Source organism: Culex quinquefasciatus, chromosome 3 (assembly GCF_015732765.1).
Source record: "Culex quinquefasciatus strain JHB chromosome 3, VPISU_Cqui_1.0_pri_paternal, whole genome shotgun sequence".
NCBI lineage: Eukaryota > Metazoa > Arthropoda > Insecta > Diptera > Culicidae > Culex > Culex quinquefasciatus.
Window position 1 is genome coordinate 105,052,576 of NC_051863.1, and position 256,089 is coordinate 105,308,664.

Below are 256,089 nucleotides of genomic sequence, written 5' to 3' on the forward strand. Positions count from 1 at the left end.
GGAATAAAGACAATTGAAGTATGCAGTTTGAAGGGACTGAAGAATTCATCGGTACATGGAGCAATATTGATATCGAGAAGATCGACAGCCAGAGAGTCGACTGTAGTTCATTTTGAAGTTTTTTCTGACCTTAAACAAAATTACCTTTGCAGACATGATGTTTAATTTCAGTTTACTAAACATGATAGCATAGTAGATTTAACCTTTCGTTTTAGCTGGGATTTCTCGTAAACAAGTTGTTTATGTGTAGTTCGCGGTCGTGTTTTAAAAACCGAACAAGAACATGATTGAGTTTTGACATAATTGAACAAAAAAATGATCTTCAAAAGCATAATAATGAAATTGCTAGTATTCAGGTAGTATTCAAAGTATCGTAAAGTGACATTTTATTCACAAATAAAAAATAGAAAAAGAAAAAAAAATAAGCGAACACCTGGGACGTATTTTATGAAAAACCTCTTTCACCTAATTGTCTACCACGATGTGTTCTTGAATGGTTCTCAAAACGTTTGCCTAACGCACTTCTTGATCTTAAGGGCAGGATGTTGTTAAACGGTTTTAACATCGTTTACCTAACTCAGTTCGGAATAGGAGGTCATGAATTATTACGACATGTTCAACAAACGTTCTCTATGCAAGTATGACTTGCACTTGAAAAACTAACTCAAAACACGCACTTTTCTAACGGATGAAGATCAACAACAGAAAAATGTGCGCTATTTCCAGCGTTCAAGAGTTCTCGGGGACGTTCGGAACACATAGTAAATGAGTTCAACAACCAGTTTGGAAATCTCTTGGCGAACAATTGTGCTACTTGGGAAACTCTCCGCTTATCCTATCTTACACCTTTAGCATGAAAAAGTTGCTTGTATTGTTTTTCTCTGACATAGTTGCTTGGATTGCTTAAAAAGTGAAAAAATATCCCAAAAATATTCATTGTCTGACACACTCTAATCGAGATCCACTCCTATTTTCAACCAAGTAAAAGATGCCCCTTTCCATTTGCAATAACTTTCTTTTGAAAAATCAGCTGATTTATAACAGGTGAATTTCTTTCAAAATAAAACAACAACCTCACACTTTTTATTATATAGAGTAAATTTTCTTTTCTTTTTTTTTGTTCTGGATTTTGTTGTGACAATTCATTATGTTTACAGTAAAATTCCTTAATACCAAAATGGATTTTGACGCCCAGCAGCAGCTGCTGTGCTCAAGTGCTTGTGCAGATTGTGTAATTTTGTTTGTCAGAATTGTGAGTTTTTTTCTGGTTTTGCGTTCTATTTCCTATCGGTTCGCAATGCAATTTTCTTCTATTTCATGTAAGCATCTATGTTCGAGGTATATTCCTGCTATTGTTTGTTTTGTATTTTTTTTTTCATTTGCGTATGTCTGTATCGTTATGCTGTGTGCTGAGGATTTTTCTTCTTTTCTGTTTGTTTGGATGATGATACATTAATTGTTTATTTTGCAGACACTGTATTTATATGATGCCGTGGTTTTTGTAGTCTATTGCAAATTCACAAATATAATCTTTTGTTTGTGCTCCAGCATGGTTTGGCTGTCTGTCAATTAAAAACTATAATACGCTAAACACTCCTGGAATGGGTTCTTTCAATATTGTCATAACAGTGTTTGGCCTTTTTGTTTTTTTTTGTGCTAAACTCCTAGCAGTTCCTGCGCTCATTGGCGCTTCCGATCGCATTTTTTTGTTGCTTGCGTCGATCCAGTCTCTCGTTAGGCTCAAGTTTATTTGTGTGAGTGTGCTTTATTGGCTAATCTCTATCAGTCGGATACACGTTTTGGCAACATTGGCGTGCTAGCCGTGCCAGCATGGTTTGATCGCAAATTAAATGTGTTGGGTGAAAGCAGGTAAGGGTCATGTTTTCTTTTCTTTTGCTTCCTTTTTTAGTAACTAAGCGTGGACACGGTTGAGCGTGATGAACATATTTGCTGTGCTTTTATGAGTTTTTCTTTTGGTTATATTTACAGCGAAGAAGGCGTTGAAGCTATCGTTCTTACAAAATTATTTTGGTATTCCGAAACTTTGCCTACTGTGATGTATTTGGATCTGTACAGTATCTTGCAGGTAAGAGAGATATGTTGTGGAAAAAGTGTACTAAAAGTGGCAACAGTGATTTAAAAATATCGCATACCAAAATAAAATTTATAGTTAGAAATCTTAAAATCAATTTCGTGTGAAGTTAGGTCCAAAGAGTTGCGAAGAAATGATTTTGTAGTTTTGAAATTCTTTTTTGTTATAATGAGCGAGATTTTAATTAGCTTATTTTCTCTATATTTCAAAATAATTGTTATGATTTCTTCGTTCAACCTTTAAAAGAGAAAAAAGGAATTTTTATATCTTTATAAATTTATAATAGTTTAATAATCACATATTGATCACTATTAGTACATTTTTTGATTTTTTTTAATCGTGATTTCGCTTCTTATGGATTTGTATGTACACTTTCAATTTATAATCGATTTTTGGCTTTGTCTTTGTTTCTAATTTTTGTTTTTCAGATTTCCCTAGGGTTTTTTTTTACACAACTATAAAACAAAATTTCCTCCTTGTTACGATGTCACTAAACAGGTGTAACTGAACGTTCCGATCTGAACTAGTGTTAAATGCATTTTCTGCTCAACATGGCGACAATTGCGCGTGAAACACCCAATCAGTCGTGGTTGTGTTTAATTGTGTGAGTGTGCGTGTGTGCAGTAGTTGTTCAACCTAATAAAATTTCCTATAAAAAATCAAATCGTTATCAACATGAATGGCGCGCGCCCTTCGTTCGCTAGGCTTATTGTACTCGTCACTCGACACTGGGTGAAAATTGTTGTTTTCTTTTTTCGATTTCCTCGCCTCTATAACTAAAGCTCGATAACGAGTGTGGCGACTCAGGAAGGAACGAACTTGGAATTGTGTGTGTGTATTGTGTATATGTAGAGGGTCAATTGCTAAATTTTAATCCTATTTGCGCCATCAAGGGTTTCCAATCATTTTCTTAACAAAAAACAACTAGCTACTGGTTTTGCGTTGGCTTTGTGGGTGATTTGTGTGTTGCTCACCTCAATTTGTTAACCTAACATGTTCAAGTTCTCACTTTGAGTGGGGAATAACTACCGATTCGTTTTTAAAATACACAACTTCAATATAAAATAGTTTCGAGTAATGTACACTCCGGGTTCATTTGTGAGCAGCTCTTTGGATTTTACTCTCGAGATTTTTCTTTGTATGTTTGGTTTTGGATGCAACTTGATGTGCTCATTCTCTTTGACCGAAGAAACCATGTTGTGAACATACGTTTTCATACGTTTCTGTAAACGATTCATCAAAAAAGTACCAATAAACTCTTTCCTTCACTTAGGCTTTAAGAGTTTTTGCGATTTCAATTGATTTAAGGAGACCTTCTAGTATAAAGTTTTCTAGTTTCAGTGCAAAAAAATTAAATAACTTGAAAGTGAGAAACTCCTCGTCAGAGTATCGGGCGAAATCGGACCCAAAATCGTACTTAATTAAACGCAACAGGTTCTCGTATATGAAAAGTAGTATCTCTTACGTAAAAAAATCCGGGGAATCGAGTGGTGATGCTTTTATCCACCATTTGGCCCCTATTCCCTGTTTTTAAACATTTTTACTCCATTGTATATTTAGAATGGAGGCGTTATGCGGCCATGCCAAATTCACATAACTTATGTGAAATTCAAAACTCACTTAATTTATGTGAAAATGTCTTAGGAATCCAGTAAAAATAACCAATTGCATCGCAAAAATCATCTAGGTTCCATTTACCCCAATACCGTTATGAAAGCATTTTTGGACGTTTTCAAATGTTCGGTCAGATTAAAAAAAAAATCTGATAATATTTTTATCGGAAAGATCAGACAATTTTACATAAGAATGACTATTTGCATTTGATAGTTTGAGGTCTTTTGTGGTCTCTGTTGCAAGTTTGTGCTTATTTCTATAGGCGTCCGAAGGTTATGTGTGGTGAGTCACCCAAAACCTGTTTTACGCAAATGGACCGGAAAGAGGGGGAAAGGGCCCTTCTTCCACGGTGCCAAATATCAGACATACCGATTTTTTATCATTTGTTTGTTCTAAAAAACACACCGTGGTGAAGAATACATGCAAACTCCTTATTTTATACAACAATTTTTTTGGTTTAGTCTGTTCTAAAACGTTGTATAACCCTATTCGGGTTATTGCAGACTCGAAAAGAACATCAAATTTATCATAAAATGACATGTAACAAGAAAAAGCTGAGATTTTAGAATCATTTTTTAACCTTTTTATGAAACATACGCTTTTTAGGAGTTTTGTGTACGCCATTATACACAAAGGTCCCGTTGAAACCAAATTTCTATCTCCTCAAGGTTTCGAGCTACAAGTCATTGGGTCCGTGTAGCATTTGTGTTTGGTCCGCTTAAAATTACGTCATTTGACTTTCCGTGCCCTTAATCTTGCGCACAAGAAAACCCCCCGTTCGGCGGAAAATACTATAAGCGTCAAAACTGTCAAGTTGACGCAGCTGTCGCGAGCCGCGTGAGCACGTCGTCCACGCGACGCAGCAAAATTTTACTCCTTCTTTTCGAATCGACGGTCGGACCGACCGCACGTTCCACCGTTCCGGCCTGCATCGCGAGCAACCCGGCCGACTGGACGCCCTGGCCCCGAAAGGGTGAGTTGCCGTTGGAGAAAAGGTGGAAACCGTTGGGCTGACTGTGGCCGATTCTGCAGGGCCTTTTCGTTCTAGTTGGAACTCTTGCTGGCGAAACCCGGGCACCTGCAACCGCCGAAACTGTCGGCGTGTTTTCCACGGCCGAAAAGAAATGTGGCGAGGAGGAGGACCTGTAGGCCGGAGTGGTTACGATCGGGACCGTGCGCAATTGTCGGTGAGTGCACAATTCCTCCGAAACTAGGAGGCAGCGGTGGAGACAAACAAAGCGAGCGAAATGCCCCGCGAGAGGGTATGGTTTGTGCCTGTCGCCGTTGGAGCTTGTCGGAAGCGGCGTCATGTCTGAAGACCGGAAGCGACGCTTGGCGATGTCGTTGAAGAAAGGGGAAGTGTGAGGCAAGAAGGCGAGTGCGAAGAGCGGGGGAAATAAAAGAAGGGAAGAGGAAGCAAAAGCGCGAGAAGGAGAACAAGCGCGAGGCGCGCGAGAATAAAGAAGAGCGTTGAAGAAGAAGAAGATGCAGGGGAAAAGGAAGATTTGTGCGCACACACACTGATGAGGGTTCAATACACGTGTTAAAACATACATTTCGTGCTTGTGTTTTTCTTCTTTTGAGCTCAAAGAGCAGCCGGGAAATCTCTAATTGTAACATCCGTCACGTCACGAGATATCGAAAAATGGATCTCGCAATGTGCCTGCAATGTAAGTAAAAAGTAAATCTTTCCTAGCTCCTTGGAGAGGAACACCTTTGAAGAGTATCGGGGCCGGCATTTACAAATCGGATTCAGTGGCAGTTTCTAATCAACTAATTTTAACATGTTAATTGTTCGTGTTAACATTCCATAGTTCGCCTTCCCTAAGTTTTGTGATAAGTTCTAGCTTGTGATGATACAATACCTTCGAATCCAGAAACGATCACCAGTTGTGTTGGTCCGAGCCGGGATTTGGACCCCGATCTTCCGCTTACAATGCGAATGCTTTACCACAAGGCAACGTGGCTCTTCCTAGTGCCAATTTCACGGAAGTCGAAGGGGTTCGAGGCAACTGCTGTGTGAGTTGGCCCATCAACTTCAAAAGCAAACTTGATCGCAAGCTGTTGACCTACACGCCTATGATGATGGAATACATTCAAAATGGCATATTTCGAACCGCCGAAACTGCCGAAACTAAGAGGACCGCAAACGGTTACCACTTCTTACTTCTCAAGTTAAAAAGTTCGTAGTGCATCTGATAAATTTCACAGATGTCGATATGCCCAATTCACATCAATACACCACACCACAACTGGTTCGGAGCGTCTGGTACGGTACGTCTACCGCATGCTTCCTCCCCAGTTGATTCGGTGAAATTTGTTCCGTTAACAGAATCTGTCTCTGCGGTTAATGCAATGCTGTATAGGCAGAGAGAAGGTTTTCGGGATTACTTGGATGAACTGCAACCACTAGTGTTGACAAGAAAGGCATCAGTCTAACTCCACTCTAGTATCCAATCATCATTTTCCTCCTCCTTTGATTGTGATTGGCACGATCGGCACCAACCTACGTTCAGGGAGTTTAATGCCTAGCACAACATTCAGCCAACTGAGCTTATCAAAGCTTGTTTTGTAAGGGTGCATCTGAAATTGCACTAACACGTAATACAAGATGGCTTCTTTGACCACAAGGAACGCACGGGAAATGTTTCATCCAGCCAACAAAAAAATCCGTATTCATTCTCAAATACTGCTCTGGTCAAGTTTCGCACATTTCCACTCTATTTTCCTGTTGTTGCAATAAATTTTCATATCAAATAACTATCTAATATTCTGCATTGGTTTGCCCTAAATTATTCAACAACAATCTTTGTCTTCATAATAGTTTCACTATTTTCATTCGTTAGTTCTGTCTTCTCTACTGCACAAACGATGGATTGCTTGAGAGTATTTGGGAGTGTTGTTTTTTTGTAACGGAAAGTCTTAAAAAGTGGGACCAAAACAGCCGCGGTTCAAGTCGTTGTCGTCGCGTGTTAAATTTCCAGCTTCAATTTCTTCTCCTCATCGTCTACGTAGTTCAAATTGTAAAGAGATGCGTTGTATTTGTTGAGTCTTTCTTGTCGATCGATTGATTTTGTTTTTGGTATATTAGTGAGCGGGTCAGCATTTTCAAAAATCCTGAAAATCGCTGTAACAATCCCATCACACATTGATTTGGAACGCTTCGCGCTGAAGCTTCTGATTGGCACGTGGTCGCGGCGAGTGATTGCTGCTTGTGCTCGCGCTTGATTTTTTCGTGCTCACCGTAAGCTGCTCGCTGGCAGCACTGCCGCCCAGCTGCTGAATCAGCCCGGTGGCCGAGGAGGGATTCACGGACGAGACGGCCAACGTGGCGTCCCGCCCGGCGAGCAGATCGGAGAATCTGGCCGGCGGCGTTATGTGATGTTCGGAGTAATTGGGATAGTTAGATATACTGGAACGAGGAAGAAGAGAAGCGAAGTGTCGCATTGGTATTTGGTTGGCTATTTGGGTCCGTCGGAGCCGGCGACAACGGCGGAAGTTGAAGGTTGTGGTGCGGGTGGTGGGACGGTAGAAGGTGGTTGAAGTGGTGGTGGTGGTTGGGGGCGGTTATTGGGAGGCGGTTGTGATTTTGTTGTAGTAGTTGTTGTTGTTGAAGAACAAGTTGTTGTTGTTGTTGGAGTTGAAGTAGTTGTTGTTGGTGGTGGCGCGCGTACCTAAACGTTGTCTCCTCGTTGTGGCTCGAGTAGCCGCTCGAACTCCGCACGTGACGCTTCTGCGAGGTCAGGTTCTGGGCCGACTTGGCTGACTTTCGCGGCGGGTAGGGTGGCTTTGCCTTGCGAGACACGCTCGAAGGCGAGTTCTCAGAGGACGAAGATGTTTCGTCTTGAGTATCTGGAAGAGAATGAAGTGTGGCGCGGTGGAGAAAGGTAAATTTAGAATACGTATTTATCTATTTACTAAACTATTAAAAAACTGTTGACAATTATATCAGAGTAAAATCACTCAAAACAATATATAACAAAATGGTACTGCCCATAATTGAAAATTCGGCTATTATGCCAAATCAAGTATTCCGAGAAAAACGCGTTTTAGTGTTTGACACAAAATCTCCGTCAAGGTAATTTCCCATAAGTGTGGCATATTAGCCGTTTGGTTTTTCGCATCGGCAGCCAAGTCTAGACACTATTTCAGTAAAATTCAAGTTCCAGAAGATGCGTTGGAACGTCCTCTACCACCTGGTGCTAATATCTCGTTTTTGCCAAAAGTGGATATTAGCCGTTTTTTCAATGGTGGGCAGGGTACGACTTTGTATTCAAAACACCGACCAATAACTTTGTTTTTAATTCTTCAATCTTTCAATCTTTTTTTTCAGTACATATTCCTATTTCCGTCCTAAAGATATTTAGCAGCCATTTGCTTTCCTCACAGAGGAATGGCTATTAAAGCACTCGAAAAAATGAACTATTTAAACTCTCCTCCTAGACCCATGTATACTAGGGTGGTCCAAATCCGAGCTTACTCGGGGCTACCCCCTGAAATCAAAGATTGACCCATCACTAGGCTAAAATTCAAATTTGAGCTCATTCTGACCACGGGAACCCCTCCTCTAATTGCTTGAAGTTTGTATGGGAAAAATTGTTAAAATATATGGAGAAAACTGTTTCACTTTTTTACCTGTAGAGGGTGCAATAGTCGTCCAATCTTTATCAATTCTCAGATGAGGAACATTCATTAAATTTGAAACAACTTTCTTGAAGACACCATATTTCTAGGATTTTTTTCAAATTCCTTTGTGGATCACCAATCAGTGAGGTACTCCTCGATATTAGCTCCTGAAAAGTGCTGAAAAGTGCAAAAATGCCTCACGGCAAGAAAAAGAGGCGGTCCTCACCAGCAGGATCGCGCAGATTTGAAGAAGCTAAAGAATGCCGAAGCGCTACCTGCAAAGTCAGGCAGTTTGAGCAAGAACGCTCAAAATTCGTCTGGAAACCAGTTCGCTATCCTTCCTGTGGACGTGAGCGAGAAGGAAGAATTTGAACGATGGGAAAAGGTGCCACCCATTTTGTGAAAACATCGTCATCAGACTCGGTGCGAATGTGGCTGACCGGATTTATCAAAGCTGGTGCTTTACGAGCTTCCATTCGCTTGTGTTCTGATGGACTCAAAATTCTGCTACCTGGTAGAAAGGATTACAACTACGTTCGGAATTTCCTGAATAACACAAAGATTGAATTCTACAGCCATGACGATCCAGGTAAACACCCCATGAAACAGGTCCTCCGAGGCCTGTACGACATGGATGTGAGTGTTTTGAAAGAAGAGCTCAAAACTCTTAAGTTGAACGTGATCGTCTTCAAGATGACGAGACACAACAAGGACATCAAATATCGTGATCAACTGTACCTGGTTCATCTCGAGAAAGGATCGACAACGCCGTCTGAGCTGAAAGCAGTTCGGGCAATTTTCAACATCATCGTGACTTGGGAACGTTATCGTCCTGTGCACCGTGACGTGACACAATGTTCGAACTGCTTGCAGTTTGGACATGGTGGAAGGTACTGTTTCATCAAGAGTCGTTGTGCATCCTGTGGAGGTGAGCACAAAACTCAAGCTTGCAACACAATCAACGAGGACATCGAAGCCAAATGCTTCAATTGCGGTGGCGACCATTCGACCAAGAATCGAAGCTGCCCAAAATGAGCTGAGTTTGTGAAAATTCGGCAGCAAGCGACGACGAGGCACCAACCAAATCGCCGCAAAACACCACCAGCATTCACGGACGTGGATTTTCCTGCTTTGGCGTCACCAGGAGCGGGATCTGTTCGAGTGGTTCCAAATATGCAGCCATTGCCGGCGAATCAGCGGCAAAAAATTGAAGAGAATACAACACTTCCAGGCTTCAGCAAACGAGGGAAAACCAGCCAGCTTCAACGGATTAAGGCAGCAGTGACCTGTTTTCACCACAAGAACTTCTGAACATTTTCGTCGTGATGACAACAACTCTGCGTGGGTGCAAAATTCGCCAGGAACAAGTAAGAACCCTTGGAGTATTCATCTTGAAATACAGTTCGTAGTTTACTCGTTCTAATGATTTTGAATATTTCAATGCTTTTAGTTTTTAAGTTTTAAATTAGGATTAGTTGTTGAAGAATGTATTCGATTCAGTGCAATAATGCAAAACAATTTGAAGTAAATAAAATAAATTTAATCAGTTAATAATAAAACGAAAAATACAACAAAGATGACGAGCATTAAGCCATTCCACTTAGCATGAACAAGAAATGTAATTATTATAGGAAAGTTTTATAAAGACATATTTAATAAAAAAAAGGATTTTTTTTTCAGGTTAGTTATTAGCTTCTGAAATTGACAACTATTGCGCGGCTGGCTCAACATGACACTAACAGGCGCACTGCCAGGCAGGCATGCAGGTAAGCAAGCACGCAGTTGCATTTAAAAAAGTAGTTTCTAGAGCCGTCTGCGCAAAAATGGTAATTTTCAGAAACTAATAACTTTTCAACAAAACATCCTTAAAAATATGGTGTCATCGGGAATGTTGTTCTAAATTTAATGATTTTTTTACATCTGAGAATTGATAACAGTTAGTGATGGGTCAATCTTTGATTTCAGGGGGTAGCCCCGAGAAAGCCCGGAATTGGACCACACTTTTATACGATATGTATGACTAAGGTTACCAACTCTTGCTGAGTGAAAATCCGTACACATTGCCGATGTGATATATGTATAAAAAACTGTTATGGAATTATTTGGATTAATTTCGAGAAAACATATAAAAATTTAAAAAATATATAAAAAACTGAAATTTAAAACTTTGTCATTTTTGCAGCTAGCTAGTTTGCTATCAGACTTGAACGTTTGAAAATATCTAAAAATAAACCGTGATTTGCTGAATCAAATCATGTTCTTCCATTTTTTTTGTTAAACGTGCAAACTTGACATTTCGTAAAAATTTAAACGTAAACATGTGAAACAAAGCTTTTAGGACCTTTTCAAAAATTACTCTAGATTTGTTAATTCAAATTATCATAGGTTTTAAATAGCTTTAGAAAGCCTTCGGATCATTTGTTAGATAAATATGTTTTGTAAGGAATATGAAAAGAACAATAATTAATAATCAACTTTGAACTGAAGGAAACCCGGAAAACTTAGAGACCCTAAATATGGAGACTGGCAGACTTTGCTGAATCGATCTGGCAACGTATGTTTTGTGCTTGCCAACACTGCCAAGTTTTGCTGGGCGTAAAGTCAAAGCTTTAGCCGAATCTTAAAAATCAGTTCAATTTTAAACTAAGTTTTAAAAATTCCGTACAAATCCTTATTAGGCAAAAAAATCCGTACAAAAATTCCGGCCTGTTAAAAATCCGCGAAGATGGTCGAAAATCCGTACGGTAAGGAAAAAATCCGTACAGTTGGTAGCCTTATGTATGACTAAGAATCAGGTTCTGAGAAAAATGTCTGGGCGTGGAGATGTTGATCGAAAATATGCACAGGATTTTCTCAGCTTACTGAATGAATTTTGTCTGGTGTCCCATACACAGTAAAAAATGTGTAAATTTGGAAGTATACCATTAAAAATTTTGGAAGGTTGAATATTACCTTTTTATGATGAAAAAAAAATTAAATTTGTGCAATAGTTATTGGAACAAACAATTATGATAGATGTTAAAAGGGTTGATTTTTTGATAACATCTACAACTACGGGTTGGAAGTCGTAAATCAACTTTGACTTTCGACCTTTTTAGCAAGCAATGAGGCGTAATTTAATACTAACAGAAAGCCTCTGCAATATGACAATATGAGCGTTTTAAAGTGAAACAACTTTTAGTTTTATGCCACAATGTACCAAAAAATCAAAAATTTCAATTATTTGTTATGTTTGTATAGATTAGGATGTAACAAAACCACACTTTTTTGCGGGCATTTCAGGGGATGATCCCCTAGGTGTACTGAGTCAGAATCCCAAATATGAGCCCGATTGGTTGCGACAGGACCTGGCGCTCCGGCTTTAAAGTTTAAATGGGATTTAACCCGTAAAATCGGTGCGTTTTGGTTATTGCCATTTTTGAGTCCTTCAACGATTTTTGGATTTTTAAAAAACCTCATGAGCTTATAGTTTGAGTTTCAGAGCACAACTTTGCCGAAGACTGTGAAAAGATTTGATAATTAGTACTGCTTGTACAATGATTTGAAAATAAAAAAACTTTTTGCCATTAATTTGTTTGATTAGTATTGGCAACACTTTCTTTGAACGCGCGCATCCAGAGCCAGGCGTCGTAACTATAGCAACGAGAAAACATCCAGCGTACAACGGTCAAAGTTTGACATATGGAAAGAAAATTTGGATGTTGTGCTTATGTTTTCGATGGTGCCGGAGGATTCGATCACCGGTGCTGCTCTTTTAATCTGTCGTAGATTCCTGTATTCTATTTGGCAGTGACTCGCAGGATTTAGTTCTAAACCCACCTGGTCCTGTCATTAACCCGTGTGGATCTTTTTCTTCTCGACCAGTTGTGGTGCTGGGGGACATGTTAGCGAACCTATGCTCGAACAAAGTGCAATTGGTATATAATGAATTAGCAAAATATCTAGCCAGAGAACTCTGCTGTATGAAAATACTATTTACTTATGTTGTCAATACAATACATTAATTTGTTTATGACCGATTTTATTGCCAAATTGCCATAATTCTTTGATTGATTACAAAGCGAGTGGAAACTCTCACTAAAATGCGTGTCTCTCGAAATATCTTCCGGAATACGGAATATTCAAAATGCATACAACATCCGTGCGTAATAAAGCGCTTTCAAGACAGCCGCGTTAGTTGACACTCGAGCAAGGTTTAGAATCGGTTCTGCCTGGGCATCCAACAGAACCCTGAGAGTCACCGGAGAGCTTCTTGCAGTTCCATAAGAACTTTAGTTCTCAACAATCACAACAACAACAACAACAACACGACGCTTGGACAAATACATGCCGACGCGTCGCGACCTGTCGCGACGCCCCGTAGCATGCGTTGCATAGTTTGCGAAAGCGCGCCTCAAAAGCGAGTGTTGCCAGAACATGATTTACGTTATCAGAAAAACAAGAGAAAAGATTTTGTAAATTCTGTACAATTTTTCAGAGCGGTCAAATCTCTTCGCAGTCTTCGGCAAAGTTGTACCCTGGAACACAAACTATAAGCTCATGAGGTTTTTGTAAAATCCAAAAATCGTTGAAGGACTTAAAAATGGCAAAAATCAAAACGCACCGATTTTACGGGTTAAATCCCATTAAAACTTTAAAGCCGAAGCGCCAGGTCCTGTCGCAACCAATCGGGCTCATATTTGGGATTCTGACTCAGTACACCTAGGGGATCATCCCCTGAAATGCCCGCAAAAAAGTGTCATTTTGTTACATCCTAGTAAACTATATAGTTCCTCTAAATTATGAGGATACTTAATTTAACGAATGAGTAACGAATTTTATACTTTTCTTTCAAAAATAAGGCCACTATTGGCATAGTAAAAAAAACTCCCGGGTCCCGGGAATTCTCGGGAAATGGCCAAATTCAACTCTCGATTCCCGGGAAATTGAAAATCTCGAGAATCGTCACCCTCTAATTGATTACAAAGCGAGTGGAAACTCTCACTAAAATGCGTGTCTCTCGAAATATCTTCCGGAATACGGAATATTCAAAATGCATACAACATCCGTGCGTAATAAAGCGCTTTCAAGACAGCCGCGTTAGTTGACACTCGAGCAAGGTTTAGAATCGGTTCTGCCTGGGCATCCAACAGAACCCTGAGAGTCACCGGAGAGCTTCTTGCAGTTCCATAAGAACTTTAGTTCTCAACAATCACAACAACAACAACAACAACACGACGCTTGGACAAATACATGCCGACGCGTCGCGACCTGTCGCGACGCCCCGTAGCATGCGTTGCATAGTTTGCGAAAGCGCGCCTCAAAAGCGAGTGTTGCCAGAACATGATTTACGTTATCAGAAAAACAAGAGAAAAGATTTTGTAAATTCTGTACAATTTTTCAGAGCGGTCAAATCTCTTCGCAGTCTTCGGCAAAGTTGTACCCTGGAACACAAACTATAAGCTCATGAGGTTTTTGTAAAATCCAAAAATCGTTGAAGGACTTAAAAATGGCAAAAATCAAAACGCACCGATTTTACGGGTTAAATCCCATTAAAACTTTAAAGCCGGAGCGCCAGGTCCTGTCGCAACCAATCGGGCTCATATTTGGGATTCTGACTCAGTACACCTAGGGGATCATCCCCTGAAATGCCCGCAAAAAAGTGTCATTTTGTTACATCCTAGTATAGATACAGCCTAGAAAGCTGTTTATTTACCTTCAACCCCCGGTGGTTGGTCACTTTTTTAGTTTGTATCCCGTTGGATTGACAAAGCCAAACTAAAAAGTGACGAACTGTCACTTTTACACGGATCTCACACAGACTATTTAAGTCAAAACGTTTGGTAGTAAGTGTAAGCTCTGTGTAAAGAGTGTGTCAAACTAAAAAGTTACCCCGTTCGTTTGACAACAGTTGGTGTCAAACCATCGGGATATCAGTGTATAGTCCTTGTGGATAAACCTATGGTTTGATATAAGAAGGTCATAGAAAAGTGCCCATATGAATCTTAATAATATAACAAATAAAAAAAAACTGATTTAGTGAGTAGATAGGCAGTGTTATTTTATTACGTTATTACGGCGCCATTCTCAAAAAAATTAGCCTTTTATCATCGATATTTTTCTTTGAAGTATTTTTTTTTATTTGACTGCTAGTCTTCGACCTAAAACTTTGTCCTTAGACCCCTTAACCCCAGTGCCTCCTTCATTATTAAATTATTTAAAAGCTACGTCTTCTGTGAGTGTGTCTACAATCTGCACTTTTTTTTTGGGACCATCCATCAAACACGTGGCACTTTTTTGGAAATCTCTACCACCCACCCCCCTACGTGGGCAATTATCCATACTAAAGTGTCCACGTAGTTTATGGACACAAGCTTACACAGGGTAGGGCAACATACGGGTCAATTTGAACTAATTTTTCAATGTTTTGGAACAAAATAGGGGTTTTGTTTTGAGGAAAACAGGCAATTTTCCAGTTAATCGAAAATAGCCAGGTCAAATTGATTTTAAGGAATTTTTCGCTGTATCAAAAATTTGTTCCTGAGGCAAAAATCTATCAAAATATGGGTGAGCCCGGAGGTTTCCAAAACATCGCCTTTTTTGGGACACGCTAATGACCTCTTTTCAATGAAGATTAAAGGTCTGATCTGTATCATAAGATTTTTTTCTTAAATGTTTGTTGTCTTATAACTTTATGTTAATAATAATTTTATTTTGTAAAACATAATAAATGCACATAATTTAAACCCCTTCCTTCCCCGGACTTACCTCTATGGTGACGGTAGTTGGACTGGTTTGAACGCGAGGCCATGTCGTTGTCGGACTCGGAACCAAGCGTATCATATTCTGTAATCGGTATATGAAGTGTTAGTATCTTCCTAACTTCGGAATCTGTGGATCCGGGATTGTCAGATTCTATAAATTGATTTATATCTAAAAATGGTTTGTTTTGCGGGAAACAGCGAGAAAACACCAACGTTATTCGAACTAGCGTACTCACCTATCGGCTCCGAGGTGGTCGGATCCCGCAGACGAGATCCGCCCTTTCTGCGTACTTTTGTGTACTCGGGTTCTTTGTTCTGAGTTTTGTTTCGTTCATAATTGCAAAAGTTTGGTTCATTCGAGATATAGATTTTGTTGGGGCAGATTATTGTTTGCGGGGCGAGCGAGTTGGGTTTGATTTCAAACGGTTTCGTTTTTTCAGGATGTCGAGGAGAGAATCGGTTTTGGCCCGGTTGATATTATTTTGTGATTTTGGTCGTCGAAGATCGGGAAAATCACATGGTTTTTGATTTATTGCAACACACGGAAGTACATTGAATTGTATGTTTGTTGAAGAGAAAAGAAGAAAGAAAAAGAAAAAGGGGGCTTCTGGTAGTTTATTCAAAACGTTTGATTTCTTTTGATTAGACGAAATTTCGCTTCTCTGCACTAATTTGATGGATGATAATGATGACTAAACTATATTTGCCAATTGTTTTTCCTTTGGTTTTTGTTTGAATGTGATCTTTTTTTATGTTTTTCGCTTGGGACATGAAACAGAGATAGAGAGAAGCTCGTGAGACAGAGAAAGTGAAAAAAGAAAGGTTCGGGCCTGGAATTCTCAATGATGAAGCGAATTCACGAATAACAGAGTGAAAGGTTTTTTTTTGGTCGGTGATGGTGGACGGGTGAATGAGATGAATATGCATAACATTCTTTTCATTATGGTGTTTTTTTTAAGCTGAAGATACTCGCACTAAAAGAAGAAATGAATGGTGATTAACGTGAATCTTTGATGAGGGTCAATGCTTCTACCATGTTTGCGTTCTGTTTTTTGGGAGTGAGAAGGAAGTAACAAGGACAGGGTTGGTGGAGGTAGTTTGGAGGTGAGAATTTATTTTCCTTGATGTGAAGAGAGAAAACAAATGCTGGTGCGTTTGAACTCACGGATTTGTGCTTCTCAGGATCGGTTCTTGGTTTTTCGCACTGGCTGTTCGACTATACCGGGAATTGTACCAAATGGGAAAGAAGATATAAGAACTTGTACAATATGATTCCACAGGTAATGACACATAAAACTGGGAATTTTGCATTGAATTTGGTTGGCCAGATTGTAATGTAATATATGTCATTGTAAATATACAAATGATCATAGTGTGTGCTCGTAGAACACTTTGTGATACCTTCATCTGATATCACTGTCAGGGTATGAACATAACAAAACCAACTCCACAATAAATTACTAAACGCAGGGATTTCAATCATGATGTTGAATTAGATGGTGTTATGAACGACAAACAATAGATAACTGAATACCGTCCGGTTACATTTTGAGCAATGCAACAACGTGACGGTATGATGGGGTGAACTTTCGTGAACAATACAATGATTTTCAAAACGTCTCAATGTGGGCAACAACAACAACAACAAAGGCACACCAATTGGCTTTTATTTTTTGCTACAACTGTTCATCTTGTTCTCCTCGTTTTAAACTAATGCGATAAAAATGAGTGCAAGAGATGGCTAAAATATAGAGAAGTATAAGAAAGATTGATGGTATAAAAATAAACTTACATGATAGTTTTCGGTTTTTACATCATGATACACAAATGATCCTCTTACCGAATGATATGGTCCACTGTAAACATTTCCACTGTATGAACTTTCACTGTACGTTTGTTTGTTCAGCTGAAATGTTGCATACGGGCAAATGTCTTCAACGTATTCTGTAAATGAAAAAAAGGAAAATTCATGTAAGATGCTTGAGGCATGATTACAGTTGTATTACCCTGAATAATGAGCAAATTACGTAAGAATTTCTCTTGTTTTACGTCTTTCCCGAATATTGGTCCCTTATTGAAATACTAAAAGCTTTGAAGTTTCTCATTTCATAAAAAAAATGAAAAATGAACTTTTGTGAAATTTTCTGAAGCTTTCGATAAAAAAAATCTTATTTAAACCTTTTCAAAAGTAAAGTTTGATTTAAATATTTTGAAATTATTTTTACTGAAAATATCACAAAATTTCCCAAAAGTTTTGATTTTTAACATTGAAAATCGGGCCAAGTTTCCGAGATGTTATCAATTGAAAATTACAGCCAAATTAGGTGACACTTAGAGAAATTCAATTTCTTCGATTCGAATTCTTTGAGAGGCTGTATCACGGAAACTAATTGTCCTATTTTCAAAGTTACAGAAAGAAAATTACAGAAAATTCTCAGCTATTGCAAAACATTTTTTTTGGGAGTTGGCTTTTCTCAAAAATTGTTGTTCAAATGCAATAAAAACGAAAATAAATCAAACATAACTAGCCCGGAAGCCACCCCAGGCAACGGCACTGGTCTGAGGTTATCAAACATGTGGGAAGCTTATTTTGGAAATGTGATCGCGTGGTTACAGGCCTCTTATATTGTTTTCTAGAATATTGGTTTGTTCACACACGTTTATTACATTATTAAACTGCAATATTTCCTAATCAAATAGTTTGACCGGCAATCGTCCCAAGGAAACTCTATTCGACCCACTGGGAAAACCCTCGCACAAAATAAACCACTCTATCTATCATGGAGACGCGCGGTTGCGCCATGATCCCAACCCGGCATCGAAAAACTACCGCGCGTCCCCACGGATTATCTCAAGGCCTGCTTCGACGCTCCGACAACACTTACCATTTCCCTCGGCTTTGAAGCTGCCGGAATCGACCGAATTGCTGTTGCGACTGTTTTGCTGGGCCCGCACCGCCAGATACTGCTGGTCGCGGTTGTGCTTGTTCTGGATGTTGGCAATCGACGGCGACTCCGACATCGACGTTGACGGGATCCGGTTCTGGTTATTTAGCTCTGGGGACAAATTAATGCCAGAGCCGAAATGCAAAAATGGGAAAGAGAGGGAAGGCATGTTTTATTCAGCAAACGAGAGAGGGTAGGCAAAATTTGACGAAGCGAATGAAAAGGGCGAATTACTTCTTTTCCGGATGAGAAGCGCCGCTGCGATCAGTGCAAATAGGATTAGAATCGAGAGAAAAAGCGGCAGCAGGACCTTAAAGTTGGCGTAAAATGGATTGTCCCCGAGGTGCGGCGAAACGGGATTCGTCAGGTCCGGGTGAACCATCACTGAAATGGGATGGGAGAAAGAGAAAGAGAAAGAGGGAGAGTTGGGGAAATGGTCGATTAACTATTGATAAACTTCTTCACAGGGATGATTTTCATTGGAAGTGAGATTGGCATGCGTTTGATGGACGGATTAGGTCAAATTTCTATGCTTTATTTGAATTTGCATGCTTTCACTTTGTTGACAAGAGAGGAAAGGAGTCATCCATAAATTACGTCACGCTCTAGAGGAGGGGGCGGGGGGGACTGTGACGTCAACTAGACTATTTTTTTAATAATAAAAATTCATTTTTAAAATATGGTTCAAAAGTTTAATGTTTGATAAACTTTACTCATAAATCAAACACGATTCAAGGCTTTAAGGAACAGAGTTTTTGATGGTAGATTTAAAATGCATAAAAAAATGTAATGACTGATTCTTCGGCTCTTTTTTTTATTAAAAATTCCCAAGTTTTTTTCAGCGTTTTGGCTGTAGTGGCAAAGATAATCAATTTTCCTACAAAGAAATGTCATGTAGAATGAACCATACAGTACCTGTGCTTCCCCTGAAATTAATGAAAATGTAGCGTGACGGGGCACCATCGTAAAACTGGACTTTTAAAAGGCACACTATAACAATCGTTGCAGTTTTGCCAGTTTGATTGTTTTAGACTTTTGCTCTTCTACACATTATCACGAGATGAAAAACAAATCATTTGCTCCTTGAACATTTGAGATTTTGTCAGCGATTTCTTTCCGTGACGGGACAACGAAAGAATTTTGGCCGATTTTAGCGTGACATAGGGTAGAGGACCCAGTTTTCGCCCTGCTCCAGTTTTCGCCCACCTACTGGATTTAATCTGTATTTAGCAAACTCATACCGTTTTTTGGTTGAATTTATTATGCAGGTATACATATTCATTCATTTCTAGTACCAATTGAAACTTTCCTAATGAATTTCTATTGTTTATTAAGTTTTTAAAAGTTTTTCAAAAAAAGCCTTACTGCAGCCGCCATATTTTTGTCAATTTAGACTACAGCGGGTAATAATGTTAATGAGGGAAAACAACTCATTTTGTCCGAAAATAATGTAAATGAATAATTCATTAGTTCACTGTATGTCTGGATTTCATGAAAATCTAGTGATTTACCTGTTTTAAACGTTTACCAAAGGTTATTTCAATAAAATAAAGTGGGCGATTTCTGGGGTCATGAAAAACATGAGATCAATTTTCGCCCAGGGCGAAATCTAGTATTATGTTTTCAGATTTTATCTAGAACCAGTTTTCGTTTACCATAAAAACGAATCTAATCGCAGCGAAATGTGCTTGAAAATATATTTGGAACATTCTAGATTATTTTTAAAGGTTAAATAATCATTTTAATTACTTTCATTCATAAGGGGTTTTGGTTCAAATGTTGTAAAAGTTTACTGGTACATAGGAGAACAAATTAAGTAGAGCATGGAGAAGTAGTTACACATGTGCTTTAATATTTTTATCAAGAGGTACTCGATGTTTTATATTGAGTCAATTCGGGAGCAAATGACCCATAGGGTTAAAGCTCCCGTAACAAAATCAATAACAACATGGGAGCAACTCTCTACGAAATCGGCCGATTTCGACCATTTTTATTTTTTGTATTTTTTTATTTGACTCAAACTTTGTGGGGGCCTTCCCTATGACCAAATAAGCTATTTTGCGTCATTGGTTCACCCATACAAGTCTCCATACAATTTTGGTAGCTGTCCATACAAAAATGGTATGTAAATATTCAAACAGCTGTAACTTTTGAGTGAATTTTCTGATCAATTTGGTGTCTTCGGCAAAGTTGTAGGTATTCTTGAGGACTTTTGAGAAAAAAATACGTACACGGAAAAAAATTTGCAGATTTTTTTATCAACTTTTTTCACTAAAACTCAATTTCCCAAAATACGTATTTTTTGATTTTCGAGATTTTTTGATATGTTTTAGGGGACAAAAATCCGCAACTTTTGAGCCATAGAGAAACATGGTCAAAAAATCTGCCGCCGAGTTATGAATTTTTGAAAAAATAGTGATTTTTGGAAAAAATCGAAGTTTCATGCAAAAACAAATTTGACATTATTTTTTAATGCAAAATTGAATTTGCAATCGAAAAGTACTTTACAGATTTTTTGATTAAGGGCTCCGTTTTCAAGATATAGCCACCGAAAGTTTGATTTTAGCGAAATATTTGCAGTTTTTCAATTTTTAAAAATAGTGACCATGAGTGACCATTTCTAAAAATATTTTTTTTGAAAAGTTCAGAAAATTCGCTATAAAATTGTCTAAGAGACATTGAAGATTGGACCTCTGGTTGCTGAGATACAGCGGCTTAAAGAAAAAAAAAACACGAAAATTGAAGTTTTCTAAGTATCACCCAAACAGCCCACCATTTTCTAATGACGATATCTCAGCAATTAATGGTCCGATTTTCAATGTTAATACATGAAACATTCGTGAAATTTTCCGATCTTTTCGAAAAAAATATTTTGATTAATTTTTAAATCTGAACTAGCATTTTAAATGGGCGTAATATTCAATATTAGGCCCTTTTCAAATGTTAGTCTTGATTTAAAAAATTTCAAAATATTTTTTTCGAAGAGATCGGAAAATTTCACGAATGTTTCATGTATTTTTTTTTTTGAAAAGTTCAGAAAATTCGCTATAAAATTGTCTAAGAGACATTGAAGATTGGACCTCTGGTTGCTGAGATACAGCGGCTTAAAGAAAAAAAAAACACGAAAATTGAAGTTTTCTAAGTATCACCCAAACAGCCCACCATTTTCTAATGACGATATCTCAGCAATTAATGGTCCGATTTTCAATGTTAATACATGAAACATTCGTGAAATTTTCCGATCTTTTCGAAAAAAATATTTTGATTAATTTTTAAATCTGAACTAGCATTTTAAATGGGCGTAATATTCAATATTAGGCCCTTTTCAAATGTTAGTCTTGATTTAAAAAATTTCAAAATATTTTTTTCGAAGAGATCGGAAAATTTCACGAATGTTTCATGTATTACATTGAAAATCGGACCATTAGTTGCTGAGATATCGTCATTAGAAAATGGTGGGCTGTTTGGGTGATACTTAGAAAACTTCAATTTTCGTGTTTTTTTTTTCTTTAAGCCGCTGTATCTCAGCAACCAGAGGTCCAATCTTCAATGTCTCTTAGACAATTTTATAGCAAATTTTCTGAACTTTCCAAAAAAAATATTTTTAGAAATTTTCACTCATGGTCACTATTTTTAAAAATTGAAAAACTGCAAATATTTCGCTAAAATCAAACTTTCGGTGGCTATATCTTGTAAACGGAGCCCTTAATCAAAAAATCTGTAAAGTACTTTTCGATTGCAAATTCAATTTTGCATTAAAAAATAATGTCAAACTTGTTTTTGCATGAAACTTCGATTTTTTCCAAAAATCACTATTTTTTCAAAAATTCATAACTCGGCGGCAGATTTTTTGACCATGTTTCTCTATGGCTCAAAAGTTGCGGATTTTTGTCCCCTAAAACATATCAAAAAATCTCGAAAATCAAAAAATACGTATTTTGGGAAATTGAGTTTTAGTGAAAAAAAAGTTGATAAAAAAATCTGCAAACTTTTTTTTCCGTGTACGTATTTTTTTCTCAAAAGTCCTCAACAATACCTACAACTTTGCCGAAGACACCAAATTGATCAGAAAATTCACTCAAAAGTTACAGCTGTTTGAATATTTACATACCATTTTTGTATGGACAGCTGCCAAAATTGTATGGAGACTTGTATGGGTGAACCAATGACACAAAATAGCATATTTGGTCATAGGGAAGGCCCCCACAAAGTTTGAGCCAAATCAAAAAATACAAATAAAATCCATTTCCGGTTTTGGTAGAGAATTGCTCATGGAGCTAATTGTATTTATGTGCCCATATCTTGGGTCACTTGGGTGAACAGGGACACATGAGTTCTATAACAAATTTTGATTCAGTCATATTTTTAAGAAAGAGTGAGAACATGTTTTGGTTTTAGTTATAATAGACAGAGAATCTCAAAATAAGCAGGATATCTGAAAAAAAAACTCCTAGGATTTTTTGAACCTCAATTTATAATATGTACGACAAAATATGTGCACATCAATAATATTTAGCTTCGGGAACATGTTGTGTATCAATAGGAGACCACATTTGCTTAGCTTTGAGTCATAATTTCATTTTATTTCTTGATTTTTGTCGTGGGCGAAAACTGGTTCTAAGGGTGGGCGAAAATTGGATCTAGGGGGGCGAAAATAGGCTCTTCAGAGCACTTTATTAAAACGCAAAGTTTTATAAAAAATGAACACGTAAATGATAAAAGCCTTGCGGAAACTTAAAATCAAATAGTTTATCAACGTTCTACAACAAATAGAACCAAAAACCATAAATTGTCATCAAATTCTCATCAAATTTCCTAGATTGCCACTATAAAGTGGGCGATTTCTGGGTCCTCTACCCTACTATATGGATGACGCCAGAGCTAAAATAATATGATCTTACCTCCAGCCACGGTCAACGTGGTGTAGTTGTAGATGGCCATCGTCGATCCGGCGTTGTTGTGTGCCGTGACGCGCAGCTGATACTTGGTTGCGGGCTGCAGTTCGGCCACCGTATAGACCCGTTCCGTCGCATCCACGTGTTTTGAAATCATGAGCCACTGCGAGCGGCCGTAGATTCGATTCTCGACGGAAAAGTGCAGAATCCCACAACCGCCGTCGCCCCACGAGTCCAGCCAGCAGGTAACGCTCGTTGAGTTGTGTGTGATCATTTGCGAGTGCTTCGGTTGCACCGGAGGAAGTCCCTTGGTTTGCGAGTGGACAATGTCACACGGAAGACCAGTTCCGATTTTGTTGTTTGCTGTTATGTACAGTTGGTACTTGGTACCGCACCAGAGATTCACCAAAAGGTGGGTGTTGGTTTTAGAGTCAATTTGAATTTCTTCCCAGTCCCCGTTCTCACGCTTGTAGTTGATTACGTAGCTGAGGATTGGAGAACCACCGTTTCTGTTGTCCAACCACTCCAGTAAAAGGCTGTCCGTGTAGGTGTTGATGACTGAAAGACTCGGTGGATCTGGAGGTACTTTAATTTTAATGTGATAGACAATTTCATCCCTTCCCCAGTTGTTCTCGACGCTACACGTGTAGTTGCCCGCGTCGGAAGCCTGACAGTCCTTGATGTACAAGGTTCCATTCTTGGCAATCAACTTCCGCGTGCCCGTTTCCATGGGTTGGTCATCCTGACGCCAGATGGTGACCGGTGCCGGAACACCAACTTTCCGGCAAGGCAGCACGAGTGTTTCCTTCCACGGTGTTACAATTTCCTGACTGAAGGATACAATTCTTGCGGGAACCTTATTGTTGGGTGGAACCGTGACAATCTCGGATTTCTCGCCCTCTCCGATTTTGGTCGATGCGGTCAACCAAAACTGGTACGTCCCGTGCTCTTGGAGACGTACCGTTTCGTGAATTTCCGCATAGGGCACCAGCGTACGCTTGTGAGATCCCTCCTCACGACCTCCATCTACCAGGCTCATGTAGAACGTATACCCGGTGATGATGCCGTTCCGGTTTGCGGGTGGCAACCACGATATGATAATCTTGTTACTGGATGCCGGAACGGCTTTGATGGCACGTGGTGCAGAAGGAACTACAAGGGAAAAATATTATTAGATTGTTAAACTCCGGACAGCAAAACGATCTAACCATCTTCGTGTGTCGTGCAGAAGAACGACGTCGTTCGTACGCCGTCACCAACCTTCGTGAAGGCAAGCACCCAAAATGTGTAGTTGGTGAATTTCTTCAAATTTTCCAACGTCATGTACTGGTTGTTGGTTTTGGCAGTGTGTGGTTCACGTTCTGGAAAGGTGGAGAAAGCAAGGATTACTTTAAAGAACATCAAAGAATCGTTCCCAACACTTACCGAAAAGATCGTCAATTTCGATGTACGACACTTTGTAGCCCTTGATTTTACCGTTTTGGCCCTCGGCTGCCGGCGGCGACCACGTGATGTAGATCGACGTCGAGCTCAGGACGTCACACTTGGGGCTGTCCGGCGGGGTGGAAGGCACATCCTCGAGGGTGCTCAATGAAATCTCCTTGCTCGGTGGGCCACTGCCCTGGCTGGTGTACGCTTGCACCACAATGTTGTACTGAGTGCACTTGTTGAGATTGGTAAGCGTCGTTTCGCCGCCAAAATGCGTCCGAACTTCGACGGTTTTAAAATTAAAGCCTTGGGTAGGATTGATGTCCTTGTCGTTGGGACCGGATGCTTCCTGGTAGCCTACGTAGTAGCCCAGCAGGTTGCCGTTCCACTGTTCCCGGTCGGGTGCTTCCCACGAGAGGAAGATTTCGGTGGAACTCTTTGGTTCACCTTTGATGTTCAACGGTGGACCGGAAGGCACTTCTTCCAGGGTTGTCACCTGGATTACTTCTGAGTACTCGGACGCACCCAGCTTATTTTCGGCCGATATTCGAATGTGATATGCTTTCGCTGGTTTTAGATTCTGCAGGGTGATGACGGTTTGCGTACCGGCTACGGTAATGTGTTCGGCCGATTGCCACGAATCCGTGACCAGCTTGTACTCGACGTTGTACTTTTCAATGGGACTATTGCCAGCAAACGGTTGACTCCACGACAGCTGAAGAGTTCTCGACTGTTGGGAATTTATGCGAAGGTTCTTGGGCGCTTCGGGCACCTCCTGAATAACCAACTGAATGGACATTTCATCATGCCCGAATGCATTCGTTGCGTGGCACACGTAAATGCCGGTGTCTTGTCGGTAAGTGTGAGATATTCCCAACTCTGAAACCATTCCATCGTCCAACACCTGCTCCCGGATGTTGTATCGGTTGTCTAACGATTCGTCGATGTGCTGCTGGGAATTTTGCATCTTCCATTTAATGTCGATCGGATTGTCGCCCTGGACGTTACACTGAATGTGAATTTGTTTATTGCGAGGTGAAGTAATTTGCTTGCTTTTCGTGTTGAAATGAGCAGGAACTGTAATTTAGAGAAAATATTTTTTAGAATTAAACTAATATAGCTTGCTATCGAGAGAAAACTTAACTCAATAAATTAAAAACACAACATTTAACTAATCAAAAGGATTGACAAAAAATATTGTGGCTTGATAAGAAGATTATGGTCATAACATGAAAAATATGGCTCAGAATATATCAATCAATTTATCGCTGGATCACATCATAACGCTCTTGATGCACTTGATGCATTGATGCAACTCGAAGCATACCGTGGAGAATTTCTCTTATCCCCTTAAAAAAGTGGAGCATCAACACTTTCCATCTTCCAAATCACTTTCTTTATACCACACAGCAAAAAATCCGATGGTAAAATCGCATGCAAAAGCATGCACATCACCTACGTTAAAAAAGACACTTTATGATTATGTAACATGTAAAATTTTTATAAATACAAAAAAAGTAGCAACCGACGGGAATCAAACCCAGCACCAACAGTAAGAAATGGCGCCTTAGGCTGCTCGGCCATCAGAACGATGAAGATTGTACAGGCTAAACGCATATATGAGCTTGACATTTCGGTCAAGTAGGTTTCCCACATTGATGGGCTACTCATTTCAGGGTGTAATATTACATAGAATTGCATCAGATAATGCAAAATTTATTTTACACCCAGGGCTTTTACGCAGCTGGATTAGGTACTACTTTTTTTTTTGCTGTGCAGGTGCGCGATGAAGATGGGAGCAGCCGGGAAAGGATAGCTGTGATGGTGTTGTCTGTCCAGTCCTGGTAGGGTTAGTTCTCTTAACTTCCATCGGGATTGCCTCAAAAGGCAGAACCTCGGAAGGCCGAAATTCAAAATGCCGAATTTTGTCTTTCGCTCAAGCAGAATGACTATGGAATTCAGAATTTTGTTGATATTTTCACGATTTTCACTGATTATGATGTTCAAAGATACAGTAAACAAACGAACTGTGTTTTTTTTTGTAATTTTAAGCGTTATTTCGCTTATAATAAGTACATTCTGTTTATCTTTACCGACCATATTGTTACCATGCATACAAATGTGAAGAGTAGAATGAATTACAGCATTTCAAAAGTGTATCAATCTTGTTGTTTATTGAATTATGGTGACGATAATCGAAATTTGATCATTCGTCACCAAGTACTTAAATGAATTCAAATAATTAAAATAATTTTTGCGGCAAATAACTAAAAACACAAAAAATGTAGTTAGCAATGCTATAAAGTTACACCATCTTTATTTCGAAACCAATTTTTGTTACATAACTATGGTTTATAAAAATAATAATAGCGAAACGCGCCCTGAAAGGCGGAAACGCATTCCAAACGAAGACGATAGAAAAAATACAAGTTGGTAAGAAGAGTACCCTACCCGAGTTGATACTTTTTTTTAAATAACGGTGGTTTTTGGAGTTATGATAAAATGTCCTTTAAAAAAATCCACATTTATAATTAAAGGTTTTCATAAAACTACTTACCATTAACTTTGAGGAAGATGACCTTGCTGACTCCGGAACCGATGGAGTTTTTCGCTTCGCATAAAAAATGGCCCTGTGATTCTTTGGTGATTTTCCGAAACTCCAGCGTACCGTTAGCGTGCAACGATACGTTCGGTTCATACAGGAAGTCTTTGTACTCTCCGGGTGTGTTGCCGATGGCCTTCTTCCACGTGATTGTGGGCTTTGGATGGCCACCGGCTTGGCAGTGCAGCGCAACATCCTGACCGGCCTGGGCGCTCGAGTCTTTCGGTTCGAGGATCCACTTCGGCGGAACGTTCACGGTAAGGGCACCGTGAAGGTCTCACTGCCGGCGACGTTGCTGGCAATGCAAGTGTAGTTTCCCGAATACTCGGAGGTGATATGTTCGATGACGAGACTGGCCGAGTATTCGTCCAAACGGCGAATCACCTCGTTACCGGTGCCGAGGATGGACTTGCCGTTGCGCTCCCACCGGAAGTTGACCGGAAGGTCACCCTCGAGGATTTGGCACGAGATGGCCGCCCGCATGCCCTCGCGCAACATGTTGGTCATCGCTTGGATGGGCATAATCTTGGGAGGCACTATGACTTGAATTTCGACGTTCCGCCTGGAGGTCTGCTTCTGTTTGTTCTGCGCCATGCACGTGTACGTTCCGGCATCCTCCGTCCGCTGGAGCTGTTCGATGATGAGTGTCCCATTGTTGTAGGCTCGCTGGCGGCGATTAATGGGCAACGTTTGACCGTCCCGCTCCCAGTGGATTTTATCGATCGGATAACCGGCCACCGGACACTTAATCACCAGGTCACTGCCGGACACACCGGTGATTTTGGGCATTTCTCGAATGTAGGGAGCTCCGTAAACATTCACCCGGGCGCTGTGTGACACCTAAATGAGCCAGAAAGCAAAGAAAGTAAGAAAAAATGAATCAAATAGGAAACGATGGCGCAAAGTCAATATTCATTCCGTGTTTGTGTGGGAGTTTGTTGGATCCGAAAGCAATCTAATGGGGTCCGAGTGCCGGATGGTGCGTGTTTGTTAAACGGAGCACAACGAGGAGTAAGCGAAAGATTGATGAGTGAATATTTTATCAGCATGGATCAAATCTGCCACTGGCAAGCTGCCGCTGTTGATCGAATTCAAATAATAAACTTTTGTTGATTGTTTTCAAAATGTTCGAGTTCACGTGCTCTCCGTTGGACGGTAAAACTGTTATTTGCTCTTGCATAGATTATTTTCTTTTTTGCCCTGCACACCACACATTATTTGCGATAACGAATGGAACGCCATTCGGTATTTGTAAGGCAAATGACGACTGCTTTCAGATCCTAGGAATAGTTGGAAATCATACGGTAGGCCACCTCCTCTCAAGGGATCACCACATATGTCTACTTACTTGCCGATGCTGTTCTGGGCCACACAGGTGTACTCGCCACCGTCCTCCTCCTTAACGTTGGAGATATTTACATGGCTGATTACATCGTCGTGTATCGTTACGTACTGACCGACGACGAACCGAGAGTTATCTGGAATCTGGGTCGACGAGAAGAGAAAAAGGAAAGTCGGAAAAAGGACAGCGAAAAATATTTGAGATGAAATAGAGACTGCTTATCGTTGGCCATGTTGTCCTGGGTGGTCTTTTACAGAGGATCTATATAATACACAGATTTGTTGTGAGCGCACTGCCTCTCGAGATATTGGGCAGTGGGAATAATTTACTTCTCGAGAAAATATGCTCCACGACGACGATGATGGTGGAAAGAGAGACGAAAAATTATCTTACCGGAAAACCATCCAACTTCCAGGTAAATTGCGGTGGTGGATTACCGGTCCCCACGCACTTGAGCGATACGGTCGGGTCTGGCTGGAGTGTCTGTTCGGAGAACCAATAGATCAGCTCCGGAGTGGCGTCTGTGGGTTGGCAAAAAGTGTACTTCCATTAGCATACCGTTGGGGGCTAAATTTAAATTAATTATTTTTATAACAAACCTCCAAGTTGGAGCTCGGCCGTGGACTGGATCTGCTCCCACTCGTTCGACACGAAGCACTGGTACATGCCCTGGTCCTCCTTCTGGACATTCTTGATCACGATCCGGGGCGTGTCGGTGTAGATCTCTATCCGGCTATCCCGGACGATGGGTTTCGCGTTGTGCATCCACAGAACCTCGTGGGCGGGAAAACCCGAGATGATGCACTGGAACTGGGCGTCCTTACTAACATCTACAGTTTGTACTGGGGGCTGCAGGTGAGCTGAAAGAGGTGCCGTCACCGTCAACGTCACCTGGATTGTCTCCTCGCCAGCGGTATTGTTCACCCAGCAGAGGTACTTCCCGCTGTCCTCGAGTCGGGCTTTGGCGATCTTGAGCAAACCGGCCGAAATTATGCTGATGCGTTCGTTCAGCTGCAGTGGGATGATCTGATCCTTGACCTCCTTGAACCACCGGTACGTCGGCACCGGGTGCCCCTGGGCTACACAAGGCAACGTCACTTGTGCGTTCACAACTATGTGTTTCAACGAGTGCTTCTCTACATTAATTCTAGGTTGTACTAGTCCTTTCGGCTCAGTCACTATCACTCTACCTGGATATGTTGAAATTTGTATCTCTCCTGTGAAATGAGAAAGAAAGTAAAAAACAAATGTTTAAAACATTTTAAAAGGGTATTATTTAGTATTTTTCACCTTTCCTTTTTTAGGGGTTGATTTTAATAACATTTTAACACATTGGAAATCGATACATGAGTCCCTGAGATATCGTCATAATAAAAAAAAAACGCTCTCTTACCGAGATAATTCAGTTGCAGGTTTAATTTTAAAATGATGTTCTCAGTTTGTCTCTTTTTTAAGTTGATGTTAAACATTTGTTTTGAAATTCATTAAAATCAAATTACAAATTTACCCAATACATATTTTTTATGTTAAGTGAGTAGCGGTGATTTTCTGGCTGATCAATGGATTTTTTTAATGAAAATCTAATCGGTTAAAACTGGCAATCCATCACTGTGTATTACTGTTGTAATACTCCAAACAATTTATTAGCAAGTTTATTGTTCTTAATTTATTTTTTTCATTTATATATAATTTAATGAAACATGGGTTGAAATGGGAAAGCAATCATTGTATATTATGGTCCGTACTTCCTCGGGGCTACCCCCTGAAATCAACGATTGAGCCATCTCAACTTTTCAGCAAAAAATCTTTTAAATATGGTGTCTTCGGAAAAGTTTTTTCAAATTTTATGAAGGTTCAACATTTGAGAAATGGTAAGAATCGAATAACTATGGCGCCCTCCACAAGGTAAAAAACTGAAACAGTTTTTCCATACAAGCTTCAAGCGATTAGAGGGAGGGGTTCCCGTGGTCAGCATGAGCTCAAATTTATAATCGAGCCTAGTAATGGGCCATTCTTTGATTTCTCTCCCCGAGAAAACCCGGATGTGGACCACTCTATTGTACATAACACATTTTCTTATCAGGTAATCATCGGTTGCGCAATGCGCATATGCATAAAAAAGTGAAAAATAACAAAATTTTCTCTAATTGACCAAAAACCCACCTGTTAGCCTATTTACAGTTCTGCACGAGTACGTTTTGTACGCGTCACTGGGGCCGGCGTTGTTGATGTACAGGTCGCCGTTCGAAAGCACGATGTACTTGCCCCCGATGTCGGTGTTCGGGTACAGGTGCACACCGGAGTCCTGCACCCAGGCCGTGACCTGCACGTAGTCTAGGATGTAGCTGGGCACCTGATGGAAAAGAAAGAACCTAAATAAACTTGGTTGTTGCAAAAATGTTAGCTGCTGATAGTTTCCCAAATTTGTGGTTAGTGAATCAAAAAATCCCCTGACCATCGATTACAGTTCAAGTTGATGGCACGTCGAATCGGAAATGAAACTCTAGAAAGGACGCATTTTGCAACGTAAAAGGACCATGCGAATCACCCTTCTAAATGATTGATGGGAAGTAATTTCATTAGAGGGAAATTGCATTCTGTGATTGAAATTCAACATTTCGATGAATTTGCGGTTACGCTGGACGCTGCTGAGGAATTGATTTTTAATTAAAATCAATGTGGTTTTCACATTCGCTGTACTTCTTTCCCTGTTGGTTACAGCGCAGCATCGGGAAGTGATTTGTGGTCGTTGGGTTAAAGTTCATCGTGTGGCCTGTTAGGTAATATGATTGATTTAGAACCATGGGTTTCACTGTTTTTGATAATGAAACTGAATGAAAACTCTGGTGAAACGCTGTTATTTTAACGTTACCATATCTGTGACTGAAAAAAAGTATATTTCAAACATTTTTTTACCCATCCAACCTCTAATCAAAGATCAAAACATACAGCAAACCTCCTTCTCTTATTGTCGTTTTTTTCTGAACAAAGAACTATTGCTTAAACATACGAAATTTCAAGAAATCGACCCACGATTTGAACGATTCGAATTGAAGAGAATAACTTGGAATGCAATCTTTTTAAACCGCTAGTCCTGATGATGGTTTCAATTTTCGAAACCAGCTAAGACGATTCTCAAATTGCAATTTTCGGTTAACCGCATTTCTGCATCCACCCATCGGTTAAAAGTTGAGGCTTTCAGTGATCAATAAATGGTTAACCGCGTACTAATCGAATTTGATAATCCTAGATTGAATATTGCATTGAGTCCTAAGTTTATGCTATTGGAAGGTATTTATGTAAAAGAACTTATGTTACATTCACATAGTTGAACTCACCATGAATATATGGAATTAACTTTTACTATTTTTTATGAAACCGTACCTATGAATAAATTAAAAGTATAATTTATTGCATCTCACTTCAAGTGAATAACAAAGTGCCATACATATTCCAAAGAAGCAACTAAATATGCAGCTCTTTGTGAAAACACATGTCGCATTATTCAAATGAAGAGTTCTATTTTATTGCTCGCATGTCTCGAGTGTGAGATCAAAGAAATCAGCACGCTATTTAAATCGAGTCTAGGAACAGCGGCAATCCGCCCAGAAGCAACAGGCGAAAGTTAGTCCTCCGGACCAGGGAAAGGAGCTGACAACTGAGTTTCTTACTTTTGTGAGGAAATTTTCTTCGATCAGTCAGTTAGCAAGCATGTGTGGGAAGGTGTGATGTTTTCCATTCCTCCGGTGAAAAGGTAACGACGCCGCCTTTCTTGTACGCGTCGGTGTCAGCACGTACGGAAAAGTTATAATTTACATAATGCCATCACGTTCCGTGACGGTACACGCCCTCCCCAGAGGTACCACACACGATAGCAGCAATCCACTCTTACGCCCACACTTCTTCCGTTGATCGAGGTGGCAATTTGTAGAAGATAGGGCAACAATTTATCACACAATTGCAACAATTGTGAAGGAGTTTCGTTGAACTGACAAATTAATTCATTTGTATGAAATCGTTAATTTCGTAAATTTCTACCTAACGATCGATATCAATAAAATAGTCCGATATCTGAGGTTGCAGTGAGAGCACATTTTATAATCTGTGTATTTATCTGATTGTTGAGTTTTCCTGCAACGCTTAGATTTTGAAATTTTACGGGTTTGTTTTAAAATTATGAAAATAATAAATCCCGCTTACTTTTTCAAAAGGTCCCATGTACATAGGAAACCCATGGCGCATTGGTTGTTTTGAAAACGTAATCTAGAAAAACTCTTGTTCGGTACATTAAAATAGTTAGCTGATTTCCCGTTCCGAGCTAAATTGCAGAAGGTTTAACCAACGGAAGGCGTGTGAAATGTCAATGTATGTGGTTTACTGGTTTGCTGTTAAGCTTCCCGAGAACAACCAGATTCGCAACCCAAAGACATCTATCTGGAAAGGGTTCCAAATGAGCACACCACGTGGCATGTGGCTTGTGGTTGACACACTTACCTGGCATTTCAGAACCGCGGTGTTGCCCGACATGACGTATTCGTCGTGTACTTGTACATTATACTTCTGATTAACGACTGAAATGAGGGAAGAAGAAGAAGAAGAAAAAAACAAGGTTGAGCGTTTTCAGAAAAAGTGTTAGGCTGAAAAAGACGATGGATTTTTTTCTATTCTCACTCGCAAACGTGGTGTCTTATACGTGGATAATGGATCGCCGTTTAAATATGCTCGGAAATGTGCGTCGTCGATGTTGGTGAAATGAGGCCGGAAAGCCATCTGGAGGCGGAGGGAGATATATGAGACAAGCTTTCGCAGGATGATCGTGATGATGACATATATTCATCATATGTGGGAAACGTGACAGAATTAGAGTGACGACCGCAGCTCATAAATTTGCCGTATCGGGATTGCTTGCCTAGCGTGGGTGGGTGTGTTTTGTTGGTGGTGATGATGGGAAGAACACAACACAAGTGCGAGGAGAAGATAATGATTCTGAAATGTTGCCACAGGTGAATGTAATGGTTGTTTGGAGCGAATTTGTTCCTCGAGTTTGTCGTTTGATTGGGGATGTTTTCTTGGGAATATTACATGCTTAAACAAATGTACGTCAAACTTGTTTCTTGTTTAATTTTTACCTCGAATTGAACACTTTTAAAAGGTTAATCCAGAAAAGTTCGTAAAATTCTTGCAATTTATGCAACAAGTTGCAAAAAAGAAAAATGTTCTGCACGAGTCATAATTTGGTCCAATGAGGTTTACGGATTTAGATAAGTGGCAAACATTTTTTTCAAGTCAAGTCAAACGATCATGTGCTTAGTCAATCCATCGTTCAAATCATAATATCAGTAATTAGGCCGTTTGGAAAAGTAAGTATTATCATAAAAAAAAAAAAACAAAACAATCCACTTTAACGACCCCCAGATCTTTTGTGGGCTCTGTTGCAAGTTTCTGCTCATTTCTAGGCGTCCGAAGGTTATGTGTGGTGAGTCACCCAAAACCTCTTTTACGCAAATGGACCGACGTTTTACTTCCCAATCCGATAGAAGGCCAGGAAGATAAGGCGGGAATCGAACCCGCGCCCATAGCAACTTAGGGATCGGCAGCCGAAGCCGCTAACCACTGCGCCACGAGGCCGTCACATCATATTCATAATAGAGTTGAAACAAAATATTTTGAATATAAGTGAAATTTAAATGTACAGTAACGTAAAAAGTTGTTTTTTGCAAAAAATAATTTCGCCTCTACATTTAATTCTTTTTCCAACGAAGATGTTTCTGAAATAAGGGGTACTCAATATAGACAAGTAGGGCAAATGTCCCTATATTGGACACAAGCGGCGAATTCATTCATTATTTCTTGTTCACATAAAAAACATTCTTAGATTCACTATCAAGATTTTAGCACTTCAGTTCAATAGAATAATGACATTTGATTAGTTTTCTGCGCAAAACTCAAAACGCGTTTTCATTTTTCGTTTCACATTCACATTTCTGAATTGGCCTCAAATTAGGGACATAAGTAACTGTGCAGTATTGGTCTTGCCATCTTGAGTGCCGCCTTTTGTTTCACTCGCACGACAGCTTAGAACGTTTTCCAACTTATCTCCAGTGTGTAGTACACCTTACCAAAATCATGATTTTTTGAGTTCTAAATCCCACTTTTCATACGATTTTTTGAGTTCAGGTACTACAACCATAAAAATGGTTATATGGGTTGAACTGAAAAATTCGTATGAAAAGTGGGATTTGGAACTCAAAAAATCATGATTTTTGGTAAGGGTGTAGTACTGTAGTACGTAGAGCACTCTTAAAGAGAAGCGCCAAAGCGCTCAAATCACTCAGAGGATCTCAAGGACTCGGGAGCATAGTATATTTTCTCTTCTTAACGAGCAACAAGTATTGAAATCGTAGGATTAAAATAAGCACACATTTAAACAGTTAATTTTCAATTATTCAGCAAATTGGGCATCTGCATAGATCAAGAAGCATTGTAGGTCATAGTGGTGTGTTTGGCGTAAAAGGAAAGCAAATTAATAGGCCTACGTAGCATTTCTCGGGTTAGATTGCAATTGATCCTAAGCGGCTTTTGCAAAAAAAAAAAACATTATCACAAATTATTTTGATTGTTCATAAAGTGTTCACTTAAAGCTCTCAACTAAAAAAACAATGAAAATTCGATATGCTATAAAGCAAAAGGTAAATTAGTGCTGGATGATGCTGTTAGGACCTTTTGTTAATTAGGTAATTCGAATTTTTTTCCAAACAACAGCTTCGATCTTGGGCCTAACGCGATGCCCAGATTTTACCCAGGATTTGGAAGTTTTCCCTGGCTGATGGGAACGAAAGGACGGTAATCGTACCGGTTGTTATTTTGCTTCTCAATTACTAGTGGCCACTAGTTTTACAAGCATTGACTGTATGCCAGCTCCCCGTGCAAAACCTTCATACTTAGGAAACTCGTGAGGTGGAGTCTTGTCGCAAAATGAACGATACACGCTTGTGGAATCGTTGACGGAACATCAAGGTTTAATAGGGTGTCATTAGAAATCGATTCCGTCACTAGTTTTGCACAAGAAAAATTCCCATTTTTTTTGCAAAAAAAAGTAAAACCCTAGCCAATTTATTGAACTTGGTATGTTTGTTTGGTTTGAAGTGTAAATCGTCTCATACGGTGAAAAATAATTCTGGAGTTTTTTTTTGGAAAGGTTCAATAAACCAAATTTCCAGTTTTTGCTTTTTGGGTGTTTTTAAAACCGCCTTGAGTCAGGGGTATTAAAAAACACCCAAAAAGCAAAAACTGAAAATTTGGTTTATTGGACCTTTAAAAAAAACTCCAGAATTGGAAAAAACGGTGCCGTGCAATTGGCATTTTACGATTTTGTTAAACAAAGTCATGCACTTGCCTGAGCCTGCGTGAGCGGATTGTTCGGGAACTCAAAATTTGACAAGTAATGGAAGCCTCTCAGTGAGCTACGGCACTTCTCTTTAAGAGTTCTCTAAAGCTCAGTATGATTCCAAGCCAGTCCGTTCGTATTAGATCTCATATTAATGAAAATTGTGAATTATTTTTTTTGATGAATGCAAGGCAGAATGTCACACAAGTTAATTCCAATGGAGCATTTTCATTCGAGCAGTTTTTGGTTTTTTTCTACAATGTATTCCTTATGGGAGAACTGTCATTTATACCACTCGAATCGGGTGCTCCATTGGTAATGTTTTCCATGCCGAAGTAGTTTGATGACGGTAAAAATGTACGAAGCACAGTATTTAATATCTTCACCCTAAAATTTTCAAAGGATCACCCTATGTGACATTCTTCAGCAGATAGAAAGGCCACAATCTTTGATATCTTCTTGTCTCCTGCATTGTTAAAGGCTGTTTTTTCGCCAATCACCTTCGTAACACCGAACAACTCTCCGTTGCCAAAAGATATCCGTTCCTCCCGGCGGTCGGTGACGGTGGCGGAGCGGGAACAAGGATGTTTATTTTTATTGCTCACCGGTTACATTCACGTCGACGTGAGCATATACCATCATTTGAGCAAGCTCGATTGAGCATAACCCCCTCCCCCACTTTCCTATTCAGGCAAGCTTTTGTGGGGAAAAGTAGCGACGCAACAAGAGACAGATGAGAGAGAGAAAGAGGAAAAAAAGCCGGGAAAATCAATTTCACAGACTGTTTGCGAAAGCTCAAGTGTCGTGATTTGTATATTGGCCAATAAAACATGAGACATGGACCATTTGGAAAAAGCGCGCGCGCACACAATATTGGCGCGCACGGAGGCGATGCTCTGGGGACGCCACGCACGACGGTGGTGCACACGTGAGCAGCTTTTGTTTGTCCACCTGGTCGTTCTGGAGAAAGGAAAATTTCATCGCCCCCATTGAGAAGAGGCTCGTAGGCTGTCGTCTCGAAATCATCGACCGTGAATGACAAAAATGGACCACACGAAAAGGTCGAAGAAATGTGTTCAGAAGCTGTTTAAGGAGTTAGTTCTATCATGAGGGTTTTAGAAACTATAGTTTGGCAATCGATATTATTTATGATTATAATTTTATATATTGACCGATTGCAAAGCTACACCAAATTTTCATCTTCTATCATGTATTGCAAAATTTAATGGAGTTAAAATAGTGTATTGCTGATTCGCCTTTAGACGTGGCAAGTTCCGTCCACTGTTGCATAAGAAACAGGATTATTGACAGAAAAAAACCCGCCAGTTGTTGGTCCAAGCCTAGCAAACTATTCCAGTACTTTGCTCGAAGCGCTGCGACAAGAACGTCGTTTCAAGACAATGGCCTCGTCCTAATGAATTAAAAAAAAGTCACACAGCGGCCACAGTTGGAAAGTAGAGAAGCAAACTGAATGAAGAAAAAAAACGCCTCCCAATGCCCTGGAGCCCTTGAATGTCAATGAAGAACGAGCTCTGATGTAGCCATAGGGAGAGTTGGAAAAAGTAAGAAAAATAACTAAACAGAAGCCAACAATTGACGAGAAGAGCCGGGGCAATGTCACGGTGGCAGAAGTGACTCGAAACCTGGAGCCATCCGTGAGCTCCTCCCACACCAAGTTGCAACTCGTTCGCGATTCTATTCCAATTGCATCTGGTTGTGTGGGTCGAAATAAAAAGAAAATATATAAATAAATTGAAAAATTTCTTCATTTCACTGTGTTCTTGCTCGCTGGTTGTTTTTTTTCTCCAGTATGGAATTGTGTCTGGAACTTTATTGTCCCATGACAATGAGTCTTTGCTCAAACCATTAGAAAGGGGCTTTAAAATACGAAAGGAAGCTACGTCTAGCCATACCGAGAGTTGGTCAAATAATAGGCAGAAAAGTAATGGCTTGGATTTGCGTACGTATCATTCGACATGGTCGTACTTTGTCCTAGGGAATTAACCTAATTAATGTTGTTTCAAGATGTTTTAGAACAATACAAGAACAATATAAAAAAGTAACGTTATTTTTTTACCTCATCTTTCATTACTGCCGCACATTCATCCGGCTTTCAATGTAAATTTAATTTGAATACTTTATCATTAAACAGTAGGGTGCCCAGAAAAAAAATGACCTCCTGCTCCACAAGCGGAAAACGGTTTATTGGGTTATTTTAAGCCTCTGTGTAAATTTTTAGTGAAATTGGATGAGATTAACCCATTGATACCCGAGCCTAAAGTTGGCGAAAACAATGTTTTTCATACAAAAATGACTTTTTTAAATCGCTAATAACTTTTCAGAATCGAGTTTCACAGCTTTGGTATGTTCTACAAAGTTGTAGAGCATTTAATTTTCAAAAAGAATCTCACTTTTGGGAATATTTGGATGGTAATAGCGCACCGTCCAGACCAAACCGTAAGAAACTTGGGTTTTCCATACATTTTTTCGATTTTTCCCATATAAACTTCACCTTCGAGTATCAATGGGTAAATGATTACCTATTTTGCTCATATTTGGCCCAGAGTCCTAAAATAGGTCAAGGAACAATATTCAGCTTGTGGAGCGAGATTTTGAAAAAAGTGCCATATTCTGGGCACCCTATTAAACAGGGTTGTAGAATTTTCTTGATCTTTGAATTATTGGAAAGGTTTTGGAAACCAAACCAAACCATGATAAGGTTCCTTCTTTTTTTAAATACGATTTAAATTTTTTATAGCAAGTACACACATACATTTTCTTAGAATGTGATTCTAAGCAGGGTTGTTAAAATATCAAAATATCAGCTCTCAGCAACTACAATTATCCCGCCTGAATATTCATGCCTCAAATATAACTGCTCTTCTCTCTAGATTGAAACTCTCAGCGCCGAACATAGCCGAACACGTTTTCGTGTTTACACACTCGTGATTGACATTTTCCTTTTCTCTCTCATTCCCGCTTCCACGATCATCCTACCGCAACAGCGTTTAACCACAAAAGCCGCCACAAAACCAATTTCGCAAACGCAGTTTAACGGGACGTCATGCGTGGTCGGCTTCTAATCGCCATCTCGCGTTCTCTCATTGCAGTTTTCGGAGAGATTGAGAGACTCAGCGGTGAGAGCGCATAGTCGAAGAAAAGGGGAAGAGTGATAGAGAGAGAATGACATCGCTGGGAATCATGAGACACAAGAAGAGATCTCACAAGCTATCGTGACGGCCGCTATACTCTCGGATATTTTTGGTGCAGAGATAATCTATTGATAGCTTTTTTATCACTCATTTGCAACACTGATTCTAAGTAAATATGTATTTTTAAAACTTCATCATCCCGGTACGAGGATTAAACTCACGACCTCTGGATTGGAAATCCAGCACGCCGTTAGTCGAGACCAATCCCCTACCGGTCAGTATTCCCAGTGAGCAGATTTACTCTTTGAAGGGATCTGAACAGGGCCGAGCCAGACAGGAATCGAAACCATCACCTTCCGCTTGCAAGGCGAAACCCGTAACCCCACGGCCTCGGAAGCTCGGCAATATTGTATACGTGAATGTGAGCCTAGGTGGTCTAAATAAGACATTAATTTTTAAAGTGATGTTATAGCCTTTTATTTGTTAGAAAGCCAAAAAGATGCAGATGTTGTGCTACAGACAAAACCAAATTGAAAAGAACTCTTTTTCTTTAATTCAAGCCATCTGAATTTAAAAAAGAGTTTCAAACATTTAACATACATTTGTTATCACGAAGAAGGGGAACAGCAGATAATTGCATTGAGCACCTAATGTTATCATATCAGTTTTTTAACGTTAAATACAGATTTAAAAAGGAAAGTATAACAAAAATTGAGTAATACATAGCTTAGTAAGAAGCGAATAAGCAATTTTTGATCAAAAGTCAAAGTCACTGTTCTTTTATAACAAACATGACCTACTGGAAAATGATAAATTCAATTACTTTAAACTTATTCCGAAATTTCGATATTTTGATATTGAAACGGACGAATTTACAAAATTCTAATCTAAACTAAAAACTAGAGGTGGGAAAAAAAGAGCGAGCGAACGAATAAAAGTATTACGCGAAAAAACCATAAAAATAATCCACTTCTTAAAAATAGCCATTTTATGAAAAAAAAAAAAATGCAAATAAGCAAAAGACCCGATCAAAAATATATGTAATGCAATATAATCCCATTTTGTATCTTTTTATGTCTGATTTAGAATGTGATAATGTGTTACTTTTTCCATTCTTAATCATAGATAGGAACAACGTTTTGTGGAAACATTGGTTCTTGAAGTTCAATTTATGCACTTCAACAAAATATTATAAATACATTATTTTTCTACCATTTTTCGATAACCATATAGTTTGAATATATCTGGGTGGCTGCAAACTACAACGCTAGTTTTTATATGGTCCAATGAACAAAAAAATATTTTGCTTTTTGGGTGTTTTTGAATACCCCTGACACAAGGCAGTTTCAAAAACTCCCAGGAAGTAAAATAACAAATTTTGTTTATTGGGCATTATTTATGACAAAAATAAACAAAAATCTCAAGATGTTTTCTTTTGCTTGGTGGTAATTCAAAAAGGAGATTTTAAACCCAATTAATTTAATTGCGTGTGCAAATTAGGATGTCTACAAGATTACACCTAAACGGCGTCGCATGATTATGATGCATGGCTGTATGAAAGTATATCAGATTCTGCATGAAATCTGTCCTCATGCATTTTTTTGCGATCCCTATGATAAGGCATTTTTGCCCGTTACCGACAATTATCGACATTACCGACTGCTGTTACCTGGTATTGCAAAAAATAAATATATTAACAGAACGTGGGTTGAACCCCATTTTCTTGATTGTTGATCCGACACACTACCACCGCCATGGATGATTGATGAATGAATATTTTTCCTTTGGGAGTACATATGGTATTGATTTTGGTCTTATGACAAATTGTTGAGTTGTTAAACATTAAGTGTAGTATCCCAAAGAATAATACCGTGAGGTGATTTGTACATTAAAGAGTAACAAACATGAGTATTTTACGGGCATTCCGGTCGGTGAATCGAGACCAAATCCCAAATATGAGCTTGAGTGGTCGTAACAGAAGCTCAACAGAATTTCAACGTCAGTGGCAAGTAAACCAGATCCTTGCGGGGAATTTTGATAAATATAACATTGAAGTTGGGCATTCTTGAGCTCTTCACAGACCTACTCAAATAAGAAATGTAATTTTAATAAAACGCTTTTCATTGAAACATACTGCAACTCGGTAATTTTTCATGCAACACATGATGTGTCTTCAAAATGGACACAAAAGTACTGCGGATTCATTCCTTGAAAAAGACAAAAAAAAACATAAAATTCCATCTGCACTATGTCTCTGACAGGGTTTTCGGAGGCCGTCCCGAAAGAAGTGCTAGGCCCAACCATTTTTTTTGTCTTTAATTTGATCGTTTTTCAGGCTGGCTGTCCTCTGCCCGGGGACCGAACCGGACTCGTCCTCGTAACGTAACTACATCTAGTCACTGGCTGCACTTTGCATGGCCACCATATTGTATCCTGCAGTATGCTAATGGCCTCTTTCACTTCACAGTTAGTGACGGTCGTTTGCCGCTTGTATCGTCGTCGTTGATGTTGGTACCGTCGTTTTGGCGCTGAGAAAAAATGTTTAAAAAAACTGACAGTTTTGTAACTCACTAATGTGCTCTGCACACAAGTAAGAGCTTTTAACTTTCCTGCACTAAACAATACATGTTTGTAAATTGTTTTATTTTAACATTGTGGGCGCAGATAAAGATGCCTAACGTGTTTGAAGGATGGAGCATCACAGTTGGGAAAGTTTGTGATTCGTAGCATGAACATTTAATTAATTTACAGTTTCTGAGTATATACTTTCATTGTCGTTGTGCTAGATTTTGTTTAGATTAGCATTAAAAAATAACTTACGTTGACAATAAACATTCTTAGCGTTCTTTAGAAGACGAGCTGAACTTAAAACAATTGTGTAAGGTTACATTACCAATTATTTATCTTTTGCCTTCCTCACTGAGGTAAGGCTATAATCCCGCTCGAAAAATGAACTTTTGAAAAACAGCTCGTAGACCTATATTCATGTATACCTATCGACTCAGAATCGAAAACTGAACAAATGTCTGTGTGTGTGTGTGTATGTGTGTGCGTATTCCCCTTCCTGCTCAAAATTCTTGCCAAGTTTTCTCGGCACTGGCTGATCCGATTTGAGTCAAATAAGTTGCATTCGATCCGGTTTGGTGCCCCATACTGCACTATTGAATTGTTTGAAAATCCGATAAGTAGTTCAAAAGTTACGTATAAAAAGTGACAGAGTTGCGAATCGGATCACACATAAATGCATGTAAACTATGTCCAGACCCATCACCCGACCCATCGTTGGATAGGTTATCAAAATACCTTTCCAATGAGTCCAAAATATTGAAGATCTGGCAACCCTGTCTCAAGTTATGGCCACTTAAGTGATATTTATGTACTTTTTTGAAGCCGGATCTCACTTAAATATATGTAAACTATGTCCGGATCCATCATTCAACCCATTGTTAGATAGGTCATCAAAAGATCTTTCCAATGAGTCCAAAACATTGAAGATCTGGCAACCCTGTCTCGAGTTATGACCACTTAAGTGATATTTATGTACTTTTTTGATGCCGGATCTCACTTAAATGTATGTAAACTATGTCCGGATCCATCATTCAACCCATTGTTAGATAGGTAATCAAAAGATCTTTCCAATGAGTCCAAAACATTGAAGATCTGGCAACCCTGTCTCGAGTTATGACCACTTAAGTGATATTTATGTACTTTTTTGATGCCGGATCTCACTTAAATGTATGTAAACTATGTCCGGATCCATTATTCAACCCATCGTTAGATAGGTCATCAAAAGACCTTTCTAATGAGTCTAATACATTGAAGATCTGGCAACCCTGTCTCAAGTTATGACCACTTAAGTGATATTTATGTACTTTTTTTATGCCGGATCTCACTTAAATGTATGTAAACTATGTCCGGATCCATCATCCAACCCATCGTTGGATAGGTCATCAAAAGACTTTTCCAATGAGTCCAAAACATTGAAGATCTGGCAACCCTGTCTCGAGTTATGACCACTTAAATGATATTTATGTACTTTTTTGATGCCGGATCTCACTTAATTGTGTGTAAACTATGTCCGGATCCATTATTCAACCCATAGTTGGTTAGGTAATCGAAAGACCTTTCCAATGAGTCCAAAACATTGAAGATCTGACAACGCTCAGTCTCAAGTTATGACCGCTTAAGTGACATTTGTGCATTTCTTTATTGAGATACAAGCCTTACCTGACAAACTTCTTTCTGCCTTTTTTCGTGTGTTGACGTTTTTTACTTTTTTGCTTATTCAGCCTCCTGTGATCAAAACTTGATTTTAACCTTTCCCATACAATCTGCAAATTTTCCGGAATTGGTTCCAGAGTGGCAAATTTGTAACATTTTGGCGTAAGAACCTTCCTTGGACTCACGAACTTACCATACGAACCCAACCCAACTCGATCGGACGTTCCGTGTTGAATTGATTCGCGTTCGAACAAAACCGTCGAAATTTTGTATATATAATATGTATAGAAGATAGATAGAATTTTTATCCAAACCCATCATATCACTCTTTGATATCACCAAATGTTGGTAAAAAGTGAGGAAGGCAACAACCACATAGGTGGATTAAGTTAGTTTTTTGATTGTAAATACATTTTTAAAAGCTTCCCTTTGGTTGATTTTATGTTTCGCCCTTTAAAGTGGTATAAATATGACTTTTCTCGAACATCTTAACATATGAAAAAATAATGGGAGACTGTGTCGAATTATTGAGTAATGATGTAATCCTTTACTCATTTCCTATCGATGTCTGCTGTATGATTTTGATGGCTCAACTTATTAACATAGAAGTGAGGTAAAGTTTAGATTTTACCCACATGACCAAACATATAAAAAACTAAGTTTTCACTTTGCAATGGGATGATAGCTCAAAAAGGGTTCAACATTCTTACGAGCTTCATCGCCACGAACAGCGGAAAATTCTCCCCAAGCCGATGGCAAGTTGGCGGCAAATTTATGACCTCTGCGCGTTCATAAATTCACCCTCAACATTTTGCCACGAGAGGACGACCCTAGTGTTCTACCAGTCCTCTGATGCCTCACCATCCATGGTTTATATTACTGCCAGAAAAAGGACACGAAAGCCATTTCGAAGCCATGACCTTCGGTGCTGCTTCCTAAATTGATAATAGATCAAGTGGTGAGGTAATACGTTGGACTTAAGGGAAAAATTACATTACATTTTAAAAACTCCAACCATTATTGAAAGGATCCTATGAGATATGAAAATCAAACTAAATCATAAAAGAAATTTAACGCCAATTACTGGTAACATAATATTTGAGTGCGCAATTATGCCAGATAGTATGGTTTTATTCAAACTTTGCATCCGTACTCTTTTGACGTTCGGCAATCTCTGGAAGGAATAATTAATTTAAAAATATTTCAAATTAATTACTTGACACTGAAGATTTATAGCTGAACACGGACGTTTTAATTGCCCTAATTCAATATTCCTGGAAATGAATGCCGTGCAGTAGAACACGGTTGATTGAACCGTGGCGGTATCTAATTAGAATAAAGAGTCTTTTTAGGGGATGGGTAGGTTTTCTCAAAAGTGGTACTAGCATACCTTTTGCTAATGAGGTGAATCAACTTGATTTCATTTCATATTTAAAAAAGTTGTTCATGTCAAACTTATTGAAAAGGTAATTACAATAATGACCAATCATTAAACACTTTAGAGCGATTTAAATTTTATCATCCATCATTGAGTATTTAATTTGATCTAATTGATTCAAATTATCATACATTTTTTTTAATGATTCCGTGGGTTTCGTGTACTGTTTTGTTTTTTAAGTCACGAGTTTTTTTTACAAACATAAAGACAAGCATGCGTATAATTGCCTCAAAACGCATGTGCGCCAAGATAGCACGACAACGACGAATTAAAACTTCTTCCATTATGGCGAATCAAGTAAGCTAAGAGCAAGATTGTCCGTCAGACGCTAACGCAGCCGCAGAACTTTGCGCCAGTTCGATTTTCCATGATCTGTCAGTGGATCAATCTACAGGGGTTGCTTTGTTCAATGGTCAATGTCAGGCAGGCTTGTTCTCAATTTAGTCTGAGTTTGTCATAACAATTTCCCTTTAGGATGGGATAATGGGATATTTTCTCATACTCAACTTCTACATATTCAATAAATAGTTAAATCTACGAGAAACCCCCTGTTGGTCGTCTTGCAGGGTTACCAAAACCGTCTGTTTTCCGACCTGAAGAAAATTCTTTCGGACGCCGGAATAAAGCCGCGGGAGATAAAAGTGCTCTCGCGCAAGTCAACAGTGACAGGTATGCACACCCTGGTACCTGTTGTACTTCGACCGCGGCAGCCAGAAATTTGGCCACGGGTTGCGTAGCTGCAACCTTAAGCCCCGCTGCGTGAAGTGCGGTGGACCACACCTCTCTGAGGCGCGGCAAGGTGGACTTGGGGGACAAGGCAAAGCAAACCAAAGCGCGCATCAAGTGCGCCAACTGTGGAGGTAACCATACCAGCAACTACCGTGGATGCAGCGCACGGAAAACCTACCTCGAGGAGCAGGAAAAAAGGAAGAAGAATGCAGCAGCGTCCCACCCTCCTTAGCGAAGTACGAGCGCAGCCGTTCCTGCAGCTGGGCAGTGTACTCAGCGTTTCTCCCTGGCCGAGGGAGATTGTTCGCCAGTGTGGTCGCTGCCGGTAGCGACAATGTGGCCTAGCAAGAAGTCACCGGGGAAGATTTCTCTACCCTGCTCTCGCGGACCTGCGTAACAAGGCGGAGCAATTCTTGGCCCATGGGGAGCTGATGATCAAGCACATCTATAATTGATTTAAATTTTTCTGTGATCTAGTTGTAAGCTGTCTCTAGTCCTATCATTAGCAATTGTATTAGTTTTTTGGAAACTTTTTCTTACTCTTGTTTTTGCATTTATTAACAGTAACAATTGCTCTGAACCGAATGATGACGTAACACACAGCTGAAATGAACACAAAAACTCTGTTAGGTTCATAATATTTACAAAGGAGAATGGGCGAACTTGGTCCAAGGATGTACACGAACGGGACCAACTTTTTTCGAAAGATCTCGCCGAGACATGAAAAAAATTCTTCTGGACCAACTCTCTAAACCCCGGGGTTCATAAGTTACATGTTGTTGAAGTTTGAGCATTTTGGGTAAAATGTACAAAAATCATATTTTTGCTAATTCTAAAATCATTTATAAAATCTCCATTTTATTATGGAATTTGCTCATCTTGACTTCATTCGATGCGTATCAGCAAAAACTATGAATTCTGATATATCTTAGCATGATTGAAACATGATTTCTCTTGTTTTTATACGTTTGAACCGTTTGTACAAAAGGCATCCCATAGAAAAAAGTCGAAACTTCAAGGTATTGAAACCGGATCCAACCCAGACTGCTTCAGTGAGTATGGAAGGCTTCAGTGCAATGTTGTAACAACTTATTGGGATGGTCTGAGTCATCCAAGAACTCCTTAGAGTTAAGACCGGCGAGTCTACCGCCTTAACAAGCAAGATGTCGGCGGTTTTTGACCACTGATCATACCGGCATGGCTTCAGTGAGTAGGGTAGGGTAGTCATCAATGAGACACTTTTGGTTTTTAACTTTCAACGATTTTTGTATTTTTTTCATCAGCATGTTTTAATGAGCTTTTTATTGCATTTTCTTTCTTTTAATATGTTCTTACATTGACCAAAATATGAGATCGATCCGACCTCTACAGCCAGAGCAATCCAACTGTCTCATTGTAGACGCACTTGGCAGGAACAATGAGACAGCTGGGGAACAATGAGACACTCTACGAAAATCAATACTTTTCTAGTAAAACATCATGTTTTTGTACTGTTTTAAAAAAAAAAGTTTAATGAAGAAAAATCAAAGTGTCTCATTGTTACCCATAGGCTGAAAAGAGTGGGGAACAATGAGACAGCCCTGGATTCTGGGTATATTCTTAATTTTGGTCAATTCGAATGAAAGGCCATTGTAGCCCAACTCATGCCCTATGAAATGACGAAAGAAGTTTGGAGAAATTTTAGTTTTTGTATTATTGGCAGCCTATAAGCGAAAATGTAATTTTCAGTCATAATTTACTTTGACACCCCAAAATCAAACATTTATGAATAACTTTGCACGAGAGCGTCCATAACCAAAGCCACTATTATGGCAGACGTGTATCCAGTAGATACACCTTTCCCCCAAATATGAGCCTGATTGGTTGAAACTACGACTTGTGAGAGCCATTTTATCATTGTTCCCCGTGTCTCATTGATGACTACTCTACCCTATGGTAGACTACTATGCTGATGTGTTGGAGTGTCCTGGGTCATCCAAGGACTCCCTGGAGTTATGCCATGCCGGTATGATCAGTGGTCAAAAACCGCCGACATCTTGCTTGTTAAGGCGGTAGACTCGCCGGTCTTAACTCTAAGGAGTTCTCGGATGACTCAGACCATCCCAATAAGTTGTTACAACATTGCACTGAAGCCTTCCATAAACACTGAAGCAGTCTGGGTCGGATCCGGTTTCAATACCTTGAAGTTTCGACTTTTTTCTATGGGATGCCTTTTGTACAAACGGTTCAAACGTATAAAAACAAGAGAAATCATGTTTCAATCATGCTAAGATATATCAGAATTCATAGTTTTTGCTGATACGCATCGAATGAAGTCAAGATGAGCAAATTCCATAATAAAATGGAGATTTTATAAATGATTTTAGAATTAGCAAAAATATGATTTTTTGTACATTTTTACCCAAAATGCTCAAACTTCAACAACATGTAACTTATGAACCCCGGGGTTTAGAGAGTTGGTCCAGAAGAATTTTTTTCATGTCTCGGCGAGATCTTTCGAAAAAAGTTGGTCCCGTTCGTGTACATCCTTGGACCAGCTCCCATACAAATTTGCCCATTCTCCTTTAATTTGATTATTCACAAATAAAACCGAATTGAAATTGAAAAAAAAATATTTGTAAGAATGGGAAGTAGTTCTAAATGCTTCTTATTCAACGCATTATTTACATTTGTTTCAATTTAGTTTTTAAAAATTGATTATTTTGATTAGGTAGTTTGGCTTGTTTCATTTAGTTTTGTCAATGTTTGAAAAATATCAGTTTTTTATGCGTAAACAAACATCAGCATTAATTGAAGTCAAATTACTTTTGTAGTATTTTAGGCTTAGGCTCAACCACAGCCTGGTGCACCGAAATTTTCGTTCTAAAATTTTCGTATCTCTTAAATTACGAGTTGCCCAAAATAATTTTGCTGAACACAGGATGAAAAAACAAAAATTGGGTGACTTAGTCAAATTCTTGTCCATATGAATAAAGTTCTATTGTTACCACCACTACACTGCCTAATGCGAAAAATTTTAGCCCACATAATTTAGTATACCATGTATCCTTTCGTTCAGGGCGAGCTTCTTCTCGAAGAATGATGAAAAAGTTTTTAACTCAAAAAAGTGTGAAATATAAGAAAACCCACTTTGGTAAATTTATCACTCAACTTTCCTTTCGTAAAATGTGTGCCTCGCATGACTTTGATACATGAATAACCCTTTTAAGGGCAAACTTTATCTCACTCAGCTTAGTTTTATGTTTTAACTTTTTGAGACTATGCTTAAGCACGGCGTTGCGTGTTTCATCTTTTAGCCTGATAGGTAAATTGCGTAACTTTGCTGTTAGCGCTACACGTGGCTCTACTTGAAAAATGGTGTTTTTCACAAAATGTGTTTTATTCAGCGTCTATTTCACGCAAATTGAAACAAAAAACACATTTTTGCAATTCCGTCGTGAAACTATTTACTTTTCCTGTCATTCTTGAACGACGAAATAGCCTACTTTTCTGTACCAAAAATAACAGAATCGAATAGCAACACTTTTCAAAATAAATGCTGAAAAGTTCTACTTTTCAGCACTCAAATGGGTGCTGAAAAGTTGAACTTTTCAGCACTTTTTCGAAAAGTAACACTTTTCAACATTTTTTTTGATTTAAACGATTTATTGACAAAATACATGAAAATTTGACATAAAATTTCACTCAGTGTGTGTTTTTTGGAATTGCAAAAAATGTTGTATGGAACTCGTTGCAAAACTTGATTTATTCAGCACTCTTCGTATTTATCCAACTCGGTGAACCTCGTTGGATAAATGTACGACTCGTGCTGAAAAAATCCTCTTTTTGCAACTTGTTGCATAAACTACTATTTCGTTACACAAGTAATGCAACCTTATGAAATATGAATTTCACCGCGGTAAAGAGAAGCATCCCATTAACATCAAGATACGATTGAAGTGTTAAAATGAACTCTTTTTGTGCAGGTCCTTTACCCTCGGCTTTTGCCCCTCTCGAGCGCGCCAAGGTTGTGCACCAACTTCCCACAGAACGGAACCGGGAGCTTTTTTTTTATCAATGCCGGAAATCAGTAAACGCCGGGATGGAAATGAGTTTTCTTTGTTTTCTTCCGTCTCCTCGTGGCTGAAAAGGATGCCACCGGGTAGAGTAAGGTTTGAACTTTGCGTGGGAAAGGAAGGGGGGGGGGATTGTCCTTAGCAGAAATGTGGTGAATAATACACACAATAAAAACTAATTTTATTCAGCGTTGAGATCACGGAGCAAGTTGGATTGATTAATTTTTAACGAAGAGATGTTTTTCTTTCAATTTATAAAAAAATGAACTATGTTCAATTTGTTTTCGTAAAGCATGATTTTTCTTGCAGGAAACGTAGAAAATAACAATTATTTCGCAAATTTGTTGAAAAAAATTAAAGTTGGTTAAACCATTTTCATCCAATTTGACTCATGATTGGAAAAAAATCAATTTTCCTCCATTATGAATATTACACGTATGCCCTCAGATAATGCTGATCCCACGTACGGCAAAACTCGTTTTCCCCATTTGTAACCGGAAATATGAACAAATAGATCGTACGACGCCAATACACGTTAGTAAGAACCCCCATCAACTACGACGACGACGACGACGATGAATCTCCCTGAAGATATCAACCGGAATGACCGGAGCAATTCTTTTCCGAAAGAATTTAGACTATCTCGAGCTGGCGCCGAACGAAGGGAGAAGAAAAACCTCGTCGGCATCCTTCTTTCCGGTTTCTCATCTTGCGCCCGATAATGGAGAAAATCATCCATCTCGACTCGATGTTTTCTATTAATCTTCGGGAAAATTGGAATGACGATGATGAAGGAATTTATTCATTCTCCAACCCCGTTCCTCAACCCACCGGGAGCAACAAGAAAATAAGCAATAGACAAAATGGGCTGGGGCGAAAAAGGTCATGTCGCGACATTTTTGTTCACGCTCGGGCGATCCTTTTCATTTCGTGGAACTCGATAGCGCCACTATGCAAGTTAGGAAGCATTGTGTGCTTGAAGAATAGCACTACTAACTACTTTGGGTTAAGTTTTGGTTTGGGAATCAAGGCGAATCAAACACAAGGTCAGTCAAGCATTCGTCTGTCAATGGTAAGCCAACGGAGAGGGTCCTCCTTAGACAAGGCAAAGTGGATTGTCAGGCCGTCGCTGTCGTGCTAACTTGTCATACGTGCATTTTGAGCCAAATAGAGTTGAGACCGCCATTTTGTGCAGCTCACAATGACTCATCTTTTGACCTCAAAGATTCCAAAAAATCAATTTCAATAGAGGAGAAAAACAACTCGCGACAAAATTTTGAGGCTAGCAATTTTGACAGGTACGATTTTCATAAAGTATTCGCCTCCCTTTCTCTCCCACAGAAAACTGGGGACAATGCAGCTGTCAAACTAGGCCAAAATGTTAAAGTCACTCACAAAATTCCTAGCCTCAAAATTTATTTTGTCGCGATTTGCTTTCCTCCTCTATCCTGAGATATTACAAAAAAACCGAAAAACTCCGTGCTTTTTTGTCACCTTTCATATGAAAAAGTTTTCAGCTTATCGTGCTATCTTGACACAGCCTGAAAATTGACGAAAGTGCGACAATTGGTCATAGGGATTTCAGGTCAGAACGCGTTTGACACAGGAACGAGCTCGTCTACCGTAAACATGTTCAGTTATAACTCGGGACTCTAGCAATCAAAATTAACCAAACTTCAGGACAATGCACAGAATGGTTAACCAAACAAAACGTGTTTGTTATTGTTTACAATCGGTGCTCTAGTTCTTGTTTATTCAAGGTCAAACATTAAAACGCGTTTCTCTCGGAACATCAAAAACAACATACGACAAGTTAGCACGACGGCGTCGATACAATGATGAATACACAAAAAATAAAGGCTGTAGGGAAAATCTCGTTTAAGTTGTCTACTGTTTGGCAGGAATTTTGGCTGAATAATGATGACAACAAATTTGCGTTTTGCTTGCATGACGGAGTAATCTCATGCATTATTTTTTACAATTTTCCACGTATTCTAAAAAAAAAAGAAACTCTGAAATAGATCTATGATTAACAAAAATATGTATTTTTCTACATAAGGTTGTTTCAAATATTTTTGGCATCCTCACCTTTCAGGCCATAAATCACTTGAAAAATAAACATCTGAATAAGATCGACTATACCCACTTTCACGTATACATATCTGCTTAGGACCAAAATCTGTGCATTGATACGTGTTTGGTGTAGAGAGCCTGGATCTTATTAGAGAACGGACATCTCAAACCAAAAGTACCAATCGAAGCACGAGAACTGTCAAACGGAGGTACCAAACGAGCATAAGACAAAGGATTTTGCTCGATTGGTACCTCCGTTTGACAGTTCTCGTGCTTCGATTGGTACTTTTGGTTTGAGATGTCCGTTCTCTAATAAGATCCAGGCTCTCTAGTTTGGTGGGATGTTTATCAAAATGATCGACTAAAGTCCGATAGATTGTAAAAAGCAGGGCTGCGGAGTCGGGCCATATTTCAAACGACTCCGACTCCGACTCCGACTCCGACTCCGGCTTTCTCAGATTAGCTGACTCCGACTCCGACTCCGGCTCCGGCTTGGAACAAATGGTTGGCTCAGACTCCGACTCCGACTCCGGCCTACCAACTCTAGCCGACTCCAACTCCGACTCCGAATCCAGCTTTCAACAAATGGTTGGCTCCGACTCCGACTCCACATGTTTTTAAATGATTCAAAAGTTAGTTATCTATTATTAGTTAATTATTTTTAAAACATTGATAAATAGGATTATTTAAATACTCTAAGCGTCATGTTTTTCTCAAGAAAAATAAGTTAAGTAAAAGTAAAGTAAAGTAAATAAACGGAAAAAGTTTCTAGATAACATGTTTTATACGTTATGGAAACAGAAATCAAAAAATATCTTCGGTTTTAGAGGCATTTTGAGAAGAACAGTTTTTTAAGTAAATTTGGATTTACTTGCTTAACCTCAAATTTGAAAATATTTTTTTCAAAGCTAATAAATTTAAATATTAAATTGTTATTTTTGAATGAATAACTAAAAGAAACCTGGCCTTAATGATCTATTGAACATTAAAATTCAATTTGCTAACTTTAAGGCTGACATTTGTAAAAAGCACAGTGACATGCACCTTGTTTTTTAAATGACAATTTTAAACGAAACTTTTTTTATGTTTTTTTTTTTGAGACGTACTTGGACATCACGCCATGGCTGAAGGAGATTATTATTGCAAATCAATAAAAAGTAAATCTTTCCCAGTTCCTGAGGGGAACACCCTTGAAGAGTATTGGAGCCGGCATTTACAAAGCGGATTCAGTGGCAGTTTCATTCTCAACTTAATGTTAACATGTTAGGGTTAATGATAACATTCCATAGGTCGCCTCCCTGAGGTGTCGTGATAAGGTCCAGTTTGTGACGATACACTACCTTCCCTTTACTAAGCAATCGATTCCAGAAGGGAAAAGATCACCAGTTGTGTTGGTCCGAGCCGGGATTTGAACCCCGATTTACCGCTTACGAGGCGGAAGCGTTACCACTGGGCTACGTGGCTCGGTCATTGCAAATCAATGTATCTAAACAATTTCTTCGTGGAAAGGATGCTTAAGATGTCCTTTTCAAATATCTGTGGCATGGAAAATATTTTAACCTGGAAATTTTTAATTGATTTTGATTTTAAAATTTTATATACTTTAAAAAGGAGGTGCACGATACTTCGTGAATCTTCACCTAAAACGAAGCTTTTTGGATGATCTTGCGCCTCCATCAAAATATATGAAAAAACTTAAAATATAATAAAACAAATATCCACAAGTAAAATATTTTCTAGGTCACAAATATTTCATTTTTATAAGGTTCATTGATTTACAATAATTATCACCTTCCGTCATATTGGCGTAAGACATACAGTATGAGAAAATTCGTACCAGTTGATAATATTTTGATTCTGGGTTTTTTACTTATAATATTTGAAAAATAAATTAAAATCCTATATTTTGTTCTATAATTTTTATTATTAGTTCATTTTTGTACTGAATTCTTGAGATTTGTTCAACGATAATTTGCAACGCTATCAAAATAGTTTACCTAAAATCAACATCAACATCAACAATCAATGATTATTTCAAATTTGTTGCAACTTCTTTTAACATTTTTGTTAGTTTAAATTATTTTAAATGCAACACTTTGATTTTCTTGTACACAGTTAGAAACAAAATGCGCATGTTGAGTTCCAAGTAAGAGATTGTTATTATCCTTGATTATTTGTTACAAAAGTTAAACTGTCAGTGACTCTTTTTCGATCTGCAAAAACAGTGATTACTATTTATAATCTTTTTATGTACCTCGTAATTTTTTCCTAAAAAATGATATAACTTAAAACCTCTAAGACATTCGCTATTGGGGTAAAAGATGACTTTGTGTGTACTTTTTTCAGAAAAAAACTGAATGAAATTTGGTCAATTTTGAATTGAAAGGGAACATAAATATAGTCTGACTACAAAACCAATATTTTTTTTATTATTTTTTGAATGATGATACTACATACTTGGGTAAGAGGTTATCATTTAGTGATTATAGTGTAATAACACAATTAGAGCTTTTCAATCACAATAAAAAGCTTCAAATACATAATGGCATCTGATAAATCAATTAAAAATATAAGTTGTTTTGTAAATTAAGCTGTTACATAGGAAATACTGAACAATAAAAAACATATTTTTTGTTGAATTTAAGATAACTCCGGCTCCGACTCCGACTCCGGGTTATCAGAAATCTTCGGCTCCGACTCCGACTCCGACTCCAGCTCATCAAATTTAGCCGACTCCGGCTCCGACTCCAGCTGTTCGAGTTTTGACGACTCCGACTCCGACTCCGACTCCAGGTCCCCAAAAAGACCCGACTCCACCGACCCCGGCTCCGACTCCGACTCCGACTCCAACTCCACAGCCCTGGTAAAAAGGGTGGTTTTGGTATGAAAACCGTAATGTTATATATTTTTATCGTAGAAGGGTATTTGAAATATCTTTTAAATGAATCCATAAGAAGAAGCATACACAATCTGGGATAAATATTGATCAAATTTAAAACTTATCTACTCATCATACATTTTAACACTCAAACGCTCGGGTAGACATTTAACCCATATTTTTTGCTTACGTGTACTTTGTACACACTTAGTAAGGGCACTTGTAAGAAAGGCCAAAGCACGCGACTTCCCGAAGGTTAAAATCTTTTAACTTTTGATAGAATTAATCAACTTGAATGCTTTAGATTGCTGAAGATCCAGATTTGTCGATATGTTAAATTGCCACAAGGGGAAAAATATGGTCATATTTTATCGGAGATATTTCGGATTCCTTCAGGGTACCTCGGGTTTTTGGTCAATAAAACAAAAAAAAAATCCACAGACCAATGCCGGAAATGATACAACACTTGAAAACATCATCCTGCTGAAATAATTGACATGGTAAAATCCTACGAGGCACCGGAGCCGGTTCCGATTTGTCACCGTTCGACATCTGATCTTTCCGTTTCTGTTTCCGGTTGAATTACTTGTTTTGACCCTGTCTTTGTATTTGAGCATCAGCATAAGGGGTGAGATATGGGCAATTTTCAAACAATTGTTAATAAAGGTAGAGTACATCAAATTCTAACAAATTTTGGGAACCTTTTGGTAAACTAGATGAGAGAAATCCTATGTGAAAAGTTTTTCGATATCATTAAAGTTGTTTTGTTATTGAGAAATTACGAGAGGTTTTATCGTTTGTTGTCCCATAGACCCCCTCCCCTACAACAGAGGACTCTCTCTGTATCGAATCGTTTTTAAGGGACCGTCGAAAGCGGGAGGAAACCAATTATAGAAGAAAAATCCATCGCTACATGAGAGTTTATTGAGAAATCGACGATCGACAAATTTTGTTTTTTTTTGTTTTACGCTGTTTTCATGCAAGTTCAAACAATTGAATAGCGAGGAAAAATTTAAAATCTTGAGAATCTTCATCCTTTAGGTTATTTTTTATCGTTATGCAACATACTAAAACGTTCTAGAGCATTGCATTTCCTACATATTTTAGCTACCCCATTATATTTTTGGGCGTGTTAGGTGTTGATGGAGACGCATGGCTGATTTAAATTAACACTGGAACGCCCAACGCATGTCCAACTTACACGGACGCCCAAGCCTCCCAAAAAAATTGGAACGGTAACTTCAACACGCCCGTTCTCGGGCATAACTCAACCAATCGGGACGATTCTTGTTCCCAGTGATTTGTAAGAATGTCCAGATGATCCTAAAATTTTGCAGAACTTGATTTGAACAAATCTGTAATTTCTGCGACCGAAAACATCGTTCCACCTTTTTTAAAATGACTGCCTCCGCGGAATTTTCGGCGAATTTTTTTTTTACACGCGAAAAAAAAGTTGGAACGATGTTTTTGATCGCAAAAATTAGAGATTTGATCAAATTAAGTTCTGCAAAGTTCTAGAATCATCTAGACATCCTAACAAATCACTGGAAAAAAGAATCATCTTGATTGGTTGAGTTATGCCCAGCGAGTTGAAGTTACCGTTCCAACTTTTTTGGAGCCTTGGGCGTTGGAATGTTAATCGAAGGTTGATGTTATTGATTTTGATACTCATACAATTTTCAACTCAATTTGATAGCAAAAAATGATCTAAAACTGTATCTTTTAGATTTTTTTTTGCCGAGCCACGTAGCCCAGTGGTAACAATTCCGCCTCATAATTGCTAGATCGGGGTTCAAATCTCGGCTCGGACCAACACAACTAGTGATCTTTTCCTTCTGGAATCGATTGCTTAGTAAAGGGGAGGGAGTGTATCGTCACAAACTGGACCTTATGACGACACCTTAGGGCGGTGACCTATGGAGTGTTAATATTACCCGAACATGTTAGGGTAATGTTGAGAATGAAATTGCCACTGAATCCGCTTTGTAAGTGCCGGCCCCGATACTTTTCAAGGGTTTTCCCCCACTTGGCTCCGACAGCTCCGAGAGAGTAGACGTGTGTGACGTGCGCGCTAAAGGCATCGTGCCTCGAGTTGTTTGACGGATGGAGGTGGAAGAGACCTCCGAGACGAATGATTTCCAACTCATCCCCGGAAATCGGAAGCGGAAGAAGACCCCTGAGATCACCGGAGCTGTCGTCGGAAAAGGAAAAGTGGAGCAGAATGTGCTCGATAACAACAAGTTCAGCTCGCTAGCGGAAAACGAAAACAACAACAATGCCAGCCCAGCAGGAGGAGGAGACGCCACGGCGGTTTCACCACCCGGCCTGTCGGCAGGTAAACAAAAGCAACCACCTTTGGTGGTGAAGAGCACCACGGATTTTTACAAGCTCGTGGCAATAGTGGAAAGTTGTAAATTTGGTTTCAACCCGATTTACAAACTAACCCGATTTGGAACCAAGGTGACCTGCTTCTCTGTCAAAGATTTTGACAAGTTGCAGGAGCTTCTCCAGAGGAAGAAAGTGGAATTTTACACCACGGCCGAAGAAGCGAACGAGTTCACCGGGTCGTTGTTCGTGGTTTACCTGATCAACTGAAACCGGATGAGGTCAAGTACCTGCTGAAGAGGGATCTCAAGCTGGACGCGCTGGAGGTGCATGTCATCATGTGGAAGGAAAAGTCCACCGTGGACGAAACTCCGTACATTGTGGTCTTCCCCAAGGGATACACAAATCTGAAGAAGCTCTCTGCAATGAAAGTTGTGGCAAGCACTATCATCCGGTGGGAGGCCAACCGGAACAAGCGGCCGAACATGACCCAGTGCAGGAACTACTTGCAGCTGGGTCATGGAACCAGGAACTATCACCTCAAGGGGAGGTGCAACAACTGTGGGGCTCCCCACAAGACGGATGAGTGCAAAGTCATAGAAGCCGAGCCGAAGCGGTGTGTCAACTGCTCTGGAGCCCACGAAGCCACGGACCGCAGCTGCCCTAAGCGTGCGGACTTTATCCAGAGGCACCAGCAGGCGTTGAAACCGAAACCGCCAGCAAGAAAGGCGGAGAAGCAGAGTCCAGCAGTTCCGGCGTTCACGCCGGCGGAGTTCCCTCCGCTGCCGGGCGCAGTTCCGGACGGAAAATCGAAGGATCGCCCTCGCCCCGCAGGAAGCAGCCAAGGAAGCAGTCGCTCCCGAGACGGTGGAGCCACGAAGGAGGAAGCCGGGGAGGTGCTCTACAGTTCGGCTGAGCTGTGGGGCATTTTCTCCGAGTACATCGCCAGGTTCAAGACCTGCAAGACCCGCTTGGACCAAGTAACCCTCACTTGTTACATGATCTCGAAGTACGGAGTATAAGAAGTTGTTTTTGTTATATATTTATTATTTAACGATCCTCGGTCCCAACCTGGTCACAGCACCTAAAAGGACCTAATAAAAATAAGTTATGAAAAAGGGTTTTCCTCCAGAACTGGGAAAAATTACTTTTTTAATTGTATATGACTGTATAATGACAGCTTCGAAAAACCAGTGAAGTTCATTTTCATGTTTCTTTTTTTAATCCGTATTTCAATACATGTGTTCTATCTTGTGGCAAGCCTGCTTTAAGAAGAAACGTTGAAACTTTTCTCAAAATCACTGCGCAAAGTGTCATCAGCAGTAAGTGCACAACTTTGTATCGAGCCAATTTCATCGACCTCCGAAATTGCCTTCTACTAACACCCCAACGTATCGTGATGCAACAAAATGTGATGGCACACAGAAGCACTGAATAAATAACAACCATAATTTCATACTTGAGCAAACTTCCTATAGAAGGGGCATGTACGAGGGACTTTTTATTTTTTTGGAAGATTGTCATAAATAGCCCGTGCTGAAATCGTCTCCTACATGCGGCGGATGCTGCTGCCGTCAACGGTTTTGCTTCTCTTTTTTCCCGACTATCGTTAGTTTTGCGTCCCCAAAAGCTATAAATTCAATAAAAGTTTCTTTTTGTTCATTGCCCTTCTCCCCTCAAGTTTGGGGCCTCCGGCGAGAGGAAGTTTTCACGTTTTTCCGACCTCACTCCACGCCCATCCTATAATACACTATTGCCTGGCTATGACTGTCAGTTTATTGTGCATGCAACAAATACACGTGATGTTCAAAACTTTGCTGTTTTCCCCAGATTTACTGTGCTGAGTTGGTGGTCGAGAGTGTTGTTGTCGTGTTTGTTCGTGGGGAGCCTTGCTGCAGCCAGGGGGAGGGGTTAGTCGGCACTACCGCCTCGCAGGATAGACAACGACGGAGATCGTGCTTTCTTGTGAATAAGCCGGAGCCAAAGCTTGTGGCATGCGTCGAAGTCTGAAGAGAGGGTGCACAATACGGGAGAAGGCTTATACAAGTTGGGCGTAAAACATGACGACACACACACACACATAGTTTATACAAAAGCGACTTTGCCAGAGGATAGATGGTCCTTTGAAAAGACACGTGGCAAAAACGATGAACTCAATAGGGTTGAAGATTTACACGGCAGGGAACGAGAACACCAGATTTAACAGCCAAACCAGAATCACGGCGTGATGTTGTGATTTTGTAGGTCGTAATCAAAATAAAGTTTTTCTCTTTTATGATGAGTTAGATTGAAAATGGAGTAATCGGATCCTCTAGTTGTTAACTTTTTTTCAAAATAATAAATAGTTTAACCATTACAAATATATTCTAAACTTGTTCAAAGTCAGAGTGGAAATAAACTTGATTGTTCAAATTCTTTTCAAGAAATACCAATTTGTTCTTCTAAAATGTTTGCCATCAGATATCCTTTGATATGGCATGAGGTTGCCGCAGAATAATGATATTGAGATCATTGTAATTATAATTTTTTTTTTCAAAAGCTCGAATTAATTTCGAAAAGTCCTATAAAGCTGCATCATAAAGGATTATAACATATATTTTGCAACCACCTTGACACCGTCGACGTGTTTTGCGTTGGCTTATGCAACCTCGCTGAAAGTGGAGAACTTTTTAGCCTAATTAGCAGAATTATTGAGGCAAACCTTAATTTCCTTATTTCGTTTCGTACCCCTCTCTCCAGCAGAAATGTATGGGTCCTAGTTACTCTATTTGCCGAGAGTGTAGCGCGGCGTTGGTTTGTACCCTGTTTAAACCACGAGAAGGAGGTCGTTTTGTGAAAAAGTAACCGAGGTGCGTTGCGGTTTAGCTGGGAAGCATAATGAAACAGAGGAATAAATATCACATTAAAATGAGAAAAATACAACGAAAAGTCAAGCTCTTTGAAAGAGCTCAACAAGACGAAACGCAACAAACTACGAGAGTGACTCTTGAAAGGACGAGTCGAAAATACCAGCACGGTACGGAAGACGACCCCCGAAAATAATAAAAAGAGAGAAACATTCCACGTCGTCGCATTCGTCGGTCCCATCCCTAATGAGGATGAACCCGATTCTAATTGGGGCGACTTTCGGTTTTGGTTCTCCGCAGTGCTGGCCATCGCAAATAATTAACGTAAGATTTTACATTAAGTCAGATTCTGGGTATTCTTGAAATTTGGACCGGAAACGGTTCATTACGGTGCGATTCGGTGGAAATTTTTCGTGGCAGGGAAAGCCACAATCCGATTATGGTTGGTGGTATTCCTAAAATTAGTTTGATCTTGATGAAATTGGGTGTAAATTAATTTCCTAATGTGGTAATAATAAAAGAAATAAAATGTAGAATTTTTAAAAGCTTGGTAATATTCCAATCGATCCCCAACATTTTCAGTGAATCAGGAAGTAATTTTGGGCAACTTTTGTGTTGAGAAATCTTGACTTTTTGCTAAAATATTTTCACGGGGTCTTTTTTGGGGGGATATTATTTTTTGAAAAATAGCAAGAAAACTATCATATACATATGCAAGTGTCAAACATCCCCGTTCTTTTGCGGGGTGAACGAAAATCTTTTGTAGGAAAAAATTAAAGTTATCTTCGTTTGATGTTTTTGAACTTTTTTCCTATGGGACGAAATTTCGCCTATTTCAATTAAGTATTGTTATAAGTTTACATGGACATGACTTATGGTTCAGATCATATAATTTCTCATGGGAAATTATGCAGGGAACATTTTACCTGAAGCTCGCAAATTGATTGGAAATAATGGGGAAAACTTATTAAGGTTCTATTCGAAATTTGGGAGATTTTCAGATAAAATTGCACACCCTCTTTCCCAAAAACTGCAATGTTTTTGATATTGAAATCATTATTTGGATAGATTCTCTTTGAGAAATGGTTCTGGACCCATTAAGTACACAAATCACTACAGAAAAATATAATTGGTTGGGTTTATGCTTAACTGTAAAAGTGAATAATTTTTAGTTTTAATCAAATCAACATATTTTTGTGTGTACCGTTTTCATTATATTTTCACGTTTGTATTAGTCTTATCAAAACTTACTGGAGATCTCGTACTTATTTTGAGGTCAGATGATAATAAAAGATCAAGTATTTTTGGTTTTGTTGAGCAAAACAATTCATTTATTTTATTTTTCATTATTTAAAATTTAGATGACAGACATTTTTACACATTTTTACTTAATTATTTGAGAATAAAATAAAAATTTCACACGCATTCACACTTTTTACTGATTTTTTACACAAAATTTATGTTATCACTTATAATTACACTCCAACTTTGAAGTTTCAATACAAAAAATATAGCCCAAATGGATGTACAAATTAACAAAAGGCAAAGAAATAGAAACCCTATGATTGTATATAAACTGCAGATCTCAATTAGATAAAAAAAATATCATGTGGACTATGTACTCACAAAAAAAGTGAAAATATAATGAAAACGGTACATCTTATAACCAAAACACACAAAAATATGTTGATATGATAAAAATCTATTTTTTTAAAAATTGACTTACAGTTGAGCATAAACCCAACCAATTATATTTTTCTGTAGTGATTTGTGTACTTAATGATATTGATATTTGATATTGAAATCAAAAACATTGCAGTTTTTGGGAAAGATGGCGTGCAATTTTATCTGACTTATATGATCTGAATCGTAAATCATATCCATGTGGACTTATAACAATACTAAATTGAAATAGGCGAAATTTCGTCCCATAGGAAAAAAAGTTCAAACCTTTCAAACGAGGATAACTTTAATTTTCCCGACCAAAGAGACCCCGTGTTTTAGTTTTCTTTTGACAATTAAACTTGATTTTAAACATTGAAAGGGATTTTAAAGGTATTTATTTCCCTTCTTATCTGCTATATCAAATGATTTTAAGATCTATCCATCAGGCCATGTGAATTAAAAAATCCCGTGGGATATCTCGATTTATAATATTTTGCCTTGTATTATTCCAAATGCAGGAAATTATATTGTCCAGGCATGAGCATGAGCATGGTTGACTGCCAATGAGCTGCTACTCCGTTATTGACAGATCAGCTGAAGTTAAACAATGAATCAAAAATGATCAGTGGGAGCCAACCATCCGTTCACTGTTTAACCTCTGAAGATCTCTACTTCATTAGTCAATACCGGTGCCCTCCCAAAAAGCCTGCAGTTCAACGAAAGGGAGGAATGTTAGTCCGATAGTTGAAGTTGCAGACTCATCAAGCACATATTTTTTCGTTATATACTTGTTGATACCGCTTGAGACCGTTGAATCCACAGCATCTCCATCAAGCATCACGTGATTATTATTTTTTGGGTTAGTAGGATAAGGTATTGGCTTTTCGATGCCTCCCGAGCTACGATGCTATGGGGAAGACTTTCATAAAAGACCCGTCGGCGAGCCTTCCGAGCAACGGTGCTATGGGAAGGTCTTTCTGGTTAGCACACACAATCACTCACACACAGTTATTTTGCTCCACTATTAACTCGACGATCCAAATTGTCAGTGCGTCTTTCGATCATTATATAGGGGTAATTCTCCGCCAACTCACACAGCAGTTGCCCCGACCCCTCTTCGATTTGCGTGAAACTTTGTCCTAAGGGGTAACTTTTGTCTCTGATCACGAATCCGAGGTCCGTTTATTGATATCTCGTGACGGAGGGGCGGTACGACCCCTTCCATTTTTGAACATGCGAAAAAAGAGGTGTTTTCAATAATTTGCAGCCTGAAACGGTGATGAGATAGAAATTTGGTGTCAAAGGGACATTTATGTAAAATTAGACGCCCGATTTGATGGCGTACTCAGAATTCCGAAAAAACGTATTTTTCATCGAAAAAAACACTAAAAAAGTTTTAAAAATTCTCCCATTTTCCGTTACTCGACTGTAAAAACTTTTGAAACATGTCATTTTATGGGAAATTTAATGTACTTTTCGTCATTTTTTCATTTAGAACAAAATTTTTCATTTTAAAATTTCGTGTTTTTTCTGACTTTGCAGGGTTATTTTTTAGAGTGTAACAATGTTCTACAAAGATGTAGAGCAGACAATTACAAAAATTTTGATATATAGACATAAGGGGTTTGCTTATAAACATCACGAGTTATCGCGATTTTACGAAAAAAAGTTTTGAAAAAGTTGGTCGTCATCGATCATGGCCGTTCATGGTCACCCGCGACAGACATGGTCGACGAAACTAAGAGAAACGCAAAAAGTAACATTTTCAAAACTTTTTTTTCGTAAAACCGCGATAACTCGTGATGTTTATAAGCAAACCCCTTATGTCTATATATCAAAATTTTTGTAATTGTCTGCCCTTTATGTCTGTATATCAAAATTTTTGTAATTGTCTGCTCTACAACTTTGTAGAACATTATTGTTACATTCTAAAAATTAACCCTGCAAAGTTAGAAAAAACACGAAATTTTAAAATGAAAAATTTTGTTCTAAAGGAAAAAATGACCCTTCTGGGACAATGTAGATTCGAAAAGTACATTAAATTTCCCATAAAATGACGTGTTCCAATTTTTTTACAGTCGAGTAACGGAAAATGGTAGAATTTTTAAAACTTTTTTTGTATTTTTTTCGATGAAAAATACGTTTTTTCGGAATTCTGAGTACGCTATTAAAACGGGCGTCTAATTTTACATAAAAGTCCCTTTGACATCAAATTTCTATCTCATCACCGTTTCAGGCTGCAAATTGTTGAAAAACACCTCTTTTTTCGCATGTTCAAAAATGGAAGGGGTCGTACCGCCCCTCCGTCACAAGATATCAAAAAACGGACCTCGGATTCGTGATCAGGGACAAAAGTTACCCCTTAGGACAAAGTTTCACGCAAATCGAAGAGGGGTTGGGGCAACTTTTCCCGATTTCGTGTGAGTTGGTAGAGAATTACCCATAGAAATGGCTTTTTCACCGCAAATAAATAAAACCTCGAAAAATTAAACACAATCCACCCGACGCCGTGCCTTCCGATCAACGATGATATAGGAAGGGCTTTGAAAATCACAAAACAATAAATTAAGACACACACAATTTATGACCAAAAACAAACAAAAAAAAAAAACACTTTTCACTCCGAATATTTTTTACACCACCTTTACAAATTACGCACTTACCCCATACAAATAGCGATACAAAAGCACACACAAAAAATTAACCTGAATAATCACGACTTCGCGTCCCCACTTCCAGCGCACCAATCCAGGAAATTATATTGTCCAGATTCATTAGAAATAGTCGAAAACAAACGAAGTTTTGATTGCATGAGTTTGGAAATTGAATCTTGATTTACAGTTTAATTTTCAAATATTTTGTTTTGCAATATTTGAAACTAAAAAAAAATTATTTGATATGAAAATTGATGAAAATGCTGATGAATATATTTACTTTCAGAGACTACGAAATTTAACGAAATTGAAAACTTCAAAAATAAGTTGGCATAATGGCGGGAAAGAGCCCTTCTTTCATGGTTCCAAATATCAGACTTGCCTAATGCGTTATCTTAAGTTTGTTCTATGAAACATAATGTGAATTGATACGAAATATCGGTCGCTGTCTGTAGAGGATCGCAACCACTCTAATTGTCCATACAAACTTTTGTACAATGCATGGTGATATTAGTTCCACATAGAGATATTTTAGACAAACTTCTGCTAATACAAAACAAAACTCAAATAAACAAGAGTTGCAAGTTTGTCGAAGATAAGCTTCAAACAGCCACTTAGTTCCTCATCAGCATTTGTAATCAACTTTGGTAGTTTGCTGAAAGCACGCAAACAAGTTTATTTTCGAAGGATTAGCGTGTCATGTGGGAACATAGCCCAGCATGGAAGGTGGTTCTCCCAACAAGATTTTACAACATCCCTATAAAACACCCTCAACCCGAACATTGACAACCTTATTTTGCCTAGCTTTGCCAAAATGTTGTCGAGATTGTGTGTGAACAGATTTAAAAGGGAAAAATATGCGAGGCAAAAAAAAATCAAATTTTAAGTGATTTCCAGCCAGAGTGGATTCTAAACGGAAACCCCCAAAAACAAGGAGTGGAAAAAAAAGAGTTGAAGCGAATAAACAAGCATTTACATAAATTCCCAGCATCTCGGCAAGGGCGTTCGACCGCCAACAGACTGGTAATGGTGCTCTGGCCGGTGACCTGAAGGAGGATTTTTTTTTGTATTTCCGGAGCGTTTGGCGCTTTGTCATGGCGGGCGCTTGTTTGCGCAGGGAAAAAAGGGACTTTGCTCAAAATACTCCAATGATCCTTTTTGTTTCTTCACGTAAATCTTCTCGGAATGAAGATTATCAAAGGCCGAGATAAATTGAAAGTTAAAGATGAGTCGACTTTCCTGTTTCTCCGGTGCGGTCACCGACGACACATTCAATCCGGGAAGCCGAAAAAGTCCAAAGGGGGTTTCCAATTTTCATATTTGGCCTAAATAGAGTGAGCTGTAAATCTGATGGTATGTGAAATTGTTGTTTATTTTGTGATACATCTTTAATTTATTTTTCTTGTTTATTATGTACTAAATCATGACAGAATTTTCATATTTACACGGATAGAAATCCTGTCCGGGAAATCGACAACATTGTTCTCGATTCGTTCTGAAATTCGTTTCGGAATGTTGTCGACCAGTCGTCCGGTAACATTTGCATCAAAATCGAGAACAATGTTGTTGATTTTGAGTCCTCACGGTTGGTGACGCCTGGTAAAACAGAAAGCACGCAGCCATCCCGAACGATTTATTCGGTTTTTGAATTGACCGTTGGATTTGGTTTTTGAATTGACCGTTGGATATTTCTTTTGGTTCAGTAAAACAGTTGATTCGTTTTTTTTTATTTATTGAGGCAAAAAATACATCATTAATTAAAAAACTACTATTTGTGTGTGTGTGTGTGTGTGTGTGTGTGTGTGTGTGTGTGTTTGGAATATGGGAATACAAGAAATTTAGGAATTTGGGAATATGGGAATTTGGGGATTTGGGAATTTAGGAATTTGGGAATATGGGAATATGGGAATTTGGGATTTTGGGAATTTGAGAATTTGGGAATATGGAAATTTGGGAATTTGGGAATTTAGGAATTTGGGAATTTTGGAATATGGGAATTTGGGATTTTGGGAATTTGGGATTTTGGGAATTCGGAAATTTGGGAATTTAGGAATTTGAGAATTCAGGAATTTGGGAATTTAGGAATTAAGGAATTTGAGGATTTGAGAATTTAAGAATTTAGGAATTTCGAATTGAAGAATTATGGGATTTGGAAATTTGGGAATTTAAGAATTTGTGAATTTGGGGATTTGGGAATTAAGGAATTTGAGAATTTAGGAATTTAGGAATTTAGGGAATTGAAAATTTAAGGATTTAGGAATTTGGGAATTGAAGAATGAGGGGATTTGGGAATTTGGGAATTGAAGAATTAGGGAATTGAAGAATTAGGGAATTTGGGAATTTGGGAATTTAGGAATTTGGGAATTTGGGAATCCGGGAATTTGGGAATTTAGGAATTTGGGAATTTAAGAATTTGGGAATTTGGGAATTTGTGACTTTTGGAAATTGGGAATTTGAGAATTTGGGAATTTAGGAACTTGGGAATTTAGGAATTTAGGAATTTTGGAATTGAGGAATTTAGGAATTCAAGAATTTAGGAATTTAGGAATTTAGGAATTTCGGAATTTAAGAATTTAGGAATTTAGGAATTCAGGAATTTAGGAATTTAGGAATTTAGGAATTTAGGAATTTAGGAATTTAGGAATTTAGGAATTTAGGAATTTAGGAATTTAGGAATTTAGGAATATATGAATTTAGGAATTTAAAATTGTAGGAATTTTAGAATTTTAGAATTCTTGAAGTTTTGAATTTTAAAGTATTAGAATTTTGGAATTTTGAAATTTTGGAATTTTGGAATTTTGGAATTTTAGAATTTTAGAATTTTAGAATTTTAGAATTTTAGAATTTTAGAATTTTAGAATTTTAGAATTTTAGAATTTTAGAATTTTAGAATTTTAGAATTTTAGAATTTTAGAATTTTAGAATTTTAGAATTTTAGAATTTTAGAATTTTAGAATTTTAGAATTTTAGAATTTTAGAATTTTAGAATTTTAGAATTTTAGAATTTTAGAATTTTAGAATTTTAGAATTTTAGAATTTTAGAATTTTAGAATTTTAGAATTTTAGGAGGATGAGGAGGGCAAAAGCGTCAGTTTCGTCCCCGTCGCTAGTTTCGTAACTCTCGATGTTGCTTTTTGGTTCCGGCGATGCAATTATTCCGCAGTCCGCCTTCTCGGGCTTGTCCGTGGGCAATGGTCCCTATTCCCACTCCGGAACTGACACTCTGCTCGTCCTTTCCTTCACTCTTGCACGTCAGGATCGATGCTGGCGGTGCGGTTTGACCTCGCTCACTTCTCTCGGCCATGTGATTTCGGCACTTCCGAAACCTGCAGCTACAGCTGGACAGCACAGACGACCTACACGTCTTCCACTTGGCCACCATCCTCGGAACGGAACCTGCTACTTTCGGGCCACCAGTCACGATTTTTTTCTCGCAAACATTAAAAAAAACTTTGAACAAACAAACTGTCATCAACCTCGGGTTGACGTTTTGATTTAGGCTGCGTTTTGACAGATGTTACGCTCCCCAAAAAGGGTGACGGAAAAAGTTTCGCTTTCGAAAACAAAAGTTCCGCTTTCGAAAACAAAAGTTTTCGAAATCGAAGAAAATGTTTTCATATTTGAAAACATTGTAAACGAAATCGAAAACAATCGATGTTGTCGATTTTAAAACAATTAGTTTTCGGTTTTTCGGACAGGATTTCTATCCGTGTACTATCAACCAAAACTTAAATTATTATTAATTCACTGAAATTTTCTGGAATTTCACGAGAAACATAATCTTTGGCCTCTTTATTATTTCATTTAGCAGCTTGAAACTATCCCGAGCTAGGTAGAATTAATATAAAAATCTTCATATCTCGGATTAGTTTTCAAAAAGACGTAAGAGCCAATGGTAAACAAAGCCTTTTTTGCATCGGTATTCGACCTACTTGCGAAAAACCAATTTCAAAAATGCTTAAGATTGTTCATCTACACGTCTTTTAAGTGCCCCAAACTAAAAATAAATGAAATTTTGTTACAATTTGCAGAAAAACGAATATTAGTGTCGGAGGTCACGGTGGCTCTTTCGGCTTTTTGAAAACTCGCCCGAGATATGTTTTGTCCCGCCCGTGTGGATCAATCGGACCGCGCACGGGACTCACAATCCAGAGGTCGCCGGTTTCATACACTTAGGAGACCAGGGCGGCGAAGTCCTTATAGATAAAAAGGAAGACACTAGTGGTTGATACTAGTCAACTTCGTTTTTTCATATGTTTTAGGAACTTTCTGTAGAATTTATTTCACAGGTAAAGTTCATTTATACTGCAAATTCGGTCGATTTAAATCGATATTTGATGAAGTTTTTTTTTCAAGTCTTTTGTTTATCAATCAAATCTCAATTGATTTGTATTTTATAACATGTTTGTACATTATGCTAAAGAACATACAGTATGTAAAAAAAAGTATTTACACCCCTTGGGCACAATGCACATTTTGTGATGAAACATGTAAACAATTTAAAGTTTGACAAAAACCTAGTACTACGTTTTGTTCAGAAACTCATGCCGAACATTTTGCTACAAAAAGCTCATGAAAAGATGATTTCTATAAAAAGTTATATAACAAATATTATCACAAAAATCAAAAAAAGGTTCAAAAAAAGTTTGTACACCTTTCGAAAAATCAACATAAATAAAGTTATTTGTTGACAAATCACCATAAATCCAGTCTCCCAACTCCAAATAGGCATCCTTGACTGATTAAAAAAATAATTTGGATTGAATATAAAGTTTACTAACTACTTAGTATAAAAGTTTATAAAACTCTGGAAATTCTATATAAAACTTATTTAAACTCAATTTTGCAAACTTTTAATTAAACTAAATGAAATATATTACCATAGAATTGCTAAATAAACATTTTGAAGTGGGAATGACACCGTTTTGGGGTTCTTTGTATAGATAGAATAAATGTATCGTTGGAATTTCGTACAAACCCGGAATTACGTCGTCGGGAAATCCGCCGGCATCCATACCGGTCCACGATTCACAAGTCAACTTATGTGGCATCGGAATGGGCATTAAAAATTTCCGATCTTTTGATACCCAAACATCTAGGTATTCTTTAAAAACCACGTTTTTAAATACCTAAGCAAAAAGTAAGTTTGATCCACGAGAACAAAAATTACGAAATTACATACATTTTTTAAGGTTGCTCAAACCATAACCATAACAACGTTTTTACCTAGGTATTTAAAAACGTGGGTTTTATAGAAACTCTAGATGTTTGGGTATCAAAAGATCGGAAATTTTTTGCCCTTTCCGATGGCATAGATTGTGGACCGGTTCGGATGCCGGCGGATTTTCTGACGACGTAATTCCGGGTTGGTACGAAATTCCAACGAAAAATCCCCCCAAACCATTTTTTTCAAGGAAACTGCTTTGAAATCTACGTTAATAATCAAAATTCCTCTCTTTTGATCAGAAATTTATAAAGAAACTAACTTAATCCACGTATGTGGTTGGTGCCTTTTTCACTCTTTATCAAAAATTAGTAACTCGATGGGATTGGACACAAGTTTCATATATTTTTTTTAAGATACGCAATAAAAAGGTAGACAAATATCACTTAAGAGGTCAAAACTCGAGACAGGGTTGCCAGATCTTCAATGTTTTGGACTCGTTGGAAAGGTGTTTCGATTACCTAACCAACGATCGTCGGATGATTGATCCAGCCATAGTTTAAATACATTTAAGTGAGATCCAGCTTCAAGAAAGTACAAAAATATCACTTAAGTGGCCATAATTTAAGACTGGGATGCCAAATTCTCAATTTTTTGGACTCGTTGGAAAAGTCTTTTGATTACCTAACCAACGATGAATTTTAGGCGATTTTCGATCACTTATCAAACATCCGTATAAATACAAAAATGCATTGTCAAAACATTATAACAAAAATGAATAGGTACATCTACGAGCTTTCTGAGAAAAGTTCGTTTTTAGAGCAGGATTATAGTCTTACCTCAGTGAGGAAGACAAAAACCCTCGATATCAAAATCAAGAATTCCAATTCTAATTTTGTTTTACGTATATTTGAGAAAACATATTTTCCCACAAAAAGGGAATTGAAATTGTCTGTCCTACCCAGGTACATGACAAAGAATATAATTTTTGAGTTGTAGTGGTTTCGTACATTGGATCACCCTAAAGCCACTTAAAGAAGAAGTTTCCGCCGCTCTGGTTCGATAGTGAGCTTGAGTAAATCTATCTGTGTTAGCATACACACTTTGACTATGATAATCACATAATCAAGAAGCAAAAACATGTGTCACGATGTGGGTGCTTAGAAATTTCGTACAGTTCTGTTGTGGTTGACAGGCGACGACGAGCAACGAGACGAAACAGATGAGACGAAATGGATAAAGTTTATCGTACATATTTGCACTCTTGTCACCACACCACACCACCACCGCCGTTGTATTTCTATATCACCACTCATCTTTGAGTTAAAGCTTCCCAATATGCTGGTTGAAGACCTGGAGGAGGACATAAGGAGCAAAGTTTGAGCTCTCGAAAGTTCGCTCCAAACGGAAATCCTCCAAGGAAACACGGAGATCAAATATTTACCGAAATTTAAACGAACGAACACAGAACCTCTTCAGTGTTGAATCCAGGTCCCCAACCTGATAGATGAAACTAGACTAGAACCGGTAAGTACCAAACAAAGTACGACCTACAGCTGGACTATGGCTACCGGCGTCGCAATCGTCAAGGACATTCTCCGGGTGTTTTTGGTAGTGCTGAACATAAATTTATTTTACGGACAAATAAACAAACTAGTGTTGATTCTGCTCGCCCGGTGGAAAACGGACCCGGTTGGAATATGATCCGTCTTCATTGAATTGAGAGCGCTCTTTTCGACACTTTTCGAAAGTATCGTGACATCGGTAGCAGCGGGAAGCTTTACGTCTTGCTCTACGCGAAGTGAATAATTAATTTTTAATCCAAAAGTTTATCTCAGTTGTCCTTCAAAGACTAGAAATACCAATGTTTGGAGCGCTTGAAATTACCGGTGGGAGTATTGAACAACTTTAGTGCATTGGCGAAGGAAATGTAAAGCAAGATAAGTTTCTACGTGCATTACTGTTGAGGACATATGATGTAAGATCGACATACTTTCATCCTAAATATCGTTGGGCTATATTGGCAAATCAATAAAGGTTCCTTGCAAAACGTTGATTATACTGAAAAGTATTCCATAAAATCACGATCAAAAAACGATTTGTCTTAAATTTTCCACTTACTCAAATGGTAAATTTCATTTGCATACATAAAACCACTTCCTAGCTGGAGATTTCTCCTCCAAAAAGCCAAGCACCGCAACAATCGTTATTTGCCCCAAAGCTATGTTATTGTGAAGAGACTTCAACGTTCAACTGAATCGTGGAAAACGGAAATGAATAAGGAAAACCGTGAAACACCCAAAACCCGCCCACCGACTCCACAGATTCCACGACAAGTCTTGTCTTGTATGGTCGTGAACGGCTGCTGCTGGGTTCCCATTGATTGTGTTAGTTTGTAAATTTCTTCGTCTCTATCACTTGTGTGTCGACGGTATGAATGAAATTGGGGGTTGTCGATAAAAGAGAAAAATAAGCTCGATGAAAGATAACAACCGTAGCACAATTCGTTCTCGGGCCAATAAACGAAACCGAAATCTGGGATAAAGTTATCAAACAATAAAACAAATTTGCGGTTTGGAAGTTTCCCGAGGAGTGATGTTTGCTTTCGATGTATGGGGAAAACTTTTCATCCTTTGTCTTGTCAGTGGATGTAGGACACGTTATTTGTTGATAATATTGGAAAACGAGTGGCTGCCAATAATAAGAGTTCTCATATGTTCAGTCAAATTTGGAAGAGAAAAGAAATATTCTAAAATAAATGTTTAAACGCAACAATTTGCTGAGTACAAGTCCGCTGTAGTTTTTTTTAACATTTTTTTGAGTATTAGTTGGTTTGTGACCTCTGTTCTTACCATGAAGCTGATTCATTCTAGCGACGCTGAAATTTCTAAGGTCCAAGGAAAATGTATTATAAAAAATAAATGCACACAAAATTGGTAGCTAAGCGGTCCCATACTTTTCTGTAAAAAACAAAACTTCTCTTTCAGACAGAACTTCTGCAAAGAGAGAGGCACAAGGTTTGAGAGGGCACCGAATACCTATGTTTACACTTAGATTATTTCGATTGACCCACACAGGCAGACAAAAAAGTCTGAAAGTGATGATAAAAATCATGGTTTTCAAACGATTGAACTGGTTTTTCCAACAGCAGTCTCCATTTTTAGACATAAATATTTTTTTGCAATTCCGTCGTGAAACTACTTACTTTACCTGTCATTCTTGAACGACGTAATAGCCTACTTTTCTGTACCAAAAATAACAGAATTGAATAGCAACACTTTTCAAAATAAATGCTGAAAAGTTCTACTTTTCGGTACTCAAATGGGTGCTGAAAAGTTGAACTTTTCAGCACTTGGTTCGAAAAGTAACACTTTTCAATTTTTTTTTGATTCAAACGATTTATTGACAAAATACATAAAAATTTGATATAAAATTTCACTAAGTGTGTGTTTTTTGGAATTGCAAAAAATGTTGTATGGAACTCGTTGCAAAACTTGATTTTTTCAGCACTCTTCGTATTTATCCAACTCGGTGAACCTCGTTGGATAAATGTACGACTCGTGCTGAAAAAATCATCTTTTTGCAACTTGTTGCATAAACTACTATTTTGCGATTATTCCATCCTTGTTGCCAACACTTGGTAAAATTTTCAAGATAAAAATGCAACTGTTTTTTTTGTTCTCATGTGAATATATTTCTAGCTCACAATTGGAACCGGAGCATTTATTTCTGAGCATCCAATTTGCCGTCCAGGGAAAAAAATCCCAGGATTTCCCATAAAAACATATTTCCCGTTTCTCATTTTTATATCGAATAATCAGATCGTTAGAAAATTACATGTAATGTTTTTTTGCTTACAATATTAATTTCTTTCAAAATTAAGAATAGATAATGCTAATAAAAATAAACTATTACATTTTAGGTTAACTTTTAAAAGTTTAATAAGTGCCAAAGCATATTTGTTATTTTTAACTTTTGTTTCCATGATCAAATGGATGAAAATCAAATTGTAATCATTAAATATTTCAAATAGGATCATGTAAGAAGAATTAGTTAAATTCGCTTCATAGTATTTATAAAATTTCAGTTTGAAATAAAAATTTTATGATGCACTGGTTTTTTTGAACTATGAAAACACTTTCAACCGAAGTTATTTATTAAGCTGAAAATGATGTGTCAAAATAAAACCATCAAAATCATAAAAAACTGCTTCGTATTGTTTGAAAGATACTCAAAGAATGCAAACATCAATATGTATCGTTCCAAATATTTGAAAGCATTGAGTTTTTTAAAGTAAAACAAACAAGAGAAATTAGATTTTCGAGGAAAACTGAAAAGCTTTAAATTTTGTCTAAGAGCTGAAACCTTTGTCATATCGTCGCCGTAGTGCTAACTTGTCGTACGTGCATTTTGGTTAAAATTGAGTTAAGAACGCCATTTTGTGCAGCTCACATTACCTCGCCTTTTGAGATCGACTGCCGTAAACATTTTTAATTATATTTTCGGGAATCCGGCAACCAAATTCAACCAAACTTCGGGGCCATGTACAGAATGGTCAACCAAAAAAAAACGAGTTTGTTGTTGTTTACATTGCGTGCTCTCGTTTTTTTATTCAAGGCCAAAAAGTAAAACGCGTTTATCTCGAAACGTCAAAAAGCAACATATTACAAGATAGCACGACAGCGTCGATATACAACATTGTAGCAACATATTTATCAAAACCAAGAACCAAGAAAAGTTTTCAATTTATTTAAAATTTCCCGGAAATTCCTGGCATTTCCCGGGAAATTTGGTGAAAATTTCCCGTTTCCCGGGATTTTTTGTAACACTGGGAAATTGGACGCTCTAATTTATTTACCTCGTAAACCCAAAAGGTTTATTTTTAATTTGAATAATTAACACATTAACCAACTTCTCAGGAAGAATGATTATTATCATTGTTTCATTTACCCGATAGAATCGTACAACAACCATACTAACGAATTATTATGAATGCATTTGAATTGATATGAGCAGGCAAGTCATTAGTGAGGATCACATCAGAATACAATTCTTTTAAAATCATTTCATTTCAAAGTAATACGAATTGCAATTACAATCGCTGACTGAACTGAAAACGTTTCAGAATGTTACAAAAGGGCAGATGAATGGCACAGAACAGGAAAACGTGCAATGCACCTCGCTATTAACGTCCCCATTCACACGGCGCCGGTATACCTTTTAAACCATCTGGAACTGATTGAAAGAGCAATTTCTCACACCTGAAAAGTGCCATTGCTGCTGGATGACATTTTCCCAGCACACGATGACACGTCGATACATTCCGGCTCAGAGGACCATCCGGAGCAAAGCAAAGTCGAACTGTACATGACATCGGAAGATGCTACGGTTCTGTTCACCTGTATGACAGTTGAAAACGAGGAGGAAATAATTTATGTAAAATGGTATTTTAATTTCACCTTGCTTTGTTCTGTGTGTGATACGCTCCTCGAAGAGTGATTATCATAATTGCACCTCATTAGCGAGTGTTGCGTCACCAATGATAGCTCACGGCGTAGCACGTTTTGCAGCTATGATATTGGATATGTATCGTGAATACTGTTTTATTTAGTTATGAGAAGAGCAGGAACAATACTGCCCACCATTGAAAAAACGGCTAATATCCACTTTTGACAAAAACGAGATATTAGCACCAGGTGATAGAGGATGTTCCAACGCATCTTCTGGAACTTGAATTTTGCTGAAATAGTGTTTGGACTTGACTGCCGATGCGAAAAACCAAACGGCTAATATGCCACTCTTATGGGAAATTGCCTTGACGCAGATTTTGTGACAAACACTAAAACGCGTTTTTCTCGGAATACTTGATTTGGCATAATAGCCGAATTTTCAATTATGGGCAGAATATTTGAATAGACTTTAGGATTCACTTTTTTAAATCACGTAAATCATTAAAACATGTAAGTTTATGAGATTTGATTGGTGAAGGGTTTCTTATTGAAAACGAGGTCGAAATGCTTCGTTATTCTAAAGTAAAAAGATAAGTGATTTTATCTTGAAATTACCAATAATTACGTCATCTGCGGATGACACGTTATAAAATCTCTTAAATGTTGATTTTTGATGAGTATTATGATGATGAGTATTATCGATACCCCCTGGATGATTCTTTAGGCAATAATAAGTAACTGTGTTAATTTGGAGCCAAATCGGTTAAGGTGGCGCAGGTCTTGCCCAAAGTTGTCCAAGTGTGAGAAGGTGCAAAAAGATCCGAATTGATCCTGGTGAGTTGTAAGCAATGCGATGAAAAGAAATCGGCATGATTCGAATTCCCGGACGCTTCGAAACCCGGACACTTCGACTTGTTTTATCAATTGTTTGGATATAAGTTCGCATTATGAATGTGAAAACTGTGATATTTGATGAATTCCAACATCAACTTTCATTTCAAGTTTGTTTGAACGCTGCAGTTAATGCCAAAACAATAAAATAAAATTATAAGTTTACCAAAAATGCTAACATTTCAACGGAATTATTTCGTAGGCGTCCGAAGCACCGGGAAGGCAATGCAGAAATTTATGTTTTTGATTTTCTTAAATTCTAGCCATTTTCTTAAAACTGACTGTCTACTAAATCCTGATGATATTTCTAAATTTCCAACTTATTACATGATTTTTTGCCAGCTATAAAAAAAATAATATGGTGTCCGGATTTCGAATCATAACGTTACTTAAAAGAATATAAGGTTATATACACAGAAAAAAAAAGTTGAATTTTGGAATGTTGAAAATTTGGTAGGTTGAATATTACCTCTTTTTTTGAAAAAATAAAAAAAAAATAAAAAATGTGTAAAAATGTGAACCTGATGAATATTCATCAAAAACTGTTGAAAATTCATCATTTTCTGGGGTAAAATTTATCATTTATTTTGCCACAAAATCTGTCACCATTTCCTGATGAATATTACTATCATTTTTTTTGTGTGTAGGAAGTACATAAGAAAATACTTTTTACTACAAAAATCACCAAAAACTAGGATCAACTCGGATCGTTTTGTACCCTTCGAAAAAGCTATAGAAAATTTAATTTATTTCAAGAGTCTTAACTTGGACAATTTTGGGCGAAACCCGCGCACCTGGCAGAAAAATACTGAAACGATGTTTTTCTGCATACATTTTTGCGATTTTTCTCCGCCAACTCAGACAGATCCTCTTCGAATTACGTGAAACTTTGTTCTAAAGGGTAACTTTTGCCCCTGATCACGAATCCGAGGTCCGTTTTTTGATATCCCGTGACGGAGGGGCGGTATGACCCCTTTAATTTTTGAACATGCGAAAAAAGAGGTGTTTTCAATAATTTGCAGCCTGAAACGGCGATGAGATAGAAATTTGGTGTTAAAGGGACTTTTATATAAAATTAGACGGCCGATTTGATGGCCTACTCAGAATTCCGAAAAAAAACGTATTTTTCATCGAAAAAACACTAAAAAAGTTTTAAAAATTTTCCCATTTTCCGTTGCTTTACTGCAAAAATTTTTGGAACATGCCATTTTAAAGGAAATTTAATGTTCTTTTCGAATCTTCATTGACCCAGAAGGGTCATTTTTTCATTTAGAACAAAATTTTTCATTTTGAAATTTCGTGTTTTTTATAACTTTGCAGGGTTATTTTTTAGAGTGTAATAATGTTCTACAAGTTGTAGAGTAGACAATTATAAAAAAAATGATATACAAACATATGCTTTTAAATATCACGAGTTATTGCGATTTTACAAAAAGTGATTTCGTGTGAGTTGATAGAGAATTACCTCCATATAAACTTAAACATATAAACATGTAAACGATAAAAAGCGACTCCTTAACCATAACCGATTTGGCTCAAAATTTTCAAAGATACTTATTTTTGCCTAAGGAATCGGATCAGAGAGTTTCCCTGATTATATAGATTATTTTTATTGTCACCCTAGTGTAACCTCGATGAAAATTCTCAGTTTTAAACTGTTTCTCAAATCATATTTTCTCCCTAGAGTTCGCTATCATTTGCGCGGTTCAAGATTCCATGAAGCCTGAAAGTTTCTTGTTTCAAGTTAGAAATTGAAACTCCCCTTACCCCTCGGGCAAATGCCACCGTTTGCGCTGTTCGCACGTGTCACGCGATTTTTGTGCTCGCAGCTTCTTTCGACACCGACTGGTGGTGGTCCTATCTTGGCTCGCTTTGCTGACTATTCGCGCACTAAAATGGCTCCACTGGTGGAAGTATATTTGCGTTGCTTTTACGTAATCGTGTCCCTTAATGTCACCAAGTGGCTTTTTCCTGGCACTGTCAGTAGCTCTCCGCCCCAAGATACCTCGGTGAGGACAAAAAAGTTTGTTTGTTGTTTCTATTTTTTCGAGTATGTAGTGTAACGAATGTTCAGAAATTTCCGCACTCACGTTAAGGAAATCAAAGACATTGTTAGTGATTTCAGGGAGACTCCACATTGTGTGTACTAATATATTTTTTAAAATTTAAAGTTAACATATTTTCTATCAAAAGAAAACAAGAGTTCTACAGTCATAACTTTAATCGTAAGATTTTTACTTTTATGAACTTGCTTGTCGTTTTTCCATGGTGGTTTGAGCCGGCTTTACCGTCGTATGCATTATGATATTTTACGATTATATTTTGTCATAAATTGTGCTTCTTATGTATCTATTACGGCTTACATACATTTTAAAGAACGGTGTTACTTTGTAGAGTGCTGTCTGTTTGATCGCGGGGGTGACAATATACTTTGCTGCGCGGTCTAAGGATATAGCAATGACTGAAAGTGGTGCTAAAGTTCTCAAAATATGGATAAGACAAAACCTAATCGGAGTGCAAATTGGGAGGTTTTTCTTTTGTGATCGTCATGGAAAATAAGAGGAATTCATTTAAGTTCGTTGATTTGTTGTTTTGCATAACTATCTATTCTGCATTTTTAATATTGGTTAAATGTGTGTGCATGACGAAGCCCGATTTTAAAATTTTGCATAAAAAAAATAAAAAAAATCAAAAACTGGTGATTTTTATATAAAAAAAAACATAAAAATATTGAAAATCGGCCATCCAAACTGAATAAACGAGTGATTTTTAAACAACACAGGCTTAAAAAAGCTCAACACAGGCTTAAAAAAGCTCAGGAAAAAATATGTTGCTTATTGAGCGTGGTTTTGAACAAAAGTCCTATATTCTGGGCACCCTAGTGTGTAAATGACTTGTATGGATCGTTATCATTTTTCAATATTGTGGGCCAAGGCTTGCACTTTCCGAAACTGAAATAACCCAGAAGAAGGTCATCATCTAGGACAAAAAAAAAAACAATAAAAAATTTCGTGTTTAAAGTGCATCAATGTTTTACAAAATTGTAGAGATGACAATTAAAAAAAAAAAAAATATTTAAAAATAAAGCGATTGCCTGTAACCATCATGAATTTTCTGGATTAAAAATAAAATTCACTTTTATTTGTGTTTTGTTATTCGTACTGGTTTCCATGACTTTGTGAGCGTTTTCCTCTGAACGCCGAGTTGATTTACGGGTGCCACGATATCTCAAGATGGTTATGACCAATTTGGAGTAAGGACTCGCAAGACACAAGCAAGACATTTGGGTGTGCATGACAAAGCTCGATTTAAAAAAAAATGCATTTGAAAAAATACAAAAATCAAAAACTGGTGATTTTCATATAAAAAAAAACACATAAAAATATTGAAAATCGGCCTTTGTCATGCACACGAAACCGGTTTAACGAGGCTTCACCAACATTTTTAGCCGATTTGGTCGAAGCAGTGCCAGTGTGGAGATATCTTGGCACTGGTTTTTTGAAAAATCTATATCTCGGCAGTGGTTCAACCAAATGCCTTCAACATTATTTTGTTGAGACAAGTACACAGCTTCTGGACTACCATTTCTCCTAAATTTCCTAACATAAGAACAGTTGGAGGACAAATCAAACTTAAAACGTCATTGTATGCTCGCGCATAGATACTTTCACTCCTAATTGAAAGCACATTCAACTGTGGCACTTATCATGGTCGTGGTTTCGTGAGATATTTTCCCAAAGTGGCATGCCATTGTACTCTTTCGTTCTGCTCTCAAATGGACCCTCTAATTAAAATGGAAACTGTGCTTCGCTGCACATAAGATGGTTTGTGTGTTTGGAAGGTATGTGTGTGTGGTTGTTTTCACCCCCCTCAGGGTTGGTGGTGTAAATTAATCATAATTACAAAGTGGAAACTTTCGCCCACGAACCGCTGAGCTCCTCGTTACCGCCAGAGCAACTCGCCTCTATAATTATTTTAAACGACAACTTTTGCAACTTTAGGGGCCCCAAAGGCTCCTCCTCGCACCCCCTCCCCTCCGGTAGGACCACGCGATGCAACAATGGCGTCGACATCGAACGAAAAAAAGGAGATGGAGGGGGGCGTAAGAAGCAACTTTCCACGAGGAGGTTCACCGAGTGAGAAGAAAATTGGAATCCCGTCGTCCTTTCCGCGCGAACTCAACACCGCGGAGTTGAAGTTGATTGTGTGGCATGGTTATGTGGTTGGTACAGGAAAAGAAAAACTTACCTCCTTTCACGTGCACCTCGCGACTCAAAATAGTACCGACTAAGTTTTTTAATTTACATCTGAAAAAGAGAAATGGGAAACAAGCAGAAGGAAAGGGGTAAAGTTTAAGCAACGCGTAAGATAATTGTGGTTGAGTGAAATATTTTATTATTCCAGTACACAAGAAGAACAGCAAAAGTTTGATGATGAAGTTTTCTAATTAAAAATAAATGAATTAACTCCTACCGGCTGGTCAGGGAATGACAGCATGCTTGTTAATTTGTTTTATGATCAGATGTTGTACAGTCCAGACTCGATTATCCAAAAGCCTTTGGATAATCGAATCACGAAAAAATATACTTTTTCTGATATTTTTGATTGTTGAGCTTAGGTATGACCCAAAAGCAACTCTGAAGTGATTAACAATTTTTAAATCCAAGATGGCGGCCAAAATTACGGTGATGAATATTGAAAAGGTGCATTTTTTAATTTAATTGAAAATCAAAATAAAAATCACTTAAAATGGATCGTAGAACTCGAATTTGATGTTAAAAATATTAAAAGAAAAAAATACGAAAACATTGTTCGTCATTCGATAAAATTGATATTGGCAGGAAAAATAGCATCTAAGCAATGAATTTCAGAATAATATTTCATTTTTCCAGCATTAGTTGTATAGTCAGTGGGGAGACATTGGGACTGGGTGATATGATTGGGTAAATGTATTTATTACGGATTTTGCACCAAAAGAAAAACTCAGAAGGGAACATGGCTCTCGTCTCTCGCGCACAAAAGATCGGTAAACACAAACCCAAAAAAAAGAAAATCTAAATCAAACCATCCACTTTAACGGTCCAAAGGTCTTTTGTAGTTTCTATTGCAAGTTTCTGCCAATTCAAAAAATTATCATCTTGATCACGGAACACCGATTTCACTTCTACATTTTTCGTAGATGAAGGATATTTGTAAACAAAATGAAATAAACGAATTTCAGTGGTATTTACTAACACAGAGATGTTTGTTTCGGGAGTGATTTTCTCTTGCGTGTTTCGCTTCCTCTCTCTTTCGTGGGTGAAGAATGAAATAAGTTTATTTTATAACTTAAATTGGGACAGAGCATTTATTTGTTCAAACTGTTCTACTGTAATTTTCAAAAAGAATCTTCAGTCATCCCTCATATTTGTAACAGTATACATATTGGCCAATGTTCAAAAAAGCATAGCAAATCGATAATTAAACATAATTATTTGGTTTTACCTTATTTTTTTACGTTTTATATCATGTTTTCAAAGAAAAACATTAACCCTTGAAATCCAGAAATTCAGAACTCATTTTTCTTACGGATGCACTATGGGCCATCTCCATACAAACAGGCGGCCAAATTATTTTTTTGCTTTTTAAATGTTTTTTTGATACAAATTTAGGTAATTGTATGGTATTGAAATGATATACGTCGATTTTTATGATTTTTCATGTTTTTCAATAGTTGATTGTTTATAATAAATAGTCTTTTCATACATTTGCAAGTGAAACAGAATTGCATATATATTATATTGCAAGTTTATATTATTAAATTATGGATAAGCTCCCACCCCACTTTAAGGACACAACCCCTCCCTCCTCTTTCTTTCCCCCTCCCTCCTCCCCACCAACAAATTTTTGTTAAGCGTAATAAATTCATTTTAAGTCAAATATTTATTATTTCCTGTTGTGTGTTTCTTTTTGTGAGTCCATGCCGTATAACTTGAGACCACCCCCTCCCACCCTTATGGGCATAAATTGCGAATATTTTAATTATTAAATCAAATAACAGAAAAATTAATTTTATCCACAATATTAATTATGAAGTAAAACGATAAAATACAAACCATATTCTTAAAATTCATTTGATTATAGAGTTTGTGACAGCTTCAGGATATGTTAAAGGTACTTTTATGATGTTTTGTACTAACCAACATAGAACTTAAATGTGGATCAGTTTCATGGATTGATCGCAGAAATTCATCATGCTAAGTCAACATTTTGCTGAATACTTTTTCGGTATCAAACTGAGATTCTCCAGTTTCGCTTGAGAAACTTCGGTACGAATACCTTATTTTGACTAAGGTACTCAATTTTAAATGTAGGCAACAGAAAATTCCAATAAAGTCATTTCGAACTTCTTGAAACCAGGTATTGATTTTGAAGCGACGATGCCCACGAAGTAGGTAGCAAAGCAAGTGAAAGAAACGGGCGCATATGTAGATTGCAGCAAATTTTGATAAAACGTAAATGTTCAAAATGGCATATCTGCGAAAACGCAAAAAATCGCAGGCTGGAAATTTCAGCAATGCTAGATTATAATCCAATCTTTCAAGTGATCTTAGTTTCATGTTTAGCATCGGTTAGCAAAAAAAGTACTCGATTAACAAACACAAAAAAATATGATTTGTCAAAAAAATGCTCCAATTATTCGATGAAAACTTCAGTTTTTGGTTTGGAAACAACATTTTATCTATTAATAGTTTCAAAGCTTATCTCATTACCTTTCCAACGATGTATATTTGTCCTAATAAAACATTTAAAATGGCTGAGCTATGTTAAAATTAAACAATCAGCCTTTTTACGAAAAACGCTTGTTTTTACTCCATTTTTGACTTTCAGCTTGCGTATCTCCGTAATGAACAAACTTAGAGCTTTGAAAATTTGGATTTTTCTTAGTTAGAATGTTTACTTTCGAGAAAAAAATACCAAAAAATATTTGGAGAAGGTCACTTTTTTGAAACTTGGCCACCCAATGTACCATAGTGGGATGTAAACAAACATTGGTTCTCTCCAGGAGTACTTATTTTTACAAAATGATGAATACACCTACTGAAACCAATGAATCTCAGTCTTAGTTATGTTTTATGAATGGTCGGATAACTTTTTTGAGAAAATATTAGTTAAATTCAGGTGTTCCACAATTGTGGAAGGCACAATACCATCACACAATTATGGAACAGGGAATTTGGAGACAGTGTTTTGCTGCTCAGGATAAAATGGTCTTGAAATGTAGTTTTTTGTTTTAAAAGTACTACTTTTACTAGTGGAATAGCAAGAGAATGTCCAAATAAAGGTCCAAAAAAGAGTAGGGTCGACAAATTATCACAAGTGTTCCGAATATGTGGGATGCCTGTATCTGAACAGGAAACCAAATATATTTTCAGAACTTTTATGAGCATTGCCGGTAAGAAAAGTCCTTTCTTTTTTTCATTCTTATTGTGCATCCTTTCAGACACATGATGGAATAATTTAGCATCCAGTAAAATTTTAATTAAAATCTTTGAATGATGAAAAGTGAACCATTCCGGGCGGAGAAAAAGTAAATAGAAAATAAAGATAATGAAACTATGACCGTTTGAGCATTCATTCTTTTTTTTCTCTCAGGTCCTGGCCCTCTGGCAAGAAGCAAAAGTGCGTGGAACACTGCCGGAATACTTTGGATCGGTGTCCCCCGGGGGGGGTCGTCGCATTCACACAGCGCGGAGAGGTTTTGTTTGAAGAGAGATATTACACTGACATGAAAAGGCGGATGCTTGGCTAATGATGGCTGGCTGGCTGGTTGGTTAGGCACCCGGCAAAGAACCTGGAATCCGGTTTCCCGACTAAGATTAGAGGGTGGAAATGAGTGCCTATCGCGGTATGCCCTTGCTTTATTATCGTTCGAAAGCCTTTGTAAATCTCTACAAAACGTGCTCATTGTTTGTTCCGGGGTTTAGAGGATGGAGAAAAAATAAAGGGTTGGCTGAAAATGTGACTTCGTTTTAAATGAAAAAATAAAGTCGCACATGCACAAACACACATAACACATACTCACCTATAAACTGTGGAGTGAATTTCGTGGCGGAACTTATCCGCCGTGAAGGGATAAAAAATCAGACTTCCGTTTGGCGATGCGTACACCAGCTCGTGATTAGTTGTCGCTACCGACCACTCCATCTGGAATTGTAAGAGAAAATAGGATAGTAGAGTTATTTTTACAAACCGGCTTTGCGTTATTGGATTTTTGTCCTCAAATAATCACAATTGTCTTAAGGGCAAGGAATATGAAGAATAGCTTTAAACATTGTTTGTTTATTCGAGCTTAGGGCAAAACATTGAACCAAAAGTCGATTTGCAAAATCTTGCTCAGCTTTAATTTATGGCCTACGGCACGCGGTTACACCCAACGCAGACTAGCTCACTCAAAAAACCCTCGTTTCATATTTACTGACAGCTCCCGGACAGCGACGAGTGAAAATTAACACCGCCAATATTAAGCTAAGGGTTAGTGCTTAGAATCTAAGAAGATTTTCAAGTGCCAGCGGGGTGGTGGTTTTCCACACAAAAAAGGAGAGGGCAGCATCCAGATTTTCCGGCACAATTTCATTACGGCGTTCATCGTGGGCTTGGGGCTGGTAATTGAGTGCTGAACTTATTATCGGAGGCCCCACCGTCCGTGGATAGAACATGAACTTGAGTTGAAAAGCATTGGAAGAAGCAGCAGGAAGTGTCAGGAAATCGAAAATGGAACCAACTTTCTTGTTCGATTCAGTGTGACGGCAGATGGCGCTGAAGGTTAAGATAAAAGTTTAAAGAATATTGGAGTCATTTTGAAGGTGTAGAAGTTTTCATTGCCAAGCTGTTGTAAACGGATTTATCAACTTCTGTACTTAACTTAACATAATTTAAAATTCATATTATTATATTGTTTGATTAACTTATCAACTACAAAACCCCGTACAAACTTGATTTTTATTTATTGTTCTACGATTGTTACAATCAATCATTTTAAAAAGTGCCTTTAGGGAGACTTGATCCATACCAACAATCACTGAGATCTGCGATAAGTTTAATTGGTCGGTTTAGTTGCTTTTTTTTCATGTTGCTTTAAATATTTGAAAATGCTGGTTTGAAATTGTTTTGAACGCTCAGCATGATTCAAAGAACTTATTTGATCAAATACCCTTCTTTGCCATAGTTGAATATTTAAGCATTCGACTCATGAAAAATGTTCATAGTTTTGTATACAAAAAAAGGGATCAAGTCTCGCCATTCTTCCTTACTGGCAGGAGTGTAGCCAGAATTTTGGTTTGGGAGGGGGCTGGAAGAAGAAATTTTCTTCTTCTTTTCTTCTTCTTCCCTCTCTCTTATATGTCTTCCAAAAATTTCGGGAGGAAGGGGGGGGGGGGGTGCTTCAGCCCGAAGCCCACCCTCTGGAGTACAAAATGATTCTTAGCAAAGATTCACAAAATTTTCATTTTTTTTCAATTTCAAACATGATTTCTAAATAAAAGATTTCATGTTTGTTCAGATTCAATAATTCAAAATGCGTATTGTTGTTTCAATCCCCAAAATTATTGACCAAACCATTAAATGGGAAAGCGAAATTGGCGTGTTTCGTTTTCTATCACACAAAAACTCAAATTTCAGCCATTTTTTTGCATCAAGCTTCACAAGATTCGTTTTCATATTGTGTGGGTTGAAGAGAATAAGTGTGAACAAATCAAACAGGCTAAACTGTAGCAATTATTGTGATGTGCTTTTCAAAAGTCCAGTTTTACGATGTTGTCTTGTAACGCTAAATTTTTATTTAAAAAACGTTTTTTTAATAGCAGTAAAGTTATTTTGCAAATCTTCGTATTCAAAAAATCTAAGGTATGTACTTTAAAGTTTACAGTGTAAACCGAAATTTCACGCAATGTTAAAATATATATCTTTAAACTTATTTAACCAGGCTAAAAATGATTATCTGACTGACTGGTTACGGTGTTCGCTTTGTAAGCGAATGGTCCTGGGTTCGATTCCCATCTGCTCTAAACGAGAAAGTATAGGATATTTTAATTTTGAAACTCTGAACATGAAGGAAAAATCAAAGTCACTCGAGTCGGGGTTCGATCCCTAGTCCTTTGGATTGGTAAGCAAAAATGCTAACCCATCACGGCTAAATCGGTTCTAAATAAAGTTTGAATCCGATTGATGCAAACGTTCTTCAGGGTCAGGGGTTGTCGATGGTCAGGGTTGTCGACAGTGATGTCAACCATCGCGACGCTCATTTTTGGTTCGCGGCACATTTTTTGTTTGTAGTGCTTTTCAGTTACGGAATTCGACAAAATGGTGTTTGAAGCACTTGTAGAACTCACTAACAGCAACATTTCTTCAGAACATTGTATAGCTGTAAAATTCATACGCAAAAAGTTACAAGAAGATTCCAGACCTCAGGACCAATGGTTCGCGATGCTTTCGTTTGCCAAACGCATTTTTGGTTGTAACTTTTTTTGTATTCATCAAAAATCAATACTATGTTCAGTAAAGTTGTACGATTTGGTGTGTTCTGCAAGTCCTTCATACACAACTTTGTCAAATTCCGTTTTTGAAAAGCACTACAAACAAAAAATGTGCCGCGAACCAAAAATGAGCGTCGCGATGGTTGACATCACTGGTTGTCGATAAAAAGCTGAGGTACCTCGCGCTCGGTTAGCTAGCGTAGTAATGGGTCACCGAAGCTCGGTAGAGCTAACCTTCCAAATGCCTATGCGAGTTATTTGCATGTACAGAATGTAGATCTAAAAATTCATGGAAACATCTCAATTTGTAAAAAGTGGCTGCAAGGTCCCGTTTGGTTGGTTGCACACACACACACACACACTTCCCCCCGAAGTTATACCGAAAAGTGGTCCCGGGAAAAAAGGACACGGCGTTCAAGGGCTGGGAATTTTTTTTTCCCAACCCCACACCACCTGAGAAATGAATTCTCAAGTGTCTGGTAGCAGATTCCGACCTTGTAAAAAAACACACACACAAACTGCATTAAAACTAACCATAACCAACCAAAATGTATGATGGAAAGGTGAGAAAAAATATTACAAAAAATGATATTTTTGAACTGTGAAACAAGCAAAGCAGGCTTCAGAATAATTCAATAAATCAGCATTTCAAAAGGAGACATAGCAATATTGTATCTATTAGAAAAGAGATTCAAGTTATTCAATTTTTCACAGAACTTTCTTGCATCAATTTCATTAAAGAGCACTCTTATCACAAATCGTGTCAGAGACTGCCAGGGGCCACAAGTGCTCGCTCATCAAAAGCCACCTCAGTTTTTCCATCCATTGCATCGACGTCCGACCACAGTCATCATCACCACGCCACCACCGCCGCTGGGTTGCCAAACTTTTTATAGCTTCAGCAACATCCGCCGACGACACCGACGACCGGGGGTCGCCGAAAGAGCACAAAATTAATAGGAAATTATTGTCGTCAATCAAACGATCGCAAGTGAGAAGTCAAAGAAGACGAAGGAGTGCGGCAATAAATGGCTTCGAACGATGCTAGATGGGTCGGTGGGTGGTGAACTTCGCCACATTGGCAACAACACGTGGAGGTGGTCCGGGAGGTAAAGCTCTCATCATACCGAACCCACCCGGCAATCAATGGCATTACCGATAATGGGAACGGAAAATGTTGATTTATTTCGCTTTATGGCAGTGATGCATGTTCGAATTGTGGTTATGTTGGAAATAGTTGAAGAGTTGATGCTATATCTGATCACGTGTTCAAACTCATGATTGAGAAGCTACGAATATGAGTGATACTTACATCGGGCGGTGGACTTCCATGACCTGTACACTCGATGTGAGTTCCAGAATTGTTGGAAAATTCGATGCGATGCAGCGGTTCGCTGAGAAATAACGGTCCCTGAAGATCCAGCAGGATGACACCTGAAAGAAAGTAGCAAAATGTGCAAATGAGATTAATGATGCCTTATGTATGTTTGAAAATGAGGAAAATGTTACTAATAAGTTGAAACATTGCCACTTAATCTCCCCAACATCATTCATTGGAGGAAAACCGACACTCATCGCTGATTGTTGAAATATAGTACAAAGAAAACGAAAAAAAAAACAAATTATCACCAATTTTTCATCTCCTCTCGAGTACACATTTATATTCAGAATTTGCCAAAGAACAGCCACAATAAGAAACCTCCATATATTTCAGTTTTCAGCGAGCGTAGCGTATTATTTTCCTATCCGTAGCCCATCTAAAACAATAGAATCATTAATTATTTATATCGGAGAAGATATTTTACTCCCATTTTTGCCACTCTCGCCTGGCTGTCCGAATGCCGGGAGATTTCCACCTGAGGAGGATGCTTCAGCCGGTGCCTTCTCTTCTTTCTTGTAAGATACTGGAGCGGCGAAGAGCATCCCGCCGAGTGCTGCAGGTATTTTATTTTATGAAATATTCCGCTATAAATCAGACGGTTCCGTCCATACCGCCGGCACAGCAACGTACACCAGAGCCGGAGGAACGGGTTCTTGTCTGAGCCTCAAGTCAACCCGGAGCCCGGAACACGTGAAGGAATGTGCGATATTTTATTTACATTCCCCTACGAGCGGTGGTAGCTGGTGAAGGAAGCTTCTTGGGCCACAAATTCACATCAAGCAGGGCGTGAAGCAGCCACAAGAATTGAACATATCGAGACCTAGAAACTTCTCGAGTGTTTGACAGAAATGGGGTTCGATACCATAAAGAGGAAAATGGATGTGCCCTGTAGTGTAGCTTCCGCAATTTCATAAAAACAAAAATCAAATTATTCGCTCTACAGCATTGCCTTGGCGTTCTCGATTGAGAAAATCCTACTCGAAACTAGGTGTCCGTAGCCTTGATTGTTGAGGCGTGTAAACCTCTTTTTACACCTCAGCTTCCATCCATCCCGGGATTCGAAGTGACGACCTTTGGATTGTTTACCAACTGCCTACCAGCGACTCCACCGAGGCAGGACCCAGGGAGACGTCTTCTACACCTGGATTGAGCTAACGACCTAACCCTCTAGGTAAGACCGGGCCAGCATTTACTACCCCGTCCGACGGAAGGCGTGGTCAGACAAATCCCAAGCCGACTGGGTTAGAGGCAACCACGCTTACCCCTACACCACGTACAGAAAGTCTTCTGTGTTCTCAGCGAATCTTATAACTGATTAATGTATTTTCCACTCACAAACATACTTTTATTTGGTTGTTTTCTAAGGTACAACCGAAAAAACACTCAACACTAAAGCGGCAAAAACACATTCTGATCAACAAAACATGGGAAATATTGATCGAACGGGATCACTTTTTAGTCTGACACCCATTTACACGGAGATCGAGCACACTACCAAATGATTGGTTTGATAGTAAGCGTGTGTCCCGTGTAAAAAGTGACAGTTCGACAGGGTAACAGGGTAAACTAAAAAGTGACCAACCACCGGGGGTTGAGTGTATTTCAACTCTAATGTTGATTTATCTGAGAATGTTGTTTGAATAGCGGCAAAGTGCAAGTGACGAGAATAGGTCGAAAAAAATGTTAGGTTTGCACATTTTTAAAATAAATACCATTAGACAAGATGGTCAAACTTATTTGGAAACAGGAAAAATCAAGTGTTTTCTTTTTCAATGAAGGTGAAATATTCAAATACCAATGTATCAGCAGAATTGGGAGATCGTTTTTAATGTTAATATTTAGAAAAGTCCTGAATTAGTATTGTTTTTGGATTTTCTTAATTGCTAATGCCATCCTTTTTTGCCTTCCTCACTGAGGTAAGGCTATAATCCTGCTCTAAAAATGAACTTTTTATTAAAAGCTCGAAGACCCACCTTCATGTATACATATCGACTCAGAATCGAAAACTGAACAAATGTCTGTGTGTGTGTATGTGTGTGTGTATGTGTGTGTGTATGTATGTATGTGACCAAAATTCTCACTGAGTTTTCTCAAAACTGGCTGAACCGATTTTGACCAAACCAGTTGCATTCGACTTGGTTTGGGGTCCCATACATCGCTATTGAATTGTTTGAAGTTTCGATAACTAGTTCAAAAGTTATGTATAAAAATGTGTTTTCACATATATCCGGATCTCGCTTAAATGTATGCAAACGATGTCCGGATCCATCATCCGACCTATCGTTGGTTAGGTAATTGAAAGACCTTTCCAACGAGTCCACAACATTGAAGATCTGGCAACCCTGTCTCGAGTTATGACCACTTAAGTGATATATTTGTACTTTTTTGATGCCGGATCTCACTTAAATGTATGTAAACGATGTCCGGATCCATCATCCAACATATCGTTGATTAGGTAATTGAAAGACCTTTCCAATGAGTCCACAACATTCAAGATCTGGCAACCCTGTCTCGAGTTATGACCTCTTAAGTGATATATTTGTACTTTTTCGATGCCGGATCTCACTTAAATGTATGTAAACGATGTCCGGATCCATCATCTGACATATCGTTGGTTAGGTAATTGAAAGACCTTTCCAATGAGTCCACAACATTGAAGATCTGGCAACCCTGTCTCGAGTTATGACCTCTTAAGTGATATATTTGTACTTTTTTGATGCCGGATCTCACTTAAATGTATGTAAACGATATCCGGATCCATCATCCGACATATCGTTGGTTAGGTAAATGAAAGGCCTTTCCAATGAGTCCACAACATTGAAGATCTGGCAACCCTGTCTCGAGTTATGACCTCTTAAGTGATATATTTGTACTTTTTTGATGCCGGATCTCACTTAAATGTATGTAAACGATATCCGGATCCATCATCCGACATATCGTTGGTTAGGCAAATGAAAGGCCTTTCCAATGAGTCCACAACATTGAAGATCTGGCAACCCTGTCTCGAGTTATGACCTCTTAAGTGATATATTTGTACTTTTTTGATGCCGGATCTCACTTAAATGTATGTAAACGATGTCCGGATCCATCATCCAACATATCGTTGATTAGGTAATTGAAAGACCTTTCCAATGAGTCCACAACATTCAAGATCTGGCAACCCTGTCTCGAGTTATGACCTCTTAAGTGATATATTTGTACTTTTTCGATGCCGGATCTCACTTAAATGTATGTAAACGATGTTCGGATCCATCATCTGACATATCGTTGGTTAGGTAATTGAAAGACCTTTCCAATGAGTCCACAACATTGAAGATCTGGCAACCCTGTCTCGAGTTATGACCACTTAAGTGATATATTTGTACTTTTTTGATGCCGGATCTCACTTAAATGTATGTAAACGATGTCCGGATCCATCATCCGACATATCGTTGGTTAGGCAAATGAAAGGCCTTTCCAATGAGTCCATAACATTGAAGATCTGGCAACCCTGTCTCGAGTTATGACCTCTTAAGTGATATATTTGTACTTTTTCGATGCCGGATCTCACTTAAATGTATGTAAACGATGTCCGGATCCATCATCTGACATATCGTTGGTTAGGTAATTGAAAGACCTTTCCAATGAGTCCACAACATTGAAGATCTGGCAACCCTGTCTCGAGTTATGACCTCTTAAGTGATATATTTGTACTTTTTTGATGCCGGATCTCACTTAAATGTATGTAAACGATATCCGGATCCATCATCCGACATATCGTTGGTTAGGTAAATGAAAGGCCTTTCCAATGAGTCCACAACATTGAAGATCTGGCAACCCTGTCTCGAGTTATGACCTCTTAAGTGATATATTTGTACTTTTTTGATGCCGGATCTCACTTAAATGTATGTAAACGATATCCGGATCCATCATCCGACATATCGTTGGTTAGGCAAATGAAAGGCCTTTCCAATGAGTCCACAACATTGAAGATCTGGCAACCCTGTCTCGAGTTATGACCTCTTAAGTGATATATTTGTACTTTTTTGATGCCGGATCTCACTTAAATGTATGTAAACGATGTCCGGATCCATCATCCAACATATCGTTGATTAGGTAATTGAAAGACCTTTCCAATGAGTCCACAACATTCAAGATCTGGCAACCCTGTCTCGAGTTATGACCTCTTAAGTGATATATTTGTACTTTTTCGATGCCGGATCTCACTTAAATGTATGTAAACGATGTTCGGATCCATCATCTGACATATCGTTGGTTAGGTAATTGAAAGACCTTTCCAATGAGTCCACAACATTGAAGATCTGGCAACCCTGTCTCGAGTTATGACCACTTAAGTGATATATTTGTACTTTTTTGATGCCGGATCTCACTTAAATGTATGTAAACGATGTCCGGATCCATCATCCGACATATCGTTGGTTAGGCAAATGAAAGGCCTTTCCAATGAGTCCATAACATTGAAGATCTGGCAACCCTGTCTCGAGTTATGACCTCTTAAGTGATATATTTGTACTTTTTCGATGCCGGATCTCACTTAAATGTATGTAAACGATGTCCGGATCCATCATCTGACCAATCGTTGGTTAGGTAATTGAAAGACCTTTCTAACGAGTCCATAACATTGAAGATCTGGCAACCCTGTATCGAGTTATTACCACTTAAGTTATATCTGTGTACTTATTTTTCTGGATCTAAAAAAAATAGCTGAAGTATGTGTCCAAACCACTCATATTACCCATTGTTGGTAAAAAGTGAGGAAGGCTCCAACCACATAGGTGGATTAAGTTAGTTTTACATTTAAACTTGAAAACGCTTCACGTTATCAAAAATATAACTTACAAAAGAGACTGTCCATTTTTTTTGTCCATTTGACCATTAGCTGGTCAAACTAAGGCGTAATTGTTGACCCTCAACATATTCTAGAATATTTTTTTCAAAAAAAGAACTGCTAAGGACTCTTAAATGAGCATAAACCATTACTACTCGAAACTAGATGTCCGAAGGCTTGATTGATGAGGCAATTGCAAACCTCTTTTTACACCTTAGCTTCATTCCACCCCGGGATTCGAACTGTCGACCTTTGGATTGTGAATCCAACAGCCTACCAGCGACTCCACCGAGGCAGGACCCAGGGAGACGACTCCTACACCTGGACTGAGCTATCGACCTAACCTCTAGGTTAGACCGGGGCCAACATTTACTTCCCTGTTCGGCGAAAGGCGTGATCAGGCAAATCTCGTCTCAAAATTTGCTACCGGGACCTTCTGGGATCAAACCCAGGCCGACTGGATGAGAGGCAACCACGCTTACTCCTAAACCACGGTCCCCGTGTTGCTTGCATAAAACGTAAATAGAGTTTTTATTTAAAAATTATATGAATATAAACAAAAACAACACGCATTATTAAATGGGTCTGTAAGATTAATTAGATAGGTGAATTAATAAAAATAAAATGATGATCTCGCACATTTATATTCCAAATTACACAAAGTCAAGAACTTCTCAATGAAATGAAACTCGTTCACATTTCCGTAATGGAAATTAAAATCAAATTTCACAGTTGCCTCTTCCTCCAACTTGCAGAAAATTCACTCAAAAGCTTGCGCTCAGCAAAGAGCACCATGATGAAATGTTTACGAAAGCCATCTAAATATGAAGGTTAATGAATTTGTCAATAACAACGGTATCGTTGGAATGTGAACAAATGAATATCTTTGAATAAGTGTTTCATGCTGGTTTAAATAGCAATTGATATCGCTTTCAATTTGAGGCGATGAGAGCATAACATTGAATGTTGCATCTTCGTATTTTGCGCCTCACCTTCAACATTATACTCGATATCAATATTATTGATATCGTTAACTGAGTTGAGTCGGGACTACAGTCTTAGTAGGGAAAGCGGTATTCAAGATTTTATTAATCAAGTCTCAAACAACTACTCGTATTCCCCTCATGTGTCCCAATTTGCCCCAGATTTGAATCCTTTGTTTTGGTAACGTTTTATATTATAATTTCTGTCAAAGAAAAAGTGTAAAAACTTTCTGTTTCTAGGCAAAAATGTAATAGCTATTCTCGGAAAGACATCGCATTAAACTTTTCAGTTTGCATTATCAGCATCTTTGGCATGTCTCGAAGATAATGAAGGAAGAAAACCCACCAAGAATTTGCGAAAAATACATTTGGTTGGCAAACATGATGCAAAACCATTATATCTATGTTTTTTCAACTTTCTGTGGCAAACAATCGTAACTATCCGAACTACCACCTTTCGTTCGTCATGCGAAAACTCCGGAAGGATGCTGGCTATAGTTGAAGGAAAACCTTGGCAAACCGGAGAGCACAATCTGGGCGCCATTGCTAAGTTTATAACAAAAACATGTCAAGAAACTGCATCTACCTACGTTGTACAAGGTAAGTATTTGCTGCAGAATTTCGTTTGGCACGTTTCGAGTAGTATTCTCACAATCGTGAACGCCAAGGTAATGCTGAAAAGCGAAGGATTTGTTTTGATTTTTGATTTTTGCAAGTTTCAAAAAGCTTTTTGGAGATTTGAAAAAAAGCTACAATTAGCTTTAAAAAAATGCAAAAATGTTTCGTCGCTCCCGAGAAATCAACAAATTAGTAAAACGTAACGCACCGCGTTAAAAAAGGGTTCTCTGTATAAATGTAGCCAACCTTAACTTTGAAACAGGGCTCTGAAGTGATCTGACACTTGCCAGATGAAAATAACAGCTTAGATTCCATGAAAATGTTATTGCTTGGCCCTAATTATTCCCAACCTTATTCAACGAGGGTTGTCATTTATAAATTATTCAGAACGCCTAATTTAAGCTCATTAGCCCTCGTTGCCAACTATTTCTGTCAAGTTAATAGTTGTTATCTGTCAATAAGCTTTATGTGATATATTAAATTTGGCATACTTTTACCGACGATAATTGAAATGTAAAAGTACTCAATTTCAATTAGCCATTCTTGATCTCATTATAATTTCAATATTCTAACTCCTCAGTCAAATCCTTTCTAACCCAACCTTGGCACACTCAAAAAGCCAGGCGGACTTTTTCTCTATAAAGTAATGAATTATGTTCCTCGAACGCAAAACCATCTGAACAGCACGAACCAACGCCTACTTCACACCTCGAGTATTTTCAACTGATGGATAGCGCCACTTCGGGTCCTGTCAACCGTCATCCCACCGGATCTTGGGCTACCGGCGGCAGAAGTGACGGCAGCGAGATGGTTTTTCAAACAGTACACGTACATGCTGAGGAGAGCGGATACCGACTCAACTCATTTACCCAAAAGTACATCAACTTTGGGGTTCGGGGTGGGTTAGTGCTGTCAAGAGAAACGTGACTCGTAAATTTTCAGCGTAATTTATTGCAAAAATAAATACGAATTATGACAATATCAAGCAAGAGGACGACTTCATTTCAGACAGTTTAGGGAAACATGGGTAAAATCTACTAGCAAACAAGACCAAAAGGTAAAATTTTCTAATAACCAAGCGTCTCCTTTCCAACGCCTTTTTCGTTTCGATTGATATGTATCACATTATTGTCACCAACGAAACGTGCGTACCTGTGCGATGAGTTTTCCCGCATCCATGACAACAGATGACGGAAACATGACAACTAGATGAATATTGCTTTCCACCTTGTGGCATCTGGTGCTCTCGCAACAACTCACCAGAGAATTCAAATTCCGTTTTTCCTTCGAGGGCGTGCTGATGAATTTATTAGCATTCCGAAGGGCATTTGCTTTCAGATTAATGACCATCTTTCGCCTTTGGAGGATTCCGGCAGGCAAGAAGAAAAACAGTCTGCAGAAAGTTACAGTTTTTTTTCTTTCTCTATCGCACACTAAAGGGCTGCTGTTGCTTTTTGGTGCAGACAGTTTGAAATGCTTGGCGTGTTCTCAACCTGACGCTTAATTAAGGCGACATGTCAAGACCTGGAGTAGTCTTGATGTTTTGTTTTTGCCCTGCACGTGCGGGGTGCTCTTAAAATAATGATCGCACTGTTGCTGATGGTCTGTAGGGATGCTGTCAGATACAGTCATGGCTACGTGACTGCATTCGTTGATGATTGATCATTTTTTTTGAATAAGTTTTCATTGGAAATTAATACTTATGTTGACCGCAAGAAAAACATCTAAAAATTCACTAATACTTGATTACTTAGGATTTTTTGTTTTGTTTGAATTGGTTAATTATTTACACCAATTCCGAATAAATAATTTACTTCTTACGTTTGTTGTTCGCCCTTTATCCACAAGTGTGGTTGGTGCCTTCTTCACTACTTAGCTGGTCATAACATGAGACAGGGTTGCCAGATCTTTAATGTTTTAGACTCATTGGAATGGTTTTTTGATTACCTAACTAACGATGGGTCGAATGGTGGATTCAGACATACTGTACACACAAGGTGAGATTCGCCTTCAAAAAAGTACATAAATATCACTTAACTGGTCATAACACGAGGCAGGGTTCCAGATCTTCAACGTTTTGAACTCATTGGAAAAGCCGTTCGATTACCTATCCAACGATATAAAACATGATCCGGATAAACACATTTTTCAACATAACTTTTGAACTACTCATCGAAACTTAAATTTTATTGAAACTCGAACTATTGGACCCTAAACCAAGCCGAATGGAACTGGTTTGACCAAAATTGGTTCAGCCAGTGTTGAGAAAACTGAGTGACATAATTGGTAACACACATACACACATACACACATACGGACAGACATGTATTTAGTTTTCGATTCTGAGTCGATAGGTTTATATGAAGGTGGGTCTGCGATTTTTTTTTAAAAAGTTCATTTTTACGAGCAGGGTTATAGCCTTACCTTAGTAAGGAAGGCAAAAGCCTTTAATTGAAATAGAGACAAAAATACTGGAAAATGAGACCAAATACATAAATTGCCAAAAAAACAAACTGTCTATGAACAAAATCGTTTATTAAACGAAATACCAAAGGCTGTAATAACTAATTGGGATACAGTTGAATGTTTCATAATGTTCTGTTGAATTCAATGTACCTAGTATTCGTCTTAAATATGGAAATGCAGACACTATTTTACCTTTTTTACCATTTCCGTCTACTGAAGAAAAAGAGATCGTGAGGATGAAAGGAACATTTTTAAACCTCTACAAATTTTGAATTTGATGAACCATCATACAGAAAATCATAGATAAATTTTTATAGTTTTTTGTTGGCCAATGCCGAATGATTTTATTATGAAATTAGTTCTGTGTTCACAATTCATTTGTTTCGTTTTTGTTTTTGTTTATCTTAGAAATGGTTCTCCAGACCATTTGCAGTCGTTTTTAGCACCAAACATCAAATTAAAGTTATTGACCGAATTGGACATATTGTAGAGCACGTGACTACAGTGCCGCTAAAATCTCGGTCCCTTTGCTTCGCATCTCTCCTGTTGAAAAGAATGGCCCAACATCATCCCCTTTTCTTTTATTTCAGTTTTTTTGTACACTCCTCCAAACGAGCCAGATTTTTCCCATTCACTCTCAACGGAGTTGGGCCTCTCGACATAACGAGAACGGTGTGTTTGTGTCAGTGTTTTGTGTGCGGATCGAAAGGCCAAGGAAAACGGAACGAGCGAAAATCCACAAAATTGCATGTTCGTGCTCGTGCATGAGCGGGAAAGCGGGTGGGAAAAGCCCGGGCACTTTGTTGAAGCTAGGACAAATTTCGGGTCGGAAATGCACCTCACGGAGAATTACTATTTATAAACAACTCCGAAGGGGGTTTATTTGAGCACACAAACACTCACCAAACTTGTACTGTTTGGTATTATTTGCTCGAGTGCTTTTCGTGATTCTGACAGTATGCTTTTCCCCGGCAAGGAGAGCTGTTTTTGTGTTTGATTTTTGCTGTTGTGTTCTGCCCAGAATAATTCTATTAATTTATATCAAACACTACCGAACAAATACGCACTATATGTTGCTGTTTTTTGACAAGAACAATTCAATGCGAACAGCTTTGACAAGACAAGAAGATTTCATTTATCAAGAGAAAGGTTAGGAGACTGACACACATTGAAAATATTTTTTCATCATTTAAAAAATAATAAAGAGTTTTTATAATGGTCAATTCCAGAAAAGTGGTTGTCTTCTTATTACAAAATTGCCAAATTTCCAGACTCAATTCTGCAACAATCTGATTGTAAAAAATAACAAACAGTGTTGTAAATAGTTTTGTAGACAGTACTTTAGAGGATGAATAAAACATTACATCGAAAGTTCCCGTAGTTTTGAAGATACTAAAATGTCTGTAACAAAAATCATGGTGCAAAAGTTCTGCTTGATGTGTACCGTAAATTCAATATCTTCTTTGAATTACCTTCAATTCAAATTCAAGGGTAACAAATCGTAAACAAGTCAAGCCAAGCCAAATATCGAATCTATGAAAAAATGTTTGGAAGTTAATCCTCGACTGCACAATTTGACAAAGAACTTTGTCCTAAGGGCTCTATTCTGGTGAGGTGTCAATCCAGAAAAACGAAAAATGTCGCGCGTTACGAAAATGTTGCATGCTTGGTACTGCGGAAGGGGTCTGCAACGAATGAAATGTGGCAACAATGATGCAACATTCTCGCGTGACAGTTCCAAGAAAGCAGGAGACGAGGCAAAATTTGCACCATGTTGCCACATTTCATGCTAACTATATAAGCTAACAGATAGCCTCTGAACAATTTTAGTTTTATTCGAAAATCCGTCAGAGACGGATCGACGGTGGTAATTTTATTGCTCACACACACATGCACACAAAAGTTTATTGTTTATTCGTCAAGCTTATGTAGACTACTTACAATTTTCTTACATACTAGATATTATTTCTATTGTATAGATTTTTTCGTAGTTCCGGTTTAGACATGTCGAAATGTATGTACTGTGAATTTTCATTATAAAAGCGCATCATTTGATTTAATGGCGAATTTTTAAATAATTTGTCGTGTATGCAGTTATTCTAAAAGTGATGAATGTCTAAGAGTACGGCTTGGTTCATGAATACTATTGCGTATTTCTGACAATAATGCTGCTGACTGTATGCGTTGAGAAATAATGTCGTTGATGAAAGAGAGCATGGCAAATTTACGACGTTCTTGTAATGATTGTATGTTTATGAGCATGCAGCGTGCTTCATACGATGGGAGAGGAAATGCAGTCCAGTTAAGTTTACGTAGTGCGTACAGTAAGAATTGTTTTTGGACAGATTCACATTGAAAGACAGAGGTTGTGCACTAACTTGGGAGGAATTCTGTTCTAACGAAGATTGTTAGATCGGTCACTCGAAAACCAGAATGATTTAAGGCAATGGGGTTGGGACCAAACTGGTAGGATATTGGCCACACCCGGAGTGGCCATGGCCCTGCGGGAAGGTTCTACCGGGGGGACATTTATCGAACCATTCGACTTGGAGCAATATGAGTATCAAAATTCATGGTTTTTGATACTGAAAGAGAAAATGGCCATTTTGACAGGATTGGCCACACCCGGGGTGGCCAGTGCCTTGGAGATGGTTCTACCGGGGGGACATTTATCGAACCATACGACTTGGGGCAATATGGGTAACAAAATGCATGGTTTTTGATACTGAAAGAGAAAATGGCCATTTTGACAGGATTGGCCACACCCGGAGTGGCCAGTGTCCTGAAGAAGGTTCTACCGGGGGTACACCCAAAACTGGCAGCGCTAGTCCGAGAGAATGATGGTCTCGAGTCGAGAGAATAGTGGTACCATTCACGGACGCAGAGAACACAGCTCGAGATGGGCGATAGAACTATTCTCTCGAGGTTCATTTGCAAAAAAAAGTTCATCCGTCAAACAAAAAACCAAAAGTGTCGACAACGGGAATCGAACCAGAGACCTTTGACAAACCAATCCTATGACTTAGCTGCCTCGGCCACCACAGCTTGGTGACCAAGGAGAAGTCAGAAGTCGATGTTTGACACTTGTTGGAGATTTATTGATTTAACTAACGAATGAACTCATTTGTTATGATAGTGTGAGTTGGTACCATTATTCTATCGATTTTGGCACTGAGCCCTCAATAAATTTTGAGAGAACGATTATCTCGACTCTGAATTTTGGGTGTACATTTATCGAACCATACGACTTGGGGCAATATGGATATCAAAATTCATGGTTTTTGATACTGCACCCAGAACTGGACATCGGCATTCGAGAGTATAAAGAGCACGATTCGGTAGTAAAATGTTACTGTGTGCGGACTGAGAGGATAAATCCCGAAATTACCGAGAGTACTTTACTCATGGGTTCATCTTCAAAAAAAGTTCATCCATAAAAAAACGAACCGGTACCGAGACTCGAACCCAAGACCTTCGGCATATTGATCCGTGCCTTTGCCGTATAGGCCACCATGGTTCGGTGACTGAATGGTGATCATTTGTCCATATAAGCCATTCAGTAGGATGAACTATTCCAATGAGCGAATGAACACGCGAGAGGACTATTCTCTCGCAAAATAGCACTTTCCTTACGCTTCTTTTCGTGAGGACTATCCCCTCAATCTTTAACTTTGGGTGCGGTAGTGAAAATTGCCATTTTGACAGGATTGGCCACACCCGGAGTGGCCAGTGCCTTGGAGAAGGTTCTACCGGGGGTACATTTATCGAACCATACGTCTTGGGGCAATATGGGTATCAAAATTCATGGTTTTTGATACTGGTAATGAAAATGGCCATTTTGACAGGATTGGCCACACCCGGAGTAGCCATGGCCCTGAGGAAGGTTCTACCGGGGGACATTTATCGAGCCTTTCGACTTGGGGCAATATGGGCAATTTATATCCACAGAGGTGCCATTGAATGCAAATATTTAATTAGAATTAATTATTCAGGATTAAATCAATTGGCAAAGAATTAAAAAAATATAAATAAAAATAGCATGATTTTTTGAGTTCAGTCAATCCCCTTCTGCAGCGGTTGTCCCCTTGAGCTGTGATATTAGATTAAGTAATGCCTCCTTTCCTCTAACTATCCCACATCTATTAGCTATTTCGAAGGTTATTTTTGCAATTTTTTTCCTTCTCTGTCTAATTCGTTCTCCTTAGTACCAGTAAACTCTCTCCCCATTTTGAACAAATCAGCTGTTGAAAGGTAGTCCATATCTCAGCTTAGGATAACAACTGCACCAATGTAATTGTTAAAGCAACCTAATAAAATGAAATGAAATGAAATGATTTTTTGAGTTTTGTACAAAGTTCTTTGTCATATTGGTCATGTAGAACATAACCACCTGCACCTTTTTTTCTAAAGTTTTTATTTTTCCCGTGTTCAGGAAGTCATTTTGAGCAACTTTTGTTTTACGAAAAACTTCTCTTGTTTAATGTTTTTCTTGTTTAATTTTAAGTTTTTTAATTTGCATTTATCTTCTTTAGTTTATCTTTATTTTTGGTAAACTAAACAAGATGGGCTCCTATCATTACATTTTTCCTTTCCAATTTTTCATGTTTTTAATGCCACTTTTTCAATTTTTTGCATGTTTTTCACATTTTTTACTCTAGAATGAAACCTTTTTCATTTAAATTGTAAAAAAAGCGTAGAGGCATAGTCTGTGACACTGCAAAAATTACTGCATACTTCTTTTTACTTAAAATATAGGAAATATTTGTTAAAAAACACAGTCAAAGTTGACCCCTTAAACAACTCCTCAAACATCCAACCTCAAAATTTTATAAAATTTTAAGAGTTCTTATATCCAATGCTTTTTAAACATCAAAAATCGGTTGAAAAATAGATTCTTGGCAATTTTTTAGATCGAAGCCCGTCTAAAGGTAGGGTTGGGTTGTAGAGGGTTAAGTTGAAGAACTCTTGTTTAGTCAATTTAATATCTTGACAGTCTCAGAAGTCAAAATGCTATCTGATTTAACAGATTCAATAAAACCGGAAACAGTTTTGTTTCGTTATACTTGAGCAAAACTTTCTCCAGTATAACTTCCCTCCTCGGCTCTCGCTTGCTCGCAAATCTTTGCACGAAAGTTACTGCTCGCAAATTTGTCGTTATCGTTGAATCTGCCCCCCAACCACCAAGCCGCATCATTTTGCCGTTGTCCGCAATAGTTAGTTGCGTTACGGCGTTCCGTCCACTGCAGATGTGGCCATAAAAGCAAATTGTGTTATTTACATAAGATACTTTGTGTCGCGACATAAATATTCCCAGCTCGTTCATCACACAGCGGGCTGAGTTTTTGCATTCCAATTATAAAGGCACTTTCTCGTGCTTGCTAGTACGAAGAAAAAAAAAACACTCTGAAATAGCGTAACACTGTTGCCTTTGCCATATATTTTTATCATCTGCCATCTACAACCGCAAGATTACGAGGCTCAATTCGGTTCTTTGGGGTTCTGAAGCTGAAGGCTTCTTTTTCTGCCCTTTCACAGTTTATTGTTGTTTCATCTTGGGAAAACTACCCCAGCCAGTTCAGTCCAGTCGGCCACCAAGCTCGTGAAACCGTACACTTTCTTAAAATGTATATAAACTGTTCATGTTTACGGTTCCAGTTTCAGTTTTTCGTTTTTACCTCCTCCTGGGCAGCTGTTCCACCCTCATAGAGCTCGTGACCAATAGGGTGACCCCTGCGCTCATCAAGTCACGACACCTCAAGAAAATACTTAACGTTTTTGAACTGAAAATGAGCTTAATTTGATGTTTAGTTTAAAAGAAAAAACATTTTGCAAAAGATTCACGTCATATGATGAGTGTCACCCTACTGACCAGCCAAAGGGGGAGGGTGGTCACTCAAACCACTGCTGCTGCTGAGGCTGTTGGTCATGGATGCTGCACAGGGGTTGTTGTTCCTGTCCCCCTAATACTCTCCTTCACCCAGGTTGGTCGTGCCCCTCTGCTATGGTAAGCGGAGAGTGTTTCTCCTTATAATATAATAAGAAGAAAACATGCTTCTGATGTTTGCTTCCCCTTTTTCCGGTTTTTACTCGCCGGCTAATACAACAAACACGGGGGTTCGCTCGGTATGTTTTTCCCTCTTGGGGACCGTCCAAAAACTATAACAGCGCTGTTTTTGAGTTTTAAAAGGATTTTTGGAAGAGTTTCAGATTGGTACAAAAGAGGTTTGAAAACAAGTGTCAATCACAAAATTGCTGAAAGAAATTTTGGACTGTTTAAAAAAACCTTGGCAAATATTCATTGCATCTTGCTCACACTTTATTTCTTCAAAATACTTTGGAGTGAGCGAGATACACTAAACTATTACAATTGTTTCTTTGGTACTTTGAAAAAGTCTAGATTTGATATAATGTAGAACAAATTCTTCGAAACATTAATTTTAAATTAAAATATAGTAAAAAGAGGTTATGTGTGTTACTTTGTTTCTGAATGGCCTCTCTAGCAAGGCTAGACGTCTCACCCCACCAAATTCTGCCTAGAAAAAAGCAAAATTCTCTCCACTAGAGGCACAGCACAGTTTGCTTTTAAATTTATGTTAATGTTTGGATTTTTCTTCGCGGACTGAGGACTGCGTATAGTTCCAGCAGTCGCAGTGGAAGAAGGTGTATTAGAACTGAATTGCTAGCTCAAACACTTTTGGTGTTGTTTTAGGGTGGCGAACCTTATACTCTACTCCTGCCGTTGCTGCTGCAAAGAATGTCGCTTTTCCAGCAGCGCTCTCACTCAAGTATATTTGCCGTCGACTTAGTCGCTCATCATCATCCTTCTTGCTCCTTACTACCAGCAGCACAGTTCATTATGATCGCTGTGAGAGACAACGACGACTGACAGAGCGCGGCCCCAGAGCATCTTCTCCACTTTGCGAATGTTTAATCATCTACTTTGTTGATTAAAGCTGAAAACGCCGGAAGTTGTTTGGATTCGCTCACGAGACGCTGTTCAAATTTGCGGAGCACTGAAGGAGTCTGTTTGGAGATCTCAGTTTTTTTATGATTGGGGAGGATAATTGTATTAAATATGAATTAAAAGAGAAAGGGCATGGTTTCCCGCAATTAAAGTTTTAAAAATTGCAACCCAGAAGATTGAACTCATGACATTCTAGTTGGAAGGTAAACCTTGCAACCATAAACCCTTCCTAACTTGGCATCAAACGTCGAGAAGTAATCCCTTTTGCCATTACGCGCGTTACGTAAATCAGTGCTCGACGTGAAGTGACTCTCGTTGAGCCACACAATGAAACAGAAGGCAGAGTCTTGCAAACACGTGATTCGACAGCAAAAAGGACACAGCAGAGAAGGAAAAAAGAAAACGCTGGACCAATTTGTCATCATGGCAGCTCAAGATGCGAAATCCTATCAGCCATCATCATCATCATCAAACCGAACAACCGCACCCGTGTTCGACAGGTAGAATGTCGAACGCTGGCAGCAGCAGCGTGGGTAGTTCAATGTTGATGAAGTTGCTATTGTTTCTTGCCGCTTTGTCTTTCTGCTGAGCACTGCTCAATGTACTGCTTCAGTGTAACGGCAGATTGCGTAAACATACTTTTTGTTGTTGTGAAAAGTGTAGCTTCAAGGACTAAAAACTTGTTTAGATTTTGTTGTGCTGTTGATAGTCGTTTAACATGCAAATATGTTGGGGTGAAACTGAAATCAATACTGACTTTTATGTGGTATGTTTTGTTCGTTTTTAGTTTTTTTTCTGTCTGTGTTTTCTTTTTATTTCTTTCGTCTTACTTGTTACTTTTTACTTCTTACTTCTTACTTCTTACTTCTTACTTCTTACTTCTTACTTCTTACTTCTTACTTCTTACTTCTTACTTCTTACTTCTTACTTCTTACTTCTTACTTCTTACTTCTTACTTCTTACTTCTTACTTCTTACTTCTTACTTCTTACTTCTTACTTCTTACGCACTTCTTACTTCTTACTTCTTACTTCTTACTTCTTACTTCTTACTTCTTACTTCTTACTTCTTACTTCTTACTTCTTACTTCTTACTTCTTACTTCTTACTTCTTACTTCTTACTTCTTACTTCTTACTTCTTACTTCTTACTTCTTACTTCTTACTTCTTACTTCTTACTTCTTACTTCTTACTTCTTACTTCTTACTTCTTACTTCTTACTTCTTACTTCTTACTTCTTACTTCTTACTTCTTACTTCTTACTTCTTACTTCTTACTTCTTACTTCTTACTTCTTACTTCTTACTTCTTACTTCTTACTTCTTACTTCTTACTTCTTACTTCTTACTTCTTACTTCTTACTTCTTACTTCTTATTTCTTACTTCTTGCTTCTTACTTCTTACTTCTATTCTACAAATTTTTGTGAATTGGCGGAGAATGTTCCTTTTCTTATGTTTTAATAATTAAAATTAAATTTTTACTTCCCACTTCAGTTTTCACATCTTTCCATAATATTTGATCGTTTCAAAGTGGTCTTTATATCCAAACATTGCTGACATTGTTTCATTTACATGTCACCAAGTAATCGCAACACAAATTTCAACTTAATTCGTCACCCGTGTCACCACCAAGTTTGAGCTGCTTCCAAATTCTCTGCCTCTAATTTAGTTCGCACATGAACATTTCTGCTTCACGCCATTCAACAGGATGTACACAGGAAGGATTAGTCCGGAATCGATGTGGCTCATGCGGAAAGTTGTGCCTCATTGCCAGACCGTTCGACCGACCTTGTCGCTTGTCAAATTAGGAAGTTTGGTTCATTTTTAATGCGGCTTTGACCGGAAACGCAACCCGCGTCAGTCGAAACGCTAAATCGCAAAGAGCTGAGAAATCAATCACCGAAATGAGAAAAGTTTTTTCCTACCTGTTTCAACCGATCCGTTTGACGATATCCATTGTCGGAATGATGCAAGACTCGAGGCAGAGGAAAAAATGTGAAAGTGCGAGTAGAGCTTGCTCACATCACGGGGCAGGTGAAATGCTGGTGTTTCAACAATACCGGAGCAGTTCGAGGAAGATGGAACCAATTTGCGCGGTTCGCATGATATAGAGTGAATAGATAATACTGTTCCATCGTGGTTGCATCCCACGCACCGAGATTCATCTGTGCACCCGGTAGGTAGTAATCATCCAACTCTCCCCGAATTGAATTATTCATTTTAGCAGGCAGATTTACAGCACACTTTTCCTACCTTCCGATTTATAAGGATGATCCCGCGATGCCATAAAGTTACTGTCCGGCAAACGTTTGATTTACTCTCTGCTGCTCCTCAGGAAGAAGCAAAGATGAACCGGGCGACAGGGTGGAACCCTCATCACTTTCGGATGAGTCTATAAATCTGTCGATATTGAAACAAATGGAAGCAATTTGGATGATATTTTTATAAGGATTTAATGGATTTCAACCATTCCCGCGACAGCTCCTCCCAAAAAAAAGATTCGAACGGTATTGATTGTTCTTCGAACTGCAATTCACAGCAGCGCCGAGCCAAAATGAGATCAGCACTGTGAGAGCTCTGGCATCAAACTAAGTAATTTATTCAATTTTGATCCCTTTTTCCCACATCCCGCGGGACTTTTCGCTTTGTTGCCACAGTTTTGTTTGCCCACCACAGAGCAGCCAGAGCGGATTGGGATGGAAGTTTAGTTGGATTATCATTTATTGTGGCAATTTATTTTTGCCACCAGTCGGAGGGTTTATGCATTTTTGTTTTGAAAGCTTCCAGGATTCATTGAAAACGCTGTCAGAAAAATCGACTGCAAAAACATTGTTGCTCAATGGACAGTATAATTTGATAATCAAGTTTGATTTGGATACCGTCATCAGGGGTGACATTCGGTTGGATGGTGAGATTGGGTCATATAGGAATTCACAAATTTGTATGACCCAATATCACCTCCCAGACCCAATGTCGATGATGAAGGTACAGCAGTAAAATGAAGTCAATTTAAATGATTTATTATGTTCAACTGGAGAACTTTTGGGGGCAAAACAAAAGAAATGAACAAGTTTTTAAAATGCACGAAATGCGCTTTTGATGTACATTACAACAATGGAGGAAAGAAACTAAATCAACGTGGAACTGTTGTTTTCCTTAAGAAACCCGGATCTGCATATCTGGTAAGCAAACTAAATTACTTTTATCCCGTTGTTGGTGGAAGGAGTATGCAGTTTGCATACGTATGGGATCTATTGTTCGGTGAAAAAAAAGTCAGCTTGATCTAACTATGTTTCCATTGTAGTACAAAAGTACTTAAAGTTCTGGCAGATTTACATAAATACCTGTCAGTATGCTGAACTTCCAATGTTTAGGGAATATTTAAAGGCCTTATTTTGAAACTGCGTGCCTCATTTTAACTCTACAATAACTTAGTGTTCTTATGGTACCTTTAAGTGTTTAGTGTCGAATGTTTTGTTAAACTTTTTTATTACTATCTTTTTTATATGTCATTGCAAAAATTTAAAAGTTATCGCAGTTTTAGTGAAAAAACCCGATTTAATCCCACCTGGGGTGAGAAAGAGCCTTTCTTACTAAAGAATATAACAATGGTAGAACTTCTTTCAATTAATAACATCGACTTTGATTATTTATAACGTCAGCACAAAAGAAAGTCTTATGATGAAAGCAAAGTATTATGATGATATTATGGAAAAAACGGAATCGACGTAACACCTTATAATGTGGCCCTCTTAAACCTTGCGGTTTCGTCAACGGATCCACAGGTGTGTATCGTTCTTTTTGCGACAAGACTCCGCCTCCCGGGTCTCCTAAGTGTGAAGGAATGGCACGGGGAGAGGGCACCGAATACCTATATTTACACTTAGAATTTTTTGCGTCCGCCTCGGGATTCGAACCAGCGACCTCTGGATTGTGAGACCAGCGCGCGGTCCGATTGATCCACACAGGCAGACAATGATATTATGAGTATTATGAATGATATGATTTCCAAAAAAAAAAAACGCAATTTTCACCAAAAGAATATTTTTAATCGTACAATATGTTTGTACGTTTCTAATCAAACAAGCGTTTATGACAAACGCGATCATAGCAAGCTTCCTAACAACGCACACCGCGGTTTTGGTTTTCTAGTTTCGGTACGAGCCCTTTTGTGTGACTGTGTTGGTGTTTTGGTTCATCGTACCAGCGCACCAAGACAAGCAAGACCGAGATACAAGTGAACCGCGTGTGCCGCACGGTGCAGGGAAGCTAGCCATTCAGCTTCTACGAAAGTGACAGAATCAGAGATAGCTATTTTTAACAACCAGGTCAATCAAACGACTCTAATTCCAGAACCATATTATGAATCTGGATGAAAATTTGGGAGAATGTAGAGCTCGAACAATTCAATTTTTGAGATAAATAAAAGATATGAAAATGAAAAAAATGACCATATTTTCATTTGAAAACTGTGTATTTTGTTGAAAAGTCTGGCCGCATCCGAAAACAGATGGATATTTCGAAATTTGCGCGGCAACTCGCCCAGGTTCAGCACACTAGCTTTCATCTGCATTTAGAAGAATCTAAATCGGATATATGGGAGCTGAGAACGGCGCGACACAAAATTTTGCAAAATTTTACCACATACGAACATCACTCGACCTCCACGGAATTTATTTTCTCAAAATTCGAGGGTTGGAGATAGACTAGTTCTGTCAATGTGAGCGTCGAAAATCGATGCAGTGTGATTTTTTGGCGATTTTTCCGCTAAAAATTCATGCTGAATCGACATATTTACGAAGATGGAAATGACGTCCTGCCTTAAAGTAAAACCTATACCTTTCTTTAGTAAGAAAGGCAAAAAGTAAACTTTTCCCGTTTTCGTTATTTTTTCGATTTTGCACGCGGCGTGCCGAAAATCCCAGTATTTATTTTCAAAAAATCATATCAAGGCATCCTGTTCATGGACACTTCTCATTTTTGAGTATGTTGAGTAAAATTGCCCAAGGAATCCGATAAAATATTTTCATAAAAACGGCCTTTTTCAAGATTGATATGATCTATTCAAATGTTAGGCTAGATTTTTCAGTCTTCAAACTATTTTTTCTTTTTTTTTTTGATACAGTCAAGTAAAATTACGTCATTCGAATTCACAATAACCTTCATTTCCAGTATGACACACGTCAAGTAACGGGGAAATGTGCTCACTTTCCAGCAGCAACTTCATCCCATCTCATATCGTCTGTTGTGTGCTATCTTGTGACAACGACCATTTTGGTCGAAAATGAGTTGATGATGACGTTTTACTGTACTTGACAAACACTACAAGGTGCTTTAATCCTATTTTGGAAATTCGCTTTCGTTTCCCGGATATCGCAAAATACACTTGTGACTTAGCCCATTTTATCATCAAAATCATCGTGCACACTTGTGACATGTCATGTCCTCAGCTGTGTGCTATCTGTGTACTTTTCAAGAAAATCGATTTTTAAAGTTTGATGATAAATGTTTTCAAAACTATGAATGGTAGAGCCAAACTTTTTGAAGCAATCGGTTCGTATACTATCGCTTAACAAACGCTCCAAGTTTCAACTAATTACACCAGTTAAACGATACAGTAAATTATGTTTAAAAAAACCTGAAAAGCACGTATCGCAAGTGTGTTCCGAAAGTAAAATTGTACTACGTGTCACAAGTGTGCACAGAATTCCCATACAAACTAAAATAGACTTAAATCAATAGTTTAACCGATTTAATCAGTATAATTTCAAAAACAAAAGATTGCATTGCCTTCAGAAAATGTGTATCAACATAAATTTGTGAAAAACAAGACAAATTTTCCATATTTTCCAACACCATGTATAACGTGTCACAAGTGTGCACGATCATTTTGATGATAAATTGGTCTATGTCACAAGTGTGTATTGCGATATCCGGGAAACGGAAGCGAGTTTCCAAAATCGGGTGAAAGCATCTTGTAGTGTTTGTTAAGTATAGTAAAACGTCATCATTAACTCATTTTCGACCAAAATGGTCTATGTCACAAGATAGCACACAGCTGACGATATGTTGTTGGAAAATGTGGTAAATTTTTCAAATTTTTCTCAAAATTGTGTTGATACTTATTTTAAAAAGCAATTCAATTTTTTTGTTTTTGAAAATACACTGATTAAGTCAATTGAACCATTGATTTGAGCTTATTTTAGTATGTATGGGAATTCTGTGCACACTTGTGACACGTAGTACAATTTTACTTCACGCCATGGCGGAAGGCAATTATTATTGAAATTGAATGTACCTAAAATGTTTTTTTCGTGGAAAGGTAGCTAAGGGGGTCTCTTTTCGATATTTGTGACCTAGAAAATATCTACCTAGGGATTTTCGATTTTTTGTGATTTTCATTTTTTTAACTGTGTAAATGGAGGCGCACGGTACTTTTGGTTACTTTGTGGTTGCACAGCACCTCCCAAATGCTTTTAATTTCAATGGATACTGATCAAAGGGGTCATCCATAAAATATTTCACAATATTTAAGGCCAAATTTACTGTATCTTTTAACTGGTGTAACTAAATCAGTTGAAACTTGGGGAGTTTGTTTAGCTATAGTTTACACACCGATCGCTTGAAAAAGTTTGACTCCATCATTTTTAGTTTTGAAATTATTTACCATCAAACTTTAAAAATAGATTTTCTCGAAAAGCACTTAATGGTCGTTGTCACAAGATAGCACACAACAGACGATATGTAAAGCGCGGAAAACGGAATAAAACTTGATACGTTCGAAAATTTGTCTGTGTGTATGTGTGACAAATACCCGTCAGCGTGTCGTTTCGACAAGTTTCTGCCACCCGCTCGCCGCACCGGATGTCTTCCGGCGGCAGAAAAGTGACTCTTTTTGTACGCGTGGATGATGAGGGTGATGCGGCACGCGGCCTCGTGGGAGTTTCGCCAAAGTGTTGGCCTCACGGATTCTGTGCGACCCTTTCACTTGTCAAGTTGAAGCGTTTTAAGGACGTAAGACGAAGTAAAGTCAAGAATGATGAAACTAGTGGCTTGGCCAGCGTAAGCACGAGACTCGACTTGGGTAATCCCAGGGTCGGCAAACTACTAGGTGATTCAAGGGAGATGGGGATCGAACAGAAAAACACGACGGATTCAATTTTCACTTGCAGCACTTTATTATTGTTTCTGTAAGTGTGGGTGTGGGTGTGTTTAGTGTGGGTTGTTGGGGGCTAACGTACCGTTACAAGCTCAGTCGATGATCGCGCTCCGGCGATGTTACGGGCCGGCAGAGGAGCTCCAGCTCCACTCTGCGGCGTCGGTCCCACTGGGGGCTGGCTGACGGGCTGCTTGATCCGGTCTTCGTCGCCGGTGCAGCGGTTCTTCTCCGGACTCCTTCGCCGGATGTTGTTCTGGACGACCAGCGGGCGTTGCTGGCTTCGTTCGGGCAGGCGTCTTCCTCCTTGACGAATCGGCACGCTCCGGAGTCCACCGATTCGAGCGTGCTGAGAGGGGTCCCTCCTTGACGATGAAGGCCAGCGGCCTGAGGGTTGTCGTCCTTTACGGTTATGGCGCGGGAGGCGCCAGACGACGGGGTGGTCCTACGACGATTAGACGTAGGCAGAGCGCGACGCGACTTATACTGCCTAGGCCGACCAATCCGGGTGAACGCGCGCTCACGGAACCTCCTGGTCCCGCACTTCCGCGTGAAGGCGATTGGCTACCTTCACTCCAACGAGCGCGAACTGTCCACTCGGACGCCTGTAGATTAAAAGAGGCCGATCCTCCCCAGATCGGCGCTTTTATTGTTGATCCCAAGTCCAGGATTTCCCCATCCATTTTCCCGCTCTGTCGCATGGGCGCTGCCATGCTGCCCCATCGGGAAATAGATGGACATCGGCTTCACTTACAGCGGCACGCTTCACCCCCTTTCCAACTGTCAAGTGTGGTGAATGTGTAATAAAAATACTGAAGCGAAGCATGAATTCGTTAAGGATTGTGACCAACGGTTACACTATCCACTACCCCGGCGAAAAAATGTGAAGGCACGAAGTGAATGAACATTTTTTTAAGCGAAATGCATTTCCAAAATCGTCTTCAGCACTCCTCGGGTTCGCAGACTTGTGTAAGTGGTCACTTGTTTATGTACTAGCCTCATTGTAGGCACATTTCTGCGTGTCCTGGTGACAATCAATCTCAAAGTTTATTGAAATTATTCAAAATATTGAAAAAGTTGGCATAGCAAACAAATACAAATAAATAAATTAAAATTTAGACATGCACTACAATTTAAAATAAATTATTTAAAAGAATCCCAAAATATTAGTAGACAACTCTATTTACAATTTTACATAAGCGTTCTTCAATGACTTCAACTTCCATGGACTATGCGCATTTAATCCAATTTTAGATCACATTCGATCATATTCGGAAGTTCACCACAAGGGTTCATTCCTGACGGGTCAACTGTCTGACAGTTCCCGAAACGTCTCTAATCTGTCAAAGGTCAGCATATCGCATTGTTTACATTGCGTATATGTGAAAGTGTATTCAGGTGAAAATTTACTCACAAGTTCGGTATAAATGTGTTGAAAATTGGCCGAAAATTCAACGAAAGGACAAGGTAAGTGTAATGCATTACAAACATAACGAAAATCTTCTATTTCAGGGTAATTTTGACTAGTATTGGTGGGCCACAGAGGGCAAAATAGTGCGTGGAAGATCGCTGCCAGGAACGCAGTCTTTTTTCAAAGACTGGCCTGCAGGAGTCCACTGAAAATCCCGGATTCACCATGATAGCCATCTTGACGCGCAAGATCAGCTACAGGTAAGAAATTTTTGTGTACACATTAAAATTTTTGATCGATAATTAAGATCAATAAAATTTTGTTAGGTCGACTGATCCCCTCACCACAACACCACCAGCCGCGCTCAGACCGAGGGTTATTAATTTTCGCCCCTTGGTCATCCACGAACTGGCCCGTTGGGCTATGGATCATCGATAACAATGGTGAGTAGTTTAGGTTCATTACAACACCAAAAACATATGCCATCTTGCCGCTCCCTCCTGTTCACGAAGGTGGGGTTCTCCACCCACACATTCTTTAGGGGAGAGTGGCTAAGACTAACACACACTAATCCCTCTTGCATATAGTTCAACTCTTGAAAAATATTACAGGATTATGTTTTTGTACTTTATTATTCATAACTAATTCATTATTTTCTCGTTTCTTTCCAGATATCGTCCACCTTTCGGTTATGCGTTCGGTGAGGCCGGGTAATCCAGATCAGCTGACTTGGTCCAGGGTAGTGGGACATCGCCCGAAGAATCCCTAGCACCCAAGTCGGTGCCGATCGTGGCCACAACTTCACCAACGGAACCATACTAAGTGTCGACGGATATTAGGATTAAGAAACTAGAAAAGAAAAAGTTTAAATAAAGATTTTATGTGGGGCTTTCCCCTATTCTTGCTTGTTATTACTCCATGAAGGAAACAAGACTTCTTTTGATCACCTGCCAGGTATGACATCGTCACAGAGCTGGGTCCACGGCAATTCTGGTTCAACTGTTCCGCTTTTGGCCACCTTCCGGGCAAGACTCCGCCTGCTATCCGGTTCTTCGGTGCCTAGGATTAAGATTTGGATGGCCTCACAGGACTTACTCATCGCCTAATTTGTCGGCTCAATCCAGAAGGTAATTATTTAGTATTTTCAGGAGCGATTACCTTTCCAGGGATGACATCACTTGTCAAACGCCTGGGTCTACAGTAACTAGTGGGTTCACATTCGGTTTACATTCCTCTATTAATCTCCTAATCTGCCGCCGGTTTGTATTCGCCGGTGCGGTACAGACTCTTGACCTGCTTATGGTCGTAAATTAAGATTTTCCTCTCAACATTACTGCTGGAGAGGACTCGACTGACGATCGCTATGATCGGGTACCAATCAGTCGCACTTTCTTCCCTACTGTTCTTGTATTGTATTGTTGTGTGTGTTGGAGGAATAGTGTGGTAGTCAAAATATAATTTAATTGCTCGTCAAGTCCAAACAATGAACACGAAAGAGACGAGACAAAATAAATAACACTGAATGCTGCTGCATGATTGTCGTGTATTAGACACATAAGGACGTTATTCACAGTATGTACAAGCAGCATAAAGTTCTAAAAAACTCGCTGCTGACCAAAATCAACGAACTAAGTCGTGCCAAAAACGATTTTGGAAAGCGCGCAAGATCCTCTTTTGAACAGGATCGTGAAGGACCGCGGCTTAAGTGCAATCTTCACAAATTTTTCGCTAGGGTAAGTGGACAGTGACCAACCGAGTTTACTCGGATTCCTGCCACCTCCCGTTGGAAAAATCCTTAGATTTTCTGCTCGATTACACCCACCCTGATCACCTTTCGCGGATTTGAGCTGGGAGCCAATTGAAACTAATGGCTTGGCCAGCGTAGCACGAGACTCGACTTGGGTAATCCCAGGGTCGGCAAACTACTAGGTGATTCAAGGGAGATGGGGATCGAACAGAAAAACACGACGGATTCAATTTTCACTTGCAGCACTTTATTATTGTTTCTGTAAGTGTGGGTGTGGGTGTGTTTAGTGTGGGTTGTTGGGGGCTAACGTACCGTTACAAGCTCAGTCGATGATCGCGCTCCGGCGATGTTACGGGCCGGCAGAGGAGCTCCAGCTCCACTCTGCGGCGTCGGTCCCACTGGGGGGCTGGCTGACGGGCTGCTTGATCCGGTCTTCGTCGCCGGTGCAGCGGTTCTTCTCCGGACTCCTTCGCCTGATGTTGTTCTGGACGACCAGCGGGCGTTGCTGGCTTCGTTCGGGCAGGCGTCTTCCCTCCTTGACGAATCGGCACGCTCCGGAGTCCACCGATTCGAGCGTGCTGAGAGGGGTCCCTCCTTGACGATGAAGGCCAGCGGCCTGAGGGTTGTCGTCCTTTACGGTTATGGCGCGGGAGGCGCCAGACGACGGGGTGGTCCTACGACGATTAGACGTAGGCAGAGCGCGACGCGACTTATACTGCCTAGGCCGACCAATCCGGGTGAACGCGCGCTCACGGAACCTCCTGGTCCCGCACTTCCGCGTGAAGGCGATTGGCTACCTTCACTCCAACGAGCGCGAACTGTCCACTCGGACGCCTGTAGATTAAAAGAGGCCGATCCTCCCCAGATCGGCGCTTTTATTGTTGATCCCAAGTCCAGGATTTCCCATCCATTTTCCCGCTCTGTCGCATGGGCGCTGCCATGCTGCCCCATCGGGAAATAGATGGACATCGGCTTCACTTACAGCGGCACGCTTCACCCCTTTCCAACTGTCAAGTGTGGTGAATGTGTAATAAAAATACTGAAGCGAAGCATGAATTCGTTAAGGATTGTGACCAACGGTTACAATGACGTCCTAGTGTATGCTGTTCTAGAATCTGATAGTGACATTTTTATTGAATAGTTGTAGAAAAATGTTTACTCTAAAAAATATTGAGCGTGCAAACTGCTTGTCTGAGGTTTTAAATTAAAATTCTAATCTAATCTAATCTAATCTAAGCAGAACCTAGCGCAGCCAATCTTTCGAAGGGATCCTGGAAAGTGCCTTAGGTTAGATTACGCCTAGCACTCTTATTGTCATTTATTAACATTCGTAGTGCGCCATTGCATCGGAATGCATTGAAACATCACAAGCGTTAAAGCGACCAGGCCTACTGCGTAAAGCGGTATCGCAGAGATGATTTGTAAATGGGTTGAGTTTGAGCACTGAGTGTTCGAACAACAACACAATTCTGAATCGACAGGGGAAGAAGAAGCGTGGGGACACCACTATACGCTCCGAGATTTGGTTGTATTCGTTGGGAGCACCATGCTAATAAGGTTTGGTACTCCAAAACCCTCTGGGATGGGGCATTGTATTTCCACGAATTTATCTGAGGTTTCAAATTCAAATTGCAGTTAAAAACTAACTAAATCCACCTATGTGGTTGGAGCCTTCCTCACTCATTACCAACAATGGCTGATTTGATGGGGTTGTACACAAATTTCATCTATTTTTTAGATTCGGATTAAGAAAGTACATAAATATCACTTAAATGGCCATATCTCGAGACAGGGTTGCCAGATCTTCAATGTTTTGGACTTGTTGGAAAGGTCTCTTGATAACCTATCCAAAGATGGGTCGGATGGTGGATCCGGACATAGTTAACATACATTTAAGTGAGATCCGGCTTCCAAAAAGTACATAAATATCACTTAAATGGCCATATCTCGAGACAGGGTTGCCAGATCTTCAATGTTTTGGACTCGTTGGAAAGGTCTTTTGATAACCTATCCAACGATGGGTCGGATGGTGGATCCGGACATAGTTTACATACATTTAAGTGAGATCCGGCTTCCAAAAAGTGCATAAATATCACTTAAGTGGACATATCTCGAGACAGGGTTGCCAGATCTTCAATGTTTTGGACTCGTTGGAAAGGTCTTTTGATAACCTATCCAACGATGGGTCGGATGGTGGATCCGTACATAGGTTACATACATTTAAGTGAGATCCGGCTTCCAAAAAGTGCATAAATATCTCATAAATGGCCATATCTCGAGACAGGGTTGCCAGATCTTCAATGTTTTGGACTCGTTGGAAAGGTCTTTTGATAACCTAACCAACGATGGGTCGGACGGTGGATCCGTACATAGTTTACATACATTTAAGTGAGATCCGGCTTCCAAAAAGTGCATAAATATCACTTAAGTGGACATATCTCGAGACAGGGTTGCCAGATCTTCAATGTTTTGGACTCGTTAGAAAGGTCTTTTGATAACCTATCCAACGATGGGTCGGATGGTGGATCCGGACATAGTTTACATACATTTAAGTGAGATCCGGCTTCAAAAAAGTACATAAATATCACTTAAATGGCCATATCTCGAGACAGGGTTGCCAGATCTTCAATGTTTTGGACTCGTTGAAAAGGTCTTTTGATAACCTAACCAACGATGGGTCGGATGGTGGATCCGGACATAGTTTACATACATTTAAGTGAGATCCGGCTTCCAAAAAGTGCATAAATATCACTTAAGTGGACATATCTCGAAACAGAGTTGCCAGATCTTCAATGTTTAAGACTCGTTGGAAAGGTCTTTTGATAACCTAATCAACGATGGGTCGGATGGTGGATCCGAACATAGTTTACATACATTTAAATGAGACCCGACTACAAAAAGTACATAAATATCACTTAAGTGGACATATCTCGAGACAGGGTTGCCAGATCTTCAATGTTTTGGACTCGTTGGAAAGGTCTTTTGATAACCTATCCAACGATGGGTCGGATGGTGGATCCGGACATAGTTTACATACATTTAAGTGAGATCCAGATATATGTGAAAACACATTTTTATACATAACTTTTGAACTACTTATCGAAACTTCAATCTGTATAAAACTCGATCTATGGGACCCTTAACCAAGTCGAATGCAACAGGTTCGGGTCAAATCGGTTCAGCCAGTGCCGAGAAACATGAGCTAGTTTGTTGGTCACATACATACATACACACACACATACACACACACATACACACACACATACACACAGACATTTGTTCAGATTTCGATTCTGAGTCGATATGTATACATGAAGGTGGGTCTACGACGTTTTTATACAAAGTTCATTTTTAGAGCAGGATTATAGCCTTACCTCAGTGAGGAAGGCAAAAGACATATTCACGTCATGGACAAATGTTAAACGATAAGTTCAAGAAGGTATTAGAGTGTGAATAACATGCGCCAGGTAGCCGGCGAAGGTCACACGGTGGGTAAGAAGGGGATTATTATGCAACTTGCATGCACCTCGGAAATTCCTTCTGGAGGTTGTTGGAGGGACTATTCTAAGTCAGAAAAATCGATTCCGAAAATATTCTGTCGGTGAAAACTGATTTTATCTCGATTTGAAGATAAAAAACCTAATATATAGCCTAAAACCTTGAAAATACGTCTAAAATCTTAGTCTAACTCTGGACAAAGAAGTTAATTTTCATCAAGATATCAATTCTTAGTTCCCAAAATATAATCCTGACATAGTACACTTTAAATCGGTCCATTACATGAGTCCCAGCGTCATCAGGAGGTGTAAAATAGTGTTATTTGAAAAAAAAATATTTTCAATTTGCTCCGGTAAATCAACTGTCATGTCTGAATTCAAAAACTAATGTTGTAGCATTGTTGCAAACAAAATGAAGAACAATTTTGCAGAATAAAGTATGACATTTTATCCATTTTCAGTAAAGTTATGTCTATTTTAGTGGGGAAATTGTTCCCAATTTTCAAAATTCTTCGATATTTAACTCATTCCTGTTATAAACAGCTACTACGATCATACTCAGTAAGATGTAACAAAAACTACTTTTTGGCGTGCATTCAGGGGCTGGTTAAGGTGGGCGTACTGCGCTCAAATCCCAAATATGAGCTTGATTGAACTTAATAAGAGCTATGCATTTGAATTTTACATAGGATTCAACTCGTAAAAAACATGTTTTTCAAAAATGTAGATCATTGGCGTGTAGGCCAGATCCTTGCGCATGTTTTGGTATATATAAAATTGAAGTTTTGAACAAAATGGAATGGCGCGTCGCATATCTTTTCTGCTGATCCGTTTTTTCGAAAAATTTCAAAACTTTGAAGGCCTGAGCTCCAGAGTGCGTCAATTCAATGTTATATATACCAAAACATGCGCAAGGATCTGGCCTACACGCCAATGATGTTGACAATAAACGCTTCAGTGGCCAAAGTGCCTAAAAAATCTACATTTTTGAAAAACATTTTTTTTACGAGTTCAATCCTATGAAAAATTCAAATGCATAGCGACAGCTCCTATTAAGTTCAATCAAGCTCATATTTGGGATTTGGACTCCCATGCCCACCGTAACCAGCCCCTGAATGCCCGCCAAAATGTAATTTTTGTTACATCCTACTGAGTATGATCATAGTAGCTGTTTATAACAGGAATTGATTAAATATCGAAGAATTTTGAAAATTGGTAGCAACTTTCCCACTAAAATAGACATAACATTACCGAAAATGGATAAAATGTCTTACTTTTTTCTGCAAAATTGTTCTTCATTTTGTTTGCAACAATGATACAACATTAGTTTTCGAATTCAGACATGACAGTTGATTTACCAGAGCAAATTGAAAATATATTTTTTTAAATAACACTATTTTACACCTCCTGATGACGTTGGGACTCAAGTAATGGACCGATTTAAGGTGTACTATGTCAGGATTATATTTTGGGAACTAAGAATTGATATCTTGATAAAACTGAACTTCTTTGTCCAGAGTTAGACCGAGATTTTAGACATATTTTTGAGGTTTTAGGTAATATATTAGGGTAATTCTCCGCCAACTCACACAGCAGTTGCCCCGACCCCTCTTTGATTTGCGTGAAACTTTGTCCTAAGGGGTAACTTTTGTCCCTGATCACGAATCCGAGGTCCGTTTTTTGATATCTCGTGACGGAGGGGCGGTACGACCCCTTCCATTTTTGAACACGCGAAAAAAGAGGTGTTTTTCAATAATTTGCAGCCTGAAACGGTGATGAGATAGAAATTTGGTGTCAAAGGGACTTTTATGTAAAATTAGACGCCCGATTTGATGGCGTACTCAGAATTCCGAAAAAACGTATTGTTCATTGAAAAAAACACTAAAAAAGTTTTAAAAATTCTCCCATTTTTCGTTACTCGACTGTAAAATGTTTTGGAACATGTCATTTTATGGGAAATTTAATGTACTTTTCGAATCTACATTGACCCAGAAGGGTCATTTTTTCATTTAGAACAAAATTTTTCATTTTAAAATTTCGTGTTTTTTCTAACTTTGCAGTGTTATTTTTTAGAGTGTAACAATGTTTTACAAAGTTGTAGAGCAGACAATTACAAAAATTTTGATATGTATACATAAGGGGTTTGCTTATAAACATCACGAGTTATCGCAATTTTACGAAAAAAAGTTTTGAAAAAGTTGGTCGTCATCGATCATGGCCGTTCATGGTCACCCGCGAGTCCAGGCTTCACTGAACACCAAGATCGGGTGCGCCGTGGTGCGGTTTTCGTGTCACTCTAGAACCCAAACCGAACTGTTTATTGTCACACCATAGGGACGTGGCGTTACATCGTGCTGCCACCTGGTTTTTTTAAGCGCAAGAGTGTAAAAGTGCTGAGTCATCGTCTAAAAATAGACGGCGTCCTATCTCGCCCAGCAAAATGAAGTCGATAAAGTAGTCGGTTTCGATGAGAAAAAGTGGAAAATGTGGTCTAAAAATAGCGACGCCATCCCCCTATAGCAACTGTACCGAAAGCACCTTGGTACACCACCGGTGCACCCAACTGTATACCAAGATGCAACTCAACAGAATGGTTGATCCAAGTAAACCGGAGGCGACATTGTTTTGATTGAGGTTTGTTAGCCATCATTCACATCTTCGGGGTGGCCTGGCGGTTGTGATCTCCGTCTTTTAATCACGAGGTTCCTGGTTCAATCCTGACATAAATATTTTTGAGGTTTTTTTTCTTCAATTTTTATTATCAAAATTAGTGATTACATACATTAAACAAAACTTCTTCGAACCTGCGACGCTCTAGTCAAAGGGTTAAAAAATTGAATGGATTTTTGTAGTGGAATAGAGAAAACGTTCTGTATTATGCAGGCAGAAAATGCCTATTTCAGGATTATATGCACTAGAAGTTAGAGTTTATATTTCATGACACTACGAATTTCTATTCCTAAAGAATTATTCTGAATAAATAAATACATTCAAAAAAATAAAATAATAACTGTCGAGATTCGAACCAAGAACCTTTAACATAGTAAAGCAGTGCCTTTGACAACCACACCATTAAGAAGTGTTGATTTCAACTGGCTTGCTAGGCATCAAGAGTTCTAAACTTCTCCCGTGTGGTAGGCGCAGAAACCAAGTCAGTTTTGTGTACCCGATCCACACCGCCGTCACACCAAACTTTGGTTTCGGTGCACCGATCAAGCTACCGAGCTGTGTCGGGTTTTTTTCGTGACGAGAAATGGTGCGCATAGAAAAACCGGTATCATAGCAAACCGTTGTCGCACCCGTCAAAAGGAAAGTCTGCCCGCGACAGACACGGACGACGAAACAAAGAGAAACGCAAAAAGTAACTTTTTCAAAACTTTTTTTCGTAAAATCGCGATAACTCGTGATGTTTATAAGCAAACCCCTTATGTATACATATCAAAATTTTTGTAATTGTCTGCTCTACAACTTTGTAGAACATTGTTACACTCTAAAAAATAACCCTGCAAAGTTAGAAAAAACACGAAATTTTAAAATGAAAAATTTTGTTCTAAATGAAAAAATGACCCTTCTGGGTCAATGTAGATTCGAAAAGTACATTAAATTTCCCATAAAATGACATGTTCCAAAATTTTTTACAGTCGAGTAACGGAAAATGGGACAATTTGTAAAACTTTTTTAGTGTTTTTTTCGATGAAAAATACGTTTTTTCGGAATTCTGAGTACGCCATCAAATCGGGCGTCTAATTTTACATAAAAGTCCCTTTGACACCAAATTTCTATCTCATCACCGTTTCAGGCTGCAAATTATTGAAAAATACCTCTTTTTTCGCATGTTCAAAAATGGAAGGGGTCGTACCGCCCCTCCGTCACGAGATATAAAAAAACAGACCTCGGATTTGTGATCAGGGACAAAAGTTACCCCTTAGGACAAAGTTTCACGCAAATCGAAGAGGGTTCGGGGCAACTTTTCCCGATTTCGTGTGAGTTGGTAGAGAATTACCCATTAGGTTTTTTATCTTCAAATCGAGATAAAATCAGTTTTCACCGACAGAATATTTTGGGAATCGGTTTTTCTGACTCAGAATAGTCCCCCAACAAACCCCAGAAGGAATTTCCGAGGTGCATGCAAGTTGCATAATAATCCCCTTCTTACCCACCGTGGGTCGTATTTTTTCACTCTCAGTAAAACAGCGATAATACGAACAACATTTGCTATGTATGTGCAATAAATATTCAGCGTACCTATCGACATACGATAAAGAACGAACGACTGCCGGGTTGCACACATAAAATGTGCGCGCAGGACAAGTGATGTGGTTTGGTGGCGAGAAACTCAATCAGAGTGAGATCCAGCAGCCCACTCGGGGGTGGCATTCGTCGTAATGATGCGAAGGCGAGTATGGCTGCGTGGAACATGCCAGTATAAAAAAGGAAGGCTAAGTGATTATTTGCCAACGGATTTTTTCTTCATTCCTCGCTGCTGCTTTTCAAACCTCAAGAGGTGCGAGGGTGGATTTTACGACGGTAGTTTGCACAGCCGCCTGAGTGATATGGTCCTCACCTATAAACCATCCAGCTGTGTGGAAAATTAGATCACGTGTGGTAGATGCTACGGCCTATACCGAAAAGGAAAGTACTTCACAGCAAAATCACGGAAGACTACACATAAAACAGGTAAATCCATGCATTTAAATTACATGGAAATGTGTAGCTCTTGTTTGTCTAAGATGAAAAAAAAAAATACAGAAATTGATTTCAGCCCACCCTATAACTGTGCTTTAACACGTGAATCTGCGGAATCTGTAAGTTTGTGACCAAAAGTGACTCGTTTTGTGGACTGTTGGAGAATTAGCTCACCAAATCTTTTAGTAATTTTAAATGTAATTTCATACTAAAAAAAAACGAAAATACTGCTGGCAAATATTTTGAAAATCGACTTCAGAAGCTATTATACTATGGCAAACAAACAAACAAACTTGCACATTTTGACAATTTGTCTGCTTTATTTGTTTGCCTGGATTTGTTTGTACAAACGTCTGCCTGCATACATTTTGCCTTGTTTGCGAGTTTGGCAAACTGTCAAACACGAAAAAGTGCTAATTTTTTTGTTTGTTTGCGGTAGTGTAATGACTCCTTCAGAGGTGCAGAATGTTTCCAGACCCCAATTATTGGTTTAGCACGATTTTTTTTTTCATAATAATGGTCTGTTGGGGATCGCCTTTCTTCAGTGAGGAAGCGAAATGGTCTGACTTTGTTATAAGCCCTTTAGTAGACAATTCTTAGTAAGATAGTGCATGCTCAACATATTCAGGTAATTTTTCAAAGGGTGAAAAATAAACAGGCAAACGAGCAACGGGGTTCAGTATCTATGCATTTCAATTGTTTGAATCGATGATTCTTTTGCACGCCATAAAAACAAACAATAATATAACATCATACAAAAACACGAACATTATATTGTGAACCACCAGACAGTGCTCTTAGAATTCATTTCCAAATGCATCCATACAGGAATGCTTAATAAATACCCCACCTTGATGTTTTTGTACGACGTTATAGCACAGTAAAAAAACATTTAAATTTATCTGCAAATTCTCACGAAAATTAAGAAAGAGATATTTGCACAGTGTTCATTTGATGCCAAACGTAAGCAAACTCAACCCCACCATATTGCACAACAATCCTATGCAAAACTTGCAAACGGGCTGCTGCTGCTGGCAGCTTCGAATATTACACGAGGCAGCGAGAACTTTGCCATCTGGCCCCAAACCCAACCTCGTCGCGAACTTCGACCTGCATTGTAATGGCAGCTTTCTTTCAACCTTCTGGATCCTACGTGGTGGTTCCAAGGCGGCAAAGGATCTCCCGAACGGTAAAGTATTCCAGCTGCTGGAGGAGAAAAACGAGATGCATTCCGCACGAGTTTGTACTTTTTTGAATGTTTTGCTGCTGCTGCTGCACTCTCTTTTCAACGGGTTCTCACGAGCATAGCACGTCGTAGGACCAAAGATATTGAGCAGAAGCTGGCGAATGGAACGAAAGGTGTGTGTGTGTGTGTGTTCTTCCGCAGCATCCCGAACTACTAATGAAAACTGCACGGAAAGCGCTGGAATTTATCTTCTATAGCATTCCTGGTGGTGTACGGTATTTGCAAACTAATAAAATGGTTGAATGATTATCGCTGCAGCTGCGGTGGTCTGTGCAATAATTGAAGCTACTTGGTTCTCAGGTCAGGATTGTTTGAAAGTAAATTGCTTGGTTGAAGGGAAAAGTACAACCAAATTTCTCTTTTGACCTTTAGCAATTATGTTCTGCACAAAAAAGAGGGTCTTGCATTTAACAGAACAATTGAATCGCTCTATGTAAAATGACAACTATTCGTCAATAACTGAAACTTCTTTAAAATGTCTATTTTCAGTATAATTAGATTTTTATGTAAGCTTATTAGCTAACACAGCAAAAAAAAATCGATGGTAAAATCGCATGCAAATGCATGCACATCACCTTTGTGAAAAAAAGACACTTAATATTACACTCTGGATGTGCAATTTTTGTAAACACAAATAAAAATTGCAACCGACAGGATTGCACCTAGCACACTTCTAATTAAACTATTTTTTTAGGCTGAAAATAATTTAACATAAACCTTCCATTAATGAAGTCATAAAAAAACAATACAAATTTCTACACAATGTATTAAAGAATGAAATATACTCATATTTAAATGCAAACATAAATATCGTCTATGTCATTTCGATTGTAAAATCTGTAGATAATAAAAAAGTAAGCGTTTTTTAAGAATGATCCACGGTAGGCGTTCAACTTAAATGGACTTTTCCCTAATTAAAAATCAAAATCCAAAACTCGTTCAAAATATTTAAAACTTGTGAGTTGTGATTTCATTTAAAAAATGTATAGAAAAACAAACACGACCAGTTAGATTTTAAGTTAATCAATAAAGTGTTAGAAGCACTTAGAATTATTTATGGAAGTTAGGCCATTGCAAATATTTTTTGAAGTTTATGTCCCTCGTTCTGATCGAAGTAAAAAAAGTAAAAAAAAATAATAATTACAAGCCATGGTGTGCACATTTGAATGAAAAAAGTGTTTTAAAATGCATTATACACCTGTCCAGTTGTTGCAAACATTAATTTCCAAAATTTCTAAGTGCTGACGAAAATTTTATTTTTGCGGGAAAAAAAGTTTTTGCGGTGCTGTACAATGTAATACCACACAAGTTCAAATTATTTTTAAACGAGCACAAACATGGGATTTTTCATTATTCTCAGTTGATTAGACTACTATTTCCATTGAAATTGTGATGTTTGTTGAAAAAAATATTTTTTTTTACTCCCGGATTTTTCTAACCAATTTTGAAGCATAAATTTTGGGACATAAATTTTGAAATATATTTGCAACTGTCTTATTTGGCATAAAAAACATATTTTAAAAGCAAAAACGATGCGCACCATCTTAGGGAGCGGCCGTGTCTGACCGGTTACGGTGTTCGCTTTGTAGGCGAATGGTTCTGGGTTCGATTCCCATCTGCTCTCAACGAGAAAGTGAAGAACACAGAAATTTGAAATTATGAATATGAACGAAAAATTCAATCTTGCTCGAGACGGGGTACGATTCCCCGTCCTTTGGATTAGTAAGCAAAATGTTAACCACTGGGCCATGGCGACTTTGTTGGGCTTGGACTGGAATTAGGAAGAGAACACGTTGTGGCGCTATAACCACGGCAAATAGTGTCCTGGCATTTGTGGAAATAACGTCATGATTCGAAATCCGGACACTTAGTAGCATATCATTTTTGTTATAGCTGGCAAACAATCATGTAATAAGTTGGAAATGTAGAAACATCATCAGGATGTAGTATTAACAGTCAGTTTCAAGAAAATGCATGCAAAATATGTATTTTCTAAAAAAATTTCATTAGAATTTTTTTTCTAAAAAAATTTCATTAGAATTTTTTCTCGTGGCGCAGGGGTAGCGGCTTCGGCTGCCGATCCCGATGATGCTATGAGACGCGGGTTCGATTCCCGCCTTATCCACTGAGCTTCTATCGGATGGTGAAGTAAAACGTCGGTCCCGGTTTCTCCTGTCTCGTCAGAGGCGCTGGAGCAGAAATCCCACGTTAGAGGAAGGCCATGCCCCGGGGGGCGTAGTGCCAATAGTTTCGTTCGTTTTTCGTTTTAAAATTAAAATGACTTGTTGTGCTTCGAATCCCGGACACTGATAAAAGATGATTCGAAATCCGGACACTTTTGCTTCGAATTCCGGACACTCGATTTTACTTATGAATCGCACAAATTTGGACTGAAATGTTAGTGAATTGCATTCTTTTGAGACCTGAAGCTGTTTACATCAAAACAATCGATAGTTTATATAAAAATTTGCTAGAATTTAAGGAAATCAAAAACATAAATTTCTGCTTTGCTTTCCCGGTTCTTCGGACGCCTATGAAATATTTCCTTTGAAATGTTTCGCATTTTTGGTAAACTTATGATTTTGTTTTATTTTATTGTTTTGGCATTAACTACAGCGTTCAAACAAACTTTTAATGAAAGTTGATGTTGGAATTCATCAAATAACACAGTTTTGACATTCATAATGCGAACTTATATCCAAATAATTGATAAAACAAGTTGAAGTGTCCGGGTTTCGAAGCGTCCGGGAATTCGAATCATGACGGTCTCGGAGTAACAAACCTTCTTAGCATGGTGCTCCCAACGAATACAACCAAATCTCGGAGCGTGTATGGTGATGTGTCCCCACGCTTCTTCCTCCCCTGTCGATTCAAAATTGTGTTGTTGTTCGAACACTCAGTGCTCAAACTCAAACCACTTCAAACGAATCATTTCTCTGCGATACGATTTTACGCAGTAGGCCTGGCCGCTTTAACGCTTGTTATGTTTCAATGCATTCTAATGCAACAGATGCTAATAAATGACAAGAAGAGTGTTAGGCGTAATCTAACCTAAGGAACTTTCCAGGATCCCTTCGAAAGATTGGCTGTGCTGCTCTAGGGTTTGGTTAGACTATCCATTTTGATACTGCATTTTTACCTTAAAATCTCATGTTTGGAATTTCCACTAGTTTTAGGGTCAATTTTAAGAAATTCCAAAATAAAGTAAACAAATTGAAACTTGTGAAAGTTACGGACAAATGTCACTTTTGGGTCATTTTGGCCAAAATTTACAAAACTTCAGTTCTACGAAATCTTTGCATCCTTTTATCTAAGGTTTAGCCTAGCCTTTCGATCCATTTAAAGAATTTTTGGATTTCCTATCACTTTTCCCAAAAAAATACTATAAGATAACTTTTATTTCGTATAGTAATTATAGGTAATTCTCTACCAACTCACAGGATATCGGGAAAAGTTGCCCCGACCCCTCTTCGATTAGCGTGAAACTTTGTCCTAAGGGGTAGTCAGAATCAGGAATCCGAGGTCCGTTTTATGATATCTCGTGATGGAGGGGTGATACTACCCCTTCCATTTTTGAACATGCGAAAAAAGAGCAGTCTCGAAAATATTTTTACCGAAAAGCTCGTTCAATTCCACAAAAGTTTGTCTCTGACCACATTTCAATTGGATGTATGGGCTTACAGATATAGGCTAATTACATTGCTCATAACTGAAGACATAATATTTTTTCAATGTTGTATAGTAACCTGGATAGTAAATTAGCTTAAGAAATGTGGTCAAAGACAAATTTATGGGAGATTGAACGAGCTTTCCGGTAAAAATATTTTCGAGACTGAAAAATCAAGTCTGTCTTATAGAAATTTCCAAAAACCATCAAAAACCCAATTTTTTCAACATTTTTATTTTTATAACCGCTGTAACTTCACAAGGATTGAACTTAGGACAATGGTCAATATGGAGACTTTTATGTAAAATTGTCTGGAGAATCGATTCTAGTATTCGGTTTTTGAGAATTTTGACGTTTAGAGCACTTTTCAGAAAAACAGTTTCAGTAAATGATTTTTGTATTTTTTCAGGTGAGTTGCTCCATCCTACATTTTTCATGAGTCTTTTTGTAACATCGAAGGCTATTTTCACAAAAATTTTGAACGAAAAAGAATCGTGGGCTCACCTTTAAATTTGACTTTTGAACTTAAAAATAAAAAAATCTCATTAATGTGGAGTGTTTTTTCTTTCAGTATATTTTTTTTTCGAAAAGCCCGTCAAATTTGCTACAAGTTTGTCTTTGACCACTTTTTGATATGATGCAACGGCTTCGAGATACAGCGATATTTAAATTACGAAATACAAAAATATTTAAAACCCTTACGTCCTTCTCAAATGTCATTATCGAGTGTAACTGGCTCCATATACACAAAAATGGCTTATATATGCCTAGGATAACATGTCTACAAAGTTTCATTGAAATCGGAGAGGGTCGGGTACAACCGATTCCCTATTTGACATGGAAATAAACAATCACATTGCGCACTTTTTGAGCGAGTTGTGGCGCTATAACCACGGCAAATAGTGTCCAGGGCATTCGTGGAAATACAATGTCCCATCCCAGAGGGTCCCGGAGTACCAAACCTTCTTAGCATGGTGCTCCCAACGAATACAACCAAATCTCGGAGCGTATGGTGGTGTGTCCCCACGCTTCTTCCTCCCCTGTCGATTCAGAATGATGTTGTTGTTCGAACACTCAGTGCTTAAACTCAACCCAATTACGAGTCATCTCTGCGATACGGCTTTACGCAGTAGGCCTGGCCGCTTTAACGCTTGTGATGTTTAAATGCATTCCGATGCAATGGCGCACTACAAATGTTAATAAATGACAAGAAGAGTGCTAGGCGTCATCTAACCTAAGGCACTTTCCAGGATCCCTTCGAAAGATTGGCTGCGCTAGGGTCGGATTAGATTAGATTAGATTGGATTAGATTAGATAAACAATCACATTGCGCACTTCGTTTTTTATAGCAATTTCCTGGTTCTCGAGATACAAGCGATTTGAGGTAAATCTTTTAACTACGTTTTGAAGACCAAGGACAAGTTAAAATTTGGAATAAAATTTATTGCTCATAACACTACTCGACAAAACAAAACTTGTGTCAAGGGATTGACGATATCTCATCGGTTCCTCAGAGAAAAGGCATCCCCGAATCCGATGCAATCGACAGAATTTGATTTTATGTCCACGCGGACTGACGAGAAGCTGGTAAATTTTTAACATAAAAAATCGAACAATTTAAAAAAACTTGCGTCTCCTCCCAACTATATGAGCCATCTACAAAAATATGGAGGCGCCTGGTGCATAGCCATTTCCTTTAAGCACAACGGAAACAACCAATACAAATGTATAAAAAGTTGTCAAGTTCGGGGTCCACAGCTAGCATTTTTGTACGATTATAAAAATAAATATTAAAAGTTTAAAATTAAAATATTTGAAAAACATTTTTTTAAATATATTTGTTTACTAAAATTTTATGTTTCTCAAAGGTCTATGGGTACTTCGGGATGTCCATGGTAATCCAAGGACTCCTAGAGTTAAGATCTATGAGTCTACCGCCGTAACAAGCAAGAGGTCGTCGGATTTTGACCCCGGATTATGTGCGTATAGCATCAGTGGATATGGTAGACTACTATATGAATGTAATGGGATGTACATGGTCATCCAAGGACTCCCTGGAGTTAAGATCTACGAGTCTACCGCCGTAACAAGCAAGAGGTCGTCGGATTTTGACCCCGGATTATGTGCGTATAGCATCAGTGGATATGGTAGACTACTATATGAATGTAATGGGATGTACATGGTCATCCAAGGACTCCCTGGAGTTAAGATCTACGAGTCTACCGCCGTAACAAGCAAGAGGTCGTCGGATTTTGACCCCGGATTATGTGCGTATAGCATCAGTGGATATGGTAGACTACTATATGAATGTAATGGGATGTACATGGTCATCCAAGGACTCCCTGGAGTTAAGATCTACGAGTCTACCGCCGTAACAAGCAAGAGGTCGTCGGATTTTGACCACGGATTATGTGCGTATAGCATTAGTGGATATGGTAGACTATTATATGAATGTAATGGGATGTACATGGTCTTCTAAGGACTCCCTGGAGTTAAGATCTACGAGTCTACCGCCGTAACAAGCAAGAGGTCGTCGGATTTTGACCCCGGATTATGTGCGTATAGCATCAGTGGATATGGTAGACTACTATATGAATGTAATGGGATGTACATGGTCATCCAAGGACTCCCTGGAGTTAAGATCTACGAGTCTACCGCCGTAACAAGCAAGAGGTCGTCGGATTTTGACCCCGGATTATGTGCGTATAGCATCAGTGGATATGGTAGACTACTATATGAATGTAATGGGATGTACATGGTCATCCAAGGACTCCCTGGAGTTAAGATCTACGAGTCTACCGCCGTAACAAAAAAGAGGTCGCCGTTTGGCTAAAGTGGTAAGCAAGGACTTTTGTTCATCGTTCAAACTTAAATATTTCGATAACTTTACATCGATTGTAGATCTTAACTCCAGGGAGTCCTTGGATGACCATGTACATCCCATTACATTCATATAGTAGTCTACCATATCCACTGATGCTATACTCACATGATCCGGGGTCAAAATCCGACGACCTCTTGCTTGTTACGGCAGTAGACTCGTAGATCTTAACTCCAGGGAGTCCTTGGATGACCATGTACATCCCATTACATTCATATAGTAGTCTACCACATCCACTGATGCTATACTCACATGATCCGGGGTCAAAATCCGACGACCTCTTGCTTGTTACGGCGGTAGACTCGTAGATCTTAACTCCAGGGAGTCCTTGGATGACCATGTACATCCCATTACATTCATATAGTAGTCTACCATATCCACCGATGCTATACGCACATGATCCGAGGTCAAAATCCGACGACCTCTTGCTTGTTACGGCGGTAGACTCATAGATCTTAACTCCAGGGAGTCCTTGGATGACCATGGACATCCCATTACATTCATATAGTAGTCTACCATATCCACTGGTGCTATACGCACATGATCCGGGGTCAAAATCCGACGACCTCTTGCTTGTTACGGCGGTAGACTCAAATATCTTAACTCCAGGGAGTCCTTGGATGACCATGGACATCCCATTACATTCATATAGTAGTCTACGATATCCACTGGTGCTATACGCACATGATCCGGGGTCAAAATCTGACGACCTCTTGCTTGTTACGGCGGTAGACTCATAGATCTTAACTTCAGGGAGTCCTTGGATGACCATGGACATCCCATTACATTCATATAGTAGTCTACCATATCCACTGGTGCTATACGCACATGATCCGGGGTAATAATCCGACGACCTCTTGCTTGTTACGGCGGTAGACTCGTAGATCTTAACTCCAGGGAGTCCTTGGATGACCATGTACATCCCATTACATTCATATAGTAGTCTACCATATCCACTGATGCTATACGCACATAATCCGGGCTCAAAATCCGACGACCTCTTGCTTGTTACGGCGGTAGACTCATAGATCTTAACTCCAGGGAGTCCTTGGATGACCATGGACATCCCATTACATTCATATAGTAGTCTACCATATCCACTGGTGCTATACGCACATGAACTCTAGGGAGTCCTTGGATTACCATGGACATCCCGAAGTACCCATAGACCTTTGAGAAACATAAAATTTTAGTAAACAAATATATTTAAAAAAAATGTTTTTCAAATATTTTAATTTTAAACTTTTAATATTTATTTTTATAATCGTACAAAAAATGCTAGCTGTGGACCCCCCGAACTTGACAACTTTTTTATACATTTGTATTGGTTGTTTCCGTTGTGCTTAAAGGCAGGGGTGTGTTTGATGGGCTTGAGCTAGGTAGATGCGCATTTGGCTGAGGGCGCCTACAGTGCATATATGATTTTTAGGGCGCTGACAGTCACTAACTGATATGTGAGGCGCTTATAATGGAAACGTATTTTTAAACTTAAAAATAAAACAAAATCCTAAAGTACCTAAACATACACATGGTTCTTGATGGTTAATAAACAAAGCGTAGATTAAATTAAAAATTAAAAAAAAATTATGGTAAATTTACCTATTTTAACAAAGTAGTACATATATAACTTAAGTTTAATTTTTGGGATTAAAGATTACTATTTTTGCATAAATTTTATTTTTGGTACGATTTCTGCTGATATTTTTTTTCTGTGATTTTGAATCAATATTATTAGAAATTAAAAAAGTCTTGTCGCAAAAGAACGATACACGCCTGTGAATCCGTTGCCGAAACCGCAAGGTTTAAGAGGGCTAGATTATAAGGTGTTACGTCGATTCAACATTATCAGAAATAAAAGTTATTTTATGTTTTTGATTTTTTTCATTCAAAAATGTAAGCACCTTCCCGCAAATTTATTTTAGGAAAACATAATAAAAGAATTTCAAAAATTCTTTAACGGTTAGTAAGGTAATTCGCTTGGCTAAACACTTGCTTGAAAGTGTCAAAGATTTCAAGAACCTATAGGTTTGAAAACATTATTTAGTAAACTTCAAATATAAGATCAAAACAGACAAACAGTGACTTTTGCCCTTAACATACACAAACTTCACATTATTTTTGAAAATTCATAAAATTGACTCTAAACCTAGTCGTAAACCCTTTCTTTGTCCCGTCCTACTCGATAATGAAAATGCCCATCCCCCAACAAATAAAAATGTTTTGTCTGCAGCGTGGAAAAACGCAACCCATTGCAATGAAACAATAGAATCTTTTAGTTATTTAAAATTTTTAAGGTCGCACCTATCATAAAAGATAACTCTATCTACACATAATTAAATTTGATCCATTTTGGAATTGATAATAAAAACTGACTCTCACGTATTCAATCCAGAAGTCAGAATTATATATTAACAGGGTATCCAGATCCACGGTAAGTTTCGGAGAACAAATCTAAGATAAAAGTGAATATTTTTATCGATTTTAATGTATATTTCTATGGAAAAATCACATGAAATTGATAGAAACACGTACATTCATATTTATCAAATTTGTCATGAACATGCCTGGAATGACTTGAACAGGACCATCCATAAACCACGTGGTCACTTTAGGAGGGTATGGTGATTGTCCACGATCCATACAAAAAGTTTTTGTATGGACAATTGTCCACAAGGGGAGGAGGGTGGTGGAGGTAACAGATTCCCAAAAAAGTGTCCACGTGGTTTATGGATGGTCCCAACTTGAAAATAACATATAAAAAATCCTTATTCAGCTATCCGAAAAACACAATTACTTAATAAGGAAAGGAGGCAGAATTCTTAAAATAAAGGAATTTCGTACTTTTTTTATTTCAGTGTATGGCTTTTGAACTTTAACTTTGCAATCAAATCGGAGAAAAAGATTGACTAGCTCTCAATAGAATAATCTGATGCGATTTAGTATTACATAAAGCGTCAATTTCCCAGGGTTACAAAATTCCCGGGAAACGGTAAATTTTAAATTTATCCAAAATTGTTCTTATATTGGTTCTGGTTAATATTCTTTAACAAAATTGTATAAAATAGCAACATAAATGATCAAATTAAGTGCGAGGGTCAATTAATGTCTTAACTTCTTGCAAAAACATTTTCAAGAAAATATATTGATATTCTAAATCTAAAGACTATTTCTAAATTTACTAGTATTTTTTTTTGCAGTGATATTTTTCCAATCACAGTCTTTTGACGGCGAGTAAAATGAATCCATGCTTCAAAACCATAACATTGCTATACATTATGGTTCTGTGAACAGTTTGAGAGAATATGATAAAGAATAATATTGAGCCGACGTTGAAATGAAAATAAAAAATAATGAAGAAAATATGGATTTGTTGGCAAATCTTTTTTCTTGAACAAATCTTACTTCTTTGAGCTCATAAATAAATAGATAAGCATTGGATTCACCTTAAATATCAGCTTTTTCACTTGAAATATCATTTTCATAAAATCACCTTCTACATAATACGGAGTAGTTTTTTTTAATGATTCAGCTTAATAAATGATTTCGTCTAAAAGAATTTTCATAGCAATAAAAGAAGTTCAGTTCATATTAAATCTCTTACGCCCTTGTTAGCTCAAGTTTTTTCTTGATATTAAACTGTTAACACTTTTTAACAAATTTGCCAATTTTTTTATTTGGAATGACCCTCTCTGAGACATCAATTGATATTTTTTCAATTTTCATCCAATTTGGCCATGGTAAACAAAACCGTAAAAAAAACATAATTTGATCTTGGCAGAACAGGATACCTAAGTTTCAAAGGATATAACAACAATTTTTGTTTAAAAAGCTAACCAGAATTATAATAGTTAATTTTCATTTCATAATATCGTAATTTTTGTTGCTCAACGAATAAACAAGATCCCAGTTGTGAAAGCTTCAGAAACTAATATTTTTGAAATATTTATACTTTGATATGAAATTTTCAGGCGAACTGAATGGTTATAAGAACAATAAATCGAAATGAATAAAATAAAATTAAGTTTTTCATTACTATTTTTTGAAAATTTAAAAAATGTGCCAAAAAGTTAAGAAAATTATGAAACTATATTATGTGCAATTATCGTTACTATTAACGGCATTGCTTTATTGAGACAAAAATTGATATCAAAATTTTATTTAATTTCTTTAAAAAATAAATATGAGCATTCAAAATGTCTCAGTTAACGCTTCCTATTGTGTAACTAAGCGAAATTCGCATATCTCAGCTAGTAACGAACAAATACTGATATTTTATTATGAGAACTTGTTCCGAAAATTGTTCTTAGAGATCTAATTGATAAAGTCTAGATTATACAAAGTGGAATCAAATTAGATAATTTAGAAGAATATGTGCAATTTGCATAGATTATGTATATGTATTAGGATGTAACAAAAATTACATTTTGGCGGACATTCAGAGGTTTGTTCCGGTGGTCATACTGAGCTCAAATTCCAAATATGAGCTTGATTGGATGTAACAGGAGCTGGTGCTTTGCATTTGAATTTTAAATGGGATTTAACCCGTAAAAAGATTTTTTTTTTCAAAAATGTAATTTTTTAAGGCACTTGGCCACTGAAGCGCTTATTTTCAACATCACTGGCGTGTAGGCCCGATTCTTGCACATCTTTTGGTATATATAACATTGATTTTGGGGCACCCCGGAGCTCAGTACAGACCTTAAAAGTTTGGCATTTTTTCGAAAAATCGATCCCAGTATAATCAAATAGTATCTCGGACGCCGCGAGATGCGACGTATATCTTTTTTACGATTCAGTAGCCAAAGTGCTTAACAAATATAATAAGTATATTGTTTCAATCAATTTTCAGTGACTTTCCAAAGAAAAATCTTATAAGATCGTTATAAAATTCTGAGATTCTTAGAAGAAGTTGCACTTGGCGCTAAATATTATATTTCAATTTAACCCTCAAAATTTCGGGAAATAGACTTTCTTACAAGGTGCAAAATATCAGACCTACCTTATTTATCTAGGAGAACTCTAAATAATCACACCGTGTACATTGTACACTGTATGACTTAATAAAATCAAACTATGTTTCATTTCCCATATCAGTTCTCGATCTATAAAGTAAACGAAATCATTTAGTAAAGTCCTCTACTAGAATAAAGTTGCCACATAGAGCGATTTATTTTGAGTCCCTATCACTTCAAAAACTTTAACCAGAAGCGAAGATCTCTTTCATCAAAAAATAAAACAGCAATAAAAAAATTAATATTAATGGTACTGATTTCAAAAGTATTCTTTTTTTCAAAGCTTAGGGGTAAATGTTCCGAAAAACTCTACCCGTCAAAAATCATCCTCTGTTAGAGGATTCAAAGTAAGTCAGCCTACACAAGTCATCTGTTGGAAACATGTTGACAAAGCGATGCATAAAGTTTGCATGCCCTGTGAGGCTGTTGCTGCGAAGTGGTTGTTCAAGAATGCTACACCGTTAAATACTGTAAGCACAGAATTAAAGGATGAATAGCACGTATTTACAATATGAAAGATGATAATGTTCTCATAAACATTGATGATCGTGCCAAAAAATAAAACGCATTACGCAAATGAATGACGAATTAGATTTTGCGCACTTCCAAACAAATAAAAAATAAATCAATGCGATTGTGCTTTTAAAACGAGCTCCAACATTTTTACCAATTCGGAGTATCGAATCACCTGAAGGGTAGGCTTACTCCTTCAATCTGAGAAAGTCATTTGAAATCATTGGTCTAAATTTGATACATTTTGGTGAGCGAGTCGGCTTCTCTCGCTCTTGGGGAAACATATAGTTGCGTGCGCACAACAACCAAAAATCATTTAGTCAAATAAAAAAAAAACAACCAAACCACAAAAAGAAACTTATGCATCGCAAGAGTGACAAAGCTAAATTTAAATAAAACAAACAACAAACCATCGCGCATCGACTTAGCGACTTTGCGACTGACTGCGACAGCACTACCTTGGAACATTGAAATGTTTGGTTGACTTTCCAGAAAGAGTGCATATGACTTGAAAAAAAGAAAAGGGCGCTTCAAAATTGAGCCAAGAAATTGGTGAAACTTGGTGCAAGCCCTTTTATGGTCAAAAATATCGTTTAACTTGAATATTTTTCCTTAAAAAATAATTAAATTTAAGCAAACAGCTAAGTAGATGTCATCTACTCAAATCTACCCATAAGCACACCCCTGCTTAAAGGAAATGGCTATGCACCAGGCGCCTCCATATTTTTGTAGATGGCTCATATAGTTGGGAGGAGACGCAAGTTTTTTTTAAATTGTTCGATTTTTTTATGTTAAAAAATTTACCAGCTTCTCGTCAGTCCGCGTGGACATAAAATCAAATTCTGTCGATTGCATCGGATTCGGGGATGCCTTTTCTCTGAGGAACCGATGAGATATCGTCAATCCCTTGACACAAGTTTTGTTTTGTCGAGTAGTGTAATTGAAGATTCGGCTATTATGTCAAAGCAAGTATTCCGAGAAAAACGTGGTTTGGTTTTTGCATCGGCCTCGTGGCGCGGTGGTTAGCGGCTTCGGCTGCCGATCCCTAAGATGCTATGGGGCGCAGGTTCGATTCCCGCCTTATCTTCCTGGCCTTCTATCGGATGGGGAAGTAAAACGTCGATCCATTTGCGTAAAAAAGGTTTTGGGTGACTCACCACACATAACCTTCGGATGCCTAGCAATGAGCAGAAACTTGCAAACGAGCCCACAAAAGACCCGGGGGTCGTTAAAGTGGATTGCTTTGCTTTTTTTTGCATCGGCACCCGAAACCAAATAATAATAATTGAAATTCGAGTTTCAGAAGATGCGTTGCAATGTCCCCTATCCGTTTTTTCAATGATTTATGGATTATATTTTTGGGATTCAAAGCAACCCACATACCTGTTTGATGATAAGTACCTTCAAAAATTTAAATAAAACGAATAATAAGCATAACTTACCTCTAAGTATGTACAACAAGCAGGAAGCCTTCAAAAGACCACGCACATCCATCATGATGGTGGCGGAGCTTTGGCAAAACCATAGACCGGTAAAACCAACAGCCGATGTGGTATGTTGCAAGCAACCCTTGTTCTCTGACTAGTGCTGCCACCTAAGACAGCAACTCCTCCGGTTGGTCATCTCGTTGGGCATCTTCCTCCTTGGGTGCTATTTCAGACCACTAATTGCAGCACTTTACTTCACTCTGCACATCTAAAGTGTACCTCAAGTCAGTAAATTTTCTCTTCCAAAACAAACCAGTTCAACCGAGACGGGTAACGAGTGAGAGTTGCAAAATTGTAAAACTTTACCGTTGTTACCTTTTCAATTACCAACTGTCGCACTTTGTTGTAACTTTAACTTTTTTTTTGTCCTGCTATTTGAAACTGGGGATTACGGATAACTACTCGCTCTATATACTTATGTACAATTAATGATTTCACACTTTTGGCAGTTTTGCCTGCAGCGGCAAAGCGACAGAACAACTTTTCAGCTCAGCGGATCAAGTGTGGTGACGAGGGTTGGGCTCCTGACTAAACTTTAACGATTCTTCTGCTGCTGCTGTTGGAATCAAAGTTCGGCGATCTCCCGCGTGGGGGTATGGTGGTGATGCTGCAAGAGAGGGATAGAGAAGAACAAGAAAATGAAGATGTTGAAAAAACTTTTGCATTACAAGCATCCACGACGACGTGGAAGGGGCGAACCCAGAAGTGAGTTTTCCGAAGAAGTGCTTTCGCTTCGAGCACTTCTGGAATCCCTTGGAACACCGCCGGTGTATGCCATCTCGCTCTTACTCCCGCACCCGCCCAACGACGACCAATTTTGCATATTAATAATTAATCAGATAAGCGGTGCGATGTTTTATGCACGCAGATGTTGTTGCGCGGGGTTTATTACGCAAAGCGAATGTCTAAGTGAAACAAGAGTGCTGTTTCGTCAAATTTATGCTCAATTGAGTTGAGCTGAGTTGTCGTTGTTGTTTTTTTCTTTCCTAATTTTTCGCGGCGTAAACAAGCGTTAAATGGAGTTTACCGTGCTCCTCCTGTAAAAAGACATCTAGAAGTAGCAACGGTACAGTGTCAACACAATGAAGCGACACGTGATGTTGAGTGACAGGGACGTCCGCCACCGTATGGAATGTGGCAGCGTGAACAAGACTGATGATGTTTGGCCGCTAATATGGGACGGTGCTTTTGATGTAGGATCTGAAATTTTGCCTGTAGTGGATAATGGATTGATGATAAAGTTAGGAGAAGCACTCGAGTCCTAATTGATCTGTACACATAAATTGAAATGCTTACAAACGCATGTTAAAGTATTTAATCATGTAAAATATCATCGCAGCGCATCGGTGCATTTCGCGCCACCGATCGCAGTGGGCTTACACAGAAAAAAATCAATTCCCGTAATCGTGAATTAAGTTCACGAATGTGGGATCCACGAAGGAATTTATTCATGAGTATGGTGCATTTGCACCATAAACGTGAATATATTCCTTCGTGGTTCTCATAATCGTGAACTGACTTCACGGTTTCGAGAATTGATTTTTTTTCTGTGTAGAAGATTATTTATGATTATTTCAGAACTGCCACCTAAGTAGGCGAAAATTAGTACTGTGCGTGGTAGCACAAGCCGCGCGTTTCACAGTACATCATTAGTCTACTTATCTGCTTATCCTTACCAACTTTTAACAGAGAGTAAAAAGCTAAATTTAAATATTTGAATCATTTTAAATAAGCACGACAGTCTTCGATCAGCACAGAAGCGAGTCAGACGTGCGTCCCTCACACACCAAAAAAAGTGCTTTAAAAGTGCAAAAAATGCCTCACGGCAAGAAAAAGAGGCTGTCCTCACCAGCAGGATCGGCAGATTTGAAGAAGCTAAAGAATGCCGAAGCGCTACCTGAAAAGCCAGGCAGTTTGGGCAAGGACGCTCAAAATTCGTCTGGAAACCAGTTTGCTACCCTACCTTTGATTTTGAATATTTCAATGAATTTACTTTTTTAGTTTTAAGTCAGGAAGGTTTTCTTTTTACCCAAATGCAATGTAAAAATGTAAAACAATTTCAAGTAAATAAATGAACGTGAACAGCTAATAATAAAACAAAAAACATAACAAAGATGAAGAGAATTTAGCCATACCACTTAGAATGTAAATGAAATGTAATTATTATAAGAAAGTTCAATAAAGACATATTTAATTTAAAAAAATAATAATAAGCACGACTATTTCGACGTCGTTGTGCTATCTTGTCGCACCCGCCATTTCGACGTTCCGAGAAAAACGCGTTTTAAAGTTTGACCTTGAATAAACAATAACGAAAGCACGCACGTTTTGTTTGGCTGTTGATACCTGGAGTCCCGAGCTATAATTACAAATGTTAAGGGTAGTCTTATTTGTACGTGCGTCAAACGCGTTCTGACCTGAAATCCCTTTGGCCAGTTATCGCAAAAAAAGCAAAGCAAATAAAGTTGAACTTCCGAACTCACGGTCAATTCCAAACGGTGAGTGATTGAGTCACCGAAGGTTGTTCAAATTTATTTTGCTCTAACTTGTCATAATTTAGAAGAAAATCGTCACACGAAAAACATTCCTATGATTAGGTACGAATATTCAAACATTGGGATGCATAAATTCAAAACGTTATAAATTTTTGAGCCACCCACGTCAATATCGACAGCTACTGTTCTGAGGGGGTAATAGATAAATATATTCACAGTCGTGTTATAAATTCATGCACCCCATTTTGCTAGTGTTTCCACGTCAGAGACCGAAACCCAAAGACTGAACGAACGTTTCTCACAAATCCTCCCAACCAGGAGAAACGAAAAAGAGAGATATCTATGTGGAGTATATTTTATGAAAACTGTGTGGCGCTCGCTGTCGACCACTCTTCGCCGTAATTTATGCAATCCAAATGTGACCCCAGATCGGCCAACCGACTCCAACCGGTCCACAGATCTCCGATGGTTCCAGCCATTTGTAGAAGCACTGGTGTGGCAAGCGGCAGCGGCCTCAAAGTTTGTTCGACATTCGGCAAACACAGTTCCATGATTTATGGGAAATTTATATTCTAACTTTCCGGGGAGTGCATCAACACTTCGGGGGCAAGAGCAGTCAACGTCGCAGAATAATAGAAAATTTTCACTTTGCCTAGCACGAGGAGTAGAGGGAAGCTGGAGTATGGGGGAGAGGAGTCGTTTTGAAAAATTGATTTTGTACGCGATATCTAGTCGAAACATTCAACACCAGGGGAAATTGAATTTCATGCCATCGATGCACTTTACGGGGAAAAGTTTGATAGAATTGAACTACCAGCGGGAACCTATCCGGGTTAGTAAGACAATATCCGAACGATGAATCATAGTTCTTGAAGCTTTTCGGTTCATAAGACATAAAGTTTGATTGGATTTGAAAATATCTCCTTAGACATCATGTTTGAAAAATTACTTTTTTGCAATTTCGTCGTAAAACTATTTACTTTTCCTGTCATTCTTGAACGACGAAGTAGCCTACTTTTCTGTACCAAAAATAACAGAATCGAATAGCAACACTTTTCAAAATAAATGCTGAAAAGTTCTACTTTTCAGCACTCACATGGGTGCTGAAAAGTTGAACTTTTCAGCACTTGTTTCGAAAAGTAACACTTTTCAACATTTTTTTGATTTAAACGATTTATTGACAAAATACATGAAAATTTGACATAAAATTTCACTCAGTGTGTGTTTTTTGGAATTGCAAAAAATTGTGTATGGAACTCGTTGCAAAACTTGATTTTTTCAGCACTCTTCGTATTTATCCAACTCGGTGAACCTCGTTGGATAAAAGTACGACTCGTGCTGAAAAAATCCTCTTTTTGCAACTTGTTGCATAAACTACTATTTTGCAATTCCGTCGTGAAACTACTTACTTTTCCTGTCATTCTTGAACGACGAAGTAGCCTACTTTTCTGTACCAAAAATAACAGAATCGAATAGCAACTCTTTTAAAAATAAATGCTGAAAATTTCTACTTTTCAACACGAAATGAGTGCTGAAAAGTTGAACTTTTCAGCACTTGTTTCGAAAAGTAACAATCTTCATTTTTTTTTGATTAAAACGATTTAAGGTGTATTCACATTATAACGCATCCGCAGCCGCAGCCGCATCCGCACAAAATTTGACAGTACGGACGCGATTTCTCCAATGCATTTCAAATGTTCCCATTCACACTGTTCCGCATCCGTATACGGATCCGTACTGCGGATACGGATGCGGAACAGTGTGAATGGCTGCATATGAAATGTATTGGAGAAATCGCGTCCGCACTGTGCGTCCGTACTGTCAAATTTTGTGCGGATGCGGCTGCGGCTGCGTTATAATGTGAATACACCTTTATTGACAAAATACATGAAAATTTGACATAAAATTTCACTCAGTGTGTGTTTTTTGGAATTGCAAAAAATGTTGTATGGAACTAGATGCAAAACTTGATTTTTTCAGCACTCTTCGTATTTATCCAACTCGGTGAACCTCGTTGGATAAATGTACAACTCGTGCTGAAAAAATCTTCTTTTTGCAACTTGTTACATAAACTACTATTTTGCATACCGTCGTGAAACTACTTACTTTTCCTGTCATTCTTGAACGACGAAGTAGCCTACTTTTCTGTACCAAAAATAACAGAATCGAATAGCAACACTTTTCAAAATAAATGCTGAAAAGTTCTACTTTTCAGCACTCAAATGGGTGCAGAAAAGTTGAACTTTTCAGCACTTGTTTTGAAAAGTAACACTTTTCAACATTTTTTTGATTTAAACGATTTATTGACAAAATACATGAAAATTTGACATAAAATTTCACTCAGTGTGTGTTTTTTGGAATTGCAAAAAATGTTGTCTCGTTGCAAAACTTGATTTTTTCAGCACTCTTCGTATTTATCCAACTCGGTGAACCTCGTTGGATAAATATACGACTCGTGCTGAAAAATCCTCTTTTTGCAACTTGTTTCATAAACTACTATTTTGCAATTCCGTCTAGAAACTTCCTACTTTTCCTGTCATTCTCGCGTGACGAAACAGCCTACTTTTATCTACTAAAAATAACAGAATCGAATAGAAACACATTCCAAACAAATGCTGAAAAGTTTTACTTTTCGGCACTGAAATGGATGCTGAAAAGTTGAACTTTTCAGCACTAGTTTTGAAAAGTAATATTTTTCAACATTTTTTTGATTTAAACGATTTATTGACAAAATACATGAAAATTCGACTTATAATTTCACTCAATGGGTGTTTTTCAGAAATGCAAAAAATGATGTATGGAACTCGTTGCAAACCTTGATTTTTTCAGCACTCTTCGTATTTATCCAACTCGGTGAACCTCGTTGGATAAATGTACGACACTTGCTGAAAAAATCTTCTTTTTGCAACTTGTTGCATAAACTACTTTTACTAACATCTGGAGCTTACTGAAAAAAGTTATTCTGAAAATGTTTTCATTGGGGTATCCATTTTATGACACTTTAAAACATTTTCGGATCATTCACATTGTAGAATTGTAGAGAACAGCTGAACAAGTTTCCTAAAAAAGTATCAGATTTGGTTCAATATAAGCAGAGATATAATCGATTTCGTAAAATTATGAGTGACTTTTCCAAATTTCTTGATTTAATTTCCTTACACATGATGAACAATGCTTCCTGTTTTTTTAAATGATTGTTATAAAATAGCTCTCAAGAATTTTGTCAAAGTGTAATGTTGAGCATATCTCTGCCTATATTGAACCAAAACTGACAAAACTGGTAGCCCAAGGAATATTTAAAAGAATTTTTTGAATATGTACATAAAACCATCGATTTTTAGTGACTTTTCCGAAGGAAATATTTCGATGGACTCCGTTAAATGCCGGGAAAGAGCCTTTTTTTCATGGTGCCAAATAGTGCGCCCATCCCGGGATTTCCCGCGACAAAAATCCCGGAATTTTTCCAAAACCGGGAATTCCCGAATCCCAGAATTTTCTCATGATTTGTCCTGAGAATTCCCGAAATCTAATTTTATTTTGGAAATTCAGATTTGGTTGTGGAAACAGATAACAAGTTGAAACTTAGTTATCGATAATAATTTTATAGCATTAAAGTTATTATACTGCATATATCAGCTTTCATTTGAGTTATTGGGAAAATTTGTTAAATTTTTAGTATACGTAATGCCTAGCCCTTTGAATATTTTCTATTTATTTTATATATTTCTTGAAGACTGGGAATTATGATTTTGAATTTGAAAAAAATATATCATATAAAATTTTTTCATTGAATTAGGAAAGCTGTTGATGCCAATTTTTTGCATAATGTTTTGATTGACATCATTAAAACTGGAACAGAACAAAATAATCAGTGCAGCGATATACAAATTTATTGCTCTGAAATCTCCTGTAACTATTCGACTGTATTGTTGATTTTCCACAACTGGCAGTAGTTACACAAAGAAAATTTCTAAAATATTATTTATGTAAAACATGAAATTCAAAACCTATCTTAAATTTTTAATTAACCGGTTTAATTTAATTTGTTTTCGCTTTTTTTATTACATTTTTAAATAATTTTTTCTGGTATTTCTAGTCACGTCATATACAAAAATAACTAAGAGAAATATTCAATTCTTTAAGCACAATGTATATTTAAAATTGTGGTTAATTTAAAATCAAAAGCACCACAAAAAACATTTTTTATGTCTTTTAAACTATATAAAAACTGCTGTCCTTGTTTGGATTGAAGTGTAGATTATCACCAACTAATTTTAATCTTGAAAACATAACCAATATAATGAAAACATAGATTGTAGGACTGTTTCAAAAATTTCTCGGGATCCCGGGAATTCCCGGGATTTCAAAAATATTTTTCCCGGTTCCTGGTAAATTCAAAACCCAGGAAAATTGGACGCCCTATGCCAAAGATCAGACTTTCCGATTTTTTTTATTTCAATGTTCTCGAAAAAGTATACCGTGAAGAATTTGCTTTTCGCTTGCAAACTTGATTCTACATTAGGAGGGTTCCTAGAAAAAGGACCTTTTGCTCCACAAGCGTAAAATGGTTTTGGGTTATTTTAAGCATCTGTGCCAATTTTGAGCGATATTGGTTGAAATTAAATCTATATTGATATCTGATCCTGAAATTGATGAAACAAATGTTTATCATATAAAAATGAAATTTTTGAACCGCTAAAACTTTTCAGGATCGACTTTCACAGCTTTGGTATGTTCTACAAAGTTGTAGAGCATTAATTTAGAATATGTATTACTTTTTAAATTTAGATTTTTTGGGAATATTTGGATGGAAGCACTGTGCAGACCAAACCGTAAAAAATTGGGTTTTTCAAAACTTTTTTTTTTCGATTTTTCCCATTTAAACTTCCCTCCTAATTATGAATGGGTAAATGTTAACATATTTGGCTAATATTTGACCCAGAGTCCTAAAACAGCTCAAGGAGCATTAAGCAGCTTGTGGATTGAGGTTTGAAAAAAAGTTCCAATTTTACATAAAAGTCCCTTAGACACTAACTTTCCAAAACATCACCTTTTCAGGCTGCAACTTGTTGAAAAACACTTCATTTTTCGAATGTCAGATTTGTGTTCAGGGCCAAAAGTTACCCCTTAGGACAAAGTTTCACGCAAATCGGGGTCTGAGCCACTGCTGTGTGAGTTGGCGGAGAATGACCCATATGAATTTTGACCATCTTCCCACTGGGAAATGGAACGCCTTGATTGGCCTTACATCAGTCCTATTTTATCAAAATCAAGTTTTGTGTGAGGCATACAACTATCAAGTCTCAATGGACCAATTAAAATTTATAAATTTTTACCATACCGATCGATATGACTTGACTCTAAACACCTAGATAGACTTGAAACTAGAGGGTGACGATTCTCGAGATTTTCAATTTCCCGGGAATCGAGAGCTGTATTATACTATTTCCCGGGAATTCCCGGGACCCGGGAGCTTTTTTTTTTAAACTATGCAATAGTGCCAATAATTTAACAGAATTTCTTGGGCCAACTGTAAATATTATATGAAGAAATATTAACAGTTATCCGAAAAACCAGAATTTTAACAATTGGCGGACCTAAACATTGCAAAGAGTTGCAGAGTTATTTTTCCAAAATGTTATTTAATATTGAGGTTGATGCTAAACCCAATACTACTATTGACATAAAAAAGGAAATTACCTTGATACAGCGAAATTAACTTACTAAGAATAAAAAAAACTAAATTATAAGGTTTGCTATGCTCGAGAGATGATATAGAAAATGAACTTATTTTTAAAATGCTTTTCCTTCTTAGAAAAAATAAATTGAAATAAAAATAAAAAAAATATTGAGTTTTTCATTTCTGGGGTGTACCTGCAAAGTATGCTTCAATGTAACTTTTGTTTACACTCAATTATAGTTATTGGAATTTTTGACAAGTTAAAATTTATACTTCCTAAATAAGAATATTATAAAAGCATTGGTTTATTCGAACTTAAATATCGATCATTGAACACTCAATGTTCTGGACAATTTCGATTTTTTCAAATGGTTTTCTGATAAGTTTATATAATTTGGCTTTCATATTTATAAGAATAAAAATTCCCGGGAGTCTCGACCAAATTTCCCGGGAATCGAGAGGTCCAAAAATGATCGATTTCCCGGGAATTTTTTCCCGGGAATTCCCGCTCGTCACCCTCTACTTGAAACCTTATTTGAAAAAAGAGGGTTATGGATTTCAAACACCTTCAACTAATTCTAACTGAATTAAACAACTTTCAACACTGCTTGCAGTGATAGCCGCATTCGCTGAGAAAAAAAATCAAGAATTTCTTAAGGACTGGTCCAGCATACCACTCAACCCCTTCACATCGAGAGCATTCCTTGCTGTTTCTGCAATTTTCTCCCGTTAACTTCACACTAGAATTTTGCACTGAGCTGAACGCTACTGCAGAGCAAACATTAGCCCCATACTTTTCAATCCAACTTTGATCAAATTTACACAACTGCACAAAATCTTACTTCTTTCTTGCCACTCCAACGCGCTCCTCTCGACTTCTCTCGTAGGCAGCATCCTCATCACGGTGATGAAACTCACTGACTTGGATGGAATTTCGGTGCATCGGACCGATTGCGGCAAAAAGTTTGAGCAAAAATGTTTAACTAAGACGGAAAAGCAAGACAAAGTTCCGGGGAAATTGAGTTTGGCAACAAAACTTTGGGCCGGGAAGGACAGGAATGCTGCTTTTAGTCGCTTTCATCTGGAGTTTCGCATTCATTTTCGAGTGCCACTGCTGAATTTGGTCAGGTTTTGATAGCAAAACACGTCTAGGAAATATTTTGCACTGCAAAGAATGTCGCTTTTAGTTCCAGTGAAAGTGGAATGCACCAGGGCGTCGATTGGGTGTATTTACTGAATGAAAATTTGATTAGTTCTGGATTTACGAGAAGTTTTCAAATATTTAAAATTCATGACTGTCGAAAATATGCTAACAATGAGATTTCAGTAAGAATTAATAAAAAAAATACATTATTCCAGCACATAGAATCACTGCTTCGTGTCACTAAATCACGTTCAGCAAACATTTCCCTGGTGTACCGGTAGAAAATTGCTTTTCAGTGTAAACGATATCGGCACCACAATCGGAACCCGGTTCGGTTCTATTCCATCCCCACCGGGGTTGAGCAGAAACAAGTGCGGCATCTAGTTACAATCGTTCCGGGAATAAACCCTGACATCGGCAGATCAGGAAAAAACAAAATCGATTGAAAAATATTGAAAAATGAAACTTGATTTAACGATGAGATTGGAAAACGAATCTATTTACATCGATTTTCCAGATAACAATCACTGTTGGGTGAGTAGTCTTTTTATTTACACGTTGACAATAAATCCGCAAGAACAAAAGCATGAAATATATGCTCACAAATCAGCCACAGCTTTCTCACCAAAAATAAGCACCAACATAACACATGCTAAAGCCCACTCGAAGGTGGAACATAATGCCGCGGCAGCATCCCCTACACGCAAATACCATTAATTCATTCACCGCAGACTTACAGGAAAAGACAAGAAAATATCCTGTTCGCTCCATTGCTACTCCAAGCAAGCAAGCCTGACTTGCTTGCGCTGTGAAACCACCCACGAACAAATACGGGAAAATATTAAATATAAGCCAACAAATAGCGATTTGCAGGTTTTACGTTCCTGGAGCAAAGTAACACAGGGTTGAATTTGGTGGATACTTTGGAGTTAAATTCATTCTTATAAGAGATTTAAAATAGTTTAGAGAAAATTGCATACGATTCAAAAACAATTGAGAATCTAAGGGGGAGAGGGAATGATAGATTTATCCGAGTTCATTCTGTTTATTGGCGAATTTTCAGATTTTTTTTCTTTTAGTAATTCCATTTGAAAAGAGCCTAAACCAAAAAAAAAAAGTTCTCCGATCGGGCTCGAAATTTTTCCGGGGTTCCTTAGCCGAAATAAATAGACCCGTATTTTTGCCGTTAGGGTGAACTACACCGTCCTTAAAACGGTAATTTTCGTCAATTTTCGTAAAACCCTCATTTTTTCAAAAAAAAAAAACAACCGATTAAAGCTGTCTTGGGCGCAAATGAAAGTATGCCTTTCAAGGAAAAATAATTTTACGAACGAAAATTACAAAATTCAACCCTGAGAAAGAAACCGGAACCGGAGTGTTTCGGAGCTGAGCGTCTTTCGCGGCGCTGAAAAATGTACACACACACACACACACATCCCAACCCCTCATTCAAATCATCTTCCACGTGGTTCTAACCAGAGACGACTGCTACAACGATGGGGTTGTGGAACATCTGCGGCAGCAGTGCAGGTGAAAAGCTTCTCGACGCGCGCTCGACGCCCGAAACAAGATAAGAAAAATTAAAATTATAATCGTTTATCACACCGCCAACCGGCTGACTGAAACCGAAATATGGAAGCGGAATGAGATGGTGAAGCTTTTCTGCAGAACAACCGCGCCTCTACTCCACACTTTTAGGGTCTAACGGGGCAGGCCACACGCCGCACACTCCACCGAAATGGGAATCATATTCCACCCACTTTCCATTTTCGAGGGGCCAATAAGACCGACAATAGCACACACAGCACCATGTCTTACTCGTGGGTGACTGTATGTGTGCTGTAGGTGGTCGTGAAATTTTAATTTCGCTTTTAAAGGATTTCAAAATAAGCCCACAAAAGTTAGAACGGGGCTTACACGGCAAAAGCACTCAGCTGGTTCTGCTGTTGTGTTTGGATGACATTCTCCACTTTTTTTGCACCCAATTTTGTGTACTCAGCTCATCATCGTTCTAGCTCGCCGTGTTTTGTTTCGAATGATGTCACTAATGGCTACGGAAAATTAAAATGACAATGAGATTACTCATCCGTAAGCAAAGTGTCTGTTCATACACACACATACCTCATTCCGCTGTGATCGCTATTCCATCCATTTGAGTTAAGAGGATTTGTTGTCTACGCAACGTGCCGTAACGAAATTGAATTTTGGATTACATCTAAGGATCGCGTTAAGTTTTTTTGCCTGCCATATTCATAAGAACTTTGTGAATGCTTATGCATGGTACAACAGATTTCTACTGTGATTTATTTTTGGTGAACTTTTGTGTATACAATTATGTTTTAGAAATGCGATCAAATTGAATTTCGCAAATCTATTTTAAGTCCGTATTTATATTTAGATAGAATATTGTACATTATTTTGTAGAATACTAAAAATGTACGGGCATAATAAGTTTTGTTGTTAGAATGGACTGGGACTTGGAATTTAATATTTAGAAAGAAATAACAAATTTAATGAAAAATGAAAATAAGACGTAACACACTTCTTCGCATAAGCTTTCGAGTTACCTTATTTGGAAATTGAGTTCTTTGAATGTGAATGAGTTTTCTGTAAAATAATTTAAAAAATGCCATTGAAAAATGGTTTTGGCCACCTACAGCGTCCAGCCCAAAAAAGGAAATTTTTAGGTACTTTTTTCTCGACCCCTTTCCGATTTCATTGAAACTTTGCAGACATGTTATCCTACGCTTATATAAGCTATTTTTGTGTATATGGAGCCAGTTACACTCGATAATGACATTTGAGAAGGGCGTAAGTGTTTCAAATATTTTTGTATTTCGTAATTTAAATATCGCTGTATCTCGAAGCCGTTGCATCATATCAAAAAGTGGTCAAAGACAAACTTGTAGCAAATTTGACGGGCTTTCCGAAAAAAAATACACCGAAAGAAAAAAACACGCCACTTTCAAGAGATTTTTTGATTTTCAAGTTTAAAAGTCTAATTTGAAGGTGAGCCCACGATTTTTTTTCGTTCAAAATTTTTGTGAAAATAGCCTAAGATGTTACAAAAAGACTCACGAAAAATGTAGGATGGAGCAACTCGCCTAAAAAAATACAAAAATCATATACTGACACTGTTTTTTTTTTTCAAAAGTGCTCTAAACATCAAAATTTTCAAAAACCGAGCACAAGAGTCGTTTTTTTTTTCAGCTCCCTCCGTGTACACACGAGAGCATGCAGCTAGTGCTCAGTGCTCCATCGTTTTTTCGAGTTTTTTCGCCGTAATTGATTGTGGTTACCCGCGAGTTTGCTTCTCCAGCATGCCAAAGGCCGGCCATGGCCGTGGCAGTTCGAGTGCGGCCTCGAAAAACCCGCGAAGTTCGTCTACCGGCCGTGTGCAAAAAGGTAAACCAACCAACGCCGTGTCGGCCGCCATCGCGCAGGGGAGCGTCAGCGCTGAAGGCATCGACAAAAAGTTACTACATCCCGGATACGTTCCGAGATCACCAGTGCGAACCCGTTCCGGTACTTCCGGTGCCACGACCAGTGGCACATCAACATCCGCCAACATCCCCATCAGGAACGAGTTCCTGATGCTGAGCGACGACGAAGAAAATAACAACTCTGACGGTAGCAGCACTACCGACGACGACGATGATGGTCGTGCACGGAAAAAAGTGCCGACGTCAAAAAAGAACAATTCTCCAACGGAACGTAGACCACCTCCAATTTTTGTTTTGGACACGTTAGCGGACGATGTTGACGAGTTGCTGGAAGGCCTCGGATATTGTCTGAAAATCGGTAAGTCGGCAGTGCAAGTGATCACACTGACCAAAAAGAATTTCGACCTGGTGTTTGAAGAATTGAAACGTAGCAACTTCAACTTCTACACATTCAACCCCGAGAAGCCCCCTGTTAAGGTCGTCTTGCAGGGTTATCAAGACCGTCCGATCTCCGACCTGAAGGGTCACCTTTCGGACGCCGGAATAAAACCGCGGGAGATTAAAGTGCTCTCGCGCAAGACAACGGTGACAGGTACACACTGTACCTGTTGTACTTCGACCGCGGCACCGTCAAGATCCAAGACCTGCGGCGGACTAAGACGTTGGACGGTTTTTGGGTAAACTGGCGGTTTTACACCAAGAACCCGACGGACGTAGCGCAATGCCACCGTTGCCAGAAATTCGGCCACGGCTCGCGGAACTGCAACCTCCGGCCCCGCTGCGTGAAGTGCGGTGAGTCACACCTCTCGGAGGCGTGCGCACTGCCACGAAAGGCGGACTTGGGGGACAAGGCAGAACAAACCAAGCCGCGCGTAAAGTGCGCGAACTGTGACGGCAACCATACCGGCAATTACCGTGGATGCGTCGCGCGCAAGGCCTACCTCGAGGAGCAGGAAAAGAGGAAGAAGAAAGCGTCCCACCCTCCTCAGCGAAGTACGAACGCAGCCGTTCCTGCAGCTGGACAGCGTACGGTTCCTGCGGAAAACTCAGCGTTCCCTCCTGGTTGGGGGCGTTCGTTCGCCAGCGTGGTCGCTGCCGGTTTCGGCAGTACGGCCCAGCAAGAAGTCACCGGGGAAGATCTCTTCACCCTGCCGGAGTTCTTTGCTCTCGCGGGGGAGATGATGACGCGGTTTCGGAGCTGCCGCAACAAGGCAGAACAATTCCTGGCCCTTGGGGAACTGATGATCAAACATATCTACAAAGGATAAATGACCTGTGATATAGATATAAGCTTTCTCTTCCTCTATCCCCTTTCCTTTGCAATTTCTGTAAGTTTTTTTTTTATAGTTTTTTCTTACTCTTGCTAGTGCCTAAGTTAAAGAAATAATTGTTCCTAAATGGATTATGATGCAACACACAGCTGTAAGGAACTCCAAAACTCTGTTATGCACTTCAAAATAACTCATTGTATCTTGATTATTCACCAATAAAACCGAATTGAATTGAATTGAATTGAGTCGATTTTTCAGACAATTTTACATACATGTCTCCATATTGACCATCGTCCTAAGTCCAATCCTTGTGAAGTTACAACGGTTATAAAAACAAAAATGTTGAAATAATAGGTTTTTTGATGGTTTTTGGCAATTTCTATATGACAGACTTGATTTTTCAGTCTCGAAAAAACCATCAAAAACCCAATTTTTTCAACATTTTTATTTTTAAACCCGCTGTAACTTCACAAGGATATAAGCTAATTTACTATCCAGGTTACTATACTACACTGAAAAAATATTATGTTTTCAGTTATGAGAAATGTAATTAGCCTATGACCTGAGCCAGATTCTCACCACCATAGAAGCCGTCCATTACTGGCCGCTCCCGTCTCCATCGCGCACCAGGGACAAGGAAAGGGATTTAGAATCGATTACAAAGCAAAACTAAATATTTGTATTATTCCATTATAACAAAGGACAACCCTCCCCCTCTATACATGTAATGGTGCGTTCATTTATTACGTAACTGTGTAATATCAAGGGGGTGAGGGAGTAACGACCGTTTGAGGCACTATACAAAAAACTAACTTTATCCATCTATGTGGTTGATGCCTTCCTCACTTTTTACCAACAATGGGTAATATGAGTGGTTTAGACACATATTTCAGCTATTTTTTTTAGGTCCAGAAAAATAAGTACACAGATATAACTTAAGTGGTCAAAACACGAGACAGAGTTGCCAGATCTTCAATTTTGTGGGCTCGTTGGAAAGGTCTCTCGATTACCTAACCAACGATGGGTCGGATGATGGATCCGGACATCGTTTACATGCATTTAAGTGAGATCCGGCTTCAAAAAAGTACATAAATATCACTTAAGTGGGCATAACTCGAGACAGGGTTGCCAGATCTTCAATGATGTGGACTCGTTAGAAAAGTCTCTCGATTACCTAACCAACGATGGGTTGGATGATGGTTCCGGACATCGTTTACATGCATTTAGGTGAGATCCGTCTTCAAAAAGTACATAAATATAACTTAAGTGGTCATAACTCGAGATAGGGTTGCCAGAACTTCAATGTTGTGGACTCGTTGGAAAGGTTTTTCGATTACCTAACCAACAATGGGTCGGATGATGGATCCGGATATAGTTGGGTAATTCTCTACTAACTCACACAGCAGTTGCCCCGACCCCTCTTCGATTTGCGTGAAACTTTGTCCTAAGGGGTAACTTTTGTCCCTGATCACGAATCCGAGGTCCGTTTTTTGATATCTCGTGACGGAGGGGCGGTACGACCCCTTCCATTTTTGAACATGCGAAAAAAGAGGTGTTTTTCAACAATTTGCAGCCTGAAACGGTGATGAGATAGAAATTTGGTGTCAAAGGGACTTTTATGTAAAATTAGACGCCCGATTTGATGGCGTACTCAGAATTCCGAATAAACGTATTTTCATCGAAAAAACACTAAAAGTTTTAAAAATTCTCCCATTTTCCGTTACTCGACTGTAAAATTTTTGGAACATGTCATTTTATGGGAAATTTAATGTACTTTTCGAATCTACATTGTCCCAGAAGGGTCATTTTTTCATTTAGAACAAAATTTTTCATTTTAAAATTTCGTGTTTTTCTAACTTTGCAGGGTTATTTTTAGAGTGTAACAATGTTCTACAAAGTTGTAGAGCAGACAATTACAAAAATTTTGATATATAGACATAAGGGGTTTGCTTATAAACATCACGAGTTATCGCGATTTTACGAAAAAAAGTTTTGAAAAAGTTGGTCGTCATCGATCATGGCCATTCATGGTCACCCGCGACAGACACGGACGACGAAACAAAGAGAAACGCAAAAAGTAACTTTTTCAAAACTTTTTTTCGTAAAATCGCGATAACTCGTGATGTTTATGAGCAAACCCCTTATGTCTATATATCAAAATTTTTGTAATTGTCTGCTCTACAACTTTGTAGAACATTGTTACACTCTAAAAAATAACCCTGCAAAGTTAGAAAAAACACGAAATTTTAAAATGAAAAATTTTGTTCTAAATGAAAAAATGACCCTTCTGGGACAATGTAGATTCGAAAAGTACATTAAATTTCCCATAAAATGACATGTTCCAAAAATTTTACAGTCGAGTAACGGAAAATGGGAGAATTTTAAAACTTTTAGTGTTTTTTCGATGAAAATACGTTTATTCGGAATTCTGAGTACGCCATCAAATCGGGCGTCTAATTTTACACAAAAGTCCCTTTGACACCAAATTTCTATCTCATCACCGTTTCAGGCTGCAAATTGTTGAAAAACACCTCTTTTTCGCATGTTCAAAATGGAAGGGTCGTACCGCCCCTCCGTCACGAGATATCAAAAAACGGACCTCGGATTCGTGATCAGGGACAAAAGTTACCCCTTAAGACAAAGTTTCACGCAAATCGAAGAGGGGTCGGGGCAACTTTTCCCGATTTCGTGTGAGTTGGTAGAGAATTACCCAGTTTACATGCATTTAAGTGAGATCCGGCTTCAAAAAAGTACATAAATATCACTTAAGTGATCATAACTCGAGACAGGGTTGCCAGATCTTCAATGATGTGGACTCATTAGAAAGGTCTCTCGATTACCTAACCAATGATTGGTCGGATGATGGATCCGGACATCGTTTACATGCATTTAGGTGAGATCCGGCTTCAAAAAAGTACATAAATATCACTTAAGTGGTCATAACTCGAGACAGGGTTGCCAGATCTTCAATGATAAGGACTCGTTAGAAAGGTCTCTAGATTACCTAACCAACGATGGGTCGGATGATGGATTCGGACATCGTTTACATGCATTTAAGTGAGATCCGGCTTCAAAAAAGTACATAAATATCACTTAAGTGGTCATAACTCGAGACAGGGTTGCCAGATCTTCAATGATAAGGACTCGTTAGAAAGGTCTCTAGATTACCTAACCAACGATGGGTCGGATGATGGATCCGGACATCGTTTACATGCATTTAAGTGAGATCCGGCTTCAAAAAAGTACATAAATATCACTTAAGTGGTCATAACTCGAGACAGGGTTGCCAGATCTTCAATGATAAGGACTCGTTAGAAAGGTCTCTAGATTACCTAACCAACGATGGGTCGGATGATGGATTCGGACATCGTTTACATGCATTTAGGTGAGATCCGGCTTCAAAAAAGTACATAAATATCACTTAAGTGGTCATAACTCGAGACAGGGTTGCCAGATCTTCAATGATAAGGACTCGTTAGAAAGGTCTCTAGATTACCTAACCAACGATGGGTCGGATGATGGATTCGGACATCGTTTACATGCATTTAAGTGAGATCCGGCTTCAAAAAAGTACATAAATATCACTTAAGTGGTCATAACTCGAGACAGGGTTGCCAGATCTTCAATGATAAGGACTCGTTAGAAAGGTCTCTCGATTACCTAACCAACGATGGGTCGGATGATGGATCCGGACATCGTTTACATGCATTTAAGTGAGATCCGGCTTCAAAAAAGTACATAAATATCACTTAAGTGGTCATAACTCGAGACAGGGTTGCCAGATCTTGAATGATAAGGACTCGTTAGAAAGGTCTCTAGATTACCTAACCAACGATGGGTCGGATGATGGATCCGGACATCGTTTACATGCATTTAAGTGAGATCCGGCTTCAAAAAAGTACATAAATATCACTTAAATGGTCATAACTCGAGACAGGGTTGCCAGATCTTCAATGCTGCGGACTCGTTAGAAAGGTCTCTCGATTACCTAACCAACGATGGGTTGGATGATGGTTCCGGACATCGTTTACATATATTTAGGTGAGATCCGTCTTCAAAAAGTACATAAATATCACTTAAGTGGTCATAACTCGAGATAGGGTTGCCAGATCTTCAATGTTGTGGACTCGTTGGAAAGGTTTTTCGATTACCTAACAAACAATGGGTCGGATGATGGATCCGGATATAGCTTACATGCATTTAAGTGAGATCCGGCTTCAAAAAAGTACATAAATATCACTTAAGTGGTCATAACTCGAGACAAGGTTGCCAGATCTTCAATGTTTTAGAATCATTGGAAAAGTCTTTCGATTACCTAACCAACGATGGGTTGGATGATGGATCTGGACATAGTTTAAATGCATTTAAGTGAGATCCGGCATCAAAATTCCAGCACCCGATTCGCAACTTTGACACTTTTTTATACGTAACTTTTGAACTACTTATCGGATCTTCAAACAATTCAATAGTGCAGTATGGGGCACCAAACCGGACCGAATGCAACTTGTTTGACTCAAATCGGATCAGCCAGTGCCGAGAAAACTTGGCAAGAATTTTGAGCACCAAGGGGAATACGCACACACATACACACACACACACACACAGACATTTGTTCAGTTTTCGATTCTGAGTCGATAGGTATACATGAATATAGGTCTACGAGCTGTTTTTCAAAAGTTACTTTTTCGAGCAGGATTATAGCCTTACCTCAGTGAGGAAGGCAAAAATATGGAAAGTGTATTAAAAGGGGGTGGAGGGGCTCGTTAATGGTTTTAGCGGCAAATTACAAAACACGTGGACGTTGAAGAAAGGAGGTGTTTCATGTTCATATTTTCTGGAGAGGGAGGGGAGGGCTGAAATTTATAAATAAAGTGCCCATATCGTTTGTAGATGGACCCTTAGGGGTGATCTGCAAACAACGTAACTAATTATGCTGAGTTTTGTGCTGTTTAAATTTAATTTGAGGAAATAATAAAACTGTTTACCTGCGTAACATAACATTTTTAATAACAAACAACTAAACGTTGCGTTTGTAAAAAAATCAAATTGCGTGATTTTTATTGTTTACTGAATTTCACTGCAATTTGGCCTGCATAAAGGTGTGGGATAGCAAAAGTTCGTTGCATTGTATTAGAATGGACCCTTATGTGAATCATTTTATTATAAAGGGGCCATCTAGTAACCACGTGATAACTTTTTTGATAGTTTTAGAATGTTATGCCCTCTTGTGAAAATCGGTTTATACAAAAAACTTTTTTTTTTCGATCGGAGACTACCGTCATCCTTTGAATGTGTAGTTTTCTGTTGGCATAAATAACAGTCCTTTTTTCGTGACGTTGCAATGCAATGAAATGTTAAACTTACACTAGCTCAAAAAATACTTAACATAAGATAAACTGCAAATCCTTGATATTTCCGTTTAGTGCATCTAAAAACCTACAAAATGCAATTATAATAATAATTTTTGGATTATTTTTCTCGGAAAACCCAGAGTTTTGAGAAAAAAGTTTTAAAACACTGATTTTATAACGAATTGATACATAACTTAACCAACTTGTACATAATGATATTCAAATGATCAATTAACGAAAACCATGATTTATTAAGCTTCAAGTAGTCTAGAATCGAGGAAAAATATCCAAATAGTTTCGTCCTATGGTGTACAATGCCGGTGAATGTGTCATTTATAAGTCTAGAATCGAGGAAAAATATCTGTTTGAATTCGACCCTATGCCCCACACAAAAAAATACAACAAAATGTCTTCAAGTTTATTTCGACAACCGTGGAAATTTTAATGCTCTGAAACAAATTGTATAAAAGTTCAAGTGTACCCCCTTAAGTAAACATATCATATAATCTTCAATTTTTTACAAGATCTCATCTCTTTACAACTTTTTGGACTTACGAAAAAAAATGTAATAATATTTTTTGAATTTCTCTAGAACTATAGGAAACTATTGACCATTTGCCATAACCCAATGTGTTATTATTTTCATTTCGATAAACATAGCTAAACTATGGGAAAATCAATGGGTCACACCACAATATTCCTATAATTGGTCGCAGTGGTATTAAGGCCCCACACAAAAAAAATGACCAATTTTGTCAATGACATTATTATGACATTATTTATTAATCTGAAACTTTTATAAAAAAATTGAAAATTTAAAAGTATTTTTTTATAACTAGTGATGTAACCCCAAGAAAATTTAATATTTCCTACACGCAGAAAAATAAGGCATATTTGAATCAACAAAACATTTTGTTGATTTGAAAATCAATATTTCTGTTGAATCAACGCTAAACGTCAAAGGGACCATCCATAAACCACGTGGACACTTTTTTGGGAATCTGATACCCCCCCCCCTTCGTGGACAATTGTCCATACAAAAAAAATTTTTTCATACGGATCGTGGGCAATCGCCATACTCCCCCTAAAGTATCCACGTGGTTTATGGATGGTCCCAAAGCAACTTTTTAAAAACAACAAAAGATTTTTGTGGAATTAAGAAAATCATGGTTTGTTTCAACGCAAAATTGGCGTTGATTATATTCAACAAAAATTTTGTTGAATCAAACCTCGTACAGGCTGATTCTACTAAATATTTTTCTGCGTGTAAGTGTCGATGACGAAATTAATAATTACCGTAATTAATATTTTTATTTTTAACAAGCTTCGTTCTGTCTTTTTTTGTTTGTTGACGTTTTTAGCTTTTTTGCTTATTCTATTTAGCCTCTTGTGATCAAAATTATATTTTAAGTAACTTTTCCCATACAATCTGCAGATTTTCCAAAATTGGTTCCAGAGTGGCCAAAGTTGCCACTTTTTGGCGTAAGAACCTTTCTTGGACTTATACGACCCAACGCAATAAAGAGCACCTCGATTCGACGCTCCGTATTGAACTGGTTCGCGTTCGAACAAAACCGTCGAAATTTTTCATATATATAGATTCTCTATTTTGTATTTTGTGGCTCACTTGGATAGTTTGCCTGGTTTCTGTTAAATTTTCAGTTATTCAAATGTTGAACCAGATTTGTAAGCCATCTGCCAATATTTACTGATTTTATTCAGCATTCAAAAATATGTAATATGCAATTGGAACCGCTCAAATATTCAAATTTGATAAGAACAATATGTTCCTCTGTTATTAAATTTTCTAGTAGGGTAATTCTCCGCCAACTCATACAGCAGTTGCCCCGGACCCCGCTTCGATTTGCGTGAAACTTTGTCCTAAAGGGTAACTTTTGTCCCTGATCACGAATCCGAGGTCCGTTTTTTGATATCTCGTGACGGAGGGGCGGTACGACCCCTTCCATTTTTGAACATGTGAAAAAAGAGGTGTTTTTCAATAATTTGCAGCCTGAAACGGTGATGAGATAGAAATTTGGTGTCAAAGGGACTTTTGTGTAAAATTTGACGCCCGATTTGATGGCGTACTCAGAATTCCGAATAAACGTATTTTTCATCGAAAAAAACATTAAAAAAGTTTTAAAAATTCTCCCATTTTCCGTTTCTCGACTGTAAAAATTTTTGGAACATGTCATTTTATGGGAAATTTAATGCACTTTTTGAATCTACATTGTCCCAGGAGGGTCATTTTTTCATTTAGAACAAAATTTTTCATTTTAAAATTTCGTGTTTTTTCTAACTTTGCAGGGTTATTTTTTAGAGTGTAACAATGTTCTACAAAGTTGTAGAGCAGACAATTACAACAATTTTGATATGTAGACATAAGGGGTTTGCTTATAAACATCACGAGTTATCGTGATTTTAAGAAAAAAAGTTTTGAAAAAGTTACTTTTTGCGTTTTTAGTTTGTGTAAGTATAGCAGCTAATCTGGGCAAAAAGAACGTCACGCTTAAATCGGCCAAAATTTACCCCCCCTCCCTCCCTGTCACGCTTTTCCTATACTTTATGGATGACGCCTTATTTGGATTAAATTTATCTGAACTGCATTCTACTGCAAGATCTATGAGGGGAAATCGTAAATGTTAAAAACTAGACTGACGGTATGTAAAACTTTTATTGGAAGAACACCTTTTCATTGATTTATATGCTGTTTTAGAAAATATAAAAAATGACGTGAACCGTCTCTTTAAGAAATAAGTTTTAAAGCACATTAGAACAAGGAAACGATTCGGCAGATGTAGTTGTCAGCGCTGGCTCTGGCTGAAACAAGGAAATCTCAAAAAAAAGGTTCTCAACTGGTCACTGCCGAACATAATACACTCAGTCCTGTGTGTTCAGCGAAACGAATTTGGGTTTTCCTTTGATTTATGGCAGACGACAGTAGAAAGGGGCAAAAAAAGAACCCTTTCGATGTGCAGCACTTTGCATGCAAAAGCTCTCGAATATGGCGGCTGTCAGCGTGTCACAAGTGGGTGAAAGCTTTCACATTCTGTTTTATGTTCTGCTGGTGCTGCTCGGCTCGACACATTTTAAGTGCTTGAGTAGAGCTAGCGCCCAATACGGGAAGGTAGGTACCGATCGGTTCATAACTCACCCCACGACGGGATTCGAAATGGAGCATTTCTGACGGTATTTTGAAGTGTTCATCAACGCTAACTAGGGAGCTTTCAACGCTGGAGTTGAGTGCAACATTGTTCTACTTTCGCAAGTGCAGGTCTTAGTTTGTTCTTCTTACTTGTTTTAAACGATCGATTTCAATGGCATGTAGTGGAATGAGGTACATAGAACTTAAGCTATCCCAAGCTATTCCCAAGATTGTTTCATCAGTTTATCAGTGAGGGTGACCTTGACCCTTAGGGTTACTATGGACTAAAGATGACTTATTTCTCAGATTTCTTAGTAAACTTTGAAGAAAAAGTATGTTCCATGGACTCAATCAAGAATGTGTCACCTGTTCAAATTTGAGGCACGTTTTTAACCAAATTAATTTTCTAGTTAAACAACATTTTGAATGTATTTTTGGGAACTGAATGTAACATTCATTACTAGAATGTTGTTCAAATATTACGTCCAGATTTTCCGGATTTCAAAACAGCCCCTCCTCTCTGTTATGCCCTTTTCCTATACCTTTAACATGTGCTGTCACAAGCAACAGAGCTCCCTCCCCCCTCCCTTTACCCCTATTCTCGGACGTAATTTTTGAACGAACCCAAATATTAAAAATGGTAGAGATATATCGTTTTCTGATCCATAGTCACTCTAACTTAAAGTTTTTGAACACATTAGATTGTTAAGTAAAATTTAGAAACTTATGGCTATTATATAATTTTAGGGGAAAACGCTTTTTAATTGAATTTGCTGATGGCACTAGAAAGACATTAAGTCGAACATTTTCTAAAAAAAAATGTTGATACACTTAAAAAGTGAACTTTTTAATTTTTTTGAGACACTTAAAAAGTGAACTTTTTAATATTTAGCCTATAGGCAAAAGCAAACCATTCTATTATTTTATCTTTAAAAACGTTACTAAATCTACCTTTAGGTGGTTGGTACCTTCCTCGCATGCATAAAGTGAATACACTACACAGCCTCAAAAAAGTGTATAAATAACACTTATTTTTATCAAAATATCTGTGATCCGGTCTCAAAAAAGTGTATTAAAAACACTAAAGTACTTATAACTTATGATAGGATTGTCAGATCTTCAATCTTTTAGGCTCGTTGGAAAGGTCTTTTGATTACCTATCCAACGATGTGTCGCATGATAGATCCGGACAATGTTTTCATCAAAATATTTGAGATCCGGCATCAAAAATTTGAATGAATAACACTAAAGTGTTCATAACTTTTGATAGGGTTGTCAGATCTTTAATGTCTTTCTAAAAATGTATAGCATGACGGGTATTCTTACAAAAACCACCCTTTCGTTTCGTTTTTTAGCATAACTTTTGAAATACTTTTCTAAACTTCATAATATTAACTAGGATCTTATGGGACCCCAAAACGAATCGAATGAGACCGATAAGGTCGATAAAGAAGTTAATTTTTCGAGTGATTTTATAGCCTTTCTTCATTGAGGCGAGGAAGGCAAAAACATTAATGTATGAATCCAAACCAATGGAGTCATAACTTTTCTTCAATATTCCTAATTTTTATTTCGACAACTTTTCTCATACTGTTTTTGATTACCTGTGAATAAAATCCGAACGATGGCCTTCAGTTTACTTTTTCGGTATTTCTCTTAATCAAAACACATTCAATTTCCGCTTCACAATCCTGATTAATATTTTTTTCGCTCCACACTTGACCTACAGAGTACCCAAATCTACCATCATTACATTCACTACACAAATTAAATCAATTCTATCAGCATCCATCAAACGCCACTTACTGTTTTCCCCCTAGGCTACTTCCGAACCAATTATCGCTTCCGTTGCTTCGAAAAATATACACCCGCACGTTTTTTGATGCACTCTATCCACTCCCAACAACGATCATTTCTCGGTACATCGAGTACATCACTCTTTCCTTTATTCACCGTTCCATTCACTCTGTTTGGGCAAGATTCAATTTGAGCACTTGTCAGTTATATTCACTATGAATTAGTTCATCTCTCAATCCACTCACTTTGCTTCAAAATTTCACGTGCCCAAAGACCAAGAAACCTGCCAGCAAGCAGCCACTTCGAAACCCATCACAATCATTCTCAAACTCTTGAGCGATTCCTTCCGATTGGGAGGTTGTTGTCGTCAGACAATCGTCATAACCGTAAAAAGATGGGAAATCTTCGTCTTCATCCTGCCCGGATTACGATTACGAAAGTCCACCACCGCGTCACCAAAATCCACTCCAAGCACCAGCGGGGGAAATAAGTTTTCCACCAGCTAACCACTTGAGCAAATTACATGCTGGAAGAGACAGCCGCCTCAGCACAGACAAAACACACTCACACCGTTGATGGCAACGAGCGAAGACGGCTAACCGATTGGCACTTATCCGCCCCGAAGCCCGGAAATCCGTTTTTCCTTGGGAAAGAACATCCGTCACAGCGAACCTCAGAAATCAGACTGAAGAAGCACCGAACAGCACACCAGGACCAAACCGAACCGACTAAGGATGCTGAGCTGCCTCCGACGATGCTGTGGATGGTTGGGTGAATTCTGTGGTGTGGATACCCATTTGTCGGTTCCACTCGAGAAAGGTCGGTCTCTTCGGTTGATGCTGCTGATGCTGAGGCTGCTGGTATCAACAGAGGAGGAAAGGAAGAAAAAAACTCGCCGAGAGCGAAATGAGGGAAAAACTCCCTCGAATCTCATATCGTCTCACCATCTGCAGACACTCGTCGTCCTCGTGCTCTATACCACATGATGGCTAGAAATTATGTTGTTCTGTGGAGGTATGGGGCTGATGAGTAAAGAGAAAATACCTGCCCTGTTAAGTGAGTGAGGCAGTGGGCTGAGCAGGCTTGTTGGTGTAAAAGTGATTTGCAACTCTGCTAAAACTTTCAATAATTATATTTGCCTAGTATTTTTTCAAAGATCAAAATTTGCTGAAAATGACCTCCTAAACACGGAAAAATTAATATAAATCAAAACTTTTTAGCAGCGAAGGGTAAACGAGAAGGTTCTGTTTAATCGGCATGAATCAGAATCTAAATTTTGCAAATATTTTAGGTATAAACAGATTTTTTTTTAAATACTTGTTTTCACGTCCATATGGAAGCGCGTTGTAAATGGCCATTCATGTTTTTTTTAAGTTAAGGTCTGCTAAAAACGAAACTTCGTAATTTACATAAAGGTTTTTGTGATGACAGTTGAACACGACAGACAGCAATCTATTTATTTTTCGTCTGCAACAGACAGAACTTGTTTAAGTCGTGACGTATGGCGCAAGCAATCTCAAAGGATTTTTTTGACGACATTTTTTTATAAAACTCCTGTTAAACTGAAATCAGGCGATTGTCCACGCTCCTTTAAAAAAAGTTTTTTTGGACAATTGATCTTTTTGCATGAATTGAAAGCTTAAACATTCAACTATGTTTGGCTGATAAGGGTATTTCATCAGATAAACTCTTAGAATAATGCCAAGCGTTTTAAAAAAATATTTTAAACCGGCATTTTCAAAATGTTGGGGGTAATTTGATCCCCCTTTAAACATTTTGAAGAAATCTTAAGCAAAATGTTTCTATTCATCCAAACTTTGAATTTTCTATAAGATACAGCAATTCACATTCACTCTGTACGTTTGTGTTCAAAATATAACAAGTTTAGGATGTAAAATATTTAAAAACATAAAATTTTTTTTTAGACCAAAATTGAGCATGTTTACAAAAGCTGGTAATTTTTGTTTACAAAACTTTTGAAAAATGGTTCAAACTGCAGTTAGTTATGTACAACTATACTAAAGGAAACTATGTACGAAAACCCAGCCAAATTATTTAATCTTGAGGCTGATTCCAGTGACTGTAAAAATACAGGGATCAAGTCTCCCTAAACGCACTTTTTTAAACAATTGATTATAAAAATAGTATGACGATAAATTTAACGTCAAATGCGTAAGGGTTTTGGAGTTGATATGTTTATCAAACAATTCATGTATAAAAAATATTTTTTTGAATAATTTTTGAGTGTTTTCTATACTTATTAAAACAAAGAAAAAAGATCTCTTGGAAGTTTTTTGCAGCACTTCTTAGAAAAATGTGTGTAACTAAATCTAAACATTTTTTAGTTTTTTTGTTTGTTTTCTACAATGAGATTTAGTCAATTTCGCACAACTTTCTAGAACAAAACTAATTGTTTTACCCATATGCTGACGAGATACAGGCTTGGGATCAAGTCTCCCCGGGGATCAAGTCTCCCCACTCTCCCCTACACAGTAACAAATAATGTAAATTTGGAAGCTGTAATTTTGGAAGATTGAATATTTCCTCTTTTATGATGTAATTTTACCTCAATTTAGACTGGAAAAGTGACATTACACCAGAAAAGTGGTAAAATTACACATTTCCAGAGGTAAACATACACCTTTTTTTCTGACATAAAAGATATACCCCTTTCCAGATGTAATATTATCATGATTTTTTTCTGTGTACATGCCCGAAAACATTTTTATTATACTCGGAACTCCGGCAACCATATTCAACCAAACTTCGGAACAAATCACAGAATGGTCAGCCAAGGGTTGTTTTTAGTTTACATTGCGTGCTCTAGTTGTTGTTTATTCAAGGTCGAACATTAAAACTTGTCAACTTGACTGAAACGCGTTTTCTCGGAACGTCATAAAGCGACGAGCGTCAAGATAGACAAGCACGATCATGTCGATTTATTAGCTTTGGATATGATCCTAATTGTCAGCAAATGTAATATAGATTGGAGAATTGAAAAATTAATAAAGAGGTACACAGAAAAAAATAATGTATATCTGGAAACTTTAATTTTGGAAGGTTGAATATTACCTCTTTTATTATGTAATTTTACCTCAATTTAGACTGAAAAAGTGACATTACAACAGAAAAGTGGTAAAATTACACATTTCCAGAGGTAAAATTACACCTTTTTTTCTGACATAAAAGATGTACCCCTTCCCAGATGAAATATTACCATGATTTTTTTTCTGTGTAGTCACATCTCGCAAACGACATCTGCAATTACTTCAACTGATTATTTATAAACTATGATTTCGGATTGTATTTTTTTCATAATAATAGTATTTGAAGTATCGTCTTTTGTTTGAGTTTAAAAAAATAGTTTCCACCATGATCTAGGCAACAGCTAAATAAGATAATTTTAAGAGCCGAGATTTTCCTTAAAATTCATTTAACTTTTCAACTTCCAACCCCTCTAAAATGTTGGAACGGTGTTTTCAACTCGCTGGTTTTCGAGCATAACTCAAACAATCGGAATAATTCGTTTTTCCAGTGATTTGTAAGGATGCCTAGACTATCCTAGAACTTTGCAAAACACGATTTGATCAAAATCGTAATTTTTGCAATCAAAAACATCGCCCGAGATTTCGCGGAGGCAATCGTTGCAAAAAATACAGATTTGATCCAATCGAGTTCTGCCAAGTTCTAGGATTATCTAGACATCCTTACTATACACTGGAAAAAAGAATCGTCCAGATTGGTTAAGTTATGCTCGAGAACCAGCCAGTTGAAGTTACCGTTCCAACTTTTTTGGAGGCTCGGGCGTCCGTGTAAGTTTGACATGCGTTGGGCGTTCCAGGTGTAATCCATATGATAAAGCAATTTATTCATTTATAATGTTGTAGTGTAACAGTGAAACGATGTTAATCCGCTGTTTCACTATTCCATCCCACAGTTCAACCAAAAAGGAACATTCCTTCACTTTTCCCAACAATCCTTTTTTCCTCGATCCACAAATGATTTTCTCTCTCGATTTGCATTCATTAACACTCTAATGTTTCCGCCAGTCAGTCAGTATCAGCAAGTGCATTCGCTCTCTCACATTTTCTCTCCCTGAGACTGCTTTTTCTCTCTGACCTTTCTTCGCTGAACGAATGGATCGGGAAAGTGGAGAAGGAGGAGGAACAAGGTGGGGTAGAGTGTGGATGCTACCAGAGGACGGTCGACCAAAAGGATGGAAAATGCCCATCACCATCGTCGTCTTCTTCTTCAGTGGCAAAGTAAACATCAGCAACAGAAGTAAGAAGGAGGGAGCTTTTCCTCGATTCCAACTTTTTCTTCCATCATACGGCTCATAACACCTGTGTTGGAAGGGGGATTTCATTTTACTAGAGCGGTGCAAGATTCTCGAAGATAATATTATGGTTGAAATAAATCAGTCCAATTAAATTTAAAGAAAGTGCTTTACATTATTACAATTTTTTAAAAGTTTATGCTTTTTAGGTTGTTAAAATTGCTGTTAAATTTGTTAAAACCACCCTATTATTAAGTTCTATTCATTGAAGGGTTAGAGTCATTTGCGAAGCATGTCGGGGGTGAAAACAGGCCCGCTCAGTTCCATTATCGTGTCCGTTCGCCTTCTTGCAATAGAAGTATAAGCTGGTGTCGACAATACACGTCGCTGTATAATAGGACCGACCACCATCACCACCACCACCCTAGTGGAAAAATATGTATTGTGAGAGGGTAAAAGTAAGAAAATACCACAACAAAAAAAAGGAAAATTCCTGCATTCTCTTGACAACGATCGGTACGCTCTAATACCACTCCATTAGCATAAAAGGATGCTGCGTGTGAGCAAATGAGTCCCGTCTGCTAAATACACTTTTGTTTATAGATTGGTCAATTACCAGCGGATTTTGACCCAAAATTACGGGACGCGAGATTTTTTCAAATCTAAATAAAGTTGTTTATGGACACCCTAGGGTTAATTTTTGAAGTAAAACGGAATCGGAAGAACGTGTCCTATCGTCGTTCTTCACTTAAGGACATGCCATAAATGAAGTCGATACACTTTTGTCAGCTTTTTTAAGTTTAATAACCCAAAAAATCCGCAAACTTAACGTATCCTCACAAATATTTTCCAGTCTGTAAACACAAGCAGCAACTGAAGAGTAGCTTCACCTTCTGTTTGTTACAGCTTATGCATAAGCATGGAGTCTTTTCTTCCTGTTTCGCCTTGCTAGTGCTGGTTGACTATCCTTTTTTGTAGAAAAGGTCCCAACATTATAGCAGCCTCAACAATGGGCAAAAAAGAATAAGATAGAGACTGCCTAGGACTCTTAGTACTCAAGCTATATCGATACATAACGATTGGTTGGTTTTACTTGCTTCGCAAATTTAGCTGAAGTCGTTGAAGTTTGTTATCGTCACTGTCAATGTTAACGAATTAAGTTGAAGGCATGGGAAAACATAGTGAAAATAATTTATTAGTTGTGGTTTGGTTAGTGGACCATCCAAAAACCACGAGGACACTTAAAGTTCCAAAAGTTGTCCACGCTCCACTGCCGTTCTACGCATAATCGCCCCATGTCAGTTTTGGACGATTTTGACTTTATGACATTTTTAAGTTTAGTCTGATATGTACTTTAAGAAAAATACATAAAATCTTGGTACTTTGTTCGGAAACTTATTAAAAACAACACCAAATCTGTTTGTCCCATCGTTAAACTTCTACGCATAATTGTCCCACCAAGTATTTTCTTACACGTAATCATTAGTTTTACGAAACATTATGTCTTGTTTACCTGTAGTATACCAGGAGAATCACAAATAAGGGTGATAACCTGCTAACTGGGGCGATTAGTGACACATAGGGCAAATAGGAACTTACAGGACAATTATGCGTAGAACGGCAGTCCATACAATAAAAGTTTTTTTTGTGGACAATTACAGAATACAGTCTAGACTTATCCGAAGGTTTGTATGACTTGACTTCAGATAATCGAATCGCGAAAAAAAACGTTTTTTCTTTTAAACATCAAATTCATGTTATGCGACCCCATTTTAGTCAAAATTGGGTAGTTGACTGCCTATTAAATAATAAAATGCATTTTTTTTCAATTTTTCGTTACTGCCATATTGGGCGCCATTTTGGATTTTAAAATTTTTAATCACTTTAGCGTAGTTTAAGGGTCATATTTAAGCTTGACAATCAAAAATTAGACCTTCAGATAATCGAGTCTGGGCTGCATGTAAAAACATTGAAGTGTTTTCTATAAAAAGAAGTCTGAGAAACAGAAAAAAACTAAAAAAAAGTATTGTTAAACCGTTGAAACGTCACTGGAGAATGTGTCAATGTATTTTTAACTGCCCATCTTCGCACAAATGTCCCATGTGTTAAAACAGTAAGCTGAGCAAAACGCAAGGTAAATTTGTATCTCACGTAAGGCTGGATTTCCTCCAGGCTTCTAGAACAAAGTATGTACTGCATATTTTTATGTTTTATGAAATAACACACAGTTTTAAACCAAATTGCATCAATAATTCAAAAGGGATCAAAAAATGGATTGTGACTATTATGCGAAAAGGGGCAGTAAAAGCTCTCCCATTTTTCCGCATCAAACTGAACAAAATCGAGCGATAAGTCATTTCAAGGAAGATTTAATGTACTTTTCAAATCTTTGATAACCTACGTAAAAAAGCAAAGCAAAGAAATCCGCCTACACGGTATTTTGTGGTCACTGTTGCAAGTGGTAAGACACCCAAAACCTCTTCACCACGGGACCTGGCTGTAATAACCTACGTATTTCTTTTAAATTTAGATCAACATTTTCATTAAACAATTACCATAACAAAATTTTGAAATTTCAATTAGATGGGGTTTGTTTGCATGATTAAGCGATTTCGAACCGATTCTAACCCCTTTTAAAAGTTTTGTCTTAGCCGGGTCTACAAACAATTTTGGAAGCTCCAAAAAAACTCAAAAGTCTTCGTCGATGGAATATTAAGTGATGCTGCCTAACCGTGTCACCTGATAGGTGCGATCATCTATCAAACTTTCCACCAGCAATTATCATTCTGGCAGCACTCAAGTTAGTCGCAAACCTCCGTGACGATGAAGAGCAAACCGGTGGTGTACCCGTCCATGGCGCCGTAGCAAAACTTTAAAGCATCTTTCAACATCAATTAACTTCCAGCGAATTAAGCCGTAGCGGAGAACAAGCCCGCCAAACTAGCGCACATCGCTGGAGCACGTTTTTCGTCCGCAAAACCCTTCACTTCTTGTCGGATTGGAGGAGAGAGAGCTTCCGTTTCCGCTTCTGCTCCTCCCTTCTCTCTTTCCTCTGAACCAATTGTGCGGAGCCGGAAAGTAAGCGCGCCAATGTCGGAAATAGATTTAAAATTTACATATTAATTAAAAAGCATTTTCCGCCGTCATCTTTGCTCTGCTTTACCGTAGACATCGTTGTCCCGACAGGCTTCACTGCTTTTCGTTTTTACCCTCAACTAACCCTCTTGGCAGCAGGGGCGATGCTTGATGGCACGGAAATTTTCGAACCACTGCGCCACTTATTCCACTCCAAGAGCCCGGCATAGTTCTACAACACTGCGCGGTGGCGGGCTTCATCATAACCGGATACTCCTGCAAGGTCCTGCGGCGGATCAACAACGGAGGATCTAGGTCGCCACCAAGAGCGGTACAGAGAGGGAGAAAGTTTTTCGAGTAGGTGCGGGTTATGTCCGCGGACCTTCTAAATCCCACGCAGTGACTGCTGCTGGCCGAGACTAGAATAAATACCGCAGTTTAAATGAACCGAAATTTAAATCTTTAATTTAATGCGCTCCATTCAGCTAGCTTGTGCAAACTGTTCTGCATGGAATGAATTTTATTCAGAAGCAGTTAGTTTTGAAGTTTTGTGATTATTCAGAATGAATAGTCCAGTGTTAAAAAAAACTTATTGATAAAGTTTTAAATGTTTTTGAATATGGTTATATTTAATTCATTTGAGACAAATCGAGATTTCTTACGTTTATCCATACTTCTAATCAACTAATTGATCAAAATTTATGCAATTTTAATGTCCTACAGATAACATTGTCAGTGTCGCAGAAAAATATGTTTTGGAGCTCAAATCTAAATGGAGTATTGGAACAACCATGGGTGTAAGACATTTTATAAATTATTTTTCAATTTTGTTGAGTAGCAATTTGACCTTATTTCTAACAAGAGATCAATTATTTAAACTTACAAAATTTGCTTTTGTGCAAACATTTTTGAGGGGGTAAAATTAGTTAAATTTTTAATTATATAATGTTATCATCAAAAGCCCAAAAAATCAAAAATGTTTTAATGTGGTTTAAGTTGAAGTATAATTTTAATGTAACAATGCAGCAATTCCCCACGAAAACAGCCGCACGCAAAAAAGGAAAAATGACGAATTCGGCAAAAAGTCGACTTTTTCGCTAAAACAGCGATTACTTTGAAATTTAAGCAATGACCTATAGTATAGATACATGTTTGGGTACCAAAAGTTGCGTATTTCAATTTAAAAAAAAAAATGATGCCCAAACATGTATAGGTCATCGCTGAAATTTTAAAGTTATCGCAGTTTTAGTGAAAAAAGTCGATTGTTTGCCGATTTCGTCATTCTTCCTTTTTATCGCGCTTCGCGTCTAAAAACCACGGTTTTATTTTGAAAAAATCGTATCTCGGAATATTGAAAACATAATGTCACCATTTTTTGATATGTAATGTGAAATTATCCGAAGAATCCGATAAACAAATTTTCAGACTTGAGCTTTTTGGTCACGAGACCCTAAGCATTTTAAGTTTTTCTTTGACCTTTTCAAAAGCTAGACTAGATATTTGAAATTTTGAACTATTTTTCCTAAAAAGCCTATCTAATACCCTTTTGTTTGCACCCAAGAAAGCAAAATTCGGTTAAAATGGTGCAAAGTAATGATTTTTTTGAAAAAATGTGGTTTTTGCGAAAATCGGAGAAAATTGCCATTTTTCAGACCAACCTAACACGGCGTAGGGCACCTTAATGTCCAAACAAAAAAAAATACGGGTCCAATTATTTGTACTTTTTTTCGAATCATGCTGTTTTCGTGGGGAATTGCTTAATGCTGGTTTTGACCTTGTGGTGAAAAATGGGATCGAAAAGCGGCTCTGTTTATAAATGCCAAAGCGGAACATTTTTTTCTATTCGCCAGAAGATGCAAATATTGTAATCGATCATTCCAAAACTGGTCATAAAAAGATTCATTTTTTAACAATTTATAAAAGGATGCAAAAATCGGAGTTGTAAGAACACACGTTACGCATTCTCTCTTTTGATCACCCAGGCTTTGATATTTTTTTTATCAAATTCTGATTTTTGTTCAAAAATATTGCTTTTCGACATAAAAACAAACAGAATATCATTAAGGAAACCGTGCATATTTATTTTAAGAATACTGTTTTGTTTTTTACTTTTCCTCAGTGAAATCTCTAGAATTTTATTACCTATAAATTCGAAATTTTTCAGCTGTTTTGGTTCATTTCATAGCTATTTCGGTCAATAGTGGACCGTTGACCCTCTCATTTAGCTCGAACGTCGGTTGTTCCTATTTAGTTTCGAGTCAAGTTGCTTAATTTATCAATATTTCGATTTTCTTGAGTGGAATATTCAGTCAAACCAAGGTCGAATAATTAAGAAAATATAAACATGTCAGCAAACATTGTTCTGGATGATGGCATTGTGATTGCATTCATTTTTTGCTCATTGGCAAGGTCTTTTGACAACGTTTTCATCAAAATATCTAAAAAGTGTACAAATAACCCTTAAGTACTTATTACTTTTGCTATGATGGGCCACATGACAGATCTGACAACGTTTTCATCAAATGATCTGAGATTCGGCATCAAAAAAGTATGTAAATAATTTTCAACTTTTGATAAGTATATCAGGTCTTCAATCTTTTAAACTCATTGGAATGGTATTTTATATCTTTTTAAAAAAGGTTCTTACAAAAGCCACACTTTTTGCAATCTTTCTACATCTTTCGACTTTAGTCAAAATCGTTTTTGCCTTCCTCACCTTTCTATGGAAAGGCTAAAAAAATCACTAGAAAAATGAACTTCTTAATTTGACCACCTAGACCCACCTACACGTATGTACTATATATATCGACTCAGAATCACGTTCTGAGATATTTGCGGATGTGGTGGGTGGACACAAAATTGTCACTCGATTATCTCCGGATTGATTTTACGAATTTTTACCGTTTTGGTCTCATTCGATCTCCCTTGGGGTCTCATGAGTCTCTTTTTAAAATCAGCAAGTTTAGTCAAGTGCTTCAAAAGTTATGCTACCACACACATAGACACTTCTCGATGTGTATCCTAGGGTTTGCCGTTTCCTTCCAACAGGAATCCTTGCGCACTTTAGATAGGTGTTTACTAACATTCCTTCCGTTCCCCAAAGGATAGCTTAGACCCGGCAAGGATCCCCTTATGCCCTGGTTAGTATTACACGCTCATCAAAAGATGAAGGCATAGTATCTCCCGTGATGGAATATTTTAACGCGGTTTAGGGCCTTATACAAGCAAACAGTGGGATAAGCGTTGTGGAGCGTCCTAAAATGCTAATACCAATGTTAACATCCCACCACACACATAGACATTTGCTTAGATATTTATCGTGAGTAGATAAGTATACGTGAAGGTGGATCTAGGAGGTCTAATTGAAAAGTTCAATTTCAAGTGATTTTATAGCCTTTCCTCATTGAGATGACAAAGGAAAAAATATACCTTATTCAAATTGATGGAAGAAATTTATAAAATTCTGTTAATTGAATCAATTGACAAAATCAGAAAAAATCGTTCATTTTAGACGAAATCCTTCATTGAACTGTTCCAATTCCATTAGTGTTATGTTCACTCGATCGATTGGTAATAATTTCAGACAGCAAAGCTCCTGCTCTAGTACTGTGACAGTTTACAATAAATAATGAAGCACTACAAATAAATTGAGCGTGTATTTTCATTTCCCATAACGTAGAAATCGCCAGTGCCATTGCAATTAGGTTTCCCTCACACTCTCCCGGTGAAATGGAATCGATGTCGATACCAGAGAGAGTATTTGAAACAATTGTGCAAAACGCACATGGCGGTCATGAACATCAAACATAGGTGTGTATTGTATATAAAATGCACATGTTCTGTGAAAATTACTCTCTTTCTGTCTCTCCTGAACGCATCTCATCGTACACCGTATCCGTATACTACATCTGTTCGATGTGTACAACTCTTTTCAACGAAACATGCGCCAACAAAACGGCTGCACTTCCCTCAGCCTCAAGTCCCGGACGACGTGGTCCACCACTCCCGATGACCATTAATCGATGCCCCTACGGAACGGCATTATTCAAAACGGTAGCTTCCGGTGCTGAGAACAAAGGTTTCCGTTTCGAGCTGAGACTCGTATGTTTTTGTGATACACGACCTACCATCGACATCGTGACTAGAACAATTAATCCTTACGGCACATACGTTTGTGACACTACAACTCATGTATGAATGTGTACTCTCGAACCCTGCCATTTTGCAGACATTTAACGGACACATCATCCTACTGGTGCGGAAAATACTATTCCATCGAGTTTCATCGCGTGGAAATGAATTTGCAATTTGATCAATCATTTTGCCATCGGCGACGGCGAGCGTGCGTAAACGTGCGTCGTGAGATGCACCTGGTGTAAAAACACGTGTGCGTATGCGTGAATGCTTGATGCAACTTCTGTGTGCGTGTTAATCGTAGACGGCCATGCGTGACACTGCTGCCGGTTTAGATCCGGTTTATTGCTCATGCTGATGCTGCTGTTGTAGTGTTGGTGAATTTTCCCACGCATCCGTTTGCGTACGCAGGCGGCAGACAGTGTGCCATGACCTCCTGCAACGTTCAAGCGATAGGGCAAAGTGACCCTGCACGTTTAATTTAAACCTTGAATAGTCGACTTTGACATGTTGAATGTTTATCGAGCCGGTAAACATTTATCGAGCCGGTACAACCCACCTGTGCTAACTAACATTCCCGTCCCAATCCCCCGAGATCTACAAGCTGACATGGCGGGCGCCGTTGGTGGCCAACGACTGTTACCTATTTGCTCCAGATCTAGTTTTGATGATCTTGATGTTTTATCTTTTCAGCGCATTCATACATGCTGTTGATAAGGGAAACACCATTAGATCGTTGAAGCGTATGATCGGTTGTATTGATAGGATATTACGGTCCAGTTCAGCAACGGAGAAGGACAACCATGGGTGGTTTCTCATGCTCATGCTCATGCTCATGCTCATGCTCATGCTCATGCTCATGCTCATGCTTGAATGTTTATCGAGCCGGTACAAAATGAAATTTTTTGCGAACAATTCTTGGTAAGACCTTCCAGGTTTGTTGAGTTTCAAAGGGGGCACATGTCCCCCTCATAACCTTCCTGTATGCACGGCAATGCGCTGAGAGTTATTTTCCAATATAATGTGAGAAAAAGGTCGAGGATGCAGTCTAGGCTCGGCTATCCAAGTCTCGCTCTATGAAGCTTCAATAATAATTATCGGAGGTTTCGGTCATGCGAAGTTCGATTATCCAAATTGTTAAGTTTTTTTCTATGCACAAAAATGTTTTATTGTGTTTTAACGTTTATATAGGAATGTTTCAAGCATTTTATCCTAGTTCTATCCACTATCAAAAAAGGGAAAACAAACGTGCATCAAACTTCAACCAACAAAGGTAGTTCGGTGCAAAACTTTGAACCTGTACCCCAACATTTTCCCCAGTACTGATGCAGCATCCAGGCGTAGATAACACCAACAACGTCCCACACCATGCACTCACTTTTCGGACATGATTCCGGCACCTTGGCGGGCATGTGTCAGTATGTTCGGACAGAACCGGATGCGCACCAACACTAATGACAACGGGACTCCAGTGAAATTGCACATGACCACTGAGTACTGACCGCTCCGCTCCAATACATGCACATGGCGTAGTTTCACCATTTCGGGTGAAGGAAAATTTATTCAATGCTTCAGGATAATGTGCAACCATGCGCTATTATTACCTTTCTCTGTATACACTCTTGCACAAAGCTCCTACCACACTTGGTTCTCGAATGGCACTCTTCTGGTCGGTGGGGTCATACCATACCATGATGAGAAAAAGGTTTAACAGTAGAATTATCGCGAATCTGCGATTGTAAAATGTTCATGATTTTTTCACTGTTAAGTTCAAGGGAAACTTCTATCGGGATTTTTTTTAATTATTTTGTTTAATCCCGTCCAACCCAAACTTCCCCGGCCGCTTCACGTTCAGTCCAGGTTATTCAACTTTAGCCACACTTTCAGGCTGTCGTAATTATTTCTCAAATGATTCAAAAGTTTTAATATTTAAAATGTCATCAATTTGGTGGTTAAAGGTCGTAAAAGTTGGAATTCCACACACGTGTTGCATACCTCAGAGAGTTTGAATGGATTCTCATATTTAGTTCTCAGATGTTTGAGCAAAAGGTCAGGTAAAATCCAATGTTCGGTGCAACGATCAATATAGGCCACGGTGTGCTTCGTAGAACAAACTTAAGCCAGAAAATTTGGCAAGGCTGATGAAAGAAGGGCTCTTTCCCGACATTTTGTCTAGAGCAACTTTTTTTTGAAGATTTTTTTCGATTTTATAGGAATTTTCTTGAGAAAAGTCGCTGAAAATCGATGGGTTCATGTGCATATCCATCAAATTTCTGAAGATTATGCCTTAAGAGACTCCTATGAACATCGTTTGAATGGGAGATAAATTCAGAAATTTTGGAGAAAATCACTATTTATTTTACGAAATCGGGTATGTATATCTCTGCTTTTATTGGAACAAAATTGATATTATTTTATGGAACTTGTTCAGAAAACTAACCTCTACAATGTGATTGATAAGAAAATGTTTTAAAATGTCATAGTGGTATATGCCAGAGGATTAAAAAAACAATGTTGGTAACCTTTTGGATAATAAATAGCTTTTAATTGAAATACTCTTAATTTAGCACTGTTTTATGCTCAAATTTGTATCCGAGCAATCAATTGCAGTAATTTCATGACAAATTGTACAAAGAAAAGATTGTAATTCGGTCGTTTTGACGTTTCCAGCTTGGATTTTTGGGTTATTTAAAAGAATACCGTCAGTGGGGGTGCCTATGGGTCAAAGAACGATACACCTCTCGTAATTAATAACAAAAACAATTTAAATAACATCAAAACGTAAATTTGTTCTTAGATAGTTTACTAACATTTACTAAATGCCAATAGTTTGAAAATTGACTTAATCCATAAATGGGTCAAATGAAACTAAAATGGCGCTCAAATGCAACGATATGGTAAAAACAAGTCATTCAACAGTGTTTCTTGTTCGAGGGAATCGTATTGACATGCTACAATGTTTGAAGTAGTATTTACAAACATTTGGGTAGTTCTCGAGCAATTCCAACAAAAATATTGGAAAAATGATTTTTCGAGTGGTCTTTTTTGGCCAAAAACGTACCTCAACTTTAGGCAGCTGCCAAAATAACAGGATTTGTGTTAGGAACGAGATTTTTTCAAAGAAGTCATCTTAAGATGTTCCCTACACAACCCTTTTAACAGAATTTAGTTTCATTGAGAAGAACCTTAGAAATGGTAAAATCCGTAAAAAATTACCCCCAGATCCAATGTCACCCCCACTGACAGTAATAGAAATGTATAAAATTTGGCGTCGCATACATTTTTTGGGGGTCGAATATTGGTAAATTATGTAAAAAGGAGTCTTTTAAGGCATATTCTTCAGAAATTTGATGGATGCATATGAACCCATCGTTTTTCAGCGACTTTTATGAATAAAATAGACCCCTCGACGAAATATTTCGGTATACCCCACAAAATGTCGGGAAAGAGCCCTTCTTTCATGATGCCAAATATCAGACATGCCGATTTTTATCTTGATGTTCTCAGAAAAATTCACCGTGTAGGGAATGATTTTTCCATCTGCAAACCATATTTTTTTAGATATTAGGTCTCTTCATCGTCAAGAAAGCATGAAACCCAGGTTGTACGTTTTGCTCATTTCACTAAATAAATTCAAAAAAGTTCACTAAAATTCAATTCTGTTGATTGAAGCGTGTTAATGCGAGTCCAAATCTGAAGGGTTTATTGACTGCGATTAGTTGAAATAGAGATTTTTTCAGCACGATAATACGACGCATGATAATTACGACGAGGGCTGAAAAAAAGACAATTTTTGCCTCGAGTCCTATACAACATTTTTCACAATTCCAAAAAGCACCCTTTGAAGGGAATTTTATTTCAATTGCGTTTAGTCAATTCACCGATAAAATCAAAACAATATTAAAAATTATTACTTTTCAATACACGTTTAGTAGTTGAATTTTGATAAATGTGAGTTTTGTTTCATTTGAATGACATGTCGAGCGCCCAAAGCATGACATACAGAAATATCTTCCAGTATAAAATATTTTAAAAGATTATTCGATTTTAGGTAAAACTACAAATTATCACCACGTAAACTTTCACTACAATTGCACATTACTAATTGAAAGCTCAAACATTCACTTATTACCAATGCAATTGAAATGAAGTCAACTTATCCTACAAGCCTGCAACAATGGCCCGGCTCAACTGACCAGGAAAAAATCAATTTTTCTTCGGTGCAGTCCATCTACTACTTTGCAATTACGCATCCAGCAATTAACGACAACTTCTCAATCGTTACGGCCAACGAGCTTCCCACAGCGAGAGGGAGAGAGCACGGAGAGCACGTTTTGCATAAAGACAAAAATCTCCGAAACTATCGATTTCTTGCATTCCGACATCCCCCTCACATCCCGACTCACCTCGTCACGGAAGCTGCAGCTGCTGCACTCACTGCACCAACACATTTGCATGCATCATCACAATCTCACCACCATCATCGTCGTCGGCCATTCCGTGACACACGTACACACGCGCACTGCCAAAGATCCTCAAAATGTTAGTCAATTAAAAATGCATTTCCTGTCTGCTGCCGCAATCATTGAAAAGTTTTCACTTTGATTTTTCATACTTTGTTTAAAAAGGATTTCCATTCCCCATTTGGATCCTGCGGTTTTCCTGGAACAAAAAAACTTTTCACTTTTCCTCTCCCTTGTTGCGGTTTCCAATTAAGAAGTACGGAGTAATTATACATTCAGTACACATCGTCCCTTTTTGGCTTTCCGAGACATTGGCCACAAAACTTTGCGTTTTCCACGATTTGTGCTGCTGCTCAAATCCTATCAAATTGTAATTTTCTTCGCCGCACACCGGCTCGTAAAAAAAGAATGAACGGGAAAGGTTTCTTTTTCACCGCAGCACATAAAATTCTTCACCGAGGGAAAAAGAAAGCATATATCTTCAATTTAGTGTTTTTACATTCAACAATCTTTCCCGGCATCTCGTACGTTTACTGTTTGCTTGTTGCCCTCTTCCCCTTAAGACACACTTATTCGGCGGGTCACGTCGCCTATTTGATGCCAACAACCCACTTGGCTAGGGATGTCCCACTCCCCCATGGCAAGGGGGGCTCCTTTCCCGAAACGCTTCTATTTTGGTTCGATTCCGACTTTTCCTTGCGGCGCTTTCACACTCGATTGCCTCCGTAATCAAACAAATCCTCGAATTTCTTGTGCTTTTTTCGCACCACCACCTTGCGTCTTTTTCTTGTGCAACCCCACTTAAGAGGAAACACCGTCGCAGCAGGAGGGGGAGGCGGTCCGGATTCAAGAAAAGGGTTGCAATTTGTCCGCTCGGAGGTAAAACTTTGACAATAGTCTTGAATTATGAGATTTTAATCCTTTTCTTCCATGCCAGACACATTCGGCCAGACACAAAAGTAGTAAGCAGTACTTGTAGAGAGATTTTCTTCGCCCCAACCTTTTGCAGACACACACACACTGCACTTACGGGGTGTCTAAAGCCAGAGTCTAAGGGACCGACCGACTCGCCACTGGCAACACTTGATCAAGGAATGAGGCCTCGTCGGTTTTTCAATCGACGGACCGCGCTCGGCGGATACCTTGGGCCACGCTCGATGTGAACTACCTACAATATCATACTATACAACACACTACGACGACGACGACCGCACACAGCATCATCATCATCCATCCAGTCTCTCTCACGCCGTAATGCAAGCAACTCTAGGATTGATGAGGAGAATGAGGAAAGGGTAGTACCCATTCAGGACATGCCGTTGCATAGTACTAATACGACACCATCTCTCACAGCATCCTTGCTCACCGGGGTGCAGTCAGGGTTGCAGTTGTGATGCAGCTGTGGTGTTGCCAATTTTCGTTACTCAACTGTAAACAAAATTGGGACATGTCATTTTATGGGATATTTTATTTATTTCTCAAATCTACTAAGCTAAGCTTGTTAGCATATGAGAGCACAGAGGCATCTTAGTATGTGCTCGGTAGTTGCACAAAATTTTAAACAGGCATTTACGTGACAAATATAGAACTCATTTATGCAGATAATTAGTTGTAATTTCCAGTTAACACCGCTTTTTATACCATGGATTACACCGACTAACGAAATTTCCACGGTTCTGGGTTCGTGCTTTCCCTCAAGTTGAGCCTGCGCAATTATTTTTGTCAACTTCAGTTTCAGTGTTATACAATGCAATAGCTAAAAAAATATGCTAAAGAGTTATATACATGCACGAAATCACAAAATTTCATGTTTCAGAAAATTTATTGACTCGACTAAAAAGATGATTTCCAATCACTCTTGACAGTTTCATGAAGATTGTTCACTATTAAACTGAGTAAGAGATGATTTGAGCCCAAAATTTTGCCATGCACAAAGCGAACTGTCAAACTTTCTGAAAAATCGTGCATAACGATTTTTTTTTTTTGAAAATCGGCCTTCGTCATGCTCACGGGAACCGTTTAACGAGGCTTCACCAGCATTTAAAGCCAATTTGGTCAAAGCAGTGTTGAGATATCGTGGCACTCATTTTTTAAACTGTTAACTTCAAATAGCTATATCGCGGCAATGATTCAAACAAATGTCTTCAAACAAATTTTGTCAATAGACGAAAAGATATATTTGAATGTCTTGCAAACATATTTCAAAAAAGTTTTAATGTGTGCTTATACCAACCTCTGACATTTTTGATGATTTACATATATGTAACCCCTTAAACATTTTGCAAAGTTTTTTTTTAATGAAGCACTTCCATTCGAGCAGTTTTTGCTTTTTTCTACAATGTATTTCTTATGGAGTGAACTGTCAGAAACTGCTCGACTGCGGGTGCTCCATTCAGTGGAATTATCATTATCAAATTGAAATTTTGCTTTTTTAGACCATGACAACATGCACGATTTTTATTTCACTAGTTACTTTTGTAAATATTAATTTGGCAAATCAGCTGATAGGAAGTTTAGAAAATTTCTCAAAATAGAACCCGTATTTTTCAGCAATGAGTATTTTGTGCCACGGGCCTCTACTCTGTGTCTCTTTTCTTTTTTTTGTTTTTGCCGTGAAAAATCACTAGCCCTAGTCAAATCGTTTTGGCTTGATTCGCAATGTTGGCACTATTGTAATTAAATTTAAAAATTAAATTTGTCTTTATTGGACATTTTTATAATAATTACATTTTAAGTGGTATGGCTAAATGCTCTTCATCTTTGTTGTATTGTTCGTTTTATTATTATTGTTCACTTTCATCCATTTACTTCAAATTGTTTTACATTTTTGCATTGAATCGAATACATTTGGGTAAAAAAGAAAAAATCACTTCAACTACCAATCCCAACTTAAAACTAAAATAAAAATTCTTTTAATTATTCCAAATCAATAGAACGAGTAAACTACAAACTGTATTTCAAGATAAATCCTCCAAGCGTTCTTACTTGTTCCTGGCGAGTTTTGCAACCACGCAGTGTTGTTGTCATCTCGATGAAAATGTTCAAAAGTTCTTGTGGTGAAAACAAGTCACTGCTGCCTTCATCCGTTGATGCTGGTTGGTTTTCCCTCGGTTGCTGACTGAAGCCAGGAGTCGTTGTATTCACTGCAACTTTTTGCCGCTGATTCGCCGGCAATGGCTGCATATTTGGAACCACTCGAGCAGATCCAGCTCCTGGTGACGCCAAAGCAGGAAAATCCACGTCAGTGAATGCTGGTGGTGTTTTGCGACGATTTGGTTGGTGCCTCGTCGCCGCTTGCTGCCGAATTTTCCCAATTCAGCTCGTTTTGGGCAGCATCGATTTTTGGTCGAATGGTCGCCACCGCAATTGAAGCATTTGACTTCGATGTTCTCGTTGATTGTTTTGCTAGCTTGAGTTTTGTGCTCACCTCCGCAGGTTGCACAACGTCTCTTGATGAAACAGTTCCTTCCACTGCAAGCAGTTTGAACATTGCGTCACGTCACGGTGCACTGGACGATAACGTTCTCAAGTCACGATGATGTTGAAAATTGCCCGAACTGCTTTCAGCTCAGACGGCGTTGTCGATCCTCTCTCGAGATGAACCAGGTACAGCTGATCACGATACTTGATGTCCTTGTTGTGTCTCGTCATCTTGAAGACTTCGATCACGTTCAACTTAAATTTTTGAGCTCTTCTTTCAGCACACTCACATCCATGTCACGACAAGTTTAACGACTGTAGATACTGGTTCTGCTTTTTGTTGGCTGTGACAGTCGGGGCAAATGAAACACCGTTTTTTCAAAATTACTCGACGTTTCGACTCTCTGGTTTGAGTCTTCTTCAGAAGGATCTAGGGTTTATTGAAGACATAACTTAGTTTAATCCCTCCCAAATGTGTCCAGCCACTTACTTCGTGTCAGACAGTGTCCCAAGTCCGAAATGCTTACACAAAGCTTGGTCGGGGTGGGGTTTTGGAGATCCTTTCGTCCAGACCGGCTAGCAAAATCGAGTAGGAAAATCAACACATCGCACAAGAAGTTGTTTTGTTCCAGACTCACCCCAAAATAGTAGTGAGGCCACCGTGAAATCTGGAGTTCGCTCGATTTTGCCAGGGGGAATTGCGCCATCAACACTTCACTACACAACGGGTTTTGAACAGTGAAGGCTGGTGACGTAACTCGGGAGAAAGTTTGTAGTGTTGTGCGTACATAGCTTATTGTGTGTGTGTGTGTGTGTGTGTGTTCCCGAAAAAAAAGGGGGGGGGGTGTTTTGAAAAAACGGTGTTTCATTTGCCCCGACTGTCACAGCCAACAAAAAGCAGAAACACATCCATGTCATACAGGCCTCGGAGGACCTGTTTCATGGGGCGTTTACCTGGATCGTCATGGCTGTAGTATTCAATCTTTGTGTTGTTCAGGAAATCCCGAACGTAGTTGTAATCCTTTCTGGTAGGTAGCAGAATTTTGAGTCCATCAGCACACAAGCGAATGGAAGCTCGTAAAGCACCAGATTTGGTAAACCCGGTCAGCCACTTTCGCACTGAATCCGATGACGATGTTTTCACAAAAATGGGTGGCAACTTTTCCCGTCGTTCAACTTCTTCTTTCTCGCTCACGTCCACAGGGAGGGTAGCGAACTGGTTCCCAGACGAATTTTGAGCGTCTTTGCTCAAACTGCCTGGCTTTGCAGGTAGCGCTTCGGCGTTCTTTAGCTTCTTCAAATCTGCGCGATCCTGCTGGTGAGGACCGCCTCTTTTTCTTGCCGTGAGGCATTTTTGCACTTTTAGCACTTTCAGGAGCTAATATCGAGAAGTACCTCACTGATTGGTGGTCCACAAAGGAATGGCACTTTTGTATAAAAAAAAAACTTTTTTTAAATTACTCTTGTCAAAAACGCTGCCCTATTGTATGAGTAATTATGAGCGACTTCAGCGATAAGCCAGAAGCCGCAATAGGAAATCGACGCTGTTTTACCATCTTGTCTAGACGATTCTCGAGATTTTAAATTTCCCGAGAATCGAGAGTTGAATTTGGCCATTTCCCGGGAATTCTTGGGACCCGCAAGTTATTTTTTACCATGCTAATAGTGGCAATAATTTAAAAGAAAAGTAAAAATAAATTTTTTATGCATTTACTTACAATTGATTCTTACCAATTCTATGAAACGTTAAATAAAGTATCCTCATTACTTAGAGGAACTATATCTACCTTGTAATTTTTTTTCTAAATCGGCAGACACAAGATTGTTTCTTGAGCTTTTTGGGACTCTGGGACTGACTGGGAATTTTAGTTTAAAATGTTTACGAATATTATATAATATCTCAGTATCGGGATTTTTGCAATATGATAAAAAGCGACTCAAACAACAATTTAAACTTGTTTTGTAAATATTCATTGAAAAACTATTTACAGTTATTGGGAAAACCCGAATGTTTACAATTGGCGGACAATTGCTTTACATAGTTTGCCAGAATCTTTTCCCCAAATACAATTGAATATTGAGGTTGATGTGAAACACAACATGACTTATTGACAATTAAAAAAATATCTTGATACAGCGAAATTTACTTAGAGACTTATGAGGATTATGAGGATTGCTACATTCGAGAGAGGATATGGAAATTGAACTTATTTTGAAAAAGCTTTACCCGCTTAGAAATAATAAATAAAAATCAAATTTAAAAAAAAAACTTCAAATTTCATTTCAGAGGTGTTACTGCTTTTTATACTTTAAGGTTTATTTTGGATTCCACATTTTTTTGGCTTCTCTCAACTATAATTATTGGAATTAAAAATTTACACTTTCTGATTAAGAAGATTGGAAGCATTGGTTTATTTGAACTTAAACATCCAATGTTCAAAACAAATTAGAATTTTCCAAATAATTTTCTGATTAGTTTATATAATTTTGCTTCGATATTTATAAGTTTGAAATTTCCCGGTAGTTTCGAGCAAATTTCCCGGGAATCGAGAGGTCCAAAAATGGTCGATTTCCCGGGAATTTTCCCTCTAATCTTGGATCGGGGTTCAAACCCCGGCTCGGACCAACACAACTGGTGATCTTTTCCAATGTATCGTCACAATCTGGACCTTATCAAGACAACCTATGAAATGTTAACATTAACCTTAACATGTTAACATTAAGTTGATTAAAAAAATGTTACTGAATACACTTTGCAAATGCCGGCCCCGATACTCTTCATGGGTACAGGGAAAGATTCACTTACAAGGTAAGACAGCACGACAAAATTGAAACTTCATTCATATGAGAAGAGTGAAAACAAAGCACGCAGTTTTTCGATTTTTGTTGAATAACTCCGGATGGCAATCGAATTTTGGGGATCTGTGAAGGTGAGGCATTGAAAGATGCACAAATTGGCGTTATTAACTCAATATGGCCCAAAATCCACGTGTGACAAGATAGCACGACAGTGACTTAGTAAAATCGTAAGTTTGTGCTAATATTGTCGATTTCCTAGAAACCTTCTTTGTATTTCATATAGTTTTGTTCACAGGAATTTATTAATCCTTAAAAATCTGCCTTAGTTACAAATAAAACCTTTTTTGTTGCGGTCTGTGATAAATGACTCAGACAAATCTTCCCGTTGAACTCCGTCAACATTTATGGTTGAAACGAATTAATGTGTTTCACGAAGATTTCTTCTAACAATTAAAGACGTGTGTGATTCAACATTTTAAATGTTTCAACCCTTTTGCAGTATCCCACGCCGTTACATAAAACATAGCACGTTTGCTTGTCGTAGTGCCACATTCCGGGTACTCTGCCGCCGGTAGTACGATACCAATCTCTTCGACGATGGATACAAATTTTGTCGAAATTGCACACTTGCATCCTCTCTCTCTCTCTCTCTCTCTCTCTCTCTCTCTCTCTCTCTCTCTCTCTCTCTTCGTTTGTGAATCTCGGTGAAAATTCTTCATCCATTGCATTGCATTGCATCGTACCAACACAATGAGAGACAGCCGCGTGCACCGATTCCACGTGCTCCTTGGAGAGAGGACCTACTCTTCTCGCTCTTCCTGGAGAGGAGTGTTTGAAGAGAGCACGAGAGCTCTAATGATAAGGATGCTGGCCACGGGTGATGGCGAGAAGGTGGACGAAATCACTACAGATCGATTGCAGCGTCAGAAGGTGAATCTTTGTGAGCGCATGTGGTCAGTGCGCATGTCCACTCATCGGACCCCGTCCCCCGTGGTCTCCTCTCCGAGTCTGTGGGGATCAACATGGTGCCGAGGACAATCATCATCACGTCGTCATCGTCATCATCGACTAGTACTATATACACACACACACACGGCGCTATCAATGACCCGCAGCATCCATGAATGTAACCGAAAACGGCGGCCAGCGTAGACAAGCAGCAGCACCTTCTCCCCCTCCGGATTTTGGGAAGGATCAGTAGGGCATGTCGGAGAGGAGCCAGGAAGGGATGACAGAGAGACTTCATAAATAAACTTCCCATTCGGTCACCCACCCACCCAAAACTCACACACGCACACTGGTGTCGACAGCAGTTACCGTACGAAATCTGATAAACATCGTTTGTCGAAACGTGCCACAACGCTCTATACAGATTAGAATGTCGATTGGCGAAATTCTCGATAATATCTGGGTCTCCCTGACGACTCTGTCCTACTCTAAAGAAGCTTGAATTTATAACCCTGACTTACAAAATTTAAACCCCAGAAAACCCAAATTTGCTGCAAGAGTGGGTTGGGGCTAATGGTTCCGGCTTTGACGGGGTTGCTGTAAGCTGTAATCTTCTGGGAACAACCAGAACACTAACTAATCTGCTTAATTTGATCGAAAACTATTTCCAGCACCACAGACCGGTACCGGATGGATGTGCTCCGACCACGCACACCACCACATCAATCTGAAGAGGCGCCCGTGGTCTGACACATAGCACGCGTTCTTGAGTTGGTGATTTAAAGATTTTTGGAAAAATGAAATTTGTTGTAGGGGAACAGCATCTAATTACAGCGTGCCTCTAATGTTGGCAGGTCAGAACTTTGACATTGAAACGAAACTATTGGCACTACGCCCCCCGGGGCATGGCCTTCCTCTAACGTGGGATTTCTGCTCCAGCGCCTCTGACGAGACAGGAGAAACCGGGACCGACGTTTTACTTCACCATCCGATAGAAGCTCAGTGGATAAGGCGGGAATCGAACCCGCGTCTCATAGCATCATCGGGATCGGCAGCCGAAGCCGCTACCCCTGCGCCACGAGACCCACACCATTGACATTGAATTAAAGCTAATTAAAAGAGCAATTCCAGCCCAAAACAGGAATTTTTTAGGTACTTTTTTCTCGACCCTCTCCGATTTCAATGAAACTTTGTAGACATGTTATCCTAGGAATATATAAGCCATTTTTGTGTATATGGCTAGTAACACTCGATAATGACATTTGAGAAGGGCGTACGTGTTTTCAATATTTTTGTATTTCGTAATTTAAATATTGCTGTATCTCGAAGCCGTTGCATCGTATCAAAAAGTGGCCAAAGACAAACTTGTAGGAAATTTGACGGGCTTTCCGAAAAAAATACACTGAAAGAAAAAAACACTCCACTTTTAAGAGATTTTTTGATTTTTAAGTTTAAAAGTTAAATTTAAAGGTGAGCCCACGATTTTTCTCGCTCAAATTTTTTTTTGTGAAAATAGCCTAAGATGTTACAAAAAGACTCACAAAAAATGCAGGATGGAGCAGCTCACCTAAAAAAATACAAAAATCATTTATTGAAACTGTTTTTTTGAAAAGAGCTCTAAACGTCAAAATTTTCAAAAGCCGAATACAGGAATCGATTCTCCAGACAATTTTACATAAAAGTCTCCATATTGACCTTTGTCCTAAGTCCAATCCTTGTGAAGTTACAGCGGTTTTAAAAATAAAAATGTTGAAAAAATAGGTTTTTTGATGGTTTTTGGCAATTTCTATATGACGGACTTGATTTTCCAGTTTCGAAAATATTTTTACCGAAAAGCTCGTCCAATTTCCCATAAGTTTGTCTTTGACCACATTTCAATTGGATGTATGGGCTTACAGATATAAGCTAATTACATTGCTCATAATTCAAACATAACATTTTTTCAGTGTAGTAAAGTAAATTTACCATAGTTAATGATAATAAGGAGTGGAGGCGAATGGTTGTAAATGAATTGTTTGGAGTGATGAGTAATTTTTATTGTTTGCGTGCCTTATGTATTGTTTTTTTATTCTTGCTTAACAGTTTGCTGAAATCATTCTTATTTAGTTATCCAACAAATGATTTATTTAAACATTCATATAATTCCAAGATATTTAAGTTTCGATGCAAACTTTTTACCTTAAAATGGCTGTAACTCTTGACCCTTAGGTAAATAAATAGTAGTTTTTGCAATTCCGCTATGAAACTGTCAACTTTTTCTGTCCTTCTGGAAAAACGAAACGGCCTACTTTTCCCTACCCAAAATAACTGAATGGAAAATTAATACCTTTCAATAACAGTGCTGAAAAGTTCTACTTTTCAGCACTGAAATGGGTGCTGAAAAGTTGAACTTTTCGACACTAGTATCAAAAAGTGACATTTTTCAATATTTTTTTGTTTTGAACGGTGAATTTACTAAACACATGAATGTTTGACATAAAATTCCATTCAAAAAGGGTAAGCAACTCGTTGCAAAACTTGATTTTTTCAGCACTCGTCGTATTTATCCAACTCGGTAAACCTCGTTGGATAAATGTACGACTAAACTACTATTATGCAACAAATTGCAAAGAAGATTTTTCAGCACGAGTTGTACATTTATCCAACGAGGTTTACCGAGTTGGATAAATATGACGAGTGCTGAAAAAAATCAAGTTTTGCAACGAGTTAATTACAACATTTCTTGCAATTTTGAAAACGCTTCTTAAATGGAATTTTTTGTCAAACATTCATGTGTTTAGTAAATTCGTCGTTCAAAACAAAAAAATATTGAAAAATGTTACTTTTCGAAACAAGTGTTGAAAAGTTCAACTTTTCAGCACCCATTTTAGTGCAGAAAAGTAGAACTTTTCAGCACTATTATTGAATGGTATTAACCCAAGCAACACACTTTGTCAGATAAACGTATTTCCTAGCTGTTTGTATAACCAATTCGCCTCGTTATCACAACTTGTTCTACAACTCCTGTGAACTGGAAAAAGCGCACTTTTTTTGTTGTATAACTTGCCAGAAAAAGATGCAGGTTATCAGAGTAAGTTATACAAATGTATTTGACAACACTTTGCTATCTAACAAGAGATTCAACGAAAAAAGAGGGCGTGGTTTACGGTTGTGCTGTCAAATCAAAGCGCACACTGGAAAGGAAAGTTAGATAGAAAACAGCTATCTAACCGTCGACTAACTTACATGTAAACAAACGTTTCCTATTAGAATTTCAATCAACGACGAAGCTAATAAAAAAATTGAATAAAAAAAAGAAAAACAATCATGGCGCGCATGTGATTAGTGTGAAATTCCCTGCATGGCGAACTTTTAGATTTTCCTTTTTTTGATGAACTTCCTCTTTCCCAAGATTCGATCCGACGACTTCGACGACTTGTTGTTATCTCCACGGCAGGTCCAGGCGCTCTTCCGCATTGCTCCACGGGGCTTCATAGTGAATAAGCTGACCTAATCGTCAATAAGAAGGTTGCTGTCTGTTTTGTTAGCTAAAGAACGAAGGCTGTCATTGAAATTTAAGTTATATAAGTTTGTTTCAAGTCAGTTTTTATAATTCCATTATATAAATTTGTTATAACAAACCGTTTCAACTGTCATTTCGATTACCGTACCACGGAGTAATATTGAAAATCGGTTTGATTTTGATTTGTTGTTTTCTCTATCATAAACTCTATAAGCTGATAATTTTTGTAGCTTTTACAAGCGACATGTTTACAAATTAATCGGTCAACAATCGAAACTATTGTAATCTTCAATGAATACACATTGACAACAAATTCCTCATGTACAAATTTACACCACCTAACAACACGCAATGTCAAGTTGAATATGTATGTTGCGCATCAGTTATATTATCTATTCTCCGATAACATTTGTGTAACAAAGCGAGAAAACCTAAGGTTATTTGTAGAATGGTTGGCCACGCCCATTTTTCAGAAGATGCCGTCACATGACAATGTTGGATAAGCAGTGAAACAAACAGTGCAATATTGTTTTTATTCAACAAACTGTTTTCGTGTCAAACATTGCAGATGAGGGAACAGCATCTTGGCATATCAGCACTTTGACATTCAATTACAGCTCATAAAAAGTGTTTTCAAGTGAAATAAAGTGATAAATAGCTCAATAGGAAGTGAGCAAGTAAGTTTCTATCAAAATTGTTCCAAAATAAATTGTTTTAATAGTGAAAATAAGCAAATTGGATGAAGTTAGGAGCGATTGCATATTCCCTATGTTGTGTATAAAAGTTGGACAAGAGTGAAGTTGACTTTGTTTTAACACTTGTATGGCACACATCTCATGAGTTGCATTCGTCAGTTATACAAGTAGTGAAACAAACTGATATTTAACTAACGTTAACATTTTTCTCATATGTTGATCCAAAACAGCTGTCTAACTATTATTCAACAGTCGACAAGTTATGAGTGCTACTTGGGAATTTTCCATTCTGTTATTTTTGATAGGGAAAAGTAGGCCGTTTCGTTTCTCCAGAAGGACAGGAAAAGTTGACGGTTTCACAGTGGAATTGCAAAAATACTTTTTTGCAATTCCGTCGTGAAACTAAATACTTTTCCTGTCATTTTTGAACGACGAAACAACCTACTTTTCTGTATCAAAAATAACAGAATCGAATAGTAACCCTTTTCAAAACAAATGCTGAAAAGTTCTACTTTTCAGCACTGAAATGGATGCTGAAAAGTTGAACTTTTCAGCACTTGTTTCGAAAAGTTATACTTTTCAACATTTTTTGAATTAAACGATTCATTGACTCAATGCATGGACATTTATCCTATAATTCTGTTCAAAGGGTGTTTTCGAAATTGCAAAAAAAACGTTGTATGGAACTTGTTGCAAAACTTGATTTTTTCATCACTCGTCGTATTTATCCAACTCGGTGAACCTCGTTGGATAAATGTACGACTCGTGCTGATAAAATCCTCTTTTCGCAACTTGTTGCATAAACTACTATTTTATAGCTCTAAAAGTGTCCCAAATATTTCTCTGTTATCTTTGAAACTTAACCCTGAATTGCTACGTTAAATAAAATGGTTTTTACAAGTTTGCATAGATGTTTTTTTCTAAATTTGGTCGTAGAAGAATGCGAGATAATAGTGGTTTATGCAACAAGTTGCATTTGCATGAAATTTTTTTCAGCACGAGTCGTACATTTATCCAACGAGGTTCACCGAGTTGGATAAATACGACAGGTGATGAAAAAATCAAGTTTTGCAACGAGTTCCATACAACGTTTTTTGCAATTCCGAGAAACACCCTTTTGAACAGAATTGAGTCAATGAATCGTTTGAATCAAAAAAATTTTGAAAAGTATAACTTTTCAGCATTAGTTTTCAAAAGGGCTTTTATTCAATTCTGTATAACTTTGTAGAAGACAAAAATAAAAATATTACTGAAAAGTTAGATTTTCAAAATCATCCTAATAGGGAACCCCCCTAATTTTTAACCAAACCAAATTTTGCCCCTTTCCATTTGCAACAACTCTTCTCAAGGCACCTAAGTCCCAAAACTTCACCATTTTTCGGAAAATCAATGTTTCACTTGATTTTGCAATCTGGACCACTGTGCATTGGTTTTAGCGATTTCTAAAAAAAAACTATCGAAAAAAACTTTTCTAGATTAATCCACCTGGTATAAGTCACCAATTTCAATGTTGTTCTAATATTGAAAGTGCATCTTGATCCTTAATTTGCGATAAAATAAGCATTAATAAATAATTTTGCAATTGATTGCAATAAAATTTCGATAATTTGTTTAACAAATGTCTTTATCAGTAAGTAAGAGGGGGTTCAAGAAAGTATTGTATGATTTTCTATTGTCTAAGAAACGTTTCTATGAACAGTTGTCCACAAAGGGAGATGGGGAAATGTTACAAAGGAAGAGTAGGGTGTTTAAAATAAATTTGTTCACGTGTTAAATACAATGTTAAATAGAAAAAGTTTCTTTATATAAATAAATATAACATTTGTTTAAGAATGACATTACATTTATTGTATTTATTAATACGTACAGGGAAAAAGTTAGATACCAACTACAACATGAATTTATTACATTCATCCAATGATTATTAGGAAAGCCTCTCAATTATTAACAACATAATAAGGTCCTATGCTGCCAATGGGCACATTGTACGACGAGAATCTGTCACTATATCCTCGGAAAACTTTTGGTGTCGCCAAAGCCCGTTGGTGACCCCGACGGTAGCTGTTTTGCCTCTGTTGATTATTCGTCAGATAGTAACTGACCGCTGGAACAACCTCAATTTCGTAGCCGATCCCTCTACTCCCGGTAGAATAGGAAGCGGCAGGTTGAACGAAAATATCACTTCTGCGGGAAACCAACTGTGGCTTCGAATATCTCGTTGAACCAACTCTCGACACTGTACTGGTCGTGGTCGGAACAAAATAGCTCGGATTTGGGTAGTACACTTCCGGCGTAACAAAAGCCTTATTTACGCGGTACACATTCTGTACCGTCACCGGGTTTGGATTTGGATTGTGCTGCACTTGGTTGGTTTGAATGATTTGTGAGTTGGGAACGGCATTCGAAAGAATTCTCCTTGAGTTGATCGATGCCGTAGAGGACGGTGGAAGCACTCCCGACGGTGGCAGGATCGGCGCAATCGGTTGATAGCTGGGTGTTGGCATTTTCGCATAACCTGCCGCGGTCCACATTTTGAGCAATTTGGCCATGATGAGCTTCACTTCGACGTCCGGAATTGGCAGGGAATGGATCTGGGGGGAAAAGACAAACGTGACTCTGTTAAATATTTTGAAACAAACATCTTTCCATGAATACGACTTGATGAAGCTGCAAATTTAGCAGTTTTTGCACTTCCACCACCACTATTTAAATGAAGACAAAAAGCACCAGTTGATTGAATTGAATACATTAGCGTTCCACATTAAACTCTTTTTCGTTCTAAAGCAAAAGCACAAACTCTGTCATGCTGGAACCGTTTTTCTTGGAGTTTAAAATTTGCTCGAAAACTTTTCGACGACACGCTCACTAGGGAAAATTGTCATCGACAAAAAAAACACTTTTCGTGAAAATTCGCTTAATTGAAGTTATGGGTATAGTTTTTCGCTATTAGTGCAAGTGGTCGGAGCTCAATTTCTAGTTCGTTCTTCTCAAAACCTCAACATCATCGAAGTGAAGGAGAGTACGACACAGCTATTCGATATTGTCAGGACCTCGTTCATTAGACAGTTGGTTCGGAATGTAAAAATTTGGCTCAGTTGCTCCGGTGCCGGTGTCATCAATCATTGATAAACACTTCCGCTGAAAGAATGCACGCTCTATCGGCTATGCTAATGAGCTACTTCGTTATTCGAAAGGAACAGCAGGAGGTAGATTAAAACATAGGAGAATCATTTTTTTGATATAAATTCATGCCTTTAAGAATGCAAACTCAGAACCGAGAGAGGCAATACAGACAAATAGGAATTGTTTAACAGTACCTTAAGTTGAAAATGTAAGCATGAAACATTAACCAAATTTATATTTTTTTATCGTTAAACAAATTGATCAAATTTGTAAGTGATCATAAACTCTAATATTTTTTCAATGAAGTCATCTTAAGCAACCATGCGCACCCATTTCCAACTCCTTATTTTTACTACCCCCTCAGATACACGTCAATTTCAGTATAAACGAGCACCACTCTCTCCCCACGTTGCTGACAGAATGGATTATCTGTATTTTTGCTAACATAAGGAGGTAGAAATGGGCACGCATGGTTGCTCAACATGATTCCATAGTATTTAAACCCGAAATATAAACGTTTATTTATTGTCACTTAAATATAATTCTGTCGTATGGAGCGTGTTCAGGGAGTTCAATACAAAAACTACACTGAAGCTTATATTGACATCAACTTCAAAAATGTCGAGTTGTCCATCCCTATTTTAAGTGCCTTTACAAAACAATGAATTTATATGAAAACTTTGCAACATAATGCTTTGAGTCCAGCTTAAACATCTCCTCAAATCGTTATTCACATAAACTTGTCAGCAATAGTCAGCGAAGACATCCGACAATTGCCCTATCACGTCAAGCACAGCACAACTTCAGGTAGGTACAACATGCAACTTCAAAAACCGCAAGATCACATCATTCCCACGTGGCAGTGCAACGAAAGCATCTCGTCCTTTCACAACACTTTTATACAGCTGAAAATGCAACCATCAGGCAGCGCCGGAAAAAGCAAGCTCGGGTGGGTAAACTTTCGCGTGTCGTCGCAACTTGCAGCGCTTTCTGGTTGGGATGGCTCAGCTGCAAAGTCTACGCGACTCGTCCTTAAGGAACAGAATAAGAAGAAGAAAAGTACGAGCCAAGAGACACATGTTGAAAGGAAGCAATCCAGTGCCATGACAAACAAGCTTCGTAGTTGGAGCACTTTGCTTTCCCTTTTCCACGACCACCCACCCAGCATGTCACTCCGAATCAACCCGGGATGGAACCGACCACCCACCGCAAAAAAAGGACGGATGGTACCGGGTGGAAGTAAATTAGTCGGTAGAATGAACCTACTTCGTCTTCGTACCTTTTCTGCCGTCTTCTTCGTCTGCATCTCTGGCTGGCAAAGTCTCCCGGCTCATAACCTTGTTGCGGGAGCAAACTTTTTGAGCAAGTGTCTTCGTCAGCTTCTTGCTTCTTCAATGAGGAACTGAGGGTATGATGTCCCAGTTTAAGTCAAAAATTAAATGATTGAATTTCCTTTTTATAATAATTCAAGAAAAGCTTAACTTTAAACTTTGAAATCCAACAAATAATACAATTTTAAGATTTCAAGTAAATTTGAAGCGAAGGCTCATTTTTAAAAAGTCTGAAAATACCGTCACCAGGGATGACATTGGGTCATAAAAATTACTGAAATTTGTATAACCCAATATCACCCCCCAGACTCGATGTCACTTCTGATGATGGTAATTAAGACCATGAATATGCAGTAGGGTGACAATAAAAAAATCGACATCAGGGATACCCCTAGATTCGATTTCTTAGCCAAAAAATAAGTTACTGTGAAAATTTTGAGCGAAATCGTTAAGGGTAAAGATCGCTTTTTATCGTTGAAGCTGGTAAAAAAATCTTTTCATACAAAAACGTCTTCTTTAAATCGTTAAGAACTCGTCAGGGTTCACTCGGATCGATTTGGGGTCTTCGACAAAGTTGTTTGTCATAAAACTTTGAATAAGAATCTCAAACTTGACAATAATCAGACACATTTTCGTTATCTTTTGGCGAAAGTGTGATTTTTTTCGCTTTTCCCCATACATTTTTTCGAATTTTCCCATACAAACTTCAACGATAAAATAAGCACAGTTACTTATTTTTACCAAAAAAAACTAACTTAATCCACCTATGTGGTTGATGCCTTCCTCTCTTTTACCAACAATGGGTAATACAGGGTTGCCAGATCTTCAATGTTGTGGACTCGTTAGAAGATTCAATTACCTAACCAACGATGTGTCGGATGATGGATCCGGACATGGTTTACATACATTTAAGTGAGATCCGGCATCAAAAAAGTACATAAATATCACTTAAGTGGTCATAACTCGAGACACGGTTGCCAGTTCTTCAATGTTTTGGACTCGTTGGAAAGGTCTATCGATTACCGGACATCGTTTACATGCATATAAATGAGATCCGGATATATGTGAAAACACATTTTTATACTTAACTTTTGAACAAGTTATCGAAACTTCAAACAATTCAATATCGATGTATGGGACCCTAAACCAAGTCGAATGCAACTGGTTTGGTCAAAATCGGTTAGGCCAGTGCTGAGAAAACCCAGTGAGAATTTTGGTCACATACATACATACACACACACATACACACACAGACATTTGTTCAGTTTTCGATTCTGAGTCGATATGTATACATGAAGGTGGGTCTTTGAGCTTTAAATAAAAAGTTCATTTTTAGAGCAGGATTATAGCCTTACCTCAGTGAGGAAGGCAAAACTCGAGCCATGGGGTATCTCTTACGATTTTACAAAATTTTCAATTTTTTTTTTGTTACTCTTACGATTTTACAAAAATTTTTAAGCATATTTTTATTTGTGTCCCAGACTGTGCGTCTACGCATATTTTTTACATTTTAAATGATGATGTTGCCATTTTATTGCAGAAAATGTGAAATACAAACAAAAAGTTGAAAAAGTGACTTAAAACATGAAAAATTAGAAAGGCAAAATGTTATGATAGAAGGTGGTAAAAAATGCCAAACACTACCAAAAACAAGTATAAACTGAACAAGATAAATGCAAATTAAAATACTAAAAATAAAACAAGAAAAACATGAAACAAGAGAAATAAAGTGTCGAAAAATATAATAAATAATAAATCTGAGCAGTATAGGATTAACCGTATGCTGTTGATAACGATGAAGTTTTCTCAAAATCTATTTTTTGTCAACTTGTCACAATTTCAGAATATATCATGATTGCATGGTCTGATCGGTACTACATTTCAAATTAACAGTATCAACATTTAACGAAGTCTGTTTTTTGGTAGAAAAGTTATAATTGTGAACGAGTTTTAGGAGGTGTGAAGTTTTAAAGGTAAGGTTTTGAAAGCTACATAAAATAGCGTTCTTATTCAAGTCAAATAAAAATTGACATGTGTCTAAATAGCACGATTATAATAAATTTCTTCTAAACTCAAAAGAAAATCAATGCGTCAAAGTTATTTCCTTACACTTAATATGTTTATTTAATATTCTTAACATAAATAGAGTATCGGCGGAAAGTGACAGCTCGTTTAGTGGCGTCGGAAATTTTAACTCAAACTATGTTCGTGAACCATAAATGATACATTCATGATAAATGCAAATTTATATGTTTGAGGTTTGAATATAGTTGTACAACAATCAAATTGGTTTCATTTCAAAATCGCTTATCGCTTATGTCCAAATTGTCATTTTTATAAAAAAAGATTTCTTTGTGATTTAGTTATCGAGCTGTTTTGCATATATTTTTTTTAAAACCAATACATTTTTTACAGATTCCCCTTTCGTTTTTTCGTGGATTTTTAACATTTTTATTTTATGTCGGTGCAAGTATTGTCCAATGTTAACAGTCCTAAAAAGGTTGACCAAAAAACGAATTTTCTTATCAAACTTCCAAAAAATATAAAATAAAAATCAAAATTTACATGTATTTTAAATTATTAAAATTGATATTGTGACCAATCACTCCATACTGCCCCACTTCCAGTGTGCACGTGTGTGTGCAGTGCGCGCTTCTATCAGAATCACGAAGAACTGTTTCAAGTCGAAGTTTATCGTCGGTTTCTTACAAGACGGATCAGAAACGCAAATATTTGTGCAGATGACAATGAACACTTAACTATTTCGGTTGGTTAGCAGACGACGATGATGTCGTACATGGAGAAAATTGAGTGACTTACCTCTTCGTCAAGACGCTGTCGATGTACTACACCAGGAGGCTGGGCTGGGAGGGCTAAGGAGGGTTTGCCAATTTCCAACTTGGGTGGTAACAGATCACGGCCAATCGGCGAACCAAGGAAGGCTGACTTGGTCGGGTCGAACCCGGACTGGGGGTCGGTGGAAAGTGTCCCCAAACTAGACACGTACACTTGCCCCGACACCCGAGAAGGAGGAGATACCAAGCGTGACTGTTCCTGCCCTCCATCGCCTCCGCGAACCCCGTAAGTGGTGGTTCCCTTATTGAATTTTGATTGAAAAACATCTCCCCTTCCAATCTCCGCCAAAGGTTGAACTCCTTGCCCTACGAATCCTCCATTAAAGCCAGAACCGAACACGTTCGCTCGGTTTGCCTGCTGCTGCACGTTGGGAGGAAAATCTAACTTTCCACCCCCCTGGCCACCACCGTCATCTGCTGCCAGTAACGAGGTCATCATCGGGAAGCTCACCATCGACATTACCGAGGCCATCATTTTGCCGAAGTCGGCAGTATTTTTGCTGAGTTGCTCATTCTTTGCATAATATCGCTCACTTTCACCGCACTGGACGTTCATGTACCAATCACAGACAAAGTACCGCTGGTTGAAAAGTGTCCCATTTGGGCACAGAAAGGCAAACCCGTTGCCCGATTCGTCCGTGTTGGCGCACACCTAAACACCTGGCAGCGGGCCTCGACGTCGGCGTAATAACCTGGAAAAGAAAGTGCGAGAAGGCAAATATTAGAGATTGTGTGCAACGTCAGCACTAACGAAGAGATATCTTCACTTTACTTCATTGGGTTTCTCTTTATTATGCTAAAAACTTTACCCATAATATACTGAGAAAAAGACTATGACCATACACGGTGTGGGAGGAAGCAAAATGTTTTAAATCGAGAACACTCATGGGAGATTTTTACGTAGAAAATTTTGTTTCACCTTGCCGAATAAAAATATGTTCGATTCAAAATATTCTATCGGTTACAATTGCGTTTTTCAACAAAAAAAAGTGTTTTTTTTTATATTGAGTGAGATGCCCGGTACAAAAACAAATACAAATTGATCAAAAAATACTATTTTCGAAAATTTATGCTAAGCAAAGGTAAAATAAATGTAGAACATTTTGAAACACGACATATAAAAAGGCGAATCTATGACATTTCCCCGAAACCCATATTACCGAAGGGACATTTCCCCGAATGCCACTTCCCCGAAAAGACACTTCCCTTAATATTCATTTCCCCGAATTCCATTTACCCGAATTTCCCATTTCTCCTAATCGTCCACATCCCCGAATGCCATTTTCCCGAATGGGCCACAATCCCGAATGCCACTTACCCGATTAGTCATATCCCTGAATAGTCATTTCCCTGAATGCCATTTCCCCGAACGAGGTCAAGCGGAAATGCCCGGTGCCCCGGAGCGCGCACGCTCCTGGGCACCGGGCATTTCCGCTTGACCGCGTTCGGGGGAATGGCATTTTATAAGAAAAAAAATGATGACAATTTTTATCACATCAAACAACATATTTAAAGGTTCGTATTGGCCTTGAATGATCAGCTTTCTTTTTGGCTTCATTCAGAACAGACGTAGCATTTTAGGGGGGATTCAATACAATGAATATTGGTACAGATCTTTTTTATACATATATTCTCGAAACAAATACTGTTTTCTTATAGACATGATAATAATAATGCAATAGAAGTTTTGTTATTTTTTATGATTCAAAAAACATACCCTGCGATTTTCGTAGTACAGAACCCCGTACACACTGATCATTTTATTCGCATTGCTGGTTTGGGATTTGGCGAAAGACACAATCAACGAAAACTTTTAAAAAAAATTGAACCAGCCTTATGTACCTATTTGTGCGATTTTTGGGTTCTTTGACAAAAATCGAAAAAAGACAAATTTCCTTGCAAATTTGTCAAAAACAACATCTAATTATATACGGTTGAATACAAATGTTAATTGAACAAAAAAAATCTAGCACAGTCCAGACTTGATTATCCGAAGGCTTCGGAAAAATTTCACTTCGGATAATCAAAACTTCGGATAATCGAATCACGAAAAAAAAATTGTTATGCCTATTTTTTATTGTCGAGCGTATGTCCCCTAAACTACGTTAAAGTGATTTAAAACTTTTAAATCCAAGGCCAATATGGCGGTGTTGAAATTTTGAAAAAAAAAGCATTTTATTATTTAATAGGAAATCAACTATTCAAATTTGACTAAAATGGGGTTGCAGAACTCAAATTTGATGTTTAAAACAAGAAAAAGAAGAAAAAAAAAATTGTTTTTGATTCGATTATTCGAAGTCCCATACAAACCTTCGGATAATCGAAACATCGGATAATCGAGTCTGGACTGTAATTGGGGCCTAAAATTAAGCTTAAATTTGTTGTGGTTTGGTTGAGCGTTTTAGCAGAATGCATTACTATGAATACAAAGAGACGAGTTGTTCCTTTTAATTCCGCTATAATTTGTGATATTATTGTTCACAACGATAAGGCTTATATTTCTAAGTACAATGATCCTTTGAACGACCGCAAAGGATTTAAAATGGATTTTTAATTCAATTTTTAAAAAATCACTTCACGGCCCTTCTTGGCATAAAAGCTTCTACTTGACAACTCGTTCCAAGGGGACCATAGTTGATCCATCGAAAAAAAATTGTCTTGTCAATAACTTTTTATTTGCATAAAAATGAAAAAAAAAGTTATCAGAAATGGTTTTTAATTTTGTTTTTTACCGTTGTTCATAAAAATTGACAAAGAGCTTTACTACCCAATTTACAACATTTAATCAACAGCATACCCAAAAAGCTGTTTGTTCGGTAAAATTGAGAAAGAAAATAACTGTTAGTCATGGAAAAGGCTTTAGCGAAAATGATGATTAGGGGATATGAAAATTTAAATTAAAATAAACGGCAATTGGCGTAAGTGTCACTTCGGGGAAATGGCATTCGGGAAAATGGCCGATTAGGGGAAATGATATTCGGGGATATAGCCGATTAGGGGAAATAATATTCGGGGAAATGGCATTCGGGGATGTAGCTGATTAGGGGAAGTGGTATTCGGGGATGTGGCCATTTAGGGGAAATGATTTTCGGGGAAATGGCATTCGGGGAAATGTCATTCGGGGAAATGAGCTAGACCCAAAAAGGCTTATTAACAAAATATTTGATTTACTTGAGCCACCTTGCGCCTCCTCTCATGGTACTCTCATGGGAAACACATTTTTTCTGAAAAACGCGATTTTCACCGATAGATAATTTTGAATCGAACATGTGATCTCGATTTATAATATTTTGCTTTCTCCATAATGTGCATAGTTTTATTTTTAATCCGTTTTATACTGATCAAAAGACAATCTATTTTGTATGTTATCGAATAAAAAATAATTTTTTTGTTCTTCAGCATTGCCTTGGCGTTTTCGATTGCGAGATTCCTACTCAAAACGAGTAGGACCTTAGCTTCCATCCACCCCGGGATTCGAACTGACGACCTTTGGGTTGTGAGTCCAACTGCCTACCAGCGGACTCCACCAAGACAGGGCCCAGGAGACGACTCCTACGCCTGCACTGAGCTAACGACCTCAGCTCTAGGTTAGACCGGGACCAACATTTACTGCCCCCTCCCACGGAAGGCGTGGTCAGACAAATCTAGTCTTAAAAAATGCTACCAGAACCTTCTGGGATCGAACCCAGGCCGACTGGGTGAGAGGCAACCACGCTTACCCCTACACCACGGGTGTTATCAAGTAAAAGTTAAAAAATAGTAAACGTAACAAAATTCAAACAAAACAGAAAATTAAACTTCATATATTGAAACAATTTACCAAGCGTGTTATGCGAAATCTGCATAATTAAAAATTTGAGGGATGCACATTTGAAAAATTCAAAATGATTTAATCAAATTAAATATGTGTAAATGGAATGGTATGAATTGGTAGTTGTATAAATACTGATAGAGAAGTCTTCAAAGTATCTCGAGAAGAAGTCTTCATTAAAGTTGGAAAAGTTTTAATGGTTAGTTAAGAGAACTATGACAACATGATTAAATAAAGAAACTTATATACTCTCATGGTATGTCATGGTTATTTCAATAAAAACGAGTTCGAACCGGAAAAAGGAATGCTCTGTCGGATTCTTTTAACATAATAGTTCAAATTTATTTCTAAGTTATAATTATTGATACGGAATTCAAAAAAATCTTCAAATTCATAGCCGAGTTTTTTTTTTTCTACAAAATTGTTTTTGGTGATGATTTTGATATCTTAAAAAATCGGTTTCCAATTAATTTGGAGTGGTTTTGTAACTTTTTAAGTACTTAACCTCAACTTTAAAAACATTTCATTAAAAGATAACGTACTCTGTTAAACAATCATTGAATTGTGGATTTTCAAATGAAACATAAAAAGTAGCCTATCAATTAACTTTTCACACTTTCAATCTGAAATTTGTAAGGATTTATCAAAGTCTTCAATTTTAAAAATAACAATTTCTAACGCAACTTTTATAAAAGCACTATTAAAAATTTGTTTGAAAGATACTTGCATGGAAAATGTGTGGCCTTCTCAGTACATGTTTTAAAAATATAAATCTTGAGACAAGTCTTACCGCTTCAATAATATTATTTAAATCATCCAATCGCGTTTTATTTTGGGATTTAAGCTAAGTACACTTCAAGAAACAATCCTTGAAATTTTAACATAAAGTCAACTTATGTCGAACTAATATTTACATTTAGGAATACTACCCTGTAAAAATAATAAAATTATTAGTTTAAAAAAATAACTTCTCAAATTTCCATTGATTATATAAAGTCATAAAATATGATCGATATGAAACTAACAAAAAGATGTTTAAAACGAGCCAAAATTGGGCTATTGAGATCATTCAACTGTGATTCTTTCCCGGAACTAAAATACTAAAAATAACTTAATATTTCTTCAGGAATCTCCCATTAGGTAGCAAATAAGATCTCATCAACAGAACACGTGAGACCAAAACTGAAATCTCAACAAAAGATCGTAACTCATATAAAAGAAATAAAATTCATCCACTGTATGGCCAAAGATAATCTTTTTAATTGATATCCCAGAGCGCCGACAACTCCATTCCTAGCTTTAGTATCCGAGGAATTTTCCCATCATCCCATGCATCGCAGAAATGACCAAACCTCCAAAGTTTTAGATCGCCAAAGATACGCCTCATAAAAACAAATTAAAACCCGCTGAGATCCTGCTGCCGCTGCTACTTTGCTGGCTGTGATTCCATCAAATCTAGCTCATGCCAGTATACTCTTGGAGCGCGAAATTTATGCGCGTCTATAAACGCTTTAACTTATTTTAGTGTCTAGTTCTTGGCTAAAAAATTACCGTAAAATTAAACGTTTGTTTTGTTTGAATTATTTTGCCACTCTCAAGCTCGCTGAGCAGTTCTTTCGAAAATCAGAATTTTTATCAATTTTTATTTTTTTCGTTTACTACGCCAATTGAGTAAAACTTGAAAGTCTGGAACAACATTTGAAATGGTCGTACACGCATTTTGACAGCTGTAACTATTTTGCAAGTTCCGAAATAACAAATAATTATTTAACAAATCCAGAAGTGTTGAGGAGTAGCTGGGGAAGCCACCTATTGTTTAACACCTCGAATTTTGTGAAAAAGTTTCCTAAAGCTTAAGAATTAGCAAACTAGTTCAAATTGTCAAAATGTTTATCCGCCCTTTTCAGATGTTGCTCCAGACTTTCAAGTTTTACTCATTTGGCATAGCAAATAAAAAGAAATAAAATTGATAAAAATTATGATTTTAGAAAAAAACTGCTCAGCGAGCTTGAGAGTGGCTAAATGTTTCAAACAAAACAAACCCGAGCATCCCAAGCCAATGACTTTTTCCATACAGATTTGTAAGGAGAAAGTCACATTTTTAGTTATTTGAATTTAAACGCATCAGACAGTTTTGCAATTAATGCCAACGTTTTGTCGGTTTGTAGGACATTTCTTGCTAAAAATTGGATTAATATAACATTGATGCAAGGAAAACAAAAAAATACAATAAACAAATCCGTTTTGCAAGAGAAATACTCTCACAACTCCTACTCACCATCGTGCCTTCCTTGGCACTTGAAGCTCGTCTCGGGAATCCGTCCCAGAATGGGATAATCGACATCTGGCTCCCCGGGAAGCGTCGAGCGTAGATTGTAACCGTTCTGACCTCCACCACCATCATCACTGCCTCCCCAGCTACACGTCCCCATAGAGAAGAGAAGAAAAACGATTTGAATAGTAACATAACATATTCATCTGACTGCGCTGCATCTCCCGCATAAAGATGAACGAACGTGTGTCACAAAGATGACAAAAAAAACACGCGGCAGGAGGATGTAATTAAATTTCCGGCCATCAACGGCCATGCACACGTACCTTGTGCCGGGACTTGCCCGGTTCCGATCCCCCGGAACGATTGACGATGTCAAAGAAGAAGTTGAAGGTGCTAACGACGCCGCTGGCAAGGACGTCGATTTGAAATTTGTTACAGCATTTTTCTCTAATGCTCCGCTTCCTTTATTGCGATTTCCGGCGCCTCCGTTAGAATACGAAATCGAGTTGGGTCGGTGCTGCTGGAGCCGGGTTGCGGTTGCTGTCGATAATGGGGTTCGACTGGCGTCGTCGTAGGCGGCTTCCATCATAAGTTCCAGATTGGTGCGGAAAACCTCCTCGGGGTTGCGGTGGCCGCTGTCGAACACGATCGACGAGTAAAACTTTGGCGGCAGGAAGATACGGGCCGGTTGTCGCGTGTCGAAGCCACCGTTCCGCAGCATCTCGAGCAGGTCTGGGTTCAGCATCACGGTACTCATCAACCCAAACGGTGACGAAGATGCTCCGGCGCCGGCTGTAAGAATTGCGCCCAGGAGACAATCTGTGGAGGTAACGGAAAAAGGCAACGTTATTCTCGGGATGATTTAAATTTACATGAGTGCTGTTCAATCAACACCGTCGTAAAGATGTAGAATAGCAACGTGTACGTGCTAATGTACCGTTTGAGAAATTGATTTGATTATACACGCGTTGGTGGAGGCGGGTACACGTGTAACATGAAAGACGATGGTTAAGAAACCTGCCAATTCGGTAACGTTTGGTTGGAAGGGTAAACGAGCTGTTGAAATGTTTGAAGAGTTTAACATGACTTGGGTTCCATTTTCGGGGGTTTTCATCGACTCATGTTTCATTTGTTTGGCGATATTTAATGGACTAAGGAGCAAAATTAGGCGAAAGCTCGTTTTCCTAATATAAATATTGTTTTGTGTTACTACCCTTAAAAAAAGAATATTTAAAGAATATAACAGTGACAATGACAAATTATACAAACATAATAAAAAATATAGAATTCCTTTATTCTGGGAATTTTGCAACCTTTCTTTATTTAGTAATTCGAAAAGCCCAATTACTAATTAAGGAAAGGAGGAAAAATTGCAAGAATGAAGTAATTTAATACTTTTTATACTTCACACGTCGTCTCACATTCTGCTACGAGCATACTTTGTTAAAATTAGTTTCTGTTTGATTTTATTTGGCACAAATTTCTTGAAATCGTTTAATCTTCTCGATACTTTTTCCTCATTGAGGTAAGGCTATAATCCAGCTCGGATAGTGAACATTTTATAAAAACGTCCCAGACCTACCATGATGTATAGGGGGAAATATACCCTTTCTAATCAAACACCTATCTTCGTCATATGGAGAGTTTGATGCTCGATTAAAGCTCCAAAAATACTATTTAGGCTGTAAACTTACCACTAACAGCACCGCCTCGAGTAAGCACGCAAATGTATGCCACTTACTGGCCAAAAAGATCAAATTTAATGCACTTTTGATCATAATTTCTTTTTTTTGCGAGACCATAGGGCTTGAAATAATTCGAACTGTCAAAAATCCACCTTAGCATCTACCGGTGGATACTTTTCTACCACAGAATTTTTTGCGATCAATGTGGTAGATGCTTTGGTGGATTTTTGACAGTTCGAATTATTTCAAGAAAATCCACCGCGGTTAACCAAATCAAATTAACAAAAGCCCTCATTTCTCATCATTTTGGTGGCACACACATCCACACGCAAGATCAGAGGTTAACTGCTTAACGAAATGCGCCATCAATATCTTTTCACTTGCGCTAACGATTTCAAAGCGCTTAAGATATAAAATCGCTTCCAACTACCGGCTACATGTTCTTTTGACCGTTACTTAGTCACTCACTTGAAAAATAAATAATCCCGAAACATGTAAATAATTAGCAAGCACCATCAAAAAAACAAACGCGCTAAGTCTTTTGACGTTTCAATTTTGACTATCCATTCTAATCGAAGGCTGAAGAAAACCGAGCGAGAAGCGAAGGCAAATAAAGAACAAGGGGTGGCAACCAACACCACCAGCAGCGCTTGTGGTGTTGCCAGGAAACTTTCTCGTGATTGTTCGTTCAAAATTTCATCAATTTTGGCAGCACGAAGTAGACCCAAACGAGCGTTGGAAGAAAAAAAGAACTAAGCTGGAAATACAAAAAGGGGTGTGGCCCAATCCACACGACTGATTAGAATGCGCTTTTGAAATATTTTTTTTAAATGCTTGTAAAAGGAATAGCATAACTTCTAATAAAAGTGAAAATAAACAGAAATGTTCACAAAAAGTTGCTCTACTCGTTGGTGTACTTGGTTTTATTGAATTTCAAGGAACACTCCAGATTATCCAGCATCATTCAAACAAGACCGCTTATTAGGCTTAAAATGGGTTTATCTCCCTACATATCGACTCAGAATCGAAATCTGAACAAATGTCTATGTGTGTTTATGTATGGATGTGACCAATAAACTCACTCTCAGCAAATCTCAACACTGGATGAATCGATTTAAGCTAGATTGGTCGCATTCGATTCGGTTTAGAGTCCCGTAGATAAAGTTTAATTATTTTATGAAATTTTTGAAAACCCTATTTAACGTCAAACCATATCATATTACATATCATTAGAAAGATAAGACCTTTCATATGACTCATAAACTTTTAGGATTCGGCGAGCTTATCTAAAGTTATGGCTCTTAAGAGATATTGATATTTTATTGCGAAAGGGTAGTTGATTCCATCACTCGAATCAAGGAAATTGAAAAAATTTTCAAGTGAACTGTAAAGAACCCTTTAGTTTTGAAGTCCAAATTCATTTCACGACACATCTTTGGAAAGATTCCAGGTCAATCGACTGTCAAATTATTGTTTAAAATTAATCTCAACTTACTCTCTTACAAAGATAGCAATTTGAAAAATGTGAGGAAGGCATTTACCACGTAGGTTAGTTTTTGTTTGAAATTTTATTCATGCTACACGTTTCCGGAGGTCCAAATTAAGGGGTTGGCTCATTTCAGCTTTCAGCTCTTTCTACCACAATTCTTCTAGAAAAGACTAAGCTTTGATTAGAAAATAGCTTTAAAAAAAAATTAGGTTAAAATTTGTTCTAAATATGAAAGTTAAGCAACAAGTTTACATTTCCGCAACACACACTGGAAACAATTTATAACACTGACCTACAAAAATGCCAAAAATAACTGAGCAGGCCCAACTCGAGGGGAAGCATAAAGTTTGGGGTCCTCAGAATCAAAATGCACGTGATTCTGGGGACCCCAAAGTTCATGCTTCCCCTCGAGTTGAGTCTGTGCAGAAATTTTGTTGGTCGGTGTAACTTGAGAATGGACTTCGTCAATCGTGATTCGATTCCTTAGTAAAAGGAAGTTAGAGTATCATGTGGTATCATCACATGATGGACCTTATGACCACACCTTAGTAATGGTGACCTATGTAATGTTAACATTCACCCTTAGCAATGGTAACATTAGTTGAATAAAAATTGCTACTGAATCCGCCTTGTTAATGCCGTCCCCTGTACTCTTCAAGGGCGTTCCCGTCTACGTCAAATTTTTCTTCAAAATTAATACTGGATAAACGTTCTACGATTTGTGGTTCCAGAGATTTGAAAATTTGAAAATGGATGCTTTCACAGTTTTTGCGATTAAGGTTAAAATGGAAGGGGCGGTCCGATTTGGATCCTATTCTTGCTTGTGTTGATGGTATCAACAGTAACTTCTAATTTGAGCTTGTTCGGAAAAAGAGTGCTGATACGTTTGAGGTTGAATGACCCGTATATGTTGCACTACTTTAATGATACTAAAAATGTAATACAATAAAGACATTGTCCAAAGAATTCTGTTCACATTTGAGAATCAAATGGTATGTTTCACCCTCACGAAGTATAACGTTGGACTAGCTGTTTTCCATGAACCACATATCTAAGCACATCAAAGAAAAAATTTCAAACCTATCCCAACAGTTATCTCGTTCACCCCGGTTTGGATGTCTTCATCGAACAACGACTTGGTCTGTCGATGTGGTGGAATATGGTGTACGGAACGTGTCTGTTAATCTTTAGTGCTGGCAGTAAAACTTTATAATCTGCATATGGTTAAATATCTCCCTCTTTCTCCTCCTCTAGCTCCCCCAAAATCTACAGCCGACACAATAAAGGCTTTAATTTTCCAGCTTTAGCCTTATAGAACACAAGCTCGTATTAGTTAAACGTCCCGGATCTAATCCTCACAAAGTTCTCCATCTACTTTGCTGTTAACAAGATAATCGGGGACTCTTGTTTCAGTCCATGTATTTTCCAAACCTAAATTATATTTCTTTTTTATAAGATCCCATTTGGAAACCTTCTCACAAGTAAGTACAACTTTAGACAATTCATTTGCGTTCCGGTGTGTTTCAGTTAAAACTGAAAACACATTTTGTAAAAAGTTACTTTAATGTAAAGTAATATGCTGATTCATAACCTGACTCAGGTTCAGCATCAGCAACCGTTCGTATATCACGTTACTAACAACCCAAATTTGTAAACTAATCGTTTTTATCGCTCTACCAAACAAAAACGTTAAGCTGACCCTGAGCGGAGCTTTGCTCATATCGTAAATAAGGGGCATTAAAGATCAGAGTGCTCACATCGGCGATGCCCTAAACTGGGTGGATGACCGCTTGTTTGGCGTTTGGCGCCAGTTGAAGAAGCTTTTCGTCATAATATGCATACAGTGACAAGGTAAACAATAGCAATTATAGATAAAGGCTCCACAGTAATTATGGAGTTTGGAAGAATATTGTGATCTGTTGCATTCTGTTCCGATTTTTTGCGTGTTCGTCATCAGCTGTGTCGTTGGGGGGTGTTGGATTTGGTCATACAAAAATTATGAAAATTGAATGACCCAAACGCCCACCCACCCCCACCCACCCAATGTCACCCCTGATGACGGTGCATGCTTTTCTTGTCATTCTCGAATGCCAAAATAGCATACTTTTCATTGCCAAAATACAAGTATGAACAGTGCATTTCAGTGAAGAAAAGTTCAACTTCTCAACACTTGTAACCAGACATGCATTGGCTCTAACTCCTCGTTTAGCAGAAACTTGTTTGGCATTTCGCGTAGTTGATACCCAGCATGTTGTGCCAGCGTAATCAGTCCATGAACCAATGTTTTCTACACAGAAAAAAAATCATGGTAATATTACATCTGGGAAGGGGTACATCTTTTATGTCAGAAAAAAAGGTTTAATTTTACCTCTGGAAATGTGTAATTTTAGCACTTTTCTGATTTAATGTCACTTTTTCAGTCTAAATTGAGGTAAAATTACATCATAAAAGAGGTAATATTCAACCTTCCAAAATTACAGCTTCCAAATTTACATTATTTTGTCTGTTATGTATTATGCCAAAAACAAGAGGTTGTGAGGTACATTATTTTAAACGAAAATGTTATCTAGAACAAGCTGAGTGCCGTAAATAACAGCTCTTAGTCCCGATGCATGCCTGCTTGTAACGAAAATTAATTCTTTTCGATAAAGTTTTTGAGTTTGACACGTTTCTTGACGGCAAATAACATTCAGGTAAGAAATAAACGTTTCAATGGAAATAAAACAACTCAACGAGTGTTTTCCGCAATTCGTCGCCATCGTGCTAACTTGTCGTACGTGCATTTTGGGCCAAATTGAGTTAAGAACGCCACTTTGTGCAGCTCACAAAGCCTCACCTTTTGACCTTCACAGATCCCCAAATTTCGATTTCAATCCTGAGATATTCAACAAAAACCGAAAAAACTCCGTGCATTTTTGTCACTTTACATATGAAAGTAGTTTCAATCTTGTCGTGCTATCTTGTCACTCCATGAAAATTGATGTAAGTGCGACAAAAGGCCAAAGGGATTTCAGGTCAGGATGCGTTTGTCGCACGTACAAGCTCGACAACCGTAAACATTTGTACCCAAGTAACCACAAGCACTAGATCAAAACTCTACATTCACTCTAAATAAACATGTTCGAAGCTATGTCACTTTAAAGAGACTTTGAAAATGCTTCGAAACATTTATAGCATGAAGCATTATTGCTAACTGTATAATTACATTTAGATCATCCTATTAGAGCTTCGAAACATTTAGCACAATAATGCTTCAAAGCATTAATGGTATGATTTAATATCTCTATAGAGTAAGCCTTTAATGTACCATAACACTAAATCAACTTCTAAAAATGCTTTGAAACTTTGACATTTCTTTTAATGTTTCAAACCACCAAATCAACTTTAGTAGCAGCAATAAATGTCGTAAAGAACTCGATCATAAAATGTAAACATTTCGGAAAATTGTTCCGTGCGGCTTTTTGGTATAGGTAAATTTGGATTATTTGGGACTATTTCGAAAGTGATCAGTTATGTTTATCATTCTGCAGGATCTGGGTGTTCATTTGAAGAAATTTAAATTGTTCGCGAGCACCATCCGTACAGGAAGAATCGGTTCAAACTGTGGCGGCTGTGCCGGAACCACCATCGTTGCCGACCAGTGCCGCAAGTGAACACGAAACTCACCCGTCGTAAGCCGGAGCAAGAGTTTGTTTTCCTCCGGGACGGGTAATGTGCTTGCGAGGTAGCTCAGTTAGCGGAGGAACCTCGCCGGCAGCGGAGGACACTTTAAAGACTTGAAGGAAAAGTTAGTGGCCAGCAAAAAGGGCATCTTAATTTTGCAGTTTATATAATCGTGAGTGAGGAAAAATAAACGAAGATTTTTTTGTTAACTATTTAGTGTTTTATATACCCCGAAAAAGATAAAGAAAGCCACACATTGTGCATGATGGTATCAGAAGATCTGATAAACAAGACTACGCAATAACTCCAAATTGAACAAGTTTTGTTGTACGTGAGAAACATATCGATTAAAATCTTTTCCTAAAGCATACTCCTAGACAGGAGAGATGATCGGCGCGTGAAAACATCAGGGAACATTTAACATCAACATCTAGGTTCGATTCTTTAAAGTGAGGCATTGCATCAAAAAATTGTCCAAACAAGCTGAGAAAGCTCCTTCAAGTAAAAGAGAAAGAGAATAAAAAAACAAAGAGAGCGACGTTGAAAAGCTTTTTGGATTCCACGGCCAAAGTGTCGGTAAAGTAGTATTTGTTGTTTTTCTTTAGTGTAGTGTTACTCTATATCAACATTTTCCAGGGTTACTGTATATCACATCTGAACGTCGCCACTTTTAGCTTTTATCCCACTTTAAAAGGGAATATAGAGTTATGTTACCGTAAATGGCTTATTTTATATACCGATATAGAGTTGATGTAATGTTACTTTTTAGTGTCCCGTGGTTACTTGGGTAATTATAACTCGGGACTCCAGCAACCAACTTCAACCAAACTTTGGGACAATGCACAAAATGGTCAGCCAAACAAAACGTGTTTGTTATTGTTTACATTGCGTGCTCTCGTTTTTGTATATTCAAGGTCAAACATTATAACGCGTTTTTCTCGGAACGTCAAAATGGCGGGTGCGACAAGATAGCATGACGACGTCGAATTGCAAAACATGTGGTCAACTCGATTCAAAACATGATGTTTACAGCACTCGCCTTATTTATTCGACTCGATGAATCTCGTTGGATAAATGTATCATGAAAAAATCTTCTTTTTACAACCGCAAAACTAAAAATTTACAAAAAAAAATCAATTAATACTAAAAAAGCGCCGGGTGTAGCAAAACATGCTAACTTTAATTTTATTATCATATTCTATGATACCTTACGGGAGACTCCGTTATGAAACGGATCAATCCCATTCCACATAGTATTTACTTTTCCGTGTGTCCCATACTTACAATCCCAAAATCTGCATGTTCCAAAAAATGTCTACGATATCTTCCATGATGTCCCGCTAAACACACAATCAATGTTTAATGCTGCTAACGAAAGCGTTGGCCATTTTTGGACACTTTTTTTTCCATGCTCCGAGTGTCCCCCGATTTGCACTCGTGAATCTATGTTTATGTTTATTCGTTTTTCATGTACAAAAGGCAAGCCATAAAAACCATTTCGGATGTTGATGCCGGCTCGTAAAACGAAAGAAGGCAACAATTTTTACATTCATCCCTCCAGAGCGGAGCCCCTTTCCACCGAATGTGTGCTGCTAGCCAGGCGCAGTTTTCCGACCTTTAATGGTGGAGCGCCTTTTTTCCCAGGAAGAAATTGAGACAACTCGTTTTCGGTTTAATCAATCTGCTGCGCGTATTGTTTTACGAAGTGATCGTAAATTTGTTTTATAACCGTTTTTTGATACAACACAGATTATCGATTATCACCGGGCGGGCCGGGATGCCGGAGCTGAGTTGTCACCATTTTTGCTCCCTGTCGAGGCACACACTATCGGGTAACAGGTGAACGATGGAAGGTTCCAGCAACTGGACAGGATATCGCACGAGAGTCTAAAACGCCACCTGTCAGTATAGACGAGACGGACGAGACTCACAGCTCGGCACTGTCTATTTCTGGAAGATCGTTGACCTTGTGTAATAAAATGGGTAGAATCATATATGCAAATTTGCACGCGCGTTTGTGAACAACTCAACAGAGATAACTCAACATTGTTTAGGAAATGTTCACACATTCACAACATTCCGAACAATATGATCACGAGTAATTTTTCAAAATGGAAATGTGAGCTCGCATCTAACAATGAGCTGCTGAAAATCTGTTGGCGTAACATATGGACACTATTAAAATTAAAATGTAAATTCATCGTTCGATTTGGATGTCGTAAAACTTGCGTAAAACGCTCGATGGGAGGGTCACCAATCCACGGCAGGAGGCGTCCACTGTTATCGTTTCTAATTTATCAATTTTGGCTGAAATCCACAGGCAGTTTAATCACCATTCGGAGAACTGCTGCCGAAGTGTATCGATTTTGATTTGAAAGATTGTGCCAACACCCATTAAAGACACTCCGTTTCGCAAAAATGTCCCAAAACAGCCCATTCCAGCTTGCGATCGAGCTTCGTTTTCCCTCAACCCAAGATGAAGATAAAGTAAATCTTTCCCAGTTCCTGAGGGGAACACCCTTGAAGAGTATCGGGGCCGGCATTTACAAAGCAGATTCAGTGCCAGTTTCATTCTCAACTTAATGTTAACATGTTAAGGTTAATGTTAACATTCCATAGGTCGCCTCCCTAAGGTGTCGTGATAAGGTCCAGTTTGTGACGATACACTACCTTCCCTTTACTAAGCAATCGATTCCAGAAGGGAAAAGATCACCAGTTGTGTTGGTCCGAGCCGGGATTTGAACTCCGATCTACCGCTTACGAGGCGGAAGCGTTACCACTGGGCTACGTGGCTCGGTTAGATGAAGATGTTCCACCAAATTCCTGATGAGTTTACAACTTCAAAAAGAATCTGCTTAAGCTGCGGCTCTGTCGGTCGAAATGACCCATTACCAGTCATGGATGATTTAGAAAAATAAAAAATCTCAATTTATCCCGCGCCAACTCCGGTGACACTTATGCTCCATAAAAATACCTCGAAATGATTTTCTTCAAAGCTTTTCACGCCGACCGTTTTGGGGGCCGCTCGCGGCAGGACGAGATGGCCAATGACTGACCATATGAGTAGAATCCCGCCAAAAATCTAAAAAGTAAAAAAACGCCGCCGCCGTCCCGTCAGTCGAGTGTCTGTGCCGCGAGGGGTGCGATGTATATTCAATTATCATTTAGATAAGCTCAGCACGGCAGCTTGTGGCGAGCGCTGTAAAATAAGGCTTTGCATAAATTAGCAAACGGCGGGCGCGACCAGACCAGAGAGGAACTCCGGCGCGGCCACACACTGATGGCCAGATATGGCGCTGAGGCGGATCTGTCGCTTGCTCGCTCGAAACGATGTAACGACGACAAGTTCCGCGTATCGGGCTGCAGTAGCACGAGAATTGTTGGGGGAATTTATTTTTGGCGAAACTCTTCGGTCAACCCGTGACGGATTTGGAAAGAAAAAAAACCCAATCATTGAAGATTGAAGACCAATCCTTAAAAAAATTTGAATAATCGAACAAAAATGGGTAAATAAATTACAGAAATCCACAAAAACACATCCACACAAAAACACAAAAACACATAGGGGTTCGTTTAAATGCCAAGTAACAAAAAAAACTCGAAGTTCTCAATTTCTTTCACGCCTGTTTATCATTATCAAACCAAAAAATGTATAGTAGGGCAATTGTGACCCTGGTTCTTCATAAAAATTTCAATCCCATTTTTAAGTAAGCTTCTTTGGACGTAAAACTATGATTTTCAATACTAAGACTCTATCCAGCACAAATGTCAGCTTTTCCATTATAAACAGATCAACACTGCTCCTTGAAGTGAAAAATAGTGTCGCACGGTGTTATCAAACGAGATAAGCTCAACGAAACACAAAAAACAACATTAATGGCACAATAACTGTGAACTTTTAACAACATATTTAATTTGTTTTTGTCAGTAGCCAGTGATTTGCAAAATTTAAGTTTTTTTTTGCGTGACAAAAGCAAAATGTTATAAACAGAGGACACCCATCGAAGATATTCACGTAGAAACTTATGTTTCGTCTTCCTGATTGGGAATATGTTTGACTCAAAATACACTATCAATGAAAATTGATACTTTTCACAATGCAAATGAGTAATACTTGGAACCACTTTAATTAGAACTTTGAAAAGTAAGGCTTGAATTCCGAAAATTGTAAATACTTTCATTGCAGGGATAAACAGTTGGTGTCAATCTAACGGGGTTCAGTTTTTTTATGCCTACTGATATTTTGATAGTCTTTGAAGGGAGGGGTGCTAAAATTTCAAATATAATTAGCAATGCATTAGGCCGATGCAATGTTTTGTCCCTCGGATCCACTATGGGCCATCCCCATACAAACAGGCGGCCAAATTATGTTTTTGCTTTTTAAATGTTTTTTTTCATACAAATTTGGGTAATTGTATGGTATTGAAATGGTATACGTCGATTTTTATGACTTTTCATGTTTTTCAATAGTTGATTGTTTATAATAAATAGTCTTTTCTCGTAAATTTGCAAGTACAACAGAATTGCGTATACAGTATGTAAAAAAAGTATTTACACCCCTTGAGCACTATGCACATTTTGTGATGAAACATGTAAAGAATTTAAAGTTTGACAGGAACCTAGTACTACGTTTTGTTCAGAAACTCATGCCAAACATTTTGCTACAAACAGCTCATGAAAAGATGATTTCTATAAAAGTTATATAACAAATACTATTACGAAAATAAAAGGTGCAAAAAAGTTTGTACACCTTTCGAAAAATTAACATAAATAATGTTATTTGTTGACAAATCACCATAAATCCAGTCTCCCAACTCCAAATAGGCATCCTTGACTGATTAAAAATGATTTGGATTGAATATAAAGTTTACTAACTACTTAGTATAAAAGTTTATATAACTCTGAAACTCTATATAAAACTTATCTAAACTTAATTTTGCAAACTTTTAATTCAACTAAATGTCAATATATTACCATAGAATTGCTAAATAAACATTTTGGAGTGGGTATAACACCGTTTTGGGGTATTTGTATCGATAAAATAGATTTTCGTTGGAATTTCGTACCAACCCGGAATTACGTCGTCGGAAAATCCGCCGGCATTCGAACCGGTCCATAATTCTTAAGTCAACCTATGAGGCATCGAAAGGGCATAAAATTTCCGATCTTTGATACCCATACATCTAGGTTTTCTATAAAACTCACGTTTTTAAATACCTGGGCAAAAAGTAAGTTTGATCCACGAGAACAAAAATTACGAAATTCCATACATTTTTGGCAGATTGCTCAAACAAAACCATAACAACGTTTTTACCTAGATATTTAAAATCGTGGGTTTTATAGAAAACCTAGATGTATGGGTATCAAAAGATCGGAAATTTTATGCCCTTTCCGATGCCACATAGGTTGACTTAAGAATTGTGGACCGGTTCGGATGCCGGCGGATTTTCCGACGACGTAATTCCGGGTTGGTACGAAATTCCAACGAAAAATCTATTCTATCGATACAAATACCCCAAAACGGTGTTATACCCACTCCAAAATGTTTATTAAGCAATTATATGGTAATATATTGACATTTAGTTGAATTAAAAGTTTGCAAAATTAAGTTTAGATAAGTTTTATATAGAATTTCAGAGTTATATAAACTTTTATACTAAGTTGTTAGTAAACTTTATATTCAATCCAAATTATTTTATAAATCAGTCAAGGATGCCTATTTGAAGTTGGGAGACTGGATTTATGGTGATTTGTCAACAAATAACATTATTTATGTTAATTTTTCGAAAGGTGTACAAACTTTTTTGCACCTTTTAGTTTCGTAATAGTATTTGTTATATAACTTTTATAGAAATCATCTTTTCATGAGCTTTTGTAGCAAAATGTCTGGCATGAGTTTCTGAACAAAACGTAGTACTAGGTTTCTGTCAACATTAAATTGTTTAGATGTTTCATCACAATATGTGCATAGTGCCCAAGGGGTGTAAATACTTTTTTTACATACTGTATATTGTGGGTCTCGTGGCGCATGGGTAGCGGCTTCGGCTGCCGATCCCGATGATGCTATGAGACGCGGGTTCGATTCCCGCCTTATCCACTGAGCTTCTATCGGATGGTGAAGTAAAACGTCGGTCCCGTTTTCTCCTGTCTCGTCAGAGGCGCTGGAGCAGAAATCCCACGTTAGAGGAAGGCCATGCCCCGGGGGGCGTAGTGCCAATAGTTTCGTTTTATATTGTATTGCAAGTTTATATTATTAAATTATGGATAAGCTAATACATCCCCACATTAAGGACATAACCCCTCCCCTCTCTTTCTTTCACCCCCCCCCCCCCCTCCAACAAAATTTTGTTAAGCGTAATAAATACATTTTAAGTCAAATATGTATTATTTACTGCTGTGTGTTTCTGTTTGTGAGTCCATGCCATATAACTTGAGAGCCCCGCCCCCCCCCTCCCCCACCCTTACGGGCATAAATTGCGAAAATTTTATTTGTTAAATCAAATAACAGAAAAATTATTTATTTATTTTTCAAAATATTAATTATGAAGTAAAACTATAAAATACAAAACTAACCCTACCGTTCTTGTTCATGAAAATTCATTTGATTATAGAGTTTCTGACGGCTTCAGGATTTGTTAAAGGTACTTTTTATGACGTTTTGTACTTACCAACATAGAACTTCAATGTTGATCAGTTTCATGGATTGATCGCAGAAATTCATCATGTTAAGTCAATATTTTGCTGAATACTTTTTTCGGTGTCAAACTGAGATTCTCCATTCTCCAGTTTCGCTTGAGAAACTTTGGTACGAATACCTTATTTTGACTAAGGTACTCAATTTCAAATGTAGGCAACAGAAAATTCCAATAAAGTCATTTCGAACTTCTTGAAACCCGGTATTGATTTTTGAAGCGACGATGAACACGAAGTAGGTAGCAAAGCAAGTGAAATAAACGGGCACATATGTAGATTGTAGCAAATTTTGATAAAACGTAAATGTTAAAAATGGCATATCTCCAAAAACGCAAAAAATCGCAGGCTGGAAATTTCAGCAATGTTAGATTATGATCCAATCTTTCAAGAGATCTTAGTTTCATGTTTAGCATCGGTTAGCAAAAAAAGTACTCGATTAAAAAACACAAAAAATAAGTTTTGTCAAAAAAATGCTCCAGTTATTCGATGAAAACTTTAGTTTATGGTTTGGAAACAACATGTTATCTATTAATAGTTTCAAAGCTTATCTCATTACCTTTCCAACGATGCATAATTGTCCTAATAAAATATTTAAAATGGCTAAGCTATGTTAAAATTAAACAATCAGCCTTTTTTACGAAAAACGCTAGTTTTTTTACTCCATTTTTTGACTTTCAGCTTGCGTATCTCCGTAATGAACAAACTTAGAGCTTTGAAAATTTGGATTTTTCTTAGTTAGAATGTTTACTTTCGAGAAAAAATACCAAAATATATTTGGAGAAGGTCACTTTTTTGAAGCTTGGCCACCTAATGTACCATAGTGGGATCTAGCCGAAGTCGAGGACCAAAATTTTAGCAAAAAAATAATTGCAATTCTATTTTTACAATGCATTTTTTACCAGTTTTTCGAATGTTAACCCCTTGTGCTTTTAAAGTATTTTGAATATAGACAATGTTTTTTGAAGTTTATGTCCCTCGACTCTAACCAAAGTCAAGGGGAGGGGGGAGCAAACAAAATAAATGTATAAAATTAAAATACAGGCCAGGGTTCCACTTTTTGAACGAAAGAAGGTTTTTTAAAATGCACTTTACACCTGTCCAGTTGATTTGCAATCATTAGTTAGAGTAGGAATCTCGCAATCGAGAACGCCAAGGCAATGCTGTAGAGCGAAGTATTGACGAAATTATCGAATTTTCTGAAAAATTCAAATATTTTTAAACAATCTCTAACATTATAAAAAACGCGGGCAAATGCACTTTGAAATGTTTTCAGCTGTTTGCGCGTCCATTTTCATTGAAATTAAGTTCTTTAAAAAAATTGCCTCCTGATTTTCCGGCCCGATTTTGAACCAACTTTAAAAAATATTTACAACGGCCTAACTCGTAACGAATGCATGCAAACCACTTATGTTCATACACCATTTTTTATTTGTTGAACTTTGTTACACTCTAAAAACTCTGCAAAGTTACAAAATACCATTTTTGACAGTCGATTTTAATACTTTAATAAATACGTGTTTTCGGAATTTCGAGTACGTCATCTAGTTCAATTTTACACAAAAATACCTTTGACATCAAATGTCGATCTTGTCACGGTTTCAAGCTACAAATCACTGAAAAACGTGTCTAAAATGAAAGGGGTCGTACCGCCCCACCGTCACGAGATATCGAAAAATGGACCTCAGATTTGTGATCAGGGACAAAAGTTAAACCTCAAAACAAAGTTTCACGAAAATAGTAGAGGGGTCGAGACAACTTCTGTGGAATTGGCGGAGAATGACCCAAATATGTGTTAAAATAAAAAACTGAGGAAATTTTAATAATATTCATTTTAACATTTTCAAAACATTTAGAGTTTTTTTTTTTCGAAAACACAAACAAATTTATGTGAGGATGTACTAGACTTTACAAACACCAAAATTCAATTTAAAATGTCCCATATACTTCGAAAAAAGTATGCATGTCTCTTAAATGCAACTCATAATCCATAACATAAACAGTTATATTAATCCGTATCACATGTTAGTAACACTTGAAACGACAACTTACATCTGGCTAAGCTTATATATCCTCGTGGCATTGTTCGTTTCCTGGCAGTTACTTCCATGGCTTCAACACTTGTAAGATAGCGCGGATTTTCCTTTTTCCCGGCAAATATGCACCGTGTTCACACTTCTTCACCGTTTCTTTGCGTTTCCTTTGCAAAAACAACTCGACAAAGAATGGAGTTGGGGAATACTGCAGCTGCAGGAAAAGCTCGAGGGAGCCCACGCAAGCCGAAATCGCGTACCCGCAAATCTTTATACAATAAAGCACTTAAAAATCCATAAATCTAATTTTGGTATCTCCTCTGCGCTATCTTCCGCTTTAGTTCAGCTTTCGGCACGAACAATCTTTTTCGTGTAAAATGTGCTTTCCTTCCTCTGTTGCCATGAAAAGGGGTGAAAATGGCACATTTTATTTTATTCTGCACAGCTTTTCCGACCGGGGCTTGATTTCACTATTCAAACAAATTGACTCTTCGTTCTACACAAGATTTTAAAAGCCTTTTCAAGCACACGCCTAGATCCGCGTTCCTAAAATGGTCAAATCCGTTCCGGGCGGCCGATTTTTATTCTCGAACTGATCGTTTCAATTGATGCTGACCGGTCGAAAGGCAGACTCCGACTGGGTGATGTATCGATCAAACGATTTGGTTTTGATTTTTTTCTTCTCTAACTTCTCGATCTTGTCCACGAGTGTCGTGTCACCAAGCTATCGAGAACCACCAGAATTTGATGACACCGCATGTCAAACAAGCTTTTTTCTTGTTTCTTCTCCTCCGCCGACCGACCAACTTTTTTACCATCTCGAGTTTCACCCGTCTGATGATCCACGCGAGACAAATTCATAGACCACAAATTTATCACTATATATATCGAGCTGGATGGCGACACGGAACTGTGCCACATGCTTATTTGAATTTAGCAACGATTTTTTTACGTCTAGAATTTATTCGCACTAACAAATTTCAGTTACATTATGTATTAATATAAAGAAGTTTCAAACTTCTTCTAAAAATATTACCGCTGAAAATACCCAAAACGATATGACAAATGTCCCCAAAGCATGTTTCCTGGGGTTTTACACGATAAAGAACAGTAGAATGTTGAGCAAATCAATCACAAATTGAAATGCTCGCGGATGTTTGTATTTTGGCAGCAAAAGCAGCAGCAGCAGAAGAGTGCTTCAGCCGCAAATAAAAATAAGCAGCTAAATAGCTAATTTGTTTGGATTATCGCCGTAAGAACAACGCTAAACTGGGAAGATTTTCAACTTTAAAAATGTATTTAAGATGCTTAATTTTGTTTTCATTACTTTGCGTAATCAAAAGTAATTTATTTCCTTATTTGATACGTGTTTCAGTATTTTGGTATATGAGCATAAATAAAATAACAAAAATCACCAGAAAACTATATTTTATTTTATAATAAGTTGAAACTTGATTATGAAATTCGTAATCATACTTTTAAAAATGTTATTCAATGTTTTGTAGCTTGGTCCAGAACAAGGTCGAGGGGGGAGGGTAACTTAATATCAAGCCTAAATTTTTATTTTTCAATTATGGTTCTATCCAAAAGCTCCAAAATATTTATCGAATATGTACCCAAAATATCCAAAATATGAACATTCATCTGACATTTTTTTTTCTAATGTAAGACAACCATCGTATTGTATCCCGTCTCTTTTTTAATATAAACGTATTATAAATTGGTTGTTGAGAGTAGTTCTCTAGAACTGTAAATTATTTCACGATTTTTAAATTTGTATTTTTATATTTGAATGAAACATTCTCCATACATTGCCAGCCAATATTTGTACGTAAATGTATGAAAAAGATATATGGATAGAATTTTCTGATCGATTTGGTGTCTTGGGCAAAATTATAGATTATAATTAGGACTTTTCAGAAAAAAAGTTACACCTTAAAAATACCTATTTCTTTCACTAATACTTGGGTTCCCAGAGTAATATTTTTTTTTATTTTTTTTTTTATAAATTTCGAATAAAATATAAATACAAAAAATGTGTTATGTAACTCATGCATTTGAATGAATAAAAAAAAGGTTTTTTGCAATTCCGCTATGAAACTGTCAACTTTTCCTGTTCTTCGGGGGAGACGAAACGGCCTACTTTCCCTCACAAAAAAACAGTGCTGAAAAGTAGTACTTTTCCTCTAGTTGATACATTTCGTTTTGAAATGTATCAACTAGAGGAAAAGAATGTATTTCCATCGGAACCTGATGATGGCATATTCGCTTATAAAAATCATTTTCACCGGATATCAAGTGGGAATCAGTTTTAGAGGAAACAAGCAAGCAAAAATCTCTAAAAACTAGAGGTGGGCAAAAAAAGAGCGAGCCGCTCAAAGAGCCGTTTCACAAAAAAAGAGCGAACGAACCATGGCTCACAAAAAAAGAGCCGTGGTTCTTTTTGAAACTCTGGTCTTTTATAGATCCGTTCCAAGATGGAATCATTCTTAAACTTTTGTCTATTTTAAAATTTATAAATATTTATACATTGGAAACGTGATTTTAATATTTCAACGCTTATAAATTTTGTCAAATTTGTCAGAACTATGTACCAAAGTACAAATTTGTAAGTAAATCTTTCCCAGTTCCTGAGGGGAACACCCTTGAAGAGTATCGGGGCCGGCATTTACAAAGCGGATTCAGTGGCAGTTTCATCCTCAACTTAATGTTAACATGTTAAGGTTAATGTTAACATTCCATAGGTCGCCTCCCTACGGTGTCGTGATAAGGTCCAGTTTGTGACGATACACTACCTTCCCTTTACTAAGCAATCGATTCCAGAAGGGAAAAGATCACCAGTTGTGTTGGTCCGAGCCGGGATTTGAACCCTGATCTACCGCTTACGAGTACAAATTTGAGTAATTCAAAATGCTTCACTGGGAAAATTTTGCCTAAAAAGTAACTAATAACCATATCCTAACTCCTCTTGTCCGATTTGACTTTGGCATTTATATACTTTTTGATTAAATAAAAATGTAGAAAAGAGTTCAAAGTAAATTTTTTCATGATAAAAATGTATTAATTTTAGCAGAAATAAGCGCAATTTTGTAAAATTAATAGCATGTTCTCCAATACTTTAGATTTAACTTAGGGTGCTTCTCCTATCCAATTATTCGAACGTTTAGATCTATGATTTTGAAGCGAATCTTTTCGTTTTTAGCTTTTTTTTAAATAATGTCTAATAAAGTCTAATAAAAAACATCAAAAATCACAATTTTTTGAAAAAGAGCGAAAGAACCGTTCAAAAGAGCGGCTCATTTTAAAGAGCGAGCGAAGATGAGTGGCTCCTAAAAAAGAGCGGGTTTGCCCACCTCTACTAAAAACATAAAAAAAAGTTGTTTGCACAGTGAAATCTGCAAGTAGCGAATCAAGAGTACCCAATGTACTGCTCGGCCATGCTTCCTTCGGAAGAAGCGCCTTCGGGTTTCCGGAAGCAGGCCATCCATTGCTGCTTCGCCCGCCGCTTCAATCTTCACAAAAATCAACTTCATCCGACGGTTGTTTGAAAAAATATGACAGAACAAATTATGTCAGTGCTCAGAGACTACTGAAATGTAAAAATGGCTTGGTTTCTTTTAAAAAAAAAAATTGTATGGAACTCGTTGCAAAACTTAATTTGCAAAACTTGTGTTTATCCAACTCGGTAAACCTCGTTGGATAAATGTACGACTCGTGCTGAAAAAATTCTCTTTTTGCAACTAGTTGCATAAAGTACTATTTTAAAAATACCGAAGCGTGGTAAAAAAAAATCATACCATATCAAAATTGCAAACAATAAGTAGAGCGAATAATTTGATTTTTTTTATTACTGATGTGCCAACATAAGAGGCACGATGGAGTTTAGAATTATAGGCACTTTTGGTAATAATTTTCAGAGATTTTGTCATTTTTTCAATATTTCATGAGGGAAAGACACCCATAAATATTTCTGAAATGCTGAGAAAATTTCATACAATTTTCTTCTCTAAGAAATTTAAAATCTGACAATAAGTTTCTGAGACACATCCTCATAAAGAATTCGAATCGATGAAAATGAGTGTTTCTAAGCATAGTTAGCCTATAATTTTCAACTTGAGAAATCTCGGAAACTATTTGTTTGTTATTTTTTTGTGTTAAAAAACATTTGTAAAATTTTCTAAACTTTTCTATAAAAATAATTTCAAAATTTCAAAATTTAGTCTAAAAAAGGATGTGAGTAAATTTCGATTTGTAGACTTCTTCAAAAGTTATGCATGATTGCTTGATCGACCCCGTTTTCAAATATGAATTGTTTAATTTTTATTTGTTGTCAAAAGTGTATAGAAAACTATGGAAAATTCTTATTTTGTTATACAGAACATACTTTTAAAAATAAGTTTCTTAAAAGTCTAATCAAAATAGTAAGAAAGGCAAAGAGTTACTTTTTAGAGTTTAAAAACTATATTTTCATAAAAAAAAAACTGTTAAGCAAATTACCCAGAGAAAAACAAGTAGTTCAAGTTTACTAGCATTTTTATTGAAATGTTATCCTTGAACCATGCGTTTCCATGTCGGAATGTTTGAATTACATACATGTTTAGCACACATTATGTATCAGCGTACCCGACTAGTAAAAGGAAACCTCCAAAATTGACTTTCCCATCAATTTCCGTCATAATAGGTCATTCATTGAACTTAGAAGTTGTCATGAAGATTCATTAATTATGTAGCATTTTCAATGATATGTCTCTAATCTTATCGTATCCACACTTTGAAGTTCAATTACACCTCATAAAAAGCATTTTCAACTGAAAACAAGTGATAAATAGCTCAATAGGAAGTGAGCAAGCAAGTTTCTATCAACAGTTTTACAAAATAATTTGTTTAAATAGTGAAAATCATCAAATTGGATAGAGTTAAGAGTGAGTGCTTAACCTGCCAAACATACGAGAATTTCTCCTACACATATCTAGATCTCATCGAGCATTTATGCTTTTTGTAAGCTTTTTCGACCAAAAAGCTTTCGCGCAATATTGAACGCAATCTTTCTAACAAGTTTTCTATCCACCTTTTAGTTTGGTACGTTTAATTTTTAAATGTTTTCGTTACAAAGAGATCCATTTTAATTATGTTTGCATTAATAATTAAATATGATTTTAAAATCAATTCAAAAGTAGAATGTAGCTGCTCCGACCATTGGCCTACAAGAAAATATCTGGAGTTTTTTTGAAAAGGTCCAATAAACCAAATTTCCAGTTATTGGACCTTTTCAAAAGAAACTCCACATTTGCTTAAAATAACTGCTAGATTTAGAGTCTGAAACAATAAATCATTTGATTAATGCATTATATGTTATATTTGTAATGCTTCAAATTTAAATGAACTGCCAGGAACACGAAATCTATATTTTGGTATAAAAAATAGTTTTGATCCTTTTTCCATCTGATTTGATTTTATTCATTATTTTAACATTCCAACGCCCAAGGCTCCAAAAAAGTTGGAACGGTAACTGCAACTCGCTGGTTCTCGGCCCTAACTCACCCAATCAAGACAATTACTTTTTCCAGTGATTTGTTAGGATGTCTAGATGATCCTAGAACTTTGCAGAACTCAATTTGATCAAATCTGTAATTTTTGCGAGCAAAAACATCGTTCCAACTTTTTTTTTCGCGTGCAAAAAAAATCGCCGAAAATTCCGCGGAGGCTGTCGTTTTTAAAAAGGTGGAACGATGTTTTCAGTCTCAGAAATTACAGATTTGTTCAAATCAAGTTCTGCAAAATTTTAGGATCATCTAGACATTCCTACAAATCACTGGAAACAAGAATCGTCCCGATTGGATGAGTTATGCCCGAGAACCAGCGAGTTGAAGTTACCGTTCCAACTTTTTTGCGAGGCTTGGGCGTCCGTGTAAGATGGACATGCGTTGGGCGTTCCAGTGTTAATAAAATATTTTGCATAACTTTTGCTGGAAACTTGCCTGCTCACTTCCCCCTGAGCTATTTATTACGTAAACGTAAAACAGGGGACTCTCTCGATATTGAAGGGACCGTCGAGAGTGGGAGGTATTCAATTATAGAACGATAAATCAAAGCATGGGACTGAACAAATTATTGACAGATAGAGCAATATTGATATCGAAAAGATCGAAGGCCAGAGAGTCGACTGTAATATGCCAACATTAGGTACACGTAGGATTTAGATGCTGATCATGTTGTTTTTTTCTACCTTCCGTAATCAGTTCAAAACAATGTTGATAAGTGTATCTGACAAACGGAAATTCCATTCATGCTTCGTCCACGGTCAGCTGCATGCTATCACCACCACCACTTTGAAAGGGCAAAGGCATTCACTTCAAACTACATAATAAGTTTGCCTCCAACGGCAAACCACCACACAACATCACAACTGTGGGGATTTCCCCAACGAGACCGAATACATCACCTTAAATTCTGAGAACCGACCACGGCGCGAAAGCATAACTTCGCATAGCTTCGACGAGGTCCGGGAGATCGGGTAAAAAAGTGAGCCCACATGTGTTCCTTTTACCCTGCTTTGCTTCTCACACGTTCGGACGCGTTTTATTCGTGAATGGCGGGAACAAATTCCGTCATTATCAGCAAAACAGAGTGTTAGGTGAAGAGAGCAGAGACGAAAAACCCGATAATGACGAAAACAACCTTCCCAGCCGAGATCCAGTTTGACCAACGAAGACGACGACGACGACGCGTCGGATGAGTCATCACTGACGTCAGTGATTGAAGTGATCGTTAAGGTTGTGGTGTCTATTTCTCCGATGAAACTCAGGTACCTACCTGTTTTGGATTCACTTTGCTTGTACGTGTCCGTTCAGGTCGTTTGGTTGTCCTCTTGGGATGGCTTCGATTAGGAGTTACTGGTTTACTCAGGCTAACGAGGACGTCGAGCATTTTTTGGCGCCAACAATGAGCGCAATAAACAACTGGGTTGAGCCCAGAGCACTTACATCCGGTTGCATTCCACAGATTAGATACATTTGAAACGAGTTAATACTTCATTTTTCGATTGTTTCCAGAATGACTTGACTTGATTATGTTTTAAGTGTATTTCTGGAGCTCTATTTTTTTTTTTTTGAAATGGTCCAATAAATTAAATTTTCAGTTTTTGCTGATTCAAGGCGGTTTCAAAAACACCCAAAAAGAAAAAACTGAAAATTTGGTTTATTGGACCTTTTCAAAAATAACACTCCAGATTCTATGAAAACAGGTTAACAGGTTTGAAAAAAAAAAACAAATTTCATGTTTCTATTGAAAAATAACATGTGATAACTACAACCAGATTGAAAACTTGTTTTAAATGCAATTCAAATCGTTAAAGTTATCATTGAGATGTAAAAAATTGCCAAAAATTCAGCAGGTTCTCACATACTGAAAAATTCATTATCATTTTGGGTGGGAAAACGACTGTTTGTATCAATTATGGGTTTTTTTTGTTTCGGCTGATCAGTCAATTAATAAGCGGTTGGTCCGTTTTATACCAATGCCAACGTTTCGATGCTACTGGGGGGCATCTTCATCAGGGCCTATTTATTTTATTTAGACAGTTAGGACATGAATTTTGACGTGAGAACTACAACAGAACTTACTAGGGCTTGACCAACTTAGTCAGGTTTCGTCGATCGGGCGATGTACCCGAGCATGGGTAAATAACAAGGGAAATACGTAATAATACCTTTCTCTGGTATCAATACCGAGTTTTGGTGCTCCTGGACCCTTTAAAATTTGTCTTGAAGATTATGCAAGAGCAAAATGTGGTATCATACCAACTTAAGGTATTGTTTTGATATTGCAAAATTGCAGAATTTGTCAATGGTCGAACACCACATTTTGGTATTATTGTGGTATTACAATGTTTTATCGAATTCCTCTGAAACTATGAGAAAATTTTGACAAATTTTGACAAAATAATTAATTTTGCGCTAAAATGATGTCTCAAAGCGAATGCTTTTATTGAAAACCGGAAATTTCAAACTTGATTTTAAACATTTTTGATATACCCCTAAAGAAATGACTTGAAATTGTGGAAAATTTTCTAAGTCAGGATGGCACATTTTGGTATAATTTTGGTATTGAAAGGTTTCATCAAATTCCTCTGAAACTATGGGATAATTTTGACAAAATAATTAATTTTGCGCTAAAATGATGTCTCAACGCGAATGCTTTCATTGAAAACCGGAAATTTCAAACTTGATTTTAAATATTTTTGATAAACCCCCCAAAGAAATGACTTGAAATTGTGGAAAATTTTCTAAGTCAGGATGGCACATTTTGGTATTATTTTGGTATTGAAAGGTTTCATCAAATTCCTCTGAAACTATGGGAATATTTTTTATAAATTTTGTTGAGAAAATTAATTTTGCGCTAAAATGACTTGAAACCCAAAAATGTTAAAGCTGGTTTTCAATTTTTTTATATACCCACTAAGTTAAAAAAAACGTTGAAATTTCTCTAAGTTGGTATAACCAAATACTTCAAAAAACGGGTTAATCCACAGGTTTTTTGAATTTTGGTGAATTTCAATCCAGTTTCATTTTAATAACACTTATTTTTCAATCTTGTTATTTTTTAGAATCTTCAAGAACTTCAAGCACAGGCCGTTCATCAATGACAAATGCATTCGATATGATGAAGAATATCACTAAGAACAACATGGAATCATCAGGTGAGTAGATTTGGTTGTTGCATATGGATCATTTCAGTTTTTTCACTAACTGCAATTGTTGCACTAAAAATGGTATGAAAATACCAAATTTTGGTATTACTTGGGCAAATAACAGGGACCAAAATGTGGTTGACCAGTAATAGATGGTAAAATACCATGAAATCATACCAAAGTCTTGTATGTAGAAGGGCACAACAATACCAAAATCTGATTTTCCAAGGGCGCGGGAATACCTAAAAATAAAACCATGGCAATACCAAGTTTTGGTATTCAAGCAATGTTCAAAAATCCAGAAGACTTCAACTTGGTATTGAAAAGGTTTTATTTTGAGGTATTATTTTACCCTTGGAATAACATGGTTTGGTATTGTTGTGCCCTTCCTCATACTAGACTTTGGAATGATTTTATGGTATTTTACCATCTATTACTGAGCAACCAAGGGCACATTTTGGTCCCTGTTATTTGCCCAAGTAATACCAAAATTTGGTATTCCCGTGTTATGTACCCCTGCTCGGGTAACATGTAACGGCAGAATATTCGGACATTTTTAATTGGTTTACAGATAGAACAGACACAAAACAACAAAAATAGTGCATTGTATTCGATATTTCAAGTTTAACTATAAAAACTGCTGTCCCTATTAAGACTGTATTCTCCATCCGCACAAGGTTAACGGTAGTGCAGATTTCAATAGTTTTCACTGAATTCCGAAAATTAACACGGTTTACAAAAAGTAGCTCTGAACCAATCGTTCCCAAATATTGTGGTGTTGTGTTGAGGCCTAGATAGGACCTAGATGGGTCCGGGAAATCGATTCATTAGCAAAGATTTCCTATGCAATTGTCAAGCTATCCCAATGTCAGTTACATACAGCATAGTTACGCCTGAGACAACCCGCAATCGGATCGAACTACAGTTTGAAGAGGGAACACAAAAAACTATGCTACGACGTAAATTAGCTAACTTGATTTTATGCCAACAAAACTTAATTGAATTGATAAAAATAATGGTTTAATCACCCCCTTCAATTGAATTCAAAAATGTAAAATATCTGATACAATTTTCACACCATTTTTTTGTCTCGCAAGTTATATTAACGTTCATCGACAGCTGTTTTTGCACAATATTTTGATATTTTTGAATGGTTTCGGCCAGAATAGACACAGAGAAACAATATTTGTAATTAATTTCAAAGTTAGAAGCTTTCAAGTGCCCTAAAACTGCTCTCCCTATTAAGACTGTAGTTCCGATGTGCCCTAGATTGTGGTGCACATGTTTTATTATTCTTTTTAAAATCGGCTCATGCTTTTGATCTTTTTTTTTGTAAGGCCATTGGACATTTTATTTTATGTTTTTGCAAAATACTGTCCAATCTCAATTATCATGATCAGTAGTGCTGGAGAATATGACGGTTCTGTTCAGCAACGGAGGGCAAACATAAGTCGTCTCTTATGCTCATGTAATATTGTAATATGGTTGTATGGATAAAAAATAAAGTTGTCCAAATTTAGTGAGCACAGCACTTTTTCAGTGCCTTTTGGGGTCCTCAACAACTCCCCATAGTTTGGGAACGATTGGGTTAGTCCTCATTTTACGCAAATCGATTCAATTTTCCATATAAATCTTTCCATTTTTTTTATTTTTGATATTTCAAAAATCCACGATTCACGTTATTTTAAAACCAGATTTGTTTTCTCTAGAAGGTGCTCTACAACTTTCCCGAAGAAAGTATGGTGTTAACTTGCTTCTATAAAAAGATACAGCGTGTTCAAAACTCGTCTAAAACGTGTTTTTTGCTCGACAATCACGTTTTTGACGAGTTTTGAGGACGCTACATATTTCTTCTTTCAGGAGCAAGTTAGCACCATACTCTCTTCGGCAAAGTTGTAGAGCACATTCAGAGCATCCGAATATAAGTCCGGTTTTGATATAGCATGAAACGTGGATTTGATAAATATCAAAATCCAAAAAAATGTTTTCCCCATGCAAATTTATATGGAAAATTGAATCGCTTTGTGAGGACTAAACCAATCGGTCTTAAACTTTGGAGAGCTGTTTAGGGCCCCAAAAGGAACTGAAAAAGTGCTGTGCTGGAAAATCGATTCTTGATATTACATCCTAATGCTCATGCTCAATACAGTCCAGACTCGATTATACGTAGGTTTGTATGAGACTTTCTATAATCGAACCACTATTGTGTTTATTTTTTATTTTCCTAATTTCAACATCCAATTCGAGTTTTGCGACCCCATTTTAGTCAAATTTTAATTGTTGATTGATAAAAAATACCAAAATGCGTTTTCAATTTATAAAATCTAAATAACTTTAGAGTAGTTGAGGGGTCATAATAGAGCTCTGGAGTTTTTTTTTTTTTTGAAAAGATCCTATAAACCAAATTTTCATTTTTTGCTTTTTGGGTGTTTTTGAATACCCCTGACTCAAGGCGGTTCAAAAAACACCTAAAAAGCAAACATTTAAAATTTTGTTTATTGGACCTTTTTAAAAAAACTCCAGAGCTCGACAATCAAAAATAAGACAAAAACAGATTTCAAAATAGTTTTTTGACGAAAAACCCGATTACAGTTAAACCTAACAAAATATTTGTTGTTGATTTTATTTATGACTTTATAAGGTACAATAAATCAAATATTAAATAGGCTCCCCTCCCACAAATATTTACACACAAAATCTTCTGTTGTTATTAGCTTTAAGAAAATCGAAAAAAGGATCTAATAAAAATAATTTTATAAAAAAAAACCCATTTTAAGGCATGGGTATTTAAAAAAAACTATAAACAAAAAAATAAGAATTTATTCAAGTTAAAAACAACGGATTTTATCATTTTTCTATCGCCAAATCTCCTCCGTCAAACCAACATAACTCATTCATTGTTCCACACCCGACAGTTGAGGGTTCGTTTTCCGAATGAAACCAACATTTCTTACGCTCACACACTCACACCATCGCCATTGACGTTTCGGCAGCCAATGGGCACTCGCAGGGATGACGACTCGGGCTATTTTTAGCACCATGATTCATGAAAAGCACCCAGTACGACTACGATTGCCTCATTCGTGCTTCAACCGTCGAGCGGAGAACATCGTCGTCGATTTCGTGCCACTTTTATTGGACGGCTCTCATTAGACGTCGAATTGTGGTATTTTCGTGATATTCGTGCTAATATTGTGCTTTTTGTAGAGATAAGAATATCGCCTAATTGCGTTAAAAATATATTACGACGAGAGTGAGCATGTGTGTGCGCAAAAAAGGTGTGAATTGTGAAACCTCACTCGAATGATTTTGTGTTGTTTACACGCAAAATCGTCACAAAGAAGAAGTTTTTGTTGAGTGTGTTGGTAGAAAAATTGGAATTTTTCTGCGAGACATTGTCACCGAGTAAGTGCAATAAGTGTAATGCAGATCCAAGAAGCCTAATCTGCAACAAGAAAAAAGAAGAATAAATGTACATCTAAACGAAGCAAAAGGCATCCATAAAACGATCCAAGTGACCTTAGGGAGCAAAAGGCGAAGCATACTTTGATAAATAAATACAATATTGGCTGTGCTGCCTTGAGAACGATTACGGAACGTGGATTTTTTCCTCCCAATCCAACTGCAAAGCCTGCTGTGTGTTGGTGTGAATAAAAGCCTGTGGCGTAGATCGCGAGGGGCAAAAACAAACAAGTGTCACGCGGTGAGAGTGTGTTGGTGTGCCACATATTGACGCATACACACACGCACCGACTAAACCGATAGGGGAAAAAATGCGGAATAATATCAGCAGCAACAACATGGAATCCTTGTACGACGATAACAACGCTCAGTATGTTCCGGCCACGAGTCAGGCTCCCGCCGGTACCACCAACACCGGAAATGGCCTGAAGCGACCGGCCACGTTGGAGCTGAACCCGGGCAAACGACGCAAGCCAATGTACAATGCGTCCGTCACGGCGCCACCCGTGCTCACGTCGCCGGATCTGCAGGTGCTAAAACTTGTCTCACCGGAACTGGAGAAGATAATCATCAACAATGCCGCCCTGCCCACGCCAACGCCGAGCAGTATCCTCTACCCGACAAAGGTAAGCAGCAAAACGGGGGTTTCGTCTACCTACCTTTAAATTGAAATTTCGTTAGGGTAGACGATTCGAACTGTTATAGGGATCTTATGTCATGACCCCCTTCTAAATTATTGTGCAGGTAAACAAGGGCGTCTATGTTGAACTTTAATTGATAACATGCGTCAAAGAGTATAACAAAAGATCGAATTTCATTAACAAAAACTACACTCCTTCACCCTTTTACATTATACGCCACAAAAAGAGCAAAAACTTTATTGCTAAATCGTAAATTTGGTGCCTTTATCCGATTCTGGATACTTCCACAGCAGACAACGCTTGAAAGTTCGGGTTGTCGTATTGGTGTTCGTTCGCAGAGTATCTACTCGCTAATTTATGCTGTTTTGTTGACTGGACTGCGGCGACGTACGTGCACATACTACGGTGACTTGTCCTGGGGCGAAACGAAACACACAAAAAATACACCCCCTTTTGTTGGGTGTCTTTTGTTTGTGCCACATGGCTTCAGTATTTTTCAGTGAATGTATGTTTCATGTATGTACATAACTTTTGCAAAATGAATGTTTTAACAAATTTTCACAAATGAAAAACAAGAAAACTGAATTTTAAATGCAATCAAATTCAAGGAACAGCTGTCTACGACGACGACGATACGAAGTTGACTTTATAACTGTCGGTCACCAGTGGCTAGTACCAACCACTAGTGTCTTCCTTTTATCTACAAGGACTGCCATACTATGAAAGTATGGCACGGAGCGACGGCGCCGAATACCCATACTTACACAAAGAATTTTAGAGAGCCCGCCGACCGAACCGGCGACCTCTGGATTGTGAGTCCAGTGCGCGGTCCGATTGATCCACACGGCCGGGACAACCGCTGTCTACCAAATTATTTTATATCAAAAACAATTTTCATTAGAAAAAAAATAAACATGTGTAATAGATTGTAACTACTAAGAACAATGCAGAAATAAACCATTTTAAATCAAAATGGCACATCAAAGATGTTTACAGCAAAAATGTTATTATCATAAATTCATGAACACTTTGAAAATTTTGGATTGTAGCACAGCTGTATAAAACATTTCGTAATACCTATAGACTAAAAAATTAGTAGTAAGTAGTAAACAGCACGTTTGATATTTTTTGGTCACGACTTTCATCTTCCTTGTAAATTTATGAAAATCACCATTAATCAATGATTGTCAACCAGGTAGTCAAATTGCTTCACCAAATTATATAACTTTTGAGATACATTTGATTTGGATCAGGATTTGGAAGGCCATAGCTGGAGTATGCTTATTCATGTTGGTTCAAGAATTTGTAAAACTATAAACAGAGCATTTTACTCAGTAAAAAAATCATGGTAATATAATATCTTTTATGCCAGTAAAAAAATGTAATTTTACCTCTGAAACTTTGTAAGTTTACCACTTTTCTGGTGTAATTTCACTTTTTCAGTGTAAATTGATGTAAAATTACATCATTCAAGAGGTAATATTCAGCCATCAAAAATTACACCTTCCAAATTTACACATTGTTTTTTTCTAGGTTTAAGGTTAATCCGTCAATCCTTTTCAAAGAAAATTGATCATCACTCTGCACCGTTAAAAATGTGTAAATTTGGAAGGTGTAATTTTCAAAATGCTTCAAAATTTCCTCAATAATCAACACCAACATAAACAAATGTAACCATTTAGTGTATCCCACTTACTACGAGGGACATTGACATAAGGCGTGATAGAGAAACATTCAATGTTTACATTTTTTGTATGACCTAATCTAATAAAAGTCTTGAATTGTTATGGAGGGAATTTTTGCTGCATTCTTTCCACGCAAGTAAAAATAAATACATTTAATTTGATTTCGTAAACATCAAATTTTGGTTCGCAAATCCTTATGCGTTTTTCGGATATATGTAGTGGTATTTTAACATTTCCAACGATATTACCGACAGCTGTATTGCGAAAAAAAAACAAGGTGGAATAAAGATTGAACCATTATGGGCTATCTACAATCACTTAGCATAGAACATCTAAGTAAAGTAGTTACTTAGGAAAGTACGCAACTTACGGCCGTCATCCACAATCAACTTAGAAATTTTGCTGGGCTGATATACGTTGCTATGCAGTTGTTTGTTTACCTTTGATATTGAAACGTCAACTTACCTTAGATTTTGAAATTTTTCAAACCATACGTCAGTTTCTAATTTGATTACTTTTCCATTGTAGAAGCTCGGCTTCATTTCCATTGATTCAAATTCCTAAGCTAAGTGAAATTTTCTAAGCTAAGTGATTGTAGATAGGCCATTATGGCCATTATGGCCTATCTACAATCACATAGCTTAGAAAATTTCACTTAGCTTAGGAATTTGAATCAATGGAAATGAAGCCGAGCTTCTACAATGGAAAAGTAATCAAATTAGAAACTGACGTATGGTTTGAAAAATTTCAAAATCTAAGGTAAGTTGACGTTTCAATATCAAAGGTAAACAAACAACTGCATAGCAACGTATATCAGCCCAGCAAAATTTCTAAGTTGATTGTGGATGACGGCCGTAAGTTGCGTACTTTCCTAAGTAACTACTTTACTTAGATGTTCTAAGCTAAGTGATTGTAGATAGCCCATAACTTCTTGGTTGGTAGTCTAACACATTAATACGGTCCTGTGGCAAGCTGCTGCAAGTCCGTCTCATATGTAATTTTGAAGTAATGATGCTGTTTGGTTTGGAATCATGTGAATTATCAGATGAACCAATAAAATTTAATATTTTGTTCCAGAAATCCGTAGAAAACCCACTTTTTCGCCTTATGGGCGGTACAAATTTGAAGTGCGTTTTTCTCGGCTTGCTAATTTTACATATGGGACGGACAAGATTTGAGCGGCAGTGCAGAAGATCGCTGACATTTTTACACAGGGAAAATTGACATTTTCTGCAGCAAAGTTAGGATGAAAGATTTCGATGTCCTACAATAAGGGGTTAATAATGTATTTTGATTGTAAATCATGTGAACTATAAAAAAACTAGAAAACGGTACAAAATCCAACTATTTAGCAAATATTTGAGGAATTGATAGGAAGGGCCGAATTTGCCTTACGTTTGCAGTTTTGAGTAGCAGTCTACAAGCTTTAACAATAAACTTTCTAAATATATTATTTATTTATAATTAATAATTAGTTAAGAACATTATGTTTAAATATCTTATGCAATACTTAATTATTTCTTCTTCTTTTTTCCACCATATTCAGGCCACCACCGAACAGGAACAGTTTGCCAAAGGCTTCGACGAAGCACTTCTCTCTATGCACGAAAAAGACAACATCAACAAGATGCACATCACCCACAACAACAACAACAACAACAGCACCAGCAATAACAATAACAATAGCAGCAGTAATAGCAGCAGCAACAGCAGCGGCAACAGTATAGTGGCAGCCGGGTCAACCTCCGTCCCCACCTCAGGCGTTCACAGCAACACGATGAGCGGCGGTGACATCACCTACACTGACCTCGGTGAGTTCAACTCGTCGTTGAGACAAGTGACGAACTGTGGCTAATTATTGTTTCTTTCTATCTCTTTACAGACAGCTACCCGGGAGTCATCAAGGAGGAGCCCCAAACCGTGCCCCAGTCGCCGCCGGTCAGCCCGATCAACATGGAAAACCAGGAGCGCATCAAGCTGGAACGCAAACGGCTCCGGAATCGGGTGGCCGCGTCCAAGTGCCGCAAGCGAAAGCTCGAACGAATCTCCAAGCTCGAGGACAAGGTGAAGGACCTCAAGACGCAAAACACCGAACTGTGCAGTATCGTGTTCAACCTGAAGCAGCACGTGATCCAGCTGAAGCAGCAGGTTATAGAACACCACAACTCGGGCTGCACCATCACGCTGACGGGAAAGTTCTAAAAAAAGCGCTTCGAGCCGGTTATTTATTTAAATGTACGCAATCCTATTTCAACTCATACTTGTTCTTCTTCTTTGTAACCACGCCCATCTTCCTGTTTTTCTTTGTCCATTTTCATCAAACTTAAGTAAGACAAGAAAGAAAGATTACTAAAACATGCTACTGCAAACCGCTTAAAATACGACGACGAACAGAAAATGCCTTACAAAAAAAAAAACGCGAATGGAACGAGCGTTAGTGTTAACCATTAGCAATTTATGTCCCCCCCTCCTTAATTCCTTAGAGAGTGTCGTCCCAGCGAGTGAAATTTTAAAATGCGCTAGAAAACAAGACGGAACCAGCAAGCAACTCTAGTCTCCAGATCGGGAATGCCCAATGCCAAGCAATAAAATTGTGTAACGCGTTTAGGCATTTTTAAACGTTCCACTTTGGGTAACTGCAACAGCAGATTCGCACGTGTCATAAAACAAACTGTTTCGGTCCCGTTGTGCGTCACAAAGTATTTGTAAAGTTCAGATTAGCGAACGAAGAGCGCCAATTAAGTTGAGGTTATTTTTTGCTACACTAAGTTATTGATTTTAGAACGCAGAGAGTCCACACGAGGGGCAAAGTCTCACTTAGGTTTTTTGTTTGTTTTTATTTATCAGTTTTGTGCGCGAAAAGATTTGGCAGAGTAATATGCTATTTGTTACAATCAATCAATGAAAACAATGCTAATTTAAAAAATGCAAATAAATGTAAACATTTGAAAGTTATTTACAATAAAGATTTTTTATTCTAACTGTTTTATTTAATTTTTACATGATCACGGACGAACAGACAATACACAAGGAGCAAGTCACTAGTTAGTTTGCAATACGTCGTAACAGCCATCGCGATCCCTGACACTAACTTGCTTTTTTTCTCTTATCGTGAAGACTTCCATCATTGCCATGATTTTTCGTTCAAAGATATAAATTTTGCGTCGATATCAATAATTTGACAAAATTCCTTCAACAAGTTGTTAAGAATAGTGCCCTACACATGCTGATTCCTTTTGGTAACTATTGTCCAATTCCTTGCAAATCTATGGAAATCGTCATCAATCAATGATTGCCAACTAGGACGTCAATGATTTGATTTAGACCAAAAAAATTTTCAGTGGCTCCAAGAAGGCACCAACCGGCACATGCTGATTCATTTTGGTGCAGAAATTCGTTAAATTGAATTCAATCGAGCTGTCAAATCTGCAACATGGAGTAAAACTCTCTGTGAAGTTGCTGTGATGTTTTCCATGGCACTTCGAAAAGTTTAACGCACACACTCTCACTTTTAAACTCTCGATACAGAAGTTTTTAGAGTGATGATCATTTTCCTTCAAAAATGATCAACGGCTTCACCTTCAAGAAAAAAAAACTCAACTTTAAAGGGAAAATTCAACTTTATTCAGCAATTATCACAAGTCAAGAGAGTTTTCCTTTTCTTAAAGAAGAAAAAAAATCAACTTTTGTCAGCAGTTGTCACAATAGAGGCGAAATCTGAACACTTCACACTTTAAAACTGATCACTTTTTGAAATAAAGTACATTCATAATAAAAATAAAACTTTTCTGGGGAATGGATCATTATGGGGAATTGGATTCTGGGGAATGGGATAGAACCGCTTCTTGGCTCAGGTTCAATCGGTTGTGTACTGCTTTTATGGTTCATCTTTTTACTTGATTTCGCACTTTTTTAATCTTTGCTTTAATATTGCAATGCAATTTTGAACCTTTTATAATCACTACTGCAGCAACAGAATTTACAGTGTTTCTGTTTGTGTTTTTTTTGGTTTTGGTTTGGTTTTGTTTTTTTAATTTTTTTAAAATAGATTCATATAAAAAAAGGATAATTTTTAACAAGAGCTTTGAAACTCATAAAGGTTCACTTCTGGAGCAACACGAGAAAAGGGCGGATAACCCCCCAGCGTACTCGTATGTGAAACCGGATCACAAATAAAACAAACACAAAGTTTCAACCTCGCGCCCAGTCCTCACACAGAACAAAAATTCAGAAAACATCGACCAGCAGATATGTTTTTAAGTTTTATAGATTGAATAAGGTAACTAGGTAACTTCAATTTTCTTAAAACTGTTTTCCACATTTGGCCCACATGCTCACATGAGCTTCAGATTTAGCCCGCCATTCAAAAACTTTGAACAACGTTTGTTAAATTGCATACTGGCCGGGCGCAACCAGTGCGAAAAGCTTGGACGCCCACCTTTCTTTGGTCTGTTAATTTTTGCCTAAAGGGTATGCAACAAGCAGTGAACTCACTTAAAAGCTTGTGGAAGCGAGCTATTCAATAATTTTTAATTCAAGTTCCACATTAATTACGTATTTTGAAAATTTTGTCGAATAAATTCCAGTTATTGTATTATGAGTTATGTTCATTAAACTGGGTTACAGTTTGAAAGGGGATCTCAGTTTTCAAAAGCACTTGAATGTTTCAAATGAAGTCATAATAATTTAAATGTATGAACATAAATGTAAATACTCATTTTGCTATTTTGCTGTCATGCATCTAGTTGAAACCAATAAACAAAAGAGTTGTCAAAATGATTTAATAAATAAATAAAATATTTTTTTCCTTAGTTATGTTGACACAACGTGGTTAAAGAAAATCAAAAGAAATAGCTTTTTTTTACACTTTATTCACTATATTTCCGTAATGTATGTTGGATTTGTATTTATAACATTTTGGTAGTCTGGCTCACAAACAGTGCGCGTGTGCATCGTTCTTTTCCGACACATAAGACAGAAATTCTAAAACAACGAAAAACAAATTTCATAGACGACGACCGGAAGTGTGAGGAATGTGGGGCTTACAATCTTCTGGGGCTTAAGATTTCCGCACGGGAACACAATCTGAATCCGTTTGTTTGTATGTTGATGTAGCGGGACGCGCGTATTACAGAAGAAACGAATATTTACAATCGCTGATTTTACAATAATTACTGATTTTTTAAGCCCCGGGTAATGGCCCCAGGGAGGATGAATGTGGCCACGGAGCGTTTAAGCCACGGTCGTACGGCTGTTGGCGTAAAATTGCTGGCCGGAAACCACCAAAGTTACGACGTAGATGCAGGCTGCGATCCAGCAGTTGTACGCATTCTGCAAAGAAGGAAGAAGTATTTTAGTAATAGTTTTCATTTCTATGTAAATAATATTTGTTAATCACCTGACTGTAGGCACGATCGGCCGCTGCGTAAAAGTCGGCCGGAGTTGGATAATGAGCCTCCAGCGGAAGATCCTCAATCAGGGCCACACTGTGGATGTAGTAGAACACACCCATCAGCAGCTGGAAAGTGAAGAACGAGAAAACAAAATCCAGGTAAATCCAACTGGTCCTCCCTTTTCGATGCAAGGCCAAAATCGGATCGATGACTAACTTTGGCGACGACAAAAAGAAAATCCACGAAAAACTCACCAGCTGGATGATTCCCCACACGGAGATGATCAGTCCGCACAGGGACAGTTTTGGTCCACAGAAGGGCATGGCTGCGACGCGGATCAGAAGCTGGTTCGCTGGGAAAACCCGAAAAATTCAGCAAAACTCGCAAAAGTGCTCCAAAATTGATCACAAGACTCTCCTCCGTGGACCTCCAAAGTGCAGAGATAAAGGTGTCAAAAATTTTAGTCATGTGACAGCTTTGTCAGCCCCGGTGCGATTGATACGGCGGCGTGTTGTACGGTAAAAAGAGTTTGCACAACTTAATGCTAAACAGCATCTTTTCACAGAAATGTAGAGTCGTGCTATTTGTAAATACCATTACACATACCATCGTAGTTCCAAATGTTGGATACCTCTATACATCGAGTACTTTGGCAGGGAGTAAGTGTGGAGGAGACAGAGAGTGTGAGTGAGTGGATGACGCAGGACGCGGTTCTGGAGATTATCCGAAACCTCCGAAACCTTACGGGCCGGAAGCGGCCTTCTTGCACTGTCGGTCAGGGATGGTATTTGCTCGTTTCCTCGCCGATGGCGAGGGCTTTTAGATATCGTCCCTCGCTCAAATCATCAAATTTTCGGCATTCTCCCAAAACTGCATCAAGAGAGCGAAGCGAAAACTACGCCGATGAAATAGCGAGCAACGAACAAACCGACGCGTAAGATGGAAAAAAAATCTCTCACACAGCCAGTCCCCTCGCTCAAAAAGCAAGAGAAAGAGCAATCGTGAATTTCTCTCGCACGTAAGCCCTGTAGAAATGCGTTCATTTGTGTGCGTGAGCTCTAGTGTATGTATACAGCAATTTCGTGTGCGTGTCTCTCCGGTTGGAACGATAGTTCCATCGGAGCCAGCGATAGTTTATTTCTTGTCGATGTGATGGGCTTTCGGTATTCGCGATAGCAAGCCGACCATCACTCGGTTGCGAAAGAGAAGAGAAATTTTAAGAGACGAGGAACGCACCGATATATGCATCAATGATAGTGCGATGGTGATGGTTTACCTACCCTGCTGTCGGTAAGCGGGTGGACGGGAGGATAGACCGGCATCTACAATGCGCATCCGCGCTACTACATCTGGCGACGAGGATTAAGCGGTAAGAGGATTGAAAAGAGATGTTTTCTTGGGGCGAGGGCGTAGCGCTCAGTGATCACAGTTGCTGCGGGGAGGATGAAGGTTGACAGGAAGGACAGATTTTCAGTGTGGTAGTGCGGTTTTTGCCTTCCTCACGTTACTGAGGAAAGGCTATAAAATCACTCAAAAAATGAACTTCTCAATTAGACCTCCTAGACCCACCTTCATGTATACTAGGGTGGGTACGTTTTTCAAAAAAATCTCGGATCAAGTTTTAGTATCCCAGTCAAATCAATCCGAATTCTGAAACGGAATCTAATTAGAATCGTATAAAAATTCCGTTTCAAACGCAACAACCGGTTCCGTGTTCGAACCGGTTGTTGCGTTTGAAACGGAATTTGTATACGATTCTAATTAGACTCCGTTTCAGAATTCGGATTGATTTGACTGGGATGGTTTCCCTTGTAGGGCATGCCCATAGGGACTTTCATACCAAATATCAGCTCATTTGGTTGTAAACTGGCTGCGCGCATCAGGGTTAAAGTTTACATGGGAATTACTATGGGAAATTTGAACTTTTTGTTAAAACGCTAGTACAGGTCTGAGAAAATCTTGCGCCGACTTCTGGTATGGTCAGGCCTATGGGGAATGGTCTGGAGAACACTTTTCCCGAAGAGAGCATATGGATTCGTTGTCCCTAGACCTGGCGCATCGGCAAACAATGCGATGTCTCCGGAATCAACGGTTTTCCCTGAAAAAGCATAAAATTTTCCTTAGCATGCTATGCAAGCTTGATGAACACCGCGACGCCATACGTCAGGCAGCTACCACGTGGTTGAAATATTTGCAAAAAAATACGAATTTGCTATGCATAGATTCAGAATTCGACTAAATAATATCAGGACTGCTTGAAATGATCATTTTCTAGTTAAAAGATGGTTTGCAATTGAAATGTCCAGCCGTTTCTCACCCACGTGGTAGCTGCCTGACGTATGGCGTCGCGGTGTTCATCAAGCATTCATAGCATGCTAAGGAAAATTTTATGCTTTTTCAGGGAAAACCGTTGATTCCGGAGACATCGCATTGTTTGCCGATGCGCCAGGTCTAGGGACAACGAATCCATATGCTCTCTTCGGGAAAAGTGTTCTCAAGACCATTCCCCATAGGCCTGACCATACCAGATGTTGGCGCGTGATTTTCTCAGACCTGTAGGAGCGTTTGAACAAAAAGTTCCAATTTTCCATAGTAATTCCCATGTAAACTTTAACCCTGATGCGCGCAGCCAGTTTACAACCAAATGAGCTGATATTTGGTATGAAAGTCCCTATGGGCATGCCCTACAAGGGGAACCATTCTAAAACTTGATCCGAGAACTTTCTGAAAAACGTACCCACCCTAATGTATACCTATCGACTCAGAATCAAATTCTGAGCAAATGTCTGTGTGTGTGGTGGGATGTTGATCAAAAAATTGTCACTCGATTATCTCGACATTGGCTGAACCGATTTTGTCCGTTTTGGCGTCGTTCGATCCGTCTTGGGGTCCCATAAGTCGCTATTAAAAATTATGCAGTTTAGTTAAGTACTTCAAAAGTTATGCTAAAAAACGATTTTAGCAAAAGTCCGGAAGATTGTAAAAAGGGTGGTTTTTGTAAGAAAACCCGTCATGCTATACATTTTCAGAAAGGTATTTATAAGACCTTTCCAATGCGTCAAAGACATTGAAGATCTGACAAATCTATCAAAAGTTATAAGCACTTAAGTGTTATTTATACGCTTTTTGGAGGCCGGATCTCAGATATGTTGATGAAAACGTTGTCCGGATCTCTCATGCGACCTTTCGTTGGATAGATATGCAAAAGAGCTTTCCAACGCGTCAAAAACATTGAAGATCTGACTACCCTATCAAAAGTTATAAACACTTAAGTGTTATTTACGCACTTTTTGCATTTTGGGTATCGCCCTTTAAATGTGAGGAAGGCGCCAACCACCTAAGGGTGGATTAAGTAACGTTTTTTTGGTTACATTTCTGGATGAAATTTTGGGGCACTGTTTGTTTTTGTTTGCAGTTTCATGGCAGACGAAACATTCAACGAAAGATTTATTTTTCTCTGTACGAGATATTTGCAGACTTTTGCTTTGAATTACCCAATGTTGGGTATGATTATTTCGTTCTAAACGTTCTTACAATTCTGTAAAAAATGGGGTAAACTTTCAAGCTATGCAATTCACGTTTCGATGATGTAGACATTCATGGAGAGTTTTCTGGCCCTTTGTCCATTTGAAAATAGATATATTTACTACGACTCGATGAAAGTTTATGAGTTGAAATTATTCGAATCAATACATTCTTTTTCTTGAAGCGTTAGTTGAGTACAAACTGAATTGAAATTAGACTCTGAGGAGCTGGCTGAATAGAAACTCTGAGGAGTAGAATTATTATTTTTCTTGTGTCTTGTGTCAATTTTAGAAGTTCAGATATTATGTTTCAAGTAGAATTTTGTTTAAGAATTATAATGTACAGAATTGCATTCATAATATCATATATTTTTCAGAAGTTTTCATAGTATCACATATTTTTAGGAACATTAACAGTTTTTTCAAGTTTCGTTTCAGATTTACTCTAGACTAGCCGTGGGAAATCTGGAATCCCGAGTTCGTGTAGCTGAAGAAAATTCAGCATTATGGAGTTTTACTATTTCGGGTGAAATGAATCTCCGAAGAGTTCATGGAATGAAGTTTGTGCATTTTCTGAGGAGTTTGCATGAAAATTCGAGGTTTGTTTTTACAAAACTCTGAGGAGTTAGAGCATTTTCAGAGGTACGCGCATAAGATGTTCAAAGATAAACAAAAAATTGAGGATGGTGTTACAAAGCTCTGAGGAGTTGTACTTACACAATCTGAGGAAATGTACTTTCAAACTCTGAGGAGTTTTACTTCTAAACTCTGAGGAGTTGTACTTCCAAACTCTGAGGAGTTGTACTTCCAAACTCTGAGGAGTTGTACTTCCAAACTCTGAGGAGTTGTACTTCCAAACTCTGAGGAGTTGTACTTCCACACTCTGAGGAGTTGTGTTCCGAAACTCTGTGGAGTTGTACCACTGACGAACTGACGTGCCACCCCATACATATTTTTGAGAAAAATCTGACCGCAAATTCGCCAGCGAACACCAACTCCATCTACCTTCAGGTTCGCTGAACTAATTCTCTCTCCCACACGTGTTTTCGATATTGCGACTATGCTTCAATTTGTAATCTGCGTCGTTTCGAAAAAGTATGCGCTCAGAACGATTTTGGAGCGCGCTGTTCGTTTCGGCGAAAGCGTTTGTCAGTTTATGCTGAATTCAACAATATATTGTATGTAAACATTGGCGCGAAGCGAGAGAAGAGAGCTAGTGAAGAGAGGGAAGAGAGAAAAATCGGTTGACAGATTGTTCGCTAGAAGCAAAAACGCCAAACAAGAAGAAGACGACTGCGGTCAAAAGTGGTTGGCTCGTGGCACGTCAGTTCGTCAGTGGTTGTACTTCCAAACTCTGAGGAGTTGAACTGAAAACTCTGAGGAATTAAACTGCCAAACTCCGAGGAGTTGAACTGAAAACTCTGAGGAATTAAACTGAAAACTCTGAGGAGTTGTGCTTTGCGGAGTTGTACTTCCAAACTCTGAGGAGTTGTGCTACGAAACTCTGAGGAGTTGTATTGAAAACTCTGAAGAGAGGTACTTAAAAACTCTGAGGAGATGTTATACTAATTGTTATGATGAGAAACTCTGTGGAGTTGAGCTGAAGAATTTTTGCTGAAAAATAGAAAATAGTTACTGAGCAAGTACTGTAAATGTTATTTGTGACTTAATAGTTTTTGATGCTCAGCGGTAGAGTTTAGTTAAATATGCAGTCTTTATTCCCAGATATTTGTATTGACTTCATTTGGTTGTTCTAATCAATACATGTTTTTGAAATAAACGTTCATTCTAACCTCACTTAAGGTTCATTTTTGACTGGAAATACACTATATAAGCTTTGAAATTACTGAATAGTGAAGTTACGAACTCTGAGGAGTTGTAACTACAAGCTTTGAGTAGTGAGATAAGATTAACTACTATGAGTTGCAAGAGAGTATGCTCTGAAGAATCTTCATCGAGAAGCTGTGAGAAGTTGTTTTATATAAATTCATCCTGTACAAACAAAAAAAAAAAAAAAAAAACTCCGGGCGAGGAATAGAGCTGAAGAAGGACGGCTTACTTCTGAAGTGAAAGACGACGAGCGACCGGAGCAGGAATGACTTAACGGCCTAACAACAACCAAGGCCGGGACCGACGTTCTACTTCCCCATTCGATGGAAGATTGTAGCAGATGGGAATCAAACCCATGATCATCCGCTTATAAAGAGGACAGCGTAACCATTCGGCCAAGCCTGCTATCGAGAATATTTTCAGCATATGATATGCAGCATCTGTATGCAGTAGTGATTGCCTTTAAATTTTTGAGGAGTTTTTACTGACTGAAATCTGAGGAGTCAATCTCAAATGTTTTAGAAAAAAATTATTAATAATTGTCCTCAAATATTACTAATCTATGGAATGTGCTTGGAGGAGTTGCATGAAAATTATGGATGTGAAAATTGAGCAGCTAAAATAAGTGTATTTAAGAAACAATTAAGGTGATATCCTGATGAGTGTAATTTAAAAAAACGAGTACAATTACTAGATTAATTCTGATTTCGATTATTTTTCCAATATAGTTTTGCATTGAGTGTGTCCTCCCATTTTATAATATAGTCTTATATGAAACAAAGACGACATATTGAACGAAGGCGAAAAAAGTGGCAGGGAAGGAGCTGGAAGGAGTATATTACATACAAAGATTTATAAGCCTAAGGACAACAGTCTGATTACGTGATTCGCCAAAAGTCAGTGTAATTTGAATTCGTTCGTGTCAGCGGTTTACAAATTGAACTGAATATTTGGTATTTTAAATCAATGCGATTAAATGATTGTACCTGAATTTTGAGGTTCTCTGACTACGTTTAAGGACTAATAAAGTAAGGGGGGAATGTAGAGTCGTGCTATTTGTAAATACCATTACACATACCATCGTAGTTCCAAATGTTGGATACCTCTATACATCGAGTACTTTGGCAGGGAGTAAGTGTGGAGGAGACAGAGAGTGTGAGTGAGTGGATGACGCAGGACGCGGTTCTGGAGATTATCCGAAACCTCCGAAACCTTACGGGCCGGAAGCGGCCTTCTTGCACTGTCGGTAAGCGGGTGGACGGGAGGATAGACCGGCATCTACAATGCGCATCCGCGCTACTACAAGAAACTCAAACTAGGGTGATTTTAAACCAGACGCATACGCGGCCTTTGTAAAATAGGGCTTTCTAGTAAAAAATGCCGGGACCCGTGGTGTAGGGGTAAGTTGGCCTAGGTTCGATCCCAGAAGGTCCCAGAGGCATTTTTCGAGACGAGATTTCGACGCCAACATTTCAAAAAACATCATGTACAAACCGTGCGTTTCAAGAAAAACGAATTTGAATGTTGAGCAAGGTTGAGCATCATATTTCAATTGAGTACTAAAGCCCTATGTCAATTTTTATGTACAACGGTAAAAAACACGATTAAAAACCATTTCTGATCACTTTTTTTCATTTTAATGCAATTTTTTTTTTGACAAGACAACATTTTTTTCTATGGATCAACTATGGTCCGCTTGGAACGAGCTGTCAAGTAGGAGCTTTTCTGTCAAGAAGGACCGCGAGGTTAATTTTTCAAAATTGATTTAAAAATCCATTTTAAACTCTTTGTGGTCGTACAAAGGGTCATTGTACTCAGAAAAATAAGCTTTATCGCTGTAAACAATAATATCAGCAATCTAAGCTTCATTTTAGGACCCAATTCCCATTTTAATTTACAGTGGACTCTCTCGTTGTCGATATTGAAGGGACCGTCGAGAGCGGGAGTTTTCAAAATTTTAGAACGAAGATTAAAGCAATCTATTTGAAGGGACTGAAAAATTAATTGACAGCTGGATCAATATTGATATCGAGAAGATCGACAGCCAGACAAACGATGAAAAACGTTGCTTTTATTGATACTTGATGATCCTTATTCAATTAAACATTATTTCCGTCATTATATTTAAGAAAAACAAACATAACTTCTTTTAAAATCACCAACGTCTATTTCACCCAGCTATTATTGGAAAGGAAGCTTTGTTATGATTCTTTTTTTTTCGCCGAATGTACATGGTGCCTTTTGCAAGTGGAGGGGAAGTTTTGTTATGATTCGTTTTTCGTCGGCAAATGTACATGGCGTCTTTTTCATGATGCTTTTTTTCGTCACGAGGTTCATGTAGTCTTTTATTTGACAGGTTGTATAAACAGGCTATATAAACAGGCACTGCTGATGCCAGAGATTTGTTTATGTTACTTTATTAATAATCATTATTAAACAGACTTTACTGGAGTAACTTTTGCACACTTATTGTGGAGAGGTAGCTTATTAGAAGTACTTTAAGAATTTGCATTAACCCAGAAAGTGTCAAAATGTACATGGTGCCATTCAAAATGGTGCCGTTGATTTGTCTGATCACGCCTTCCTTCGGACGGGAAGTAAATGTAGGCCCCGGTCTAACCTAGATGTTAGGTCGATAGCTCAGTCCAGGTGTAGGAGTCGTCTCCCTGGGTCCTGTCCCGGTGGAGTCGCTGGTTGACAGTTGGACTCACAATCCAAAGGTCGTCAGTTCGAATCCCGGGGTGGATGGAAGCTAAGGTGTAAAAAGACACCTAGTTTCAAGTAGGAATCTCGCAATCGAGAACGCCAAGGCAAAGACTTAACGGCCTAGCAACAACCAAGGTCGGGACCGAAGTTTTTACTTCCCTATTCGATGGACGGTTGGAGCAGATGGGAATCGAACCCACAATCATCCGCTTACAAAGTGGACAGCGTAACCATTCGGCTGAGCCTGCGACTCTGGTAACTATATGGCCTAAATAGTTTTTGAGAGCATAAATCGAGCAACAAACTTTCCATATGGCGAAGATAGGTGTTTGTTTAAAATAGGTATTGCAGATTGCAACGATTTTTATACAATCGAGCAAGTTGTAAAAAGCTCTTCACAAATGTGCACACCTCCCTGTAGGGATTATGGGTTGCAGGATTGAATATGTAATAAATTATTAAATGAGTATTTATTATAAGATTGATATAATTCATAAATAAGAGTTAAGAGTGCAACAAAAAGTGCGCACCTTCATGAATATTGCCTTGTTAGCTAATTGTGGATTGAGTGCGAGAGCGCGCTAGCGAGCTGCGAGAGAGAACAACGAGCGAGAAAACAACGAGATGCGCGCGGCCGGCGAAAAAGAGAATGAAGATTGTCAAATCAGTTTTGTGGTTAATTTCTGTGGAATAAGACGTGTTGTTTGTTAATTGCAAAATATCTGTGTTTTTATTATAAAAGAAAGTCCCCGATCACGACAATGGCACAGTCCGGTAAGTCGAACCTTTTGATTTTTTTGTTGTGTTGTGAAATCTAACAGTTTTGTTTACCTGCCAGGATGCAGGTCCAAAGTTTCGCTTTGTTGTTTTGCCTGTGTTTTGAAACAGGTAGATTTTTGCTTGAACTTGTTATTTGAAATTGATAAAAAGGCATAAAACTATCTGCGATAATTGACGGTCTTAAATATAATGAATGATTTGCTTGTTGTTGTGATATTGGGAACGAATGTTTTGTTTTGAAGTAGTAAATTTTGCTTTTCGTTGTGATAATTGAAAACCAATGTTTTATTCTAAGTTTATGGTGGAATTTGAAGGCAAATAATTTGCTCAAAATTTGATTGTTTTTTTTACAATCACATTTTTGCTTTAGATTTGATTGTTGTTGTTTTGATTGACGACCAATGTTTTGTTTTTAATTTGATGCAATGTTTAATCGTTGTTGTGGAAATTGAACTCCAATGATTTGTTACGAATTAGACTTCATTTTTTTTCTTATTTTTGTGATTGATAAAAATTCAATATTTTGTTTATAATTTGACAAAAGATTTGACAAGATTGTGGAAATTGAAAATCAATATTTCGTTTTGAATCTGATGGAGGATTAGTTTGCGATTGAAGGTAGATAATTTGTTTTTAATTTAGTTATTGTTTTGGTAATTGAAATCAAATTTGTTGTTTGAATTTTATTGTTATTATAATTGACGACCAATGTTTTGTTTTGAATTTGATGCAAAATTTGATTGCTATGGATTGTTGTTATTATTGATGATCATGATCATTATTTTTATTTTTATTTTGGATTGGATTCTGGTTACTTTGGTAATTGAAGACCAATGTTTATTTTGAATAAGATAAATATTTGCTTCTTGTAAGTTTTGTTTTAAATTTGTTTTTTTGTTGTGGCAATGACTTAATGCAAAGTCCAACAAAATCACAAATTACAAAATTTACAGGTTTAATTTTGATTGAAAGATTTGATTGTTGATGAGGGAATTAAAGACCAATGTTTTGTTATGATAAGATGACAAATTTGCTTATTTTTGCGATAAATGAAAACCAATATTTTGTTTCGAGTAAGATACGAGGTTTGATTGATATTGTGGTAATCGAAAACCAGTTATTATTTTGAATATGATGATAGATTTGCTTTTGTTGTGGCAATCGAAGGCCAAGATTTGTTTTCTGAATTTGAGTATTGTTATTATAGAACGGTATTTTTATTCGGTTTTACATTTCATGCAATATTTGATTGTTGTTTTATGATGGGCAATTTTGAGTTTTAAATTTGACGCAATATTTGATTGTTTGTATGGTAATTGATGACCAATGTTTTGTTTTGAAGTTGATGCAAAATTTGATTATTAATTTTATGGTTAATGAAAAATTTTTAGTTCTCATTTGAATGAAGATTTGATTGTTGTTATTATTGACAATAAATTTTTACTGTGAATTTGATGCAATATTAGATTGTTGCTTGATGCTGTGGAAATTGAAAACTATCGTTTTAAAATTCTAATGAAAATTTTATAGATTTATGCAGAAATTGACAAACAATGTTTTGCTTTGAAATTTTGAGCAACGTTTTTTTCCGTTATAATTGATTAGTCATAGTTAATTTTGAAGTCTTTTCTGTGTTGGAGGCTGACAGACCTCTGCGATGGTAGTCAGAAAAAAAGTCTCCCCTGTGTTGGAGCCTGACAGACCTCTGCGATGATAGTCAGAAAAAAAAGTCTCCTCTGTGTTGGAGCCTGACAGACCTCTGCGATGGTAGTCAGAAAAAAGTCTCCTCTGTGTTGGAGCCTGACAGACCTCTGCGATGGTAGTCAGAAAAAAGTCTCCTCTGTGTTGGAGCCTGACAGACCTCTGCGATGGTAGTCAGAAAAAAAGTCTTTTCTGTGTTGGAGGCTGACAGACCTCTGCGATGGTAGTCAGAAAAAAAGTCTCCCCTGTGTTGGAGCCTGACAGACCTCTGCGATGGTAGTCAGAAAAAAGTCTCCTCTGTGTTGGAGCCTGACAGACCTCTGCGATGGTAGTCAGAAAAAAGTCTCCTCTGTGTTGGAGCCTGACAGACCTCTGCGATGGTAGTCAGAAAAAAAGTCTTCTCTGTGTTAGAGCCTGACAGACCTCTGACATCATCAGATAAAAAAAAATTAATAATCTGTGCTGGAGTTCTTTGCGAAAGCATCAGATAACAATCTCCTCGATAAAGGAACCCGACAGACTTTTGTGATGATTTTTTTAAAAATAACTTTGCAGAAGGAGCCTTATGGATTTTATTGTTCATTGTTATATTGTTCAGCAAATATTTTCATTCAATTAAGGACCGTCTTTAACATCACAAAATAAATTGACCTAAGAAAATGAATAAATAAATTTAAATGTGAAAGTGAGCACTTTTTGGTATCCACAGATAAAGCAATATGTATTTTGGCGTTATTTCTGTGAACTGCCTGAAAAAAAGATGATTTCAAATAGGATTAAAACGCTTGTCACTATAACTAACACTGGAGTTGTCCTCTCTTGAAATATAAACCTCTAAATTGAAAGACGTTAATGATTAAGTATTCCATATTGATAGTTGTTATGGTTAATTGTTACATTAATCGATTTACTCAGCTGTGATACAAAAGTTGCTTGAAACCCAACATTATTTCACAGGAAGGTAAAAATTTAAGTAATCGTTAACATGAACAATACATTATTAGTTAAAAAAAGGAAAAATAATTCACTTAATAATTAATTTGATGCAATTTTTAATAATAAATAAAGGAATGATTAATCATCAGAAATGCTTAAAATATAATTTAAAGTGTGAGAGCGTTGCGTCACATGAGAAAATAATACAAATATTTAAATATTAATTTTGAATTGAGAAGTATGAGTGACAATTTGAGCAACGAAAAAAAAAACATTATTTAAAAAAAAAATAGGAAATATTTATATTTATTTTTATTTTTCAATGCAATATCTGTTATTTGTATCAAAATAGTTCAAAATCATTCATTAATTTCGATAGAAATTATATTTTAACACTGTATCATTTTATTGAGTTAAAAAAACAAAACTTTCAGAATTTTAGTAAAGTAAATATATCAAAATTCAATAAGGAGAAACATTATTTTGAAATAAATTAAGGAAACTTTGGGGTTCTTCAATCGATTGTACTTAATTATGAAACCAAATTTTATCAAATTACATAACAGGAGTTTATCAGCAAAGAAAAAGTTAAAATTTTAAATAAGAAAAGAAATTATTGACAGGGATCGTAAAGATCGTGATTAAAAAAAAAAAATAATTAAGTTTCTGTGAACAATCTACTCAAGTAATATATCAAAGTAGCTTTGAACACATTTTACATTACGAGAAAAATAAAACATTAAAAAATCTTTCAGCTGATTTTAGATAAGCAAGATACGTTTTGAAAGAATTTATGGTTAGGATATTGTCTCCTCCGTGTTGGAGCCTGACAGACCTCTGCGGTGGTAGTTTGAAAAATGTTTCGCCTGAGCTGGAACCCTTTGAGAAAGTAGTCAGATTGGAATCTATACATCTATGCATTACAAGAATAATTGATTAAAATATGTTTTTGTTGTTATCTGATAAGCACAGTACATTTTGAAGGTATATATAAATAAAATGACCCTAAACATTGTTTTGATCATGATTAAATGTAACATTGAATAATCTAATCTACGGTAATATCAAAAGTGCTTGAATCCATACCTTTAGCTACAATAAATACAATTTGAAGAGAAAATTAATTTGACATATAATAGAAATCGAATATAGCGGAACGGCATTTATTTCAGTTTATATATTTTATTTTTATTGCAACAATTTACCACATGATTTTGTTTTATTCATTAGAATAATATTTTTTGAACTATGTTTTGTTTCAAGATAAACAAAAATATTATTTAGTAGACACAACAGAGAAAAAAAAACTATTCGGTAAAAACTATCGTTTGTCTGGTTAAAAGATCGCGTAAGTGAATATTTATAGAAAGTTCAAAATTTTTAATATAAAAGTTGAAAAATTTTGATACTACCATGCATTTACAGAACAAAATCGTTAAATCGGTAATTTTTTTTTTTAAGAAAGCTTTTGTGGCAAGAATAAACATCATTTGATTTTATTTTTTTATAAAAAAAATGTATTTTGTGCAGAAAAGCACATTTTGAGCATTAATTGGGTCCTAAAATGAAGCTTAGATTGCTGATATTATTGTTTACAGCGATAAAGCTTATTTTTCTGAGTACAATGACCCTTTGTACGACCACAAAGAGTTTAAAATGGATTTTTAAATCAATTTTGAAAAATTAACCCCGCGGTCCTTCTTGACAGAAAAGCTCCTACTTGACAGTTCGTTCCAAGGGGACCATAGTTAATCCATCAAAAAATGTTGTCTTGTAAAAAAAAAAATTTGCATTAAAATGAAAAAAGTGATCAGAAATGGTTTTTAATCGTGTTTTTTACCGTTGTACATAAAAATTTACATAGGACTTTAGTACCCAATTGAATTATTTATATTATTTTTGCAATTTGCCTCATTTATTGAGATTGCTTTTCACGAAATCATCTTAAACTGAAATATGGACTATTTTTTATTTTATAAAAGTGTACCGGTACTGATGAAAACAAATTCTTCGAAAATATTACTGATTTTGCATTTTAGTAATTTTTGCCATGATTTATTAACAGTTTCAAAATTAGTTAAAATGCGGTAATTTTTGATACAATGTTAAGCGGTGTATGCACATCGGAAGGAACCGGTCAAGAAAAAATTCAAATGGGCAGCAGTGGAAGCGAAAGCAAGCCAGATAGGGTGAAGAAAAGCCCTAAGAAAACGCTCGCTCTCCTTTGTTCTGCTGTTCGTGAAGCTGTTTCTTGACCCCTTTCCTTCCGATCTCCATACTAGCCTTTATTTAAAAAAAAAATGTTGTTTGTTTTAGCTGTACAGCTTGGTTGGGAATAAATTACAGAAAAGTACAGATAAAAATATTGAAAATGAGGAAGGAATAAGCCTGCTTGTAGATCCATTTTGGGTGTTTTTGGGTATTAATTCTAAACATATACTCACATCCGTGGAACTCTGAACAAATTTCTGCTCAATAAGTGTGACGAGAAATCAGTTCATGAGTGTTCTACGATAAATTTGTCCTGGATGATTTCTCAGCACACTACGATCTCATAAAAGAAAATGTATACCAGTTAGACTGACATTCGTGGCAACGAATCAAAACAAACAAGCTCATCACGATTTGCACCTTTTTATCAACTAAAAATTGAGTGAAAATGTGTTTCCGTTAAAATGGCCATCACACGCAATGTTAAGCGTTTTGCGTTTTGCGTCTTCCATAAACAACCAGCTTAACAAGAGTACAGATCGAAAGTTGAAAAAAACTTGGCCTGGTGACATCAACTAAGACAACAGAAGTGATCACTTGGAGGCACATTTAAAATTGCTTCATTGAACCATTTGTTTTCAAATAACTACCGTACCTTTCAATCAGTGTTACCACATGCTCGTCTGTATCAGAGGGTCCAAAAATCTGTCTTATCTGCACCAAGCATGGCGAATATCTGTACCATTATCTGTACGGTATATTTTTTGTAAATAACATTTTTTATTATGCATTTTGAACAATCTTATGACAACATTATGCAGCTCGGAAGGAACGCAAAACTGCATATAAAAACACACAAGAAACGGCCAAGGAAAGACGTTTCTTCGCGTGACGTTCCTTCGCGCGATGTTTGTTTGCAAAAGTTCTAGTGAAAAACTTAAATATTCAGAATTTGTTTATTTTATTGCAACTGAAAGTCATAAATGTATCAATAATTTTGTAATCGATATTATAATATTGAAAATTCCGAATTGCCTTTTGATGCCGAATCTCAAAAGCAGAATCTTGAAATTAAAAGGAAGGATTTTGTATTTTGCTTGAAAAGAAGTTAACCAACACAGCAAAAATCCGATGGTAAAATCGCATGCAAAAGCATGCACATCACCTTCGTCAAAATAAACACTTAATATTACACACTGCATGTACAATTTTTCTACTCACAAAAAAGTTGCAGCCAACGGGATTCAAACCCAGCACCAACAGTAAGGGCTGGCGCCTTAGCCCGCTCGGCCATCAGACCGATGAAGAATTGAAAGGATAAACGCATATATGAGCTTGACATTTCGGTCAAGTAGGTTTTCCATACTGATGGGCTACATATTTCAGGGTGTAATATTACATAGAATTTCATAAAATAATTCAACATTTATTTTACACCCAGGCCTTTTACACGCAGCTAGATTACTACTTTATTTGCTGTGAATCTAATCTAATCTAATCTAACACAAACGCAGCCAGTCCGATGAAAGCATGCTGGAAAGTCTTGCGATTAGATTACGCCCCAAGCACTCATTATTAATAATTGCAGTACATCCGAGAACACCCGAAAATGAATTGCAAAAATTAAAGCGGCCAGCCCTACTGCGTTGTGTTTACCGCAGAGAAGATTCTGTGAACGGATCACATTTCACAGAATCTACAGGGGAGGAAGGATGCGTGGACATACCGTACCAAACGCTCCGAATCAGTTGTGGTTGGGTGTGTAAGTGTAAATTTGGCAAATAATGGGGTTCGTGGAAATGGAGAAATGGGGATTGGGAAAATGGAAGATGGAGAAGGGGTAGGAAAGATATTTCATTTAATCAATAGAATATAATTTATATTGGTATGGCATGGAAAAAACATTGCAAAAATTATGGAAAGATCTCACCAAAACCTGGATATCTTCAATAAGCAGCTTCAATCTTCATTTTCCTGCAACCGGAATTGGACATAGCCTGACGTCACCTTCTCTGGGTTCTTGATAGTTTTCAGTCGACGAACCGAATCAAATAGAATCTGCTTCCATTTAGGGGCTGTATAAGTGAAGGAACAGGCTCCGCAGGTTGCAAATAGCTTCTGGCTTTGCCGGAAAGGCTGGAACCATCAGGAAATCTTCACCGTTCCGCCATACTAAAAGGTTCACGGAGAGCTTCACTTTTGCCTTCAGCCACAGAAAGATTCTCTTACAGAATAAAGTCAACCGAAGAACAAATCCGAAACCGTCGTGGAATTTTCTAAAAATTGGCCAAAATATGCCAACGAGAAATAACTTGAAAAAAACCCCGAAGAAAACATCAAATTTACGGCAGCGAAAAAAATTACGTCCAAACACGCCCATGGCTACTGCGATCCTCTCTTTGCTTCAAAAGAAGTTAACCAAAGAGAAAATCTATAAACACAAATACAAATATTAAAACTAAAAAAATCTAAGATTTAAAAAATAAAAGAAATATATATACAAAACAAAATTTAAAAATAAAAAATTCAAAGCTTTAAAATTCTAATAATTAAAAATTAATAAAATTAAAATAATATAATTTAATAAATCATATATTCAAAATCCTTCAAATTCAAAATAATAATCCAAAAAATTTCAAATTCTAAATAAAAATCTAGAATTTCAAATCATACCCAGATTTAAAATTTAAAAAATATCAAAGAATTTAAGAATTTAAGAATTTAAGAATTTAAGAATTTAAGAATTTAAGAATTTAAGAATTTAAGAATTTAAGAATTTAAGAATTTAAGAATTTAAGAATTTAAGAATTTAAGAATTTAAGAATTTAAGAATTTAAGAATTTAAGAATTTAAGAATTTAAGAATTTAAGAATTTAAGAATTTAAGAATTTAAGAATTTAAGAATTTAAGAATTTAAGAATTTAAGAATTTAAGAATTTAAGAATTTAAGAATTTAAGAATTTAAGAATTTAAGAATTTAAGAATTTAAGAATTTAAGAATTTAAGAATTTAAGAATTTAAGAATTTAAGAATTTAAGAATTTAAGAATTTAAGAATTTAAGAATTTAAGAATTTAAGAATTTAAGAATTTAAGAATTTAGGAATTTAGGAATTCAGGAATTTAAGAATTCAGGAATTCAAGAATTAAATAATTTAAGTTAGACTGTAATCCATATTCATACAGACTGCAGTCCTGATTGACCCAGTTGACGGTACAAAACATGATTTATCGAAAACTTTCAATAAAATATACTTTGATCAGATTCCACTTATTAAAAAGTTTAATGTGACATAATGGCGTTACCTTTCAAGAAAAAAAAATAATATTTTGAAAAACGAGGAATAATTTTTTTAATATTCAGGCAACTACAAGGTGGTTGTAAATATTTTTATATTTAGGGCATGTAATGTATGGAATGCTAAAAAGATATTTTTATTATCAAACTTTTTTGCAAAAATGCTTTAAATGCAATAAGCAAGATTATGAACATAAAAATCATGTTGTTTTCATATAATTTAAAAATATACTCAAATTAATAAAAAAAATACAATAAACTTTATGACTCATTATTTTCTGTATGATTCAGTACAACTTTTATTAAATTTTTGAAGTAGGGGAACAGCATCTAATTCCAGCGTGCCTCTAATGTTGGCAGGTCAGAACTTTGACATTCAATTAAAGCTAATTAAAAGCGTTTTCAACTGAAATCGAGTGATAGATAGCTCAATAAGAAGTGAGCAAGCAAGTTTCTATCAAAAGTTTTGCAAAATTAGTTGTTTAAATAGTGAAAATCAGTAAATTGGATGGAGTTAGGAGCGAGTGCTTAACCTGCCAAACATACGAGAATTTCCCTATTTAAGATTTTATTTTACCTGTGTTCTCCTTAATTTCAAAATCATTTTGGGGAAATGCTGGAAATTATGTTATAACTTTATTAGAACGAAATGCTATAAATTATTTTTATTAGGTCCTTGTCGGTACTGAAACCTGGTTAGCAATGAGTCTGCTATTGTAAATGCAGTTTTCTTAAACCTAAGAAAAACCTAAAACTACAGAGGATCTTGTGTGTAAATGTTAGTGGGAGGGAGCCAATTACCCGCGGCGTACTGGGGGTTAGTATTAAGAGAGACTCCTAGTTCAAAATATTCTAGCATAAATGGATCTAAGATCGTTCAAAAATATAAGCTTGATCCTAGGCTTGATCCATTTCTAAATGTTTCAAAAGTTAAACTAGATTTAATCAATGAAAAGTTCTTAAATGTTGAGATAATTGCAATAACTTAACTATTCAATAATATCATTTTGAGTAAGAATCTGTTTTATCTGAAAATCTGTACAAATCAGTACGGTGACCCAAATATCTGTCATCTGTACGTACAGATTCTGTACTCAGATCTTTGCTGAAAATCTGTACCATGACAGATAAATCTGTACATGTGGCAACGCTGCTTTCAATCGTAATGTTTATTTCAGTTCAACTTATGTCTTCTTTGTACAAGATTCATAAAAATAATGCCCGTAACAAATCCAACTATCCTTAACTACCGGAAAATAATCCATTCAGATGGCACTTCTCTGGTTCTCGATCAAGTGATGTTCACACTAAACATTTTTCATCAGATTTGTTTTATGGAAATCCGTTTCTTTTAGGACGCAATGGAATATGAACGAAAATGGTTCCTGAAGATGGACGGAAACTTGTAAACATTGGAAAATTGTTTTTGCATGGCCAGCTACGATGTTGTTTTCTTTTATGTGTATAACAGTTTATGCCAGTTTCTATCAGTCAAGGGGTTCTAAAGTTGTGTTTCGAGTTATTTGCTCAGGCTGGAGAAAAAATCGTGCTGTTGATCAACCCCTCGGTTAAATCTATTATAAAATCTGTTATAAAAGTTGGAGCTCTCCACCGCTAGAGGCAGCACTGTATAAATCCCTCTTTTTGAATCTCAAGTTCTACCGATGTGATATACTTTTCGTCACGTCTGCATTTAATATTAAAATCAGTTTATGTTTACCTTCAAGTCCCGTCTGGTGAATCAATCGGACGTGGCACTGGGCTTGGGCTCATAATCCATAGATTGGTTTGAACTCCGTGGCGGGCACACATAAATTCAAAGTGTAAATTTGAGTCAACACAATATCTGTGTGTGCCTGACATAGTTTTTGCTTCAGATTTTTTTTTTAATAAGTTAAATAAATTACCACATTGTATATATTTTTAGAAATGTTTATTCTTTGTTTTTGTATGATACACATAAATTTAAAACTTTAAAAACGCCAGGATTATGCTTCATTTGTTATTTAAGTCAGCAACATGTTAGATTTTTTGAATTTAGAACACATTGTTTTATATTTCATTTTCACAAAATGATAATAATTAAAAATAATGTGATTCCATTTTATTCGAAATGTAAAAAAAAATAAAAATTGCTTTTGAATTTGAATTATTACTTTTTTAAAATCGTGTTGTGTTGTTTCAGCAATGTTTGTAAAATTTGCTTTTAATTTTAAATTACATAAAATTTAAAGAAAATCAGGTAAACAATCACTAATCTCGTATTGCTTAAAAAATTGATAAACCTGCGTTTATTTGAGAAATATTTGTGGTTTTTGTTTTTCTCCTCGTTTTTTTCTATTTCTAATATTTTCAGGTGTTTTAAATTTTCAA

The 256,089-nt window shown here is 37.7% G+C and overlaps 4 protein-coding genes and 1 long non-coding RNA gene across 6 annotated transcripts; 2 read left to right on the forward strand and 3 right to left on the reverse strand.

Moving 5' to 3' along the window:
- Positions 1-1,257: 1,257 nt before the first annotated feature.
- On the reverse strand, positions 1,258-177,665 carry LOC6030880 (Down syndrome cell adhesion molecule-like protein Dscam2). Its single transcript, XM_038258682.1, is given in 22 exon segments — positions 1,258-7,118; positions 7,381-7,558; positions 15,080-15,157; positions 15,312-15,390; positions 16,868-17,019; positions 17,961-18,131; positions 18,255-18,404; positions 22,922-24,067; positions 24,124-24,276; positions 24,341-25,420; positions 26,901-27,206; positions 27,209-27,787; positions 28,295-28,430; positions 28,681-28,808; positions 28,887-29,504; positions 30,451-30,640; positions 32,782-32,858; positions 79,464-79,522; positions 83,281-83,402; positions 87,042-87,163; positions 136,225-136,876; positions 176,487-177,665. Coding segments are annotated over 21 exon segments (5,850 nt in total). The 5' UTR covers positions 136,280-136,876; positions 176,487-177,665; the 3' UTR covers positions 1,258-6,847.
- Positions 111,751-112,390, forward strand: LOC119768592. Its single transcript, XR_005278088.1, has 3 exons — positions 111,751-111,793; positions 111,860-111,976; positions 112,205-112,390. It is a non-coding gene; the product is annotated as an uncharacterized LOC119768592 (long non-coding RNA).
- Positions 177,666-189,757: 12,092 nt separating the features above from the next.
- On the reverse strand, positions 189,758-217,488 carry LOC6030876. The gene is given in 6 exon segments (XM_038266078.1): positions 189,758-190,498; positions 195,182-195,867; positions 195,870-195,908; positions 201,306-201,445; positions 201,626-202,121; positions 216,882-217,488. Coding segments are annotated over 6 exon segments (2,073 nt in total). The 5' UTR covers positions 216,940-217,488; the 3' UTR covers positions 189,758-189,844.
- Positions 217,489-228,613: 11,125 nt separating this feature from the next.
- Positions 228,614-234,201, forward strand: LOC6030875 (transcription factor AP-1). Its single transcript, XM_001841702.2, has 3 exons — positions 228,614-229,639; positions 232,886-233,150; positions 233,222-234,201. Exons 1-3 carry the CDS (start codon positions 229,325-229,327, stop codon positions 233,539-233,541), a joined length of 900 nt encoding a protein of 299 aa, XP_001841754.2. The 5' UTR covers positions 228,614-229,324; the 3' UTR covers positions 233,542-234,201.
- Positions 234,202-236,194: 1,993 nt separating this feature from the next.
- On the reverse strand, positions 236,195-237,186 carry LOC6030874 (ribonuclease kappa). Of its 2 annotated transcripts, XR_005278771.1 has the most exons (4): positions 236,987-237,186; positions 236,738-236,857; positions 236,386-236,670; positions 236,195-236,322 (listed from the first exon to the last, which is right to left on the reverse strand). XR_005278771.1 is itself a non-coding variant. In XM_001841701.2 (3 exons), exons 1-3 carry the CDS (start codon positions 237,053-237,055, stop codon positions 236,572-236,574), a joined length of 288 nt encoding a protein of 95 aa, XP_001841753.1. In that variant the 5' UTR covers positions 237,056-237,186; the 3' UTR covers positions 236,195-236,571. The 2 variants fall into 2 exon arrangements, 1 of the variants encoding a protein (XP_001841753.1); XM_001841701.2 differs by having other exon boundaries at positions 236,195-236,670.
- Positions 237,187-256,089: the final 18,903 nt, after the last annotated feature.

Bases quoted from the DNA above. Each gene is read 5' to 3' on its own strand.
- LOC6030874 (XM_001841701.2), bottom strand. From the start codon at position 237,055: ATGCCCTTCTGTGGACCAAAACTGTCCCTGTGCGGACTGATCATCTCC. The intron at 236,858-236,986 runs GTGAGTTTTTCG...TTCACTTTCCAG, and splicing joins TGTGGGGAATCATCCAGCTG to CTGCTGATGGGTGTGTTCTA. The intron at 236,671-236,737 runs GTGATTAACAAA...CCTTCTTTGCAG, and splicing joins CCGATCGTGCCTACAGTCAG to AATGCGTACAACTGCTGGAT.
- LOC6030875 (XM_001841702.2), top strand. From the start codon at position 229,325: ATGCGGAATAATATCAGCAGCAACAACATGGAATCCTTGTACGACGAT. The intron at 229,640-232,885 runs GTAAGCAGCAAA...CACCATATTCAG, and splicing joins GTATCCTCTACCCGACAAAG to GCCACCACCGAACAGGAACA. The intron at 233,151-233,221 runs GTGAGTTCAACT...ATCTCTTTACAG, and splicing joins CATCACCTACACTGACCTCG to ACAGCTACCCGGGAGTCATC.